The sequence below is a fragment of the Anas platyrhynchos genome, chromosome 2 (genome assembly GCF_047663525.1).
Source record: "Anas platyrhynchos isolate ZD024472 breed Pekin duck chromosome 2, IASCAAS_PekinDuck_T2T, whole genome shotgun sequence".
NCBI classification, from domain to species: domain Eukaryota; kingdom Metazoa; phylum Chordata; class Aves; order Anseriformes; family Anatidae; genus Anas; species Anas platyrhynchos.
Window position 1 is genome coordinate 99413194 of NC_092588.1, and position 238927 is coordinate 99652120.

The 238927-nt window shown below is 41.8% G+C and overlaps 4 protein-coding genes, 3 long non-coding RNA genes and 1 gene segment (V, D, J or C); 3 read left to right on the plus strand and 5 right to left on the minus strand.

Annotated features, from left to right (window-relative positions):
• Window positions 1–7628: 7628 nt before the first annotated feature.
• On the minus strand, window positions 7629–69786 carry TARP (TCR gamma alternate reading frame protein). 2 transcript variants are annotated; one of them, NM_001310822.2, is given in 6 exon segments: window positions 8587–8808; window positions 9513–9584; window positions 11052–11345; window positions 18705–18751; window positions 69023–69335; window positions 69708–69786. In NM_001310822.2, coding segments are annotated over 6 exon segments (903 nt in total). In that variant the 5' UTR covers window positions 69751–69786; the 3' UTR covers window positions 8587–8674.
• LOC106020193 (uncharacterized) lies at window positions 30273–62131 on the plus strand. Of its 2 annotated transcripts, none has more exons than XR_011806832.1 (4): window positions 30273–30410; window positions 55511–55647; window positions 61336–61443; window positions 61628–62131. It is a non-coding gene; the product is annotated as an uncharacterized lncRNA (long non-coding RNA). The 2 variants fall into 2 exon arrangements; XR_005263415.2 differs by lacking the exon at window positions 30273–30410 and adding an exon at window positions 42773–43005.
• On the minus strand, window positions 43468–47702 carry LOC140001546 (uncharacterized). Its single transcript, XM_072033293.1, has 2 exons — window positions 43706–47702; window positions 43468–43608 (listed from the first exon to the last, which is right to left on the minus strand). The coding sequence occupies exon 1, from the start codon at window positions 47689–47691 to the stop codon at window positions 44638–44640; it is 3054 nt and encodes a 1017-aa protein (XP_071889394.1). The 5' UTR covers window positions 47692–47702; the 3' UTR covers window positions 43468–43608; window positions 43706–44637.
• A 3598-nt stretch (window positions 69787–73384) lies between the features above and the next one.
• On the minus strand, window positions 73385–75456 carry LOC101804790 (T cell receptor gamma variable 3-like). The segment is given in 1 exon segment: window positions 73385–75456. A coding segment is annotated over 1 exon segment (495 nt).
• Window positions 75457–75674: 218 nt separating this feature from the next.
• LOC113842721 (uncharacterized) lies at window positions 75675–78206 on the minus strand. The gene is made up of 3 exons (XM_038174965.2): window positions 76934–78206; window positions 76176–76842; window positions 75675–76078 (listed from the first exon to the last, which is right to left on the minus strand). The coding sequence occupies exons 1-3, from the start codon at window positions 76977–76979 to the stop codon at window positions 75985–75987; spliced, it is 807 nt and encodes a 268-aa protein (XP_038030893.1). The 5' UTR covers window positions 76980–78206; the 3' UTR covers window positions 75675–75984.
• Window positions 78207–97912: 19706 nt separating this feature from the next.
• AMPH (amphiphysin) lies at window positions 97913–218930 on the minus strand. 2 transcript variants are annotated; one of them, XM_005014958.6, is made up of 22 exons: window positions 218663–218930; window positions 164657–164737; window positions 154111–154165; window positions 147656–147750; window positions 145258–145353; window positions 143628–143735; window positions 143157–143242; window positions 141362–141437; window positions 140368–140450; window positions 137417–137555; window positions 135501–135629; window positions 129233–129340; window positions 125476–125499; window positions 123840–123863; window positions 121156–121188; window positions 119695–119745; window positions 117482–117598; window positions 110358–110414; window positions 106523–106669; window positions 104329–104595; window positions 102451–102552; window positions 97913–99088 (listed from the first exon to the last, which is right to left on the minus strand). In XM_005014958.6, exons 1-22 carry the CDS (start codon window positions 218729–218731, stop codon window positions 98981–98983), a joined length of 2055 nt encoding a protein of 684 aa, XP_005015015.2. In that variant the 5' UTR covers window positions 218732–218930; the 3' UTR covers window positions 97913–98980. The 2 variants fall into 2 exon arrangements, with proteins under 2 accessions (XP_005015015.2, XP_012950720.2); XM_013095266.5 differs by lacking the exons at window positions 110358–110414; window positions 117482–117598.
• Window positions 99625–104351, plus strand: LOC119715937 (uncharacterized). Its single transcript, XR_011806833.1, has 2 exons — window positions 99625–101161; window positions 104277–104351. It is a non-coding gene; the product is annotated as an uncharacterized lncRNA (long non-coding RNA).
• Window positions 218776–219578, plus strand: LOC140001547 (uncharacterized). 2 transcript variants are annotated; one of them, XR_011806834.1, is made up of 2 exons: window positions 218776–218913; window positions 219398–219578. It is a non-coding gene; the product is annotated as an uncharacterized lncRNA (long non-coding RNA). The 2 variants fall into 2 exon arrangements; XR_011806835.1 differs by having other exon boundaries at window positions 218825–218962.
• Window positions 219579–238927: the final 19349 nt, after the last annotated feature.

The following is a 238927-nucleotide window of genomic DNA, read 5'->3' on the forward strand; positions in this document are numbered from 1 at the left end:
AGGGTTTCTGTCATTTTTTGTTGGTTTTAGCAGTGCAGTTGATTTTTTTTTTTTTTTTTTTTTTGTATGTGTATTTGGTGGTGACTTTTCTGTATTTTTTTTTCTCTTTTTTTGTTTTGTTTTCTTTTTTTTTTTTGGATTTTGCAGTGGATTTTTTTTTTTTTTTTGTAGGGTTTTCTCTCAGATTTCTGTTTGATTTTGTATTTGATTTTGGGCGGCTTTGTAGTGGCTTTTCTGTTTTTCTCTTTTTCTGTTTTTTTTTTTTTTTTTATATATTTTTCTCTTTTTATTTTTTTCTGTTGATCTTTTATTTTTTCTTTTTGATCTTGCAGTGGATTTGGGGTGGTTTTTCTGTGTGATTTTTTTTTTCTCCTCAGATTCTCTGTTGGATTTTGCATTGTATTTTTGCGGGGTTTGGTGGTAGCTTTTCGTTAGGGTTTTCTTCATGTTTTTTCAGTGCAAGGAAAGGCGAAGGAATAGGTCATCTTGAACGCAATCACACAGCATATGCAGGACAACCAGGGGATCAGGCCCAGCCAGCATGGGTTCATGAAAGGTAAGTCCTGCCTGACCAACCTCATCTCCTTCTAGGACCAGGTGACCCACCTGGTGGATGAGGGAAAGGCTGTTGATATAGTCTAACTAGACTTCAGCAAGGCCTTTCACACTGTCTCCCCCAGTGTTCTCCTGGAGAAGCTGGCAGCCCGTGGCTTGGACAGGAACATTGCTGGGTTAAAAACTGGGTGGCTGGTCGGGCCCAGAGAGGGGTGGTGAATGGAGTGAAATCCAGTGGGCAACTGGTCACCAGTGGTGTTCCCCCAGGGGTTGGTGTTGGTGCCCCACAATGACAATCTGGGAGGTCTTTTCCAGCCTTAAATGATTCCCCAAGCCATTAAACTTGCTTAATGGTGCAGTCATGGCCATGCCACAGGTGCCTGCATTTGGCCCTGCCCAGCAACAAAACATCTGTTGCTGCCATCTGAACATATTCATTCAGCTTGCAGCCTCATGTCCCATCCTCACATCTCAGCCTTACGCTGCAGCCTGACATCCTAGCCTCATCTCACAGCCTCACACAGCAGGCCCACTTCCCAGCCTCAAGGCCCAACCTCATCCCACAGCATCTGTACTATGCTTATGTGGCAAGGATTGGGTAGCATGGGACTGCAGCAATGACCTCTGTAAGAAGAGACCAGGAGCTGCCCTATGTCAGAGAAGAGCCAGTTCCAGATGGCTCCAAAAGAGACCCACCCTTCTCCACTGGCCAAGGCTGGCACTTCTGTGTACACTGGTGGCACTTCTATGATAACATATTTAAGAAAGGCTGAAAAACGCTGTGCAACAGCATCTGAGAGAGAGGAATGAGGCAATGTGAGAGAAACAACCCTGTGGATACTACAGTCAGTGAAGATGGAAGGGAGGAAGTGCTCCAAGCACTGGAGCAGAAGTTCCCCTGCAGCCTGTGGAGGGCATCCCATGCTGGAGCAGTCCATTCCTGAAGGACTGCACCCTTTTGTATGGTTCCCAGGCTGGCAGTTCCCAAGCAGGCAGGCATTTTCTTCTGTCAGTGTTTTAGGAGACATTTTCTCTCAGCCTTTGTCCCATTAAAGCATGGTCACTTCATGGCTGCTCCCATCACCCAGTTTACCATTCCCATGATGTTCTTCCATCCCCCAAATGACTTCCCTCACTCCTACAGGTGCCCACCATCCACAGCCATTCCTCATCTGTCTGTCCTCTCCCATCCACAGTGCACATCCCCAAAATGCTCAGAAGAGGGGCCTGGCCCAGCAGCACGCATGGTCATTAGCACCCGTCTCCTGCACAGCCTTGGGGTTGGTGTCCCATGGGGATTGGGGCAATCTGCGCCTGTCCTGCTCCCAGCACCAGGAGAGGCAGCGGATATGCTGCTGGAGTGTGGAGGGGCTAAACCTGGGCGAGATGCTGTGGGATTGGTAGCTGGAGGGGCTCCACCGTCGCTGCCCCTGAAGCCTCAGCCCTGGCCCTGCTCTGGGCTGGAACCTGCCCTGGGGCCGGCAGGCCGAGGCGTCCCTCAGGGAGCGCACCAGCCACACAATGTCAATGATGTGCTGGTGGCAGCGCGGGCAGGTGGCTCTGTGAGCAGCCCACGGCTGGATGCATGTTCTGCAGGAGCGTCTGCAGGGGTCCAGGCGAGCTGCGTAGGCTAGTGGGCCCAGGCAGATGGGGCACATCTTGTCCTTGGGGGCCTCAAGGAATGACTTCCCATCCCTCAAATGACTTCCCATCCTTGAGACCCCCAGTGGTGCCCACCACCTGCAGACATTCCCCACCCATCCATCTGATCCCATCTGCGGCTGACATCCCCAAGCCAATTTGTGGAGTGGGCTCAGGCAGCAGGGCTGGGCTGCGTTCAGCCCCCTCCACATGATGCCGCATGAACAACTGCAGGCAGAGGCTTTGCAGAGTGGAAAAGAGTAATTTAATCAAACAGTAATTGTGGCTGCTGCCACCAGCCTGGCCCCAGGCCAGGCCCCACTGCCGATTCAAATGTGGGGCCCAGCTTGGTGGCCTGCGTGGTTGCCAGCCCCTGGCTCCTGCTTGTCCCTTCACAGCCATGATGTGCCCTTGGGGTTCATGTCCTGCAGTGACTGGGGCCGTCTGCGCCCATCCTGCTCCCAGCGCCATGAGAAGCTGCAGACACACCGGCGGGGCCAGGAGGGGCTGCGTTCGCTGTGCCCAGGCGAGACACTGTGGGAGCAGTAGTTGGAAGGGCTCCACCACTACTGGCCCCGAGGCCACAGCCCTGGCTCCATGTTGGAAACTTCTGGAACCTGCCCTGGGACCTGTGGGTGGAGGCATCACCCAGGGAGTGCAGCAGAGGCACAGGATGGCCACGATGGGCCTCTGGCAGAGCGGCCAGTTGGCCCTTGCAGCAGCCCAGCGCTGGGTGCATGCCATGCAGAAAGTGTGCCCACAGGGGTCAGGCCGCCTGCACTGGCCAGCGTGCCCTGCCAGACATCTTGTCCCTGCAACCTCCACAGGCAGTTGTTTCTATCTCCTCCCCCTTGTGAAGGAGGAAGGTGGAGCTTTCTGGAAGCTGTGCTTCTCTAAACCATGTGACATCAGCCACTCCCCCTGTGTTCTCTCCCCATGACGTTTACAAGGGCCGTCCGTCTCTTTTTTATGTTCTCTCACAGTTTTATGTCCTTTTACAGTGGTGCTTAAAAGTACACACACTACTCAAGGTGAGGCCACACCAGTGCAGAGTAGGGGAGATGAATCACATCCCTTGGCTGGCTTGCTGTTCTGTGTTGGAAACGACAGAGGGGAAAGCGGCAGCCATGTCCCTCAGCTTAGGCAGAAACACAGGGTCCCTGGGCACTGGGCAGGCAGCAGCAGTCCTGGTCTGGTACAGCCGGAGGAGTCCACACTGTGTGAAGGGAACAAGCATTACTGTAATGACTAGACCTGACACAGTCCTTGTGTTTATGAAATAGTACTTAGAACAAGTCCAGCCATTTCTTATGATGGTGCAAGTGCATTTCTCATGATGGTGCATTTCTTCATGATGATGCATGAAGGCCAAGTGCCAGGTCCTCCACCTGGGGTGCAATAACCCCAAGCAGAGCTACAGGCTGGGAGATGAGTGGTTGGAGAGCTGCCAGGCAGAGAAGGCCCTGGGAGTGATGATTGATAATCGGCTGAATATGAGCCAGCAGTGTGCTCAGGTGGCCAAGAAGGCCAACAGCATCCTGGCTTGCATAAGAAGCAGTGTGGCCAGCAGGGCTAGGGAGGTGATCGTCCCCCTGTACTCGGCTCTGGTGAGGCCGCATCTCGAGTACTGTGTTCAGTTTTGGGCCCCTCGCTACAAGAAGGACATCGAGGTGCTCGAGCGGGTCCAGAGAAGGGCGACCAAGCTGGTGAGGGGCCTGGAGAACAAGTCCTACGAGGAGTGGCTGAGGGAGCTGGGCTTGTTCAGCCTGGAGAAAAGGAGGCTCAGGGGTGACCTTATTGCTCTCTACAGATACCTTAAAGGAGGCTGTAGAGAGGTGGGGGTTGGCCTGTTCTCCCACGTGCCTGGTGACAGGACGAGGGGGAATGGGCTTAAGTTGCGCCAGGGGAGTTTTAGGTTGGATGTTAGGAAGAACTTCTTTACTGAAAGGGTTGTTAGACACTGGAACAGGGTGCCCAGGGAAGTGGTGGAGTCACCATCCCTGGAAGTCTTTAAAAGACGTTTAGATGTAGAGCTTAGGGATATGGTTTAGTGGGGACTGTTATTGTTAGGTCAGAGGTTGGACTTGATGATCTTGAGGTCTCTTCCAACCTAGAAATTCTGTGATTCTGTGATTCTGTGCATCATGAATAGGTGAGGGCAGCCTGTCAAGAAGTGGTGCAGCACCCCTTGCCATTGACAACTATACTTTCTTAATTTCACTTTAAGCCCAAATTTCCCTTCAACCCAACCACGGTGTGCTATATACATTCCCATATCCTGAGCTGTGCTGGAACATGCAGTTCCCTGTAGAATAGTAGAGTCTCTTAATTCTTTTAATAATCAGAAATGGGTCTTGTATTTCTGCAGGTGTGTCTAATGTAGTAAGTTCTGTATCTAAATGAGCTGTGTAGGCTTTAAGAAGTGATTGTTACCAAGGTGAACATCGTGCTGGGGAATCTTGCCACTCCTTTGATCCAGACTGAATGGGGGACAGTTTGGACTTTGTTGGGAACTCGTAACCATAGTTTCCACTGACATCCTCTTTCTGTGAATCGTATATACAGACTTAAGGGGTCCCCTGGCATTATTGGACCCATAGCATAGTGTTATGAAACACAGTGTATTAATAATTTCATTGTTTGTTTGTTTGTTTGTTTGTTTTTAATGTGTGACAGCTGTTTTCTGGTGATTCATCTATTCCAACTGACTGACTTCAGAGCTAACCAATTATTTAAGCATATTATTGAAAGCACCATCAAAACGTCTCTTGAACACTGACAGTGTTCAGTTACATATGAAAATTTATTTCCTCATTTTGGTATTGACTTATTTTCAGGATTATCTTGCCATGTGTTCATTTTACAACAAGTGGCAAAGCTCCAAATATGGGAGGAATTAAATCTTGTCAAGAAGCTGAAGGTTCTGATTTGAAATCTTTTGGTTCGCTTTGGGAACAGTAGATGGCTTCTTTCTTTGAGCCTCCCCATATTCAATATCTGTTGCCTTGACTTGCATTGTCATTCATCCTGATTTTTTCAGTCTGTTACAGAAAGAAAATCTGTGGGGGAAGTTGTTGGGAATTGGAAACTGCAGCAACAGAGTCTACAGATGACCTGCTGAAGGGACTGCTGACAGAAGTTATTAATTAAAAAGTAAAGGGAATGGTTCCCATATATTCTAATACCTCACAGAGAAGTATCTTGTTGACATATGCATATTAGTTTTCCTCCCAGCTATTATGAAAATATTTGCTCATGATGCATACCTGAAATGATCTTCCAAGTGAATAGGTAATTAGAGGGAAGTGTTGTCTTGTGCATCTAATTAAGAGATTGGTAGTATAATGAAGTAAAATTTCTCTATGTTGGAATTATATTTAATGATTGTTGGGATGCAGTAGGTAAAAGCTAATCATTATAAAACTAAGTTATTTGCTACTGTCATTTGATCTTTTATCCTCTCAATGTCTTTAGGTGCAAAGGAACAAATCCTCAAACAATCTCTCTGAGATTTTTGATCTGCTCAGCTCTTCAGAGTATGTGCTGGTGCCCCAGCAGTTTCAGAATCTCAAATTCAATAGTCTACTATTGGGATCTCTTTTTAAAATTTCTAAGTGTTGGTAACAAGCATCAACAGAAGTTATCTGTTGGGCTGCTATAATCCTTATGCAGATCTTTCTCCTTTACAACTACATGTGAGAGGAATCCATGGGTAACTTTCCATATCATCTATTCTAGGGCATTTTGATAGCTGAGAAATCAATATTCTCAAACATGCAAGTTATTGTATAATGTAGGACACAAAATGTTTCTAGCAAGATAAAGAATACCTTGAAAATCCCTTTCCACAAATATATTCATCTGTGCATTAATCCTTTTTGCTTTAGAGCCAAGAGTGGATTCCATTCTGTCTTTTCATTAGAAACACCAAATTGCCTGTAACCATTTCCCTAGCATGTTTATTAATTCTGTAGCTCTGTCACAGAGGTAGAGCAGCTGTGAAGTTCATACCTGTAGATGCTTGAAATCACCGAAAATCAGTAGTGGTAAGATGTATTTTAGAAGACGTCTTTCAAGTGTTAATAAAGTCCTGACAGCAAAAGTTTATGCTTAGATAATATCTAACTCTGGCATTCACTAATGATAAATAAAAATGCATATTCTGCAGACTTCCTGCAACACCCATGTTTTTGCAGCAGCAGTAGCTCTTACATGTACATATCATAAGCATGCAGTTAGACCAACATGCGTAATGAGTGGTAAGCTTCACTTTATTTTTATATATATAACTTAGGCATGTGGTTTTTATCACTTTGTATTTCCATCAGTATGGTTTAGAAGTATACTGTGGTAAAAGACAGGACGGCTGTGGTCTAACTGTCCTCAGCTTATCACCCATTCTCATCGTGGCCCACCTCCTCTGAACCAGTTGTGACTGGTTCAGTTTACAGGGTTTTTCCACTAAATAACCAAACCTTCCTGCAAACAACCCCCTCCAGCACCCCAAGGCTTAAAACATCAGCTTAGTCTCTTATTTGGGCTAAATAAATAAGAATAAAAGCTTGGTGTGAACACTATATGCATGTATAACTACACTTCAGGAGTAGTTGCAAATAAAAAACCTCAATCCATGCACTTGAGAAGCCCCATGAACTGTGAGGTGAGAGCTATGCTCAACGTTGTTCAGCATTCCTTGTGCAAAGAGCTTAAATATCTGTTTTTCTCTCTGCTTGTTCAACAGGGACAGCATCTTTGAGTTTTGCGTATGAGGTGGGACAAGGGGATCTGGGGATCATTTTATTAAAAGTAGTCTTGGTTCATTAAAGCAATCAAGTGTTTGCCTAGCCTGATGGACTAGCAGGGATAGTAGAGTGGGAGGCCGTGACAGTGATATTAACAATGCTACTGAAATCTACAGTAACTGCATTCGCCAAAATACTTTTACAGCTATTGTCTCTCCCTTGTATTAAAGTCAAGCCTTAACAAATAATAACATAGGATATCAACTAGTTCTCAAGGAGAGTTTGGCTAAAGTTTAGACTTCCAAACTTTCTTCAAATTGAAGACTGTAACACTGAAGGTCTTAAGTAGCTGCATTGGTTTCAATATGTTCTTTGTAAAATAGCTTTCTCTGTAATTGTGAGAACTGTCTGTTGTAGGTTTTCCTCTTCTTGCACTGGCAGGAGCTGTAGAAAATGGACCTGTTGTAACAGCATGATGTTTCCTCCCAGCTTAGCTGTTCAATAGCAAATATTTAATGGGTCAGCTTTTATTATTCCGTGTAAAACAGTTTTCCCATTTAATAATCTGAAAGAGCAAAAAAAGGATGGTTTTAAGGATCCTTCATTCCCTGAGGAATTCATATGAGGATGGAGAATCAAGTTTTCGAAACACCTTACTATAGGCCATAAAACAAACATAGGTCTCAAGAATACATCTGAAGAAAAGCTTTTATTGCTCTCATCATTACAGATTCGGTACAGGCATTCATCTCCAAACTTGTGGAAATGGTTAGCCCCAAAATGAACAAGCACTCTACCCCAACGATTCTACTTCTAATTTTTCCACGGGATTGTGAAAGAGACTAATTTGCACAACTTGGAGATGAAGAGTTTGAAGTCCAACATCTGAGAATTTTTCCTCTACCGTGAAAACAGTTTCTCCACTGAAGAATCAGATTTAAGGTTTTGCTCAATCTGAAAAGGTTTCTCTAAACAAAATGATCATTGCAATCATTTTGCATCTTTAAAAATACGGCGTGCAGGTTCTCATTTTGTGTGACAGTACTGCCCTATGGCCTGGTGAATTTCTTAAATTTCTGTAGCTGTGCACCTTCAAATTGCTATTTTTAATCATCTAACTCTTACAAAATACTATGCTTGCTTTTTAAAATCACGTTTAATTGATTCTCTTAAAGCACGTATCATTACAGAATATTCCGGTCCTGATTTGGTGGATACATACAAGTTGCAATAAATCATTGAATGCAAAAATGAACCTATGACCTATTTTGCATTGAACCTATGAACCTATTTTGTATTGAATGCAAAAATGAATCTATGAGTTTACAGCACTGAAATGCTCCTAATTAAGCCTTAAAAGCAATCATAAAATGCACCTCTGCTTTATCTGTTTATATGCTCTAAACTTCTTCATCCAAAACCACTTTTAGTATGAGAACCTTCTTCATCTTGCAATACAAAGTTTCTATTAAAACACAAGCTATGTAGCCTTACTCCGATTGACCACCTCCCTCTCAGTTCATTACTCAGAAAAAGTGAGAAAAAACAGGCTGATAGAAAAACACTATCGGTAAACCGCAGCAAGCCCTGCACGCTAATGCCAGTAAGTTCTCTTGGGACTTTTTTTTTTTTTTTTTTTTTTTTTTTTGGTGCGTTTAGCACTGAGGGCAGGGGAGCCTATGTGAACAAGCAAAGCAAATTGAAGATGATTTTGTAAACCTTTCCAACACCAACATTTATGTTTTCTTTCCTGGGAGCTTAGCTGGAGTCCTCATTCTGTATATGAAGAAGAGTACGATGACATAGTACATGGAGCTTTTCAGAAGAAGGACTAGGTATACTAGATGTGCTGCCTTGTGCATCAAGTAATCTGTAACAAACGTAAGACAGAAAAATCTTGTTGAACATCAGTATCGTACAACCTCCTAAAAGACAGGAAAAAACAAGGCCATGTGGTGTGTTTACAAGGATTGTGGTGGGCAGCATGTAAACAAATACGATGTCTGACTGTCCTCTGAGCGGGTCTGTACTGCTCGTAACTTCTAGATGGAGAGGGTTTCTGAGCACTAGACCATCTCACAATGCTGCCATGTTATTGTTGCCTGCAGTGCAAGAACATAACTCTAGCTCTTTCACCACTGGTAGCACAGCTTTTGTTTAAATTCTTTTACATTTTTTTTTTTAACAATATTTCCTAAATCCACATTCAAGCTAAAAGAAAATTACTTTGTACCAAGTGCTGTGCAGTTGCTAGTCTGAAGGAGCGTGGAGCGTCAGGTGAAGCACTCAGCATTTAACTGCACCAGATATTTAAAGCAGCGGCCCTTAATGCAGGCTAATGATCTAGTACCATAGTGCAAACATCTGCATCGGGCTAACAAAGCCCAAAGAACTAGAGCACCTTTTTACATCCCACAATGTGTTAATGCAGAGTAGCACAGAAGCCTTTCTAAATTGCAGACCCCAGAACTTTGGATATTTCCTGCAGACTATTTAGAAATATAATTTTCAGGAGCACACTGAGCAATATGCAACTCTCACATTTCTTTCCCCATTTTAATTAATTCTCATTACCTTTGTAAAAAACGGTGCTGTTTCCAGAATATGTGCTGCAGTACTCTTCCTGAGAAGGAGTCTCTGAAGAATCTAATGGAAAGAGTTTAAATGTCCAAATTAGGCTTTTCTTTGAGTTTAATAAACATTAACAGAGAAATGGGGAAAAGAAGAGCTAATGTAAACAGGGAAGTGTGAAGTTAGTATTAAAAAAAAAGTAGGATATTCAAGATCTGTCTGAAGAGCAGGTGTTCACCAGTAGGATTCATTTTCAGAGAGAACTGAAGGCAGGAAATTTTTGTGTAGTAGTGAGTAAGTGTTTGTTGCCTTAACTAGGAGCTTTGCCTGTAACCTTTAGTGAATGTGTCCATAAGGCTGTTGGCAGCATCATTTTTATTTCCAAACTACTATTTCCAAATCGGTTTGACCACCTGATTGTCACTGAAGTAGCTGGAGTCTCTTCCCAGAACTTAGTATTATCAGAAGCACAGAATAATTCAGATCAGAAGAGACCTCAATTATTTTATTTGTTGCTCAACACTGAAAAAAGTCTTGAAGAGAGTATGATTTGATGTTTCCTCTTTGGAATTTGCTATTTTGGCCATGGATTGTTCTGTAAAATAAAATACATGTATATTGTGCTTAAAGCAGCGATTTTGTGTTTGTTCTTGGTTATGGTACTTATATTCATTGAGACATATGCTTAAGTACATACCTCTGTCAAAATAATCTTAGTACATATTTTTGTCAGAATACATTTGGAGGGTTGAAATGTAATATTTATGGCTGTGTTCTGATGGGGTGGAGCTGTACTCATTTATAGTAAATTGAACAGAGGTAGGTACTTAAAAAAGGGTCGGTACTTAGGAAAGATTCACCTAACTAGAATAAGCATTTGTCCTAATGTTATTATCTTGATTTAAACACAGGTTTAAACAATTTATCATAGGTTGTTTCTTTTCTTTAAAATTTTACAGTCTTTTTCACAATCAGTCTTTTAACAATTATATGCGGTCTTTTTTTTCTTACATTATTCTTAAGCTATTACCTTACTGCCACCAGACCATGAAAAAGTAATATATTTAAACATTGTTTTAAAAGCCTACCAACCTTATTTTTAACTCCTTAATTTATTATAGCTGTGATTAATGTCAGAGGGATTTATGCCTGCAAGCCCTGGATAGCAGATAGTAGCAGTCTGAACCTGCTGTTTTGAAGAAATTCTGTGTACTGTCAAGTAACTGACCTGGCTCAGTGTAGACCTTTTTGAGCAATTCTAACTAACACCTGTTGACATTAAAGAACTGCTTTTTTCCTGTTACAAAGGGACCTTCACTTGAGGAGCACAGTACAGACTGGGTTTCTTTTCCTGGGAGGGCTTTGGTAGTTTTTACTGGTGTGTTTTAAGTATTGTTGTGCCTAGGAACACAGAAGCTTTCAGCAATAAGGACATACATCATTATTTCTCTAATTGTATTCAAACGATAAAAATAAATAAATAATAAAAAAGACATAATAATATGTAGAATGAAAAATAAATAATAAAAAAGTAGTATATACCTTGAATGGGGAGTTTAAAATTCTCTTGACTTTCATGGTCATATTTGCAATAATAGTTCTTGTTTGTCGTATTCCCTGGTAAAGTTAACCAGGTGCTGACTGAGTACTTATCATTTGTAGATTTCCAGACGTCTCCTTTTATGACATTTTTTGTTACCTCCTTATTTGCTTCATCAACCCATTGCACCCGAATAACTTCTGGGTAGAAATTCTCAATAAGACAAACATACAGAAGTTGATCTTTATGCTTCGTCTGCAGGATTTCAGAGTTCTCCGGTTTAGAATTTCCTTTGTCTGGATTTGTATTTGGAGGGAAAGAAATAACAAAACAGAGGAGTATCAATAGTGTGTGACAATAAATTCTGTCAGTAGCGTGTAGCAATAAATTTTGTCTTTTATTTAGAAGTTCTACGTGTTTCATTTATGTTTCATTACGTGTTTCATTTATGTTTTATTTTTATAATAAAAAAAAAATCAGGAAAATTAAATCAGAAAATGGTTTGGATCTAGGGGGGCTGTCGTTGTTCCTCTAATACTAGGTTTGTGTAAATGTTTGAATTAACACAACTGAAAAAGAAGAAAAAATCACACAAAATTAAACTAAACAAAAGCAGAAGAACATGCAATATCCAAATAAGATTTCTATATGCAAATAGCGTATCTACCTGTACCAGGCTTCTCGTAGGTAATGTGCTTTGTAAAACTTGCTTAGTACAAACATAGCTGAATATATCTTAAATGAAAAGCAAGCCATTTCCACAAACTAAATGTAGCTAATCTCCATTTCACCTGTCTCTCTGGAATAAAACTTATGTTGTTAGAAGTCCAAATCAGCCCAATTTTGTCTATACAAAGAAGTCTTTTTGATATCATCAAAGTGGATAGCAAATTAAGACTGCTTTTGTTACACATGCAAACTTCTGCCATACTCGTATAGGCAGACCTCATGGGTGATCATTTTTGTCTATGCTTAACTGCAAGTGAAAACTAGATGCAGTTTTCAGACTTCACTTTTGTTGTATTGAAGGTACGGCTATTTACTTTTTTAAAGGCAGTGAACAGATTTATTGTTCATCTCCTTAAACCACTCTCTCCCACTAGAATCTTGAGTAAATCTTTGTACTGGCTTTCAACAGTGGGATACACAGTTTACAGAGTGATCTGTCTGAGTGGTACAGTTTTCACGCCCTGTGAGAAAACACATTAATATAAACTTCTACCTCTGTCAAAATGCTTCTACTTTTATTTAAATGATCTAGCTATTCTATAACAATCTTAGAGTATTTCATATTTAGTTTTTAAAAACAAAGATGACGAAAGCATAAGACTGCCTGCCCTCAAAATGATAACACATTATGGATTCCCCTCATTTTGGACAGCTGTCATTGAAATGAAAATGCAGACCGAGTTTTCTGTTGTACCCAGAAATAAACTTTCTAACAATTTTATGGCACTTTAATGTTGATTTAGGAGTTAATTGTATCTCTATTCATCAGACCTTCCAGGGATACAAGATTAAATTATTTTTCAAAATGATTTATTTGTTCCAGAGTTGTATATATTCAGAAGACCATGATGTAGCTCTTGTTTCAGTGACATTGTGCTCTGCAAAGCTTCATGACTGTCTTAGATATTTTTTTAGATTTTCAAAGCTTAGAAAAGTACCCTGCATAATTTTGTGGTCTTAATTGGCTAGTTTGATATTTTATATATATGAATTTTATGTATATCTAAATAGAGAGACAGAGAGAGATGCTCCCATTTCCTATTTCATTATGACCATTTTAGACACTTGTACTAATACACAATAATTTCCACCTCTAGAATAGCCACTGCCTTTCCATTTACCATAAAAAGACTGTAGGCACCTGGCTTAAATGAAACACCGAAATTATATCACAGTACTGAGGAAACACACTGCTTGAATAACTAACTGTAAAAGTGTGCATGTGAGAGTCTCGTATGCACACACAGGTAAATGGGTGACAAAGGAGGACTGAACAATATATGTTTTGCCTCTATTCATGAATATATGTATGTTTCTGTGTGAATATATATACACACATAAATTGTAAGTATGTTTAGGGGAAAAAAGGATGAAAACATACAACTCTCTAGATTTTGATGTATTCTTAGGCTGATCTGTAAAGTTATTGAAGTCCTTCCACTCGACTTTTTTTTTTTCTTTTTTTTAGTTATGCTTTATTTTTGGTTTTTACTTTGTTGAACACTTTCCCTAAGACAGATTTGAGTAGGTGTAGGTCTTTTAAAATAGCATATAACCAAGTATATATAACTTGCAGATATGTCTTAAGCTAAAATCTGGCTGTTCTTGTTCTAGAGCAGCAAGTTTAAGCTGAGATTTTAATTTTCCTTGCTTGGATGATCCCACAAAATGCAGTAATCACATCGGATACTGAGAGCTCCTTGGGTCCCCTCCAAGTCATGGGGAGCCGAGAGCGCTCAGCACACAGACAGTGTTCTGGTCCTGCTGCCAGCGGCTGCAGACATTATCACTGATAACAACATCACCCAGTGCAAGCCTCCCCAGGTACTTTAAAGAAATAGCCATCAAGCTTCACTCCCCAGCTTTGCCATTACAAAATGTACGAAAACAGTCTTTCAAAGTACTTACTGGAAACGATGAGTTTAGTGCCTGTGCCAAAGACCAGATTGCCCACACTGCTATATTGCCTTACACAAATTGTTTAGGATTTTTTTTAGTTTGGATTTGGATTTTGTGGGAAATAAATAAAAAAATAAAGAGCTGGAATATCAGTAGTGTATGGCAATAAATTCTGGATACTCAACTGCAAAATATAAATTCTTAAGAGCAGTAAAATAAATGTTGACTTATTAACAATTTTAGCTCTCAAGTTAGTTATGAATATGTAGGATGGGGATAGAAACGTCTCACGTACAAAAGGTATTTTAGGTAAGAGGATGGGTGAATTACAGCTGTTTCTGTCCTTGAAGTAAGAATAAGCTTTTGGTTGAGCTGACTGTACTTGGCATTCAAACACATTTTCTATCAAGTGTTATTTTGATGTACCCAAGCAGTAGGTATTGATTTACAAACAAAAACAGTTACAAGACTCATTTGAATAACTGGGAATAGAAAATGTGACTTTCAACATTAGTTTTAACTGTGGTATTTCATAGAGAACGAAAATTAAAAAAGGCTTTTATAAGTATAGCACAGCAAATCAAACTCAACATCAAAAGACGAGAATTGCTTCAAATAGTCTAAACTCACTGTTGCTTATACAATATACAGACTCTTCTGGAGTCCCAGCGGCTGCAGACATTATTACTGATAACAACAATGCCTAGTGATGGATGATCCCACAAAATGCAGTAATCACGTCGGATACTGAGAGCTCCTTGGGTCCCCTTCAAGTCATGGGGAGCTGAGAGCGCTCAGCACACAGACAGCGTTCAGGTCCTGCTGCCAGCGGCTGCAGACATTATCACTGATAACAACATCACCTAGTGCAAGCCTCCCCAGGTACTTTAAAGAAATAGCTATCGAGCTTCACTCCCCAGCTTTGCCATTACAAAATGTACGAAAACAGTCTTTCAAAGTACTTACTGGAAACGATGAGTTTAGTGCCTGTGCCAAAGACCAGATTGCCCACACTGCTATATTTCCTTACACAAACCGTTTGCGACATTTTAGCCATACTAATATTAGATTATAAGAACCAACATTTGAATAATAAGAGTCTACATATTTGGCTACAAAGCTAGAAAATGAGAGTTTATTTTCAGCTAATACTGCTACTCTCAAATAGCCTTTGTTGTTATGTACATTAAATTCCGTTTCAAACTAATCTTTGCTATCACTTGTTTAAAAAATATCAGAACAAATAAAAGTTAATTTCTGTGGCATGGATAGAAATGCCATATACCCTCTGGATATTTTTCTAAAGAAAATTAATTCTCCTTCTGGGATTGTGAGTGCTTTTGACCACATGATTTAAAAATTGTTCATTTAAATGACTGTATGATATGAAACTGAATGCATGATCTTAAGCACTCACCTTAAGACCCTTGTTTGTCTCTTTCAATCTCTCCAAAGTTCTCCTTTTTAATGAATTTTATGTATATTTCTCTGTGCACTAACATAAAGGTCTCTAAAGATCCAAAGGACCTGGAGGTTGATCAAGCATATTTTCATCACCTTTTTGCAAAATCAGTCCTTGCTTTGATGATATGGAATTTTACAGTTTGTTTCTCTAGCTCAATTTGTTCACACACAAAAGCAGGAACTTATCACACAATATTACTCAGCAATCCATGTCTAATTTCTATGTAGTATAAACATGGTTTTGAGTTACCAAATATAAAGATGAAATATTGTACATGCAGAAGATTCATGGAGGTAACTGGAAGGGGTGTTTAGATAGTCCTTTTGTATCACTGGCAGTGTTGTAATTAAGAAGGATTATGCTTGCTTATTAAATAATTTAGAGGAAAAAATGAATCTTATTACAGAAAATGGTGTGCAAGAAGAAACCTTAGACCACTGCTTAATTGAAATAATGAAAGACACTGCAGAAAATCTGAGCCAGGCAGTCCTCAACAGCCACCACTCTTCTCAAGCCTAGTTGGAGAGATGCTTACTCATTTTGGACCCAACCCTCTGCATGCTGAGCTCACTGCAGTCTGTTTAAGTGTATGTGGGATTGGGACTGTTCATCCTCAGCTCCTGGCACACTTGCCTACTGATGATACCACAGGTTGTCAATGCCAAAAAGACAACATCACACATGCATCTATGCATGCTGCTGAGAAGCATCAACTTTTCAGCATCACTCCCATGCACGTCTGTCTCCAGGCTTATCCGCAGGGAAAACCACGTGCATCTTACAGGAAATCCTGGTTAAGGTGAAATCAAAGGCAACATTTCTGAAAGTCCAGGATTTCACCCCACAAGCTAATATTTTGTTTATTTATTTATTGTCTGCCTGCAATTAACCTGTGCTGAGGTGCATCAGAGACAGCTCAGTTCTCCTCTGCTGGAATAAACAGGCTTTTTAAGAACAAATTAATGGGGAAAGACTGTATCCTCAAACAAATTGAGATATGCAGAACTTCAGACATAGTTTAAGGTATCTGTTCACATCCACAATGTTCTTCCATATATCTCTTCTGTTCCACCTGCTCTGAGGCTAAGGGGTGATCTTCAGCCGTGTTTCTGAGTTACCCCAGCCCCTCCGCTCTGGGCTCCCTAGCCTTGCACAAGGGAACACAAGTGATATGGCACAGTGTATCCAAAAGAAGTTAGAATGTCAGAAATTCGTGGTTTATATGAAGTCCTACTGTACCCCGAGCTAAAGAGATGAAATTTGCTATTGCAAATTCCATATCACTTTTTTGTCATTGTTATTATACTTTCAATATAGCATATCACATAATCTCTCCTCTAGATTGTCTCGAAAGAAAGGGATAGTGAATTTGTCTTCCTGCCCACGAAATCCTTGACATTTTTGCTAAAGTCTTTAGCAAGTGTATGTAGTAATGGTAATCCTGAAAAGAGACTTCGGCTCTGCAGTTTTCTTTGAATGGCGACATTTTCCCTTATTTATTTAACACTCTGTCCTTTCCCCATAATACTGGTTTGGACTTTAAAGTCTGAGGGATTTTGGTTCAGTATTTATTGTCTTTCTCCATAAAATAAAATAAAATAAAATAAAATAAAATAAAATAAAATAAAATAAAATAAAATAAAATAAAAGCTTACAAATGCATGCATTAGTTTTCACCTTGTTGAGTTAAAATCACTTTAGTCCAACTTAGATGATATATTAGATCCAACTTAGATTATGTATAAATAAGTGTAAGTATAAACTACCTCTAAGCAAGAAATATTTTATAATATATGGTTGCAAAATATAATTGTAGCTTTTTGAACTAGTGAACTTCAGTGCATTTGATGAAATCGAGGTAGATACCTCAGTAAGATTTAGAGGTTAACATAAAGTATTTCTGCTGTAATTTCTGCTGTGAATTTATTTACTAGAAATATTAGTAGATTGTTCTCCATGTTACTTTAGAAAAAGTTGGCAGTATGCTTGTGAGGTGCCAGAGAGCCACAGCTGCAGATGTAGCAGAAGAGGAGAGACAGGGAGAACATCCCCATGCTGAGTAGGGTAGCTACTCCACTTGCGTCCTTGAGGGAAAAATTGATTTGGATTTTGGGTCACTCTGCTGTTCAGTCTTGGCTTCCCTTGTCTAAATTCTCTGAAAAGACACTTACACAAAAATTCTTCATTGAGTGTTGACATTGGATTAATATTCACATTCTGTTGGAAGCTTTTAGAAACTAATCTATTCCTCCAAATGCAAACATCAAACCCATCTCTCAAATCCCAGCCCTTCTTTTAGTTGCATTAATCGTAAGTCTACAGCAACTCTGTGTGATCACAGCTAATCATAAGAGACCAAAAAGAACAAAATCAAGTTAATTACATGTTGTTGAGACTTTGGCTCTTGATACATATAGCTCTTTCAATGGAAAAAGACTCTGCTCAAGCTCAAACTGTGATGATTTAATTGCATGAAGATCCTGTCTTGGTCTTCTCCATTTCTTTTCATTATTGAGCTAATGTTAGGTACTCATCACTGAAAAGACAGTTTGTGATGAATTGCCTGTTCATAAGCACAAAGTAAATCCATCCCCTTTTACTCTGATTAACAATCAGCTAAGAGCTTTGGCTCTTGTAGAAAAAATAGAGTCCTGCAGGATTAGATAAATGCTTGAAAATAAATTATTTTAAAATATAGATACTAAATAAATGATTACTACCTGCTTAACAAGGTAAGAACTTTCACTTAAAACAACACATTTGTTCTGACGTGGGCATTTCTATTAAATTGTAGTTTTGATTCAATTAGTCTTTCTGATAGGAATCATCAAAAACAGTCTTTGCTTGGCACGCTAATATAAGTTGCATTTAATCAGGCTTACAATATTTGGTAGTGATAGTTCCTCTGCCTTCTGTTTCTGTAGTAGTCTACCTCAGGGTTACAGCATTTAAAATACCATTTAATGGGAAAAAGAAGATTTTTATCCTCAACTTACCATTCAAATACATGTCTCTGCAGGAGAGACAAAAAACACATCACTTCTTCATGTGTGTTTTAGTAAACAAAAAGAAGTTTATTTCTACTGCCAAAGTGCTGTGTACGTGACAGAAATAATTAGGCACATATTATTTCACTTCTACTAGTCTAACTAAAAAAGCAATGGCCATTGCAAATTGCTCTTTGAATTTGTATTGAGAAGAGGATTTAATTTTTTTTTTTTCTTTAATGTTTAATTCACAGCTGCTTGATTCCATGCTTAATCCTTCAGTAGCTGAAAGAAAGAATGAGGGCTCTGGAAACTACTCCAGGCCATTTTCCACCAAATTTCTAAGGAGGAATACGATCATAAGTGACACAAACTAGCTCCTCAGTATATTTGTGATCCTAGACTACTGCATTACAAATCAACAGGGTTCAAGGTCAGAATGAAAAGCTTAAAAACCCAGGCAGGGATGGCACTGACCAAGGCTCTAAGCAAGCAGAGTGTCCTCTGGGACACTAATGCTGAATCTGTATGACCACACCAAGCTTCTACATTTTATTTTAAAGAAAGTGACTTACCTGACACGATGAGCTTTGTACCGGTGCCAAACACTTTGTAGTAATAACCAGACACAGTGCATAAAGTCTTTGCAATAACATTACAGATCTGTTACTCTTTATATAATAGAATCAAAGAATGTCTGAAGTTTGAAAGGACCTCTGGAGGTCATCTGGCCTGACTCCCTTGTCAGGCCAGGTAGGATACCTGTGCAAGGATACCTCGTGCAGGTTTTCCAGGACCATGTCCAGGCAGCTTTTGGAGATCTCCAAGAGGGAGACTCCACAAACTCTCCGGTCAACCTGTGCCAGTGCTCCTTCACCCTCACAGCAGAAAAGTGTTTTATGATGTTTAGAGGGAACCTCCTGTGTTTCAGTTGGTGCCTATTGCCTCTTGTCCTGGCACTGGACACCACTGAAGAGACCGTGGCTCTGTCCACTTTGCACCTTCCCTTCATTTATTTCTAGACAATGATTGAATCCCCCTGAGCTTCCTCTTCTCTGTGCTGAACAGTCCCAGCTCTCTCAGCTGCTGTGTGTATGAGAGATGTTCCAATCCCTTAATCATCGTTATGGCCCTATGTTGGACCCTGTCTAGTATGTTCATGTCTCTTTAGTGCTGTGGAGCCCAGAGCTGGATTCAGCACTCCAGGTGGGGCCTCCCCAGAGCCAAGCAAAGGGAAAGGATCACCTCCCTCAGCTGCTGGCAGCACTTTGCCTCATGCAGCTCAAGGTACTGACAGCCATCTTGGCAGCAAGGACACATGGCAATACATGGGTAAATTTTTAAAGACAAACAGATTTGCTGTTTAATCAACTTTTAGGTCATGGAAAAGGGGCAGCAACTTAAACTTTACCAAAAAGAAAATAAAAAGTGTGTGGAGATTTTGAGGACAGGTATGTTTTTAAATGGGCAGGCTTCATCTCAATTAAAATTAGTTTTCTGAAAGTTTAGGTGGACAGTACTAAGCACCTTGGTTCCATATCTGCTCTATGGAGAGAGGCAGCACCAGCAGAAGATGTATTAGTTCTATTAACTAAGTAAAATGCTCCTTTAAAGCTCCATAAAATCAATCCTAGAATTAGCGAATGTTATGATGAGATCTTTGCAGCACAAAATTCCTGATCGAAGTTTTTGTTGTACAAATATTAAGCAAAACCCTGACTAGATTGAAATCAACATCAAAACTCCCACTAACTAGAAACCCCCATTATCAGATGGACAAAATTAGGCAAACTGCTTTCATCCCAGGTGCTAAGTATCAAAGCGGCCAAAATTTACTTGATGCAGGATAATTTGATTAAGTATGCCAATATTTTGGGAGGGAAGGAAAGTGTCTCCACAGGTAGGCATTCTTAATAATAATAATCATAACTGATAGCAAGAGGTTTCTGCAAAAAGTAGTAAGAAAGAGTATCCTTTCAATTATGCATATCTTCAGACAGTTCTGGACATACTTGAGATAACTCCTGTCATTTGGTATGGTCAGACATAATCCCAAAAGAAAGCTTCTTGCTCTTCAAGTAATTTGCATAACCCCAAATTGACATTTTCTTTCAGAATGAGTTAGAAATATCACAGAAGTTGAGTATGCATCATTAAAGACAAAAATATCTTTTAGTTCTCTGAATGCTATATTTACCATATTTAAATTCATATTTAAGAAGAAAATAATAAGAGGGTTAGTTATACATCTACACTTCAATAATTGCTTCATTTTCCCAATTTCATACATAAATAAAAAAATGATGTTGTGTTCTGCATCTGGAAATGCTCTTTATGGGGGAAATTCTGCAAAGCATTCAGTAGGGTTAAAACTAGCAGAAGCTAAGAAACCAGAGCACAGCTTACAAACAATATCTAACTATTGAAATGCATTTCAGAAAAAGTAAGTTTTATGTTTCACACTTACCTGAAACAATAAGCTTAGTTCCAGTTCCAAATATTTTAACATCAGCATCCCACAGTCTGATACTACTTAGCAATATCTACTGCACTTCTTTTTTCTTTCACATGCTACAGAAAATGTCTTTCAAATTTAGAGGTTGGTAGTATCTTGCCCAGTGTAATATCTTAATTTTTAACATGGACTGGAGTGGAATATTTAGAAGTGCTATTATTTTTTCGTGATGAGTAAAAAGTCTGGGTTTTAAAATACACCATTTTCTGAGAAGAAAGCTGTGTCATGCTTATAACTACTTATATCTATCCTTTTAGCTCTGGGATTTCTCTAATAAAGATCTGCTGCTTCTAGTCTGCTACCTTTTCTATAAAGTAACCTCTTTTTGCTGCTTTAAGAAGAAATGTGATTATATTATCATTCCTAAAGGAAATAAAAAATAATTACTAGTTATTTGTTGGTTTAGATAGATAGGTATTTTTTATTTCCTAGAAGCGTTCTATCCTGAAAATTACTTGCTGTGTGAAAATACCTTGGATTAGTTTTCATCATATTCTTACTTTGAAGCCCATATTTTACATGCCCATATTCTAAACCCATATTCTAAACAAAACTTACTGACATTTAAGATGTGTTTTACTAAATCTGTGCTTCTTGAAAGTAGTTACACTGTTCTCTTTTGGCAAAAACACCCGACTCTACACAGGCATAATTTGCAATCTGTAGTAAAATGTGCAAGTTTCCTCTGCCTTTTACAGTTTGACTCATTTATACTAACCTTGGTAGTCTCATGTATTAATTGAGCAGCATACTGTAGGCACTGTTATATGCTTTATACTGCTAGTGGCATTCATACAATAGATTGCACAGCTTTAACACAATTAACAGCAGTATGAATACAAAAGGAAGCCGGTTACTTTCAGTAGAGCCAGGAACTAGAAATTTACTAAATTCCAGGCAACTTCCCTTCCCAATGAATTTAGGCTGAGCCACCTCTATCAATAAGCAAGTTTTTGCATTTCTGTCTTGCTGTACTGAGAGTAGTTCTTAAACTTTCACACGGTTCATTTTTCTGTCCCAGAACAGCATGAGGAATGAACCCAACCCAATATTTCGACTTTTAGCCCCTCACCTCATTATTCCATTCTTCCATCCTTAACAAGTGTTCAGTAACTGATGTGGAGGTGATTTCTCTGTCCCCTAGGTTGATATATTTATTGCCCATCAACCCACCCAACCTGAGCCCCATGCACCGGTCACATAAAAAAATGTGATCTATCAGGCAGAAATTAATTTCCCTACACCCTTACACTCGTAGTTATCAACCTGAGAACCCAAGTGACTTTGTGAAAATCAGAACAATGTTAATACTTACCGGAGATAATTAGCTTAGTTCCTGTACCGAAGTATTTAATCCATGTGGTCCACACTATGTTTTGACTTTGCAATAAGCTAAAGTACTCTCCTGATGTGCAATTGCTGAATAAAAACAACTTTTTTTTCCTTTTTTTTTTTTTTTTTCTTTCCCAATCTGCACCTGGGAGACTGCTTGAAGGATGGCCAGGCATTGACTGGTGGACGGATGTCAGGAATTTCAGACTTGTGCCTAGTTTTCTGCTGATATCTAATTACCTGCAGAGCAAATCTCTTTCTAAAAGTGTTCCAAGTAGGCTAGCCAACTCTTCCATTTAATGCTTAAGAATTAGGTGAAGTTTTCCTCTTCAATTTTAGATCAAGTAAGCCCACAGTGTTGTTTGTATTAAAAAACCAAACACGTATCTTCAGGTCATGATCCTACTCATTTCCACAGGTATACCCCACCTCTCATCTGGCATTAAGTACAATCAGGTAGTACTAGGATGCATTTCAGTTTTATCTGTCTTAATAAAACTCAGCAGAAGGAAATAAGGGAGAGCCAGCTCTGTAAACCACTCTGCAGTCCAGTGTGAAGGTGTCCATGTGCTGCACCTTGCATTTTCTCTTCCCAGTATGCGGTTGTTATTCGTCCATCTCCTGGAGTCACTCCAGACTCTGAAATATCAGTTCACTGATACCTTTTCATTTACTAACTGGAGAGAGAAGGGGGCTTTCCCATTTGCACACTGGGTTCTTACAAAACATCCCAAGATAACATCTGAGAAAGCCCTGGTACTGTCAATCAAACCACCCACGTTTCATTTGCCATTTACAAGAAACTGAATTTGAGTACGTCTTGTGTGCCATACTGACTACAAAACAACATTAAGAAATTACTGCCTGCGCCTACAGAGGTCACTTGGTTTAATCAGATGTAGCACAAAACAGCTGTCTAGGCTAAATTCTCCTGGGCAGGAACATAGAATAGGCTGCCCGGGGAAGTGTTGGAGTTGTCATCCCTAGAGGTATTTAAGAGATGTATAGATGTGGTACTTAAGGACATGTTTTAATGGTGGACTTGGCAGTGTTAGGTGGATGGTTGAAACTGATGATCTTATGGGTCTTTTTGAACCTAAATAATTCTGTTATTCTATGTTTGTATTTGCAACCACAAAGCAATGGCAAGAGTGACACAGGTAGAGAAAGGAGCTGCTGGTGCATCCCCTGGGTGGGCTGTGTCTACAACACTGAGTATCTGTGAGGTCTCACTGGAAGAAACACAGACAACAAAAGACTGTTCATTGTAGATAGTTCATCAAGCTTCCTTGCATGAGTCAGGCTTGTAAATAAGAGTAGGACAAAACTGAACCATAGTCATTTTGGAGAACTACCACCTACTTGAAATTGTCGTATCATGTTTTCATCCCATCACACTAATATTTAATGAGCTATACTTCTAGGAACTAAATGTGGAGAGTCTCAGCACACTGCAGTAAAGGAAAATACTAAAAAAAGGCTTGATGGTAAAGAAAAAACTTGTCAGGCATGAGGGTCAACATCAGTGATGAAGCAGTTTCTGTGAGGGATGCATTGCTTAAGGGACAGCTGTTGTCAAATAAAAAGCTCTTATCTCTGGCACTAGCTTTGGCAACACTGCCTACAGCTTTGTGGAGTGACTCAGATGCATCTCTACTATGCTGAAAGGCAGTAAAGACAGACAGTGAAAGCAACAAGGATGGGGAAAGACACAAAAACATCTCAAAAAGGGAGAACAATAATGCCCATCTCCATATCTCTTGAGGAATAAATCAAATATCATTTTGTTTCCAGAGCTACTAACTTTTAAACTAAAAGAAGACTAATTTTTCAAATTTAATTTCAAACCTTGGGCTTTGAAAAGCTCCAGGACAATGTCCCGAGTTATTTCCTGGAACAGCAGCATGGAAATAAGCCCTTTTCCAGTAAAGAAATTCTTACAACCAGTTCCCTGCCTCAGTTGAGCAAAATCAGGGGATGAGAAAGTGCCGATGTTGGGTTAGGCATTTGCCCTTCACTGTTCACTTTGCACGTGCCACTCGCTCCATCAAAATCCCCAGCTTTTGGCAGCTGCCCCCTCCAAGGAGTGACTCAGTGCCGAGCCAGTCCAAGCTGTTCAGAGGCTGTGTGTTGAGGCCAGGCAGCTCATCCACGCCAGGGGAAGTGAATTGGGATCTTTCAAATCATTTGTGGTTGAGCCTCCGAGGGAGTATTGGTCGAGGTGATCGCTGGGTTTCTGTCATAGTGAGAGTCCCAGTAAGCACAGTAGTAGGTAGCTGCATCATCCGGACCTATATTTTTTATTATAAGAATACAAATTTTCTGGTTAGAAAGATTTTGAACCATATATCTGTTTCTTTGGAAGTTGTTTTCTACTGTTGTCGTCCCTGATGAAATGTAGAGCATTCTCACTGGTTCTCTATTCTCCTTCTGTTGATACCAGTGTATGACAGTATTATCAAAATTTGCAGAGACATCTTTAAAATGACATTGCAGACGTGCAGTTCCTTGAGACATGGTGATGGACACAGGGGTCTGTATGGGAATTTCCTGTGCAAATCCATCTGGGGAAAAAAAAAAAAAAAAAGAGGAGAAATTATGTTATTAACTAGTAATCAGGGGTTTGTGAAGATACTCATTAGTGTGTCCATGTTTGCTTATGAGGGAACACAAAGTATATTAAGAAGTACTTACAAGACCAAGTGGTTGTGGCCACCAGCGCTGCCAGCAGCAGCATGTTGGCGTGTCCCACTCAGCTGTCTCAGAGCTCTCTGTTCTCCGAGTTGCGACTTGCAGAAGGAAACTGTCCCTGGGGCAGGCTGAGCTGTGCCACGTGGGAGGAGGAGGTGCCTCCCTCGGGTGGCAGCTGGAGAGCCCCTGCATCGAGCCACAGGGACGTGTCCCCTGGGCTCCTTCTGGCAGCACCAGTGGTCAGGGAGCAAGCATAGAAGGAACTTTACAAAAGGCACATCTTCATCTGTCGTAGATAAGAGAGTGTAAATCTCTGATTTAAGTTTTATCTGTGTGGGATTTTGTGGTACTCAAACAACGTAAACCGTATTCCCAGGGACTTGTAGTCACTTACATGCAGATAAGGACAGACTATAGAGGGGGACAGGAAGATCTTGTCCTTAGAACTACTTAGGAGTGACAGGCATGATGTGCCCATCTCAAAAGTCTTTTCTTTAGAACATTGTTCCTCTTTTCCTGCCTTTGCTTTCCTAGCCGAGAACAGCAGCTGGAGTAGAACATCAATATTAAACATTTGCTTTCCTCAAGGAACACCAGATATCTGCCATGCTGGGCAAACCACACTGACAGAACAGGTGAGTTTCCAGTATAGATGTGCTAATTCTTATGGTAGTGATGAGTTACCTTGCCCTTAAAAATGGTATGTGTGTGCCTGAAGACCACAGTGCTAATGATGGCTCAAACTTCAAAAAGGACAGTTGTGCAGTGTTAGCTGCTCATTCTGGGAGGCAGACAAGGGTTTGGCCTTTCTGCAGCTGATACCAGATGGAGTGAGAAGACTGGGGGAGTGAGGAAGTTACAAACCTGTGGTTCAGATGTTGGGGGAGTTTTGTGCCTTGATGGTCTATGAGATTCTACCATTGTGAGGGTCCCAGTAGGCGCAGTAGTACATGCCAGCATCGTCTGGAATGACATCCTTTATCATGAGGACACACCGATTCTGGTCAGAAACCCTTTCAGCTCTGTACCTGTCTTTTTGAAAGCCATTTTCCACAGAAGTACTCCCTTCTGCAAAGAACAGTAGCCTCTCTGGAGCTTCATTCTCCTTCCGCTTATACCAGTGTATGACAGTACTATCAAAACTTGTTGGTAAGTTTTTGATTTCACAATACATCCGTGCAGTTTTCTTGAACTTAGTGATGGATATAGGGGTCTGTATGGGAATTTCCTGTGCAAATACATCTAGAAAAAAAATGTGGAACAATCTTATTAGCTGGAATTCAGGGACTTGGGAAGATGTGCGGCAATGGGTACCCTCTGAGGAAAGGTTGCAAAGTAAGTAGGACATACCATACCAAGCAGCGGTGGCCACAAGTGCTGCCAGCAGCAGCATGTTTGCTGGTCCCGCTCAGCTGAGACTCAGAGGAGAGGGAAAGAGGCCCCAGATGGGGACAGGGTTGAGTGGGAGGAGCAGACGTCTCCAGCGATGGCTCATGTGGGCGCAACCGTGTGGGGCTACGTTTGCAGAGAACCCACTACAACCTGGGGAAGGACTTAGACCTGGGAATGCTCACGTTGGTGAGGATGTTGTCATCCCATCAGCTTTTCAGAAAGACTGGTAAGTCCAAGGAGCGTGGCATGTGGCAACTTGAGGCAGAGCTGCTGAGAAGGGGTTGAGAGTGAGAGCAGCTGCAGCCGTACATCAGGGCGTGAAGCTCCCAGCCCAGAGGCCACCCTGGTGGGCGCTGAGTGTGAGTGGTCCCCCGCAGTGGCAGGAGGCATTTCCCCACCCTGTCAGGGACCTCCTCTTGCTTCCTCAGCCTGGCCACCCAGCTGCGGCCTGCCGAAATGTCCCTGTGCCTCTGCTGCCCCCACTGCAGCAGCTCGTGGGGATCAACCTGCAGCAACCATAGCAGCATCCCCAGGAGCAGGCGCCTCGCCTGTGGTTTTGCATGGGGAGGAAATGCCCAGCTGCAGGGCTTGGGTTTTGAAGCTGAGGTAAGGTGCAAGCACTTCTTGGAAAGAATGGCTGGAAGAGAAGCAGATTGGAAACTGTGCCTCTCTTCACAGAACCAGAGAATCATAGAATGGGCAGTTTTGGAAGGGACCTCTGAAGATCATCTAGTCCGACCCCCCCACCAAGCAGAATAACCTGGAGCACAGTGTGCAGGATGGCATCCAGGCAGGTTTGCATATCTCCATAGAAGGAGACTCCACAACCTCTCTGGGCAATCTGTGCCAGTGCTCTGCCACTTCACAGTAAAGAATTGCCCTCTCATATAGAGCTGGAACCTCCTGTGCTTCAGTTTGTGCCCATTGCCTCTTGTCCTGTCGCTGGGCACAACTGAAAAGAGACCGGATCCATCCTCTCAACACCCTCCCCTCAGATAATTATAGACATTTGTGGAGTGATTGCCTAAAGTGACTAGGAAAATTAAACTAATATTCACATTTTAAGGAAAGTGTCCATCATTGAAGAATCTTTCAGCATGGAGCGTGGCTGCACTACCTAAGCATTCCCTAGGCTTCCCACCTTAGATGCTATCGCACTGGGGCAACCTGGTGTGCTGACTCTAAGGAACAGTACGGATGGTAGTGCAGAGTGGACCACCATGGCTGGGCTCTGTGACAAGAGGAGGACTCGATTGTTCTTGAGCACACCGAGACCAGTAAGCTGCACATTTGTTACCCTGAGACAACAACTCAAATACTGTACTCCAGTGAATTTTGTTCATTACAATATCATTATAATACCAAAACACACCTCCATCCCAAAAGCTACCTGCCTCCAAGGTATGACCACCCCTCACTGAGCATGCTCTCTGAATTTCTCAGAGCCTATACCTATAAACGAAAGCGAGAAAGCTTTTTACCAATCATAACCAAGATATGCTTGACTAGAGTCATTCAAGCTCCACCGAAAAGGTAGAAAATGATATAAATTGGCATAAGAGAGAGGGGACGTTAGGGAAGATACCATCATGAAGGATACCTTCTGACTTCTGGGATCAGTCGACAGGCTGAGCCTCTCTTCCCCCCACACTGGGACACTGTGGGGTAAGATTTGAACACCTGGATATTCCAGGTGTCTCTGTGGAAACTTAGAAATCTCTAGAGTCTTCGTGCCTTATAATGCATTCATGGCCATGCTGTGTACCTGTGTATTTAATGCATGCTAGCTTGCTTTTGCAGACACTGAATTTATCGCTGGCAGTCCAAAGAACCTGTGTACCTGTTGGTGTAATAAATTGCACTTAATTGCATTGTTCCTAACTGTGATAGTTCTCGTTGAATGTGGCTAGAGCGAGGGTGTGCTATATTGTTGGTGAATCCGTGACCAGGATAGTTCAGTGCCCTGAACCCAACCAGACTCATAATGGTTAATCAGTTACACCCCTTAATGCAAACACATTAATGAGGTCTCCCCTCAGTCTTCTCTTTTCCAGTCTAAACAGGCCCAGCTCTCTCAGCCTGTCCTCATACAACAGGTGCTCCAGTCCTCTCATCACCTTCATAGCCCTCCTCTAAACTCGCTCCAGTAGCTCCATGTCCCTGTTGTACTGGGGAGCCCAGAACTGGGCACAGTACTCCAGGTGTGGCCTCACCAGGGATGAGTAGAGGGGGAGGGTCACCTCCCTTGACCTGCTGGCAACACTCTTCCAAATGCAGCCCAGGGTACCATTGGCCTTTTTGGCCACCAGGGCACACTGCTGAGTCGTGGTTAGCCTGCTGTCCGTCAGTACTCCCAGGTCCCTCTCTGCAGAGCTGCTCTCCAGCAGGTCAGTCCCCAGCCTGTGGTGGTGCTTGGGGTTATTCCTCCCGAGGTGCAGGACCCCGTACTTGCCCTTCTTGAAGTTCATGAGGTTCCTCGGCCCAACCCTCCAGCCTGCTGAGGTCCTTCTGAACGGCAGTGCAGCCCTCTGGGGTATCTGCCACTCCTCCCAGCTTTGTGTCCTCAGTAAACTTGCTGAGGGTGCACCCCGTTCCATCACCCAGATCACTGAGGAAGAAGTTGAATGACACAGTACCCAGTACTGACCCCTGGGGGACACCGCTAGCTACAGGCCTCCAACTAGACTACATCACTGAGCACAACCCACTGAGCTCTGCCATACAGCCAATTATCAATCCACCTCAATGCCTACTCATCTTGCTCACACTTCCTGAGCTTGCCTATGAGGATGTGATGGGAGACAGTGCCAAAAGTTCTGCTGAAGTCAAGGTAGCCAACATCCACTGCTCTCCCCTCATCTACCAGCTCGTCATCCCATAATAGAAGGCTATCAGATTGGTTAAGCATGGCTTCTCCATGGTGAATCCATGCTGACTACTGCTGATGAACTCCTTGCCATCTGTCTCTGTTTGTTGGAGGCATAACCCATGGCGAAGGACTTCACTTCTCTTCTGGACACCTCAGCAGAGAAGCTATGATGATAAAAGTGGAGTATCTGGTCTGTTGTAGGACTTTGTAGAGACTGAAATGCCAAGGAAAACAGCAGGAAAATGGGAAGGAAAGTCTACCAAACCATGCAGTATTCTTGTTACACCCGCATACCTTATTTCAAGAGAGAGCACCAAAGGTATGGAGATACATTGCTGTTCTTGCTCCATGGGTTCAATAAAGAGAATAGAAAGCTTCAGCTGCTGTTTGTTCACGAGGCACAGACAGGCTGTGTTCACTGCCAGGTGAGTGCTTTTCCCAAGTCTCCATCTTGAAAGGGTACATCTATTTGTACCCTCAATTGATGGGGCCATGTGTAGATGTGTAGTTGTTTTTCCTATCCTGAGGCAGAATATCATCAGAGCAGAGCTGAATGAGGAAGTATCTGTGTTTGGGCAGAGCTCAGAGCTTGCGGTTTGGAGTGCCAAGTGCCTTTTTGTATGATTTATCTTAGCCCATCTAACGCTGTGATGCCTTGATATGAATACCAGTACGCACAGTAGTAAGTGCCAGCATCCCTCTGGTTTACATTATTTATTTGGAGAGTATAGAGAGGTTCAGAGGCACGCTTCCTCACTTGATACTTTTGTCTGTCAGAGCTGTCATCAAACACAGGTGTCTGTCCTGACACGTAAAGTATTCTCTTGGGCGGCTCACCAGGAAGCTGCTTGTACCAGTGCACGGTGTCTTCTTTCGTCAGCTGGCATGCCATGCTGGCTGAGCGGCCCTCTGCCTGAGTCCTCGTCACCAGGGTTTGCACTGGCACTGCCTGTGTGTCTCCACCTGGAAGGGAATGGGGAGAAATTGGGTGAAAACGTGGTGAGGGCTTGAAACGTCTGCAGTCTGGAGCAGGGGCTGTGTTCTCCGCACAGGGGAAGGAGAGGAGAAAGGGAACGGGGCTTACGGGACCAGCAAGAAGCTGCCAGCAGGATGGGCAGCAGCAGCATGCTGCCTGCTTGGGTGAAGCGTGGAACAGAAGTAGGGGCAGGAAGGTTATAAAGCCCTCCAGGTGGAGAAAGAGTCAAACAGCTCTGTGGAGGAAATGACTCATTTGGCACACCCAATGGTGATGTCTCCGCTCCTTACCATTGCTGGGTGGGGATGGGGAGGGCTACACCACGGAAACTAAAATGTAAAAAGGTCCATACCCAAGCTACTACTGACCTCAGGAGAGTCAGTGAAATCCTTTTGTGTGACCTGAAAACACCCAAGGTGCCTGGAAAGATGGTCATTTCCCCCAAATCAAGAGAAAAACCAAGTGTGGGAGAGGCCGTCTCCTGACTTACGCGAAATCCTAGCAAGGTACGGGGCTCTTTCTCTTATTTCAGCTGTGTTTTTGAAGATAGCTCTTGTATAGTCAGGTCCACCATCCAGCTCTGGTTAGAGGGAGATGGTAAACACAGGAAAAACCTGGCAAAGGAGTTCTTACAACTTACAGGCTGAAAAATATCCAACCCTGGCCCAAAAAGAGACCTTTTTTATTTTCTTAATTTTTGCTTTGTAAAACTAATACGTGAAAAAGCACTGTCCTCCTCTTTAAGGCTCGTTTTTTTGGGTTTCTGTGTCAAGCCATGGGCTCTAGGTCAACATGCTTAATTATTTCCAGGAATAGTAGCGTGGAAAATTGCCCTTTTTAGTAAAGAATTCCTTACAACCAGTTCCCTGCCTCACTTGAGCAATGGAAGGGGAAGAGGAGGTGCCGAGGCTGGGTTAGGCATTTGCCCTTCGCTGTTCCCTTTGCACGTGCTACTTGCTCCGTCAAAATCCCCAGCTTTTGGCAGCTGCCCCCTCCAAGGAGTGGCTCAGCACCGAGCCAGTCCTGGGTGTGCAGAGGCTGTGTGTTGAGGCTGGACAGCTCATCCACGCTGGGGGAAGTGAGTTGGGATCCTTCAAATCATTTGTGGTTGAGCCACCGAGGGAGTATTGGTCGAGGTGATCGCTGGGTTTCTGCTGTAGTGAGAGTCCCAGTAGGCACAGTAGTAGGTAGCAGCGGCATCTGGAGCTATGTTTTTTATTGTAAGAGTACAAATTTTCTGCCTAGAAACCCTTTCAATTGTATATGTGCGCCCTTGGAGGCTCTTATCTGCTTTCGTTGTCCCTGTTGAAATGTAGAACATCCACTCTGGAGCTTTATTCTCCTTCTGCTGGTACCAGTGTATGGTGGTGCTATCAAAATTTGCAGAGATTTCTTTAAAATGACATTGCAGACGTGTACTTCCTTGAGATTTGGTGATGGATATAGGTGTCTGTATGGGAATTTCCTGTGCAAATCCATCTACGAGAGAAGAGAATGAAAGAAGAGGAGAGGAGAGGAGAGGAGAGGAGAGGAGAGGAGAGGAGAGGAGAGGAGAGGAGAGGAGAGGAGAGGAGAGGAGAGGAGAGGAGAGGAGAGGAGAGGAGAGGAGAGGAGAGGAGAGGAGAGGAGAGGAGAGGAGAGGAGAGGAGAGGAGAGGAGAGGAGAGGAGAGGAGAGGAGAGGAGAGGAGAGGAGAGGAGAGGAGAGGAGAGGAGAGGAGAGGAGAGGAGAGTGTTTATAACGTTATTAATGCCAATCTGGGATTTGGGAAGATATTCCTTATCAACGAGGAAAAGTAAGATAAACTAGGAGGGACTTACAAGACCAAGTGGTTGTGGCCACCAGCGCTGCCAGCAGCAGCATGTTGGCGTGTCCCACTCAGCTGTCTCAGAGCTCTCTGTTCTCCGAGTTGCGACTTGCAGAAGGAAACTGTCCCCGGGGCAGGCTGAGCTGTGCCACGTGGGAGGAGGAGGTGCCTCCCTCGGGTGGCAGCTGGAGAGCCCCTGCATCGAGCCACAGGGAAGTGTCCCCCAGGCTCCTCCTGGCAGCACCGGTGGTCAGGGAGCAAGGGCAGTGCAGTGGGGAACAGGAAGAGTTTTTCCTTAGAAATACTTGGGCATTGCAGGCACCATGTTCTCATCACCAAAGTGTTTGTCAGTGGTACGTGCTAGTGTCAGCTGGAATGACATCCCTGGTCATAAGGACACACCGATTCTGCTCGGAAACCCTTTCAGCTCTGTACCTGTCTCTTTGAAAGCCACTTTCCACTGAAGTCTTCCCTTCTGCAAAGAGCAGTAGCCTCTCTGGAGCTTCATTCTCCTTCCATTTATGCCAGTGTAAGACAGTACTATCAAATATTGTTGGTAAGCTTTTGATTTCACAGGACAGTCATGAAATTTTCTTGAACTTGCTAATGGATATAGAATTCTGTAAGGGAATTTCCAGTGAAAATCCATCTAGAAGGAAAAACCACCCTCTGAGGAAAGGTTGGAAAGTGATAAGGACAGGGACCTGCCACTGGCCCACCACTGTTTCTGCCTCTGTGAGAGCAGACTTAAGAAAGGGAAAAAGAAACTCCTGCACAACAGCAGCTGGGAGAGCGAGGAGAGAGCACCAGCCCTGCAGCCCCCCAGGTGAGTGCAGCAGGAGGGCAGGAGGTGCTCCAGGCAGGCAGCAGCAGTTCCCCTGCGGGCTGTGGAGAGGCCCCTGGAGGAGCAGGCTGTCCCCCTGCAGCCCATGGGTCCCACATGGAGCAGATCTCCACGCTGCAGAGGAGGTGGTTCATTTCAGCAGTATTCAATAGCAGGTCTTTTGCTGACCCTTGGGCCACAGGCTCAGAAAATACCAGAACTGCTGAGGTTGTCAAGGGCCTCTTAAGGCCCCCAAGTGCAACCCTGGTTCAAGCAGGGTCGCCTAGAGCAGGTGGCCCAGGACTGTTTCCAGTGGGTCCCCATGGAGGCTCCACCTCCCCTCGGGACAACCCATTCCAGTGTTGGACTGCCCTCATGGTCAGAAGGGGTCTTCTTGTGTTCAGATTGATTTTCATTTCAATTGAGTTTCTGTTGGTGCCCATTGCCTCACAGGGCACCATGTGAAGGAGCCTGGCTCTGGGCCCTTTACACCCCCTTCAGGGATTTATCGACATTGAGGGGCTCTCCGGTCTGAAGAGTTCCAGCTCTCTCAGCCTCTCCTCTTAAGACAGGTGCCCCAGTGATTCATGGAAGAACTCAAAGCAAACGAGTTATAAAGTAGGTATGTAGTTTATTTCAGCGCCGGGCACATGCGGGATAGTTCCCAAAGGCGTGTGCACCTTAACACGGCAACTTGCTTTGGTTATATGCAGTAAAAAGTTACATATGCATGAAGTTTCCCAGTACGCCTATACATATTCATAACCTTTCCCTACTTTGTATTAAAATTAGCTCCAAGGAGTCATTTCCATAAACTCCTCCCATCTGCGCCTGCGCAGTGCCTTCTGGTGGTGGTCATCGGGGATTGTGGGGATGAAGGCCGATAACTCCTCTTCATCACCACTGGTTGACCCCCTGCCTTTGTACAGACTCAGCTGCTCCTTGGCTCTTGTCCAAACCACAAGCTTGGTCTCAGATGGTTTTTGATACAGGTTCCCCATTTTGTCAGGAAGCATCTTCTGTGAGGGGCCCCGAGACTCCTTATTTTGATTAGTAAGAAAAGACACACAACAATATCTATTTTAATGTGATAGATCAAGTCCCCATTCTTTCATTCCTGGCTTTAATAATTACGATTTTTTTTTGTTGTTGTTAGAAATCATTAATGCGATTAAGCAAGCCCCCATTCTTTTATCCCTGGCTTCAGTCCCCCTTTTTTCTAGAAGATTATCAAATTCTTTTACTTGCGGCAAATATTCCCAACTTGGTACTGATCACTTAATGCCATACCATGGACATGCAGCAAAAAATCAGTGTGGCTGTCCAGTAGAACATTCTTAATTTCGAGATTAGTACAATTACAGTCAATACTAGACTTACACCAACTAAGATCAATATGAATATGATTGTGTGACACAATATATTGAGAATACCATTTTCTGTTGGTGACCACCCTAAGAGTGCATCCCACCAGTGATGACTAGCATCTTGTTTCACCTGTTGTAGAACCTTGCTTCTTTCCTTGATGTCGTGATGGACAGTAATTAATGTATTTTTGCCACTTTCCTCGATACTTCTCAGAATACTGGCCAAATCTTGGTGTTTGATTAATTGTCTTATGAAGGTGAGGTTCATTCCAGTTGGTGTTGGTAAAAGTGCACTATACAGCGTGTTATTAGATTTAATCAACTGGTGGGATACTACTGGTGCTAGATATAAAAAGTCACATCCAACAATTCTAACAAAGTTACAAATACAGAAGTTAGAATGATTTTTTTCTAGCTAGAGTTATATTTTCTTTATCTACTTCTACAGAGGTACATGCAGTCCTTAAACACACACAGCCTTGACCTATATATATAAGCACTGTCTTTGGATTAGTATTTGGATGAATTTCAAAGTGGCAAACACCTTGTTCAGTGTCAAGACACACATCCTGAGCATCAATTGTGTTGCTTTCACAGAGAAATCCTTTTTGTTCCCGGGTAACACATGATTCCAGATCTACGGTCTGCCATTTCCCGCTTACCATCCTTGCCCATGTCCTATTTTCAGAGGGGTAAAGTACCATTTCTTCATGATTTAACCCTGGTGAGATAATGGGGTGAATAACATAAACTGTGGCATTATGTATGGTAAGTACAAAAGCAGTAGCCATATGAGCGATAGGGTCATAAGTAAAATTTACCAGCATCCACCAGGACTGAAATTTTCTTTCAAAATTGTTAGCATTGTCCCAAACAGCCTTTCAGACTTCAACCAGGAAAATGCCTTCACTTCCTTCCCTAATGATCTTAATTGTGGTAAAGGTAGTAAGGAGCACCTGGTATGGCCCTTCCCACTGTGGTTTCAACGTTTTCTCTGCAAGAGACTTGACATATACATAATCTCCAGGCTGTATGTCATGCACCAGTCCACCCAGCTCTCTACTCTGAGTTCCAGCCACATGTTTTTCTGTTTCTCTAAGTTGTTTACTCAAAGCTACCATACCGGTAATCAGCATCTCTTCCCCAGCCTACGCAGACATTCCCTTCTGGACCCTGTATGGCTTCCCATAAAGTGTTTCAAAAGGACTTAATTTTTCTTTAGTTCGGGGCTTAGACTGAATCTGCAGCAATGCTAGCAGGAGAGCTTGGGGCTGGGACAAGTTAGCTTCTTGCCCTAACCTTACAATTTGTTGTTTGATCAAATGGTTCATTTTCTCCACTTGACCACTTGATTGAGGGTGGTATGGTGTGTGCAGTTCCTAATCTATGCCCAAATACTGACTAATTTGCTGCACTGCATTTGAAATAAAATGTGGTCCCCGGTCTGAGGATATGGTAACTGGAACTCCGAAGCGCAGTATTATTTCTTGTAGCAATACCTTGCTTACTTCTCGGGCTTTGGCAGTTCTAGTGGGTACCGCTTCTGGCCAACCTGAAAAGGTATCTGTTGATACCAACAAATATCGATACCCCCCTTTTCTTGGAAGTTCTGAAAAGTCAATCTGCCACTGTTATCCAGGCCCATGGCCTTTCCCAATTTGGCCCAATTTCAGTTTGGGGGTATTTTTGGGATTGGTCTGGAGGCAGAGGTCACATTGTCGGGTTACTAGTGTGACAGTAGCATACAAATTCCTAGCCATAATTTTCCCAATCAGATAGTTATATAGGGAATTTATTCCCCAATGAGTTTTCCGGTGTTCTTCCCTTACTAGTGACCATAGCAAATTAGAGGGGGTGACTAATTTCCCTTTCCCTTCTTCGGTAATAGACCATCCCTCGTGGTTATACTCTCCCTTTTGACTTTCGGTTAATTTTCTGTCCTTTTTTCTTATATACTGGCTTACCTTCTAGGCGAATTTCCCTGTCTGGAATCAGGGCTCCCTCAGTTGTTACCTTGCCTTTTGCTGCTTCTTTTGCCTCTCTGTCCGCCAGATCATTTCTTTCCTCCAATTCTGAGCTCACCTTCTGGTGTGCCTTAATGTGCATTGTTGCTACCATTTCAGGCAGCTGAACTGCTTCCAGTAATTGCATTATTTCTTTTGCATGTTTGATGTTTTTTCCTTGCGAGTTCAACAGTCCTCTTTCTTTCCAGATGGCTCCATGTGCATGTACAACCCCAAGTGCATATCTTGAGTCCGTATAGTTGTTTATTTTCTTTCCTTTTGCTATTTCTAAGGCACGGGTCAGAGCAATTATCTCAGCCTTTTGTGCAGAGGTATCTGTTGGCAAAGGTCCAGATTCTATTACCTCTTTGCAAGTGGTAACTGCATACCCAGCATGTCGTTTTCCACTGCTGACGTAGCTGCTTCCATCAGTGAACCAGATTTCCACAAATGGCTGGAGTAGGTCAATGGTCTCCAGGCAGTCGTGGTGTACTGGCTCCCCTTTGGTTTACTCTGAGGAAAGAAGCATCCAGGCCACACATGATTCTTCTGTCTGGGTGGCTATTAGGAGGTCATCTGTGTATTGCAACAGCCTTCCTTCTCCTGGTGGGGCTTCTCAGGTCCCAAGTCCTTTGCAAGTTTTTTTCCGAACAAGGTGGACGAGTTCTTAAAGTCCTGAGGCAACCTTGTCCATGTGAGCTGTGTTTTGCACCCACTCTTAGGGCTTTCCCACTCAAATGCAAAGATTTTCTGTCTGGCCTCATGGAGAGAGAGGCAAAAGAAGGCATCCTTCATATCTAAAATGATAAACTAGGTTGGCTCTGGTGTTAAGCACGTTAATAAAGTATATGGGTTCACCACCACAGTGTAAAGGTAGTGGCTGTCCTCTCCTTAAGTTTGATTTGTATTGGAGGAGCATTTTTGCCTTCCCTGGTACTTCATTTACCCATATTCCCAGGAATACCTGACTCAATATGTCTTCATTAACCTCTTCCTTCATTTTAGGGTTTGTTGATATCATTAGGCTTAATACCTCCACATACCTCTGGTCATCTACCTCCAGAACAATCTCCCCATTTTAAAATGATATGGTTGCTTGTAATTTTTCCAGTAGGTCCCTTCCCAGGAGTGATTCCGGAGAGTTGGGCATATATAAAATTTGACTGTCCCACTGTTTCCCAAGTTTGTACTTTAAAGGTTTACAAAAGTATGCCATTTCTGATTGGCCAGTTGCTCCTTTTACTATGACATAACATTTACTATGACATAATCATTTCCTACAGGTACTAGTGCTTTATTTAAAATGAATCAGTTGCCCCTGTATCTACCATTCATTCCACCTCCTTTCCCCCCTTCATTTTTATAACCAGTGGATCTGCTGGGTTAGATTTCCCCGGTCTTCTCCAGTCATCTTTTGCATGCGCAAACACCACTTCCCTTCCCTGGTTCTCTTTTCCATTTCTTTTCTATTCCAAGCATTCATTTTTCCAATGCCCAAAAGTCTTGCATAAGACACATTGATCCTTGCCTAGCCAGGGCTGTTCCTGTCTAGACCTCCTTTTTCCTTCTTCCCTAATAACTGCTATCAGCCTCTTCTGCACATTTAATTGAGGTTAGATAAAAGTTCTCTCTCCCTCCAAATTTCCCCTTGCGCATACACCACACCAGAGGCATATTTCAAATCTGTCCAAATGATTGCCAGCTCAAAAGCTCTTATCAAGGTGATGATTTCCACCACTGGGGCTGATGTTTGTTACTGCATATCCTGTGAGGCAAAATCCCTGGAGGACGAAGCTGCTGCCATCTATATACAAATCCTCTACATCTTCTAGGGATGTATCCTTTAAGTCTGGTCAGCTGGAGTATACTGTGTCCATGGTCTTCATGCAATCATGAGTAAGGAAAGAGGCTGGGTTCACAGAACAAGTGCTGAAAACCATCAGTAAGTCCTTTATACCCATTCCTTTTCTTCTTCAGTCGCTATCATTTGCATATTGCAACAGTGTCCCCTTTTCCTGAAGAGGTCTTTCACGCTTCAAGATCACAGACTGGTTGTTTCCTGAATATGGTTGGGGCTATTCTTGAACCCCTGTGGTAGCACAGTCCAAGTAAGCTGAGTTTGTCGTCCTCTGTTAGGATTTTCCCATTCAAAGGCAAAGAGTTTCTGGCTTTCAGTTGCCACGGGAAGGCAGAAAAATGCATCCCTTCAATCTAGTACCATGAACCAAACTTGACTGTCCTTGTTCAAAAGAAATTTTTGCATCCAGTTTTCCCAGCAAGTCCCTTCCTAAGAAGGGCCTCAGCAAATTGGATAAGTATAAAAATTGATGAATTCCAATCATTTTTCCCAATTTAAATTTCAAGCATTGCAAATAAAAATGCCTTTTCCTGTTTCCATGACAACTCTCTTGGACCCACCATGATCCCTCTACCCCAGAGGGCTCACACCCGTGATTTTGAGATCTCAGCCTCTGATTGAGGCAGAACTACTAACATTCCTCCATCCTCTTTCCCTGCTCATTCAACTTCAAACAGCTCTGTCAAATACTACATGCCACACCTTTTAACACCTTCAACAGCCCTTTTAACACTTCTTTTGTCTTTCTCCAGCCTGTACTTTTCTCATACCAACACCGAAGGCTCAGTCAGGGGCCAACCTAATTCCATACCTATTCCCTCTAAGATGTTCAAACAACATATCAGTATGCAACATTTCATCCTATTTTCCTTCTCTCCTCTAAAACAACATTAACTGCTAGATAGTGTTACAGTCAATTGATCCATAAAGTGGCCATTTAGCTTATATAGTGGCCACCATAGATTACAATACTTGGTGAAAGTCCTCTTGTTTTCTGTGCCCCCATTTCTAACAATATCCATCCAGTGTGCCAATATGCATCCAAGGAGGCTTTCTTTAAAAAGTCTTTGCTTTGGATATTACCCATTTCCTTGATTTCCCATTCCCTTTTATTTATGTATTTATTACTATTCCTTATTAGTTGGTGTCCCTTGTTTCAATTTCCACGCAAACCTTTTTATTGCAGGTTTTTACTATCTTTTCCTAATCTTCTTCCTGTGGGAATAGAAATGTTGTTTTTGCAGAGTTACATTGTTTAGAAGGAGGGAATGTGGTACTGAGATATGCTTACAGTGATAAGAAAGTTTAGCAGGCGACCTAGTAAAATGCAGACAACCAGTCTCCTTAGGACAATTAGGTGAAAATCACGGTGTCAAGTCAAGTCAGATAAGTGAAGAAACATTACCACTTCAAGCAGTAAAAATGTCAAAAGAAATTTGAAATTTAGCAGGCCGGCAACTGAAGACTATGCATTGTTTGTGAAGCATCAGATAGATTGTGAACCTGGATTACCCACTCAGTGGGGAAACAGGGGAGGGTCCTGCCATCAAAAGGTATATAAACTGTGTTTTGGAACTAGTAGAGGCGCTCTCTCCTGCTTGTGGGGCGCCCGCCATTGCAATCGCGAATAAATTACTACTTCACTGAGATCCTCGCCTGAGCCTAAGTTATTGGCTACGGAGTGTTTCTCACATTCCCAAACGTCCCAGTTGCCTGGGATTAAACTCTTCCTTACACATACAAACTTTACTGTTTCAGATTCTTAGTGAGCCCTGTTCCACTCATAAATCCACAGGGCTTTGGGAGAACACCTGAAGTACTCAGCCCTCTGTCTTCCAGACAAACAATACCATCTTTTTCACAAAATTTACCTTTCAGCAGGACTGAATTTCAAGCTGAATGCCAATTTTTCTCATGCACTTTGTTAGTAAGCCCCCACCAACCAAGGAATCACTCCTACATATCCATCAGTATAGGGGTTTAAAAAGGTATTGAGGCCTAAATAAATTTACTCTCCCCCTTCTTACCAAATTCCCAGGACTCAAGCCTGAACCACCAAAGAAGTGACTCTCCATTATACCGCTTTGATGATCAGCACCCCCTTCCCCCTTAATACTTGGGACACTGACCAAACACCACCATGAATATACCAAAACTTCTAAACTTTTACTCAGATAATACTCCCACTACTTGTCACACTCAAAACATTTAAACACAAAAAATAAGATTACAAGGTGCACTGCTGGGCCTGAATTTTGGGCATCACCAGTCAACCCTTGGATAAAACAGCACTTTTTTTCGGTCTGTCACGCTTTTCATTCATCTTTGGACGCTCCCCTCGCGGAGAATACGGAACCACGGATCTGAACTCCATACACGCTTCCCAGTGATGCTGCATCTCACTCACTCAGCACAATCATGCAATCACACAGAGAGGCCCCGTGCACTTCTCAGTCATACCAAAAGAATATATCACTTAAGCAAACTTGTTTGTATCATCTCTGGCTGTGTTCCTCACGGAGTAACTCACTTTACAACAATACTTTGCCTCAAACACATACACTTATACAAATGCTTTCAACATGAGACACCCAGACATCTACAAATAATACATACAATTAGTAACACTCCAATTAATATCCCTCCAGCAGCTGCAAACATGACCCAGGTAAACTTGTCACAATTATGAGAGGCCAGCTTACCCTTCTGTTTCTTATAGTCATTAGCTGGTCTGTCCTGGCCCCCAAAACCAGGATGCAGTGGTAACCTTGGATTTGCTCTATCTACTCCCAAAAGATCACAAGTGGCTGTTCCATCGGCCACCAAATCCCCGTTGACTAGTCTATTGGTCAGCCTGTAGGGTACCCTCCTCCCTTACAGGAACTAAGCTGCAGGCCAGATGTCTCCGCGCGATTTACCAGCTGCCCCAGACACATGTACAACTTACATGCCCTTCCTGTACTGTTACACATACCATTTGTCCACAGTCCAGCAGGTCATGGTCTGCCCCCACAGAGAGCAGCTGAGGAGCAGAGTTCCTCCAGGGAATTGTACCCAGTGCGCGCTAGGACGTCCACAGCGCGGCCACTCCTGTGGGCAGGCAGAGAGCCTCATGGCTGGCTCGCCAAAATCACTTATGGAAGAAATCTGTAACTGAAAGCAAACGAGTTATAAAGTAGCTATGTGGTTTATTTTGGTGCCGGGCACATGCGGGACAGCTCCCAAAGGCATGCGCACCTTAACACGGCAACTTGCTTTGGTTATATGCAGTAAAAAGTTACATACACATGAAGTTTCCCAATATGCCTATACATATTCATAACCTATCCCCGCTTTGTATTAAAATTAGCTCCAAGGAGTCATTTCCATAAACTCCTCCCATCTGCGCCTGCGCAGTGCCTTCTGGTGGTGGTCATCGGGGATTGTGGGGATGAAGGCCGATAACTCCTCTTCATCACCACTGGTTGACCCCCTGCCTTTGTACAGACTCAGCTGCTCCTTGGCTCTTGTCCAAACCACAAGCTCGGTCTCAGGTGGTTTTTGAGACAGGTTCTCCATTTTGTCAGGAAACATCTTCTGTGAGGGGCCCCAAGACTCCTTATTTTGGCTAGTAAGAAAAGACACTCCGAAATATCTACTTCAATGCGATTAAGCAAGCCCCCATTCTTTCTTTCCTGGCTTTAATAATTATGATTGTTTTATTTAGAAATCATTAATGCGATTAAGCAAGCCCCCATTCTTTTATCCCTGGCTTCATCAGTCCCTTCATGAGCCCAGAACTGGACTCAGCTCTCCAGGTGGAGCCAACCAAATGCCAAGCAAAGGGAAAGGATCACCTCCCCCAGCCTGCTGGCAGCACTTTGCCTCATGCAGCTCGGGGTACTGACAGCCATCTTGGCAGCAAGGGCACGACGTTTACTCTCATTCCTTCACTAGACATCCAGCCAGGTCCTTTTTTGCATAGCTGTTTTCCTGCAGGCTGGCTGCAGGGATCCCAGGATAGACCTTCACTGGAAATACAACCCATCTGTGCTCCCTCCCTTCCCTTGACGTTGTTGTTGTTTCTTTTTTTGCTAGCTCAGACCATGTTGGGAAAGCATCCACCTTCAGCAAAGACTGTGTAAGCAGTGCTGCCTCTCTTTGTCATCACCCACAGGGGTGCTCCTTTGCCCCACCCCAGTGCATTTTGCCCGCGGAGGCTGCAGCGCACTGCGTTTCTTGCCTGTTCTATTTGTCAACTCTTCATACTTCCTTCCTCAGTGGAAGGGATGCCCCAGGAGGGACGTTTGAGGAGCTGAGAGGTGGCTGCAGGAAGGTAATGTTGGTTCCCTGCATCTGAGAGGACACCTGCCACTCAGGCTGCAACCGCCTTTCTGTACAGGCTGCCTACGATCGTCTCGCTCTGTGAGACTGCCAGTAGGCACAGTAGTAGGTACCTTCATCATCCTCACGTATGTCTTTGACTGACAGGGTGCAGGTATTTTTGCCTCTTTTAGAAGAGTGGTACTTGTCCTTGTAGGAATCCTTGTCGTAGGAAATCTGTGCTGTTGAGGTCACATACAGAAGCCGTTCGGGAGCCCTGGAGGGTATGTGTCGGTACCAGTGGATGTAAGCATCCTGGAAGTCATCTATGCCCTCGACTTTGCAATCGATCACTGCTGTCGAAGACGTCCTTTTGGTGAGAGATGGCTGACGCTGTTGCAGCAGCACTTGTGCTTGTCCATTGGACAGGAGAGAAAGTAATACAATGAGCACTGCCAGCCGCCTGCTCATGGTCGTATGCATGAGAGCCGCTTGCTGCTGCTCCCCACACTGCCCTCCTGAGAGGGGGAACGCGTGTGACCAGGCTGCAGCCAGGGCCAGGACCGGCAGCGGCAGCATCCCGATGGCGCTCGCTCACCTCCGGCTGGGGGAGAAAGATGCTGCCTCTGCAGCAGGGCCAGGGGGCTGAGCCTGAGGAGAGGATGTGACTCACTTGGGGGCCTTGGGGAGAGGGGCCCCAGGAAGCAGGCAGGTAATGCTGCAGGAAAGCAGCGCTGCCAAACCCTGCTGAATGGTAGCGGTCGTTTATAGTCTGGAGCAACCTACTGCTGCGTTCAGAGGAGTTGGAAGCTGCTACGCAGTACCTGGGCTCAGAGGCTTTCCCAGCTGAATAGGGGCACTCTGCTCTTGTACAGCTGTGCCAGGTGTCTGAGCTTTCCCTCTTCTGCGAGGTGCGACTGATACGTCAGTGCTACATGTGCGGTAAGGTTTTTCTTCTTCCTTTTCTCTCTCTCTCCTGCCATACCTGGGGAAATCCCCTTTTTGTTGCTGAAGTGAAATGACTTCTCTGCTGGTGCCAGCCACAGAGAGCATCTGGAGAGCCTGCACCAGCCCTGCAGCGCCTTTGATGTCCCGCTGCCTGAGAAGTGTGCTCGATGGGCTTGGGGCTGATGGGGAGGCAGGGTGGGCACGTTTCTTGAGGTTTTGGGCATTTCAGGGTATGGTCCAGGAAGCGGAGCACATCTTTGTGCAGGCTGCCTATGGCTCTCTGCTGCTGTGCATCCCACCTGGCGCAGTAGTAGGTACCAGCATCTCGCAGGGTGACTTTGGTCACCGTCAGGGTGCAGAGAGATTTGCCCACGTCCTTCTCAATGCTGAATTTCCCCTCATCTTCCCGGTTCGCAAGGAAGAGCGTGGATGCCATGTAGGCAACGCGCTCGGGAGCTGCCCCAGGCCTCGTGCGGTACCAGTGAATGAAAGCTTTGTCAAAGTCAGGGACGGAGACGTGGCAGGTGATGAGCACCGTTTTGCTTTCGGGCTTGGTGACGGATACCGGGCTTTGCTGCAAGGCTCGTGCAGGACTGCCTGTAGGAAAGCAAGAGGGAAATGAGGAATGCAAGGCTGAAGCAGCAGCAGAGCTTCGCCCGGGACGTGCAGGCAGTGGGGTGAGCAGGGCACGTACAAGAGAAAGCAGCTGCCAGGACGAAAGATCTCAGCAGCCACATGGTCGCTGACCTCCGTAGGGCTTCCATGCGGGGACAGGCTCGGAGCCAGCTTCGAGCACTGGCCAAGCGGATCTGAGCAGGAAAAACCACTTGTCTTGTTGACGTGCAATGAGGCTGTGCCAGCTGCAGGTGGGCCAAAAAGTATGTGGGGGTGTCGTGGTTTAACCCGGCCGGCAGCTAAACACCACGCAGCCGTTCGCTCACCCTCCCCCCTCCCTCTCTGGGACGGGGGAGAGAAATGGAGAGTGAAGCCCGTGAGTTGAGATAAAGACAGTTTAATAAGACAGGAAAATAATAATAACAAAATAATAATAACAATAATAACAATAATAATAATATGGTGATAATAGGGAAATAATAATAATATGTACAAACAAGTGATGCACAATGCAATTGCTCACCACTCGCTGACCGATGCCCAGCCTAACCCCGAGCAGTCCGGCCCCCCTTCCCCCGGCTAGCCACCCCTATATATTGTTTAGCATGACGTCAGATGGTATGGAATACCCCTTTGGCTAGTTTGGGTCACCTGTCCGGGGTCTGTCCCCTCCCAGCTCTTACTGCACCCCCAGCCTGCCCGTTGGCAGGACAGAGCAAAAGGCTGAGATGTCCTTGGCTTAGTATAAGCACTGCTCTGCAACAATTAAAGCATCGGGGTGTTATCAGCACTCTTCTCATCCTAAGCCAAAACACAGCATTCCACCAGCTACTAGGAAGAAAATTAATTCTGTGCTAACTGAAACCAGGACATCTATCCACCCCTTATTCCATACCATTTATGTCATGCTCAGGTTACACTCTTTTCCATACATTCTAATTAGTCACCTATAGTAATCATGGTAGTGATAACATACAGTGTAATATACTAATTAACATGGTACAATTCAGTTTATGGGCTATTCTCACCCAGTATTAAATCTCCTTGAGGTACACACCGGACCTCTCCGTTCTTTTGCATCACCCACCAAGTGTATCCAGGTCCCTGAGCGAAAACAATTCCACGAATAGGTTTGCCTTTTCCTGAGGCAGGAGTAGCCCAGACTGTTTTACCCAGCATATTTTTTACATGCACTACAGGAACCTTATCCCCATCTACAGTACGTAACAGGTTTGATTGGGCAGGTCCAGCTCGGTTGGTAGATCCCCTAGTATTGACTAACCAGGTGGCCTTTGCCAAATGCGTATCCCAGTTTTTGAACGTCCCAGCGCCCATTGCTTTCAAGGTAGTCTTTAACAGGCCATTGTATCGTTCAACTTTCCCGGAGGCTGGTGCATGATAGGGGATGTGATACACCCATTCAATACCATGTTCTTTGGCCCAAGTGTCTATAAGGTTGTTTCGGAAGTGAGTCCCATTGTCTGATTCTATTCTTTCTGGGGTGCCATGTCGCCATAGGACTTGCTTTTCAAGGCCCAGGATGGTGTTCCGGGCGGTGGCATGAGGCACAGGATATGTTTCCAGCCATCCAGTGGTTGCTTCCACCATTGTAAGTACGTGGCGCTTGCCATTGCGAGTTTGAGGGAGTGTGATGTAATCAATCTGCCAGGCCTCTCCATATTTATATTTCAGCCATCGTCCTCCATACCAAAGAGGCTTTGACCGTTTGGCTTGCTTGATTGCAGCACATGTTTTACAGTCATGAATAACCTGTGCTATAGCGTCCATGGTCAAGTCCACCCCTCGATCACGAGCCCATCTGTATGTTGCATCTCTACCTTGATGGCCTGAGGTGTCATGGGCCCATCGGGCTATAAATAATTCACCTTTATGCTGCCAATCCAGGTCCACCTGAGCTACTTCAATCTTAGCAGCCTGATCCACCTGCTGGTTGTTTTGATGTTCTTCAGTAGCCCGATTCTTGGGCACATGAGCATCTACGTGGCGTACTTTCACAGCCAGGTTCTCTACCCGAGCAGCAATATCTTGCCACAATGCAGCAGCCCAGATGGGTTTGCCCCTGCGCTGCCAGTTGTTTTGCTTCCATTGCTGTAACCATCCCCACAGGGCATTTGCTACCATCCATGAATCGGTGTAGAGATAGAGAACTGGCCATTTTTCTCGTTCAGCAATGTCTAAAGCCAGCTGAATGGCTTTCACTTCTGCAAACTGACTCGATTCACCTTCTCCCTCAGCAGCTTCTGCAACTCGTCGCGTAGGACTCCATACAGCAGCCTTCCATCTCCGATGCTTCCCCACAATACGACAGGACCCATCAGTGAACAGGGCATATTTCTTTTCATTCTCTGGCAACTGGTTGTACAGTGGGGCTTCTTCAGCACGACCCACCTCCTCCTCTGATGATATCCCAAAGTATTTGCCTTCTGGCCAGTCCATGATCACTTCCAATATTCCTGGGCGACTGGGGTTTCCTATTCGAGCCCGCTGAGTAATCAGTGCAACCCACTTGCTCCATGTAGCATCAGTTGCATGATGCGTAGAGGGGACCCTTCCCTTGAACATCCAGCCTAGTACTGGCAATCGGGGTGCTAGGAGGAGTTGCGCTTCAGTACCGACCACCTCCGAAGCAGATCGAACTCCTTCATATGCTGCCAATATCTCCTTTTCAGTTGGAGTATAGCGGGCCTCAGATCCTCTGTATCCCCGACTCCAAAACCCCAGGGGCCGACCTCGAGTTTCCCCAGGTTCTTTCTGCCAGAGGCTCCAGGTGGGGCCGTTCTCCCCGGCTGCAGTGTAGAGCACATTCTTTACATCTGGTCCTGTTCGAACTGGCCCAAGGGCTACTGCATGGACTATTTCCTGCTTGATTTGTTCAAAGGCTTGTCGTTGTTCAGGGCCCCACTCAAACTCATTCTTCTTACGGGTTACTTGGTAGAGTGGGTTTACAATCAGACTGTAATTTGGGATGTGCATTCTCCAAAACCCCACAACACCTAGGAAAGTCTGTGTTTCTTTTTTGTTAGTTGGTGGAGACATAGCTGTTATTTTGTTGATCACATCCATTGGGATTTGACGACGTCCATCTTGCCATTTTATTCCTAAAAACTGGATCTCTCGTGCAGGTCCTTTGACTTTATTTTGTTTTATGGCAAAACCGGCTTTCAGAAGGATTTGGACTATCTTCTTCCCTTTCTCGAAAACTTCCTCTGCTGTGTCACCCCACACAATAATGTCATCGATGTACTGCAGGTGTTCAGGAGCTTCCCCCTGCTCTAGCGCAGACTGGATCAGCCCATGGCAAATGGTAGGGCTGTGTTTCCACCCCTGGGGCAGCCTATTCCAAGTATATTGGACTCCCCTCCAAGTGAAGGCAAATTGTGGCCTGCACTCTGCTGCTAGAGGGATGGAGAAAAATGCATTAGCGATATCAATTGTGGCGTACCACTTGGCTGCCTTCGATTCAAGTTCATACTGAAGTTCCAGCATGTCTGGCACTGCAGCACTCAGTGGTGGCGTGACTTCGTTCAGGCCGCGATAGTCCACTGTTAGTCTCCACTCGCCATTAGACTTTCTCACTGGCCATATGGGACTATTGAAAGGTGAATGGGTCTTGCTGATCACTCCTTGGCTCTCCAATTGACGAATTAGCTTATGGATGGGGATCAGGGAGTCTCGGTTAGTGCGATATTGCCGCCGGTGCACAGTTGTGGTAGCGATTGGCACTTGCTGTTCTTCGACCCTCAGCAACCCCACAACAGAGGGGTCCTCTGAGAGACCAGGCAAGGTAGATAATTGTTTAATGCCCTCTGTCTCTAAGGCAGCTATACCAAAAGCCCACCGGAACCCTTTTGGGTCCTTGCAATATCCTCTTCTAAGATAGTCTATGCCAAGGATACATGGAGCATCCGGGCCAGTCACAATGCGGTGCTTTTCCCACTCATTCCCAGTCAGACTCACTTCAGCCTCCAATACAGTCAACTGCTGAGATCCTCCTGTCACTCCACAAATATAGATGGGCTCTGGTCCTTTATAGCTCGATGGCATTATAGTACATTGTGCACCGGTGTCTACTAAAGCCTTATACTTCTGTGCGCGTGATGTGCCAGGCCATCGAATCCACACAGTCCAATAAACTCGATTGTCCCTTTCCTCCCCCTGGCTGGAGGCAGGGCCCCCCTAATCCTGGTCAGAATCTTCTTCATTTCTGTGTTTGAAGGACTGTCTGCTGGAAGTTGGAGCAGCAAACTTTTCGGAGAATCCCTTTTTCCTGATTGTTTTCTTTTGCAACTCACGTACCCGTGCCTCTAGGGTCGCGGTAGATTTTCCATCCCATTTTCTCATGTCCTCTCCATGGTCTCGTAAGTAAAACCACAGGGTGGCACGGGGTGAGTACCCACCATATCGTCTTCCTTGTGTGGGTGAACGCCTACCTCTGACAGCTGAGACACTGCTTTGTACAGGTGCGGAGGAGAATAATCTCTCTTCAAGTTGGTGAAACTTTTCAGAAAGTGTTTTCTCCCAGGTGTTCTCTTTTGGTCGGTGGACACTGGTTGGTTCAGGTGGGGAGGACAATAGATTCTCTTCAAGTTGGTGAACCTTTTCAGAAAGTTTCTCCACAGCTGAGACGCAGGCCTGTAAGGAAGAGGAGAGACTTTCTTCGTACTGCCGGAGTTGTTTAGCCGCTTCATCTACTGTGGGTTCCTCATCCTCTTTCCAGGCCATTATTGCCAATGAGCTGGCATATGATGATGGTGCACTCCGTACAAACTTCCGCCACATGGGTCGTGTACACTTGACTTCATCTGGATCTTTGGATGTTTGTCTCTGGTCTGGATCCTCATAAATCACTTCCCGTACGGCTAATTCCCTCAGGTACTGGATTCCCTTCTCCATAGTGGTCCACTTGCCTGGTAGACATAAAAGTTCTTCCTTGAAGGGATACCTTTCCCTCACAGCTGAGAGGAGACGCCTCCAGAGGCTGGTGGATTGTGCTCCATCTGCAATTGCTTTGTCAATGCCGGCGTCTCGAGCAAGGGATCCCAGCCGCTTGGCTTCCCTGCCGTCTAATTCCACACAATTGGCTCCAGAGTCCCAGCACCGGAGCAGCCAGGTAACAAGCTGCTCACCTATACAGCGACCAAAATCTTTTCGCACATCTCGTAGCTCGCGCTCGTTTAGGCTTCGGGTAGTTACTGTTGCTTTTTCGGCATCCTCATCTTCCTCCTCCTGAATCCTTGATGGCCCAGCGTCGTCGTCATCTTCGTCATCTCTATACCTAGTTTTGGCAGAAGCCTTACCTGGGTTGGCAGAAGACTCTCTGCGTTCTAAACGACCTGAATCTCTATACCATTTTTTCACCTTCTCTACAGGGGCAGCTTGCACTGCTACTGCTCGTTTCTCTGACTTTGTTACAGAGTCTGCTACAGGGGTTGGAATACCCTCTGCAGGGGCAGCTTGCACTGCTACTGCTCGTTTCTCTGACCCCGTTACAGGGATTGGAATACCCTCTGCAGGGTCAACTTGCACTGCTACAGCTCGTTTCTCTGACACGGCCACAGGAGCTGGAGTGGCTGCAGGAGCTGGAGCAGTTGCAGGAACTGGAGCTGTAGCGGCTACAGGAGCTGGAGCTGGAGCTGGAGCAGTTGCAGGAGCTGGGACTGGAGCAGCAGTAGGAGCTGGAGCTGGAGCGGCTTCAGGAGCTGGAGCTGGAGCGGCTTCAGGAGCTGGGGCTGGAGCGGCTGCAGGAGCTGGAGCTGGAGCGGCTGCAGGAGCTGGAGCTGGAGCGGCTTCAGGAGCTGGAGCTGGAGCGGCTGCAGGAGCTGGGACTGGAGCGGCTGCAGGAGCTGGGACTGGAGCGGCTGCAGGAGCTGGAGCGGCTGCAGGAGCTGGGACTGGAGCGGCTGCAGGAGCTGGGACTGGAGCAGCTGCAGGAGCTGGAGCTGGAGCTGGAGCAGCTGCAGGAAGCGGATCTGGAGTGGCTGCAGGAGCTGGGGCTGGAGCGGCTGCAGAATCCACCGTAGGGGTCACAGTGGCCATTGGATCTGTCACAGGGCTTGGAGTGGCCGCAGGGTCTGTCACTAAGTTGATAGCAGTATCAATGGCAGCTCGATAGGCATGAGCCAGGCCCCAGCACGTTACAATGATTTGTGTTACTTTGGAACTGCCAGAATCATGACACCTTTTTTTCAAGCATTCTGCCAGTTTTTGAGGATTTTGCCATTGTTCAGGGGTGAATTTCCAACACACTGGGGGTGCCAACTGCTCTAGATGCCTGCCCATATCCGCCCATACTCCCTGCCACCCACAACTATCCTGCCTCCGGGCAGATCTCCAGATGAGCTCCCCAAGTAGTTGTTTAACTTTAAGCAGAATCTGAAGTGCATTCATGAGGCAGAACAACAAGACTATGGTATTCTGAGTATTCCAGAAATATTCAATATCTTGGAGAGCTATTTTGACAAGCTCAGGGGATAAGAGGGTGGTGAAGGAGGAAGGCAGAGTGATCCAGGAGGATACAGGGGGGGTGAAGGAGAAAGGGAGAGTAAGCAAGTAAGGAAAAATATCCTCCCCTTTCCCCTCCACAGATTGACTCCCTAATGAAAAAAAACAATAGGTATAATTGCTAATAGTTTCCAAGATACAGTTTCCAAAGTACAGAGTCGACGATGTTACTGAATACAAATAACAAGTTAGAGTCATGACCACATATTTCATCGTCTCATAAGCCATTGCTACAACACACAGTACCATAATGATCTGAAACCAGGGCCCGGAGAGGATAAACAACACGACAGAGAGCAAATACGGAAAATAATGTACTATAATATTCAATTTGGAAAACAGGCGCAGCAGAGTTGAGATTAAAGCAATCAGCATTATGACAAGTGACTATTAAGCAGGTCTAATCCTTACACCAATTTTAGTTTAACACACTCTGGTCAGATCTGCCGTTATCTCAACCTTTCGTGCCCCACGTTGGGCGCCAAAAAGACTGTCGTGGTTTAACCCGGCCGGCAGCTAAACACCACGCAGCCGTTCGCTCACCCTCCCCCCTCCCTCTCTGGGACGGGGGAGAGAAATGGAAAGTGAAGCCCGTGAGTTGAGATAAAGACAGTTTAATAAGACAGGAAAATAATAATAACAAAATAATAATAACAATAATAACAATAATAATAATATGGTGATAATAGGGAAATAATAATAATATGTACAAACAAGTGATGCACAATGCAATTGCTCACCACTCGCTGACCGATGCCCAGCCTAACCCCGAGCAGTCCGGCCCCCCTTCCCCCGGCTAGCCACCCCTATATATTGTTTAGCATGACGTCAGATGGTATGGAATACCCCTTTGGCTAGTTTGGGTCACCTGTCCGGGGTCTGTCCCCTCCCAGCTCTTACTGCACCCCCAGCCTGCCCGTTGGCAGGACAGAGCAAAAGGCTGAGATGTCCTTGGCTTAGTATAAGCACTGCTCTGCAACAATTAAAGCATCGGGGTGTTATCAGCACTCTTCTCATCCTAAGCCAAAACACAGCATTCCACCAGCTACTAGGAAGAAAATTAATTCTGTGCTAACTGAAACCAGGACAGGGGGCCTTTCTTTGCCACGTCTTCCACCCTCGGGAGTCCCTGCAGGTGTGCCCAGCCAGGCCAGCAGGAGCCTGCAGCCAGGTGAGGTTTGCAGCCCTCACCCGCCTGTGGTGGGGAGCACAGCCTGGGTTGTGTGCCGGCTGCCTGAGGGTTTTCTACGGCTGTGCTCTCCCAGTAAGCACAGTAATAGGTGGCTTCCTGCTCCTTTGTGACTCTTTTTATTGTGAGAGTACAGATGGGCTCCGTCTTCTTCTTCTCGGCCCCAAAAGTTTCCCTGTAGGACTGGTCGTAGTACGCAGCCGCCTCTTTCTGCACATACAGAAGGTGCTGTGGGGCTTCCCCGGGTTTCTGCTGGTACCAGTGGATGTAGGCATTGGGAAAGTCTGACCCCGAGAAGTGGCAGTCGATCCGCGCAGTGCTGTATGCCACTCTGCGCACGGAAGGTTTTGGCTGCCGGAGGATTTGCGCGGCTCCATCTGCAAGGGAAAGCAGAGGAACAGCACTGCAGTGACAGCAGGAGCGACCCCCGGGGGCTCCCTGACCCCGCAGCTTGCACCTACGACTTACAGGAGCAAAGGGCTGCAGCAGCCAGAAGCACCTGCAGCAGCAGCATGCGTGTTGCACGACGTGGAGTCTGCCTCCGTGACCTGGCCTGGGCAGAGTGCGTCCGTCCCTGGTCCCTGGCGAGAGGGAGGGAGGGAGCAGGCGCTGGAGGGGCAGAAAGGAGTGGCTCAGGCACCTGGCACCCAATGGCAGCTCCTCTGCGTGGCTCCAGCTCCTGGGGGCCAGGGGTCTCCTTGCTCCTGGGAACCTCCCTGCAAGTGCTGGTGCCCTGCAGGTGGATGCAACTGCCTGTCGCAGCTACCCGAATTCAGCCCGGTGTGAGCAGCCACAGCTTGGCTTTACGGCAGCTGCCTCGTGGCCAGCTGAACGCACTGTAGCACGGTCACAGGTGGGTTGCTGCAGCAGCTCCTTGCCCACTCTTATGGATTTATGCCTCACTTTTAGCCTGGGTTCCTCTTGCTTCATCTCCACCTGGGTATATCTTTGCTTGTTGGAGGGAGAGATGAGATAAGAGAGCTTCCACCTGAAATCCCTCTTCCTGTGGTGGTGGGGGTAGGAAGAGTAGTTTCCCCATGCTGCAAATGATGTGGCAATGCTTTCAAACTGTTACTGAAAGCTGCAGTAATTTAAAAGTCAGAAATATGCAGCAAAAGCATGCTCAGCCCTCAAATAAGCCTTCTGGTCCCTGGCCCTACCCCTGCCATTTCCCACATCCCTGAGAAAGTGGCCTTTCTCTCTACCCATCAGGGGCAGCTGTCTTTGTACTTAGCCACCTCCCACGGTCCGGGTGCCACACTAGAACTGAGCACCTGGGATATGTGTCTAGCTCACTAGCTTAAACAGAAATGCTTTCTAGTCGTGACATCTTCTGGACATCGGTAGCAATACACTCACATTCCTATTTTTAGTTTCCTCTTTATATTTATAAACATCTGTCTATGTCTTGTGCTTATTTAGTATCTAATTTTCTCATCAAGCAGTGTTTGATTCCCAAATCTGATGCTGCACATGGGCCTACGAATTTTTCTATCATCTGGCATTTATCAGGCAAGCCCAAATCTCATGATTACACATTCAATACCAAGATCTGAACACGTGCTGATGAGCAACCCTCTGCCCGGCTTGACGCCATCTCCACTGCTTCCCCATTAAGAATGTCTCAAGAATAGGCTTTATAATGACAGTTTCCTGATGCTGATGCTGCCACATTCCTTTCTTGAAGTACAAACCAGTTGCTTACTCAACACGTAATTTTCCCAACCCTATCAAGTAAGTCTCCCAATTTATGCCCCTAGATCGATGGGACTTTCTCACTCCAAGTCAGAGGGAGTCTTCCCCCTCATCTCAGTGGGATTTTGAAAGCACTCAAGCTTTCAAGGGAAATTTTTCTTTCAGTTTTCTGTGTCAAACCACGGGCTTTGAAAAGCTCCAGGACATCATGCTGAGTTATTTCCAGGAACAGCGGCATGGAAGATTTCCCCTGTCCAGCAAAGACATCCTTACAACCAGTTCCCTGCTTGAGTAAACCAGTTTCCTCACTTGAGTAAAATCAGGGGAAGAGGAGGTGCTGAGGTTGAGTTAGGCATTTGCCCTTCACTGTTCCCTTTGCACGTGCCACTTGCTGCGTTGAAATCCCCAGCTTTTGGCAGCTGCCCCCTCCAAGGAGTGGCTCAGCGCCGAGCCAGTCCCGGCTGTGCAGAGCCTGCGTGTTGAGGCCGGGCGGCTCATCCACGCTGGGGGAAGTGAGTTGGGATCTTTCAAATCGTTTGTGGTTGAGCCTCCGAGGGAGTATTGGTCGAGGTGATCGCTGGGTTTCTGTCATAGTGAGAGTCCCAGTAGGCACAGTAGTAGGTAGCTGTGTCATCTGGAACTATGCTTTTTATTATGAGAGTACACATTTTCTGGTCAGAAACCGTTTCAACTGTATACCTGCGCCCTTGGAAGCTCTTATCTGCTCTTGTAATCCTTGTTGTAACGTAGAACATCCACTCTAGGGCTTTATTCCCCTTCTGTTGGTACCAGTGAATGATGGTGTTATCAAAATTTGCAGAGACACGTTAAAAATGACACAGCACACGTGTACTGCCTTGAGATTTGGTTATGGATACAGGGGTCTGTATGGGAATTTCCTGTGCAAGTCCATCTAGGAAAAAATAAAAAAAAATTAAAAAAAAAAGAGAGAAAAGGATAAATTTATTTAATAAGTCAGTGATAGTCAGTGGTAATTAGTGACTGGGGAAAATCCCTGTTAGTACAACCATGTATGCTGGTGAGGAAAATGTGGATGAAGTAAGAAGGACTTACCAAACCAAGCTGTGGTGGCCACAAGTGCTGCCAGCAGAAGCATGTTTGCTGGTCCCGCTCAGCTGAGACTCAGAGGAGAGGGAAAGACCCTTGATGGGGACAGGGTTGAGTGGGAGGAGCAGACGTCTCCAGCGATGGCTCTTCTGGGAGTAACAGTGTGGGGCTAGGTTTGCAGAGAAACCACTGCAGCCTGGGAAAGGGCTTAGACCTGGGAATGCTCACGCTGCTGAGGACGTTGTCATCCCATCAGCTTTTCAGAAAGACTGGTAAGTCCAAGGAGCGTGGCGTGTGGCAACTTGAGGCAGAGCTGCTGAGAAGGGGTTGAGAGTGAGAGCAGCTGCAGCCATATATCAGGGTGTGAATCTCCCAGCCCAGAGGCCACCCTGGTGGGCGCTGAGTGTGAGCGGTCCCCCGCAGTGGCGGGAGGCATGTCCCCACCCCGTCAAGGACCATGTCTTGCTGCCTCAGCCTGGCCACCGAGCTGCGGCCTGCCGAAATGCCCCTGTGCCTGTGCTGCCCCCACTGCAGCAACTCGTGGGGATCAACCTGCAGCAACCACAGCAGCATCCCCAGGAGCAGGCGCCTCGCCTGTGGTTTTGTGTGGGGAGGAAATACACAGCTGCAGGGCTTGGGTTTTGAAGCTGAGGTGAGCTGCAAGCACTTCTTGGGAAAAAAGGCTGGAAGAGAAAGGCAGAGAAACATGTCCCAAGTACAGTACTCTGCATGTCCCCCTCTCAGACATGGTGAGGTTGCCATCAGCCCATTTCTCCAGCCTGACAAGGTGCCTCTGGATGGCAGCATGTCCCTCTGGTGATGACAGTAGAGGTCTAGCATGACCCCCACTCCTCCCAGGTTGGTGTTGTCTACAAACATGCTGAGGGAACACTCTGTCCCATCGTCCAAAGCCTTAAGGAAGATGTTAGACAGGACTTGACCAAGGGCTTTGTGCCACTGATCACCACCCTTGGGGCCCAACTGCTCAGCCCATCTTTCGGTCTCCTCGTCCAGCCCCTCACACCAACAGCCTTTCTCTAAGACTCTTACAGGTGACAGTGTCATGGGCTTTAATCAAGTCCCCAGACTATCTGCACTGCTCTCCCCTCATCCAGCAGGCTGGCCATTTCATTGTAGAAGTGTATGGGATTGGTCAAGAATGACTTCTCTGTGGTGAACCCATGCTGAGTACTGCTGATGATCTCCTTGCCGTCTGTCTGTTTGTTGGAGGCATAGGCCATGGCTGAGGACTTCACTTCTCTTCTGGACACCTCAGGGGAGAAACTGTGATGATAAAGTGGCATTTCTGGTCTGTTGTAGGACTTTGTAGAGACTGAAATGCAAAGGAATACAGTAGGAAAGTGGGAAGGAAAGTCTACCAAATCATGCAGTCTTCTCTCCTTGTTTCAGACACACGTCTTGTTTCAAGAGAGAGCACCAAATATGTAGAGATACATTGCTGTTCTTGCTCCATGGATTCAATAAAGAATAGAAATCTTCTGCTGCTGTTTGTTCATGAGGCACAGACAGGCTGTGTTCACTGCCAGGTGAGTGCTTTCTGTATACCCAAGTCTGCAACTAAACAGCGAAGTTCCCTATTTGTACCCTCAACTGACGGGGACCTGCAGCTTCTGCATGTTACAGAGATGTGTGAGTATGGAAATAATATCCTGATTACTAATATCCTCTATTTAGCAGCTGTCATGTTACGCTGTTGTTTTTCCTACCCTGTGGCAGAAAATCATCAGAGCAGGGCTGAATGAGGAAGTATCTGTGTTTGGGCAGAGCTCAGAGCTTGCGTTTTGGAGTGCCAAGTGCCTTTTTGTATGGTTTATCTTGGCCCATCTAACGCTGTGATGCCTTGATATGAATACCAGTACGCACAGTATTATGTGCCAGCGTCCCTCTGGTTTACATTATTTATTTGGAGACTATAGAGAGGTTCAGAGGCACGCTTCCTCACTTGATACTTTTGTCTGTCAGAGCTGTCATCAAACGCAGGTATCTGTCCCGACACGTACAGTATTCTCTTGATCGGCTGCCCAGGAAGCTGCTTGTACCAGTGCACGGTGTCTTCTTTTGTCAGCCGGCATGCCATGCTGGCCGAGCGGCCCTCTGCCTGAGTCCGCATTGCTGGGCTTTGCACTGGCACTGCCTGCGTGTCTCCACCTGGAAGGGAATGGAGAGAAATTGGGTGAACATGTGGTGAGGGCTCAAAACGTCTGCAGTCTGGAGCAGGGGCTGTGTTCTCCACACACGGGAAGGAGAGGAGAAAGGGAACGGGGCTTACGGGACCAGCAAGAAGCTGCCAGCAGGATGGGCAGCAGCAGCATGCTGCCTGCTTGGGTGAAGCGTGGAACAGAAGTAGGGGCAGGAAGGTTATAAAGCCCTCCAGGTGGAGAAAGAGTCAAACAGCTCTGTGGAGGAAATGACTCATTTGGCACACCCAATGGTGGTGTCTCCGCTCCTTACCATTGCTGGGTGGGGATGGGGAGGGCTACACCATGGAAACTAAAATGTAAAAAGGTCCATACCCAAGCTACTACTGACCTCTGCAGAGTCAGTGAAATCCTTTTGTGTGACCTTAAAACACCCAAGGTACCTAGAAAGACGGTCATTTCCCCAAAATCAAGAGACAAACCAAGTGTGGGAGAGGCCGTCTCCTGACTTACGCGAAATCCTAGCAAGGTACGGGGCTCTTTCTCTTATTTCAGCTGTGTTTTGACTGCATGGTCTGTCTTTCAAAGGTCTGAGCCCTCACAGTGACTGCCAGTCCAAGGCTGGCTTCTTGCTCCCACCAGCTGCAAAATCCTGTTCGTAATATAGTGCCTGATGAGAAAAGTGCCTGATGGAAGGGCTTCTTTCATATCAAAAGGACTTTTTATCATTTCCTGGTGAAGCACTTGGCATCTGTAGCTCTGAGATCATTAAACGGCTTGCTGTTGATTTCCTGCCTTCATGGCAAAGCAGTCTGAAGTGAAAACCTGTTGCTATTGGAAAAAATGTTTGTGGCTATGTGAGTGGGGGCAAAATGTGGATTTGGTAGCAGGGGGCTGCAGGGGTGGCCTCTGTGAGAAGAGTCCAGGAGCTGCCCCATGTCAGGTAAGAGCCAGCTCCAGAAGGCTCCAAAAGGGACTCACTGCTGACCCACCAGTGGCTGCATCTCCATGAGAGCAGATTCAAGAAAGAGAACTAAAAGAAAAACAATACTGCTGCACAGCAGCAGCTGGGAGAGCGAGGAGTGAGCACCAGCCCTGCAGCCCCCAGGTGAGTGCAGCAGGAGGGCAGGAGGTGCTCCAGGCAGGCAGCAGCAGTTCCCCTGCGGCCTGTGCAGGGAGAGGCCCCTGGTGGAGCAGGCTGTGCCCCTGCAGCCCATGGGTCCCTCATGGAGCAGATCTCCATGCTGCAGCCCCTCCATGGGTGGAGGAGCCCCCGTTGGAGCAGGGGTCTGGGCCCCCATTCCCCGTTCCCATGTGCCTGACTCTTGGGGGGAGAGCACAGAAGATGGTGAATGGTGGTTTGGAGTGGGGGAGGAAAGTGTTTTTAGTTGCCTTTTTATTTCTCACTGTTCCAGAGTACAAGAACAATATAGGCAATACATTTCAATAACCTCTCTGAGTCTCCGTTACCCTTGATGGTAATTGGTGAGAGATCTCCTTGTCCTTAAGTCAAGCCTGGAGCCCTTTCATCGTACTTTCTTCCCATTTTCCTTTGATTAGGTGGAGTGAGAGAGTGGTTGTGGTGTATTTCATCTTTCCAGCTGGGAAAAACCACCAGAACCAGCAAAACGTCAGCTGGAAAGGGAAGATTGCTCTTGTATAGATTCAGGTCCACCATCCAGGTCTGGTTGGAAGGAGAAGACAAACCCAGGCTAAACCTGGGAATTGAGTTCATACAGTTCAGAGTCTGAAAAATATCAACCCCCTGACCCAATGACCCAAAAAGAGAACTTTTTTTTTTTTTTTTTCCCTTAATCTTTTCTTTATAAATCTAATGCATAGTAAAGCACTGACTGTCAGGTTAAATTCCTTTATTTAACTTTCTTTCTCAAGCCATGGGCTTTGAAAAGCTCTAGGACAACATCCTGAGTTATTTCCAGGGACAGAAGCATGGAAAATTGCACATCCCTTGTAAAGAATTCCTTAAAACCAGTTCCCTGCCTCACTTGAGTAAAGTCAGGGGAAGAGAAGGTGCTGACGTTGAGTTAGGCATTTGCCCCTCACCGTTCCCTTTGCATGTGCCACTTGCTCCGTCGAAATCCCCAGCTTTTGGCAGCTGCCCCCACCAAGGAGTGGCTCAGCGCCGAGCCAGTCCCGGCTGTGCAGAGCCTGCGTGTTGAGGCCAGGCGGCTCATCCACACTGGGGGAAGTGAGTTGGGATCTTTCAAATCGTTTGTGGTTGAGCCTCTGAGGGAGTATTGGTTGAGGTGATCGCTGGGTTTCTGCTGTAGTGAGAGTCCCAGTAGGCACAGTAGTAGATAGCTGTGTCATCTGGAATTATATTGCTTATTGTAAGAGTACAAATTTTCTTTCTTGAAATCCTTTCAATTGTATATGTTCGCCCTTGGAAGTTTTCCTCCACTGATGTTTTCCCTGTTGTAATATAGAACATCCACTCTGGAGCTTTATTCTCCTTCTGCTGGTACCAATGAATGACGATGCTATCAAAATTTGTAGAGACATCTTTAAAATGACATTGCAGACGTGTACTTCCTTGAAATTTGGTGATGGATATAGGTGCCTGTATGGGAATTTCCTGTGCAAATCCATCTATGAGAGAAGAGAATGAAAGGAGAGGAGAGGAGAGGAGAGGAGAGGAGAGGAGAGGAGAGGAGAGGAGAGGAGAGGAGAGGAGAGGAGAGGAGAGGAGAGGAGAGGAGAGGAGAGGAGAGGAGAGGAGAGGAGAGGAGAGGAGAGGAGAGGAGAGGAGAGGAGAGGAGAGGAGAGGAGAGGAGAGGAGAGGAGAGGAGAGGAGAGGAGAGGAGAGGAGAGGAGAGGAGAGGAGAGGAGAGGAGAGGAGAGGAGAGGAGAGGAGAGGAGAGTTTATATCACGTTATTAATGCCAATCTGGGATTTGGGAAGATATTCCTTATCAACGAGGAAAAGTAAGATAAACTAGGAGGGACTTACAAGACCAAGTGGTTGTGGCCACCAGCGCTGCCAGCAGCAGCATGTTGGCGTGTCCCACTCAGCTGTCTCAGAGCTCTCTGTTCTCCGAGTTGCGACTTGCAGAAGGAAACTGTCCCCGGGGCAGGCTGAGCTGTGCCACGTGGGAGGAGGAGGTGCCTCCCTCGGGTGGCAGCTGGAGAGCCCCTGCATCGAGCCACAGGGAAGTGTCCCCCAGGCTCCTCCTGGCAGCACCGGTGGTCAGGGAGCAAGGGCAGTGCAGTGGGAAACAGGAAGAGTTTTTCCTTAGAAATACTTGGGCATTGCAGGCACCATATTCTCATCACCAAAGTGTTTGTCAGTGGTATATGCAAGCGTCATCTGGAATGAGGGTCCATCAGCTCTGGGGAGGAAACGACTCGTTTGGTACACCCAAGGGTAGTGCCTCAACTCCGTACCATTGCTGGGTGGGGATGGGGAGGGCAGGGAACAGGGGGTTACTGCTGCTCAATTTTTTTAGCAAAAATACACCACTGCAACAAAAATGCAGAAAGGTCCATACCCAAGCTACTATCGACCTCAGCAGAGTCAGTGCAGTCCTTTTGTGGGACCGGAAAACACCCAAGGTGCCTGGAAATCTGCTCATTTCTCCCGCATCAGAAGACAAAGCAAGTGTGGGAGAGACTGACTCCTGGCTTATGAGAATTCCTAGCAAGGCATGGGGCTCTTTCTCTTATTTCAGCTGTGTTTTGACTGAATGGTCTGCCTTGCAAAGGTCTGAGCTCTCATAGTGACTGCCAGTCCAAGGGTGGCTTCTTGCTCCCACCAGCTGCAAAATCCTGTTCCTAAAACAAAGTGTGAGAAAAGTGGGAATCTGGGCCCCCATTCCCTGTTCCCATGTGCCTGACTATTGGAGGGAGAGCACAGAAGGTGGTGAATGGTGGTTGGGAGTGGGGGAGGAAAGTGTTTTTAGTTGCCTTTTTATTTCTCACTGTGCTAGAGTACAAGAACAATATAGGCAATACATTTCAATAACCTCTCTGAGTCTCCGTTACCCTTGACGATAATTGGTGAGTGATGTCCTCATCCTTAAGTCAAGCCTGGAGCCCTTTCCATCATACTTTCTAACTTTTTTCCTTTGAGGAGGGGGTGTGAAAGTGGCTGTGGTGGATTTCATCTTCCAAGCTGGGTATAACCATCACAAACATCAGCTGTCAAGGGAAGATTACTTTAGTATAGATTCAGGTCTACCATCCTGGTCTGGTTGTAAGGAGAAGAGAAACCCAGGCTGATCCTGGGAATGGAGTTCTTACAGTTCAGAGTCTGAAAAATTTAGAATCGTGGAATGATAGAAACACATCTTTGGAAAGGACCTACAATTTCTTCTAGTCCAACTGTCCTCCTATCGCCGGTAATACTCACTAAGCTACTAAATCGTTATCTTGTAGCACCTTTTCCAGGCACTTCTTGTACACCATGAGGGTAAGTGACTCCACCACCTCCCTGTGCAGGCCGTTCCAGTGCCTGACCACTCTTTGAGAGAAAAAGTTTTTCCCGATATCTAATCTAAATCTCCCCAGGTGCAACTTGTGGCCATTTCCGACACCCTCCTCATGACAACCTCCCTTCAGGAAGTTGTAGAGTGCAATGAGGTCTTCCCTGAGTCTCCTCTTCTCCAGACTAAACAACCCCAGCTCCATCAGCCGCTCCTCACAGGACTTGTGTTCCAGATCCCTCACCAGTTTTGTTGCCCTTCTCTGGACATGCTCCAGGGCCTTGATGTCCTTCTTGTAGTGAGGGGCCCCAAACTGAACACAGCACTCGAGGTGTGGCCTCACCAGAGCTGAGTACAGGGAACAATCACCTCCCTGCTCCTGCTGGCTACACTATTTCTAATATAGGCCAGGATGTTGTTGCCCTTCTTGGCCACCTTGAACGCCTCTGGCTCATGCTTAGCCAAGCATCGTCTTTTTTTAGCATAAAATTTTATTTTACCTTGCCCCATGCTTTTTACAGTTTATACACATTTGTAACAAACTTGTAACAGCAAAAAATAAATAACAGAACTAACCCTTGTTCTGATGTATGGATACATAGGATTTTTTACCATTTGCTCCTTTGTTCATACAGGATGTAACACCATGCCCAGGGAAACCCGTACCCCTGTGTAGCCTGTACCTCACCCAAACCCGCCCACGTTAATGAAGGCCTTTCCATTTTCTGCCAAGAATGAGAAAGGTACAGTATACTTTGAGTAAGCTTTTAAACAACATGTCTTCGTACTTTCCTAGGCAGTGAGAAAAAGTGACGTGTAAGCGCGTCACTTCTCCAAGAAATATTTTAGAAAGTAACAAATTTAAATGGAAATGGATGTCAGTATTCTGACCTAAATGCTTCCCTTTTGCATGCTGTTTTTTTCTAGGCAATCTGTCATGGCAATGAACTTCAGCTGTCCCAGCACACATAAGTCTTAACATTTCCTCAAAACAAGCTGAAAAGAACTATGTCAAAGATGATCAAAACAGAATACTTGGAAGTCTACATTACCTTCCAACAGCTACGTGGTTTTCTAAGACTTTGATGATTAAGACAGAGTAGGCCACTTCTCCTTTGATAGCAGAGGTTGCACTGAAGGGGGATAAAAGAATCCAAAAATAGTCGGAACAGGTATTTACACCTACTTTTGTAAATTTTACAAATCTAATACTCTGACAAAAGGTTTTATATCTCAAACAGTTAATGCTGACTGCATGTTAAAATTTCGCATTTACCCAAGCTCTTCCTGAAAAGCCATGGTAGTCTGAGATGCACTCAAACCTGCACCTGTGCCAGCTATAAGGAGCATCTACTCACACATTGCAAAGAAAATGTTAACTTCAAAAACATTGGAAGTAATAAGTCCAAGTAAAACATTTATTCTTAAATATTTTTTTGAAAGTGCTTCATTTATCTACCAGGATTGTTAAAGAAAGGTGAAAGCAATTTATTGACTCAATGCATTAGAGTCAATTTCTAACCCTCATATCCATACACCTTACCCAAAAAGACACCATTGTCATTTCCTTAATCTCTTCTTTGTAAAAAGAATAGATGAGAAAGCACTGATCTTCAGGTTAAAGTTTTGTATTTTGGTTTACTGTTTGGTTTACTTTCAAAAGCTCCGGGACAACATACTGAGTTATTTCCAGGAACAGCAGCATGGAAATAAGCCCCTTTCCACTAAAGAAATCCTTACAAACAGTTCCTGCCTCACCTGAGAAAAATCAGTGGATGAGGAAGTGCCGAGGCTGGGTTAGGCATTCGCCTTTCACCGTTACTTTTGCACGTGCCACTCGCTCCGTCGAAATCCCCAGATTTTGGCAGCTGCCCCCTCCAAGGAGTGGTTCAGCACCGAGCCAGTCCCGGCTGTGCAGAGCCTGCATGTTGAGGCCGGGCAGCTCATCTACGCTGGGGGAAGTGAGTTGGGATCTTTCAAATCGTTTGTGGTTGAGCCACCGAGGGAGTATTGGTTGAGGTTATCGCTGGGTTTCTGCTGTAGTGAGAGTCCCAGTAGGCACAGTAGTAGGTAGCTGTGTCATCTGGAACTATACTTTTTATTATGAGAGTACAAATTTTCTGTTTAGAAACCCTTTCAATTGTATAAGTGCGGCTTTGGAAGCTCTCATCCACTGCTGTTGTCCCTGTTAAAATGTAGAACATACGCTCTGGAGCTTCATTCTCCTTCTGTTGGTATCAGTGAATAATGGTGTCATCAAAGTTTGTAGAGACACCTTTAAAATGACATTGCAGGCGTGTTGTTCCTCGAGATTTGGTGATGGATATAGGTGTCTGTGTGGGAATTTCCTGCGCAAATACATCTACAAGAGAACAGAATTGAAGAGAACTGAAGAGAATTCAGAAGGGAAGGGAAGGGAAGGGAAGGGAAGGGATTGGAAGGGAAGGGAAGGGAAGGGAAGGGAAGGGAAGGGAAGGGAAGGGAAGGGAAGGGAAGGGAAGGGAAGGGAAGGGAAGGGAAGGGAAGGGAAGGGAAGGGAAGGGAAGGGAAGGGAAGGGAAGGGAAGGGAAGGCAGAGGAGAAATAATGTTTTTAACCAGCAGTCAAGGATTTGGGAAAATATCTGTTAGTGCAACCATGTTTGCCTGTGAGGGAATGCAAGATAAAGTACAAAGCACTTACCAAACCAAGCTGTGGTGGCCACAAGTGCTGCCAGCAGAAGCATGTTTGCTGGTCCCGCTCAGCTGAGACTCAGAGGAGAGGGAAAGAGGCCCCAGATGGGGACAGGGTTGAGTGGGAGGAGCAGACGTCTCCAGCGATGGCTTTTGTGGGCGCAACCTTGTGGGGCTACGTTTGCAGAGAACCCTTTCCCAGCCTGGGAAAGGACTTAGACCTGGGAATGCTCACGCTGGTGAGGACGTTGTCATCCCATCAGCTTTTCAGAAAGACTGGTAAGTCCAAGGAGCGTGGCATGTGGCAACTTGAGGCAGAGCTGCTGAGAAGGGGTTGAGAGTGAGAGCAGCTGCAGCCGTACATCAGGGCGTGAAGCTCCCAGTCCAGAGGCCACCCTGGTGGGCGCTGAGTGTGTGCGGTCCCCCGCAGTGGCAGGAGGCATGTCCCCACCCCGTCAGGGACCATGTCTTGCTGCCTCAGCCTGGCCACCCAGCTGCACCTGCTGAAATGTCCCTGTGCCTGTGCTGCCCCCACTGCAGCAGCTTGTGGGGATCAACCTGCAGCAACCACAGCAGCATCCCCAGGAGCAGGCGCCTCGCCTGTGGTTTTCTGTGGGGAGGAAATGCACAGCTGCAGGGCTTGGGTTTTGAAGCTGAGGTGAGCTGCAAGCACTTCTTGGATAAAAAGGCTGGAAGAGAAAGGCAGAGAAAAAAGTACAGGACTCTGCATGTCCCCCTCTCAGACATGGTGAGGTTGCCATCAGCCCATTTCTCCAGCCTGACAAGGTGTCTCTGGATGGCAGCATGTCCCTCTGGTGATGACAGTAGAGGTCTAGCATGACCCCCACTCCTCCCAGGTTGGTGTTGTCTACAAACATGCTGAGGGAACACTCTGTCCCATCATCCAAAGCCTTAAGGAAGATGTTAGACAGGACTGGACCCAGGGCTTTGTGCCACTGATCACCACCCTTGGGGCCCAACTGCTCAGCCCATCTTTCGGTCTCCTCCTCCAGCCCCTCACATCAGCACTCTTTCTCTTAGGCTCTTAGGGGTTACAGTGTCAAGGGCTTTAATCAAGTCCCCAGACTATCTGCACTGCTCTCCCCTCATCCAGCAGGCTGGCCATTTCATTGTAGAAGTGTATGGGATTGGTCAAGAATGACTTCTCTGTGGTGAACCCATGCTGAGTACTGCTGATGATCTCCTTGCTGTCTGTCTGTTTGTTGGAGGCATAGGCCATGGCTGAGGACCTGTCTTCTGGACACCTCAGGGGAGAAACTGTGATGATAAAATGGCATTTCTGGTCTGTTGTAGGACTTTGTAGGGACTGAAATGCCAAGGAAAAAAGCAGGAAAATGGGAAGGAAAGTCTACCAAATCATGCAGTCTTCTCTCCTTGTTTCACATGCGCAGCTGATTTCAAGAGGGAGCAGCAAGGGGATGGTTTTATATTGGTCTGCTTGCTCCATGGATTCCAATAAACAATAGAAATCTTCAGCTGCTGTTTCTTCACAAGACACAGACAGGCTGCGTTCACTTTGTACTTTCTTTGCTGTCATCTTGACAGCAAAGTTCCCATTTGCACCTCAGGAGTGCTATGAAAATGTGAAGGACCTAGAGGGGAAGACATATGAGGAGCGGCTGAGGTCACTTGGCCTGTTCATCCTGGAAAAGAGGAGGCTGAGGGGAGACCTCATTGTGGCCTACAGCTTCCTCACAAGGGGGAACAGATGGACAGGTGCCAATCTATTCTCCTCAGTCACCAGTCATAGGACCCTCGGGAATGGTGTCAAGCTGAGGCAGGGGAGGTTCAGGCTAGACATCAGGAAGAGGTTCTTCACCGAGAGGGTGGTCACACACTGGAACAGGCTCCCCAGGGAAGCAGTCACTGCACCAAGCATGTTGGAGTTTAAGAAGCAATTTGTCTGTGCACTTAGTCACATGGTCTAAAAATCTGGGTAGACTTGTGTGGTGCCAGGAGTTGGACTCAATGATCTTTATGGGTCCCTTTCAGCTCGAGATATTCTATGATTCTGTGGTTCATTTGATAGGGCCTTGAAGCTTCTGCTTGTTACAGAGATGTGTGAGTTTGGAAATAATATCCTGATTATTAACATCCTCTATTTAGCAGTTGTCATGTTACGTTGTTGTTTTTCCTATCCTATGGCAGAAAATCATCAGAGCGGGGTTGAATGGGGAAGTGTCTGCATTTGGGCAGAGTTCATAGCTTGCGGTTCGGAGTGCCAAGTGCCTTTTTGTATGGTTTATCTTGGCCCATCTAACGCTGTGATGCCTTGATAATAATACCAACGTGCACAGTAGTAAGTGCCAGCGTCCCTCTGGGTTAAGAAATCAATTGTGAGACTATAGAGAGGTTCAGAGGCACGCTTTCACACTTGATACTTTTGTCTGTCAGAGCCATCATCAAAAACAGGATTCATTTCTGACATGTACAGTATCCTCTTGGGTGGCTCTCCAGGAAGCTGCTTGTACCAGTGTATGATGGCATTACTGCTCAGCCGGCACTCCATTCTGGCTGAGATGCTCTTCACCTGCCTCTGCATCGCCGGGCTTTGCACCGGCACCGCCTGTGCATCTCCACCTGGAAGAGAATGGGGAGAAATTGGGTGAAAACTTGGTGAGGGCTCAAAACGTCTGCAGTCTGGAGCAGGGCCTGTGTTCTCCGCACAGGGGAAGGAGAGGGAAAAGGGAACGGGGCTTAAGGGACCAACAAGAAGCTGCCAGCAGGACGGGAAGCAGCAGCATGCTGCCTACTTGGGTGAAGCGTGGAACTGGAGTAGGGGCGGGAAGGTTATAAAGCCCTCCAGGTGGAGAAGGAGTCAAACAGCTCTGGGGAGGAAATGACTCTTTTGGCACACCCAATGGTGTCGCCTCAACTCCTTACCATTGGTTTGGGAGGGGTAATGTGGATGAATAGGAGGTTGCTGCTGCTTAAATTTTCTGGCAAAATAGACCATGGCAATAAGAATGTAGAAAGAACGTAAGAGATTCGATCTGAAGTCATTTTGTTCCTGTGTCCCTATGGTCCCTGTGTCCCTGTTCCGCCCAGACTCACCTGGAACTCCTGCTGAGTGCACACATTCACAGTGGGTCTGTTCCTCCTGCCCATCCCCTGGATGCTCTCCTCTCCTCAGACCCCACCGCTGTCCTAGAAGCACGTTTCCCCAGCCTTCCCTAGAAAATACGACCTGCTCTGGAAGCTCTGTGGGCCAGTTCCTTGTGACTTTTGTCTTACTCTTGCTTGGAACAGCTCCAGCAGGTCTGTTCAGCCTTCTGCATCTCCCCAGCCTTGGTCTGCCCCAGGCGGTCCCAGAGGACCAAGCCCAGCAGCTCCTCAGGGCTGTTCCTCCGGCAGCAGTGTCCTGCGAGCAGCCCGGCGGTGGGCAGGTCCCATGGGCAGTGCCTGTGGCCTTCCTGATGGGTTTGTAGCACCAAGGAGGAGAGGTGCAGCTGGTGTCTCTGTGGCAGGAGAGCCCTGGTGGCTGTGACAAAGTCACAGTGAGATGTGTGCATCTCCCAGGCAGCTGTTTGCTGCCCTCTGCTTTTTCAGAGTGAGTAGAGCTGAGGCAGGAAAATCTTGGACATTTTCTGATCCCACAAAGAGAACCCTTTCCGGATTTTCTCTAGGTCTTTGTTGACAGTATCATAAGGAACAAAATCTGCTAAGAACTGAAGGAACACTGTAGTGACCGGCACAGTTACAGATCAGACTTTCTGTGTCTGTTGCAAGAGGACACATGCACTGGAGAGGGCCTTCTTCTGCAATATAGCTTTGTCTTTCTTATCTCATCAGACGAATACTCTTTAACAATTTACACCTGAAGGAATCGAGTGAGGAGAGTCACAGGGTATGATACTACAGGAAAACATTCAAAGGAGGCCTGATGCTAGAGAAAAACCTCTGTGGATGAACTTCTGAGGCATGAGGGTAGCACGAATGTTGAAGCTGTAGCTGGGAGGGATGCATTGCTTATGAGGCATCAATAGGGAATGCTGTTGTGAAATAGGAAAGGTCTTTTCTTAGGCACTAGCTTAGGCATCTGTCCTGGTTTTGGCTGGGATACAGATAATTTTCTTCCTAGTAGCTGGTATCATGCAGTGTTTTGGATGTAGGGTGGGAATAATGATGATAACACACTGATGTTTCAGTGGTGGCTGAGCAGTGCTTACACTAAGCCAAGGACTTTTCAGCTGCTCTTGGTGCCGGGCCAGCGAGGGGTTGGGGGTGCTGGGAGGGGACCCAGCCAGGAAAAGTGACCCAGAGTGGGCAAAGTACATCCATACTTTATGGTGCTGCTAAGCAGTAAATCTGGGAGGGTTGGCAGGGGGTCTGAGGAGGCAGATGCTGCTCAGGGTCTGTCTGGGCCTTGGTCAGCAGGGGATGAGTGATTGCCTTGTCTATTCTGGTCTTGTATATTTTTCTCTGTTATCTCAAGTGGAGATAACAGAGAAGCGCTGGAGATAAAGGCAGCCCACTGGGCAAAACATAAGCTGCCCACATGAGGAAGGCAAACCCAGTAATTCATTCGCTGCTTCCCTTTGGCAGGCAGGTGTTCAGCCACTCCAGGAAAGCAGGACTCATCTTGCGTAATGGCTTTTTGGGAAGACCAAGTCTATTGCTCCAAATGTCCCCCACTTCCTCCTTCTCTACCCCAGCTTTTGTTCCCGAGCATGATGCCATATGGTGTGGGACATCTCCTTGGTCAGCCTGGGCCAGCTGTCCAGGCTGTGTCCCCTCACAGCTCCTGGGGCACCCCAGCCTCCTTGCTGGATGGGCAGCACAAGAAGCAAAACCAAGTCCCAGGCCCTGTGTAAGCACTGCTCTGCAACATGGTGAAACATTGCTGTGGTGTCACCACTGCTTTCATCAAAATCCAAAACACTGCATTGTGTGAGCTTCTACAAAGAACATTAACTCACTCCCAGCCATATCTATGACACTTTATCATAACTGTTATCATTATTTTCCACAACAACAACATCGCCTCCAACTTTTTGGAGTGATTAAGATGTGTCTCTATTGTGCTGAATGGCAGTGAGACCCAGAGTGAAAGCAAGAAAAATGGGGAAGGTGATGGACACATCTCAAGAAGGGAGAACAACAATGCCCATGTCCAAATTTCTGGAGGATCAAATTAAAAAGCTTTCTGCTTCCACAGCTGCTAAAATTAAAACCAAAATAAGACATTATTTTCAAGATTTTTTTTCGGGAGGAGGGGCGGGAGGGGGACTGGACTTTGAAAAGATCCAGGACAACAAACCAAGCTATTTCCTGGAACAGCAGCATGGAAAATTGCCCATTCTAGTAAAGAAATCCTTACAATCAGTTCTCTGGCTCACTTGAGCAAAATACGGGGAAGAGGAAGTGCTGAGGTAGGTTTGGGCATTTGCAATCCACTGTTCCCTTTGAACGTGCTACTTGCTCCATCGAAGTCCCCAGCTTTTGGCAGCTGCCCCCTCCAAGGAGTGGCTCAGCGCCGACACAGTCCCGGCTGTGCAGAGCCTGCGTGTTGAGGCCAGGCAGTTCATCCACACTGGGGGAAGTGAGTTGGGATCTTTCAAATCGTTTGTGGTTGAGCCACTGAGGGAGTATTGGTTGAGGTGATCGCTGGGTTTCTGCTGTAGTGAGAGTCCCAGTAGGCACAGTAGTAGGTAGCAGCAACATCTGGAGCTATGTTTTTTATTGTAAGAGTACAAATTTTCTGTTTAGAAACCCTTTCAATTGTATACGTGCGCCCTTGGAAGCTCTCATCCACTGCTGTTGTCCCTGTTGAAATGTAGAACATCCGCTCTGGAGCTTTATTCTCCTTCTGCTGGTACCAATGAATGACGATGCTATCAAAATTTGTAGAGACATCTTTAAAATGACAATGCAGACGTGTACTTCCTTGAGATTTGGTGATGGATATAGGTGTCTGTATGGGAGTTTCCTGTGCAAATCCATCTATGAGAGAAAAGAATGAAAGAAGAGAGGAGAGGAGAGGAGAGGAGAGGAGAGGAGAGGAGAGGAGAGGAGAGGAGAGGAGAGGAGAGGAGAGGAGAGGAGAGGAGAGGAGAGGAGAGGAGAGGAGAGGAGAGGAGAGGAGAGGAGAGGAGAGGAGAGGAGAGGAGAGGAGAGGAGAGGAGAGGAGAGGAGAGGAGAGGAGAGGAGAGGAGAGGAGAGGAGAGGAGAGGAGAGGAGAGGAGAGGAGAGGAGAGGAGAGGAGAGGAGAGGAGAGGAGAGGAGAGTTTATATCACGTTATTAATGCCAATCTGGGATTTGGGAAGATATTCCTTATCAACGAGGAAAAGTAAGATAAACTAGGAGGGACTTACAAGACCAAGTGGTTGTGGCCACCAGCGCTGCCAGCAGCAGCATGTTGGCGTGTCCCACTCAGCTGTCTCAGAGCTCTCTGTTCTCCGAGTTGCGACTTGCAGAAGGAAACTGTCCCCGGGGCAGGCTGAGCTGTGCCACGTGGGAGGAGGAGGTGCCTCCCTCGGGTGGCAGCTGGAGAGCCCCTGCATCGAGCCACAGGGAAGTGTCCCCCAGGCTCCTCCTGGCAGCACCGGTGGTCAGGGAGCAAGGGCAGTGCAGTGGGAAACAGGAAGAGTTTTTCCTTAGAAATACTTGGGCATTGCAGGCACCATGTTCTCATCACCAAAGTGTTTGTCAGTGGTATATGCAAGCGTCATCTGGAATGAGGGTCCATCAGCTCTGGGGAGGAAACGACTCGTTTGGTACACCCAAGGGTAGTGCCTCAACTCCGTACCATTGCTGGGTGGGGATGGGGAGGGCAGGGAACAGGGGGTTACTGCTGCTCAATTTTTTTAGCAAAAATACACCACTGCAACAAAAATGCAGAAAGGTCCATACCCAAGCTACTATCGACCTCAGCAGAGTCAGTGCAGTCCTTTTGTGGGACCGGAAAACACCCAAGGTGCCTGGAAATCTGCTCATTTCTCCCGCATCAGAAGACAAAGCAAGTGTGGGAGAGACTGACTCCTGGCTTATGAGAATTCCTAGCAAGGCATGGGGCTCTTTCTCTTATTTCAGCTGTGTTTTGACTGAATGGTCTGCCTTGCAAAGGTCTGAGCTCTCATAGTGACTGCCAGTCCAAGGGTGGCTTCTTGCTCCCACCAGCTGCAAAATCCTGTTCCTAAAACAAAGTGTGAGAAAAGTGGGAATCTGGGCCCCCATTCCTTGTTCCCGTGTACCTGACTCTTGAAGGGAGAGCACAGAAGATGGTGAATGGGGGTAGGGGTGGGAGAGGAAAGTGTTTTTAGTTTCCATTTCATTTCTCAGTGTGTTAGACTTCTAGTGATAGGCAATAAATTTTATTAGTCTCTCTACCTTGAGTTTCCTTTACACATTACGATAATTGGTGAGTGATCTCCTTGTCCTTCCTAAACCTCCTCTTTGTAAAACTAATACTTGAAAAAACACTGATCTTCAGATTAAAGTTCTGCATTTTGGATTACTGTTTGGTTTACTTTGAAAAGCTCCAGGACAACATACTGAGTTATTTCCAGGAACAGCAGAATGGAAATAAGCCCCTTTCCACTAAAGAAATCCTTACAACCAGTTCCCTGCCTGACTTGAGTAAAATCAAGGGAAGATGAAGTGCCAAGGCTGGGTTAGGCATTCGCCTTTCACCGTTACTTTTGCACATGCCACTTGCTCCGTCGAAATCCCCAGATTTTGTCAGCTGCCCCCACCAAGGAGTGGCTCAGCACCGAGTCAGTCCTGGCTGTGCAGAGCATGCGTGTTGAGGCCGGGGGAAGTGAGTTGGGATCTTTCAAATCGTTTGTGGTTGAGCCACCAAGGGAGTATTGGTCAAGGTGATCGCTGGGTTTCTGCTGTAGTGAGGGTCCACATAGGCACAATAGTAGGTAGCTGTGTCATCTGGAACTATACTTTTTATTATGAGAGTACAAATTTTCTGTTTAGAAGCCCTTTCAATTGTATAAGTGCGGCCTTGGAAGCTCTCATCTAATATTTTTGCCCCTGATGAAACAAAGAACATCTACTCTGGAGCTTTATTCCCCTTCTGTTGGTACTAGTGTATTCTAGTGGTATCAGAATCTTCAGAGACATGTTTAAAATGACATTGCAGGTGTGTTGTTCCTCCAGATTTGGTGATGGATATAGGGGTCTTTATGGGAATTTCCTGTGCAAATCCATCTACGAGAGAAGAGATTTGAAGGCACTTGAAAGGAATTGGGAAGGGAAGGGAAGGGAAGGGAAGGGAAGGGAAGGGAAGGGAAGGGAAGGGAAGGGAAGGGAAGGGAAGGGAAGGGAAGGGAAGGGAAGGGAAGGGAAGGGAAGGGAAGGGAAGGGAAGGGAAGGGAAGGGAAGGGAAGGGAAGGGAAGGGAAGGGAAGGGAAGGGAAGGGAAGGGAAGGGAAGGGGAGGGGAGGGGAGGCGAGGCGAGGCGAGGCGAGGCGAGGCGAGGCGAGGCGAGGCGAGGCGAGGCGCGGGAATGTTATTAACTGCCAAGCAGGGATTTGGGAAGATATTCCTTATCAACGAGGAAAAGTAAGATAAACTAGGAGGGACTTACAAGACCAAGTGGTTGTGGCCACCAGCGCTGCCAGCAGCAGCATGTTGGCGTGTCCCACTCAGCTGTCTCAGAGCTCTCTGTTCTCCGAGTTGCGACTTGCAGAAGGAAACTGTCCCCGGGGCAGGCTGAGCTGTGCCACGTGGGAGGAGGAGGTGCCTCCCTCGGGTGGCAGCTGGAGAGCCCCTGCATCGAGCCACAGGGAAGTGTCCCCCAGGCTCCTCCTGGCAGCACCGGTGGTCAGGGAGCAAGGGCAGTGCAGTGGGGAACAGGAAGAGTTTTTCCTTAGAAATACTTGGGCATTGCAGGCACCATGTTCTCATCACCAAAGTGTTTGTCAGTGGTACATGCTAGTGTCAGCTGGAATGACATCCCTGGTCATAAGGACACACCGATTCTGCTCGGAAACCCTTTCAGCTCTGTACCTGTCTCTTTGAAAGCCACTTTCCACTGAAGTCTTCCCTTCTGCAAAGAGCAGTAGCCTCTCTGGAGTTTCATTCTTCTTCCATTTATGCCAGTGTAAGACAGTACTATCAAATGTTGTTGGTAAGCTTTTGATTTCACAGGACAGTCATGAAATTTTCTTGAACTTGCTAATGGATATAGAATTCTGTAAGGGAATTTCCAGTGAAAATCCATCTATAAGTAGAAAAGAGGTAGAATAATCTTGTAAGTTGGAATTTAGGAATTTAGGAGTAAGTGCAGCAATGGGCACCCTCTGAGGAAAGGTTACAAAGTGAGAAGGACAGGGACCTGCCACTGTTTCTGCCTCTGTGAGAGCAGATTTAAGAAAGTGAAAAAGAAACTCCTGCACAACAGCAGCTGGGAGAGCGGGGAGAGAGCACCAGCCCTGCAGCCCCCCAGGTGAGTGCAGCAGGAGGGCAGGAGGTGCTCCAGGCAGGCAGCAGCAGTTCCCTTGCAGGCTGTGGAGAGGCCCCTGGAGGAGCAGGCTGTCCCCCTGCAGCCCATGGGTCCCACATGGAGCAGATCTCCACGCTGCAGAGGAGGTGGTTCATTTCAGCAGTATTCAATAGCAGGTCTTTTGCTGACCCTTGGGCCACAGGCTCAGAAAATACCAGAACTGCTGAGGTTGTCAAGGGCCTCTTAGGGCCCCCAAGTGCAACCCTGGTTCAAGCAGGGTCGCCTAGAGCAGGTGGCCCAGGACTGTTTCCAGTGGGTCCCCATGGAGGCTCCACCTCGCCTCGGGACAACCCATTCCAGTGTTGGACTGCCCTCATGGTTAGAAAGGGTTTTCTTGTGTTCAGATTGATTTTCATTTCATTTGAGTTTCTGTTGGTGCCCATTGCCTCACAGGGCACCATGTGAAGGAGCCTGGCTCTGGGCCCTTTACACCCCCTTCAGGGATTTATAGACATTGAGGGGCTCTCCGGTCTGAAGAGTTCCAGCTCTCTCAGCCTCTCCTCTTAAGACAGGTGCCCCAGTGATTCATGGAAGAACTCAAAGCAAACGAGTTATAAAGTAGGTATGTAGTTTATTTCAGCGCCGGGCACATGTGGGATAGTTCCCAAAGGCATGGGCACCTTAACATGGCAACTTGCTTTGGTTATATGCAGTAAAAAGTTACATACGCTTGAAGTTTTCAATACGCCTATACATATTCATAACCTATCCCCGCTTTGTATTAAAATTAGCTCCAAGGAGTCATTTCCATAAACTCCTCCCATCTGCGCCTGTGCAGTGCCTTCTGGTGGTGGTCATCGGGGATTGTGGGGATGAAGGCCGATAACTCCTCTTCATCACCACTGGTTGACCCCCTGCCTTTGTACAGACTCAGCTGCTCCTTGGCTCTTGTCCAAACCACAAGCTCGGTCTCAGGTGGTTTTTGAGACAGGTTCTCCATTTTGTCAGGAAACATCTTCTGTGAGGGGCCCCAAGACTCCTTATTTTGGCTAGTAAGAAAAGACACTCCGAAATATCTACTTCAATGCGATTAAGCAAGCCCCCATTCTTTCTTTCCTGGCTTTAATAATTATGATTGTTTTATTTAGAAATCATTAATGCGATTAAGCAAGCCCCCATTCTTTTATCCCTGGCTTCATCAGTCCCTTCATGAGCCCAGAACTGGACTCAGCTCTCCAGGTGGAGCCAACCAAATGCCAAGCAAAGGGAAAGGATCACCTCCCCCAGCCTGCTGGCAGCACTTTGCCTCATGCAGCTCGGGGTACTGACAGCCATCTTGGCAGCAAGGGCACGACGTTTACTCTCATTCCTTCACTAGACATCCAGCCAGGTCCTTTTTTGCATAGCTGTTTTCCTGCAGGCTGGCTGCAGGGATCCCAGGATAGACCTTCACTGGAAATACAACCCATCTGTGCTCCCTCCCTTCCCTTGACGTTGTTGTTGTTTCTTTTTTTGCTAGCTCAGACCATGTTGGGAAAGCATCCACCTTCAGCAAAGACTGTGTAAGCAGTGCTGCCTCTCTTTGTCATCACCCACAGGGGTGCTCCTTTGCCCCACCCCAGTGCATTTTGCCCGCGGAGGCTGCAGCGCACTGCGTTTCTTGCCTGTTCTATTTGTCAACTCTTCATACTTCCTTCCTCAGTGGAAGGGATGCCCCAGGAGGGACGTTTGAGGAGCTGAGAGGCGGCTGCAGGAAGGTAATGTTGGTTCCCTGCATCTGAGAGGACGCCTGCCACTCAGGCTGCAACCGCCTTTCTGTACAGGCTGCCTACGATCGTCTCGCTCTGTGAGACTGCCAGTAGGCACAGTAGTAGGTACCTTCATCATCCTCACGTATGTCTTTGACTGACAGGGTGCAGGTATTTTTGCCTCTTTTAGAAGAGTGGTACTTGTCCTTGTAGGAATCCTTGTCGTAGGAAATCTGTGCTGTTGAGGTCACATACAGAAGCCGTTCGGGAGCCCTGGAGGGTATGTGTCGGTACCAGTGGATGTAAGCATCCTGGAAGTCATCTATGCCCTCGACTTTGCAATCGATCACTGCTGTCGAAGACGTCCTTTTGGTGAGAGATGGCTGACGCTGTTGCAGCAGCACTTGTGCTTGTCCATTGGACAGGAGAGAAAGTAATACAACGAGCACTGCCAGCCGCCTGCTCATGGTCGTATGCATGAGAGCCGCTTGCTGCTGCTCCCCACACTGCCCTCCTGAGAGGGGGAACGCGTGTGACCAGGCTGCAGCCAGGGCCAGGACCGGCAGCGGCAGCATCCCGATGGCGCTCGCTCACCTCCGGCTGGGGGAGAAAGATGCTGCCTCTGCAGCAGGGCCAGGGGGCTGAGCCTGAGGAGAGGATGTGACTCACTTGGGGGCCTTGGGGAGAGGGGCCCCAGGAAGCAGGCAGGTAATGCTGCAGGAAAGCAGCGCTGCCAAACCCTGCTGAATGGTAGCGGTCGTTTATAGTCTGGAGCAACCTACTGCTGCGTTCAGAGGAGTTGGAAGCTGCTACGCAGTACCTGGGCTCAGAGGCTTTCCCAGCTGAATAGGGGCACTCTGCTCTTGTACAGCTGTGCCAGGTGTCTGAGCTTTCCCTCTTCTGCGAGGTGCGACTGATACGTCAGTGCTACATGTGCGGTAAGGTTTTTCTTCTTCCTTTTCTCTCTCTCTCCTGCCATACCTGGGGAAATCCCCTTTTTGTTGCTGAAGTGAAATGACTTCTCTGCTGGTGCCAGCCACAGAGAGCATCTGGAGAGCCTGCACCAGCCCTGCAGCGCCTTTGATGTCCCGCTGCCTGAGAAGTGTGCTCGATGGGCTAGGGGCTGATGGGGAGGCAGGGTGGGCACGTTTCTTGAGGTTTTGGGCATTTCAGGGTATGGTCCAGGAAGCGGAGCACATCTTTGTGCAGGCTGCCTATGGCTCTCTGCTGCTGTGCATCCCACCTGGCGCAGTAGTAGGTACCAGCATCTCGCAGGGTGACTTTGGTCACCGTCAGGGTGCAGAGAGATTTGCCCACGTCCTTCTCAATGCTGAATTTCCCCTCATCTTCCCGGTTCGCAAGGAAGAGCGTGGATGCCATGTAGGCAACGCGCTCGGGAGCTGCCCCAGGCCTCGTGCGGTACCAGTGAATGAAAGCTTTGTCAAAGTCAGGGACGGAGACGTGGCAGGTGATGAGCACCGTTTTGCTTTCGGGCTTGGTGACGGATACCGGGCTTTGCTGCAAGGCTCGTGCAGGACTGCCTGTAGGAAAGCAAGAGGGAAATGAGGAATGCAAGGCTGAAGCAGCAGCAGAGCTTCGCCCGGGACGTGCAGGCAGTGGGGTGAGCAGGGCACGTACAAGAGAAAGCAGCTGCCAGGACGAAAGATCTCAGCAGCCACATGGTCGCTGACCTCCGTAGGGCTTCCATGCGGGGACAGGCTCGGAGCCAGCTTCGAGCACTGGCCAAGCGGATCTGAGCAGGAAAAACCACTTGTCTTGTTGACGTGCAATGAGGCTGTGCCAGCTGCAGGTGGGCCAAAAAGTATGTGGGGGCCTTTCTTTGCCACGTCTTCCACCCTCGGGAGTCCCTGCAGGTGTGCCCAGCCAGGCCAGCAGGAGCCTGCAGCCAGGTGAGGTTTGCAGCCCTCACCCGCCTGTGGTGGGGAGCACAGCCTGGGTTGTGTGCCGGCTGCCTGAGGGTTTTCTACGGCTGTGCTCTCCCAGTAAGCACAGTAATAGGTGGCTTCCTGCTCCTTTGTGACTCTTTTTATTGTGAGAGTACAGATGGGCTCCGTCTTCTTCTTCTCAGCCCCAAAAGTTTCCCTGTAGGACTGGTCGTAGTACGCAGCCGCCCCTTTCTGCACATACAGAAGGTGCTGTGGGGCTTCCCCGGGTTTCTGCTGGTACCAGTGGATGTAGGCATTGGGAAAGTCTGACCCCGAGAAGTGGCAGTCGATCCGCGCAGTGCTGTATGCCACTCTGCGCACGGAAGGTTTTGGCTGCCGGAGGATTTGCGCGGCTCCATCTGCAAGGGAAAGCAGAGGAACAGCACTGCAGTGACAGCAGGAGCGACCCCCGGGGGCTCCCTGACCCCGCAGCTTGCACCTACGACTTACAGGAGCAAAGGGCTGCAGCAGCCAGAAGCACCTGCAGCAGCAGCATGCGTGTTGCACGACGTGGAGTCTGCCTCCGTGACCTGGCCTGGGCAGAGTGCGTCCGTCCCTGGTCCCTGGCGAGAGGGAGGGAGGGAGCAGGCGCTGGAGGGGCAGTAAGGAGTGGCTCAGGCACCTGGCACCCAATGGCAGCTCCTCTGCGTGGCTCCAGCTCCTGGGGGCCAGGGGTCTCCTTGCCCCTGGGAACCTCCCTGCAAGTGCTGGTGCCCTGCAGGTGGATGCCACTGCCTGTCGCAGCTACCCGAATTCAGCCCGGTGTGAGCAGCCACAGCTTGGCTTTACGGCAGCTGCCTCGTGGCCAGCTGAACGCACTGTAGCACGGTCACAGGTGGGTTGCTGCAGCAGCTCCTTGCCCACTCATGGATTTGTGCCTCACTTTTAGCCTGGGTTCCTCTTGCTTCATCTCCACCTGGGTATATCTTTGCTTGTTGGAGGGAGAGACGAGATAAGAGAGCTTCCACCTGAAATCCCTCTTCCTGTGGTGGTGGGGGTAGGAAGAGTAGTTTCCCCATGCTGCAAATGATGTGGCAATGCTTTCAAACTGTTACTGAAAGCTGCAGTAATTTAAAAGTCAGAAATATGCAGCAAAAGCATGCTCAGCCCTCAAATAAGCCTTCTGGTCCCTGGCCCTACCCCTGCCATTTTCCACATCCCTGAGAAAGTGGCCTTTCTCTCTACCCATCAGGGGCAGCTGTCTTTGTACTTAGCCACCTCCCATGGTCCGGGTGCCACACTAGAACTGAGCACCTGGGATATGTGTCTAGCTCACTAGCTTAAACAGAAATGCTTTCTAGTCATGACATCTTCTGGACATCGGTAGCGATACACTCACATTCCTATTTTTAGTTTCCTCTTTATATTTATAAACATCTGTCTATGTCTTGTGCTTATTTAGTATCTAATTTTCTCATCAAGCAGTGTTTGATTCCCAAATCTGATGCTGCACATGGGCCTACGAATTTTTCTATCATCTGGCATTTATCAGGCAAGCCCAAATCTCATGATTACACATTCAATACCAAGATCTGAACACGTGCTGATGAGCAACCCTCTGCCCGGCTTGACGCCATCTCCACTGCTTCCCCATTAAGAATGTCTCAAGAATAGGCTTTATAATGGCAGTTTCCTGATGCTGATGCTGCCACATTCCTTTCTTGAAGTACAAACCAGTTGCTTACTCAACACGTAATTTTCCCAACCCTTTCAAGTAAGTCTCCCAATTTATGCCCCTAGATCGATGGGACTTTCTCACTCCAAGTCAGAGGGAGTCTTCCCCCTCATCTCAGTGGGATTTTGAAAGCACTCAAGCTTTCAAGGGAAATTTTTCTTCAGTTTTCTGTGTCAAACCACGGGCTTTGAAAAGCTCCAGGACATCATGCTGAGTTATTTCCAGGAACAGCGGCATGGAAGATTTCCCCTGTCCAGTAAAGACATCCTTACAACCAGTTCCCTGCTTGAGTAAACCAGTTTCCTCACTTGAGTAAAATCAGGGGAAGAGGAGGTGCTGAGGTTGAGTTAGGCATTTGCCCTTCACTGTTCCCTTTGCACGTGCCACTTGCTGCGTTGAAATCCCCAGCTTTTGGCAGCTGCCCCCTCCAAGGAGTGGCTCAGCGCCGAGCCAGTCCCGGCTGTGCAGAGCCTGCGTGTTGAGGCCGGGTGGCTCATCCACGCCGGGGGAAGTGAGTTGGGATCTTTCAAATCGTTTGTGGTTGAGCCTCTGAGGGAGTATTGGTCGAGGTGATCGCTGGGTTTCTGTCATAGTGAGAGTCCCAGTAGGCACAGTAGTAGGTAGCTGTGTCATCTGGAACTATGCTTTTTATTATGAGAGTACACATTTTCTGGTCAGAAACCGTTTCAACTGTATACCTGCGCCCTTGGAAGCTCTTATCTGCTCTTGTATTCCTTGTTGTAACGTAGAACATCCACTCTAGGGCTTTATTCACCTTCTGTTGGTACCAGTGAATTATGGTGTTATCAAAATTTGCAGAGACACGTTTAAAATGACACAGCACACGTGTACTGCCTTGAGATTTGGTTATGGATACAGGGGTCTGTATGGGAATTTCCTGTGCAAGTCCATCTAGGAAAAAATAAAAAAAAATTAAAAAAAAAAGAGAGAAAAGGATAAATTTATTTAATAAGTCAGTGATAGTCAGTGGTAATTAGTGACTGGGGAAAATCCCTGTTAGTACAACCATGTATGCTGGTGAGGAAAATGTGGATGAAGTAAGAAGGACTTACCAAACCAAGCTGTGGTGGCCACAAGTGCTGCCAGCAGAAGCATGTTTGCTGGTCCCGCTCAGCTGAGACTCAGAGGAGAGGGAAAGACCCTTGATGGGGACAGGGTTGAGTGGGAGGAGCAGACGTCTCCAGCGATGGCTCTTCTGGGAGTAACAGTGTGGGGCTAGGTTTGCAGAGAAACCACTGCAGCCTGGGAAAGGGCTTAGACCTGGGAATGCTCACGCTGCTGAGGACGTTGTCATCCCATCAGCTTTTCAGAAAGACTGGTAAGTCCAAGGAGCATGGCATGTGGCAACTTGAGGCAGAGCTGCTGAGAAGGGGTTGAGAGTGAGAGCAGCTGCAGCCATATATCAGGGCGTGAAGCTCCCAGCCCAGAGGCCACCCTGGTGGGCGTTGAGTGTGTGCGGTCCCCCGCAGTGGCAGGAGGCATGTCCCCACCCCGTCAGGGACCATGTCTTGCTGCCTCAGCCTGGCCACCCAGCTGCGGCCTGCCGAAATGCCCCTGTGCCTGTGCTGCCCCCACTGCAGCAACTCGTGGGGATCAACCTGCAGCAACCACAGCAGCATCCCCAGGAGCAGGAGCCTCGCCTGTGGTTTTCTGTGGGGAGGAAATGCACAGATGCAGGGCTTGGGTTTTGAAGCTGAGGTGAGCTGCAAGCACTTCTTGGGAAAAAAGGCTGGAAGAGAAAGGCAGAGAAACATGTCCCAAGTACAGTACTCTGCATGTCCCCCTCTCAGACATGGTGAGGTTGCCATCAGCCCATTTCTCCAGCCTGACAAGGTGTCTCTGGATGGCAGCATGTCCCTCTGGTGATGACAGTAGAGGTCTAGCATGACCCCCACTCCTCCCAGGTTGGTGTTGTCTACAAACATGCTGAGGGAACACTCTGTCCCATCATCCAAAGCCTTAAGGAAGATGTTAGACAGGACTTGACCAAGGGCTTTGTGCCACTGATCACCACCCTTGGGGCCCAACTGCTCAGCCCATCTTTCGGTCTCCTCGTCCAGCCCCTCACACCAACAGCCTTTCTCTAAGACTCTTACAGGTGACAGTGTCATGGGCTTTAAACAAGTCCCCAGACTATCTGCACTGCTCTCCCCTCATCCAGCAGGCTGGCCATTTCATTGTAGAAGTGTATGGGATTGGTCAAGAATGACTTCTCTGTGGTGAATCCATGCTGAGTACTGCTGATGATCTCCTTGCCGTCTGTCTGTTTGTTGGAGGCATAGGCCATGGCTGAGGACTTCACTTCTCTTCTGGACACCTCAGCAGAGAAACTATGATGATAAAGTGGCATTTCTGGTCTGTTGTAGGACTTTGTAGAGACTGAAATGCCAAGGAAGACAGTAGGAAAGTGGGAAGGAAAGTCTACCAAATCATGCAGTCTTCTCTCCTTGTTTCAGACACACGTCTTGTTTCAAGAGAGAGCACCAAATATGTAGAGATACATTGCTGTTCTTGCTCCATGGATTCAATAAAGAATTGAAATCTGCAGCTGCTGTTTGTTCATGAGGCACAGACAAGCTGTGTTCACTGCCAGGTGAGTGCTTTCCATATATCCAAGTCTTCAACTTAACAGAGATGTTCCCTATTTGTACTCTCAACTGACGGGGACCTGCAGCTTCTGCGTGTTACAGAGATGTGTGAATCTGGAAATAATATCCTGACTATTAACATCCTCTATTTAGCAGCTGTCACACTATGTTTTTGTTTTTCCCATACTATGGCAGAAATTCATCGGAGCAGGGCTGAATGACGAAGTATCTGCATTTGAGCAGAGCTCAGAGCTTGCGGTTCAGAGGGCCAAGTGCCTTTTTGTATGGTTTATCTTGGCCCATCTAACACTGTGATGCCTTGATATGAATACCAGTATGCACAGTAGTAAGTGCCAGCGTCCCTCTGGTTTACATTATTTATTTGGATAGTATAGAGAGGTTCAGAGGCACGCTTCCTGACTTGATACTTTCGTCTGTCAGAGCCATCATCAAAAACAGGATTCATTTCTGACACGTACAGTATCCTCTTGGGTGGCTCTCCAGGAAGCTGCTTGTACCAGTGCACGGTGTCTCCATTTCTTAGCTGGTATGTCATTACCACTGATCCTCCCTCAGGCTGTCTCCATGTAGCCGGGCTTTGCTCTGGCACTGCCTGTGTGTCTCCACCTGGAAGGGAATGGGGAGAAATTGGGTGAAAACTTGGTGAGGGCTTGAAACGTCTGCAGTCTGGAGCAGGGGCTGTGTTCTCCGCACAGGGGAAGGAGAGGAGAAAGGGAATGGGGCTTACGGAACCAACAAGAAGCTGCCAGCAGGATGGGCAGCAGCAGCATGCTGCCTGCTTGGGTGAAGCGTGGAACTGGAGTAGGGGCAGGAAGGTTATAAATCCCCCATGTGGAGAAGGAATCAAACAGCTCTGGGGAGGAAATGACTCATTTGGTATACCCAGTGGTGGTGTCTCCACTCTTTACCATTGCTGAGTGCTGAAGTTGAGGGCAGGGAACAGGGGCTTGCTGCTGCTTAATTATTTTGAGAAACTAAATCACAGGAACTGAAATGTAGAAATATCCATACTGAAGGTACTATCAACCTCAGCAGAGTCAGTGCAGTCCTTCTGTGGTTTCTGAAAACACCCAAGGTGCCTGGAAACATGGTTATTTCCTTCATCAGGAGACAAACCAAGTGTGGGAGAGGCTGACTCCTGGCTAATGAGAAATCCCAACAATGTACAGGGCTCTTTCTCTTATTTCAGCTGTGTTTTGACTGCATGGTCTGTCTTTCAAAGGTCTGAGCCCTCACAGTGACTGCCAGTCCAAGGCTGGCTGCTTGCTCCCACCAGCTGCAAAATCCTGTTCCTAATACAGTGCCTGATGAGAAAAGTGCATGATGGAAGGGCTTCTTTCATATCAAAAGGACTTTTTATCATTTCCTGGTGAAGCACTTGGCATCTGTAGCTCTTAGTTCACTAAACGGCTTGCTGTTGGTTTCCTGCCTTCATGGCAAAGCAGTCTGAAGTGAAAACCTGTTGCTGTTGGAAAAAATGTTTGTGGCTATGTGAGTGGGGGCAAAATGTGGATTTGGTAGCAGGGGGCTGCAGGGGTGGCCTCTGTGAGAAGAGTCCAGGAGCTGCCCCATGTCAGGTAAGAGCCAGCTCCAGAAGGCTCCAAAAGGGACTCACTGCTGACCCACCAGTGGCTGCATCTCCATGAGAGCAGATTCAAGAAAGAGAACTAAAAGAAAAACAATACTGCTGCACAACAGCAGCTGGGAGAGCGAGGAGTGAGCGCCAGCCCTGCAGCCCCCAGGTGAGTGCAGCAGGAGGGCAGGAGGTGCTCCAGGCAGGCAGCAGCAGTTCCCCTGCGGCCTGTGCAGGGAGAGGCCCCTGGTGGAGCAGGCTGTGCCCCTGCAGCCCATGGGTCCCTCATGGAGCAGATCTCCACACTGCAGCCCCCCCATGGGTGGAGGAGCCCCCGGTGGAGCAGGTGGATGTGGCCTGGAGGAGGCTGCGGCCCATGGAGAGCCCCCGCAGGAGCAGGCCCTGGGCCGGAGCTGCAGCCATGGAGAGGAGCCCACACAGGAGCAGGTGTCTGAGCCCCCATTCCCCGTTCCCATGTGCCTGACTCTTGGGGGGAGAGCACAGAAGATGGTGAATGGTGGTTTGGAGTGGGGGAGGAAAGTGTTTTTAGTTGCCTTTTTATTTCTCACTGTTCTAGAGTACAAGAACAATATAGGCAATACATTTCAATAACCTCTCTGAGTCTCCGTTACCCTTGATGGTAATTGGTGAGAGATCTCCTTGTCCTTAAGTCAAGCCTGGAGCCCTTTCATCGTACTTTCTTCCCATTTTCCTTTGATTAGGTGGAGTGAGAGAGTGGTTGTGGTGTATTTCATCTTTCCAGCTGGGAAAAACCACCAGAACCAGCAAAACGTCAGCTGGAAAGGGAAGATTGCTCTTGTATAGATTCAGGTCCACCATCCAGGTCTGGTTGGAAGGAGAAGACAAACCCAGGCTAAACCTGGGAATTGAGTTCATACAGTTCAGAGTCTGAAAAATATCAACCCCCTGACCCAATGACCCAAAAAGAGAACTTTTTTTTTTTTTTTTCCCTTAATCTTTTCTTTATAAATCTAATGCATAGTAAAGCACTGACTGTCAGGTTAAATTCCTTTATTTAACTTTCTTTCTCAAGCCATGGGCTTTGAAAAGCTCTGGGACAACATCCTGAGTTATTTCCAGGGACAGCAGCATGGAAAATTGTACATCCCTGGTAAAGAATTCCTTAAAACCAGTTCCCTGCCTCACTTGAGTAAAGTCAGGGGAAGAGAAGGTGCTGACGTTGAGTTAGGCATTTGCCCTTCACTGTTCCCTTTGCACGTGCCACTTGCTGCGTTGAAATCCCCAGCTTTTGGCAGCTGCCCCCTCCAAGGAGTGGCTCAGCACTGAGCCAGTCCCGGCTGTGCAGAGCCTGCGTGTTGAGGCCATGCGGCTCATCCACGCCAGGGGAAGTGAGTTGGGATCTTTCAAATCGTTTGTGGTTGAGCCTCTGAGGGAGTATTGGTCGAGGTGATCACTGGGTTTCTGCTGTAGTGGGGGTCCCAGTAGGCACAGTAGTAGGTAGCAGCAGCATCTGGAGCTATGTTTTTTATTGTAAGAGTACACATTTTCTGGTCAGAAACTGTTTCAACTGCATACATGCGTCCTTGGAAGCTCTTCTCCTCTATTTTGACCTGAGGTGAAATGTAGAACATCCACTCTGGAGCATTATTCTCCTTGTGTTGGTACCAGTGTATGGTGGTGCTATCAAAATTTGCAGAGATGTCTTTAAAATGACATTGCAGACGTGTACTTCTTTCAGACTTCGTAATGGATATAGGGGTTTGTATGGGAATTTTCTGTGCAAGTCCATCTAGGAAAAGAAAAAAAAAGAGGTAAAGGGAAAAAAAAAAAACACAGGAGAAATGCTGTTTTTAACTAACAATTAGGGATTTGGGAATATATCCCTTATGCAACCATCTTAGCCTGTGAGGCAACCATGATTGCCTGTGAGGAAAATATGAAGTAGAAAGCACTTACCAGACCAAGTGGCGGTGGCTACAAGTGCTGCCAGCAGCAGCATGTTTGCTGGTCCCGCTCAGCTGAGACTCAGAGGAGAGGGAAAGAAACCCCAGATGGGGACAGGGTTGAGTGGGAGGAGGACGTCTCCAGCGATGGCTCTTCTGGGAGTAACCGTGTGGGGCTACGTTTGCAGAGAAACCACTGCAGCCTGGGAAAGGGCTTAGACCTGGGAATGCTCACGCTGGTGAGGACGTTGTCATCCCATCAGCTTTTCAGAAAGACTGGTAAGTCCAAGGAGCGTGGCATGTGGCAACTTGAGGCAGAGCTGCTGAGAAGGGGTTGAGAGTGAGAGCAGCTGCAGCCATATATCAGGGCGTGAAGCTCCCAGCCCAGAGGCCACCCTGGTGGGCGCTGAGTGTGTGCAGTCCCCCGCAGTGGCAGGAGGCATGTCCCCACCCCGTCAGGGACCACGTCTTGCTGCCTCAGCCTGGCCACCCAGCTGCGGCCTGCCGAAATGCCCCTGTGCCTGTGCTGCCCCCACTGCAGCAGCTTGTGGGGATCAACCTGCAGCAACCACAGCAGCATCCCCAGGAGCAGGCGCCTCGCCTGTGGTTTTGTGTGGGGAGGAAATACACAGCTGCAGGGCTTGGGTCTTGAAGCTGTGGAGCAAGCACTTCTTGGAAAGAAAGAGTGGAAAAGAAAAGCAGAAAACATGTGCCATGTGCAGGGCCCTGTATGTCCCCCTTACGCATCATGAGGCTGCTGTCAGCCCATTTCTCCAGCCTGACGAGGTGCCTCTGGATGGCAGCATGGCCCTATGGTATATCCCCCACTCCTCCCAGATTGGTGTTGTGAACAAACATGCTGAGGGAACACTCTGTCCCATCATCCAAAGCATTAAGGAAGATGTTAGAAAGGACCAGACCCAGAACTGATTCCCGGGGTACACTGCTAGTACACTACTAAAGGCCTTTCAGAGGCCTTTGTGCCACTGATCACCTCCCTTGGGGCCCAACTGCTCAGCCCATCTTTCGGTCTCCTCCTCCAGCCCCTCACATCAGCACTCTTTCTCTTAGGCTCTTAGGGGTTACAGTGTCAAGGGCTTTAATCAAGTCCCCAGACTATCTGCACTGCTCTCCCCTCATCCAGCAGGCTGGCCATTTCATTGTAGAAGTGTATGGGATTGGTCAAGAATGACTTCTCTGTGGTGAACCCATGCTGAGTACTGCTGATGATCTCCTTGCCGTCTGTCTGTTTGTTGGAGGCATAGGCCATGGCTGAGGACTTGTCTTCTGGACACCTCAGGGAAGAAACAGTGATGATAAAGTGGCATTTCTGGTCTGTTGTAGGACTTTGTAGGGACTGAAATGCCAAGGAAAAAAGCAGGAAAATGGGAAGGAAAGTCTACCAAATCATGCAGTCTTCTCTCCTTGTTTCACATGCGCAGCTGATTTCAAGAGGGAGCAGCAAGGGGATGGTTTTATATTGGTCTGCTTGCTCCATGGATTCCAATAAACAATAGAAATCTTCAGCTGCTGTTTCTTCACAAGACACAGACAGGCTGCGTTCACTTTGTACTTTCTTTGCTGTCATCTTGACAGCAAAGTTCCCATTTGCACCTCAGGAGTGCTATGAAAATGTGAAGGACCTAGAGGAGAAGACATATGAGGAGCGGCTGAGGTCACTTGGCCTGTTCATCCTGGAAAAGAGGAGGCTGAGGGGAGACCTCATTGTGGCCTACAGCTTCCTCACAAGGGGGAACAGATGGACAGGTGCCAATCTATTCTCCTCAGTCACCAGTCATAGGACCCTCGGGAATGGTGTCAAGCTGAGGCAGGGGAGGTTCAGGCTAGACATCAGGAAGAGGTTCTTCACCGAGAGGGTGGTCACACACTGGAACAGGCTCCCCAGGGAAGCAGTCACTGCACCAAGCATGTTGGAGTTTAAGAAGCAATTTGTCTGTGCACTTAGTCACATGGTCTAAAAATCTGGGTAGACTTGTGTGGTGCCAGGAGTTGGACTCAATGATCTTTATGGGTCCCTTTCAGCTCGAGATATTCTATGATTCTGTGGTTCATTTGATAGGGCCCTGAAGCTTCTGCTTGTTACAGAGATGTGTGAGTTTGGAAATAATATCCTGATTATTAACATCCTCTATTTAGCAGTTGTCATGTTACGTTGTTGTTTTTCCTATCCTATGGCAGAAAATCATCAGAGCAGAGCTGAATGAGGAAGTATCTGTGTTTGGGCAGAGCTCATAGCTTGCGGTTCGGAGTGCCAAGTGCCTTTTTGTATGGTTTATCTTGGCCCATCTAACGCTGTGATGCCTTGATAATAATACCAACGTGCACAGTAGTAAGTGCCAGTGTCCCTCTGGTTTAAGAAATCAATTGTGAGACTATAGAGAGGTTGAGAGGCATGTTTCCACACTTGATACTTTCGGCCATCAGAGCCATCATCAAACGTTGGACTCTGTCCCGACACGTACAGTATCCTCTTGGGTGGCTCTCCAGGAAGCTGCTTGTACCAGTGCACGATGGTATTACTGCTCAGCCGGCACTCCATTCTGGCTGAGCTGCCCTTCACCTGCCTCCGCATCGCCGGGCTTTGCACCGGCACCACCTGTGCGTCTCCACCTGGAAGGGAATGGGGAGAAATTGGGTGAAAACTTGGTGAGGGCTCGAATCGTCTGCAGTCTGGAGCAGGGGCTGTGTTCTCCACACACAGGAAAGAGAGGAGAAAGGGAACAGGGCTTACGGGACCAACAAGAAGCTGCAAGAAGGATGGGCAGCAGCAGCAGCATGCTGCCTACTTGGGTGAAGCGTGGAACTGGAGTAGGGGCAGGAAGGTTTTAAAGCCCCCCAGGTGGAGAAGGAGTCAAACAGCTCTGGGGAGGAAATGACTCATTTAGCACACCCAATGTTGTTGCCTCAACTCCTTACCATTGGTTTGGGTGGGGTGAGGTGGATGGACAGGGGGCTGCTGCTGCTTAAATATTCTGGCAAACTAGACCACAGCAATGAGAATGTAGAAAGGACGTAGGAGATTCGATCTGAAGTCATTTTGTTCCTGTGTCCCTGTGGTACCTTCCACCCAGACTCACCTGGAACTCCTGCTGAGCACACACATTCACTTTGGTATGTTCCTCCTGCCTGCTCCCAGGACGCTCTCTTCCCCTCAGACCCCACCGCTGTCCTAGAAGCACGTTTCCCCAGCCTTCCTTAGAAAATACAACCTGCTCTGGAAACTCTGTGGGCCAGTTCCTTGTGACTTTTGTCTTACTCTTGCTTGGAACAGGTCCAGTGGGTCTTCTCTGCCTCAAATGAGAGGTGCAGCTGGCCTTTCTTTGGTGGATCCCTGGTGGATGTGAGAAATCCGTGGGAGACACGTGCATACCTGATGCAGCTCTTTGCTGCCCTCTACTTTTTCGTGCTTTTAATCCATTCTCCCTACAGACAATATCTGTGCTTGAAGGTGCTCAAACCCACGTGCAGGAACTTGCACTTGGATCTGTGTAGATTCACGAGGTTCACATAGGCCCTGATTTAAACAGATTTTATTTCATAGTCCTGATCCTGAAATATGCCAGGATTTTTCACCTTGGAGATAATGACAGCTCCATTTTGGGAACTGCTAATACTGGATTATCATACAAAATTAGAAATAATCCTTCTTGGAGAACAATTGGTCTTGTGACACCTGAGAGGTGTTATAAGTTGCCCCCTTAATTAATTTTCAGAGAGCATTGCATTAATAATAGAAAGGAATTTACTGAGTAAGCAACAGCAAGCAAAACAGCGCTGGGCGGCCGGGGAGTCTCGGCTCCGCCAATGGCGCGCACCTCACCCCCGCCAGGGTCCCTTTTTATAACTTGGTAATTCCAGGATTATGCAGCACATCCTGGTATATTCTGCGACTGCGCGCACTGTTGCTAGGGGGTCGTCTCTGTCCCTCTGGTGGTCGTGAAGATGAAGGCCATAGTCTTCCTCGGCGTTGTGGTTCAACTTCTTTTTTTTATTTGGTCATGTTGGCCCAGCGTGAGACAGGAAGGCAGGATGTTGATACACTAGTGTAGCAACTTATCAGGAAATGGTTACATGAGCTTTGCAGCAGGGTCTTTAAACAAAAGAGGCAACTGAGATGCAGAAGGAGAGAAGGGGGGGTGGGGTTCTCTTTTTTGTTACATTAAGCAAAAGAATTTTCATAGTGTCTAGCCAAGCATTATACAGCTCCTTACTTCAGCAGGGAGTTTTCACAACTCCCATTCCTCAAACAGAACTCCTTGTTTTTATAATACAAAAGACAATGAACAAACATTTATTGTGTATTACAAGAGGTGTCTTGAAATTTATCTTCAAGTTCTTTAAACCTCTGACTTAACTTCAGAAAGACTGCTAAGAGTGTGTATTTAAGTACCACCTTTCCGTATATATCGCCTGTTTGTGCTTGACTTTCATCTGATAAATAAACCATATTTTAGGAGCACCTCCCAGCTCCTAACAGCAGGTGTGGCGTACTTTACATCATCCAACAGTCCAGGAAAAGTCAACAATCTTGGAAGAAAAGGCAAGATGTTCAGGATTTTGCAAATTAGAATACTTCTCATTGACTCTTCTGAGGACTGTGCTTATATTGATTTGCTCTGGAGTAGCAAGAGGGAGCTGCAGCAAACAGTGCTACATAACTCCTATGACTGCCCCTTCAAAACTGCAGGCACTATGTAGTCCTTCTTGTCTTCTGCTTAGGAGAAGGGCAGTGCAGCTGTCTTCAGCTGAAGATAATTTGAGAAGGACTTTAAGGTAGAGTTTTTCTCTCATAAGAAATTCCCCCCACATCCAAGATGGCCACCTGTCCCCCAGCCACTTATCGTAGCACTTCTCCCTTCCTTGTTCCTCTCTGTCTCAGGCACCTCTAATTCCTTTCCAAGCATCTCCTGGGCTTTTGTCTCATAAAGCAATTGCTTGTTTTGTCTTAAGAGGCAAAGCCCCTAAGTCTGGCAGCCAGTGAGGGCAGCTGCCTGCTCACTCCTCAGCAGGATGGTTGAACTGGCAAAAGTACTTTTCAACAGTGCCTCAGCTAAGAGAATGAAGATTTGGGTTTCCCCTTCCAGTTTGTAGGACATGAGGGAAAATTATTCTGGCTCTGTCACAGCCCTGCTTGCAGATTTAAGGCAAATGTTTGAATTTTAAAGAGGGGCAATATCCCAAATCTGCCAGTCTCCTACAGTCACTCAGCATCTCTTAAAAGCCTGTTCTTAAATCTTGTGGTACTACAGCTCTTTTTAATCAGTCATTGTCTGCTTACTTCAGCTTACAGCTCTCAAGGGACAATTTCACAGAGGGTTTGATGAGGAGCAGGACCCATGCTTGGAGCTCCATGTCACATACTACAAATCAGTAGTTGTGGGAAAAGACAGGAAGATAAATCAGCATGGAAATGATTTACTTAGCGAGTCTTCTCCACAAGGACCAAGGGAAGGGGCAGTGATGCTAGACAAATAAGCTGTAACATCTCTACACAAAACATTCATGGTGTTTTGGGGCTGGTGCCTCTGCAAGCACATCTTTGCAGTAGTTTTTGTGGAGGAATGGCAGAAGGCTAAGGAAGTGGCTGTGTGTAGTCCTACATGGCACAGTAATACCACCTGCTAGCTTGGATGTCCCACTTGTGCAGCAGCAGCACGCAGGTGTCTTTGCATATGTAGACAAGATATTTCCTTTTGGAGAAACCAGTAGTCCAATTTATATTTTGTGGTGGGGTGGAGGGCAGTTTTCAGGCAGTTTTTGGTGCCAGACGGCGTAGGTTTACTTTGGAGGTAAATTAGGCAGTGTCCCCTGGGAGTGGCTGGGCTGTGATGAAGGCGTACCCAGAGAACACCAGGAGGGAGAGAAGGGAGAAGGCAGCAGGGGTGGGGATGCAGCAAGAAGGCCTTATTCCTGGCTAGGGGGCACACAGCAGTATCCTCAAACCACAGGCACCCCCTGCACAAGGAAAGGACACTGAAGTTTACTCCCCGCTTCTGTCAAAGACATAGTGCACAGAGGGGGAGAAACAGTAAGCCTTAGCTGCAGTGTGTGGGTTGTTTTGCACACAATTGCTAGCCATCACGCAGCAGAACCACGCCATTTGTCTGCAAGTTATCTGCAAAGTGTCAGTTGAGCTTGGGATTTGGGTAATAAGACATCACTGATACGGAACAGTATATTTAGGCTGGGGGGACAAATGGAAGTGTAATGTAAAACCAAGATGAAATAACTCATACATAAAACTTACTTACAAGGCAAGAGACAAGCTTGCAGACTTTTCAAGAAGCCCATAATTTTTCATAGCTCTGCCACAGCTCCTCAGGAAAAGTTCAGAGATACTGGTATAGTTCAACTCTAAGAGACAGAAAGAAATTTAAAAATATATCTGCTGATACCCCCCATACCCCAATGCAATGAATTGGTGGAGGCAGGTGGTGCAATGGGTTAATTTCCTGTTAAAAAGAGAGGCAGAATGCATGTCAGTGTGAAGATCTGGTGACACCATTGGCAAGGTGCAGGCTAATGGTCCACAGCACGTCTGGAAGGCAGTAAGAGAGAGCAGTGATGAGGAGGCAGTCAGTAGAAATATGCCCCTACACTGAGGCAGCAACATTCTGCTGTGTCTGCGCAGCTGAGATTCACAGGGGGCAAACCTGACTCAGGGACAATGTGCATCACTGATGGTGCAGATGGGAGAAGACTTATATCAATGTGCTACACTGTCTGAGAAGTAAATAGCTCTTCTGTAGCCATGATAAATCAGTGCACAGCTTGCTGTATACCTTTCTGGCCACCCGTGGACCTATTTTTTCTCTTTTGTTACCTAGTTTCTGCACAGTGGGGCAGCTCTTGCTTTCTGGAACATAATGTCATACTATGCGGCATCAGACACGTGGTTCTACATAAACAGTGACCAGAACCTTTAAAAACATTTTAAAAATTGAAAATAATATGTACTTACAGGGGAAGAGACAAGCTGAGAAGGTTTCCAGTAAGCCTGCTGTGCCTCTGCTGTTGCCCTCCTCGAGGGCCCAGCAGCACTGTGTGCTCCCAGGCAATGAGTACTCTGGGGCTGAACGAGCAAGATGAGAGACAAACTCCAAAAACCTCCAATACTAAAATGTGGAGAATCATCAGCTGTTGTTGCTTCAAGTCTCTTGGAAAGTTTCAGGTTTTGACTGTGAAAGGATGAACAGGTACACACAAGGCCTGAGGGGGAACGAGAGGTCATGTCACCATGGACTGAAACCAAAGTGGGTGTCTCTCTCCACTGAAAGGGAGACCTACAGAGTTTGATATTTATGAGAGGGGAAAAATTGATAAAATGGCACATTAGTTCCCATTAGATATACCAGAAGAGTGAATAGGTCTTCAAAGCATAAAGACTGTGCACTGAATTTCCTTGAAAAGTTGACACAACTCATGACTTTACACCACTGTGTTGAATTTAATTCCAGCTCCCAACACTGCTCTATTGGACTTCTGCATTGCCTCTTACTGGCAAACATTCCCAGCTCTAACTCTCCTCCATCTTGTAGACAAAACCCTATGGGCATGATAACAGCCATGTGTGAGCTCTTCCTTACTCCAGGAAAAACTGGGGTGAGGGGGAAGGAGTCATGTGATAGAAAAGGTCTTTTGGCCAGAAACCTTGCACCGATTAGATTTGTTTGAAACCCTCACCTCACAAACTCACATTTCCTGGCAGTACCATTACCATTACCATTACCATTACCATTACCATTACCATTACCATTACCATTACCATTACCATTACCATTATTGTCCCAGACCTCTTGGAAAAGGGAAAAAACACAAAGTAGGAATACTATGAATTTTATGCTGCTTTGCTGACACAAACTGAGCAGGCAGTATAGAAAAGTGGTGGAATATTTTACTTACTGGGGTTAATCCTACATGAGTACATCCCTACATCCACTTTCTACCTCCTTGTCTGTTTTGAGGATTCCATTTAGGGTGAAAGGTGGTTTGGTGCAGTATTTTTGTAGCCTCAAGGGCCATGGACAGGAACTGAGCACAGCCCCTTGCAAGCAGCTGGCTTGCTGGTTTTGAGCACTCCAACATTAAAAAACTGCTAACATTCATTTAGTAGTGCTGTTTCAGCAGGCAGTCAAATACTGCAGTGCTCTGCTAATTCATAGGAACAATAGTCATCCCAGTGAAAGCAAGCCATGGGTAGGTGAATGGACAGAAGCAAAGACAGGAGTAGACATGTAAGAAAGTTGTCAGGGAAGCTGACTTTACAGATCAAAGTCATGCCACTGAGCTGGAACATGAGGCCATTTTCAGGTTTTAAAGTGTTTTCTCATTGTTAATAATCTGGCTGATTATTTAAACACAGGTGGAATATAAAGTTATTTTAAGCACAGGTAGCATAGATAATTAATTTCTTCTCTTACCCTAATGTTGTATCTTTGAGTTCAATCAGCTGAGTAACTTGTTACTCAGTGCAGATTTTCCATAAGCAACTGCTCTGGTTTGATCAATGGCATGAGTTTTAATACCTATGAGACACAAAGTTATGTTGCAGCAATGAGTTAGGGTGCAGCTTGATAATGCACTTTTCTATCTTTGTTTGCATGCATGCTGAAGTACCCGGTCACTGTGTACATAAGGCTGGTTTGCATCTGCTACTGCACTGAATTCGCCCTGTGTGCCTGCAGCCATGAGCCAAGTTTGGATAATGAGACTTTTTGAATAAATTCATATCTGAAGATTTAATCAAATGACAGCTCGAGACCGGTCAGTACAAATTCTAGCGTCTGCCACCCTCTACTGGTGTGAAGGAGTAAAACTCTCAGAAGTCCTTTACAAGCAGCTGTGTAGTAAATACGGATGGATGCTGAGAACGCCTATAATACACTGTTTTTTGTTTGTTTTGTTGTTGGTTTGGTTTGGTTTGGTTTAAGAAAAGCATTTATGCACCAGTAACTTTTATTTTCATGATTACTTTCTAAATAGTCAGCAGTGTGATGTTCAGTCTTGGGCTAGGAGATACACAAAGATCCTTAGCGTGCTTCTCCGGTAAAACATGTGTCTTATAGGCTTAAAATAGAGTGTTTTGAATCACCATGAACAACTACAGACAATTTTCACTTTCAGTTATGTCTCTACAAGAGAGAGTTAGGAGTTACAGCATTGTGCCATGTATGGGGTCTGTCAGATTTTGGACACAGAGAATTTTGCATGAGAGAGAATTTTGCATGACCTTCTCATTTAGCAATTTTATCATAACACACACAAGTTATTCCTTGAGATTACATGGTGTTTTGTTTTGTTATTTATTTACTTTTTATTCACTGACACACAGCTAGATTATTTCTTCTATTGCAGCTCAACATGTTTAAATTAAAGAAAAAAAATCAAAGTTTTTATATAGAATTCAGCTTTCTTCTGCATAATTACCTGAAATGCAGGTATAGGAAGCCTGAATTACATTCCACTCCTTTGAAGCACATACCTTGGAAAATCAATAATTTAATTTTAAAGTAACATAACTTTTCAGGGTTTTGGTGTTCTTGGTCCAGTTATGCATCATGCTAGCAGCAGTACGCTAGCCAACTACGCAGGCACAATTAGTCACCTGTGGTTAGCTTGGGGTGCACCAAAGCCTCTGCTCTGGCAGCACCGCAAGAGACCCCCAACCTGTTTTCTTCTCTGAAGCAAGGTTGAAGATGTATAGGACTTCGGTACTTGTTCTTAGCAACCATGAGGCTCTTCTTATAAAAGGTAGACAGGCAAAATAACATTCCTCTGTGCTTTGTGCCAGGAGAGCCACCCAGAACCCAATTGGACTTACTCTTCTGACAGCTCATGAAGAATTTTGGAGCCCTGGGGTATTAGGAGCTGTATTGCCCAGGTTAGTACATGCACACTATGAATGAATGGTGGATGGTGGCCTTGAGCACTGGGACTGCAGCATATCCCCGTAAGGGCAGAGGAGGTCAATCCTCCTTGACTGATGTGGGTCTCTCTGACTCCTGGAGACCACAGTTCTGATGGCTACATGTTGGTTTGTTCCCTGTGTTGCGTTTAGTGGCTGTGGCTGGACAGAAGTCCTCTATATATATGCACAGTGGTACTTTTACTAATGTCTTAAGCATATTCTTTCACTAAAGTTTCCTTTAGCTGCTTTGAAGCATCTGAATCTGAAGCATGATTCCCTTTGGACTGGTTTCAGCTCTGTCAAATGATTGTTAATTACGAGTTCTTCCTGTTGGTTACAGGAGACCCCATTTAGAAAGTGTTGCAGTTTTCCCCATATGATGCTCGTGTGCTGAAGTTCAACACAGGTCAGACTGAAGATATCCATCCAAGAGCAACACAGCAGGTTTGAAATGCTGCTGGAGACAGGGAACACACAAAGGTAGCATCAGGGCTGAAATCACATGGGTAAAGACCTAGCAGATAAATACTTGAAAAGTGACTACCATATATATAATACATATTTAGGGAGATGATGAACCCCAAACACACCCCGCTTCATAGTTTCTAATACTGAACCCTCAGCTGCAGCAAACGTCTTGCCACCAGAGAGCACATCAGAGCTAGCAGTGAACACTGCTCATTACAGGGGATGGAAAAACATCTTCATGCTCTTTTGTACTGCTTTCAGAAATTCGACCTTGCTTAATTAATGGAACTAACTACTTTCTGTAGGCAGGGATTGGCTTATTAAATGGTACGTCATTAACTGTGACCTTACTGTTTTAAATACAAAAAGTAGAAGACAGATCTTTTAAATCTCTTTTAAAGGTGACCAATAACAACTTTATTTTGGCTTTCAAGTGACTGAATGGCTGCTCATACTTTGCCTGTCCAGTCTTGCAAACTGCACCTACAGCCAGCAACTGCTCTTTCACCAACCCCAACCGTTTATCTTACCTGTCATAGTGACATGCTTTTGATGCCCTTTCCCTGAGCCAGCAAGACACTTTAAAATTTTTTCATTAAACATGATCTTCAAGAGACTATGATTTACTTCATGTCTTCCTGGCATTGGGGCAGTAAAGAGAGCATCCTGGAATGCCAGTCTGAGGAGGACCGTACCCCACAGCCTCCCCGCCCTCTTCTCCTGGGGACAGGTGCATCCAGTTCTGAATTCTGGAAGGGGTGGAACAAGGGACAGGGATCAGGAAGAGGAGGAGGAGGAAAGGGACAGAAGCATCATTCATCTTGAGCACTTTCCATTATTCATGAAACATTGTAAACCGGATAGACAAGCCGCAAATAAACAATTTATTAGTTCAGTCGCATGAGATGCTCCTCTATCTTCAGCTACTTTCTCTTACTTCCAAGGCCACACCGTGCGAAGCCAGCCTGCAGGTCCAGGAGATTGGGCCCCTTACTCTTCCAAGGGTTCATTTCATGTAAAATTAGAAGTTATAGTTGCTGTAGAAGGTTAGCAGTATGTGCTGTCGCAGGCATAAATAAGCCTTTAGAGAAATCAAGACACAGTGGGATATTGTTTTACAATCACCCTGAAAGCATGAAATTCAGTAATTCACCAAGTTCAATGTAGTGTATTAATCAGAAAAATCCAAGCAAAGGGGGAAAATACTTCTGGGCTAATACAACTACAGGGGGGAGGTTATTGGTATGTAACAGCAGTACATACTGGAAAAAAAATTCCCTTGCTTTCCGATGAATAGGCTTCTATAAATCACAGAGAAATACATTTATTTCATACTGTTCATCTCAGGAGCTGCAGAAATAAAAGTGTCTGAGAGAGAAGTCTGCTTGTCTTATGAAACTAGAATAAGAAGAATCAAATATGAGAAACAGCTGTTAATCCCAAATGATAAATGTTTCTATCCACCAGCTAGTTTTCTATTCATCTTTCAGAAGGTAAAATTAAGAAAATTATTATTATGGCCAGCTATCAGTGTCCTTCCTTTAGCATCTATCATCTCGGTGTGTGAAATTTTGCAAGGAATTCTAAAGATAACATTAATAATACTCCTCATCCTTCCCACAAGAAGTCTATTTGCTTTGTGGCTCCAAGGTGCATGGGTGAGATATGAAGACATACTTAATGCCAGAATGGTGTTATATCCACAGTAACCTGCAACACATAAATCACACACGCATCATGTGCAATAGCATGGCTGCTGGGACGTTTTCAGTACTTCTTATTGCCAGTAAATAATGACATTGCTTGCAGTGAGTAGACGTCTGATGGTTTTTGCAATTACATTTTTCTTTATACTGTGGTGGATTTAAGAAACAGAGATTAAGCAGCATAGCTGATCATGAAAGCTCTTCTCTGTATATCAGAGACCTTTCCCATCTCTATACCATCTCGTGTACTGCAAACCCCTTACCAGTGAATTTAGCATATTGACCTGTACTAAGGTTATTAGAAGAATCAAGGTCAAGGATATTGAATTCGACTTTCGTACTTCTAGGAAGAAAAGGGCATAAAGGTAACTGCACACAATCACCACTGGGTAAAGAAATGCCATAGAGATATCACACCATTCTTTGCTTCTTAGTGTTATGGCTGTTATGCATGATGGTCCAACTTGATTGTAGGCCTCTGTCAGAGAAGTGGCCACATAGCATCTGCAGGGAAACTGAGGCTCCATTGTCCAATGTGGGTCTGTTGCATGTGTGATCTGTAGAGCAGCTATGCTGAAATGCAATGTTGAGATCTAGGTAAGCAGGAAACTGTGGCCTGGAGGTCATCAGTCGCACCATAAATCAGGTTTAATAGGTTATTATGACCACCCTAAAGTGGTGTACTGGAATTTGGAATTTATTGCAACACCAAAAACAAATGAGAAGTTGCTCCCTTGGATAAATTCTTGCCTCTGGATTACTATTGATTGCCAAACCTGTTAAAGGAATGAAAGGAAAATCAAAGGGCCTCCCACAACCTCCTGAGACTCTGATTGCTCATTGTGACACTTTACAGCTAAAATCCCAGTTACCACAGTTGAGCCACTCAACTTCTCCATAAAACACAGTTATCAACAGTTTCTTTAGAAAGCTACTGTACTCTGAAAGACAGAAAGAAAACTACTTTCCTCTTCTTTTAGAGCAACAAAAAAAAATCTTTCTTCAATTGAAATCCGACAAATTAGAGTAGAAACTGCCTATACATAAAAACAGCCCACAACCAAAACATCACAAAAAATAACTGAATTGCTTAAAAAAAAAAAAAAAAAAAAAAAAAAAAAGGTGTTCCTAAATAGTTGTAGCTTTCATGCATCAGCAAATAGAACAGAGCATATTTATGGGGATTTTTCTTTTCACAGAAGATAAGTGGACAAGCATAAAAATGAGTAAGAGGTAGCAATCTTCAGCTGCGTGACAGGCACAGACATGCTCCCTTGTGATTGTGGACAGATACTAGCTGGTTGCCAGAGTCCATTTCCAGAAGGAGCAGCGAGGGGATGCGCTGAGCCTTTTGGAGCCTTGACCATGACTAAAGTTGAGAGCAAGAATTTAGATGGTACGCCTGTTATGCTGTGTTTCTTTGGAAAAAGTATTATTAAAATAAGATTAGATTCTCTAATACAACACGTGAACTATGTGAAATTCTTTGTAACAAAACTTCAAAAGCACCACAGATGAAACAGCTTCTTTGGATCAAAGGTTTATTTTTAATGACACAGCACTGGAAAACATAAGTTACAGATGACTTTTTGATACAGGATACATTATATATCTTAATTTAAAAGGATCTGTGAAGGTATGCTGCATAAATACATATAGTGAAAATATATTGTGTTTATTTCTCATAGATTAGTTCTTTTTTTTTTTTTTTCTTATTCAGCCAATTAAATAAAAAAGTATAGATTAGCATCATAACAGCTCCCCCTCCAGATTATCTCATTGTAACTACTGCAGCTGGAAGAGGAGACTGAGCCATGCCTTCTCAAAGGTTTAGCAGCTTTGAACATGATGTTATTCATCATCTCAGAATGAAAATTTCACATTACAAACACAGATACTGTATAATGTTTTGGCAATGGAGCAGCTAGTTTTGCTTTCAAACAAAACTGTTTCCTGTAATGCCAGACAGTGAAAGAGCAATGCATGTACTGATGACACTACACAGTCAAAGAACTACGATGACATTGTGAAAATGCATATATATCCATATGCACTTATATATACACGACTTCTTGTGTGTATATATATATTATGCATGTCCAAAAATAACATTGAAAAACATTGCAGCAGTTAATTATCTTTTTTAAACACATGAAACTTATAATAGTTTGACCTCATTACTACAGGATTACTAATTAAATCTTCTGCAGTGCAACTCAATACAATACACTTAGTGCAGAGAAGTTAAGGTTTTGGTATTGAGGAGGCTAATTTCAGATTTCATGGGAAAGGACCAAATACAGGATCACCATAGCTCTGACAAAGCACAAGCAAACCTGTTGCCACATACATGTGAACAAATAAGGACATTTCTTTTTTATTTGATTTTTTTTTTCCACATACTGCTTCAGAAATTGCTAGCTTAACTGTTTGCACTCATGCTCATTTTGATATGTTTCCACAAGCTTTGTCTGGCACCAATCTGTAAACCATTAACAGCTTAAACTACAAAAAAGTGGGCTCCTGTGTTTCAAAGAGGTTAAAAACCTACTGAATGAGCTTCATGCCACATTCCTGTGCCTGAGAGAAGAACTACTCCAGATGGCGTGTGAAGTTCTCTGGGAAAAGTCCTTTGTAACTATTTGCATCCCTGTACTGAAGCCACTCGGATTCCTTAATGCCTGTCAACCAGCCAGCCTCCTGTAAGAAAAAGACAGAGTCTTAAATTTCAGGTCTCCCCACTTTCTTTTTTACGTGCTTCAGACCTGAAGAGGTTTTAGAGTCACCTGGCTAAAAGATGTGGTGCTTTGGTTAAATAGCAGCCTCTGATTTTGCACAGATTGTTTTCTTGGTTCTGCCAGACCAGTGTTATTGAGTGATTGTGAGTGTACTGTATGACCTTTAGCCCATCTAACCCTTAGCTGAACTCAAAGTTGAATAATCAGCCTTCTGGGTCATTCAGTATTGAAACAGATCAGCATTTGGGCAAATGGATATGGAGATTTTTTGAAGTTCTCACAACAATATTGGCATACTTACACAATAAGAGCATAGCAGTGGCCTAGAACCATTATATAATAAGACAGATCAAGGGGAAAATGAAGTTTTTAATTTGACTTTCATTTTTCTTGAGGGTTCTTTTGTCTCATTCATATATTGTCAGTCAGAAGAAATAACAATTCTTGTATCTTCTGCTATTACTGTCCCTAGAAACTCAAAGTCAGTTGATACTCAACTGCTTTTCCAAAAATTCCTGTAAACTTCAGCCTAAACCAGAACTTGACATGCAAAATTGCAATCCAAATCATCGTCAATTTAAAGAGAGATTTCTTATTGGAGAGTGCTGGGTTCTCTGACATGCTATCAATTTTACCTGGAATAAAATCCATTCAGTATTTTTATGAAGTGATCAACCTATTTAGTGCACTTAGTCACATGGTCTAAGCTTTTGGGCAGACCTGTGCGGTGCCAGGAGTTGGACTTAATGATCCTTATGGGTCTCTTCCAACTCAGGATATTCTATGATTCTATGATTCTATTTTCATCACACTGACTCCATGCTTTGTTCCTTTTAAGAACAGGAGCCAGAGCAAAGTGATGATTAGCAGGAAATGTATAATGCTGCCATATTACTAATGTACAGAAAGTACACAAGGAGATGGAATAACTGGGGACATGTTTTTGAAGCACACAGATTATCTGAGAGAGAGGAACTACAGTTTTCTAGCATGGCCAGAGTACATTCTACTAAGGACTGCACAGTTTTAATGGATAATAATTTCAACTCAATAATAATGGAAAAATTGAAGCCACTGGGTGGGACTGGTTAGTTTTGAGCAGGGAATGCTGATGTCACCAGCTATATAAGAATTATGGCTTTAGACAGGTCAATTTTATAGGAGAAAAAAAGAATAAGATAAAAATACTACATATGAATCAACAAAGTATTTGGTAAAAGACAAAAATATTGAGTTTTATGGTGATGTTAAACGTGAAGGGCAAATATGTACTAAGTAATAAAGATAGGAACAGAATGGTCTCAGAAACATGAATACATAAAGGTTTATTTTCTTCATCACTGCACACAATTTACTCCAATTAATGTTAATGGTATTTGGATGCACACCACAAGAGAAAAAGATACTTCATGGATTCACTAAGTGAAGATTAAGCACAATTAATACAAAACATCCCAAGAAAAAATGCTTGAAGATAAAGATTCTGATATCCTTATCCTGCAGTGTTCTATTCTGCAGATACTGATAATTAAATCAGTTGAACTGCCCATGTGGTACTGTGCAGCATAATTTGTGTAAGGATAACAGAATCTATCCCTATAGAAGAACAGTGCCCTACTGAAAGAAAAGATCTTTATCTTTTATTCAGAAATTAAAACAAACTAAAACAAAACAATTATTTGTCTCTTTGTCCTGGTTTCAGTTAGAACAGGGTTGATTTTCTTCCTAGTAGCTGGTTGAATGCTGTGTTTTGGCTTGGGATGAGAAGAGTGCTGATAACACCCCGATGTTTTAATTGTTGCAGAGCAGTGCTTATACCAAGCCAAGGACATCTCAGCTTCTTGCTCTGTCCTGCCAACAGGCAGGCTGGGGGTGCAGTAAGAGCTGGGAGGGGACAGACCCAGGACAGGTGACCCAAACTAGCCAAAGGGGTATTCCATACCATCTGACGTCATGCTAAACAATATATAGGGGTGGCTAGCCAGAGGAGGGGGCCGGACTGCTTGGGGTTAGGCTGGGCATCGGTCAGCGGGTGGTGAGCAATTGCATTGTGCATCACTTGTTTGTACACATTATTATTAGTAGTACTATTATCATAATTGTATTATTATTATTATTATTATTATTATTGTTATTGTTATTGTTATTGTTATTATTATTATTTTCCTGTCTTATTAAACTGTCTTTATCTCAACTCACGGGCTTCACTTTCCATTTCTCTCCCCCGTCCCAGAGAGGGAGGGGGAGGGGGTGCGAATGGCTGTGTGGTGTTTAGCTGCCGGCCGGGTTAAACCACGACACTCTTGTATCAGAAGAAAGCTCAGCTGAGAACCTGAACACTGGTTATAACCTACCTTTTCACATCATCAGGCATCAAACCAATTTCAAATACACTCCCCAGCTCTCCAAATATGTGCTTGTGGAGTTAGTATTTAAACCTATTTTAAGAAATGTTCTTCATTCAGAGCAGAGCTCTTAGCTACCTCAGCAAGCAGGGTTCAGTACCCCACCTCCCAGTCCCCAGTTCAGTGGGAGACTTTTCACTGACACTTCTGGCACAAGCAGATGCCCATGAAGTGGCTGGTACTAAGTGGATGGTCTTCTTTTAAAGCAGTAGTCAAAAATCAATTCACTGCAATTCAGTTCAATATGTGGAATGAAATTGTTTAAAAATTCACTGGAAATGCATGGTTAAAACAAAATGGAATTACTTAATTGAAATTAAACTGTTGGGTTCTTTTATCAAAGACAAGGTGATCACCAATGCAGTTCAAGAACACTTCTGTGTGAGGTTTCCAGAATTAGCTTTGGAGGTACAGAGCACAGAGAGGAGCACCTCCCTGTAACTTGGCTGAAGGACAGCACAGTTGTAGCAGTCTCAGTGGCCAGTCTTTGGGCAAATGTGTATTATTTATTCAAAGCCCCACATAAACAGTCTAAATATGTGGGGACCATCTAACCAGTTCTGCTTCAACATTAAGACAAGATGATAGCAACACAATGCACAATTCATAAGTCACCTTCTGTTTTAAGTCTATGTGTGCATGTATGTCTGTATAAAATTTGCTACAAAGTAGCATAAAAAAGACCTAGAAAAAATATGTTGTGGTTGGACCATGGGACTTTATCCACAGTCATCTATACTGTTTAGTCTCAAATGAAACTAAGTACAAAAACAAAATTAGAATGTTCATGTTTTCTAACAGCAGTGACATTTTGAATGAACATTTCCTATCAACTATAATCTGCGAGAAAAAAAAAAAAAAAAACAAAAAAAAAAACACAAAGAAAACCATAAATAAGTGAAATAATCATGCTTTTTACCTGATCAGCTGTGGTCTCAGAAGGAATTACTAGTACAATATCTCCTCGTTTTAAATTAAGTTCATCACTGTTAGCTGCCTCAAAATCATGTAGAACTTCAACCTAAAGAAAATAATACCAAACACATAGACATGATCAAAATGGAGACAGTGGGAAAAAAAAAAAAAGGAAGATTAATGCACTCTTTCATTTATTTATTTTTTTAACTCCCCAATAAGTAAATAACTAATAACCCCTCAATAAATAAATAATAATATTTATTTTTTAACTCCCTATTCTTTATGGAAGCATGGCCATAGATAGGTATGATAGGTATTGTTAATGTTAACATCATTTCACATTAAAGTTTCTATTCATAATTTCAGAAAGAGATGAAGGAAGCTTAGGTAAATCTTCCTGAGAGATATCTGACATCCTTTCACAAGGTCATAGTATATCTCAGGGACAGATGATACTGCAAAACCCCACAAGTACTGCCTCTTGGACAAGTCCTGTGACCTTACTCCTTCTGTGTAAGGAACATTCCCCACTATCATTACTAGGTCTGAGAGAAAGATGTCAGGATTTTGCAAATAAGCTTGGAAAAGACTCCCAGGTACTGTTATTTCAGCCCCTCACTTGTTCTGGCCACTAGATATTATTCTTGCCATAAACGTCCGTGGAAACTGGAGTGAGAGGTATGGCACCAATTTCAATAGACAATTAAAGAGGCGAGTAATGGGAACCCTACCTTATGTTTCTCCTGGAAAGAACTCCCATTAACTGGCAGATGGGAATACCAAAACTATCTGTCTTTCAAAGTGGTGATTATGAATACATTGGTGGGGTCATTATGCTGTTGAGAACAGATCCTTTTAACTAAATAGTTCTATAGTACCTCCTTAAGAGAAATGCTACCCTAGTTTTCTCAAAGGCACGACCAGTTCCATAGCAGCTCTACAATAATGAAAGGAAATGGCATCAAGAACCAGATGGCAGGCATATATTCTGCTTCTCCTTATTTATGTCTGACCCAAGGGAGTGTAATGAAAAACAAAAGATGAACTATGTCAGCATGTCTGAGTCAAAACTGCACGATACTGGTCACCCTAACCTTAATGCTATTCTCAAAGTTTGCTGAAAACACTGAGCAATGAGAATAGATAAGGAAGAATAGCATACTGCTGTAGTGCTATGGGACTAATTAGTTTGAAGTATGCAAAGATAATAGGAAGCATGTAAAGTTCATCCATCCTCAAGGAGCTTTCCTCCTGCTTAGTGATGCTGAAGTGAGAAGAATTATCAAAGAACCTTGTGAATCAGGAAACCCTGTGGGTCTTGCCAGCTAAGGAGAGAATTTCTCTCATGCCTCATTAAACTTTTCTGTCTGATTACCCTAACAGTTTATAAGTATAATATTACTAAAGTCATAAAATTACACTTTAGCTTCATTACAATGATTTGTAGAAGTCCCATAGATTTCAATAGAGCCAGAACTTCTATTATAGATTCTCAGTCAGCAAAAAAAAAAAAGCCTTATCTGATATAATTAACATATGATCATGCAATATTGCTGAATAAATCTGTAGCAATGGACTTTTACTCAATATATTCACTGACAGTAGTAATTTGGTGAGATGAAAGGAGTACTCCTGCACATCCTACAGCTACATAGTGAAATACCCCCAAAAAACTGTGTGCAGAAAATATATTTTCTCAAATTTTTCATATGGAGACAACACAACCAAAAAGTTGTGTTTGTCTGTGTGTGTGTATCTGCATACATGTGGCTGGGAAACTAAGCATCTTTTGGCCTCAGAAAAACATAACAATGTTTACACTTTCAGATACAGAAGCTAGATCTGAAGGGATGTCTAAAAGAAGAATGAACAAGCTGACCTTAAAGAGAAAGCCGGGTGGCATGGCAGAAGCTGCGTCTTCTGATGAAACAAGTTGATCTTGAGAAGGTGCAGCCTGGATTTCTTCAGCGGGTTTCTGCTCACTTCCAACTTGGGAAGTTTCACTGGGAGAACTGTCAGTGCCCTGAGTGTCTAACTCTGCTGAAACGTCTTTGGACTCATTCATGACAACTTCCTGTTCTTCTCCCTCCCCTTCATTGTTTGATGCTGGCTCTATTACTACTGAAGGGATGCTGCTGACCTTTTCCTAGGGAAAAACAAACAAAGAAAAAAACAACAAAAGGCAACAGTAGGGTATTTATTACTTTATTTCAAGTTGGAAAACACAGTTGTTTACCTATTGCAGAGAGCAAATAGGGGGATTTCTTTCTTCACTGTAGAGTGGATTCTTACATAAAGACAGAAAACCACACTTATGCAGAAATACAAAGGAGTATATCCCTTCTCTTTAATTTTCACCATCTCCCCTTATTTCTCCTAAGTCTACTTGCTGTATTAATATAAATTGTTGTGGAAAATAATAAAAACACTCTGCAGGTAGTTTGGGTTTCATTTTCAATGTGCACTGAAATTATCAGAACTTTCTCTTTGTGCCTGTTCTTTAGGTGTGCTTGGATAATGCCACCATTTCCATGAGTCACTGTCCTATGTTTTTTTCTGAAATTCAAATCAGCAGGATAATAGTGATATAAAGGTGGTGAAAGAGGAAAATGTGACCTTTTACTTTGATGGACTGAGGGGATTTCTTCTGCTTTACAGCAATATAATGGGAAGCAGAGAAAGCTAGCATCTGACCAATAATGCAGCTTAGGAGAAAAAGCATTTAATGAAACTATTTGGAGCATCCAAGCTGAGAAGTATATGTTCACTACTCTTCTGTGAGATATCTTTCTCTGGTGCACAGAAGAAATACAACATGAGATGACAGAAGGTGGCAATTGTCTGCCCAGCTGCAGGGTCTGCTCTAATAGCTGTTCCCCAGCTCCTCAGAGATCAAATAAGAAAAAACACCAAGCCAGATGCAGATACATATTTTGACCACCTTGATTTACCAAAACCAAAGTAATGCTACTGATAGGACCTGACACTGGGAGACAAAAAATAAAAAAAAAAAGTCCATAACTTTCCCTGTTCTTCCAAAGAAAGCCCTGAACACCATTAGGCTACGTGATAAAGCTTATCCACATGCCCACAGAGGAGCACAGAATCAATAGCAAGAGGGGGAACCCAAATAATACTTTGCACAGGCTGCTTTCAGGCCCATCACAGGAGTCGTCAACCCACTGAGGGTCCATCTCCCAGAGAAGCACAGGGGCACCAAGACAGATGGGAGCACAAATTGAGGACTCAGAAGGGACCTGTCCAATGGCAGCCTCAGCCTGAGTATCCAGGTGTGACAATAATATGGGGAACATATTATTGCACAAGACTTCCTATGGTATATTTAGGGGAGAAACCAAAGTCAGGGAAAGGGGTGGATCTAGGTGATCTAGGGAAGAATTAGTGTGGGACAACAAAGGGATAATGCATGTAAATAATGGATGGTTTGAATGTGTGGCTGTGCCCTGTACCTGATGAGCATGGTTTGTTGTATCTTCTCATTAAATTCCATGCTAACTCTTCTCCAGGGCGAAGGCCCTGTAATATCCATGTATATGCATGCATTGGTGTCACAGCCCCTGTACCAGTGACCGGTTGGTTACTGGTGACCAGAGGAGTCCTGGCCAGCTCCATCTGTGGACACGTGTGTGTTTATGTCCATGTGCAAAGGTGTGTACCAGCAACTGGAGCAGGGTTGCTGCCTTGAGGGATTGAACACCCAGATGAAAGCAAGTGGTGAGAGTGGGATCCAAAAGCGGCATGTATATGAGAATATATACATCTTCTCGCTGGTAGGCCTCCACCCTGCTCAGCTGGTGAGGGGAGCAGGATGAGGCTGCCAGTTCCATTTGTATTCGTACTCTGTGCATGTCTGCAATTTCTGTGGCTGGTGGTGTACACAAGTATATATGTGGTGTATATGTGTGCTCTGTCTGTGTACTGACAAGGAATACATGCTCAGCCTCACTACTCATTGGATCTGGAGGTACAGAGCTGCAGCAGCCTTGCCTGTGTCAGGATGCTGGATCTGGGCCAGTTCCTCTAACACTCTCCCATGTAGCAGCATGAGTTACCTGAGATGCATCAGCCTCCTTTTCTTCTCCCTGAGGTTCTTCACCTTCAGCAACAGCCTCCTTTTCAGTGACAGCACCATCACCAGCTCCTGCTGCCACTGTCAGACTGTCTTCTGCTGCTGCTGTCCCCTCCACTGCAGTTACCACCTGTGAATAACAGGAAGGAGAAACCTTTCAGGACACAAGTTGTGGATATCAGCTGGAGATATCCCCTGCTCTGTGACCTCCTTGGGCATTGCCAACCCATGGCTTTGGTTCCATGGGGTTTCCCCTAACGTATGGGGGAAAGCAGCGTGGGAGGCTGCCATCCTATGCCTGATGTGCTGTGCAGGGAGCATAAGGGTAAGCTTGTATGTACAGTGAGGCCGATTAACAAGTGGGAGAGAGACATTTAAGAAACCTCACCGTGAACACTTAGCAGAGTCCACAGGTGCTATTAGTGTAGTAAAAGTTTGTCAAGACTTGTATTTTTCTTATCAGATCTTCTATCTGATAAGATATGCAAATAAAACATGCTCCTTCCATTATCCTCTGAAACAGTTATGTGACTGCAATCTCAAGGCTTAATTGCTTCCAAGCTACATTCTGTAAGAAAAGCGTGTTCTTAGGAACAGGCTACAAGTCTTCTCCAGCTGCTATCACCTACCTGTAGACCTGGGCTGGCTTCGAGAACATTGCCTTAATTACAGACTCCTTTGTAATAGAGACTTGCAATTTGGGCTACATAAGCAGAAGCAAATATATTCTACAGATGGATAAAGTTCAGAAATCTTCAGATGTCATCAGATATGAGAAAAAATAACTGTACCTATCTGTATACAGGTCAGTATAAAACAAAACCAAACATGAATAAAGGCCAAAGCAGATTGGATATGACTGAATCATTTGTCATGAGTCCATGCTGAAAAGTGAATCTGTTTTGTTCCAGTTGTTGAAAGGTGGATAGAAAAGTACCTTCCTGTAGATCAGTGTTAAATCCATCATCCAGCAGATACTATTGCTATAATTTGTTTATCAACCTAACGTTTGTATTGGTACATACTGGCATATGTTAACAGTATTGGAAGTGTATTTACACTGGATTAATTCTAGAGGTTGGAGGCTGAAGGTAAATTATGAAACACATTCTGTTAATCCAGTTAACTTCAGTATGGAATTTTTAACACTGAAGAAAAACTGTTTTATAAGTACCTATGTCAATCTACATTTAGCAGAAATGTCTCCAATCTTCAGTTAACAGTCTGCTGCTCCTTGTTTCTTCAGCTTGATCTTGCCTTCATGGATGAGACTAATTCAGCTACCTGAACTGAACTTGAACTGCCTGCAATTGTTCATGGGCATTCTTCAGACATTGTTTTTTTTAGCAATACCTAATATTGAGCACCACTCCTATTGATTGTTATTAATTAATGTGACAAATTCTTCTGGAGTCATTGAAGGCAGAAAATACTACAGTGTTTTGTAGAAATTACCAGACCAGCTTTTAGCTTGAACTAAGAAGTCTGCTGGTGAAGGATGCTCTGTCATAAACAGAAGTAACATCAAAAGACAGGGGCAATCATTGACATCTCCTGTGACTTGTAAGGTATGCAAGCCTGTCTCTCATAGTACTGCCAATTTTAGCAGTCTTGACCCAGGAAGATATTCAAATAAACGGTCGATGTAAAAGCCCTGGAAGAGACTAGTATGTAACAGGGAGAACAGAGTGCATGTCAGATTGATTTTATACCATGCACTTCTAACAGCATGCTGCAGAAATCGATCTTGCTGTCTGTTGTGATTAGGATCAACGCTTCTTTTTTATTTATTGGATTTGTATAGCCCATTTTATTTCACAAAGGAGGAGAATTCTAATTTACATGAATCAGCTCTCAAATAGTCTGCACCAAGAGGGTGACACTCTCACAGCCTGTAGCTGTAACATGCTGAATGCATACCACAGCTCACAACTGTGCAATCATTAATTCTTGTGCCTTAGAATACAAAAACAAAGCCAGCTAGATGATTAGAAGAAGCTTTTACAAAATCTCATGTGTACTAACACAGAATGAAACTCACTATCAGCCTCAAATATTTTTGATTAATATTAAAAGAAAGGAAAAAGGAAAAAGAGGCGATTCAATCCATGGAATTCAGGACAGCTGGCATCCCACACACAGCTATGGTGAAACACACACTTGTGGATATAGTTATCAATCTTACCTAACTTCATATTGAGAACCAACCCCACAAACCTGTTTTACATAACATTACACAGTCTAACAGTATTCCAAACTAGTTATTTCTAGCAGTATTATTGACACTTTGAGAGTTTCCCCATTACAAAGGAGAAAAAGAAGGGACCATCTAACATAATGAGGGCTGTGATAAAAGAACCACTTGGATTTAACTGCAGTAAAAGTGAATGCTTCTTTACCCAGCAAGTAGCTGATCCATGCAGTTGGATTTCCACTAATTAACAGCACTGTCAGCTCAGTACAATGCCACAGATTTGGCAGCAGCAAGAATGAGACCAGGAAGAGGAGAAGGAGGGCTACCGAGTCTGCAGCTGGGGGGCTGTGAGAGGAGCTCACTGAGCAATGCCGATTTTCCAGAGCTGAAGATCTAACTCCATGGCTGGGTTCAGAAAAGGACCAGGTAATTTTTATGACAATTAGTCATAATTACAGCTAAGCCAGCTAACATAAAGTCAAGAAGAACTAATAATCATGCTTTAGGGAACATATCGATTGCTTGCAAACCCTTGGAAGACTTTTTGGGGAATACCAAAGAATCAGTTATGAAAGGTACATCATCAGAGGGACCATCCTCCACTGGAGCCAGGATATCAGTTTAGCAAATAGCTTGATGCCTGACAGGAGCTCTTCTGCATTCAGCAATACTGCTCCTTCAAACAGCACACAGGATCAAACTTAACAGAGAAAAGACCTTGACTTTCTTGACTTTACAAGGACATGCATTGGAAAACTGGGGAGAGATACATTTCAAAGACTTAGCCTTGGTGATCAGGGATGGCAAGGAATTTCTTCTGGGACCAGAGCTGTTGGGAGCAATAAGCCAATGCTAGAGAAGCAATGCAGACACTCTTGCGCTATGTCCACACCAAGAGCCACAGCAACTGGGCTTGACCTACCACCTCTGTCCCGTACATTCCTGCCAGAGTAATTCTACTGATTTCTACGTGGGTGCATCAGGACTGTGAGCAGTACAGTACCAGTGAGTCAGTGTTGCGGGTCACTGGGGAAAAGCCAGCCCCTGGCAGTAGGGCCTCATCCTGACTCAGAACTGTGCTGCTCGGGTGGGACAGCTGCTGGCAGCAAGCCTCACTTCCCAGTAGCACTGGGGAAGCCTGGAGCCACATAAATATACGAGATTCCAGCAGGGCTAATGCCAGATTTCTTTCTCAAACACTACTTCTCTTCCTGTATTTAGTATGAAGCCTTCCTCCTGTGCTGCTCTCTGTGTACATTTGAACATGTTATTGAATCGCTTTAGTGTAAAAGGCTTCAGAGTGACTTGTTTTATCACCTCTGAAGAAGTACAAGCAAAATGCAACCATTAGATTTCATGCATGCCCAGCTACAGAGAAATTAAGTATGTCATTGAGTCTTTCATAAAGCTGTCCCGAGATATTTATCATTCTATACTGCTGCAACAACCAGTTTGTAAGGTAGGTCCTGCTCTGAGTGAGAGTTGTTCTGATGCCACAGCTGGGTCACAGTTGCATTGTATTGGCTGCATACTGATAACATGCAAATGACAAATATATATTTTTGCCACACTTCTCTTGCAGATATTAAAGCACAGCCACACTCCTGATGTTCTTCATATGTACCTCTCTCTCTTTCTCGGCAACTCCAGTTGTCTCTTTATCCCCTGCCTCCACACTGTCCTGCATAAAGAGGAAATATGGTCATCACCTTACTCATGCTGAGGGAATGGCTGCAGAGAAACAGGCATTAATCAAGCTCAATGAAGACATGTATGGGATGCAATGAAATGAATGGTGGGAACTAAATATGGGATAGAATATAGCAAGTAGAAAGATTCTTGCTTTCAAATATCATCTGAATTAAAAGTAGCTGTAGGCTAAAAAAAAGAAAAAAAAGAAAAAGAAAAAGAAAAAGAAAAAGAAAAAGAAAAAGAAAAAGAAAAAGAAAAAGAAAAAGAAAAAGAAAAAGAAAAAGAAAAAGAAAAAGAAAAAGAAAAAAGAAAAAGAAAAAGAAAAAGAAAAAAATAAAAAAAGCCTTTTACTTATATCATTGCCACTGTGCTGGAAGTGCTAAAGACAATTTAATTTATTTTTGTTATCAGTATTTGTATTTTGGAAGAATTTTTAATAACCAGCAACCTACAACAAGGCTGACCTTGCAGTTTTCCATCAGCCTCAAATTTCTCTCACCCAAGAGTCACACTGTTCTCATTATAACCTGGTGCTTCCCCTGCAACTCACCAGACTTCCGAGGTAAACTTTCTAAAGCACTTCTTCCACATATGTTGGACTGCAATTCATTTAAAGGAGTTGCTCAAAAGATGGGTCACAAAGTTCATCATTTTTTATTTTGCAGAATTGCCTTTCTTTTGGTCCATATTAAGTGATACATGCAGTAGGTGCCTGACATCCAAAAATTAGACGTGTCAGTGGCTTTCTAAATCTGACACCCATGTAGATGTTCAAGGGATCACAGCTGCACTAAGCAGTAATGGGCTCCCCCCAAATAATGCTTTTTACAGCACAGATGGTATCTAACATCAGGTTCCTTCTCACAGAAGCTGTAAAACTGCATGAGTTCCAAGTTTTGGAAATGAGGAAAAACAGGCACTAGTATTCCCAAACTCTGTGGGACAGCTGTGACGTTGCTGGTTTCCAATTCTACTGCAGCATGTAGGGATTTAACCAGCAACACCGCTTCTTCTGCTTGGGCTTGGATTCAGTTTTGGCTATTATTCCACCTAGATCAACAAGTGTAGGTCTAGTAAGGTCAACAAACTATCAAAATTGCTAAAATTCAGGACTGATTTCTAAAGATGCTTTTCTAAGGAGAAGTAGATCAAAGACACCTTAGAGAAATCTACTTTGCTAATAAATTTTGAGGCTGTTTTGCAAACACAGCTATGTCAGATTTTTCAGAAGACCTGTAAGGGTGAAGACAAATTATGCAAACCTATGTGAGAACACAGTAACTTGAACTGCTTGGACTCACTTTAATGATCAGAAATTAGTTAGACCTCAAGTATTCAGGCTTCAGCCAACTGCCTCCACATGCCTGAAATGGTCACTCCAACATTTCTAGAAGTTTCAGCTAAAATGCTTACATGTTCCTTTTTTAATAAGAGGATGCTGAGTTACATCCAAACTTCACATCACTCATGTTTTTTCTAATCTAATCTTCTAGTATTGCCTGCAGTCACCTCATAAACCCCAACCGTGTCCAGATGCCAGGGCAAGGCAGCTGCTGACAGCAACGTTACCATGGAAACCTCTCATAGCTTTATCCTGTTAAAATTACACTGTTATATAACTTTTTTTTTTTTTTCCAAATCATTAATTTTTGTTTGAAGCTGTCAAACCTCTGCCACAAAGTCCTGTTTTTTACAGTAAGTTTGAAAGAGATTGTAGAGGGTCTTAAAAAAAATAAATATATATATATCAACTGCAAAATAGATATTTCTTACTAGCAATGCATGAATGCATATAGTTACCCACAGAAGTCTTGCTCTTTTTTTCTTTTCTTTTCTTTCCTTTTTTTTTTTTTTTTTTTTTTTTACGAAAGATACATACACATATGTTTCTATTGTCCATAAAAGCCATATGTCCAATGGGAAGTTGATAGATAAACACTTTCCCTATTTTTGCTACAAAAAAAAGTGCTGAATTTTTCCCATCATCTGTATTTACAAGTCAATTTGCCTTCAGAAATGAGCATCGTTCTGCACTTTATGATCAAGAATGTGCCAGTCCCTGTCCTTCTCTTAATAATAACCTGGCGGTATTCTCTTGTAAGAATCCCATCAGCCAAGCTCAGAGCAGTAGTTTGGGCTTCTTCATAAAATCTGACACGTACATACCTGTATTTTCAAATGACAACTGTTTTTCAGGATAACTGAATGCAGTTATGGTAGGAAAAGGAAAAGTAAGGGGAATTGCCCTGTTTCCTAAGGATTTTGCATTATTTTGCACTAGTCAAATTAGCTGCATTGCTCTTTTGATTAGCTGTAAGCTGGGAGTTAGAAAAGGGAGGCATGGTAGCAGGAACTGTGTCATTTTTAAGGCATGAAAGCCTAGTAAAAAGGAAGACTAAAAAAAGTCTGAGGTAAGTAACACCCCAATTCCCTTAATAGAGTAAAATCTGCTTCTGCACATCTCAAAAGAACACTGTTCTACATCAGTTCCCTCTCATTTTTGGAGGCCATATATTTTTCAATGGCCTCACACGCCAATCTTGTACCTGTACTTAGCTGCAAGCTCTGAATTTGGACACAGATGAGCACTGTTCTATATCTGACCATTGGACTGCTCTCCCAAATTACATGCTCTGCCATTTGGGTTCCACAAATTGTACCTACAGTGGGATTCAACCATAATTGGATACCCTCTAAGCTGGAGGCTCTTTCCTGGCCTGTGCTGTACTTTTTCAGTGCCTGCAAAGAATTTATCAGAAGGCAGTTTCATATGTGCCTACACACAGATTTGAAAACCACAGTATTTAGCTTAGTATCTGAGTGCTTTAATGGGAGAACATTAGAGTCCAGAAAAGCATCAGACTCAAAGCACAGAAAGGCTCTTTCTAAACTAATGAGCATAAGGAAATAAAAAAGCTGATCTCTGAGCAGAGCTGTGAACTCCGGGTGTTGAGTTTCCCATGAATGACAGTGAGAAAGGGAAATAACAAGACTTGCTAATCTTTCTCTTTGTTATACCGTACACTTACCGTTTGAATGTAAAAAATTGATGTGGTGATACGGGTATTATTATTTGAAAAGAAATCAATCTGCGGTTAATGCATTATATCCTTTATCCTTTGGATTTTACGTCTGCCTTTGGGGATACAGTGGAAATAAGGAAATGTGTGCAAACACGTGCAAAAGTCCATGCAAGAAGAACTTTTTGCTATGGCTGGCTTCAGTTGTTCTAGTGCACACGGTGATTCTGGTCCTTTAGTTACCTAACATTTTGTCCCCCCCACCAAAATAAGGATCAACTGTTGCCATTAACTAATAGAAATGGTATTTGTTCTAAAGGAACAAGAACATGTAATAATACCTCATACAGCAACTATGATGAACTCTTGTAAGAGTTTTGGCAATATTGTTTGGGCAGACTATGAAACAGAAAGTAAAGGAACCCAAATCCTGAGCAGGGAATGGTACCTTATCCCCTAGACTACCCTCTCTTCAATTTAAATTAAAGCCCTACCAATAAATTTACTACAAAGTTCTTACAACAAACAATGCATGCCATGAGTTCTATGGGTTAATGTGATTTGACAGAAAATTTGCTACAGAAAAATTAAACTGATTAGTGGCTGTGACTACAATCTGGAAATTACTAAGACCAATAAAAGATTCCTATCAGGAAAACATCTATTAATATTTTACAACTCCAATTTATAAGTAAACCGTCACTCATTAAGTAAATGAATGCGGAACTGCTATTGAGAAATGACATGTTTTCATCTTTTGAAACACAGTGTACTTTTCCTTAGCTTTGATCACATTTGTTGTTAATTCTAACCTTCAGATCTCTTTTTTGGGAGTCCTGGAAAGCACTGCTTGAAATAACAACCCCTCAGAGCCAAATGAAGAATGACTTTTTTTTTATTAAATAAATGCTTTAACTTATTTTCCCAGATATCTCTCCCAAATTAGTAAGGACAACTTCATAAATAACAAAAGAAAACAAACACACATACAAAAACAAACAAAAACCCACCAAGCACAAACCTAATCAAAACTGTTTAACTTCTGTTTAATGCCTATGACCATCCTCCTGGATTACTACTAAACTGCCTGATGCTCACAGAGTGAGCATCACTCCCCACTCCCAATAGCTCTGCAGTCCTTTGCAGCACCTACTGGAAGGACACGGACCAAGTATTATTATTATTATTGTATATGTAATACACTTCTCAGTGATGGTCAGGCAGCAAAATGCCTGAAAAGGTCATGCCAGCTGATGAGTGAAGGAGCGGTGAATGACCACAGCCTGTCACTTAATTTGCTCTTCAGGCATACAACAGATTTTCCATCACATTTTTTTCTTCATTAAATCCTTACAGAATAACAAGATAAAGCCATCTAGAAACAACCTTCAAAGCTCCATTGACATTTGTTCTTCCACATTATTTCCTGCTATTCAGTTACCAGAAGAGGACTCCTGACCAATACTGATTGCCCATCCCTCCTCTCTTCACTTTCCCTCCCTCCTTCTTTATTCCAAACTATCAAATTTACTCTGACTAGATGTGAGACATTTTAGACAGGAGTTTGACAGAACAATGTGCCTCAGACAGGCAGTCTCATTGTTTGCCTTACTATAGAGTTGACAAGTTATTACTGTGATTTATATCAACTCAAAAGAAAACACATATGGGGGAAGAGCCTGGTCTCTGCAGACTGTGGGGACTCCTTACTTTGTGTATGTTATCGTAGGGAGATGATGTTGAGATTACTTGCTCCAGTGTTTGCTACGGATATGAACAAGAAGTGAATTAAAAAAATTGAAACATACTCAAAATTCATGCAAGTGTAATCAGAATTGAATCCTATTCATAATTCTAGGAAACACACTGGGATTGCTTTCCCTCCATTGCCATGCTGCTGCCACACCTAGGAGTTCACAAAGAATGGGAAGGATTAAACAAAATCAGGGATTATCTTCCCTCTTCCCCAAAGTCCTCTAGAGCAGCATTGTGCTCCCTTCCATCCACAATCCATGATTTTTTCTTTTTTTCTTTGTTAGAAAGATGGGAGCAAGGGAGGAATGATTATTAGGTAGGTGCTGCAACTAAACCTCAACCCTGCCTCTTCATATCATTCACACTGCATACCATTTTTTAATCCCATGGTATGAACAGTTGTAACCACTCAGGTAAATTCATCAATCTTTTTTTGAGAAGGTCATTAATGTCGTTAATGGGTGATACTCCAGAGCCTTGCACACGGACACTAGTATTTCCTCCTTTCTGATGAAGAGAGTTTGCATAGCATCACATGTGACTTTTGTATGGTCCAACACCATTAGCAGATAACTAGCCTCTCACTGGTGGGTAGAGCTTCATAACACTTTCAAGCCAGCCCTCAGTTTTGTTTGCATGCTCTCCTAACACTGTCCCCTTGTGTTAGTGACATTACCCAGCCTGTAGTCATCAATAAAAGTCACCATCAGGCTTGTGGTGTCTGGGCCATTGCAGTTATCAGAAATGTTAAACATGATCAACTCCACAGACAGACCCACGAGACAGTACATGTCTCTGCATATCTGATAAGTTGATGCTCTGCACTGACTTGTCTGAAGGTGCCAGATACTTCTACTTTCTTCAGTTGATTTTCACCCTGCTTAATATTGTTTCCCAAATGGCAAAATATCAAATGCTTTACTGAAAAATGCCTACTTTTATGATGAGGAGGGCATCACCATTCCTACTTCATAGATAAAGATACACAGGGACTTGCCCAAAGCCAACAGCAGGTTCAGCAAGCTGAACCCAGTTCCTCTGTGAGCATTTACTGCACTGAAATGTGCTTGATGGTCAATGAACACAGCTATGAAACTTCCACTGGCTTCTTTGGCAAAGGAACTGACCCAGAAAATTTCCACTATTTCTGCTCAGATTTTCAGCAGGAATTTGCAATGGTGCTCAGGTTCAGCCCTCACATTTTTACTCAGCAACATGGAATGTGAGGGAAAACAAAATATTTGCGGGTCATTTTATTCACTATAAAAAGGAGTGATTGGCCTTTTCTGCATCAGAGAGGGTGTCTCTGCGTATATCAACTCAGATCCCCCCAAAACAGCATTTTGCAGTATAACTGTACTGTACAACTTCCTGTTGTACAGTTTTCCTGTAGCACTGTACAACTTCATACCTAGTCAGCTTCTGGTCCAGTAGATTTCTGTTCGGACTTTGAACAGTTACTGAATCAAGGACAGCATCAGTACTGTCAGACTGGCAGCCTACAAAAACTGGTGCATTTCTTTTGGGGGGCTTCTTAGCCTGTGGGTACCACCCACCTCCAAGACATCCTGAAAGTAGTATGTAGAAGAGGAACCTTAATTTGACAGAAAGGGTATTCACTGGGATACCTGTTGTAAAAAGGATGCTACCCCTACACGTATCATCTCAGACCACCTCTCATTTTGTAGAGATACCAAGTACCCTGCTTTGCTCTTCTTGCAGAGCTGTTATTTTTTTTCTCCTCCCTCTGTTTCCCAAGTACTGACACCTACATATTTCCTTCCATACAGGTGCTTTGGAGTTTCCTCCTTGGATTGTGGCTAGCTTATAAAACCGTAAGACTTATAGATCTTTATATTACAATCACATTTTGCTGGTACTTTCATGCTCTAGCAAGGGCCATACAAGATGTACATTGTCTTAATGCTTACAGCTCAGCTTAAAATAAAATGAGAAAACTGCTAATAAGGTCATTTATAAATGGCATTGATTCTTTCCCCTTCTGAAGCTCATCTGGGATCAAACAGAACAGATAAAACCACAAATTTTCAGCTGAACTTCAGTCTAAAATGCCAGTCTTAAAAGGAATGACATTTTAGGGCCCAAAGCAGCATGCGTTGCTGGAGAGACATGCTGTGATGCAGTCAGGTGCTGGAGAAACCAACCACAGATGGGCAGTGAAGAATGGAAAGGAGGGATGAAATGCAGCAGGCATGTTCACCATGATGAGAGGTGGCTCAGATGAGGCCGGTGGAGTGGACATGGGGGACAGGTCACTCACCGCAGCCTGCTCTGCTGGTTTGGCAGGCTCAGCAGGGATGGCCTCCTTTTCCCCAGCAGCAGCAGCAGAGGTTTCCTCGACCTTGGGTTCTCCAGGTGGAGCTTCTTCGGCCTCAGTCTTTTGTTTTATTGATTTTTAAGTAGACAGTGGAAAAAGTGTTGAGGAGCATGTAATAGTGGGGCGAGAGGAAGGGAATGGGAACTCTGCCTGGCACCACAGTCTTGCTTCACTCCTGGCAGGCTCTGTGTTTGCAGGGCTTTGCCAAGGAGAAGATGGCAATGCTTGGCATTACAACACCTTGTTACTGCTTAGCATCTACAGGGCATCTGCATCCTCAGTGTCCTATATGTAAACTGAGCCAGACCTATATACCTCACTTGTAAAGAAAGAGAGCACTACTTTACTGAGTTACTGAAAGTGGCAGTGAAAATCAGGAAAAGTAGTCAGTTTGCTCAAAAATGGTCCAGAAAGTGATGGCAAGGCCATGCGTGTTCCAACCTATAGCTTCAAATATGAGTTTTTAAAATTATCCCCTTTTCTGTAGTTCTGTCAGTTCTCAGACTCCTTCTCCAGTAAAGGGGGAAAGGAATTAGCAGAGACCCTAACAGTTTTTACATACCCGCTGACTGCTTCACACTGAATTCTGGAAATGTGAAAGTCATCCCTGGTTTATTTTTAACTTAAGCACTTAAGCTCTCAATCACCTACAAGGCATCCATTTATCAATAACACTATTGGGATTCCTACCCTTTTAAAATCTGGGATAGGGTTTTTAGTTTTTATTTTTTAGCAAGCAGATATAGTAAACATCACCAGCCCTGCAACACATTCAGTCCTATAACAAAATAGCTCACAGCAAAATCACAGTCTCCGTTGGTGCTGTCACCTTGCAAATACGCACACATACAAGGGGAGAGCTGCAAGCTGTGCTCAGCATATTCCATTTATAAAGATGGCTGACTCAACCATTTAAAATAACCCCAGTAGATTAATTTGCCATGAACAAATTGCTCAGCGTAATAAGAAGCTCGAAAGCTATTTAGCTGCTTTGGAGTTGATAACATACAGCTGGATAGAAGGTCTTCTGTGATGATGAGACAGCTTCCATGAAATGCTTAAAAAAAATAGTAAATTCTCCCCCCTGATATTTTTCAGGAACACAAAATGAAACAAAACAACATGGCCTTTCACTTCTTCTCCCACATATTCCTTAAGCAGACTGGGTTTTTAATGAGGTACAGAGAAGTCTGTCTAAACAAGACCTTCAGGATTTGGCACAGAATAAAGAAACATTCATTATATTATACCACACTGTGCAGAAATCTCTCTCGGAAGTGTGTTAATACCAGCTCTAGGGAATTTCACAAAGAAGAAACAGGACTGAAATGAGAAACTCAAGACAGATTTATCGCAGGTAAGATGACTAATGAGTTTCCTGAGGTTTAATGCTGGTAAAAACTTTCAGGCTTAAAACCAAGGGCAAAATGTTATAATGCAGATTTTGTTGATGTGCTTCAAGTGACATGGGCAAGCAGTCTTCAGACTATTTACCACATTTGAACAACAAGTAAAAATACTAAAAATGCTCTCATTGTACTCAGTAACCATTCAGAACATAAGCACCACCACAGGCATTATATGAAAGTCACATTAAATACTATTCAGTATCATGCTGCTGTTCTTTTGTAGCTATAGCACTTGCGCAGCAATGCTGCTATTCCACATTCATACTCCAGGCTAACCAAAGACTAAGAGAAACCAAGAAACTGCCAAAGTATGATCATTGCCAAAAATATTCCCCACCCCTTTATTATGCCTACTATTAATAACATGGAGGAGAGATAAAGCTACAGTAATATTGGGGTATGTAAACAGCCATCACATACCATCACTTCCTTGATGTACACTAAACCATAGTTCCCATTCTTGTCATTTCTTAACTGTAATCAGTGAGGAAACTGTTTGACTATACCTTTGAAAAATAAAAGTATATGAAGGAAGCCTGTTTTTCTTTTCTTTTATGCTGTGCTATCCTTGTGACTTTCAGTGAGTAAAGATTTAAAACTACAGTGATACTCCCACTTACTCTTTCAGGTTAAGGTTTTGTGAATTGGAGGGTGGAAAACATGAACAAGGAGCAGATATTTTGGCACAAATTAAAAACATTATTCTTTTTATAGATCATTTTTAAGGCAGCAAAAGCTACCACTTACCAAAGTCTCTGTCACATTCTCGTTTGATTGCACTGTAAATGCACCAGCATCCTAGATATAAAAATGAAAATCAATGAGACAATATTTGACATGGAATCTTTTCAGCTGTCTAAAAAAGACCTGATATTTTATAGCTTATTCAGGCAAAATCATCTATAACTTCACCTAGAATAAGTTGGCAAATAGATCATCTAGATAGTTATTAATATTTGTTACTAGATAAGCAATATTAATATTAAAGACACTATTTTTTTCAAGTGTATATTCCACGATTCTAAGCTGTGCTAAATTATTAAAGCAGTGAAGAACCCTTCATTAAATACATGAGAATGACAAGGACTTTGTTTCAGTTACACTGCACTTCAAAGTGGAGAAAGTCCGATTTTTTTTTTCTTTCAGACTGTATGTACATGTGCATGGGGAGTACACTAACTCTGAGCTACTTTCACTTCCTTGTGATCCTGGGCTTTTATTTGAATAGCAGCTATAGTGCCAAGTAATTAGAGATACAAAGTTCTACATGCATTAAGAATGTACAAAAGTGGAGAACAATTTTTTTCAATACCTTATTCAGAACTGTTTAATATGAAAAACATTGATGGGTCCCAGTCCTACTGTGAGGGTGTAGGCATCAAATTTTTATTTCCTTGGGGCAAACATTTTGCCTTAGTGAAATGGGGTAGAAGACTTATGTTTTTGTCTTTTCTTATAGATCTTTTACTAAATTAAAAGACCTGGAGTAAAATAAATAAGCACTGAAAGGCTCATTTCCAGCCTTGTAGATGCTTGGCTTTTTTGTATGTGCTGAAAAATGGTGTACAGAGTGTTCTGTGGATAAGCCATTCTTTGAAAAGTTGCTGGAACTTAACAAAGCCCTAGATCATCTGCATTACAATTTGAGACTTAGGCACTGCCCTGGAATTTGAGAGCATAAGTATGGTATCTTCACATGCTGCAGTGCTGCAATGCATAATGCAGTCTCACCAACAGCAGACCAGTAAACACTTGGGCTTAACTTTCAGATATATTTTAAATGAAAATAAAGTTGCAGAAACAGATAAATCACATTTTATATATACATATATACAGTTACTGAAAGTATGCGAAAGCCATGAGGAAGCCATGCTTTACAAGATTTGAGGGTAGTGAGAAAAACAAAATAAAATAAAAACAAACAAATACACCCCACAATGAAAATGCTAAACCAGTTCATTTCTAAGAAATTCAGTCTTGCTAAGGCCATGGGAATTTTCCAACTAAATTCAATCAAGCCAAGAGTAGTAGCATCCTGGTAACATCTACAAATACTTTCTGAGAACAGACAAGTTTAGGATTTGGGTCACTATGACATTATGGTACAGCTAGTCTGTAGAACAGATTTTCCAAAACTGTACAGCTAGTCCTAATCTCTTCCCAACAGCACAGAAAAAAATAAAATCTCAAAACTTGTTTATTTCTTACCTGTGCAAATCCATTAAATGCAGTGCTGGATGCCTAAGTAGAAGTGAAGATCAGAACAAATTATCATTTGTTTACTAGATGAGAACATGAGTAAAATATTTCTATTTGCAAAACAAAAATAAGCCAGACCAAAAAAAAAAATAATTAAAAAAGAACAAAAGGAAGGGCAAGACAGCAAGATATATGACAGTGCTATTTGATAACAGGTTTCACAGGGTTAAAGAAGACACCAAAATAAAAATAAAAATAAAAAAATAGAGAACAAGTATTTTTATATACTAAAAAAAAAAAAAAGGCTGTAGATGCATTTAAAATTATATGTATGAAATACAGAAGCTGTGAGACACCACGTGCCTTCACAGTGTGAAGCTTCATTCACCTTTTTGAAATGCATTTTTGTCAGCCTGTTTCATTACATGGCTGAAGGGCACCACACTATGAACGGTTGCATGACAATTTTTTGAAAAAGAATAGCAAGGGCTTAGGAGGGGTACTGGGAAACACACAAATGGATTGTTTTGAAACAACAAGGTTATGCATGGCCTAAGGAACTCTTTGTCTAGACTAGGCTACACACTGGGGTAGGTACCTCTTCTTTATCAGCCTCAATTTCCTGGTACAACAATCCATATCTCCGGTTAGCAATTTCATCTTCAGATAAATCTGAGTTGTTGGTCTCATTGTCTTTAGGACTAGTTGAACTCTCGGTGCTAGCATTTCGGGAATTTCCCATTTGAAACAGAGCCAAGGGCCTAGCTATTTCCTTGCTGGGTCCGGGATTGTTAGCACTTGCTTGCTCCCCAGACAAGCATTGTTTTACTGGTTCCTCCTGACTTTTATTGCTTGTGCTTACACCTACTTCTCCCCAGCTGTTATCAGTCCCTCCCAGGTCCTGTGTAGACCATTTATCACTAATGCCTAGCCAAGCATTTTCCATGTTACCTTCCTCTGTGCCTTGCTGCTGGGGGAAAAAGGGCCAATTATCCAGTCCATTGTCTTGGCCATCTGACAGGTTAGAAAACCCCCAGGAGTCATTAGTAACTGTTGGATCCCAGTTTGCCAGCCAGGGGTCTGTTTCCAAGACTTCAGGAATACCACCGTGACTAGGATGCTCTTCAGTGACTGCTGCTTCTGCCCTACCTGTCACTTGGTCTTCTGTATTATCCAGGCAAAGATTACTGCAGTTTGTGCTAGCAGCATCATGTGTCTCAGGCATCAATGCCCGCACTTTTTCAGGAGTAGCTTGGCCTTCATCAGCAGCACTACCGTTTGGAAGGAGGCTGATGCTACTGTCTTCAGGTCCTTTACCAGACTCTTCTGCACTGAACAATTCAGTGTCACACAGAACTTTTCCAGTATTTGCAGGGTCCTTTTCTGTGTGGTCAGTTACCTCTAAGTCAACGTGCTCTGTCCTGTTTATACACTCTATGGATGGATTCTCTCCAGTAACATTGTCATTTTGGTCTAAGCCATCCTCAAACATCCTTTCATGGTCCTGAGTCCAAACACCAAAGACTCTCTCAGGTTCAGTGCTAGTGCCTTCTGTAGTTTTATAGTCATCCACTACTACTGTGTCCCCATCTTCCAATCCTGTGCTCAGCAATGCTTTTTCTCCATCTACCTCCTCAATGACATTAATGATATTTACCTCTTTGAATTCTTTTCCCTCAGGATTCTCTAGGTTAGCAACACTAGCTCTCCCAGCTTCACCATTGTTGTCTTCCAACTCATGTAAATTTTCTGCCTCTGTGCTGACTAAACTTTCACACTCTGAATTTGCTAAACCCTTATGAAGCTCTGCCTCAGTATTTCCTTTTGTTTCACAACCTTGCTCTTCCATTTCCTCTGTACCTTCTAACTCCTTGTAGTTAACAGCTCTGGTCTCTACCTTTTCACTTGACTTGTCGCCTGCCCACAGAGGCTCTTCTTCCTCATGCTCTCCCTCTGACATTTGCACATCACATGGGAGGGGTTTATCCAACAAGCTATCAGTTCCTAGGATGGGTGTCTCAAAACTGGTTATGTTCTCTAAAGGCTGATTGGTCACCACATCTTCCCATGGGACATTTTTAGCATCCAATAGGTCCTCCAGTGAAGTCTTCTGGTTTTCAGCTACTGAAGCAGACCCTGGTGCAGCATCCTCCTGCTCACCTACAGCAGGCCAAATACTAGCAGGCAGCATACCCACGGATTCGCTTGAGGTTTGCTCTGCCCCAGGGAAAAGCAAAGAACTGCCTGCAGTAATTTCCTGGCTGACACTGGGTTTGCTAACATCTAGGCCCCAGTTGAGAGAACCTAGATCAGTTTGGGTTCTGTTAATATCTTCTGATGACCCAATGTTTGGGGTTTCCTCCATGACCAGGTTACACAGGGAAAGACTTTTTGAAGAGTCAGGCTTTAAGCAGACAGAAAAGCAAAGAAAAAACACAAGATGAAAAAGATAAAGGCGGACTTGATGAGAAAACACAAAATATATATTTTAGTATAGCAGCTTTAATTTAAAGAATGAAAGTGACTAAATTAAGCAGTTTAAGGAAAAGCTTTGTGGCTTGCAACATTTGGAGGCAGTAGATTGCAATCTAGAAGAGCGGCACTGATAGACAAAACAGAAAACTATACATTATACCACATTGAATAAAGCATATATCTGGAGTGGTTGTGATTTTGAGGGGAGGTTTGCTTACCGGCTGCACCAATTCGCTGCTTGTCTGTATAGAAAAAAAAAAAAAGTATATATAAAGCATAGAAAACAAGATTGTTTTTGTTGTTTTCTGTTGTTAGAGCACAAGTTCATTAATTATCATTACCTAACCAGCAGCAGTTACAAAACTGGTGTGGAGAAGCAGCAGAGTCACTCTATTGAAGACTAATCACAGGCCCCTGATTTTAAGCCACGCTTTTAGCCACTGGACTGTATGAGAAAAGAAATTCTACAGGTACACTGAATATTTCTCATGCCTTGCCTTCCTCTGAGACCCACTGACATTTTTATCATGGGTACCCTACTACATCTCAATTGAAGGGAAGAATCACTCTGATACAGCAAACACAAAGGAGGCAACCAAATTGGTATCAGTGCGCAGCTTTGATACTCCATCACTGCACCATGAAGAGGCATTTGCATCCACACACAGTAAGGCATCAAGCCACAAAGCCAGCTGTCTATACCACTATTTTGAACAGATACAAATTCTGCAAGGAAGATCAACAACTACTCTGCACTCAGTATGAAGAGGAACTCCATAAAGGTCGAATAGTCCTAATTTCAAACATTTAACTGTGAAGCTCATTACTTGCTTTTTTTTTTTTTTTTTTTTTTTTAAATAAAGCAAAGAGGGAATTAATTATAATACACAATACATACATCACATTAATGAGCTATAAATAAAACTGCGAAAAAAAAAAGACAATGGCAAAGATATCTACTATTAGTTTAAAGCTATAAATCTGAAATATTTCTGGGTTATTTTAGCTGGTCTAGATACTGGTAACCTTGCAATTTTGGCTAGTATGCCTATGTGACTTTTTCCAGACTTTATTTAACCTTTCCCAGTAGAAAGAAATGAGTGTTTAATATACATCATATAAGCCATGTGTTCACAAAATAGTGCTGCAAATCTGAATGCACAAGAAGCATTCACAGATTTCCGTGCTGGCTGAATCTGAAAAAGGTCAAAAAATGGGTGTTCCAGGCTGCATGTCAAATCAACTCAGCTATCTCCATGACAAAAATTGAAAGAAAACCTATGAAAACAAGCTGTTTTCTTCCTGCAGATCATTGTATCTGATTTGACACGAAGAGGTGTAAAGAAAGATCTCTGCAGCTTTCTAAAGCAGCAACTGCCTTTGTGAATAAATCCAGTTCACTGTATGCTCACTATTAAAAGAACAAGTTAAATTTTCTCTTCACTCCTGAACTGTGAGAAAATAGGTGCCCATTGGGTTAAAATCCTACAAGTTAAAGGAAATATATCTTCAGATAATTAAGAGAAGTGACTAGCATCCATTCCTACCCTCGGAAAACTATAAAGCAGATGAGAATAAAAGCAGCAAACATTTAGCTGTAATGATCATTAATCTTATTAGCCTAGATTTCTGGCATCATTTAGGTTTTGTAGGCCAAGCAAGAGAGATATTTTTTTTTCCCTGTTGGTTTTAAAAAAATCCCAGGTGGTTTCATATACTTTAAAGTGTTTGTCATGGTCTATAAATTCTGTATCTTGCTTCTGGGGAAAGCATTATAAATCTGAGTTGAGGGTGTTAAAAATCATATGCACAAAAACATTCCAATTCACAATGATAAATGTCAGTCAGTCTTACCGTCCATAGATCCCATGGCAATGTCTGAAAAAAAGGAGAGGAAAAAGACACTCTCAGAAAAACATTGTTCATTTACTGTATGTTCAACATGCTACATAACTGCATGCATTAACTAACGTCAGAGAACTTATAAAAAAGCATGTTTATAATATGTGTGTATTTTAAATCTGAAAGTGTGTGTGTACATATCTGCATAATATGTCCCTTTTGGTTAAGTAGGATGAGCACTAAGTGGTGGACTGTGGTATTTCCCACTTCCTAGTAGCAATTGTTTTCCAGTGAACTCATACTGCTGCATACTTGAGTAACAACTAGATTCTGAACTGCTGACTCTGAATGACCTTCAACAGGTGCATACAGGTGCCTCTGCAAGGTGTAACCTTTAAGAAGCTTATGTAGGTCAGGATTTTGAGGCAGGAAATGATTCAGCTACCCACTGAAAACAAGTGAGTTTTCTTACAACTTCAACACAACAAAGGAAAACAAAAACATGCTTTTGGGAAAAGAAAACTAGAAAGTTGACCTTTAATTGTGTTTTCCAGTTTGTTAAGCAATAACTGTTAGTGACCTCTCAACAAAAGAGCCGAGTGGACAAATGAAAGAAGAGAAGCAGACTTCAGCCTAATATTAATAGCTCCCACATGAGAAGAAACTCCTTTAATTGGACTCAAATTCTATCGGAGGTATTTTGAAACACATCTACCATATTCACACCTAAGTTAAAGTCCAAGAAAAATGAAAATGTGAGATATTCATAAAGTAAAACATAAATCTCTTCCTGAAATATTTACAAATGTTAAATGTGACCTCAGACTTGCCTAAGAGAAAGAATTGCTGCATCTGGCTTCTTTTCTTGCCTGCTTCTTTTTTATAACCACAAAATCAATCGGTTTAATTTTAAGTCCAGAGGTGTGTGTCCTCTGCAAGTGTAACTCACAAGTGTACATGCTCATTCTGGTGTAACCTTATTAGCTGAACATTCAAACTTCAAAGGAAAAATGATAGGTCTCTTCTACTAGCCCTAACTGGTGCAACCCCCAGACATCCTACTGATTTCCATGGAAGGGTATTGCTCATTTTCGTTTTCTTATTTTTTCTTTCATTTCTCACAAGATTTTGTGCACAAGGTGAAGAGAACATACTGAGGAAAAGGCAAGACAGACCACAGCTAGCAAAAGGAGTTGAGGGCCAGGCACATTTAGAAAGGCCACCTCAGAAGCAGGTGTAGAAATATGTCCTGGTTTCACCTACGATAGAGTTAATTTTCCTCCTAGTAGCTAGTACGGTGCTGTGTTTTGGATTTAGGATGGGAATAATGTTGGTAACATGCTGTTGTTTTAGTTCTTACAGAGGAGTGCTTACACTAAGCCAAGGGCTTTTCAGCTTCTTGCTTTTTTCAGCTTCCTGTCAGTGAGGGGGCTGGGGGTTCAACAGGAGCTGGGAGGGGACAGAACTAGAACAGCTGACCCAAACTGGCCAAAGGGATGTCCCATTCCTTGCGGTGTCATACTGAGCAATTATTATGGGGTGACTGGCCGGGATCAGGGGTGGTGATCAGGCTTGGCACCGGTCAGTGGGTGGCGAGCAATTGCATTGTGCATCACTTGTTTCGTATACCTTATAATTATTATTATCATTAATATTAATATTAATATTTATTTTCTATCATAATAAACTGCCCTAATAAACTGTCTTTATCTCTACCCACAAGCTTTTACTTTTTTTTTCCGATTCTCTCCCCCATCACACTGGGGAAGGGAGGGTGAGCAAACGGCTGTGTGGTGCTGAGCTGCCGGTCAGGTTAAACCACAACAATACAGAAAAGCAAGTGAGGAAGGGCAGACTAGGGCTCACTTACTGTAATCTGATCACAGTGGCTGAGTAGTGGGGGGAGGTAATTAAATGATCAATAGTGAAGTCATGTCTGGCCTCTCGAGGCATCAAAATACAGATTACTCCTGTCTTCAGTTCACTCCTTCAGCACAGTTTGCTGAAGGGAAAATATCCATAACTGAGGCAAAACCAGTACAGATATAGAAAGACCACTTCAGGCTGTCTTCCTAATTCCCTGCAAAGTAGCATAGGGGTCTCCAAATACTGCAGTCACAGATTTAATTCTGTCTGTGCTCCCATATGAATGACTCTGTCACATCCAGTGAGACTGAAACTTGACTGCAGACCTATTCTTCCTTCTTCTAAAAATACAGCACACTCTTCCACACATGCCTGTGGATGTGGACCATTTTTAACATGTATATTTTGTGGGATGAGAGGTGAAAGGAGAAGAGATGGAAGGTGCTCAGTTAATTCTTCCTGCGTACCTAGACGGAAACTTACAATGTACTTTTTTACACAGAATTATATTCTCTATCTCATGGTACAGTTAAATTTAAAACAACTATTTTCATTAAAGTAATAAAATATACTCCAGTCACACTGTACAGTATGATGTCAGGACAAACATGGTCTGTCTGTGAGGTTACATGTTTTTGTTTTAACGATCCCACTGCTCTCATCAGGATTATTACACGACAGGCTGAAAGGGGACAGTTAGCAAAGTCACAGACAGAATTTTCTGTCACTGCTGAGTGCCAAGTGATTACTTTTCTTGTTTCCAGGAAGCAAGAAAAATAACAAAATGCACAAGGCCTCTATTATAATTAAACACTCCTAGCAAACCACAATGAGAAACTTCAGTTGCTGTTCAGAGTGCTGACACTGCACTGTTTTTCTGACAGTGCATAACCCATCAGAAATCAGTACGGATCTCATTATATAATGACGACTAATAATTAATAAGAAATTAATTAACCAAGATCAAGGACTGTCTCAGCCTTAAAGCTTCTTATCTGCTCACTCCTTTCCCAGTGCTGCATTCCTGAACAGCTGATTAGTCCTCTCATTTCTCATAGTACAAGGCAGGTTAGTGATAGCCACAGGGATAATAGGTTTTGCTAACAGTGTGCTAATATTGGTTCCTTGTCTATGTATAACACTGAGCTCTAGCTCTGCTGGACAGGGGAAGTATTGTATTTTACTATCAGCCCTAGGGGTAGTGAGGGCAAGTTCTGGATCTTAAAATAGTAAGTGCTTGAAGGCAAACTAAAGAAAATCAGCAACTTTTTTTTTTTTTTTAATATATTGCTGGGAGAAACTAGAAACTACCATGGCAAATATTACTGTAGAACACAAAATTCTTTAACACAACATCCTGCAAAGGAGTATGCTATTCCATCCTCTCACTTTCCTTGAGATTACATCTAAAATGAATTTATGAAACCAAAACCACTCAGATCATATCCCCTGCTTGGTACGGAAACTCCATCACAGCAAAACAATTGCATGCTGACTCCATAAGACCTAGGCCCCATTACACCTGTTTCCAGACATGAAAAGTCAAAGCTAGGTCAGAAACATTGTCAGAAAAGCAGGTGATGAAGGATTATAATGTTAGCATTAGGAGATGTTCTAAAGAAGGAAGATAACGACATGCCAAAGTCAAGGCCAAGGTACCAGCAACCATTCTCACTGGCAGACAACTCATTTTACCACCTGACAACTTCCTCTTTCTCCAGTATATCAGCAAGTATGAGGTTACTAAAGGGGAAAGATATATGGCTGACAAGAACTGCTCAGGAAGATCAAGTGTTTCAGACACTGCCAATACACTGCTCGTTTGTACACGAGGCAAACCTTTCCTACCATAGACAGTACTTTGCATTTGTGTGCTTTGCTTGCCTCAAAAGCAAAGAGATACCTGAGACATGGGCGAATGAGTTACTCCTGTTGATACAGCTTCTGGCTTGAAAGGGTCGAAGTCCAGATCTAGCAAAGATTCTTCTTTCTTAGCTTCAGGAACTTCATTCTGTCAGAAGAGAAACATAACTGTTGAAAAACTCATCTCTCAAAAACTGACCCAGGCAACAAAATGTTAAAAGGCCCAGGAAAAAAAAAAAAAAAAAAAAAAAAGGTCACATTTTCAATCCAGGACTGGAGGAAGCTCTGAAGACTTTCTTGAGGTTTAGTGTAGCTTTTAATCTTATTTTTATGAGCTTCACTTTTATGATGACCTTGTTTTCTGCGTAGTGGACTTACTCCTTTTCAGGCTAAACAAATTGCAACCCTCTTGAAAAAGTGTCGAGTGTTCACTGTTTGACTCTGAACACGTTTCTAAGTGCTCTGAGGCGGACAGCAAAATTAAAAAACTGTATAAATTGTGCCCAACGTCCACACATTCTAACAAGTAAATCTCTCCCCAAACACAAACATTAGTAATATGTCAACATAGGAGGACATAAATGCATTTAAATTAAATTTCATTTCTGAACAAGAATAACAATTCACATTTAATGCTGCACTTAGCACTAAACTTTAGGAAATGTCTTACGTAACTCTAACTAAATCTTGGTAACCTGATCTGCTCTTACAAAACTGGATTACACATTAGAGCTTTTTTTCTGTTTTCAATTAATGAATTAGCCAAGGCCTATGAGGTCACTGTAAATATCTATATTGTTTCAGTGCACTAGAAATTCTTCCCTCTGTACATTAACACAAGCAAATAATTACCATCCCTCAACAGGAAATGTAATTTTTAATTAGTGTGAGTCCATTGCTGAGATTTAATACTCTAACGATAAATACTCTAGGCAAGCATCTCAGTTTTAGTAACAAGTTTAGTATTGTCCACTGCTAGTTCATAGAATCATACAATGGTTTGGGTTGGAAGGGACCCCAGTTCCAACCCCCCTGCCATGGGCAGGGACACCTCCCACCAGACCAGGTTGCCCAAGGCCCCATCCAGCCTGGCCTTGAACACCTCCAAGGATGGGGCATCCACAGCTTCCCTGGGCAACCTGTTCTAGTGCTGTGTAGTAATTAATTTATTCCTTATATCTAATCTAAATCTTCCCTCTTTTAGTTTAAAGCCATCATCCCTTGTTCAATCACTACACACTCTGATAAACTTTCCCTCTCCAGCTTTCCTGCAGGCCCCCTTTAGGTACTGGAAGGCCACTATAAAGTCTCAGAGCCTTCTCTTCTCCAGTCTGAACAACCCCAACTCCCTCAGCCTGTCTTCCTAGAAGAGGTGCTCCAGTCCTTTGATCATCCTTATGGCCCTCCTCTGGACCTGCTCCAACAGGTCCCTGTCTTTCTTACGCTGGGGACTGCAGAGCTGAAAGCAGTACTCCAGGTGGGGCCTCACAAAAGCAGAGTACACCTCCCTTGACCTGCTGGCCATGCAAGTGATCCATCCATCAAATCCACATCTCTCTGATTTAGAGAGAAGCTTGTCGTGTGGAACAGTCTTGAATGCTTTGCAGAACTGCAGGTAGATGACATCAGTTGCTCTTTCCCTATCCACCGATGCTGTAACCCCATCGCAGAAGGCCACAAAATTTGCTAGGCACAATTCACCTTTAAAGAAGCAATGTTGGATGTCACCAATCACCTTCTTGTTTTCCATGTCCCGTGGCATATTTTCCAGGAGGATCTGCTCCATGATCTTGCCAGGCACAAAGGTGAGAATGACTGGCCTATAGTTCCCTGGGTTTTCTTTTTTCCCTTTGTTAAAAATGGGGGTTATGTTTCCCCTCTTCCAGTCAGTGGGAACTTGACTGCCACAACATCTCAAACGTGATGGATAAAGGCTTAGCAACTACATCCGCCAGTTCCCTCTGGAGCTGGGGGTGTATCTCATCAGGTCCCATGGACTTGTGCACCTTCAGATGTACCTTCTTAGATGAACCTAATCTTCGAATTGTTCTTTTTGTAGTTGTTCAGTGTTTATTGAACAGCAAGAGAAGCTTGTCTTTCAATATATAGAATATATAGGTAGTAAAGAATTAGAGTGCTATTTTGGAAACGGTATCATTGGCATACTGTTTTTTTTTTTACACATACATTCATATATAATCTTAACTTAAGAACAGTAACACAGGGTCAGACCAAAAGTGCACACAGTTCAAACTTCTGCCCCTGATAAAAGTGTACAGCAGGGGAAGTCTACAAGAAGAGGACGGTCATAAGAACAGCAAGATGACAATAAATCAACAAAGCTGTTCTACATGTATTGTTAAAACATTTAAGAATGTGAACTTTCCCAATTAGTATTACTATCTGTAAACAAATGTTCAACAACTGTAGGTAATTAACCTCCAACTGCAGATAATTAATGGCTTCCATAAGCCACAAGCCACCTGGGAACAGGGTCAAAATAACTCCTTTAAAGGCTCCCATGCTGAGAACAATGGAGTAGCCAGGAATTCTTCAGTTTGGTAGCTGGGCAACATAGGCAGGGTTTACGCTATTGTGAGAGGCACAAGGGCTGACTGCTCTATGACGTCCCCAAAGCAAGAAGGAAGGTAGCTGGGAAGTTGTCAGGAGCAGATGTGGAATAAAGAAAAGGTGATGTTGCTTCATGTGGCACAGAGTTCAGCTAGGGGAGTCCTTGCCTGTACTGTGAATGCGAAAAACCTACATGTGTTGAAAGGCTGAACAGAAAAATCTGTGCATAAGCAGTTTGTTGAGAATGATTAACATGCAGAAACCATGTTCAGGAACCCCCTGAGTGCAACTGGCTGTAGGCAGGAAGACTTCAGGAGAAAGGAATATAAGGAGAATCAGCTTTGCTCACCTTAATTTATATTCTTCCTTGACCTCTGCTTTTGGACGCTTGGGGATGACAGATAACTGGTCTGACCCACTGAAGCTGTGTTATGTTCTCACACTTGAAAAGGTCAAAACCAATACACCCCTCCCCATCAGTGGCCATCATTACATTCATTCAGTTTTGTCTTTCAACTGATACATTTAGATTTTATCACATATACCCTTGAGGCACTATTACTCATATGGTCATACAGCTTGATGAAATAACACAGCATTAGCTAGTATATAAGCAGAAATGGTCGGAGATGGAGAAGTTAGTTAACTCTCAGTGAGGTTCAGGAATGAAGATGTTATTTATGAGGACTGAGTCAATAGAATTGGAGTCTTGATTAGGTCCTGCAAGATGGCAACTAAGGGATCTGTTGTGATTGTTTACTGATCACTGACTGCAAAAATTACTGTTATCAGTTACCCTCAGATCAAAACAAACAGAAAGCTTCTTGTCACTTTAGGAACAAAGGCCCAAGCAAAGTTATAGTGTAAGTGAGATAGTGTAAGTTAGACTGAGATTTAGGAAAATGAGGAACCCCAGGAAATCCTTCCATAAAGGACAAAGCCATTACAGGAACACCTGGCAATCACCCTGTGTTAATTCCACCACTGCATTACAAAGCATGGATAAATACCATACTTGAAAGAGACAGCTGTTGTAGAGGCAAGGCTGCACCCCTGAATGGATATGGATGGAGAAGGCATAAAAAACTGTAAGCACTGCCAGAACTGCCATCCCCTCTCCACACAGACTTTGTACAAGCTTTAAAATAGCTTCAGCTATGTGTTATTCACTTCAGGACTTCTGGACACAGACATCTGGTGGAGACCATATTATAAAGTCCTACAATGTCCAAGCTATTGAACTCTAGTAATTGGAACACTAGCAACATTTTTTTAAGCAGCTGTCCAAAATGAGTAACTTGATTAGCCATGAAAATTGCTATCTGATTTTTAATTTAGTAGCCAAAGCTGCAAAGACATCCACACTGTGTCTCAGCACCTCAGCATAGCAAACACATGGCAGTAATGTGATGGGACAGGAGAAGAAAACAAGAAATAAAGCAGGGAACACTCACTTCTAAACAATCTTCTCATCTGGTTGCCCAGATATCAAATCTTCTCATGTCATTTACTTAGCAGTAATTAAATCCAGTCTTGAAAATTAATAAACTGGAAGTGTGAGCTGCTTTATCGAATCTGAGCTGAATACTCAACAGCATCAAGCAGAACTGTCTTTTGTTCAGCATCTTGTACAGCACCAAATGTATTACTGCTGCTCGGTAAAGAAAGATGAAAAACAGTTACAGGCTATTTGCTTTCTGTGTTCCAGAGAAGAAAAGTGTTTGGGCCTATTCATAATCTTCTCTGAAAGATGGATTAAAGCAGCAAAGTGCTATTCATCAGCTTGTTGGTTTTATGTCTCTGCATGAGGACAGTGCCATGGACACCAGCAGTGGTCCCTTGAGAAGTCCCGAACCATTAAGGAGATATGCAAATTTGACAGCTTCCTCTGTACTGCCTCCCCCCCCCCCCCCCCCCCAAAAAAAAAAAAGAAAAAAGAAAAAAAAAGAAAAGAAAAAAAAAGAACTTTGGCTGTACAGGAGATGCCATAAGCACCAAGAGAAATGTCTGCATTTGTTGTGGTTTATGTGCAATATATTTTTAATTATTGGTTCTCTTATAGGAGGATATAAACCCTACTGTATCACACTATTTGTGTGTTCTTGTACACATTCATAGGTCTCAGATACAGTAAGGCTGCTTTAGTGATGGGGATGGATTTTGTGGAGGGAGAAGGGCAGATCATTTAAGAGAAGGTGTCCAGGGAATAACTTAGGTCATTCACAGGTCAGTGACTGGGGAGGAGGGAGGGACATAGATCACTCACTGAAGGGAGATCAATTTTTTCTTTGAAAGACCAGGGAAAGATTTCTTTTCTCAAGAGCATGCCCCATATTTATTATGCCATTACATTTTTATACCAATCCCTTGTAGAAATGCTGTAAAAAATTTGGAAATGTGACATATTCGTTTAAAGCTCTATTCTGGTGTCAGCTCTTGATGGAAAAGCAAATCACTTACATTTCTGCTTCCATAGGTGGCTTGACAGCTGAAGGTTAGGTAGATACAGCTTTATAATGCAGGCAGCCACATCTAGCACAGGTTACACTGGCTCTGACAACAGATGTCAAGCCTTACACTGCCAGAGTGGTAACTCCTGTGAAGTCTGGAAACAATGAGGCAACTGATCTCCAATCCCCTTACTGCAGGGGCCCTGCAGCAGCTGTGTACCAGCTCCACAGTGTGGGAGTTGCCATTAATTCTTTAATTGTGTGAGAGCTTAACTATGAATAACTCTTTCCTCTTCCAAAACTCTATGGAAAAGATCCCTGTGGAAAAGAGGCAACACTTTTTTCTCCCCTCTGCAAGAAAACAAAACATCACGTGTTCAAATTCTCTAAACTATCTTTTTCACTGCTGTGCCTACATTCTCCTGTGATGTCAAAAGAACTAGTACAAAAACAATAATTCACATGAAAACAAACATTCATAAACATTCTGCATAAGCTTCAGATCTGCAATATTTCTTCACAGTCTACCAGTCACAGGCTCAATTTTCAGAGCTGTAATTACCATAATAGAAATGGTCCATTATTAAACAACCAGCAGCTACCCTAACTGCATGAAATCTGAATAACTGAATGCAAATTATACAGATTTATTTTATACAACTCTGTTTTTTGTTTGTTCTATGCAATTATTTTAAATTTCACAATAATGAGATAAAAAGTCATTATGATCTCATCTCTGCTATGCAACTGATGTTTCTGTTAATCAAAACCAAACAAATGATTAATCTAGCTGGAGTAGCCTTTTACACCTGCAAAGAGTTGATTAAGACAGCAAAGCTCCTTAAAAAAATCACTCAAAAAAGAAAAGGTATATATCATATGATTTTGATGAAGGAAACAGAAACAACCAAGGACCACTGCAAAATACCTCTTGAGACACTTGGAATTAGAGAAGAAGCATCTTAAATGAGCTTTCAGTTTATCATGAAACCTGAATTCACTTAAATCGCAAACATGGATGCAATTCATAGTATTTTTAGTTAGGTTTCTCACCGGGAAATCTCATCTCTTATTTGAAAAATCATGTTTCCTATATGCTAGCAATGCTAGCCCTTTTGTATGATCATACATGACCTATTCAAAGATAAAATACTATGTATGTGACTCTTTCAAGATAATATAAAAACCCTTCACCTCCCTCCCCACTGAGATCAGCCTTAAGTCCATAGTCTTGGAGAACTTCAGGTGATTGCAAGGTTGGATAGTTCACCATCCACTGAAGCTTACCTGTGATGGAGTTGTCACATTGATTTCTGGGACAAAGTTGTCATCAAATAGGTTAATGATGTTCTCCTGTTGCAACTCCTTTGTGGGTGTGAGCTTAGGCAGTGGTGGGACTGGCGGACCTTTCCTCAGCTAGGGAGACAGCAAAAATATCACAGACTAGTTCAGAGATAAAATAAAGTGCTTTAAGCTAGGTCTAAAAAGCTTGAGACGGGTTTTTCTCTCTGCTGCTTCACGTTAAATGTAGGAATAAGCCATGGAGCCAAATGAACTGTTTGGTTGCTCATCATCAGATGCCTTGATGGAAGCCTTGCAAGGCTATGTTTCAAATTCGTTCCAATTCAAGTTTTACATGTCCTAAGTTTTAAGTGTCCTATATTTGTCTTAATTGTAAAAGATGGCACACACACAAAAAATAAGTGTTAATAACATTTCAATGGACTCAAAAGAAACCTTCATGTACTGACTTTTGGGTAGACCTGTGCGGTGTCAAGAGTTGGACTTGATGATCCTTAAGGGTCCCTTCCAACTCAGGATATTCTATGATTCTATGACTTTCAAAAAAAACAAAAACCAAACACACACACACAAAACCCTCTTAGAACATCATTTCTTGGTTGAAATTTCTCTGATGGAAACACAATGCAGGGCACTTCCTTTCCTATGCACCACACAGTTGGAAGAGCAGTGTTTCACAGAACAGGCCTTTTCACAGCTTTTTGCCTTCTTCAGATCACTTTGGTGTATCTTTGGTATTTTGTCTATGCCTACGTATTGCTATCTCATAAATCCTACTTAATGCTAAGAACATATAATTTCTGTGAACCATCACACCTCAAAGGTATCTAGGTCACTAATTCACCCCGGTCTCCAGAGATTCACATAACCATGATAAGCTTATTGCTTTGAATAGTACTAATTACTAATATACTTTGAATATGCTAATTACTATACTATGAATATTACTAATTCCTAATTTTTAAATTCCATCAAAATAAAATGAAAAAAATCAAAAAAATTCTTCAGGTGATGTAACACTATTGGCACTAGTAAGACTAAACTGAGTTGTATCAAATCAGCATTCAGGCACTGGGCTGTCACCATTTATGAGACCAAAGACAACAGGTGTGCTCACATGTAACTAACTAGAAAATAAAATTCCTTCCAATGTGTAGAAAAAGCAATCAGCACAGAAGCTACACCCCATTTTGAAAACATCAGTAACATCAACACAAATCTTTTCTTGTCTTTGATATGTTCACAGAGTATCACCGACAATTCTCATGTTACAGGTGATGCCTTTCATGAAACTGATTCTTATTTCTCTAATACTGGTGAATGACTCTAAAAATGACTCTAGAAACATCGAACTTCTCAATCCAGTGTTGATAACAACTAATAAGCCTTTAGTTATCGGTAGTTATATCACAGCAGTACTTGTACTGTTATTTACTGTTTTAGAGGGAAATCCATGTTGACAGACGAGTGATACTCCAAGACTAATTTTTTTCCACTGTAAGTATGAATTTGAACAAGAATGGTGATGAGCAACATATAATGTATTGAAATTCATGAGGTAGTTTAAGAAATGGGTTTTTAAGATTATCTCTGCTGAGATACAGGTTTTCAGAATCTATGTTACTTTTTAAGGTGTGTTTTGCTTAGTTACCACTAGTCCTTCTTGTTCTCAAGCTACTTTAAGTTTTCCTCATTCTTCCTGATAAAAAATTAAAACCATTTTCCACCCATGCTTGTGACACAGAGGTGAACAAGCAATTACCAGTATTGAGCACAACAGAGGCAGTGACCTCCCTGTTGTTTCTCAGTCCATGCCCAGATGAAAAATATTACCATATGTAGTATCTCAGCTATCTTTTACTGCACAACTGGCCAATTTCCTTCACCAGATTTCTGCTTACCTGTGTGGGTGATTTAGGCCGGGCTGGTGCCGGAGATGCTGGTGCCAGCATATGATTGGGACTAGCAGTAGGGCTAGGCAGGGGAGAGGCCTCCTCTGGTGGTGACGGTGTTTTTGCAATGCGGAGTGGACCTGAATCACTAGACAAGAATAAAAGCAATGGTCAGGACATACACGTCATGCTGATTTATTACCTCGAAAATTTGATGCAATAGTTGAACTGCATCCTGTATGTAATGCCAGTGACCTCAAAAGGCAGTATACACTGCAGATGAACTGAACCGTAAAATAATGATTAAAATCAAAACTGTAATTAAATACAATCAAAATTCACCCATCTATTGTGTTGAATGAAGTTTTAATTTTTGAGTGATTTTTATTTTTGGAACATCTGCGGTATCTGTTTACATGATCATTATAATTTGAGGTAAACAGAATACCTGCATTTCTTTCAGCTTCCGTATTTGAAATGTTTTATGTATAAGTTTGTAACTGTCATAAAATGGGAGTTTGAATTACTGTCTTCATTTCACACTGCTCTCAAAATAAAAGGTTGTAAAGTTAAAAATTCCAGAAGAAGACATAACAATGAATAATGCAAATAATTTCAAAAGATCAGCAACTTCAGAAAGATATCAATACAATAAAACACAACTAAGATGATTGTACAGGTATAACTATTTAGAAGGACGACTTACCACAACTATAAACAAGCAGTAGTCAAGTGACTTCAGCAGAGCTCTGCTGATATTAAGAAAAGATCTGATGAAGTCCTGAAAAGGGATCTGCCCTTCCTGTGAAGGGACCTGCTATAAACACTGGGACATATTCAAGCTACTTAGAAATGCTGAAAGCTTACAACTCAGGAAAGCTATAAACTACAACATTCAACAACCATGGCACTTGGTAAGAGAAGAGCGAGTCCTACACATCTTCAGGGAGAACAGAAGCACTACATGATTGAGGAGACCACACCATAAACATGTTCCTAATGTTAATGCAAGAAAAATTAGTTCCTTGGAAAGGATAGACTTAGCTCACACTCACCACCTCTTTCTGTGGAAATATTAAAAAAGAAAAAAAAAAAAAAGGCAGTTATTAAGAAATTTATTTCCCAGGTAAAATATTTGCCTTCAGGATAGAATATTCAATAGCATATACAAGTTTAAATTTTTAAAAATATAGTTCTTTAAAGGAAATATTAAATAATATATTTGTCTATTATCTACTTGTCATGTATCTAAAAAGGAAAACTGTTTTATCTTACAAAGACCCATTCCCGAGTAAGGTTTCAGAGCACAATAACTAATAATAAAAACTCAAAATCTATCCAGAATTTCACATAAGCCTCTGTGAACAGTATAGCAAAAATATACTGTGTATAAGCTGTTATTCTTATAGAAGGCTGAACCAAAAGAAAAAAAAAAAAGAAAAAAAAAAACTCAAAGTTGATGACCTATAACTAAAATCTCCTTCACTTTGAATATAGTAGATCTCAAAGAAGAGAGCAACATGGTAATTTTTAAAAAAATGATAATAATAATTCATTTTTTTAAAAAGCATCTTTAAAATAAGTTAAGAACATCACACAGCATTAACTTATGCCGGCTCATTTGTAGCTAATCCTATTATTTTTCTCTCTTACTGATGGAAAGAAAAATTCCATGGGAATGAGAATGTGTGCATGCTTGGGATGGTCTAGTAGATACAGGTGGCCAAAATACTTGTTTATTACAAAAACTACTTCAAATTTTCTCACACAGCATTTTATTTCATCCCATAAAAATATTTTACAAATGCTCAGTGGGAAATATAGTCTGCCTCAGAAACTAAAATTTTGGACACATTCTTAATAAAACTGTTCTGAATTTTGCATTAGGTTAGAAGCTCCAGTATTCTATTTTTTGTCCTTCCAAAGTGAGATAAAAGGAAATGCAGAAATGTCAGCCATATGTTTGAGGCAGATGTTATGCTGCTTGGTAAATCTTAATTGTTGCTAATCTGAGCATGACTTGAAGGCAGATTAGCAGTAGCCATAACATTTTTCTGATTGCTTCTTGATGAGCTGGGATTGGCTGAAAATTCAGCATTTATGTATTCACTCATTGTGAATACATAAATTCACTCATATCATTGTGTTTGAAATAAGTGCCACTGTTTTATAATTTCAACCTTTCTTATCAATATTACAGCATTGAGATCAAATTCTGTCAGAAAGGCTTTGTTTGAGAAAGGCAAGTAAAAAATCAGAAATAGTGTATTAGCATCCAGTGACCTTAAGAAAGCACCATCTGATTTTTATGCATTTTTGGTTTTGTGTTTATTTTATGACAAGATTTCTCTTGGAAGTCATTAAAAATATGGCATTTTGTGACATTCTTTTTTACTTCACCTTTTCAGCTTTTATGATACACTCCGATCCCATTTCCTGACTTTTTTCCATGAGCACGGGAGATAAAACATGACTTAAAAAGGTCAGGATTCTCACCTAATTATATGCCTTTTGGAACTAAAAACACATGCTATAATTCAAGGCTTTTAAAAATATTCTGAAATTTAGCAACATTGCTGTAGACCAATAACCTATGAATAAATGGGCTATATACTTAGCTGGTGCAAATTGCTGTAATAGTCTACAGTGAACTAGACTAAATTGCAGCAGCTGAAAATTTGTCCCTATTTTATTTTATTTTATTTTATTTTATTTTATTTTATTTTATTTTATTTTATTTTATTTTATTTTATTTTATTTTATTTTATTTCCAAAGGAAAAATAAGTATGTAATGAAGGAAGCTTTGCACCTCTACCCATGTTGAGAAGAACTTCTGTCCTCCTGAATGAACAAACTTGGTGACTGGGTTGTGCAGTGATCGCTATATATGGTGTAGGTGATTACTACTTGTCCTGAAACTAACTGCAACACAATTCATTATAATAAGAAATAAAATCACCTTGGTGCCCCTTGAATGGTGAAGGCCTTGTCTGCATGCTGATCTCCCAGCTTCGTCATTACTTCATAGAGTTTGTGGCATAGCTAAGAAAACAAAAAAATTGTCTGAGTTTACATGAAATGCTACAGTGATGATTAAAAACACAGGTGATAAATCATGTTTGGTAACTGCTCTGATTTCTTTAAAATTGTAAATAGCTCTTTCCACAGATAAACAGTGCTGCTTATATAAAAAGTCTAAGTGGAAACCTTTCAGAATCAAATAGAAACATTGTCAAAGATAACAGCAGTTCAAAAAAAAAAAAAGGTTTTAATAGAACAACTTTATAAATATGACTTACTGCTGTCTGCTCTATGATGGAGGGAGTCACCTGAAGTTTGAAGCAACATGCACAGCAGAGAAGATTCATGTTTCCCCTCAAAAACCTGATCCCAATTCAAGTGGGACTTTGGTCAAGCAAGTTTTCTGTGTCATTTTGGTTTCTATAAGTTAATAAGTTACTATAGATAATAGAATTCCAACTAGGTGTTTAGCACATTCAAAAGGTCCTTACTGAAATTACTGTATTTACCTAATAGTGACAGATCTAATATTGCTTTGCCGACAATGCATGTAATGGTCTCAAAGGCTGTGGTTGACATACTTTCTCTTGTTTAAAGCAATGTGGTGCTTAGCAGTTGGACATAGAAAAAATACTGAAGGCAAAAGAATGTTCAGAAGAATAGAGAAAATATTAACATAAAAAGTGAAATTAATGCTACAACTGATAATGCATCATAATCCAGGGTTGTATGGACTACCTTTTTCTTAAGGGGAGTACAAAAATGACAAATAGAAACCAATATGAGAATTATAGTGCAAATTTGAACCTAGGGCAAATTCTCATCTGTGCTGCTGCTTGATTTTTACTATTGTGTTACAAGACATTTATTTGCTGTTATGTAAACAAATACATCATATAATCCATTATACATAAGATACTAATTTTACTCACTAAAGCTATCTCCTTGTGAAACTTGGCTTCAAGACTGGATACATTTTTGAAGGTGTTCACATAGAAGCCAACTCGCCTATGGAAGATGGCACAGGGAAAGGAGAAAGAGAATAAAGGATGGGGGTAGGATGGCCACAAAGGAAAATGAATTAATTTTTTCCAGACCACAAGCAACATTCTTGACTACTATTCTGTGCAAAGCAAATAATTTGAGTGAATATCAAAACTTCAAACTCATTTGCTCATGACTGTTTCTGTTTCTGTTAAGAACCATCACATTTCACTCTGCACAGGAGGAACATACATTCACATACATTCACAGCTTAGAGTACTCAGCCTGAGTACTCAGCCTTCCCTAATGAAACAATCCTGAAATTCAGGCGTATGAAAGAAAATAATTTCTAATATAGAACAAACATTTTTGCACATGCCTTCAAAAATCTGCTTGCTTGGGGTGAGTGATTATGTGCCTTCCACACACTTTAACAGCAAGAGGTGTTTTCTTAGTTTTTGAATTATTATTTTTCCCTGTTTAAAACTCTCGTATGTAATTTCTCTTAACTTTCATTAACCAAAATCATCTTTGGCTTAAGAATAAGCTTGCAAAATGTCAACTCTATGGATCATTTTCCTTCTGAAGAATTGTAATAACTAAAAATAGGACTCTGCAAGCATTTGCTTCCTAAAACATAGTTTCCAGTCTATGACTATTGCTCGAATTAAATTTTATCTTTCACTGAGACAGGCAACACACATATTGAAATAAAAGGGTCCTTACTCTAGATCATTAATGTGCAGTTTTACTTTTAGTAAACCCATAAAACAAATATATTGGAATGCTAAGAAACCTTGCAACTGAAATAGACAAAAACACAGCAAAAAAAAATATTGATCTCATATTTAACAGGAGTTAGTTCAGAGGGCAGAGGAGACAAAGGATACTTCAGTGACTCACAATGCACTTTCAGTCCAGACTGTCATTTGTTAAAGAAACGTAGCACACTAATGAGATGCTTATTTTTCTACTGCTTTTGTTCTCCTGCTCATTTTCTGTATAAACACCATCCATAGTTATACATCCTAAATAAATGATCTATTCCATCAAATGTCTTTACAGTACAAACACAGTCAGTGTAAAACAATGAAACGTGTATTCTGACGTAATCATAATTACATACTATTTTTTACTTTCTTATATTGCTTTGGTGTTATTTTATAGGAACTTGAAAACAACAATTATACTTTTGTAAAGTTCTTTGCTTCTACACCTTTTAGAGAAATATGACCTATAAATAGACCCATTGCAAATCTTCTAGAACAGTATGTGGCTGCTCTATACAGTTACTCAACAGTGGAAATATTTGAACCTTTTTATCAATAGTTTTTGTTTGTTTGTTTGTTGTTGTTTTTGTTTGTTTGTTTGTTTTTTCTCAAAAGGATCAGGTATCCACCATTAAAGTTTCTGAGAAAGGTGATACAAGCTGTGGGCTCTAGTCAAAATCTGCCATTCTGTGCTCTGCCACAGGTCTTTATCCATTAAGTGGAGACATTCTTCCACCTTTTAATGAAGACATGATAAAGAAGTGTCTTAATTGCCAAGGTATGCTGAAAGAAATAAGTATAAATATATTTACTTAAGTATAACTTTGTATTATTATCAGGCATTTTCCCTTTCACTGTTTCAAAAAGATGATGGACCAGATTTCAAGAACTTTCTATCAGCTCATTAAAATCTCCTGGTTCCCCTTCATTAGTTTCCCTTTAGGCCCTTTAGACAATATCTGTCTAGGCTTACCGTGACCACAGAGATGGCAACTCTTCTTGCAAATCAGTGTTAAACTCTTCAAACACTTTCTGTGCTTTCTGAAACTCTTCTTCTGCCTAAAACAAAAACAGGATGACTTCTCCTATCACTTTAAGACATAGCAAAACCTGACAAAGCTGTGTTTGTGTTTGTTTTTGTGTCTGTATTTAAATTTTTAACAAAGTATGTGACTTAGTCGCAAACAAAATAGGCCAACACAGGACTTGCTGTGCCCTATATCTCGTTAAGAGAGAAAGTTAGATCTCAAATGGGACTCACTCCTAAAATTGGCTAAGCATACCCTCACCATCCACCAAAATATTTAATATGCATATATCCTTAAGGATATCTATCACTAGTTCTGCTTCTGAAAGTGGAAAGAGAAAAGAAGCTTTGCTCTAGGTCTCTGCACAGAAATGGAGATCCCAAAGTCATCGGTCAACATCCTTCCAAATGTGCTACCTTGGTAATCCTTCCTTCATCTTTTCTTTTTGAGCTCTGCAGGGCTTCTAGATGATGTCTTGCACTGTCATAGTCCACTAGCTTTCTGCTTCGTTTTGCAATCCGAGTCTACACAGAGGTAAAAAGGGAAGTCAGCACAATAGACACTTTTTTTTTTTTTTAAATTATTTTACCTATGTAGTTCTTCAAGTTTTTTACATGTTTCATTCTCCCTCATTTGCCATTCATGCTGACAAACTATAATAACATAAAGGAGCATGGGCATGGATGGAAAAAGAGACATACTAATCACCTTTTTTGAGAAGAGAAGAGAAAAGAGAAGAGAAGAGAAGAGAAGAGAAGAGAAGAGAAGAGAAGAGAAGAGAAGAGAAGAGAAGAGAAGAGAAGAGAAGAGAAGAGAAGAGAAGAGAAGAGAAGAGAAGAGAAGAGAAGAGAAGAGAAGAGAAGAGAAGAGAAGAGAAGAGAAGAGAAGAGAAGAGAAGAGAAGAGAAGAGAAATCCATTTACAGATTGCTTGTAAGACTTTTTTTGTGGGTGTAGTGGGATATCAATGTTATGCAAGACTTGTCTCATTTTCCAGAATAAGTGGACCTGCTAAACTCATGGTAACACTGTGCTTTTACCTTACACATAATGTGAAAATTTAGTGAATAATTAACCCATTTTTTTTTAGAGTAGAAAAAATGCTTAAAACATAATTCTCAGTATGGCTACTCTGACACATAACTTAGATATATTATATTAGGAACAATGAACATCAAATAGGCTTTCGAATTTAACTGCAAAAGTCCTTTGATATATATATTGACTTTACAAAGCTCTACATTATATGTGAATTTCACATGCAGAAGCAGACATAAGCACAGTTTGACTTTTGTATCAAATTTGAGACTGAATATCGGTAATGTTGGGATTTTTTTTTATATTAGTTCCTGACGTAAATGTCAAAGGAGATGGCTGTATGATACGTATTCAATTCTAAATCATCACAAAGAATTTCCAGCTATGTTTGTATAGCCACATCCAAATATTAAAGTATCTACCTCTCACTTTTAACCATTCTTTATCCCCATGCATTTCATTTAGCAAACAGCTCCCTGAACTATACACCAAGAGAGACCTGGGAGAGGCTAGAATCTGCGTAACAGTCTCTCCTCATGTCTACTACAAAGTCTTACTATAACTAATTAAAAGACAGGAACCATGGTTTGGTTAAGAGAAAGACATTTAGATAACCACAGCTGCATCTGGCTAATAACAAAAGGCCTGCTTTTCATCTTGAAATTATCTGGCAGTTTAACAGCTGTAGAGCTTAATCCATCCTTTTTGAAGTCAATGAGAATCTTCTCTTATCATATAAAATTGAAGCAGGAAAAAGCATTGTAAAAGTTTTATGAATAAAGGCTAATTTACATCCAAGTACTACAGCACGAAAATTATTTTGGAAAATTAGTGCAGCCTAATGTCAAGGATTGGTTTACAGACCTACAGAAGAGAAAGACACCACCCCAATCTTTTTGCTTTTTTTTTTTTTTTTTGCGTGTGTGAAATTTCATTTTATGTTTATATTATGACTCAACATTAATTGGTGATTTTTACAAACTGTCCTTTATAGGGAAACATTACTGTACTTTGATATCAGGAAATTGTCCTAGATATGTATCCAAGGTCAACAACGACCCATCCACCAGTTTTTGATGGAAGTCTTCCCAAAGTTCATCACATTTCTGTAAAGGCAGATGGAAAGAGAAAAATGCACGTAATAGTTTAATTCCACATCAAACCTAGGGGAAATACAAATGTAAATGGTAAAGATTAATCGTTCTGAGGTTTAAAAATCTTCTTTATGTCAATAAATCAGAATGCAGTTATAAACTAAATTAAAAGGAACACCTTGACGTGGCAAGCTTTAATTAACAACAAACGAAGTTTCAGTTTAATAATTATTTTTTTTCATTCATTCAGCTAGTAAGTGCTGTGTGAATATAATAATATCATGGATTCAAGGTCTTCCTCAGGGTTTCAGATTCCTGAGGGTGACCAATGCAGAATCTGAAGCAGCTCTAGCATAGAGTATGCTCACTGATGATGAACCTTCCTTACAGAGATGTACAACCAACAATAAAAAAAAATAAATAAAGGAAAAAAAAAAGGTGGCTTTTCCAGCTATCACAAGGATCTGTAAGATTAGTTTTGTTCAGTCATTTTTCAAATAAAACCTGTGGAGGTCCTCTGTAAGAAAGGTCTATCCTTCCCCCCATAATTTTTGTGCCATTAAGATGCATGTGATGAAATTGCTGGCTTACAGACCAAACTCCACCTTGCACTGCTAAAGAACTAGGACTCCAGATCTGAAACTTGCCAACATAAATAGACAAAATAAAAAAATTAATTCCAGAAGCTACTGTGGTCTTCCCCAGTCCTCTTTGTAGCTTGTGGGCAGCAATCTTTGCAGCTTTAAGGTTTTTAAGAACATATTAATGTGGCTGATGTTACAAGGAACAGGGTGCCAATCTTTGCCAAAAGCAAAATCCTGCTGCATAGTGACATAGTGCTTGAGGTCCTGGGTTTTCAGCTGAGCAAGGAATTAGCACATGTTAAACATCCTGTTCCCCCTTTGCACATTTCAAAATGTCTGAATTTCCTTAGATGGGAAGGTTACTAAAGGGGCTGTTAAGTCCAGAAAGCTACTCCCTAGTGTTTACTTTACCACAGGCTACTATAGGACATATTGTAAATGCTGTGTGATGTCAGCGTTCAATTCATTCATTTGCTACCCTAGCAGAGCCCCTAATGGATTATTACAATCTATTAATCATGTTTATAAAATACCTCATTTATTAAGATAACATTTAATCACAGTGGTCAGCAGAGCATTAGATCACAGCAAGCAACTGCCTGTCCTTTGCATTTGATGTACATGTTAGACAATTTTAGATCATGGAGGTTTTCTAAGCTAATGGGACCAAAACCAACACTAAAGAGTCCTTTAAGACATCATCTTTCCTGCCATGCAGAAGTAGGTCACTTTGATGTACCCTTTTTGGAAGGATAATTTATATCTTGGACAGCACAAACAAACCATTCTTTTGAGTTGCAGGTTGGTGGATGCATAAATCTATACTTGTGTCATATTGGGACAAAAATAGGAGCAGTGATTTAGTAATGTTGCCCACATGAGTCTCTTATTAAGAGCACACACCTAACACTTGTTTCTATACCTAATAAAGAGTAAGGATCAAATCTTGGTCCTTGTATGCACAATTACAAATTCTGAGTGTACAATTTAATAGCCTATAAATACAAGGTGAGGTGCTACTGCAAGATATAGCAGCAGGTTTTCCAGCCATTTAACCTAAAAGGATATAAATGGTATGGTATAGTAACTTACACTGTTTGGAAGTTGAGTGCTTTTAAAATCAAAAACATGTCATGCCTTCAGCAGCAGGTAAGGGTGGAGGAAGGCAACCATAGGGAAGAAAGCAATCATTAGGCTGATTTGGGAAAACTGCTCTGTCTTCCAATTTCTTGTTAATGATACTATCCAGAAGGCCCTGCACATTGAATCCCAGGTGGTTAAAAGCTGCGTTGATAACAGTTTACACCTTCTTGTCACCACCAGCAATTTTGCTGACAGAATTCCCCAGATCTAAGGATGTTTACTTAGGCACCTCAAGTACCTCAAGCCAGACTCCCACTGTACCTTCTAGAAAAGCCTATATTTCTCTAATCACTGAAGGAACCTAGTAAAGGCTGAAGTGAACAGCAGCCTGCAACTTAATTTGGACTTAAAGTATAAATTCTTGCCAGAGAGAGACAAGTGCTCCAACAGATACTTTGTTTAGTGTTACAGACTTTGTAGTTATTAAACAGCATACAAGAATAAGCAGATTGAATAATTTTCAATATTCAATTGCTTTGAGAATCCTGACTGTAAAACTGCATCAGATGTACACTTTTCCTAAATAGCTCAGATTAATCCATTTGCAACCAAAATACTATTTTTTTTCTTCTTTCCATGCATCTTACCTCTCCAATCATCTTCACATCTTCTCGTCCATACCAATCTGGCTCATAGACTTCATGGAGAGACTCTGTAAGCTTCTTTGAGGCATCTTGCATGCCTGTAATTAGGAAAAGGAACATATAACTGCAAACTACAAGAGACAGTTAATAAATATCTTTATTTCAGCCAATGTGTACCCCACTTCCCTCTGCCATGTTTAGAATATAATTTTCAAGAGCTGAAACAAAAGCATTATATTTAGCCAGCTCTCCCAGATTAATAAGAAATGTCTCCCATAGTAGAATTAACCCATATTTATATACATGAAAAAAAATCCTATCAAATTTGGAATTTCATTTGCTATTCTGAACTAAACGTATCTGAACACAAAAACAACTCTGAGGGTAGTCCTGCTCGCTAGAGACATTTAATACCTCATCAAAACACTATCACTCAGAAGCCAAACAAACAACTTGACTTTGTTTATTCTCATCTCTGCCTTCCTATAGAATAGCTTCCTAGTTTGTCCATAATGAGTACCATGCCTGCCTGTGTGCAAAAGGAGGTGTATCCAGGGTGAGGTGAGGTGGTTAAAATGGCAGAGATTCTGGGAATTGCTGTCTATGGAATGGACATAGGAGAAAAGTTAGAAGGGTTCCGCCCTGAACAAAAGTGCTGCCTGGAATAGAAGAGGTTGTACAAAGGCAGAATGTATCTCAGGACCTCTTTGTTTCCTTGTTTTCAAAGTTGTTTTTTTTTTTAAAGTTTCAAGAGCTTTCATATGTAAAGTGAGACTAATTAAGAAAAGTTTGTTATTCTTGTGCACGTAATAATGATGGTGACCTAAAGGTATGCAAGTAATGAAGCAAAGGACTGGCAAGAGCAGAGGCAGCGTCTGCAAGCTGAGGGAAAAGCCATGCCTGAACCTGGGGAGTGTGTTGCAATGGACCTGGCTTTATGAAGAACAATTATCCTTTATGCCAACCCAGTACATGTAGCTGTATGTGGAGCCCACTGCTTATTTACACTTGCAGTGGGGTGTTGTCCACAGAGAAGTGCACTGAACCAAACAGCATCAGTCACCTTTGGAGCTCTTGCCACTGCAGATGAAACAACAACAGGGACTATTTATCATTATGACTCTGTAATACAAAGAAGACCTGGATTAAATGTAAAGTAGCTTCCATTATATTCCAAGAAAGAGTCTAAATCTGTCTGCAGTGAATAAATTGGTGCCCTCAGTGATGGCACTGGGGTTTGCCTTTCTGTCTGAGTGGTGCATGAATACATTAGATGTTGAATATGGTTTAGAAACAGGTTAAAAAAAAATGATCTCACATAAGACGCTAAGTTCAGAATCAGTAATTTTAAAATGACAAATGTATTTCAACTTCTTTGCAAAAGCTGAACAACATTAACTGCTAAAAATATGTTTGACCTGCATTAACTTAAAACAAACAGACAAACAAAACCTCATTTTTTCTCCAGCCAAAGTCTGCCTGCTGCAGCATGTCTGTGCTGTCTTGAAAATATCTCTAGTGTGATTTTCAGATTTAACTGGCTGGATTTAGGAATAACATCAAGCTTTCACCCTTTAATCAAAAGGTGCTTGCCAAAACAGAGTATTTGATTTCTTTGGGGATTGTATTGGGAGTACTTCTAAATGACAGTGCTCAGCTCGAAGAATTTGTATAGCATAAGGATTTAAGATGCTTTTCTTCCTTCTCTCCTTCGTGGTTATGTATCTGGTTAAGAAAGAGTTACTGAACAGAGGTTGTGTTTGTTTGTTTATTTGTTTTTTTTTTTGTCTATAATATGCCAGATTATAGTAAAATATAGATGATCTTTATACATTTTTCCAGGTAGGACTCGTTTAAAATCTTCTTTCAGGTGACTGCATATGAATAAACTCTGGAGGTGAGGCAAAACCAGCAGTGTCACCATGCTTAAGAAGGCATGTATTCTGTCCAGTCGGGGTGCAAATCCCTGCTCACGTTTGATCCTTTCTGATATCTGAACTCCTGCCCTCGAGGACACTGCACACTAAACCTGCAACCTAAATTCTCGCAGCAGCATGTGAACACAGCTTCTCTCTAATCTCTCCTGCAGTCTGCATCTAGCTCAGCCACAGACTAGTCTCTGGGAAAGCACCTTTACCTACATAGATTTTGTTGTTGTTGTTAAATACTACAGAATTCAGACATGTACCCGCCTAAGAGAGTAAGTAAAAGACCCTTAAAATCCCACACTCAAGGCATACCAATGCGTGCCAACTTTTACACGTTTTTCGGCCCTGAGAATCTGGTAATCTTATTCAAGCACAATCCCTGCAAAAAGCATCAGTCAAATCCAGCTGTGGTGTGAGGCAAGGGGAATTATAACATTTGGCTACCTTGGTCAGAAGGCTTCAGCAGGAAATTTCCACAGGACAAGACCACCAAGGCTACTCTTTTCCTGCTGTATCTATACCATATTTACTACAGTACCTCAAATGAGTGCATAAGTAAATACTAATCTGGTGGCTTCACAATCTTTTTCATGACCACAGCATGAATTTACAATGTCCACAGATTTCTTTCTTTATTTATTTTTATTTGGTTGGTTTTCACATAGAGATTTTTCTTATATACTGATATTTTTGTGTGTTATTCAGCACTTAAGAGGATTAGTGTCATCCATAGACTGCAAGCTGCCTCTGCTGCTTTCAGCTGCTATAGCTAAGAACGATAAATTGTTTAAAGTGAGTCATGAAAGCATTATGAAATTTGAAATATTTTTTATTGATGATGAACAGTTAGAAATTTATATTTAATATTAACTGTTTCATTAAGTACCATTTATTCTTGGTAATTGGGTCACTCATTTAATAACTATAAATGCCGAAATAATTGAATTGCTTAGAAAAAAATGGTGTTCACTGAAGTCTGAGGCTCTCACATGAAATCATCCCTCTTTCTTTGGGAAAGAGCTCCTGTACCTGGAACCCTAAAGGATTCCCAAAGGTACACATGCACTAGGGACCCTCAGAGAGGGTGTGCAGAGACATTACCATTACAGAGCCCTATGGATGACAGAGAGTAAGTTACTCTTTATCATCACATTTCTCATGTACTGAAATGCACATGGACATTGAGACCAGTCTGGGACTCCATGTCGACCTCAGGACCCACATACTGGGGTTTCCTCAGTTTCCTCATGCCCTGACAGGGAAATCTAGGCAGAATCATGGAGAAAATTCTATCTTCTCAATTAAGTGAGGCACCTTGGTCTGGCTCTTAATATTTTGTTATTTCTTAGAATCATCAGATCATTTAGGTTGGAAGATTGAGTGGGGAAAGAGAACTTCATGTAAGGTTCTCCAGGGAATTGAGAGGTTCTCCTGCCACATGGGGTGTATTTATTATTGCCTATTAGTTTCCACTAGAACAACTCAACTGTTTCATAATTCATTGCTAAATTTTACAGAAAGATGGCAAAGGGTTTTCTTTCTTCTAAGAAATTAAATGATTGATTTTAAGACTTGTGTACCTGAAGGATATGTGCAATTCTGTCAGCCACGTACTGACAATTAGGTAGTAAATCTGCTTACAGCCCCTCCAAACCTCAATTTCTCTTCCTATAGACCAGTTACTATTTCTCACTATGTTAAGCCACATGATAAATATTTTTTTATGATGCAGGATTCTTTTCACCTCTGTCACCTTAATGCAAATCCGGGTATATATCTCCCCATCTGTACTTATGCTTGCAAAGAGCTCAGGGTAGAAAATAGGACGCTGATTTAGAGTTTCTTTAACAATTGGCCCATAAAACCTTTGAAGTCACTTACAGCTCTCAAAAGCTCGAAGAAAATATCATGGAGTAGAGAATCCAGATACACGTTGCCAAGGAGACACAAGGAGACAAAAGACCCGAGGCACGAGATGACTACAGCTGTGGGAGACAGTACGCAGCATTGGCAATACAACCACTGCTGATGCATAGCAGACTTGGAACTACCAGGCAGGTGAAATAAAGTAGCACATAAAAACCATTCAGATTTACAATAGCTTTATGATATGGTTCCTCTGGGTCTTTGAGTAACCAGCAGGAAAGGTAACGATCCAGCTGAGACTAAGAAGCACCTCTGAATTAGGGAAGGCGTCTGAATACATCAAAAATTCTATTACTTGAAGAATGTGTGATACTAAACCTCAGAAAACGTTGAGTATATTAAAATGAAGGGATGAAGGGTGATAAGAAGGATCCTTTGACCGTTCCTTGCTTAAATTGTGCCCAGATCTCATACTTCAGCTTTCAATATTCAGTCACTCAAAAGTCATGCAGCCAAATGACAACTACTTGAACTGACAACATTCCAGCTTCATAAATTGCATTTAGTTGAAATTAGCTATCTTGCTGTTTCCTGAAACCCTTTAAAATGAACCCCGTAAAGTGAACTGCTTTTCTCTCACTCTAAGAATACAAGGATATCAGGCACATTTATATGATCAGCCTTTTCCCCTTCAAAATGAACCCTTGAGCACAGCATGCCTCCAAAGCCTAGATGTCTTACATACTGGAATCCCACTCCAGTGCTTGAATACCCATAGTGGATGTTCCCATGCTTCTCTGCATAGCCACCCCAAAATTTTTAATGATGGCTGTCTTTCAAAGAACAGCAACACAGAGCTTGTAGCAGTTGCCAAATATCCTTCTGCTACCTGAAATCTGGAGGGGCTTTGGCCACTGCTGAGCTCATCAGCTTTGGGGAAGACCCAGAGTTGCATATCTTGGACTACTGCTCTTGGCCACCGTCTCAGTCCTCAGAAGGAATGTGTGCCAACACATGTACCAAGGATGCCCACTGCTGGCTTGTTGGCTTTGGAGAATAATGTTTTTTATGCTTTTGTGAGCTGCTTATGATTGGATCTTTTTAAAGACATGAAGATAACAAGGTATTAGCAAACACTTTACATTCCCAGGGAGAAAGTCAATCCAAGTTATTTTCAAATATGGACTTATAGGCTGCAACAAGAGAAAGATGCAGAACAGAAAAGCACAGCAAAAAAGGCAAAACTTGCACAATGAAAATTTTCACACAAAGTTAAAGGCAAAACTTGGTGCAAAGAATGGCCCACTAGACAGTAAAGCAACAAAAGGACCACTAATGCACAAAGTAAAAGGAAAGGAAGAGAGAGAGAAAGAAAACAAAACATGGAGAGGAGGATTGTTGTCACCAACACGGAAATCAAAGCAGCATGTAAACAATCAGCCTACGTGACAGAGAAGCCATCTGGCCAAACAGCCTCATCACGCTGCTTCTGGCTATGCATACAGCTGATAATGTGTGTGGGGAAGGAATGACTGAAATACCAGAATGTAAAATCAGCATCCAATGGGTCCCACCAAAAAGAAAGATATTGAAATTCATTAAAAAAAAAAAAAAAGAAAAGAAAAAAGAAAAAAAAAAGACATGGTACAAATCTTCTAAAAGAAGATTTACCTCTTGTCTGGTATAGGACTTTCCCTGCCCAGTCCTTCTAGCAAATAGCAGTCAATCAAAGACATTAAGCTATTGCTTTGCTCTCCATCTTACACTTCCCATCAAAAGGAGTTTCTCTGCCTGACAACAGCTGCTGAAGCTTTGTTATGACACAGTGATTTCCAGGAATGTCGATACTGGTTTATAACATTTTTATTTTCTACTGGACCGGAGACAGGTTAAAAATACATACATACAAGAATTCTATTTATTTATCTCAAGAAGCTGTTAATACTTCTGTGATGGTCACCAACTTGTATTCCCTTCCCTTTAAGGACCTCATCTCCAGCTTCTCAGAAGACAAGTGGGATAGAAGAGAATAATCTCTGTATATAGCACTAAGGTGAGTGTACTGGATTTATGAATGTCCACTAGTCTTTAAATAGCTGTTCACTTATTCTCCGATATTTAATCACTGACCAGTAAGCTTCTGCTATTTGGATCTTTAGTACAAAGCGATCACATACTATTTTCAAACTTGAAAACAATAAAATAAAATAAATTCAGCACTCGGAAACAAATGAGAAATCACAACATCTCAGGGAGCATGATTTCAGAGGGAGAAGATCTATCATTCAACTATCAAATACCTGGAAATGTAATGAAACTTGGAAACCTGTAAGGGGTCTCTCATCTTGCATAGAGTATTTTGTATTCTAGCATTTGCAAAGACAAGTAACATGTGCAGATTTTGTGGGTGCTCTTTGCAGCAGTTCTGCACACAAAGGACAGATAAAGATAAACCATGCATGCAGGACTGTGCACATGAGTTGACATCAAAGCTGCAAAAAATCTAGCAATAGATTAAAGAGCTTGAGATGGATCCAAACCAGGAAAGTGGACTATTCACTAAAGCAGCCATTACTTGTATTTGCCTTTATATACCTTAAACAAGCCTACTTGCCTCAATTTTTATCAAAAGTTTGTTTTATGAAAACATGACTTAAAAATCACCTTTGATGGCTGCTAAATATGCTCTCAATTCTCTCTGGAGCCTGGAACCCTCTGCCTGGAAAAGAAAAAAAAAAAAAAAAAGAAAAAAGTATGTAAGTAAAAAGACATTTCAATTATATTATTGCAATCACATTGCAGTTATATTTTATGCCTTAAAATGTACATACACTGTGTCAAATTTAATAAGAGCAATTTCATAAGTTGAATTGAGTTACCTGCTGAATAATGTTACATCTTGTAAGCATATACATGTTCATACAGAAAAGGTGGTCTGCCCAAGATGCTATGTATAGTGTACTCTCTAGGCTAAAATTTGTAGTTTTATCAACCACTTAGACAGGGAAGAATTCCAGTCAAAGAAAGACATGTATATTTCACAGCCATGGTCCAGTTCAAGTCAGCCTGGCCCATGCATTAACCTCAAACACAAAGAAGTATTATTAAAAATGCTGCATATCCTGCATACCCTTTTGAAAACACTCAAAATTGATGGCAGCCTAGACTTGCAAAAAATCCATGCCCCTACATGAATGGCTTACTACTTTTGCAAACATTGAAATATTTTGCAAGCACATAATTCCTAAAAAACAATAACATCAGTTATTTTGTTTAGTTTGGCTACTGCATCTTGCGGTCTGCTGTGACCTTTCAGCTGTTTCATAAGCACATGAATGAATCAATATGATCTTTCTTATCTTATAGCAACAGACTTTTAAAAACTCAGACTAAACAGAAGAAATCAGGTTGCTTTACTTTATTTCTGACTGTAGCACAATTTGGACTTCACAGTTCCTAGGATTTGCAATAAAATCTGTACTACATGATAGTACATACTTTTTTGCTAAAAAAAGCTGTTCTCCAGGACACTTTCAATAGCCTGAAGATTATGGAAACCCTCCGTGCTTATTGGTTCCCAATATCCTTCAAGGTACTTATTTAAGTGCTTGGAAACTACAGGAACATCAGCTTGCAATCACATTTTCTCACATCCAGCTCTACCATATGGAAAAATCAGCTGCAAAATATGAGTGACTGCTTTGGAGTTGTTCTCATATTTTTCACATGATAGTTGAACCCCCAAACAGTGCGTGTGTGAACACTTCAGGAGACAGTCTCAGCTGGTATAAGCTGTCGTAACTCCACTGAACTCCAAGGACTTCTGATGCCAGTGTACACCGTTGGGGCCTGCATCTGGGGGCGGTTTGTGGCCTGCTTGTAGAAGTATATAAACTGTGTTATGGAACCAGCAGGCACGCTCCTGCTCATGGGACGCCCACCACTGCAGTTGCAAGTAAAAATGCTACTTCACTGACATCCTCGCCCAAGCCTGTGTTATTGGCTACAGTGTGTCTCTCAAAAGGTGCTAGGGTTTTAAGGTTTCAGGGCTAGGGCGCTAGGGTTGGGTTTCCGGGTTAGGGTTTTCGGGGTTTAGGGTTAGGATTTTAAGGTTTTTAGGGTTGGGGTTTTAACAGTTAGGGTTTTAAGGGCTTGGGGGTTAGCGTATTAGGGTTTTAGTTTTTTTGGGGGCGGTTAGTGTTGATAGGGTTTTTAGGGTTAGGGTTTTTGTTTGTTTGTTTGATTTTTGGTCAGGTATTTAGGGTTAGGATTTTAAGGTCTTAATTTTTTTTTAGATTAGGGTCATTATGGTTTTAATGTCTTTAGGGTTCGGGTTTTAGAGTTCCATTTTTTTTGGTTAGGGTTTTAGGAGTTTTAGGCTTAGGGTTTTAGGGATTTTAGCATTTTTTTGTTTTGTTTTGTTTTTAGGGTTTTAGGGTTTTTAGGGTTAGGGTTTTAGGGTTTTATTATTTTGGTTAGGATTGTAGGGTTAGGGTTTTTACGACTTTAGAGTTTTTAGGATTAGGGCTTTAGGATTTTTAGGGTTAGGGTTTTAAGGGTTTTTAGGGTTCGGGCTTTAGGCTTTTTTTGTTTGTTTGTTTGTTTGTTTGTTTTGTTTGGTTAGCCTTGTAGAGTTAGGGCTTTAAGGCTTTAGTGTTTTTAGGGTTAGGACTTGAGTGTTATTAGGGTTAGGGCTTTTGGGCTTTAGGGTTTTTAGGGTTAGGGGTTAGGATTAGCTCCGCCCTTAGGGTTAGGGTCAGGGTTATGGTCTCAGTCAGGGTTAAATTCAGGGTCATTAGGGTGAGGGTCAGGGTAAGCTCAGGTTAGGGTTAGAGTTTAGGGTTAGGGTTTAGGGTTAGGGTTAGCTCTGCCATTAGGGTTATATGCATATATAGGGTTTTATTCATTTCAGTCTCCTTCTGGGATCTCCTTGTACTCAGAAGCCATGTGAGCGTACAGAAATTATCTTCTCAATTCATATTTTCCCTGGCATGAACAACAGTATAACCTCTTGGCTTGTGAAGAAAATTGGAAGTAGATACTCACAGCAACTTCATGATCCTCTGTTAGCCATATGGCAACACTTTTTCGTTATGAAAGGAATTTCTGATGTTTTTGAACCAGTAAACTGCAGCTGGAAGCCTCTCAACTCTGTTAGCTACCCTCACTGTCAGTAAAAGTCCTGTATTTAATCATATGCATAGCATTTTGTCACAAAGAATAACTAGCTTACTCATTATTAAGTTGCTTATTAGAATAAATAGCATGTAATGGACACACATTACTCAAACATTATGTTTATAACTCATTCAAAAGAATATTTTTTAACACAAATCTCCCTCAGTCTAGCTTATTAATAGGTCACAAAGCTATTGAAACATCTAAGCAGCACAGAGCCACGAAAATTATCCTTCGTTAGCAAATGTTGTATGAAATATGATGTTAAAGCACCTGTGGGCAAGGGCCTGCTTCCATTAAATTTGAGAGTAAATCTCTCGATATCAGTGGTAACAGAATTAGACCCTTCTAGAAAATACCAGAAATACAACTTTGCATTGGAAATTCTTAAATCTGTGACTTCTGCAAAACATGCATCTACACATTTTGCAACTCCCTATTAGTGAAGATTAATTCACTTTTATCACCTAACACAGTAATCATTATTCACAGAATGAAAATATCGCATTGATGGCTCCACACACTTTGCAAACCATCACATACTGATTAGAAAAAACACTGTTTTTAAGATTACTGTATAGCTCAATTTTCTCCTTATTGATACACACACTTTCTCCTTTTTGGTCTCTCACATGAAAGCAGCTGGTGGCTCTGAAACCAGTGCTCCAATTGTCTTCATTAAGGCCATCAATTTCGTTAATTGAGATGCAGCTTCTTGAAGGGAAATGAAAAATAGGTGTCATTTTGCAGATGCTGTGCTCCTCTGAAATGAAATTTCCCAAGAGAGCACTGATGCTTCCTTTATCATTTCATAATCTGTTTTAGTTGTTTTACATAAGGTAGCAAAATGAGTCAGAGTATCATAATATGCAAGAAAACTCAAGGGAGAAATCTCAGTAGCATACGTAATAGCAAACCTCTCATAATCTGGTGGTTTGATAACAGCAGACATGTTCTCACCAGATTCCAGCTCTAGAAATTGGTGTTCTTAGCTCAATTGGTGTTCTCACCTGGTCAAACTCAACATACAAAGTACCACAAGTCTGTCAGGCAATCGTGTTAAACTGTGCATATGAGCAAGGGGGCATACTGACCACCCAAAACAACATCTCACTAGGAAAATTGATAAAGTTCTCTACAGTCACATCTCAAACAACAATTTGGTATTTTGCACTTTGTAGCAGAGGGTCAGTGCTGCTGTCAGATGCCTTTTGCTACTCTCTGGTCTTATTACATGGGCAGTATCTTATGTAGCTGGTAGAAACACATGTTCTCAATGAGGTAAGGAGGCTCAGTGTTTTAGGATCGTCTGTCATCTACAGTCATAGGTCTTAGAGACCTTTTCAGAAGCATTAAGCCTTTTTGGCAATACTGATTTCTGTGTACATTTATTTTTGGCCTCGTTTCTTTAAAGAATAGTATTTAGATATGCCTTACCACTGGAATTATGAGAGCCCTAACACAGCCACCAGAGACCAGAAGCCTGAAGAGACCTCCAAAAAGTTTTAATGACTAAAATGATAAAACACATGGTTTGTGTCTTACTAGCTTTTGCTTTCTGATGAACCAAAAAAATCATTTCTTCCACCCAGAAACTAAAGGCAGGCCACCATGCCTCCACAAAAGGTGGAATTGGATGACCTATTTGCCAGGCTCATTTATTCACAGCTTTCCAGGCAGACCAGAAGAGTTTGATTTTTCTATCATGTCACATACAGGATGTAAACACAATACATCTTTACTGGAAAGGTCAGCACAGCATGCGCTTGATACCAAAAACAAATGAATCACTCCATTTTAGCAAGAGTCAAAAGCTCTGCGTAATGCTGAGCCTAGAGCATAGGTTACTTACTAACCTGCCCCACACAAATGTAGAAAAGCTAAATATTAATACAGCTCTGAGTCTAATACTGGAGTTTGGGAGAAATAATTCGTATGATAGCATTTTCATATGGAAAATATGAAATATTTTCCACCTGGCAAATGCCTTCTATCGTAATGTGCACTTTTTAGCTGCAATGTAAAGAAAGGCTGCAAGGCTGTTGCTCTGTTTGCAAACAGCTAGGTAGAATTTACATGATAGTCCTTAAGGGACCTCAGAAGTATGAATGCAAAGGACAACTTCATTAAGTGAAGTTTAACAATAAAATAGGCTATTGGGATGCAGCCTTAATTCAGTATGAAGTTCATCAGTATGCTACAATACCCCATTTAACCATTCTCTCTCTTATACTCCCTAGAACTGTCCTCCAAATTTGGACTTTTTTTTTTTTTTTTCCCTTAAAGAAACACATTTCTTCTTTTCTATTTCCACCAGCTGTGAGAGACTTGGGGTTTGAATTATTTGTCTAGCATGTCACTTGCGTGCAAGGTCAGCAAGTGCGGAATCTACAAGTGTATGGCTAAAAGTTATCTATACATACAGATTTTCTGAAAACTAGACTTTCTGAATATATATGTTGCCTGTCTATGCCTATAGCTGCATATTCATAACTATATTCACAATTAGCATGCATAAGCTATGTATTAAAAGTTTTAGTAGAAAACTGTTCAGAACTGTTTATTGTGAACTGGGTCATGTTCAGTAAATGCATTACAGTCCAGAGCTCAGCTGTGTGAGCTGTCTCCAGGGTCAGTTATTATAAAGAATTCCCGAAGAAACATATACCAGTCTGCTTTAAAAATAGTCAGAATTAACTTGATTGTTCAATTTCACATTCTGGGAGAAAACAATTAGCACACTTTCTAAAGCTGCAGAGGCATAGCAGGTTATATCCAGGGGCAATCAAAGGCAGCCCAGCATGACTGCAGTTTAGACTTCAGATTTGGAGCAATCAACAGGCAGAATCAAAAAAGCAAAACATCAGATCAAGCACATTCTCCTTGGAAGTGAGGAATTAGTTGGAATGGGTCTGCCCTGCTCCTGCTGAGATAATTTTGTAGCATAAAACAGAGAGCCTCACCTTCCTATGAATCCTGACTGACTGGAAGTCAGTGAGCTTGCGATTAAACTGCACAGTGTCTTCTTGTCTTGGAAAAAATGCCCTCTCAGTTGTAAGATAATTATTAGACATACATTTTAGGATGAAATGGCAATCATCAGAGAACATCCTCCCACAGACACCCAAATTATCTGCACATTGTATTGCTTGTATTTGACTTAGTGGTCATTCAGTATGTGAAGTAGACTTTGGCATGGCCCCTCAAAAGATGTCTGTCAGATGAAATCTGTGAATACAGTTTGCAAATACTTCATGGCTTGGAGAAATAAAAGCTCCCGTCCACTAGTCTGGATCACATTTTTATGTGTCTAGCTTACTTTGGAGTATCAGTCAGGAACAGCATTTGGCATCAACTTTGTTTAGCAAAGGAGCCTCCTAGGGGGAGAGCAGTATCAATCCACTGTATGTTGCACATTAACAATTACCAAGAAAACCCTCAAGTTTAGTATGGGACTTTGCAGACAACTAAGGAAACCTGGGTCCCAGCTATGGGGAAAACACCGTCTCACAGTTAAAGTAATTTCAAAGCTTGCACTTTTCCTTTATTGCCTGGATTCTTTCCTCCATCTCAAGCCTATGCACAAGATCCATAAAATGAGGGGCTTGAGAGGAGGACATAAGGCGGGTTTAAAGATGTTCAAATAGATTTACGGGATGTCTAATAGCTCCCAAAGGAAAGAAAGTCTTACAAAATAGTTTGAATTTCATGTGAAATGTTCTTCATCACAGCCTCCATTTGACTCCAGACTAAAACACCCGTGACAGTGTACTCATGAGGGGGGTGCCTCTCCTCTGTAAGGTAATACCCACCTCTTCAGTGCAATCTGTGGAGTCAGAAGAGCAATTGAAAAATCCTGAAGTTAAAACAGTCAAATCAGGGCCATTAAGGCCATGGATGCCCACAGGGGCCTGATGGGCTGCTGTCTGGGCCCTCCTGACCACACTGCCTGGTTCAACACAAGTGAACTCAAATGGAGACACCTATGTTCAGGTGTCACAATCTGGAAACTGATAAGCCTCCAGGAGCAGAGTTCAGCTGCCAAAATACATGTCTGGTGCTTGAGAGGACCACAGAGGCACATCTGGTGCCTATGCATAATCCATGAATTTCATCTTTGGTGTTTTAGGTCATTAATGTGTTGTAAAAAATCAGTGGCGTGTCTGATGCAAAAAAGAATACTTCCATATACGTTAATTGTTCCACGAAAGAGCTTTAAGTTAATGCCATGCCATAGCTGTCAGGTAAATAAGCACACTTGTGTGAAATGAAGATTTAGCCAGGACACAACTTTTCAACTGTTAACAATTTCACCCAAGGAGCAGCTCTTACTGAGAGGCAACATCAAGTAAAGCAGACGACAGCTTCTGTTCACTCAACAACAACAACAGGTTCTTGATTTTCACCTAATTCTATAAACAAGCAACAGCAATACTTGACATTTTATTTTATTTTGAGAACACTTCACAGGCAGCTGCTTACATAGCAGCAACTGGTATATCTCTGTGTGTACATATAAAATACATTATTTAAATACTAAAATATATTTTAATTGCCATCTGTAAAATAAGTCTCTTAACTACATATGGAAAAGCAGTGAGAGGTAAATATGCACAGACATGAAATAAAATATTAATATCTTACAAAAATGGAGCAAGTGCTGAGTCATTAAAATATAGCAGGGGATAAGGGAATTGCTACTTAACTTCCTGATAAAAAAAGTGTAAGATACAATTGCTTGAACATCAGAATAGAGATATAGAAATTTAAGGCTTGATGATATTTTCACAGCAGAGAGAAATATGCAGGAATTTTCTTTTTTTTTTTTTTTTTTTCCTGAACTTCAGGGTCAATTAAGGGGCTGGGCACATCCACAATTAGCTGTGCAGCAAGAAAGGTCTAAGCCTTAGGAAAATTCTTGCAGTACACTGAAAATCTGTGTCACATATGAATTTATATAAGGTCCACGAGTTTTGTTTTACAGTGGCAGTTTCCTGCTTACAACTTAAGTGGAAGGTGAATAACAATTTTATTCACTGCTAAAAGTCAAAATGTTTTATTGCTGGTTTCAGCTGCAGCAGCTTACTGCTTCTGACAGGAAAATCCAGAGGCTTTGCAAGGCCACTGTGCTGTGTTCTCTCCAGACATGGAATGACTCAGTTTCTCCATGGTGATTCATCCAATAATTTAGCTCTGTGCTTCATGTCCAAAAGGGGACCTTATCCAGCTGTATTCAGAAAGAGATGGGAATAGACTGCTGGGGAGCCTTAATGATATTTTCCTACAGAAAGGAAGATTGGATGTATCCTTACACTGAACCTCCTGCTCAGTTTGGAGCATCATCCTACCTGTTATGCAGGCAAAAATTGTTAAGATCTCGGTTTTTGCATTACCTGCTTCCTGGGTTATGACCACTATGCTCTTTCTCTGCTTTCCCTGAGCTGAACTGGGAGCCCTCATTTATGATCTTTGGAGAGCATCAATAAAAGGATAATTCTATCCATAAGGCCAGTTGACCTCCCAAGTGACACAGGTTCAATAAAGTAGGGAAACAAGAACAGTCCATTTTCACAGCTTTCAACTTACCCAAAGCCTGCATGGCACCAGCTGCTACAAACAACATAGAAAGACACAGACTGAAGTAACAGTCTTCCACAAAAACAAGCGTAGGTAAGTGAGATAACCAGGAAACAGAGACAAATCACTGCTAAGTGAGACATTTGAACTTTCTCTCAAACTGCTTCTGTCATAGGAAAACCTGGCTGGGAAGCCACCTGAATGGCCCACATCAGCTATTCTGTGGTCCTGAATACAATGATCAATCACCCCAGATGCCTTTTTACTCTTTAGTACCTTGAATTTAATTTTTCTTTTTATAAAGGCTCTAGAGTTGCAGAGATAGTCTTGGAAGCAAGACTGAATGTAAACCAAGAAGAAAAGGAGTACACAGAGGACAGAATTTCTGCAAGGTGTTGATCAATATGAGTGATAAATTTAGATGCACATTGTAATGTTTCAAATCTTTGCCTTCCTACTCAGTTGTAGATTAAAGCATGAAAGAAACTAAGAAAATTTAAGCAATTTATATCCTTCTTATTTGTGCATGTGGCAGCAGCAGTGTTTTTGCATCATTTTTCCTCCTTGTACTTGAAGAATTGTGCAAAACAGAATTCTCTGAGAACAAGACCGGCAGAACACGGCATACCTGATTAGCTTCTTAAAAGTATGAATGATCTCTCTTATTTGGCATGCCAGTGGACCTAACCTAAACTGCATGTGCCACTCAAAAGAGTTGTAGTATTTCCCTCAGTGCTCACTCCTCCTCATCCAGTTCCTCCTGTAGCCCCAAGTCACATTTGCATCGATTTAATACCTTTCAGTTCCTGTAGAGTCCTTGACTGCTTGTTACTGTCTCTAAGTACATCAAAGGAGAATGAAGTAAAAATGAAGGAATGTTAAGATCCTCCTTAGCCCTTGGAAGAAACAAACACTTGAAACATAATTTTGCTGAAAAAAAAAAAAAAAAAAGGTTTTTCTCTTTCATCTCACTTCATTTTTAATTGACTCACAATTTTTAGCTAAAAATACATTTCACTGAATTCTCTTTCTTCATGGGGATGCTCCAGCTGCTCCTTTCCCACCCAATAACAGCCTTACAGATGCACCTCATTTCTAGTAACACAGTTCCTAGCTGTGCAAACAGCTGTGATATTGAAAACAAGGATAAGAAGCAATATAAGGAAAATCAGAAAGAAAGAAATACCCAGTTGATATCTCAGCATATTTGGAAAAGAGGATGGGAAGAAAAAGGAAAATATGACAACTCTACAGGGCTTCCAAGCTTTTCAGTGTTTTTTCAGCCCTATTACATCCCATCATCTTCCTGACCTTGAGGAAGGAACCACCCTTGTTAGAGAAAGATTCTTTACTTCCCATCATCATCATTTTGGGGGAAGAATGGACATATACCCAGCCCAGTTACTCCCCAAACCACCGTCTTTTTCTCTAGACAGACAGTGAAAAATAATGGCTAAGTCACCATAAGATATGAAAGAGTTAATCAGTGCCCTAGCAAATCAGAGTGCATGATTTGTGTTTATGTGGAAAGGACAGAAATGCATGTGGTAGACAGGGCTGACTCAGGGTAGGAATTGAAAACCCCAACATGAACAAATTTTTACATCACGTAAAGTGTGTGGAAGTAGTTCTCACCCTTCAGTACCTTTACATATGAGCTCTAAAAGATAGCTCATGAAGGCTACCGATACCTCAGTTCACACTTACATGAGATTATTTTCTTGATGGCATTAATGCAGCTCATGGTAGGCATTAATTTGTACTAGAAAGCTGCTATATAATTAATTGCAATTAATCAACTTGTAGCTGAAAAGTCTGTCCAACAAAGCGAGGAGTAATAGAGGTTAGAATTTAACATTGCATTGGGAGTAGATTATAAACTCTTAAGGGCACCTTTGTTTTCATATGTGTGTTTATAATTGAACCCTGCTCCCCAGGAGTGATTCATCAGCACTGCCACCACAGATCTCGTCATCCCTGCACTAACAGGGAGCATAACAACACACAGCAGTCTAAAACTATTCTGCTGTTCACTTCAAATAAAACTAGCATTATTATATACCATTGATGAAAACAACCCACAAAATGAAACCAAGGAAATAAATTATTTCATTGTAACAAGGCAACTACAAAGCTATATCACATTGGGTTTGGGTTTTGTTCTCAATTACACTGTTGAAAATGTGCGTACACTTCATTGATCCCAAGGAGTTCTGGCATGACAGCATTGTACGTTATTAGAATACAGTTATTTAATCTAAATGCACATCTTACATATTTGCATGCAATAAATCCAATCATTCTTTTCTATTTGAAAACTGTTGAACAAAATTTTACACCACTATGGTTCAAAACATTTTCTTTTACCTCCTGAAACACCTTCTTCAAAATCAAAAGTTAAAATACACTGCATTCTTCTTAAGAGACAATTAAAGAAAGTGAAAAAGTAACTGACCTCTTGTCTTTTGAAATTTTGTACATATTCTTCAAATTGTTCATCTTTTGTTTCATCTGCTTTTCCTAGTTTTTGAAGTACCTATATTGGGAAAAAAAAAAGGATTAATGTTAGTGTCACAAAACAAAAATGCTGTTACTTTCAACACTTCTGTTCTTGCTGTTAGGCTTAAATAGTATTTTATTTTTGGAGTGTTGCATTCACTACTGCTTCCAAAGTTTATAAGGGAAACTATTTTGTCAAAAATTAAAAAGGATGACTATAGACAATGAGAAGCAATTTGTGTGCATGGGCAGAAGCATAGTGTGTGTAAATCTGCTTCAAAGTATAGAGTTCCTGGGAGGGGTGGGTGTGTGTTTTTTGTTTGTGTGTTTTAATGAAGCAAATTTTCTTTTAGCAGAGACTCCCAGGGTCTCAAAACAAGGAAGAATGAAATAAAATTTGCTGGCAATGCAAGCAAGTTCTCTTCCCATTCAAACAGAGCAAAAAATCAAATTCTGCTACATTTTTCTACTGTTTATGGCTTATTATGTCCAACGATATTAACATTATCTTCATGATTTTCAACACAAAATGAGAATTAAAAAATTTAAGGCTGTATGAGAAATTGGTAGAGCTAATGCTTATTTAAAACTTTTACTGTTTCATATTTGCCTCCTTCCCCCTCCTTCTCTCCCCCCTAATTAATTCTGAAGTGGATTGTCATACTAGGTAATAAATATACTGCAATATGTCAGCAGAAGGGCTATTCATGTGATAGTAATCTCAAAAGTAATTGGATATTGCTACACTTCACACTCTGTTTAACTACAACAAATGCATTCTGTTATTAAATCAAAGCATTATCAGTACATTTTAACATTGAAGACTTACACATAGGAGCAATTAGGCTTTACCTTTCTTGTCAAACACCCCCAAAAACTTTATAGAATACTGTTAGAGGGATAAAACATATAAGGGAGTGATATTTATTTCGTTCTCCCAAGGCGAAAAAAACAAACTTTCAATTTTCACAGGAAAAGCAAAAAACAAACACACAAAAAAATCACCTCCTCCCTTCCCTCCTCCCTCCCCCCCCCATACCCCCCCCCCTAAAAAAAAAAAAGTAACTGATGCCATGAATAAACACATCAGCAGTCCAAGTATAAAAACATATATAAGTCCTGGCATATTTTGATTCAGACCATTTGCCTCTCAACCCCAACCAGCTTGGAGCCACAAAAACTAGGGTGCACAAAGGGGCAGAGATCACTGCCACAGTGGAAACCAGGAATAAAGATGATCACAAAGGTGATGCAACACTACCCATGTAACTGACATGTGAAACTTCAGGGAAGTTTTCACATATTTACAGCAGAAAGACAGAAAGAATGACATCTGAGGGGGGGGGGGGGGGGGAGGGGGTTGAGAAAAAAATAAAAAAAATAAAAAAAAAGGAAAAATAAAGGCTTTTCTTGCCTGTAGCTATGTTTTAACTTTTCATTCTTCTGGCTCAATTGGGCATTCTGGGTTGCATTTAATTCCCAAAGATCTCGTGTCCTCTCATCACTGATCTCTTCATAAAATATTTAAAAAGTATCACAGATGGCTTTACAGAGGAATCATTTAATTTAACATTTCAAATCATCACAGGACTTCACATTGCTCCCTGTCACCAATGAGCCTGCCCTCAGCTGCAGCAAGGCTTTGATCTGCACCAGGCTTCTCTCTGAAAATCCAACATTTCCTTTTCAAAGAGCCAGCTACCAGGTAAGCCTCCTCGCCAAGGCAATTCATTCGAGTTGTGTTCACAGGAACAAGTACAGGAACATTAGAGTCAGAAAGATCCATAACACAAGTAACAAAACAGGGCAAAAAAAGTTGTCATGAAAAACTCTTTCCTCTTTCCTGAGATATTAATGGCACACATCCCTGTCTCCAGATGCATGCTCAGGTTCAGAAGGGAGCAACCTACCTCTTATAGCACCTCAACTTTTTTCTTGTTTGTTTTTTAATCCTATCTGCTACTTTTAAATTCTCTTCATATATTTTTTCTCAACTGAGACCAAGAGGCAGTGTTTGAACTTGTCTTCTGTGAATGACAACTCTAATTTTAATTCAGGGTTAAAAACATACAATGACAGCTTCCCAGCCTTCCTAATCCTAACCCAAACCAGAATGTAAATGCTCACTATAGGTGTATCACACATTTGGAACTCAAAGTACTGGCCAGTGGCTTGGTATTAGCTGATGATACTTGTGATCCTTGCCCTCACTGAAGTCCTGTAGCCCATGCAATACACACAGACAACTAGGGCTCACTCGCTGTTTTCCTAAATGCAATCCTAACCCTAACACTAACCCCATGACCCCATAGAGAGACAGCTGAGCAGACTGAAGCTGGAATAAGCCATTCCTCAGAGGTCTCTTTAGCTCCTATCCTTCACCTAGCCACATAGACCACTGAATGAATAGCACAGCCTTTTACAACCAACTCTTTCCTGACTGTAATTATAACTTACCAATAATCAGAGAGGACACAAGACTGAGGGCAAGTCTCAAACTGATCTCTGCTGAAACTTTCAGCACTTATTTGTGCACTTCTGTCTTAAAGTAGAAGTCAAAAGTCTATAGTTTGCAGTTCAGTTATTATTATGACCCAGATTGGTCACGTATTTATATGTTGTCTTTGGACAGTGTGAAGGCTAGATGAAGGCTTATCTACAATACACATGGATTCTTCTAACTCCAACCTCCCTGTGGACAGGCTGAAATAATTTTCAGACACATCTTTCATCTTGTTATATGGAGATCTTGCATCAAAACTAGCGTTAGGGTCTAGGTTAGGACTAGGGCTATGGCTATGAAAAGGGAAGTAGACAGCTCCAGGTTAGTAGTAAATACCCAGCACCCTGAAAAATTAGGATACGGCATGGACCTAACACTTTATTTGTTTCCTACGTCATCACCTCTTTCATCAGCCTACTAGCATTAGGCTTAGATATTGGTCAAGAGAAAGCTGGTTTAAGTGTCCAGGTCACCAGAATGCATCCAATGGTCCTTAAAGGTAAAATGTAGGCTGTGCACAGGAGCAGCAAGTGCCTAACCTCTCTCTGAAGCCTTAGTTCAACCACCCTTCTATACAAGGATTAGATTTAGTAACAGGAATAGCTCAGTTTATTGGTGGCCCTTGAGGACAGGGAAAGGGTGAGTAAATAGTGCTTTACAACAGCACTGAAGTACTCTACAACGTGCCAAAGAAAGGAGATCTGGACAGTTAAGTAGCTAATATTTTATTTTAGGTCCGTGTGGTCACTTACCCATATTGTGGATTTGGATTCAGGCATTAAGAAAAGGAAAGGCAAATGAAGCAAAGCTATTGCTGAGCATCTCATGGCCCATAGAGCTAGAATACATCCTGGACTCAAAGAGGGCAGGTAGCTAGTATATATATATATAATATATAATATCATAACATAATTAATGATACGATAATATGACAATAGAATAATATATATTCTTAGCATCCCCACACAGAGAAATGATGTTTGGAATTAGGTTTAGGAACATCCATCAATGTGTATGAACGGCCTATACGACTTAAATTTTTATTTAAATTACATAGAAAAAATGATGAAGCAGACATAGAATGTAGAATGCATTCAAGAAACTCTACAGTCATGTACTCTGTAGTTTTCTGAAGACAGCAAAAAATATTTGGTGAACATGTTCACCTTATCCAAAAAAAAAAAAAGGCAAAAAACCTACCCTATATTTCATTTAATTAGCCTAAATCAACTACCAGTATGTGTTCTGTTAAAATAACATTAAAAATATAATAATCATTTGAAACAGATTTTTTTTTTCTGATTTAAATGTGATCTCCAAATGTGATACTGTACAGTCTGCTTAATGCACTGAATTATGCTAAGGATCTAAAACAAATACCAGTATTGAACCAGCTTGCTGCTAAAAATATATAAACTAAATAATTAAGTCCAGTTATTAAGAGAATGAAGTAAAAGCTAAATTTGATCTGATGGTAAACCTCAATTCTGTTGAGTGAATACATGTACAGATAAACTGTCTGTCTGGTAATGTGGTACTGAGATAAATGACAGATTTGACCCAAACACAAAATTTGGGGAAGGACATCAAGCACTGTCTGATACCATTCATAAATGTCATATTTCCATTTGGGGATGTTGCATTTTCAACAACCATTTTGAAGGACATAAGACTGAGCACTTCCTATTTTAAGTCATTTAAGCACTTTCATTTACCAAAAATAATACATTTCAGATATGTGAGGATTTTAACTGTTAGGAAGAAAGAGTCAATAATTTGCTTATCTTGAATTAAAATGATCAATTGTACAATGACTATGAAGTTAAGTGTCTGCAATATACCAAAGAAAGGAAATTAATATAATAGAAATAAAACAAAAGAGATAAGATCGAGTAAGCTTGATTATATTGAAAACTTATGTCTTGTGGTAAGGATGACAGTGTTATAATAGTGGTTGAGGCAGTGACCAGGATGGGCCTATCCATCTTTCCCTAAAATAGTTTCCCAAACTATGGTAATTCAAGGGAAAAAAAAAGATAATAATAATAATAAAAAAAAAGAGACAGAGAGAGAAAGAAAGAAACTGATTTTCCGATCTAAATCACAGGAAACTGCGAGTTGCCTCAGGAGCAGCTCAGCTCCCTGCACATCAGTAGCAGAATGAACAGGAACCACTAGTAGCCTCATCAGACACCCCCACATACATCACCCCCAGTTATACATACATATTCTTAAAGAATAACCAACACAACCAACACAATCACTCAAGGCAGGAAGACAGGATTGCTCAGAGAGGAATACCCAGGGCGAGACTTTATCATAAATTCACAAAGACTTAACACATTGAAATCTAACCTACCACAGGAAGCATTAATTAAGGCTATTACAGAGTAATTCCAGGATGAAGAGCAAAACAAACACTTTTGAGAGTCAAAAACCATTGCCATGAAGTCACTGCCTTAAATATTTAGAGAACAGCAAAATGCTCAGGATCTCAGCAGATGCAAACTCATGCACCTACTACATTGTTCTACAACACTTTTTAAAATACAACCATTTTTTTCTTCTACAACCTGTAAAAGAAAAACTCAGAATGCAAAAATAATTTATGCAGATTCCCAAAGTAGTTTCAGGACGGTAATTCTGGGCAGAAATTGATTAAAATGAAAACAGACCATTCAGAAGAAACCATATGAGAGTCACTTATGTGTAAATTGTCATAAGGATTTCAGCATATGCTCAGAAAGCTGAAAAAAGTATTTGCTCAATATAAAATACAATATTTGAAAGAAGTGGCTTATGAAGCACATGACAAGAACACTTATCTGAAAAATAAAAGAGAAAAAAAAACAAATACAGTAGGATAAGTTCAAAGTAAGTGTTAATATATTTCAACTTACCCAGCCACAAAATAGTATATGACAAGTCATAAGGAGAAAATATAGAATTATGGAATGGTTTGGGTTGGAAGGGACCTAAAAGATCACCCATTTCCACAAACCCCTGCCACTAGACCAGGTTGCCCAGGGTCCCATCCAGCCTGGCCTTGAACTTCCTGGTTCCTGGGTGTGAGCATCCACAGCTTATCTGGGCAGCCTGTGTCTGTGCCTCATTACCCTTACAGTAAATAATTTCTTCCTAACATCTAATCTAAATCTCCCCTCTTTTAGTTAAATCCATTCCCCCTTGTCCTATCACTACACTCCCTGACAGAGCCCCTTCCCAGCTTTCTTGTAGGCCCCCTTTAGGTACTGGAAGGCTGCTCTAAGGCCTCCCTGGAGACTTCTCTTCTCGAGGCTAAACAACCCCAACTGTCTTGGCCTATCTTCATAGGAGAGGTTCTCCAGCCCCCTAAGCATCCTCATGGGTCTGGACTCACTTCAACAGGTTGTGTCCTTCTTATGTTGGGGGCCCCAGAGCTGAACCCCAGCTTACCACAGCCTGACACGAATTTCAGATGGACCCAAACAGGAAACAAACAGAAAATGAACACACATCTCCAAATTTAAAATGTTAAGACAATTTTTTTTCACATGATGGGATGATATATAAAGCATTCACTGTCATAAAAACGTTAAAAAAAAGTGTCAAATTAAAAAAGCTAAGCATGATCCATGATACCCAGCTGGTATTTGGGAAGTGTAGGAACAAAGTTGAAGCAACCCTGTTTGTTCCAGAAATAAAAGCTAGCTTGGAAGACAACATATCAAAGTATGAAATCTGGAACAGAACTAATGCAAAACATATCCACTGACTCTCACTCGAGTGTTAGAGCGGGGTGTTAAACCCAAGAAACTGAACAAATACTCAAGACTTGCCGAAGCCACATGAGATTCCCACCTCCTCACCATTAGCACATGGGTAGCTGAAGCAAAACCAGAGAGGGAATTAGTACAAGGATGCTCCTCAGTTATTCCCCAGCAAAGGGGAGCAAAGGGAGAATGTGAATTGGATTACAGATATCTGAGTGTTAAACTGATGTACCTAAACATTTAGTCCAAATAATGAAAAGTGACTTCCAAAGAGGTCACATTCATATTTAACTACTCAAAATCTTTCGGGGTGGCATTAAAAAAAAAAAGAAAAAAAAATGTATATCTTATTTTATCATGATGTCAAAGTCTGGAGACTTATTCTGCCTTCATTTCACACCAGCAGACGCATCAAAAGATGGTCAGAAAAAGAAAACGGGCAGAGGTAAGTTTTAAGATTATCACATAATAATATAAAACTATGCACAATGTATTTCACAGGTATTAGATGGAATTTTCTAATTAGCAAATAAATAAATCAAAGATTCCTTAGAAACTTGTTAAATTTTTTTCCAGTCCTATTCTTCATTGTCTATCAGATTTTTTTAAGCAAAATTAGGATTATATACAAGAAATATGAAGTATTGTATTTATTTCTGTAGAAATTAATTTACACAGAATATGAGTTAAAGTCTCAGGGTATCTGTGCAAAGTGATTATTATTATCTGAGCTATGGAAACTGAGTTACAAGGTAGGCACTTCACAAATTAGTTTTTTGTTTGTTTGTTTGTTTTATCTAGCCAGAAACCATACCATATATAACATTATCAGGATTTAGTAAAATAAGGAGATCAGCAACCACACATACCCAGTAAGTATAAATTAACATTTTAGCACTGAGTAAAAATAAAGATTTCTGAATTAACAGAGTATTGCTCAGTTACAATTCTGCTGAGATTTTGGTCTCACCATGGCCCCTGTGTAACAGGCTCCATCACTTCTCTTTTCCAAGAGGTGGACTGAATTTCATACTTTCTGCACTGTACAGCTGTAAATTTTCCAATATCTATGGCTCACCTTTGTAAAACTGCTTTTCCACCCTTGCAATCCAGCAGAAACAACAGCTGAGAGTGACCAATATTTGTGCAAGCCTCAGTTTTTGTTATTATTTACTCAACTTTTGTGATAAAGTCCCTTTGTTACTGAGAGAATATCAAAAGCTCAAAAACGTGTTTTAAACAGAACACTGGGCATTTTACTATGACTAGTACAGAAAACATAGAAAGATGCTACAATAAAGATATTGACTGATAAGCAGTTGCTTCATGTGGTGCTGGTTTATAGCAAAACCAGTCCAGGCATCCCAAGACCTGCTGCTGAACATGGGAGCCAAGCCAGGAAGGGTGATGCTCCAGACTGTTTTTGAAGTCTCAAGAAGATCCAATGGTAGCAATGATCATTAACGAAACATGCCTGAAGTCATTAAGGAGCAAACAATGACTCTTCAACCTAAAACACAAATGACTTTCCTCATTTATTTAGTTATTTAATTAGAAATAACTGTGGTGGAGATGGCCAATAAAGTTACAAGATCTAGGTAAGACGAAGAAGCAAACAGAAGATTTCCAAGACACCCATGCTCTCGTCCTCCTCTGACCACTCTCTTTTTCCTCATCTCGAACACCTGCAGCTTGAATCATTTCCATTACTGATCTTAAGAAATTATTAAACTTAGCTCAAGTTTCCAGGTCAACACTAGCTAATCCGTAGTTATCACTCCGTTTTGTTGTGCACACTTTCAGTATTAATGATATAGAAAATTCCTGATCATTCAACAAATTGCAGACAATCCTCATTGCTACACAATGTATCTTCTACCTCTATTATTGCACTTCCATTTGGTCCCCAGCCTCCCGTTCAGCTCTTATCTTATATTGGCACAATAATCCTTATTTGCCCACCATTTACAGTTGAATTTCATTGCTGAAGTCTGCCACCATAGATTATAGACAAGGAGAAAAGGTTCAAAACAAACTTTAATTTGGGAACTTATGTTTAATGGAGGACTGCAAGTTCACAACCTCTGTCTTAATATGTCAGAGGTGGTATCTCCTGTACAGGGTCACAAGGAAATAAAATTCATACCTTGGACTGCATTAATGCACAAAATATGTTCCAAGTGATGGAAGATGGTAGCTGCTATGAACCAAGTGCATCCTCTAGGATGCAAGAGCATAAAAACTACTTTACAGGTCAGACTGTGTCTATTTGATCTACCAGCCTCTCCCCAAGAGAAGATGCCAAGGGGAGCTACAAGGCAAGTATACAGTGGCACTTCTCCAGAACTCCCTCCCAGACTCTAACAAACTGCATTTCAATGATTTCTCAATGTGGCTTTGTCATATTTTAAATTCACGATGGATTTTTCTCATTGATGGACAATCTGTTATTGCTGAGCTCAGGTGAGGTACTTGCTGTTTCAAGAAGCATGAAGGCTCACTTTTCTCATGGATGCTTTTGTTTTGATAATTTAATGTCAGCTTTTGTTTGCTCGCACTTTGAGTGTTGTAAAATACCACGATGCATGGGAACAGTTATGTAACAAATGAGAAGAGAACTAAATAATAATCAGACAAGCATAAAATCCTATGGTAAGATATGTTCTCTTAACCAAAATTGAAAGAGAGAAATGTGCTCTTTCTACACAGTCTAAATGACAAATACGAACATTATGCTATGAGAGATGATTATAATAACCTTTCTTCAAATTACAGAATCTAATTGTACATCATGGCCCAGATGATGTTAAAATGCTCTAGAGAGATCCACAAAATAAACAACATTATGATTCCTCTCACAATGAAGCCACAAACTCCTACATTAGCCCTTGGTCATTTCGTTAAAGCCAGAAAGTACATTAGAGAGACTACTGACTTGCACGTTGCAGAGCAGCACAATGCTACACCATTACTCAACCTTCCCCTGTAACATCCAGAAAATTTGCTCTACTCTAAATGGGCACACTTGAAAAATTTAACATAATAACAGTTGGCTATTGTTCCGCTTAAGTGTGATTTTAAGAGGTCCAGCCATAAAGCTTAGCTGGCCAGTAGAATTTATGGAGAATTTAAGGAGACTTGAGGATGAACCTGGAGTTCACGAGGTCTTGTTTTGCTGGTGAGAAGAGAATGGATGCTAACAGCTGTGGCAACGTATGGGTAGGGACTTCTCCTTCTTGTCTCTGACAGCTTGCATGGAGTTTAATGCTACGGCCCTCTCACCTGGTAGGGTGGCTCATTGGTCTCTGCATGTATTCTGAAGGGTGCTTATCCTCACTGAAAGTGAAAGCCTAGCACAGCTTCAAAGAACCACAGTGTACTTCAAAAAAATAAACTACAGAGAGGCAAGCCGTTTTCACCAGTCTGCTCTGTTTGATTAGCCTGTATATAATAGGAAGGGCATCCAGATAGGTGATTTGAAAGGGATGCATTTTAAAGAGGAAAACAAAGTAGAGAGAAAGGAGAAACAACATAGACGAAGCTTGAAGGGAGGAAAAAACAAGTGGGAAACCAAAGAATAAAAAGGAAGAAAAATTAATAAGATAATAAGGACCAACCTAAAAGCAAAGAATCAACTTTGAGAAACTGAGTTTGATTCATTTGCCTACCCATAGGCAACTCAGATGGCACAGGATCCCTCAAACACCACTGTGCAGGTGGCAAACATGACGTGGATGTTTCCCCTGGAACAGCAGCTTGAGGTAAGGCAGGACATGACTCCAACAGCCTATGTGTGGGCAGCAGAATTGAGCTATTAATATCGTAGCACTATTTACAATCCTCACATACTTTTGAGTATTATTTTTCCTCACAAAGTCTATTAATGCACTACTTCCTCCTTTTTTTGTTCACTTTACCATTGAGGAAACAAGCTACAGTAAAGACAAGTAACTTCTGTGCCAACTTCAGAAGTTAAATCACAAGCAGGGTAGCAGATCTGATTTTTCTACATTCATGTCTTAATCTCTAGGCCATCCTTCTGTAAAAAGGAGATGCAGCATACAGAAATCTGCTGTGTTCAGATTATTTGCATTAGTGTTATACAGAACAAAAGAGAAAGAGTGAACAAAAAGGCATCTTAAAGATTGGAAAGACAATCCGTTTGCCCTTTTCTAGCTAGTGATGATCTCTTATTTCTTAAAATGATTGATCACTTCTTTTCATTGAAGAGCAGCTAAATTTAACTGCCAGCACAATTAGCAGTAACATCCTTGGATGAATTTTCTGTCCTTTACTGCATCCCAAATAAATCAAAAAACTACTCTGCTGAATTAATAAAAATTCCTGTCATTTGCTATTGCTTCTGCCTAAACTTACTCATCTGCCTGGAAAGTACTTGGAGCAGAGTGTCTCAGCCTTGTAGAAACTGGCTGTGCACCCAAGCTTGGTTACACTCTACTCATCACTTTTTATTTGCCTCTTTCTAACTAGCTCCTCCACCTCCCTACTCCCTTTTGGTTTATCTTCTACACTTTCTATTGAGCAGATACTTTCCATAATACCACTCTCTACAAAATATACTAATGAGAAATAGATTATTTTCTACTCTGATGACAACTTACTTAGCCCATATTACAATTTTATTTATCCAATCTTCTCTTCATTTTTTTTGCCCTATTTGGGCTGCAAGCTCTTCAAAGCAGAAACCGTCTGATCCTTTACCCATTTACAGTACTGAAGGCAAGGGGACCATCATCTTGATTTGCTTGAAGATCCTACTCAAAAAGCTGTGATTTGTGATTAATAATAACTTCATTTCTGATGTTTAAATTAACGTAGTGACCAGCTAGTTCCTTTGCTAAGTACTTGCTACTCCTAGTACTTCAAAGCTATGGGGAAAAGAAAACTAAAGCAGCTGTTCAAAACACTCGATCACCACATTTTCAAACCATAAAAAGAGGCAGAAAACCAGTTATAAAATAATTACTATTCAAAAAAAAAAATCCAAATTGGATTTGAGTAATTATCAAAAAATAGTAGATTGCATATATACTTATTTTCAAAACTAATCTCTGACTCCTGTAAATAGAACATTGAAGTCAACTAGTGACACTTAGGATAAAAATCTTTCAAGCTGGAAACAGCCGCTATACAATAAACAAACCTGTCTCCTGAACAATAAGACTACTAAAGCTCATCCTTGCACACAAGGAACCTGATTAATTTATCCTACTGTAGTCCTCAGCAGTGATACCTGACAGGCCTTCTGTTATCTCTAAATTAACCAAGTTTTTCCTTGGCCGAGAAGAAAGATAAAACTAATTTATCTGTGGATAGCATAGTTTTACTTTCTTAATTAAACATTTAAATTCTACCTGGAAAAAGTAAACTTTGTCCATTACAGACTGTCTTTCTGGATTCATCACAGCAAGTATGTGATGTTCCTTCTGCCTGATGGCAGTCAAACAAAAAACAATCAAGCAAAAAGCTTTTCAGCCACAAAGCCAAAATAAAGATCACATTCAATGTAACAGACTTGAATTTAAAAGTGCATGTATTCACCCAGTATCCAGTTTGATGAAGGACGTATAGCAGAATCCTGTTTTATTTTATTAACCTCTGGCAGTATGCTTTCAGTGGATCAAAGAACTTAGGAAAAAAAAATAAAATTCAATTTAAGTAATGATGCTTTTCAGGTTATTTCCCATTACATTCACATTGCAGCACCTGATTTTCTGTACTCAGTTCCGAGATCCAGACATAGTAATTTCTTTCAGTCTGGATTAAACTCACCAAACTGACACAATTTGTAAGAACAGAAATGGATTTTGGCACTAAGTAAATGAAGAGTGTTAGTGTTAAAACACAATGTCCCTACAGTAGATTTATATGAAGTTGGTAAGTCCAATTTGATAGCATCATAGCAATCTCCAGGTAACTTCTAATCAAAAAAGGCAAATAAAGGGCAATTTACAAAATAAAGTAACTTCTGAAGCCTGGAAGAAAGACAGATAAAAACTTTCAGAACAAATCAGGATTTTCATGGGAGAGGAAGGAAATCAAAATGTGACCTAAAAGAGATATTTCAGTTTGATATAATATACTTTTCTATCAGCTATCTGCAAGGTCCAGAGGAACTGCTCCAGTTTTAGCTCTGCAATAAGATTACAATCCACATTCTTAGACCCCAACATTTCAGCTACATCAGTAACTGTGGTGATGATGGCAGAGACAGGAGTTCAGCAATTCCTGATATGAGTAGTAACAGACCTCACACATTTCTCATTGCGCAGCCTTGAAGATTTAACAGGTGAATACACTTTCCTTTTGTTTCACCATTACATCTACAAGGCAGGCTACCACTGTTTTTGTGTCTTAGCAGTTTGGCTTCTAAATTAATCCATATGCTCAATGTAGCAATACAGCTGCCTAATCCTTACTGCCTCCTCCAGACTGAGCTCTGACATTTTCATAGATATTCTTCCTCCTTGAGAAAGGTGTTGGTTGAGGCTTGAAAGAAACCCTCACATTTAGTCCAATATGCATAGGGGTGCAGATCCTACCTACCCTGAGGCTCCTTAATGCTCAGCCAGGACAGAATTTCTCTATGCAGACTCAGGGTAACCTTCATTACAGGACTTATAGTACCACCCTGATGAAGCAAACCCAAAAGTTTCCAGCGTGGTTTGATGGAGTGCCAACAGAATATTGCACCACCTGTTCGGCAGTCTCATGTCACACCACACATAGCAACGCAGAACATGAAGATAACTTTGCCTAGTACTTTGCAAAACATTTGCCAGATTGATGTTCCTCTGTGGAGGAATTTACTGTTTCTTCATAGATCATGAATATATTGCACACCAAATATCAATGATGTGCCTGACATGGCAGCATCTGATAATGAGCTGTTTTCACCTTCAGGTGCTCCAGAGCTTTCTCCTCTCTCCTCATCCAGAGGAAGAGAAACTGACATAACACCTTCAGACGAAGTCAGTCCCCTGTAGATGGAATGATAATTAAGTCTCCGTTTCAAATAATTAAGGAAATTATGTCCCAGCAGCATGAAAAATTAGGTAGAGTATACATACTTATTCAATTAACTTAAAAACTCAGGAAATCATTGATGTCACCCAGGCATTTCTCTCTTTCTCTCTTTCAAAATAGCTTTTTTAAATGTTCACTGATCCATGAGAGATTTATTTCAGATTTACCAAAAGAATCTGTGAAGGCATAACCTCATAACAAACACAAATATCCCAAGACAAGGTTTATAAAGGAATAATTAAGCTACCATAATATGGTAACTTTGACTAGCACATGATGCTAGCCAAATACTTCTGAAGAAAGTTACCATTTTCCACCTCATTGCTTTTTAGAACTACTCAACATTTTTGCATTACTGAAGGTCAATCAATACCTCACAACATCAAAGTATTCTGAAGATGCTCAGCTAACATAGCGTATTTCTACTTTCCTCATTAATTGCTGCTGAGGTTAAGCTTGCCTCTTCTCAGGAGTTTGCGTGCATCATTTCTTCATATTCACTCCAAGTCATGGCTTTTTGGTAACTGAAGGAAATATTTAGAAATTATTTCAAAACCAGAGAAAAAAATAACCATACCTATGCAGGTTGGGGGAATAGTACAAATGAAACAGGACTTCAGGATGATAGGCAAAAGAAAACTCTGAACTGACACTAGTGTTAGCAAGGTCTACCAGCTGTGGTAGTGTCAAGCTCCAGATCTGACATCTAGATTTTGCATGAGATGTTGCAGGCAAATAGGGCTCTATCCTCTCCTACAGGGTTTGGGGATGATACTCCACAATCAGCCTGTTCTCTAACAGCTCAGCTGCTGAACATGGAAATAGATACGGTTTGCTTGGATCAGCAACATCCAGAGCACAGGTATGGTCCACTTTTCAGTGGAGTCCTTTCTTTGCCAAGCAAACAGAAGTCCTGCTCTGCAAAAACAATACATATAAGAGCTCTCTAATGTCTACAGTTTCCATGCAAAAAAGGTGTCAGGAAAAGGAACATATCTGCTGATGCTGGAAAAGAACTGGTATGTGTACTCTGTTTTTCCAAGCCTATTACAGCAGGAGATGCTATGTCCTTCTGGGGTCACTGCTTATCAGGAGTCATGTTCTGACACCTTTTAGTGGTTTTGACATGTACAAACACTGAGTCAGAGGAATGTACCGCTGTGGAAGCATGATTAACATGAAAGAACTCAGGAACTGATCAAAGGACAGGTTCAATACAGAGAGAGGGTTAAGACATATAAGAAAAATATCACAAACTATGAGCTAGTAAATTTAGAAAATTACACTTCCAGAACTGGGATAAAATAGAATAGTGGGGTGTTGTGGCCATGTAACCTAATAGTATGGTCACCAAAGCATGCTGGATGAAAAGCAGTACCAAAGGTGAGCTGGAATGACTCATTAGCAAGTTCTATGCTGTGAGACCTTTCAAACTCTTCAAAAACAAATTATATGCATTGAGGCTGAAGCAATGCTTCAGTGAACAGCTCAACAGAAGTCTTCATCATTGCAGATAAGGCAGAAGAACCTTCTTCCACAGGAAACGGGCATGGACAGGCTATTATTGAAAATCACCAGGAATGTGGTACACAGCTGACCAGCTGACATCTGGATGTAACAGGGCACTACATTAACAGTCTTCATACCTTAGGTATCTTGTCACAGCACGGGACAGGGGTAAATGGCTCTCTTCTTCCTTTTGCAGATTAGCTGTGCTGATGTCTTCCATCCAATGGCAAAGGTGGAAAAATTGAGCACTGTTCAGCTTAAAGTAGTTTATAAAAAATTAAATGGAAAACTTGTCATTCCTGCATTCAGTCTACTCTATTTTTTTTTTTGTAAAGTAAATGCCTTGACTTCAACCTTCCCTCATGGTAGTTTTCCAGTATCTTCTTGACTTTTCTGCGGATTCTCTCCAGTCTGTAGGCAATTTTCTTCTCTAGTAATAGTACATCTCATTGAGAGTTTTCCTGAATTGTTCAAAGTTCTTGAATTTCCCTTCATTCTCACACCTTTAAAAATCAGTCATAGGTAGGACAATAATTAGAAAAACACTTGATGTATTATAAATCAGTGGTAGAAAGAAATGTGTTAACCACTAAAAAAAAAATCAGCTTAACATGAAAATAGATCCAAAAATGGCATCAGACAAAAAATCAGCAAAGGAGATTTAAAAAAAAAAAAAAAAAGATATTCAGGGCTAAATCCTAAGAATAAAAGCATTTTGCAAATTTCTCATCAAAAAGATACCTGTTTCTGAGTGTCTCACTCCATTTGGAGCTGAAACCTACTGTTAGTTTAAATACTCCTATCTGCCATGATCACCACAGTATAGTTATCCTCCAGCACCTCTTAAAATCACCCTGGGATTGGATTATAATACCTCCATTTCAAGGGGGAAGAAACCGAGGAACAGGAACCAGTTAAGCAGATTGATTAATTGATTAATCCCAGCCTGTAGCTAACCATGCAATATAGCAACAGGAGACTTTATAAATGAGCGCTCGGATGTTGTGCTTCAACACCATGCCTGTGTATGTAATTCTCTCTCAAAAACAACTGAGAAATACAAAGAACTGAAAAAGTATGTGTATGTATAGATATATAAAAAGAGCCACATCTTGGTTATTTTACTGGTGTCATTAGATGTGGGAATCTGAATGTGTGAGAAAAACAAGCTGGATTAGTTTCTCTATCACATACAGAAAAAAAAATATATATATGGCAATGATTGTTTAATATTGTCTTTCCTACCTACTACTCAAGCTGTCATATTTCTTACAGCAAAAAGTTAAAAGTCAGTTTAATGATAGTGGTGCAAATATAAGTAAATCAAACCTTTACTGTGAATATTTTGTAAGTGTATGGCATAATTATATTTATTTATATAGTAATCAAATATATTCCTTGAAATTTTCAACTGTGTAAAATAGCTTCTGCAGCAAGTAATTTGCTAACAAAGACATTTTAAAAATGATGTTGATTGTAAGCTTTCATAAGGAACGCTTTTCACATAACAAACCATGATGACTTTAAAAGGCAAGCAGAACTGTAAGCATTTATAAATATAAATCAAACCTCTGGCTACTACCACCAGATTAGAAATTCATAACTTTTTGTTCATTTATAGGAATATAAAGTAGTATTTCTAGGAATACAGATGTATTTGTCACTCAAAGGTATCAAAAGATGTTAGAAGTACTTCAGGAAACACATGATACTCTCAGATGTCTTTAAAAATATTGGCTTTGTTATTTAAATGTATAGTGACATTGTTTCCAGCAGCAAAGTATACACCATAACTGATCATCAGACTTGTCCCGGAAGCATTCTGCTCAAAAGTAGAAAGTACTGATGGCTGGCTACCAAGGTATGCAGAAAGGACAGCTATGAAAAGTCTGTGAAGGGAGACGTACTCTGGTCCGAGGTGGGCAAACTTTTTTTCTGCATGTCATGCTACAGTGTTATAAGACAGGAGAGGAATATTATAGACTTCCTCTCAATCCAACATGCCTAGCAAAGCAGTAAATAAAAACTTCAGTTTGAGTGTCAGCACCTTCCTATTGCCGAATTCCAGCTCCTTATATGCAAGATGTTTAGGATGGTACTAGAAGGCAGAAGCTCCCAGGAAGACTATGGTTTCCAGGGAAATAGATGATTATTTCCAGAACCTTCTCATCTACCACAGCAGTAACAAAATACACTAAATGAAAGATTTAACATAGTTCACAGCAAAAGGCTCATAATACTCATAATGGCACATCTAGAAGTTGTGAGAGTTGTTCAATACTTTGCTTCTTTTGTAATTAATCTGAGTGTTAAATTACACACTGCAAGATTCATTCCATTATATTTTGCCTAATCTCTGTGTAGACAGTGAGATTGCTGAAAGTGCTAAAATCGACTACAGTTCTCTGTGGAGACTGGGAAAGGAAAAAAAATAATGGTGCATACATCTGTGAATTTTTAGAAGAAAAAAATAGGCATTTAAAGGCTTTCCCAAGCTATCAATCAGTCAATAGGATCATGGCATACACTTCATCCAGTTGTGTTTATAGGGAAAAAGGCCCTCCAGGTCCCCGCAATTTCTGCACATGGATTATATCCTTAGACTGTGGAGCAGAGATTTGAAAAAGCTGTCAGTTCAGCTTTTTCCCTATGAGGGAAAATATTCTGAATCATCTGAATTAGTGTTGTAATTAGATTGGACTTCCCAAATTTAACTAATCCCTGCCTTGTTCATGAATTGGAACTATTGCAGCAGTAGTCTGGCTCCTAGTTTCCTTCTAAACAAGCAGCATCCACTGCCTTTAAGCAGAGACTGTATTTTCCCCTCAGCAGAACAGCAAGTATTTTAGTGATACTAAAATGTTTGTCTTTGCAAACATTAGAGTAGAGACATTACATTGATTTTCAGTCACAGGAGCAGTTTAACATTAAACAGCTGACTTTTATAAGTCTAAACTTTAGTGTAAGACTTAATTCTAGAACAAGCTATTAATATCACCACTGTTCTGACCCGAAGAGATGCCCATTTTAACTGCAAGGCAGCAAGCCTGCAGGAGCGCAGGCAATGAGGCACCCATGAGCACATACATACAGACATGACATACAGAAATACATATATATACTTAGGTGTGTATATAGACATTTTTATTGCAGTACATATGTATGCACACATATACACCCATCGTATTTTTGTAGCTGGGACCAGGATGGCACTTCTGAAGTGAATCTCCTGGTCATCTCCACTGATGGTTATTCTAGAGGAACCAAAGCTGTGGGGGCACTCTGGTAGCACAGCTGGTATGCTCCAGCCCCAGACAGCTAGTCAATCCATGGGATTAGAGTTAATGCAATTTATAAAAATAAATAAATACAGAGGAAACCAGGTCCTCCACACCTGCTGTTTGGATTTAGAGATAACCCCCTATCAGTTCTCATTCCTTGATAACATAGACACAGCCCTTCTTGTCCTGGTCTCCAGGAAACTGATATGGCCTCTTAAATCACCAAGTCTCCTTCAGGTGGGCACATCTAGGTAACTGGGCATAAACTAATACCAACTAATATAGTACTTTTGCTACAACTATAACGTATAAGCCCATTCATGTCTCATGTACTCCAGGAATGTCTAATTTGGGGGTTCTTTGTTTTTAAAGCATTAAGAAATCTTGGATGAATACAAACCACATAACCAGTTTTTCTGTTCCCCTGTTTTTAAGATTTTACAGAACAGTATTTTTCTTACTCATACTTTCTGCTTGAACTGGTGTGAAAGAGTTCACATAAAAACAAAAAAAAATATTTCATAATTCAAGATGTCATTTTAATCTTAAAACAACCCTTTCAAATTTCCATGAAAATTATTCTTACTTCTGAAAAAAAAATCCATCAATATATAAATATAAAGTGCCAGTCAATATACTAAATTGAGCAAAAATATGTTTTGAAAATCTGTCTACTTTTCTCAAGTTTATCAGACTTCCTCCTACAACGTGAAGAACTCCATTTGGAGTGAAATCTGAACTACAGTGTTAAGGAAATTTAACATCAAGTACCACGCACAAACCTCTTCTGACTCCATTAATAAATTAGAACATTGTGGGAAAATAAAGCAGGAAAAGCTTTATTTAATACACATCATAAACTCAAGGAATCAACTGTTAGTGAGTGTAATTTTACAAATGTAATGTCCTACTTCTTAATAACTATCCCAGAGGTAGGAGACAGAAACCCTGAGTTGTCTTATGACCTATCTTATTTCAATTAAAACTGCAAACACACACAGAAATCTAAAACAAGCATCAGATTTTATGTCAAGCTGAGTGATAAAATTTTAGGACAAGATGAGTTCAATTCAGCACCCCTGGTCTCTTTATGTCCCCTCTATTGTAATTTCAATGTGACTCATGCTAATTTATCCATTTGATTCTCTTGACCGCCATGGCTCCTGTCACCCTGCAGGTAAGGGAATGAAAATAAAAGTAGGTAATTATACAAGGTACTCCCAGACTGTGACACAGTGTTAAGGCAAAGAAAGTTCACAAAATGCAACTTAAATGACAGATTGCCTAAACAATGATGCTACTCCTGCCAGGATAGTTCTTTTGCTACCCACATGCTCCTGCTTATAGAGACTAAAGACTCTATATCAAAATCTTGTAATATGCAAGGTAATAGCAGGACAGAGGAAATATTAAAAGGCACAAATTAAGACTAGATTATTAATTTTTTTTCTTTCTTCAGGTGCTGAGTTTTATGCAGTAGATATACACTATGATGGATAACTACAATGGAAATGCTGGATGGTGCAAGAAATTTTATTAGCTATTCAGTAGATGCCATTGTTTCCTCAAATTTAAATTAATCCCAGTACTTCAGAGCAGGTTGCTAGGAGGCCATTAGAGCTGCTACATTTTCATAGAAGTACTGAAGCTAAATTCTGTTAGCTGCAAACATGGATCACAGCATGTTTTTCATAGCAAGAAGAATAAAACCATTCTAGTTCTTATATTCCACCTCTCAACTTTCTCCTCCATTTTGCATTTGATATGTTCTTCTCTTCCTGGTCTCGGCTGTTGTCAGCATTGCTATGCACTGTAAAACACTTGCCACATCCTTCAAGAAGGAAACTGAATTTCAGTAGTGCTTGAAATGGTTTCTGCATAAAACATTGTGGTCCTCACAGATGATAAAGCAATATAAATACACAGCTATGTGATTAATGTAAGGCGATATGATTAAGTGCAAGTCAGTGTGATTAACAGAGCTACAACACATTAGCCCTCTGTTTTCTCTTTCCGTAATTAACTTAATTGATTCTAAATTTGTTCCAAAATTAGGATGATGCTATTTAAAGCATTTTTCAGATTCAAAGTACCATGTTGGTATAGCATTTCTTTTCCTAACCTTCAGCTATTTACTATTTTGCTTCAGAATAAATATGCATCTGTGAATGTTTAAAGATCTCTCTCATTGTCACAGTGGCTGATTCCAGGGGAAATTGCTGCGTGTGGATTACAGCACTGCTCTAAAAATAAATGTTGCAGAGATTTTGGGGTCACATTTGGTTAAGAGAAAAAAGAGTTTTACCACAGTGATACAACACTCCTTGTGAATATGGACAAAAAATGCTTTTATCATGTATGAAAGTAGAATTGGAAGTATATGAAAACTATTAAAATTCCACAGAAGAGATGAAGAATTTCTCAATCCCTGAAGCCAGACAGGGAAGAATTCAGCTTGGGTGTTCAGAAATCAAGCAATTGGCTGTACACTGCTCAGAGTAGTAACCTAAAAAACCCTTTTCCCTAACAGGAGGCAGGTGTGGTTGCCCAAAGCACTATTGCTTCTTAGGACCACCTTATGAATCACCCAGCTGTCCGTACCATGGGAAGATGCTGTCAGGTCACAGAAAGGTTTCATTGCTGCTGCAGGCAATTCCAAGCACAACTCCATGCTCCTCACTCACCTAGCTGGAGTCAGTTAGCTTGGCTTCTTGCAGATCAGTGCCTGCTCCCACCACTGTGTGCCAGCAACCAGTAACCTTCCCACAACAAGCTGCTTGTCCCCACCGCGCTGATCAGAGCAGCCTCACAACAGCAGCACCTGGCAGGAAATATTAACAGCCTGATAGAAGAGATAGGATCAGTGGAACAACCACCAGAAATACAGAGAAGATCCCAAAGGCTGCTGCTTCCATTCATTTTTATTAAAAAAATAAAATAAAATATGCTGAACTCTTGGACAAATGAAGAACTCTTGACTGTGCAACTGCATAACATCACCACAAGTAAATCACAGGAATTGAGAAACAGTGAACAAGAACAGAGCGTGAGCTCTGCCCCCAGAGGGGCTCTTTCTGGAAAGAAAGAGCTACTGTCCTACCTCAGGGACAACTGCTGGGCAGACATAAAGTGCTGGGCATATGCAGGGATATATGAATAGATGAATATGAATAGATGAATAACCCCTGGGAAATCTGCTAATCTATGGTCAGAGCAGATTTTCTCCTCTCTCCTACATCATCCCTTGCCAGTAAGCAGTGTATGTTCAACGCTATTGATTCCTAGATCTTCTTATTTTGATGTACATCTGATAGCAAAAAAAAAAAGGTTAAGAATATTTGGATTTTCATAGCTGTTAGTCCTTCCATTCTTGTAGAAAACAACAACAAAAAAAGTGTTCAAATTTAAAGCAAAATTAAAAAAATAAAATAAACAAACTACTAACCACCAACAAATTTTTGGCATAGATAGGAGCCTGGAAAATTTCATCTGTAACTAAGGACAATTTGAAAAGCCATCACTATTCAATTGAAGGGACATCAGAAGGGAATTAATCAAGTACTCAGAAAGAATAAGGATGCAGCATCTAACTCTGCTTCCAGGATAATTTTGATGAGAATTTGAAGTAGCCACAGTGGGATTTATCATGTTATCCTGTTCCTAATAGAAAGCACAGGAAGCATTGAATGGATTCCTACACAAGTGCAAGAAAGGCATGTGATGTGTTTTCCATAACATGCCACAAAATGCATGGCTTAACTTTATAGCATTTTACCCATAAACCTAAGGAATCTAATTTCTCACCAAACAGCCATGCAATCACTGCCAGTTAATATTAATGCAATTATTTCTCCCCTGAGCAGATCTTACATTCCAAAAATGATGCCAATTGAGTAAAGATGCCAACAGAGAGAGATGAGGACTGAAAGATAAATAGATACTCATATGGCCAAAGTTCAATGGCTCTAAGTTAAGTTGTATTAATAAATATTTAGGAATGAAATTACAAGGTATTTCAATGTCTAGTTAAAGACAGGAAAAAAAAAATATAATCTTTGAATAAGCCAGAACCCTTTAGCACCTCCAAAACCTATAAAATCTTTTGCCAGTTTTCTAGGTCATGAGGTAAATAATCCTCAAACGGATTTTTCAGTTTCAGTTTAGAATCTTCTGCAGCAAAACTAACTGTTAATAACCAAATATGGAAAAAAAAATAATCAATAGCCTATGAGCACAAATTTTAGAAAGAGTCAGTGTGAACCCTGTAGGGCCTTTTAAGCACTTTCTTCAGGAAAAACAAAACGAACAAATAAACAACAACAACAAAACTACTATTTGAGAAACCTTCGCTCTGCACTATATCATTCAATATAACAAGCCTGGAAATTCACACACAGCTTTCAAATACCTGAAGGGCCTTAGCAGTATCTGTTATATTAAAGTGAATTCCGCTTTTCAGAGTTACTGCCTTGTACCTTGCATAATTTAAAGGAAACATATATTCCTCAAGAGAGTAGATAAGCTCCACGTCAAGAGAAAGCAACAAGGGACATACAATCAGCACTTTGAGCTTGTCCTGCATGCTTAGATGGTACAGAGATTTCTCCCTAGCTTGCAGGTCCTAGATTTTCCTTTTGCAGTCACAATTCCTCATTTCTCATTTTGTGAAGGGCTACCACAGGCACTATAAACAAGCTATCACATATCAAGCAAATCATAGCCCAAACCCCTTCTCCTGTCTCCAGAACAGAAGGATGGAACAATTTGCATTTAAGTGAACGAGGCATGATGGACACGGTGCTGCCCTGCAGACCCAACCCATGCTGCTTCATTGCTTGTTGGTACTCATCTTTTTCTGTGGGATCCGGGGAGTCAGAGCATTGTATGCTGCACAAGGAGGTCAATACATTGGCATCTTCAAACTTTAGCTGCAACTTGAGGTAAGAGCTGAGCAATCCAGAGATGAAATTCTTCTGAGAACAACTAATTTGCTCAGTCAACCATTTTCACACAGCTTAGTAACCTATGCAAGAAGTTGAGCAAGAGTCCCTAACCAAGGAGAATCTAAATTCCCCATTCAAGCCTGAGAATTATTTTTTGCTTGTGTATCTATAATGTTTGTCCTTTTGAAATCCAATTCTCCTTAAGCTGACTGTTTATTGAGCAAGTCCAGCTCCTGTGTGATTAAAACCCATTATAAAACTATCTCCTTACTTAGCAGAAAAATCTCCAATGCCTTTCAAGAAGTATCTATTTATGTTGGCCTTTAAAATGCAATTATTATACCTCTCTGTTAGACCTGCTGTGCCAATAGAGAATTGGATTATATTTTACATTAAGTTCACCCACAAACTTTGAAAAAGAAATTCTGACTGAAAAAAAAACTGTTTTATCATCAATGACTATGACAGCAAGAACTTAATTCTGGTATTTTGGGCTATGTATGCCAAGCTATCAGATCAGAGATTTTTTTTTTTATTTAACTGTAAATTGAGAAGCTTTATTCTTGAGAAGTATGGTGAAAAACTGCCATTTCTACAATTTATTTCTTCTCCAAACTATTCCAAACTTGAGTCTTTGTTTTTTTTTTCTTTTTTTTTTTTTTACCATTAGAATGGAAAAAATAGATGTAGGAAAATGCTACTGAAAAACTGAAAGTATATCTGGAAAAAAACAAAACAAAACAAAACACTACATTATGCAGATGCATACATTTACTGGGTGATTTACATGACCTTGATTGAAGTCGCTAGATTAAAAGGCTCCTGTAATATTTCTGTAGTGGTTGAGCTGGTATCAGAACAGTGCATCTTCATTTTCTTACTCTTTTCCTTAGAGATCAGATAAATGTTTCCCAGATGATTATATAGTCTGCTAGGAAGATGCTGTCACTTCTGTCAGGAAAAATATACTACTGGAAAAGAAATTCTGTGGGACTGAGCATCTGTTCAGTTGTTTTCATCCTCCTGAAAAAAAAAAAGGGGGGCTTTTTGTAAACAAATATTTTTCACAACCATGCTCTCCAGGGATGTTGCTCTGCTTCTGCCCCTCCGTGCAAGATGTTTTGCTGACTCACCGAGTCCCTGGGCAAGGTGAGTCCTGTCGCTGCCAGCTCAGGAAAACACTGAGCACGAGAATGAAAATGTACATTTATTGTCATCCCATGAGAAAACTGTGGGAAGGTGGAGTGTGCCAGAAAGTAAACGTATGAGCAGCTGAGCTTAGCTGGAAGCCCTCAGTGAAAGTTACCTGCTTAGTTTTATCTAATATAGCACAGGGGAGCACCAGGAAACACATTTATTCATAGCCTCCATGCACATATGCTCACCAGTGACCCATGGGGTGGAACACGCACACTGACTTCTGGCAAGAACATGGAGTGTTTTCTTCCTTGGATGGGGGAAAAAAAAAAGTACTGGCAGTACTGTTAGCATATGCAGTATTCAGTTTATACTCACCCATTAACTGAACACTGGGTCTTCTTACTTTAAAAAATAATAATTTAAAAAATCATTTCTGCTATTGCAAGACCAGATTGCTTCAGAAATTTTCAATCCAAAAAGATCTCAATGTAAAAAAAAAAAATCATATAATTTGATATTTTAATTATCCTGCTGTCAAATGTCTAAAAGTTGTTGTTTGACTTAAAGGATTTGGAAGCTGTTGCAGCAAAGGAAGGAGGCAGATACAAAAGCTAAATGAATACCAGATGGTTTATCAAAAAACATAAGTGTAGGGGTGTGCAGAGATCCCAGGCTTGGGTGGGCTTGCCTGGCTTCTCTAGCCTAGCAGCTTCATCTTGGCTAATAAAACTCCAGTTCTGGTGGGCACGCCACCATGGCTGCACAGCTCTTAGAGACATAGTTTTGGTATCACTGCACAGTGCTGCATTTTATTCTACCGTATCGGTGCACTTGGTAACAAATTTGCTCAACTGTTAGCTATAGAAGCACGTAAAGAAATGAAGGGTTATCATACAAACAGGGGCAACCTTACCCAGATATGAAATACTTGGGAATATGTATTGCAGTTTTTTGTGCTGTAGCAGGTTTAAGAAAATAATGACTGGGCTTTCAGTGAAGTAACCTTTGCTAACCCAGGAAGCCCTCTTTCGAGGAGCCCTTAACAGTACACTGCACAGCCAAATTGCTTCTGTGGATCATGGCTTCATGTAAGAAATGCCATTGACTACAAAACAGGCAGCGGACAGAGCTGCTTCAGGGTTTTCTGTTCTCTAAATACTCCTGTGCAAGAGTGGAAGTGCATCAAGTCCCAAGGTATGTCAGGAGAGGAAACAAGAAAGCAACACAGCTATTCTGAGAGAAAACAACTGTTATTCTCCCAAATTAAACACGCACGCAAATATTAATCAGAGATGTGCAAACATCTCTGTTCTCTATCTCTTTTTCTCCACCTGCAGCTTCACTATCATCACTGGTTTCCTTTCAAATTGTTTTGTTTGTCTGTTTTATTCTGTACCAGCGTCTTCAATGTTTCTGGGTTCTTGATCTCTGACCTTAGTCCACCACCTCTTTCTTTCCCATCTCTCTCAAGGAGTTTTCACCTTAGCTCACCTCTTTTGTAATCTCATTTTCTTTTAGGATAGGTGCTTTTGACCTCCAACTAAAAACCTTACCACATGCTCTATCTTTGACACCGCATCGAAGATGAATTGCCTCAAACAGAAGCTTTGCTCAGGACTAGACACTTAATTTTTAAGCTCATAGTTACACATTTAGCTTGATGAAATTTACTTTACAATTTAAAGCAAGTACATTTGCTTTACTAATAATTTATTTAAACCACATGATAGTATTTTTTTAAATTGCATAAGTAGTTCAACAATTAAAAAATAAAGAAATCAGTTTTAAACACTGCAGCCAGTTATAGACAAGCCAGAAAGTGTCCAATGTATACAACAACCATGAGAAATGACAGTTGGAAGTTTGCAACCCTGAAGGGAAAAAAAAAAAGAAAATGAAAGAGCTATTTAAAAAGTGCACTGGAGCAATCATAACTCAAAGAAACTGCAATCTGTTCAAAAATACCATACAGGAAGATAATCGGATTAGATGCAGAAGTATACATTATTTCCACCAGAATAATTAATTTCACTGTATCTGGACACCTGCTCACGCTTTGGTATCATCATCTCCAAGATCCAGATCTCCTTGTGCAGTCACAGCAGCGCTAGCCAGCCTCTTAGGGCTGGGAAGCACTCCCATGTTTATGTAACAGAGGTAAAACAGTTTTCTATTTGTAAGGTCTCTCCTGGGAGTAAGTCCCAGAAGGATCATATTTTTTCAAGAATAGCTTGTTACCACTTCTTCTGGTTAACTTTGAGAAGGAAGATCTTGTTTTAGTGCCTTTCTTGCTGTGCATCTCACCACGTGGGCAAACAACCCCTAGATTTTGGGATAGGGCCAGGAAAACAACTATAAGAAAATGGCTTCAGTGCCTCCATACTGTACACAATACCCCTGTTATTCCTAACAGCAGCAAATAACACCACCACAAACTGCCTGATCTGAAAATGACTTTACAAACTGTGGTGAAAAATGTGAACAAAAAATTGACTTGACTTGCAGTATTTTTTATTTCTTGCATGATTCTTTTTTCTTTTCTTTTCTTTTTTCTTTTCTTTTCTTTTCTTTTCTTTTCTTTTCTTTTCTTTTCTTTTCTTTTCTTTTCTTTTCTTTTCTTTTCTTTTCTTTTCTTTTCTTTTCTTTTCTTTTCTTTTCTTTCTTTTCTCTTCTCTTCTCTTCTCTTCTCTTCTCTTCTCTTCTCTTCTCTTCTCTTCTCTTCTCTTCTCTTCTCTTCTCTTCTCTTCTCTTCTCTTCTCTTCTCTTCTCTTCTCTTCTCTTCTTTTTTCTTTTCTTTTCTTTTCTTTTCTTTTCTTTTCTTTTCTTTTCTTTTCTTTTCTTTTCTTTTCTTTTCTTTTCTTTTCTTTTCTTTTCTTTTCTTTTCTTTTCTTTTCTTTTCTTTTCTTTTCTTTTCTTCCCTCCTCTGAAGATGGGGTTATGATTAAATAATATCATACCTTGGGGCTCTTTATCTGAACTTAGCAGACCTCAGACTGATCAGTGCTGTCTGTTCATCACACTTCCAAATGCTCCGTGGCAACATACAGCTTCTACTCTTCATTAACAAGTTAAGAAGCACAAATTGCTAGCTAATCACATGAAATGCTTATTAGCAGTGTACAAATCAGTAACAGCTAGGAAAAAAATCACTCATGATTAAAAAAAAAAAAAAACTCCAATTAGCTTACCTCAATTCTTGTTTATCTCGAAATTTTATTCTCTCTCAATTTAATAGCCAAGGTCACTCCTCAAAAAGCTTTTTCTTAAATATAACTGCAACCCAAACACCAAATAATATCTAAACCTATTTAAAATAGAATATAAAAATATTACTGTTCTTTAAAGCTCATAAAATGAACGGTTTATCTTTGTATTACCCTTTCATGCATTATATTTTTTAAATACCTTACATATAATTAGGATATAAGTGATCAGTCTTTTAGGAGAAATGCATTTGCAGTTCTTAGACATGTTTTCTTCCTTCATGTAAGCCAAAATTTTTTTAAAAAGCTGTTCAACAGGAACACAGCAAGGTGAGAGGAGCGTCTCACAGGATAGCACATATCACAGTCTGAAGCTTTGAGGCAGCATGCAGGAGAGGGTACAGAAGATAATGAGAACCATTGTTCAAATGTATGTATTTTCAGATAATAGCATTGCTCTCTGGGAGTTTATACATGGTGTGAGCTAGTACTGTAAAAATGTAAGCTTCTTCCCAGTAGAGAAAGATTAACTAACCAGGAACTTCCAATGGCCACATAACTCAGCTCTGATCTGTTCAGCCCGAGATTCTAAGAAGGGATTTTCCTCTTTTTGAATATTGCTATTGGCCTAACAGCACATTTCCTCTGTACCCAAAGGGTCCAGCTACCAGGCACGATGCAGAAAGCCCTGCAGAACTATTTCAGCAAACCCACAGAGCACAAGCATGGAGCATCATCACCACAGCGTATTGCCAACTCAAATATCACACTTTCTGCAACAAGGCTAAGCAGACCAAAGAGGATGCTAACAGCGCATACATTCCAGGTTCCCAGACACTTGCTCAGAGAGCTGCATACCACCACGCCATTCTGCACAGTGTGAATTGTGCACAACATGACCCAAATGGCTCAGTTCACTCGCTCTCCCAATGCAGAGTGCTTCCTCATAAGAAACCTTGAACTAAAAATCACTGTTTGGGATTAAAACTCAGCAAACAACAAACGACTCATTAAAAGGCTTAACAAAATTAAAAAAAAAAAAAAGAAAAAAAAGAAAAAAAAAACACTTAAATGCAAGTCCAAATAGGTAATAGGAAGGCATTCCTGAAATACCACACTTGCACTCCAGTGACTGGTGCCACAAAGGTCACCAAGGCCCACCTTGGACCACCCATTGTTCTGGAAATATGTAAGCACAAGGGTATTGAACAAAGACTGCTGTGAAGTTATCTGAATATGGTTACAAAAGATGCATTTCCAACTGCAAACCTATTAGAGATGCTTCGACACATGTAGAACCTTGGATGTTTTAAAGCTTCTGAAAAAATACTGATGTAAAGGTGCCAGATGCTTCAACTCTGTGTTGCCAGGTATAATTCCATGATGCCAGAGAGTATCTGACATGCCCAGTGTTCTTCAGTAAAGCTTGGAAGGTGACACTCTCCTTCTCTGTTCATCTCCACAGACAGCAACTATAGTTTTGGTGTTTTACACCTCTAATTTCAGGGACAAGAGAGGAATAATACACACCAGGTAGAGCCAGACACCCCAGTCAGCACTCACTGGAGGCTCTGTGCTGACATGAGTCCATATTAATTGCACCTTAAATTGCATCTGATACTTTTGTTTATATTCTATTGAAGTCTGTGTGGCTTTTGTTGAAAACAGAAAGAAAACTCAGATAAACCAAATGAATAAAAACCTTGACATTTGAGGAGACATCCAGCATTCCCCAAACTGATCGCAAATTCTCTCAGCTCAGAAGGGACGGAATCCCACCGTGCTAATCTGACCATAAAAAATCTTCATTTGAAAATATCTATGTAGATAATTGTTTCAAGATTTCATTTATTCAGAGAACCTTTTTCAGTTTGATTCACTTCCCTTTGATGTTATGTAGAAATGGGATGAAAAGAAAGCAACAAGTACTGTAATCCATGGTGTAAATTAACACTTCTGATTATATTTCACCCCACAGTAACATAAGAGTCATAGTGTTTCCATACAAGCCATTGTTCCATACATAATCTACTCTTAGCAATTTTCCTGATTATGTTTATTATTGCCATCTGATTTTTATTATGGCATCTTTATTCAATCTTTTTCCCCATTCAGAGAGAGGTCAATAGAAATGCTGGAATGATAGAAGTATTTTGTAAGTAACAGGGATGTGTGAAATGAACCTGTTTTGTAGGGTGCATGAGTTTCCAAGATCATATCAGAGTCACCTGTGAGCACACCTAGCCCCTGATCAAGCTGGTACTGGGAAAATATTTTAGTTTAATGTATGGAGCACTTTTGTTAGTGGAGATCACAGTCATTAATTGTCTTTCAACATGGGGACATCAGCTTGCTAGGCTGGCCACTCATAACCACATCAGTGGCATAGGTACATACTTCAGAGCAATGTGAGGCTCGTTACAGGCATGTATTTAGTAACCGATCACACAGTTTTCCTCAGCTTGTTTCGTGGTCTTTACAACAAAGGGACTATTTGCTCAATAGATGCCTCACCCAGCTGGCTGTGTCTACGGCTTACACATTGAGGTGCATCTTGTTCCTGATGCCTACACATTGCTTTCTGGATTCAGCAGGATTAAAATATGTTCCCTGGATTCCGACTTCACAATTGAGGCTTGAGAGCAAAACTGTGAGCAATCAACACATTAAGTCATTCCAGCCTTGTCAGAAGACAATAGTGTTCAATTCTGAAAGTCAAGAAATAATTTATGCTTGAAATAAATAATTAAGAGCTCTAGTGTGCTTTTGAGGTAGAGTCCTATCCTGGGAATAGCCTACAGCTGAAGCACCAAGCCTGGTGCAATCTGCAGCCCCCAAAAGACTATCAGAGCAGGACAAGACAACATTGGGCTTGAATAATTCGCCCCCTTTTTTGTTTATTTCCTTCTTGTAACTGATCCATAGCTAGAATCTCACAATACAGATGCTGCAAAGCAACTGCTATTAGCAGTGCAAGACTTGCTCTGCTTTGTGAAAAAGGAAATGAAGCACACTCCACCTGCAAATTACCCAGGCTGGTCTGTAACTGGAGATATCACTCCTAGCAAATGACATCTTAAGGCTGGAAATTTCCATTTGAAGCCTCCCAGTGCCCTAAAGGGGTCCCAAAAGTCAAATCTCAACTTCATTATTTTGCCATATCACAACAGATCAGATTCTGTTACATGTTCTCTAGCTTTTCATTGTGACAAATAATGAGACACAGCAATATTGCTATCAGAGCAAAATTTAGGGAGAAATGCATGTTATTACACTCTGTCTGTAAATGACAGAGATTCCTAAATGGTAGAGTATTTTATGCTGTTGTTTTATCCCTCTCTTCTCCACAGTAGCAGGGGAAGCTACATCCCTGTGGATGCTCACAAATCTGCTCTAGCAGGAAAAAGTATACAAAAAGATCATCAGCTCAGCAAAAGATAGAGAACTTAAAAATTCTTGATAAGGTTTCCCTGCAGGCATTAATGATTCCAGTGGCTCATACCTCACCTAAAAGCAGTAAAAAAAAAATTAATCTTGTTCATAAACAAGTTCATGCCAGCATTCAGATTCAAGACTATGGAAGATAAATATTTACTGAGTAGCTTTTTGCAATTTGTCATATTCTAGTGCAGACCTTCATTAGCAAACCATAACAGCAGTTTAGGGAAAGGAAAATCTAAAGCTGCAGAAGATACACAAATGCCCTTTCCATTAACATGGAAGTTGTTCTAGGCTGCATTTTAAATACACACAATTCACACAACTGTTCATGTTTTGGGATGAACTTCTATCTTCCTCTAGCTTCGTGTTGGCAAGATTTTATTCCTTCCAATTTAAAATCTTCTTAGTGAATTCACAAATCTTATACAGATACCCTCAAAGTCAAGCCACATTTCATGGGCCAAACCTTTGAAATGGTGTGATGGTGAGATTTTACATATATGCTTTCAAGGAAATTACAGCCTAGAAAAGAGATTCTATTAGTAGAAGACACCAAGGTCTCTTTAGCCATCCCAACTAAGCACGTAAAAAGTGTATAGTCAAGGTTCCAAACTTTGGGTCTGTAGTTTTTGTTCTGATTTAAAAATTGTTTTGGGGACAAAACCAGAAAAGTTCTGAGAAAGTACATTCACCAAAAATACTTGTAAAATGAAAGTATTTCCAAACTCCTCATTACCAGGTTACACAATTCTCCCACATCACAGGTCACAGAAGACAAACTTTACAGCACTCATGATGGAGTAAAGACCACATGCTAGCGTTCTTAGAAATAGAAGAGAATTGGCACTCATGTTAAAAAGTATTGTTATTGATGCCTTGATTGCAAATCAAACTCCAGCCAGGGGTCATACTTAGACAACAGACAACTTCTTTCTCAGTCAAGTTATTTTCCCCCATGCGGTTGGTCTCTCTGGTGTCCCTGATGGTGCAATTGAAGGTTTTCTGGTGAACTGGATTTTGACAAGAGCCCTATTTGAATCACAGCACATACCAATGCACCAGAGCAAGAGACATGGTCCCACTGGAAAACAGGTTTCAGTATTTCTGGTGATCATGAGACCTTACATGCCCAATGAAAATTTTACCATGAAAATTACGTTTCCACAGCCATTAGAAACTCACTATGCAGCTCTGATCTCCTGGATTTATTATTACCACACTATATGCTGTTAGACAATAACTAGTATATAATTAGATTTTGTAATAGTTATCTCAAGAAACAAAAGAAGTCATTCTTTCATAAAGTTCTCCTCTGGCTACATGCATATTTAAGCATATGATGTCTGCACAGAGCTGAAGAGCCACCAGTGCAAGGTTCCATCTGCGGAATTATGACTAACACATCTGAAGCTAAAACCCCCTAAATGGTTAGTTTTACCCTCCTGACATTATAGTGCCTCTTTCCCTGCTTTTCCAGGTGCATCATTTCCAGTCAATTTTCCCTTCCTAGGGAAAACTATCTACAATTTAATGAACTGTTCATACATCATGCCCAGTAATAAGTATCTCAGTTTACTTTTATGTCTTCTAAGTGGCTCACAGTTTGCAGCTATGCTGCTTTCGAGAAAATAAAACAGCAGACTGCCAGAGTACATCTGTCCTAGAGTGTGAGTTGGCTCCACAACTGTTTTCCCAAGAGTGACCAATACAGAGATTTCAAGTAAAGCACAAGACCCATTAAAGGCAGCAAGAGAAATACTTGAACAACTAAAAATTTCTCTCCTAAATAAAATTACGATTACCTACAGAACTCAAACCCTCTGAACCACTCCCTAAATCTTGTTCTGAGTTAAGGCAGCATGCAACAGTATCTGCCATCCCTCATGTTAAGTACTGAACACTAGCCCAATTTGCTTACCCTCAGCAAGTATAAAGAATCAGGTTTTATTTCAGATTTGTTTCTCTATCCTTAATACTATTTTGTGGGTTCAAGCCTTTAGTAGTACTCCCTTTGAAAGAGCTTCTAATCTATCTTCCTATATAGGGAGCTTGATCTAGCTTGACAGGTCATACTAAAGGTTTGGTGTTCTAAATTAAACAGCTCAGAGCTGTGAAAAGACTTATATTACTATGACTACATTTTGACTTCTCCCATCAGTTAGGTAAAGATTCATTTGTACTTCATAGCCGTAAGGAGTAGCAAACATTAAGACATCATTTTTCTATTCTCCCATGCTGAAACACGGTATGCATATCCACACCAACTATGGTACATGTTGGTCTGACCTATCCTATAAAATACAAGTAAGTAAAATAAAGCATAAGTAAAACAGTCTGACCTATACCTAAGTAAAATAAGTCTGACCTATTGTATAAAATACAAGTAAATAAAATAAAGCATGGAATGACCAACTAGTAGTAGTAGATTTAGTGACTAGGTAGCCAGTTTCATTGCTTCATTATCATTAAAGTCAACATTTTTTTCTAATAAGCAGCCCAACTCTTTCTGTGTTTTCACTTTAAGCTCTTTGCATTTTGTCATGTATCCAGTTGACAGAGGACAGTTGAACATCATCATCTCTAAAGGAAAGCAATAGCAAGTAGTTCCCACCTCTTCCCACCTCTGGACTTAGTGTTTCCTAATCTAGACTAAGAAGAGTTAATTTCCTCAACTCTTTGTCGCATGTCATTTTTTTTCCCTCAACCTCAGTGTACCTCTAATATCTATTTTTCAATGAATTTTTGCCCCAAACTATACAACAGATGGCAGCTTATATCTTAATGTAGCTGGCTTGAGCAAATAGTTTACCTCTGCCATTTTCATCAACCACTACTCTTCTCCACTAGCTCTAATAACTCCTAAATTGAGTTCTCCTTTCTTGGACTGGCCTTGTATTGTTGACTCTTGTTCATTTTTACAAATTTTCAGATTCTTGATTTTGCATGTTAGATTGCTTTGGATTATCATCCCATCCTTTGTCCTGCCTTGGGAAACCTGCAAGAGTCTGAAGTCAGCCCAAATACATCATCTATTCCAACAGGCAGTGATATCCACAGGTCCAAGTTTGTGTGATGCTGGGGATGTTAGCCAGACTCTTTTTTCTCTGCCTGCTTCTTATTTGAAGTGATAAGGGTTGGTTCAAACAACCTCTTGTTTGGACAGTCCTTAAGACAAGAAGAAAAAAAAAAAAAAAAAAAAAGAAACAGAAACAGACGCCCTCCTTAATTCTGCTCACTCTCTTCCTTCTAAAACCAGGATTTTCTACCATCCCTAGGTTTAGCCTCCATCCTGTAACACACTTCTCTACCAATCCAGAAACCATCACACTTTCATCTATTCTTTTAGGAGTCCTTTTCACAAGAAAGGGTTGGAAGTGTTCTGTTTGCTTCTCTCATTGAATGTTGCATTTACACAAACCCAACTTCTTGGTCAGCTGTTTTGAGGTATTTTCAACACTTCTATATATACATGGAATTCAGAGACACCAGACTGACTATTCAGGTTCTGTTCTCCACAACTCCCTCTCCTGTCTTCCCAGTAATGCATGAACTTGAGGTCATGTAAAGTTGTTTTCTAGGAATTTACAACAAAAGTGCTCTAGGAGAAGCACATGTTGTTGCCCAAGATACCTTATCAACATGTATGCAGTCCAACCTGACATACATTAAGTCATTTGTCTGATTCACTACATTGCAGCTCAGCATATAGGTAGTCTGTTTTTCTGCCTGAAAATCCCTCATCATATCTAGACCTTTTATGAACTTCCCTTGAGGTTATAACTGGATTCCTCCATAGTAAAGCTGTGATGAACAAGTTTTCTGTCTGAAGATGATTATTAAAATCTATCTCTTGAGCTAAGTATTCCAATGCGTCATTGGACCTGTCATACAACAAGTAAAGACTAAAGTAAAGACTAAAGAGATCACCAAAAAGAAAAAAAAAAAAAAAAAAAGGAAAATTTCATGAAAAAGCAAGGAAAATAAAGAAGTCTACATGGCAAGAACTGCAGACCAATTTACCAATTTCACAGTAACACTTAAGAGTAGCACTTAAGATATCAAAGAAGGGAGAAGCAGCTTTAAAGCAGTTAATAAGTTGAGCTTCAACAACTTACTAAAAATGTATCTTATTCAATTAAAAAAAAAAAAAAAGAAAGAAAGAAATCAGAAGCTTTTCCCCAAAATTTTCTGACTTTATAGGGAAAAAACTAGTATTCTTGTTAGTTTTGGAAATGGATGTTATTCTGGTTTTATGACAATTAGGCTGCCAACAAAAAATCTTTAATTCATAGAGGTTAAATGGAAAATGAACTTCCAGCAGAAATGTTTACTAAAATGAAGAAAATGAGATGACCTGACTTTATGCTGGAGTCTGTAACTTTTTAATAAGGGGCTTTTGGAACAGAAAGAAGTATAATTACTTTTGTTTGTTTTGCTGTGAATTCAATGAAAATAATTTAAGGCCATGATGAAAGTAATTGATAAACAAAAAATACTCAACGTTTATTGCACTATGGGGCACTTTTCAGCAGAAACTTCATTTTGTTCTCAACTCAGAGAAGAATTTTAATGGGAAAACTTCTACCAGCTGTAATAATTGTATTTATCTTCTTCACAGTTTATACCAGAGGAATCGCTTGTAGAATATTCAAATTGCTTTGTCACTGTGCTTTGATTTGCAAAGGCAATTCAAAATAATAAACAGAAAAGTTTCCCATGTCCTCAAAGGTGACCTAACAGAACATTGCAACAAAAGGATCAGTGCTAGAAAAATTAGGGAAGTGTTAAGATGAAAACCTTTTTAAAGCTGGTGAGATCTAAAGATTTTATGACATCCTTCCACTGTAAGGACAAAACTACTGGCACTAGATTTTTATCATCTGGGCTGTTTCAGGTTAACAGATGATTTCTACAGCCTCTTTTGTTCTGTCCGCAGAGAAAAACAATGACCTCTAATGAAAACTGTATGCAGGCACACAGTATCAGAAGTATTTCTTGACTGTCAGTGGACTCAACCTGATCTTTTAGAAAGAAATTTCAAGGAGCTATCATTGGCATTACATATCAGAAGATATGAAAAAATCTTAAAATGTTGCATTCTGAGCTGCCCTGGCAATTAACAGTCTTGTGCCCACACCTTTCCCACTCCCTCCCATCCCCACATACTTAAAGGGTGAGAGGTGGAGGATGTTTCTTAAAAGTAAAAGAAAAAAATAAATAAACACGACCATATGAGCAATCTGGGAAAAATAAAAGAAACACTACACTTTATTTTGTGCTTTTATCGAAGGGATAAAAATATATATTGCATCCACTTAATATTGCAAAATACACCAGTAGTTCACAAATCTTTTGAATGGTTTCAGAGATGACATAGACATTTTTACATGTACACATCCTAAAGGTGAAAGGATACTAGACTATTTAATGGAGATTTCTGGGTCTCTTGTCTTCAGCAGAACAGAGTTTTACCACTGGATTTATATTCAGTCTGCATTTTCGCTTTCAATATATTAACTGCATATTATATACAGACTGGAAACTATGAAACACACACTGCCTGCAAAATGAGTTAGCAAAAAATTATTAGGTAAAGAATATTTGTGGTCTATCCTATACTTCAAGATATCTACCTTGTCAGGAAAAAAAAAAAAAAGAACTGAGAGCAAAACATTTTGAATATATTTATACTTTTGCAATATCTAAATAAATACATTATCAAAAATCTATCAAAGGCTATTAAATATGCAGTTATAATTTCTGACAAAGGGGAAAGGTGAAAGCAATGTTGCACGCTTACCGATTTCTTAATTCCCTCTCCTAAGCAATCACCTGTTGGCCACAGCTAGACCCAAACCACTGCCCAATATCGGTAGCAGTTGCAGTACTGCTCTCGTATTGCAACTTCTTTGAAGCAGGTACCTGCAATGATACTTGAAATACCTAGTGCTTTACATGTTACATCTCAGTTGCCTTGTATGACAGATGCCATTAGGAAAAAGTCCACATTTGCCAAGTTCATTATACTGCAATGGAAAGCTCTACGTTCTCCACTGCCTTTGACTTAGAGAGCTGCTCGTACCCCTTCCTGCCTGATTTACCTGGATCTTACAGCAATGTGAATGACTCCACAGGACAAGAGAGGACAAAAACCTGTGTTTCACAGAATTTGGGACAGGTAGCAACAGTAACATACACATGGGGATGAACACAAGAAGAAACCTCAAATGGCTGCTCTGGCTGCTCAATGCCTGTTCTTCATTATGCCGCTGGAAACTGCTCTCCAGAGAGGCATTTAAAGCCGAGACTGGCCAGGTGTGTATTGCACCCCTAAGTGGGGTATATTCCCCCCCTCAAAACAAAAAATCTGGGGGGGGGGGGGGGGTTAAGATGAAGATTAAGAGTCCAAAGCTCTTCCTAGATCAGCAGCTTCCAGAGAGGACTTGTTTAAAAGTAGCAATAGGCTACAGACATACCTATAGCAGCCACACTATACTGTTTGGACCATAAAGTAACATTGCATGCCCTGCCTAGATGGATCAATGGGCAGCTGAAATGGGGCCTTGGACCCATGGGTAAAGGTGGGGAGAGGCCCACAGCCTGGCTGGGCTGGGATAGTGAGGGCTGTTGGTGCCCTCAGGGCCCTGACAGCTGGAACAACACCAAAACGGCAAATAAAGATGGAGTTTTGATGCCTACTTTTTTCCATTTCACACTTTTTCAGTGCTTTTGGGATCATGGGAGGATCTTGCCTCCATTAATTGAACATCTCTGTCTGCCTCAGAGGGCAACATAATCTTCAGCAAACAAGTAAGATCTGTCATATGTATAATGATACTTGCTCTATTTGTATGTGTGATCCTTAAATATATTTTCAATAAGGCTCTGCATGTCCATGGGGTTTTCCTAGGCCACACTTTCCCACAGTAGGAACATTAAAATTAATGTAGATAAAACCACCAGCAGTCAGAGAGATTTTTCACCTGATGTAAAATAAACAACGCAAAGCCAGTGAAGTCAGCAGATTTAGGTGAGTGTATAGAACACTTGAGAATATACCTCTGTACGTCCACTTCAGATAACAGCAAGTTATCTTCAAATTAGTAATTATTTTATGTCTATATATATCCTGTGTTAGAGGTTTCCATAGCAAAAATCCAGCATCACAACAGGTAATGTGAAGATGTGAAGAAACACCCTTGCCAGGACAAGAGTCCCAAGGCAGAAATGTATGTGCTCCGATGTCTGCATTGATACAGCATGCACTTATATCAAACAACCACACAGCACTTGCAAAACATGCCTGAAACTAGTCCCACACAGTAAATGCACATGGGAAGTGTTGGATGAAATGCAAAAAACCTCAAACTCTCTACATAAAGTGTATCTGTGTGGAAAAGGAAGAATGTCTGGGGAGAGACTTTTTTCCCTGTAATGAGAAACAAGAACAATTCCACCTGGTAAATCATTTGCTGAAAGATTTTATTTGATGTTATTGGACTCCCCAGAAACATTATGGGAGCAAGTTAGCAGCAGAGTACAGATACCACAAAGCTGATAGGTGCTGCAATTATGATTATGATGAAATTATGATATTTTGGCTGCTGCTGTGTACTGAAAAAGTTTAGAAGATAGAATGGCACTCTAAGTGTATCACAAAGATAGGCTGGAGCTAAATATTCTGAAGCAACTCCCGAGTTCATCTAGTCAGTCTGCAAAGTAGGGCTCCTACACTTACAGATCCACTCACTCCCTGTGGTCCCTTCAATTAGAGATTTGGTACATAAGCTAATAAATCACCTTGGACTGAATCCTGAACTTCTGCAGAGAGGCATTGCCATTGCTTTTCTGCTCAACAGAATCTTTCACAAGCCCATAAAATAAAGCAAGAGGAGCAACCCAGGCTTTAATTAAACAAAAGCTGAATCAACATGTTTTAAAAGATGTTCTCAGCTACACCAGATATACTTCCATTGATTCCTGCAGATTCACCTACATGAGCCAGAGACAGACCCTAATCCAGAGTTTAATTTATCCATGTGGAATGAATTCCCGCATTTTTCTAGAGGTTGGTTTCCACTTCAGGGCAGGCAGTACTTTGCTCCTGCAATGCAACACCCGTCTTCTGTACAGGCTGGCAAAACACAACAGTGGCAAAAGGGATGAAGAGGTGTTAAATGTCATTAGTTCATTCCATCAAATCTCACAAAGTCATCATGAAATCCATCAATAACAATAGATATCAAGGTACCTAAAAGCTTTTTCCCTCCTCCCCATTCTTCTCTGTAACTCTCAGTTCTTCTTACATGAGAAAACTGCTGCTGATCTATACTATCGAGGACCTGCACCCCAAAATCCAGCTGATCTCCTTTGCGTAGACAAAAGCCAAGACAGCAGCGTAGACTCAGGTCAAAGGCAGTGATTCTTTTTCACTGTTTGGTGTTCATAAGGCTGCACCAGGAGCATTGCAACATCCACTTCTGGGCTACATGTTAGAAGAAATATGTGGGAAAATGAGAGAGAGGCCAGTGGAGCGCCACTGGGATGCACAGGGCTGGAGCTTGGCATAAGAAGGGAGCTGGGCTTGTTCAGCCAGGAAAAGACAGAACTAAGGCTAGAAAATTACCTTGCTCTGTTATCTGTCTCTAAATGTCTCTAAAACTGGCCATGATAGAGAAGACTGAGCCAGGCTACTCAGAGGAGCATGGAAAGAAAAATAGAGCAATGAAAATTCATCATGAGATGGTACAGCACTGCAACAGGCTGCCTAGAGAGTCTGGGCAATCTCTGTCCTTGGAGATATTCAAGGCATGCGTGGACACAGTCTTGAGTAACCTGACCTAGCTTTGAGGATGTCCCTGCTGTGAGATGGAAGCGGACTGAATGGCATCCACAAGTCTATGCCAACCCAAATTATTCTGTGATTCTAAATCCAAACTTAAATGAAAGATCCGTCACAGGCCTGACTGAAAGAGAGGAAGAGGCAGTAATGGACACTCCACAGCCTGTGTATGTGATTAAGAAATGCACTGAGAAATGCTAATCACAGGGAAAAAAGGAAGACTGTCTTGCTCCCATTTTCAGTATATCCATGCTAAAGTCGTTCATAAAATAGAAGAAAAAAAAAGCCCATATTTTTCCAAAATATGATAAATCCAGCCTGATACACTGTCCTACCCTGTTTCTTGTGAAGTTACTCTGAAAAATCAAAGGAGGTGAAAAACAGACCACATTTTAGGTCAGTAATTTTTTGGGACCAGTCTAAACTTTTTACACTTTCAGGCCTCAAGTGAAGCAAAACAAAATACAGTGTAAGACGTGTGCAAAATGAAAAGGGAGCAATCAAACTGCACGCATATTCCAAGTATCATCAACTGATTGGTACAAACAGGCAAGGAAAAATTAGCAGGATTAAATACAGTGACAGACGGTCCCAGACTGATCTATTAAGCCCTCTGTATTTGTGCGTAGGTGTTTGTTGCAAGGGTAGCAAGCAAAAGGCTTGAGCAAGTGAATATGTATGCACGCTTGCAAAATTTTAGCATGAAGTCAGTGTCAGGCACTTCCCTCTAGTTGTTAGCGTGCAGGTTTGTTTAAATTTTCTGAAACAGTTACAATTAGCCACAAAACTTATAGTGTCAGCAAAACAGAAGTATTAGTTTATGCAGACCATGGCTAGATCAACAAGGAAAGGTCAACCAGGAATTTTATGATCACAGGCCAGATTTGCTGCTGACTTTGCCAGACAGATTCCCTGAAAGCAAGGAGAAACATGGCTTCTGATATTGAAGGAATACTCAAAGATTCCCCTTACACTAGAATATATGTATACACATTACCAGATGTAATTTGCAGAAAACCATGCATCTAGCTATGACTAAATTCAGTCCCACGCAGAGCCAGTACGGAGACCATGTAGCAATAAGCTTGTGCTAGCATAGTGAACTGAATTACATTTAACCAACAGAGCCTCATCCTGCTGCCAATAAAATCATCATGAACACGAAAACCTTTAAAGAATGGGTACTACCATGATTTGATACCAAATTCATCACAATTTGTAATAGGCATAAAGACTAAATACTGTGAGGGATATAATCGGTGTTTCTCAATGCGTGGCTCTGATTGGAATTCTTTATTCAGACTAAACTCCTACACAATCTGATTAAAGATCAGGTTTTGTATTGAAACAGCTCAAAACATTGGAAAAAAAAATAAAAAAGAAAAAGACAATGAGAATAAACATAGCCTGGATTGAAAGCTAGCTGACATTGCTTTCTGCACATTTCTTTCTGCTATATGATAGTCCGCTACATTTCAGTGAGATTACCAATAGAGTAAGATGTCTTTTGGCATGAGGATGAATCACAGAAGAGCTTGTGCTGATGAAAGACCCTTCCCTGATTTATCCAATACATATAAATCATTGCCTTTCCTGACGAAGGGGGCAAGAAGGGAAGAATTTTATCACTCCTACACTTGTCAGAGACTAAAGGATCAGTCAGATGCCAGATGGGAGTACAGGCATTTTCTCATGTCTCTGGTAAAATTAGCTACTGCAGATTTTATGGACCAAGCAACGATACGTGTCTACACATGCAGGATTTGTTTTTGAAATTACACTCTTTACTATATGTCAGATTTACCTAATACAAAGAGTAACTGGATTTTATTCTCCACACATACACTCTTCTGGAAGATATGAGATATTAATTGTAAATCTTAACTATTAATCATTTTTATAATGCTTCTATAAAAATGTATTATGCCAGACACATCAGTGCTGATTTTTGTCCATATTTAAACTTCTAGTCCTATTTTCTTATTTTTCAGTATATGCAAAGATACTAAGAAGTTGCTAATTTTCCCTTTAATTTTAAATAGCTAGCCCCACTAAAACTCAAAATCACATCAGGAGGTGCTGGCCTTAACCATTGAGCATTGTAACACTTCCTTCTTATGTTGGTACTGTCTAGTGGGTATTGGACCCAGCTACTTCAGTGTTTACTAAACTCCAAATGCTTTAAGACTGAGTTATTTAATTCTCATAGCATCATAGATTATATAAAAGTAATGCAGCCATCTGTTTGGGTTCAAATTATATTAACACATGAGTGTGTTTGCTTGCCATATCGACATGAAGTTATGACAAAATTCTTTAAGATGGCATATGTGAAAGACTTTTTTTTTTTAATCTTAGTTCCTAATAATTATGGAAAAGGACAGAGGAAAATACCATGCCTTCTCTTCAAACAATTGCATTTCATTGAAGAACATTGTTATAAATGGCTCAGGATTCAAATTAGGATTAAATAAAAAAATAGGATTTATTAAAAGAATATAAAGGAATAGAGGTAAGCAAACAGCGCTGGGTGCACCGGGAGTTTCCGCTCCACCTGGTCACACACCAGTTACATCAAGCAGCTGATTTTTATGCACCTAGACTAATACATATTCATTACTACTTCTAAAAAAAACAGATTATTGTAATTAGCTTCCGGGGTCCAGTTCCTCCTACTGGAGCATGCGCATCAGTCTCCTCTGGGGGTCTCTAGGGGTCTTTCATGCTGAAGGCTCGTAGTCTTCCTCTCACCTTTGTACTCACTCGGCACTATTCCAAGTTTATGGAACACTCTCTGTACACTCTCTGCAGGTCTTGTCTCCCAACTGTCCTTCAGCTCCTTTTTTCTTCCTCTTAATCTCTTGGCCCCCCGGCCAGATACCAAGGATCCTCATAGTATCCCGTAACAGTCACTAGTTGTTATCAGTTGTTCTGAAACTCCCAGACATCAAACACAAACAGCTTTCTTATTTGATGCTTCACGAGTAATTAAAACATTCTTCCCCAGCCATTCACAGACACATCTATAGCAGTGTTAAGTTAATCTCGAAGAAGACAGGAAAAAAGGCTGTAACTGTTAGAAATAGAAGTCCGGAATAACAAAAGCAAACAGGTTCATAAATTTAAGGAGTGTTTTCTGAAGATGTGATAAATTGACTAGAATGAGGGGGAGACTGGGACACACTGCATCTGTGGTTCAAGAATTAAATTGCCAGTGCAGGACCCAGAGGCAGACAGGATTCAAACAGAATTGTTCTTTATGGACACGAATTGTTAACACATTCCTCACAACATCTACAAAGAAAATCTATTGTACCCCATTCTGGACAGATAGACCCTTGCAGTAAATGTGGTAAAGCAAGGGAACTTACCTAGTGGGTTTTTTTTATCTCATACAGACATTGGCTGTCTACCAGCAACCCATTGTAACCAGCATCCTGTGGTAGTCCAGCGTTCATTTCAGTGAACTCAAGGTTTCCCACTGATTATTCTCATTTACTTCAGTGGAGGTCCAGTCCAGCCATGTATCAGTGTCAAGTGTATGCCTTTTACTTGTCTATTTTGTAATTGTTCAACAGTTCTGCGTTTGTGCAGCAAACTAATCTGATCTTAAATTCTTCTCTTTCTCTCAAAAGCATTAGTTTAGGGGTAAGAAAATCAGATAAACTGTGTTTAGGATGTGAACTGCATTTTTTCCTAGCTCACTGAGAACACAAATGCAATTTCTCCCTTCTGCAGTACACAGAGATACACCCCTGCCCAGGCACAGGGCTTTACACCTTGCTTCTTGCCTCACCAAGTAAAGGCTTAGAAAACTCGTATCTTTCTAAGGCAGATGCTGGATGAAGTTGTAGATAATGCATTGTGCTTTCATGGGATAACCAAAAGCATTACTGCCTCCAGTTACTGTATCTGCCTGGAGTCTCCATTTCTAGACATCTGAGGGGTGGAGAGTGGAAACCCTCCATATCACACAGTCAGGTATGAGCTGCACAAAAAAGGAAGTTCAGGAATAAGGAATTGAGTTCCAACAACCTTAAATGAAGCGAGGAAGGTCAGGAGGAGCTGAGCCTCTTCAAAAGCACCAGAGCTTAAAATTTTGAGTGAAACATGCTCTTTGTTTAACTCTTCCTAGTAGTGCAGCAGGTAACTTTGACTTGACAGGAAAGCACCTGGCTCACTACTGCCATAGCTAAAGCTGATTTAAAAAGGGAAACCTGTTGGTATACAGATCTTAGAATGGAAAGGAGTTTGTGACCCTTTTTAGAAAGCCTATCTCCATTTTTCTGCTGCTATTTCCACTTATTTTGCTTATTTATTGTTAGACAATAAAAAAGACAGGAATTCATCACAATCCCCCTGAGGTTTTCTATTAATTTTTGGTCAACACTTAATGACAATAGCTTCTCAGAAGCAGAATTGAGAATACCCTGAACTGCAGAGAGAGAAGAGGAATGACAACTGATTTGCATTTGAGACTGTTTTTTCACTGCCTTTTTTTTTCCCCAGGTCCATTAAACGTGCAAATATTCCAAGATCTATTAATGCGTAATAAATTTTGCTTGATTGGTGACTCCTTTCATGCAAATCAGGAATCTTCTTACATAAGACAGTGTAAGAAAAAAATCCTTTCAGCCAGAGAAGTGAAAAGTCTGTGCTGGATTTATATCACTTCTTCAATCCTTAAAACACTTCCCATACCAGATACTAATGAGCAACCCAACAACTCTATTAAATAGTGTACTTCATAGTCAAACTGAAAATTGGATTCTAGAGTGGGGAGAAAAAAAACAAACACAAACCAAAACAACACACACAATTTATTGCTCACATAAATAGATCCTCCTGAAAAGTGACTTCACAGCCTTGGTGCTGCATAGTACCTCCTTTAAAATATGCTTTTCAGAGGGAAGGGGTACAGCTTTATCCACAGAATCACTATATACAGAAACCTTCCCTCACTAAAAACAAACAAACAAACAACAAAAAATGAACAGCACAGTACAAGTTGAAACATTAACAGAAAAACACCATACTCAAACTTGTCATTCATTCTGCAGCCTGTGAATGCGTGTTCTTGACCTAAAATATTTGTCAGTTAGAGCTTGTTCCTCTCTGTCCTGCCATGTTGCTATGTCATGAACTCTTGGAGATCTGACTGGGTAAGATGCCATACAAAAGGCAGGTGTGTTTGTCACCTAACAGTTGCCTAAATTCCTTCCGGATTTGTTTTTCAGTTTGGCTGTCAAATCGACCTGGATCCTCAGCCAACTTGTGAATTACTATTTATTTTTACCCTCATATGCAACTTTGGGCAAAAAACACTGGCACTATGCTTGCAACAAATAAAATCTTGGACTGGTGCTACAGGCAAACATAATGCTAGGGTGGTATTAAGAATAAAACATTCTTCAGCCACGTAAAACATCTGCAAGGTTTGCCTTCTCTGAAGCATGCTTTTTAGACCCTGCCTGGAACTAGAGATTTCATAGGAGGCTGTTTTTCTTTTGTTGTTGGACTTGAAATACAACAAGAGCAGCTGGCAGAAGTAAGCTCAAAAGCCATGGGGCACACACAGCACCTTGACTCCATTGAATGTGGAGATACAGAACTGTCGGGCTACATCCTAAGGCAACCAGCTGGGTGAAATTCCTGTGGACTCAGCTGGAGCTTCCTACAAAAATAAAGTTTGTGAATATAGCCCACTGCAGACTGCTTCAGCTTACACATTTGCTTTTATGCACTGGTATCTTAACTGCTAGGTAACTTTGCTCTCCATTTCACCTTCTCTGTCTTTCATCTTTTCCCCAGTCTTGACTATGTGGGGTGCTGTCACTTTATTCCCAGCTTCCCATCACTGGAGGACCTTGGTTAGCCCTACAGATGCCAAGTGAATAGCCAGGTTCCACTCTGTCTGCCTCACCTCTCCTACAAAACAGAGGGCAAATATAACAAAATTACCTCTCAGTAGAAAGCTTGCAGTGTTTGAAGGTTTGGTACTGATTTTTAAACATGTAATCATCTTTGAAGAGTGTAGCTGTGCTCACCTCTGAAGGAACCAGATGCTGCAACAAAAGTTGATTTTTTTTTTTTTTTTTTTTGTAAATTGCTTTGGTGGTTAACTTTGCAATAATTTGTTCAAGTAGCTCTAAAAGAACAGAGGAAGGGAGAGACTGGAGATGAACAAACATGAAAGAATATGCAACTGTGCTGATACTAATTCTGCTCACATTTTTGCTGAGAATTAAGTAGGACAACACTTAGAGATGAGCAAGTCACATTTTGGCAGTTCGCAAGACTGTCACACCATAGGGAATATGTTTTTGTTTTTTTTTTTTTCCCCCTTTTTAAATCCAGAAGGCATTGCAGAACATAGAGGGAGGGTTGTAGTATTTTTTTAAATCAAAAGGATTTCCTTGTATTGTTATACTTCCACATTTCTTGAAACCCAAATTCAATATTTTGAATTCGTATCTCATCTGAAAACATCAGATTCATTTCTGGACCTCATCCAGGCATCTTCTCACCTGGACATTGACCTCATTCTGTTGTGGTTGTTTTCCACTCACTGTTCCCCATGTAATGAATCTGCTCCTTTAACGCTTCCTGAATGCAGTCCCACAGTGACAGTGCTGTGGTTGCAGCATCCAGCCATGCCCTGCCTGGAGCTCCTTCATTTAACATTTTATGCTTTTCTTCCTCTGTTTTTCTTGCCTTACCAAGGTCAGCTTCAGAGACTGCTATCCTAAGCCAAGACTGGGCCAACCTGCTCCTTTCTTCACTTCAGGCCTGAGCTTACCCTTGGCTTTTCACTGTTTCTTTGGTCTGCCTTTGACTTTAGCCCTTGTGATACAAACGTGTTTAGTACAGACCTGGAAAACACGAAGCAGTCAATTAATTTATTTCCCATCTGATTAGCATATTAACGGTTCCTTATGTAAAACCAAGGAACAAAATTTGTCCTATACTTAATATTGTCGATCATTTTATTTTGGCAAAATGATTTCATGATCATAGCCGATCTATTTCAGCAGTATAATCTTATGTATTTTAAAATTCATCCAAACTCTGTACAGTGGCTAGAGCAGCATGAAAAGACAACACTGTTCCACCCACATAAACAAACCTAAAAGCAAATCAAGCTGATAATGGCATCCACACACAGAACTGCACAGGTTTAATAAAAATATCACATTTTTATCTACTTCTCTATATGTCCCGCATGCAAATCTTTAAATAACTCCCTGAATCTGAACTGAGCATATGAATTTTATGTGAAAAATCAGTATTTTCGCAGATCTCAAAGACTGATTATTTTTCACAGAAAATGCATCACCTTTATTCAATTAAACTTCTCTATATGCAGTGTTTTATCTATGTGCTTACACATATTAACCCTCATGCAGGTGGGTCACTTAATTAGGCTTTGCTGAAACCTGAAGTGTGAATCATCAGTAGAAATAACTGTGTTCCCATAGCACTGCAGACCATCATCTACCTCTGCTACACACCAAACCCTTATACTTCTGTAAAAGCAAATGTTCACTGACAATCACAATCTGGAAAAAGAAGTTCAGATTCTATGTGTTCTTTAGGCAATTTTTAATTTTTAACAAAATGCAGGTTTGAGAAAATAAGGTATCAGTCTATTAATCTAGTATTTTTCAAACAAAGCTGGACTGAGAGTTCCCATCGTGTGCAGACACACATGTGAGCATATCTGTATGTCACAACAACAGCATTTTGTGAAATGTTTCTGGAAAAATAGTAAGAGTTTCCATTTGTTAATCTAGACTTTACATTATTTTTTAAATGATTTGTTTCAGCGACAACTCAGGGATTTGGCAAGCATTCCTCTTGTCTTTTGTATCATAGATAAAGAGGATTGATTGCAGCTCACAGGCTGTATCACTGGGCTCGGTATCACCATAAACTACAGATTTAACAATCTTGTAGGTGCAAAAAAGTGGGATGAAAGACTCCAAGCTGAGAATTCAAGGGAGCATCAAAGGAATTAATCTACTACAGAGGCAGGCAGAACAAAGCGGAGGATCTTATCTGGAAGTAAGCAGGAGCTTTTTGTCATAAAAATAAGGGGGGTTGAAAAAGAAGGAACAAAAGAAATAACTGAGAAGTAGTAGTGGGGCACAGGGAGTCAGAGACTTGAAATATGGTCCATCCCTGACATCTCTGGGCCCCTGCCCAAAGAAAGGCCTCTGAACTCTCCCACTGCCCTGCCAACCTTCTTAGTTAGAAAACACCTGAACAGAACTGTACCAAGTGCTTGTCCACACCAGTCCCCAGCTCCAGTGTCTTACAATTGCTCCTGTCCTACAGATAAAGAAGAATATTACTGAGAAAACAAGGAAAGGCTGAGAAGAGGAACAGGCTGTTTCCTACTTTAGCTTTCTCCTAGCATGAATGGAACTTCGGAAACATGTTACACGTTTCTTTACCAAAGGCCTATGATTTAGCTTACACTCAAACTGATTAATGAACTTCAGTTAGCAGGTATACGATTGCTTTTCCAAGTTGCTCATTGGTGTAAGATTCTGGCAACTACTGACAAACTAGCTGTTCATTAGGGCAGGATCAAATTATCTCATATCCAAGAACAGCAAAGGCTCAGCACCATGCAGCACAGACACTGCGGAGCATTAGGGAAGCGAGACCCAGCATTTGACACATTTGGGACTGGAGGCTCCAAACAGCCAAGTTTGCAGCCGAGCCCAATGAACCAAACCAGACAATAGCTCCCCAAGGAAAATGCTCTCCTCATTGAAGCAGTAGCTACCCCTTTTCCCCCACCACTCCTCAGTCCCTGAGGTAAGTAGGAGGACTGGCAGAGCAGGCAGCAACTCCTGCAAAGGTTTTGGTGAGGGTGAACCCCCCCACACCGTGTGCATTTTGGTAAGGTAGAAGAATCCCCCTGCTATCTGCAGGTGAGTTCAGCGAGCTGTGGTCCTCTTCCTCGGGGAAAATGCATGCATTAAATCTATTTCAAATCTATTTGCTGCTTGGAGGCACAGCAAGACATTCCCTCATTTCTTTGCAAGACTGGAGAAGCAGAGGGAGATGCCAAAGCGACCGGGAACCCCAGCATCTCTCCAATACACACCCTGAAAGTCTGACACCTACTCGTGCCACAGCGTGAAGGCAGAATTGTGCAGTAGAGCAGCTGGGGACCACTCATAGCAGCCCCTCTGAGCACTAGCAAGGGGCAGACCTTGGTTCAGAAGCACCGAGTTTTAGGCGATACAAAAAGGCAAGAAAGAAACAGTCTTCTGGAGGGGCAAGGTGTAGCAAAGAAGATTGTTCAGACCCAAGCCCAACAAATTAGCAGTAGATCCTTTCTAAAAAGTAAATATATTTATATATATAATAAAATAATAATTTTAAAAATATATATACATATATAAGTGAAATGTGAAATGCATAGAGACAGTTAAATTTCAGGAGACTGCTTTGTAGAGAGAAGGGTAGAAGAACAGATGGACAACCAAGAACTAAAAGAGGAGATGGAAGAAAAAAAAAAAAAAGTGAAAAACATAATTGTCAAGGAAGAACAGAGGAAGAGGTCACCTTGGTATTGATGAAACTTTGGTCAGTGAATGTGGAGATATCGATCCCCATAAAACCAAGGAAACAGCACTTTCATGACTTGATGGAAGCTAAGTGACAATGAGGAATGCATCACAGTATCTTGGCTGTTACTGTATGTGGGGAGAGAACTGGAAACAGAAAAAATGATTCCCTCCTCCTGCAGGAAGGAAAGTGTTACGTAAGAACCTAACAGGCAGGAACCCTAAGTGTTTCCTCTCCCCTTTTTTACATACTCGGTAGCCAGATGATCAAAATCTACCTCTATGTTTTACATATCAGAAATTAAAACAGTCAAAACCAATCAATATTTTACTAGCAGCTACTCTTTGGCCTGCTTGGGAGGGTCATGCAGTAACTCCAGTTAGATCAGAGGTCATGCTGACAAAAAAAAAGCCCTGTATAAAGAAAAATGACTTGTAAATTTGGAGGCAAAAAGAGAAAACATAAAGGAAAGAAAGAGCAGGGAATACAGGTCTTTTTTAAAGCTATTTATATTAAGCAAAAAGAGAACTTTCTGACTGGAAGTGCCTAAGCAGCGGCATCAAATCATTTTAGCAAAACTGCAAAATCTCCACCATGAAATACTTTCAAAAGCAGGCAAGGAAAGCATTCCTATGGAACAACTTAAGTTCAGCTGATTCCACTTGCGTTCGGAAGAATGGGCCAGATGACCACTTGTGCTCCTCTTTTCTATGATTTCTATGAGAGGGGAGGGGAGGAAAACGAAAAAAAAAAAGAAAAAAAAAAGGCAAGTGCAAGGTTTTCATACTAGAACCTAAAGCTAGAAGAATCTGGGCTACATAGTTTAGACCATACCATTCACGCAAGAAATTATTGACTTCTGGTTGGTTTTGTTTGTCTACTTGGAGATTAACAATTAGCTCTTCAGAGGTGGAAGTGCATGTGTCTGTGGCAGCATGGTCCCAAGTGTTGGGGTCTGTTGTAGCACTATCATGGGTTCAGTGTTTAGAACATACATGGGGCCAATGTTTTGAACCGCTAGACAGTAATTTGCTTTTATGAACCTGAGATTGCTAGAACCATATCGTCGTACTTGCAGGCGGATGGAATACATGTAACATGTCTTTCATGAATATATCCCAAATGCATACCCATCTACTTCATCAGAGCATGTGGTGGGTACAGAACTATCAGTTTCCCTTCTTGGGGGTTGTATTTACATCTTTAACCACTGGTTACTCCTGCAAAGTTCTCATGACCTAGAGCATTTAATGCCTTACCTTTTGAATGGAACCAAATATACTACTAACTGGAAGCTGAACGTTCAAAAAAGCATGAGTTGCATTTTCAAAAGCCACTTAGAACTCCCAGGAGCTGCCTTACTGTTTCAGAAGTGTTGTGACAACACCCAGTCTGTGCAGTTAAAGGTGCTAGGATACAAAGGGGAGAACAGGGAGGTAACTAGTGTTGTAAATTGGGCTGACAGCTTTAGTTCAAGTTTTCAGAGGAATCTAGGGACACAAACTCTGTGTTTTCATCCAAGCAATCTTGTCCTCAGGACTGCCTGAGCTACAAATACATCTGTTCAGTTTTCAGTATAAGCAGATATTTAAGAATGTCAGTGTTTCGTTTACTTTTATGACTGAGATGTAGGCTCCTAAAATGCTCTGATGCATTTAAAACTTTAATCCAGATCATTCAGCTGACTGTTGGCAGCTTCCAGCAGATGCTGCAAGCTCAGCACATCCATGCTGCCTGAATATTGGGAAAAAGTCATTGAAGAAAGGCAGTGGAGAACAGCACAGTTTGGTACATTGGACACTAGAATTAAAGTCAGGGTGTCAGGGCACACATGCTACCGAAAGTGCCATTTTTTGCATGACACAAAAAACGGACTGACCAATAATTATTTCCAGTCATTTAAATTCCTGTTTCATTTTGAGAACTAGCCTGGCCCAGCCCACTTTGGACAATTAGATCCTTACCCTCATTTAGCCATAGGATATTTTGTAATGTGTCAATGGCTTGATAAGGCAATGACGTTTCTCCAGTATGAAGTAATTTACAAGTATTTATAGACTATTATAAGAAAATAAAACATTATTGATGTTATTAAGCCTAACACACAAATACCAAGAGTCTACCATATTACATAATAATCACCATCATAATTTTTGTTTAAACTATGAAAAAAGTATCAAAGGATGTACCGATTAAACTCTTGGATTAAGCACTTTTAATGCAAAACAACTGGATTTATCCAGTGAGGTATCTCCTGTGTTGTCATATAAATAAGGAGCAGCCACATGTATATAGGCATATACACTACCTAGACCATGAAACTAAAATTTCTCCTAGACTGCAAAGAAATTAAGATAATGATCACATCATTAGAAAGACAATTTCTATAAAGCTTTATGCTTTATAGCCATTCCATGCTTTTAATACACCTGCCACACCAGTAATAAATAATAGAAAACTATTTACAAATGTGTTATAAAGCCAGTTGACTATAGAGACACATTAAGAAAACTGCAGGTGCTCAAATCCAAAGTAGGCAACAAGATAAAACAACTCAGAATGTGTTTAAAATCCCTATAGGCCAGTGTGTTATTACACACCCATCAGAGATCCATCCTGTTCACACCATCAAATACCAGACTGTTAATTCCTAGACTTTTAGCTCTTAAAATTTAACCTACTCGATGACAGTCACCCTATAAATAAATAAAAAACAGTAATTATGTGTCATGCCCATTGGGGGAAGTGGGGCTTCTGGGCTTTTATTTATCTATTTGAAAACAAACAAGAAATCCACAGTGTTTTAGCAAGAATAATGAAGGATTTTGCATCTTACGTTGTGCAACCACAGATAAACTCGAGACTGACCAGAAGCATAGGGATGAAAGAACAGGTGGGCACAGCTCACACAGTAACTCCATATGCATGCCATGGAGAAAGAAGCAGGGAAACTGAGCTGCACAGTGCACTCTGCTGCATCAGACCACCGGCAGCTTTTATTCCCTGTAAATATGCAACACTTAGACCCAGGGACACAATAAGGACCAGCCACCACAGATGCCATGACGATGCCGATACATGCAGGCCAATCCAGCCCATTTTTCCCCTCCTGAGCACAGCAAACCACCAAGGAGCAGGCAGAGCAGCCCAGCCATCAGAGCCCACTAACACACCCCAGTTGTTCCCAGGGTGCTGCTCCAGGGCCAGTGCGTGAGCTGCCTTTGCCACAAGACCAGGACCAGGTGTGCTCTGGGATGCCCATGCATTTCTGCTGGCCTCCCCTGGCTGAGCAGACACACTCGGAAGCAGTAAATGTGATTTTGTCTTAACCTGTGATTTACTGGACAGTTAACAGTAACAACACCAGCAAATAGCACTGACCGAGATGCCAGGAAACAAACAGTATTTGTAGACCTCTACTCCAGCTACCGACCCAGCTCAAGTCACACCATAAAGTCTCCAGATCCCCTCAAAATATTAAAGAATTTATTATTTAATTTAAAAGCAGTTACAATCGAAACCTGAAAGAATGGAAATGCATCATGAGTTTGGTATTGAAAAGTCCAATGCTTTATGACCTTGTGGGCTAGGTATGATATGAGCTTCTGAAAGACAAAATCCATCACCTGCCTGTGATAGTCTCCACTGTTAGATGCATAAATAACAGCATGATTATACATGGGACTTTTCTACATCTAAGTTGTGATTTTTATTCCCTTAGAGCACTGCAGAGTTCACTGCACGGCACAAAGGCAGCGGGGACTTCGCGGCAGCAAGATATGAGTAGCAGCAGGCATACAGTAATCTCATTCTCCTGAGCCCCATGACACCGACACGCGGGAGCACAGAGTACCTGCCAGAGGGGTATCGAGGCTTTGTCAGCCCTCAGAAGGGACGGTGACACATAGCACTTGGTGACCCCCTAGACTCAAATGCTCGCTGAGAACAGCTTTATAACAAACCACACCAATAGCTGATACGGATGCTGCACACAGCCACACACGAATGCTTTTATTGCTTGATTTCATGCCTGTGGTCCAGTGTTGAGGCACAGCACAGCCAAATGTGGGTTATTTACGTGCAGCATTTACATCTCTTGGCTTTTGCTAGCGATGATCCTTTATCAGAAACTCCCGCAAATTCTCCCTGACTTTGCTGCTTGTTCAGCTAGAGCCTCACACCAACCAGCACCGGCTTTTCTCAGCGACAAGACCAAATCGCGATGCTTCGACCAACATCACGACATCCACCAGAGACACCCACGGCCGCGGAAAGCCCCGCTCAGGCTGCTCTCGGTGCACTACCGACCCCACACCGGGGTAGCCCCGCGGCCGTGGCCAGGCCGCTGGCAGCCGGGGATGAGCCGGCGCGGATATTAAAGGCAAGGCAAGGCAAGGCAATCCTCTTAGAGAAGGGGCCAGCAGGTGCACCCACCCTGCGCCCACCCGAGCTGCGAGCAAACAGGGGGCAGCTGGGCCGGGCCTGAGGTGGCATCGCCCCCGGGTACAGCCGGGTGAAGCCGTGCCAAGCCCGGCCGACCCGAGCCGAGCCCCACTGGCCCCTCACAACGCCCGACCCGCTAAGTGGGGCGGTTATATAAGAGCGGCCGCCGCCGGGCAGCGGGGACCCGCTGCTCCCCGTTTCTCCCCCGCTCCCTCCAGGCAATGCTGCTGCCTCTCCCCGGCCCCCTCCCGGCTTACTGCCCCCGGCCAGCACCTTCTCCTGAGCGCGGTTGAGGCGTTTCTGGACGTTTTTGGCGAAAATGCCCGTCTTCATGTCGGCCATGGCTGGCGGCGGGGGGAGCGGGGGGGGAGGCGGGCGAGGCAGAGCCCGGCGGCGGCGAGCAAGGCAGGGATGGAGGGATGGAGGGAAGGAGAGAGGGAAGGAGGGCGAGGAAGAGGAGGAGGAGGAAGAGGAGGAGGGCCTTAAAGACACAGCAGGGAGAGGCGGGGCCGCCCGAGCCTCAGGTGAGCCGCGGCCCCCCGCCGGGGAGTATCGTCTCCTCGCCCCCACGAGGTGATTCTCTGTAAATAAATAACACAAAATCCGGGGAGATGCAGGCCGCGGGGAGCACACAAAGGTTGCCCGAAGCCGCCAGTGCGGGGGTGATGATGGCCGAGACCCGCTGGTGGCTCCCGGCCTCCAAGCTCTGCCAGCGCCCTCGGGTCAGCTCTGGGTGACATTTGGGGGACGAGGTGTCGGGGACCTGCACCCAGGGCTGTGCGCAAGTGTGGCTGGCAGTGGCACTGCGTCTGAAATCTGCCTTCATAGGTAGCCCCAAATTCACTGCTGGTATTTATTCCTGCTCCTTGGCCAAACACAGAGTGCCCTGATCCCAGAGAGCAGAAAAAAGCACCACAAAGCAAAGCACAGTGGAGCTCCAGGCTCTGAGCCTGTGTTCTTCTACAGGGAGCTGTTCTAGATGTGCAATGCTTTCCATTGATTTTTCAGATCGGGGCAAAACACAAGCCAGAAGATCATCACTTGTACCTGCCAAAAGGAAACATCTCCTACAGCTAGAAAGTCCAACTGTGTTTCATGAGACCTTACATTTCTGATACCTGTCCAGTCACAGACCTGCATTATATGTTTTCCTGAAACATTAGGAAGCAGAATAAATGTACTGACTGCAGAGGTAACAGTGTTTAATGAACTTTCGACCTATGGTAGGTGCTTACTAATTGTTACATAAACAACTTTTAAAAAGAGAAAAATACAAAACAAATACAGAAATACAAAGAAAGTGCATCATAGCAACCAAGGAAAGCATAAAAAAAAAAAAAAAAAAAAAAAAAAAAAAAAAAAGCAGAGTCTCTTATACCATTGTTAAACTGATGAAAGATCAAAACAAAATCCCAGTGTGCCTGTGGCTCCAAATTCTTTGAAGTAAGTTTTAACAGCTTCTTCAGAGTTTTTCTTTCTGGCCAGGTGGGTGTCTATTCCAAAAGGATGTGTGACTTTAATAATAATAATAATAATAATAATAATAATAAAAATCTTCAAAAAGAGTGTCTTAACTTTGATTACTTATGAATTTTCTTCATCAAAAGATAATCAACACAGTACATAGCAGCAGCAGATTATATTTGGTTACAGGGATGCATGCAAGCTACTAGGGAAAACACTTTCAGACACTTTTGTCCCTGGCTGTCTGTCTAGTCTAGTGATAGTGGATCCCACAGTGTCAAGCCCCAAAATGCATTTTCATGCTGGTGGATGAGGAGCATGAAGATGTGACAGCTATAATCAGTCATACACCCAGTTTTTTCCTCCTCAGACAGTCAATCTGTACTGGTTTTCCCCATTTAATGACCTTGGACAACAGTCAGGAATGGCTTTTTCACTGATCAGTTTATGAATGTGCATGGTGCTCTACATCATCTAAATTTTGGAAAGTAAGTAACAGCAAATGATCAGGCTAATAGATCCATATTCCCTATGCTAACAAAATCTATCTGTCATTTTTAACACTTACTGTAAATCTATCTTAAAACTTCCCTATTAAAATATGTTTTAAAGGAAATTTCTTCCTCTGTGTTGCTGATACCCTAGTCGGAAATAAACAATGTTTCAAAATGAAGAATTATTTACTACACTTTGCCCTGGTTGTTTATTCTTTATATTTGTTATGGTATTGTTTATTTGGTTTTATTTAAATTGACACTTCAGTTTCACACTTGAATAGCAGGGATGAGCAGTCATTCATAGAAAAATGTTCCTAGTGGGGTGTCTACTTTTAAATGTAAAATCCGTAAGGGGCAGGGTGGAGGTAAATGTTACTACTATTGCTACGTCACCACTTTTGCCAGTTTTTTTATTCTGGTTCACCCAAAATCTTAGAGAAGGAGCAAATCTACATCTCTTCTTACTCATCCACAACAAGGTTTCTAATCACTTCTGCTTTTCTGAGCACTCTTATTTCATGTAAAGTGATAAAATGAGAAGAGACTGGTCTGTTGGAATCAATTTTACAATGTCAATAAGACAAAAAAAAAAGGCAAGTGTCTTACAGCCATCTCCACTGGAATGATAATTCCGATATAGCTGTCAACTGTTTAGGAGTAACACAGAGATTTCCACCTCATGGAACTGTACAAACAGTAACAGAGACTTACAACTCATAAGCCAGATATGGTAGATAAAAGACATTTCAATCATAAGTGAGCTATTTAACAGGTCAGAGCAGTGGCAAAGTAGCGTGGGAAATGAAGATTATCCAAATAAAGCTGCAGTTGAAATCACACAGTAACTGGGTATTTTGGAAGGCAGAATACCTGTATACAAGTTCAGCACCAGTCAGGACAAACAGATTAGCAATAGAAAATGAAAGTGAGAAGTTAAATAACTTCAGGTTTAATGGATCTGGGTTTTAAACGGTTTTATATAAACAATGCCTGCTTGGTATTCTTCTAGCAGTTTAGGTCAGGATATAAAAGGCAGAGAAAGACTTACTAAGCTATCAGACCAGTTCCCCTATGTCTCACTGCTCTTTGGTTGTGGGTCATGGAGAGGAGAGCTATCTGTCAAATCATGAGACAAGGAAGGTAATGAACACCGTGGAAGATACCTGTCAGAAGAAAAAAGTATCTTGATAAAACAAATGTGGTGCCAAACCCTGCAAAAATCTACTCCAGAAAAGAAAAATAATAAAATCTGGTTTTAATAAATATATATGTTCTGTATTCAAAGACATAGGCATTTACTTTTAATTAAAATTGTTATAGTTAAAGCCAAATGCAGATTTTATTTTATTTTTATATTTTTCATCACTGTTGTAACTTCAGATTAAGACTTCTCTTTCAGTATTAACGTGCTAACATACATTGAATCTATACTTACATTCTGGCACAGAACACCAGTTTCATCATTGGGAAGCATTTTATCTGAGAGGTGGAAGTGCTCTTTGATTTCAGCTTAATTTTTTGAACCTGTCTGATTTCACAGAGCTACACACAGGGAAGATGTGCTTGGCAACAGCCTCGCATTTTTCCTCTGGATGCCTGTCCTGCCACTGATTTCTGTCAGCAAACAGTTGGGATGACACCCCAGGCCCTGAAACCCCTGAAAATGAGCCTTAGGTTGGAAAGCAGCACTAATGAGGGCCTGCAGAACTCGCTCACAGAATGAGCACCAGTGATGTGTCTGTGAAATTCAGTCCTGGGTAACACCTGTGAAGCATAGATATTTGTGTTGGACTTCAGCAGGGGGTGCGTTCCTTGCCCTTTCCAAATCTTCTTCCCTGAAAAAGAAGGAATTAGAGAAATGCTTCAAAAACAGCATTTAATATCATGCTAGTGAGAGAATGCCTGGAATTATCACTGCCCTTGGGGGAGTCTTTCCAGGTTTGAGGCTGCTCAAGTAGATAAGTAGACATGACAAGAGATCCAAAATTCGTTAGGACTAGGAGGTGGGAGTAGGAGTAAGGAATTAAGCATCACTCAGTTCTATACTAAATATTAGTTCTCTTTGTACACAGTTGAAGTGTCAATAAAATACATAGTTGGGGGAAAAGACTAAGATAATAAGGACAAGCACTTTGGACGTCCAAGAATAGGCTTCTGCATTGCTAGAGCTTCTGGAATTGACAGCTCCCTCCCCTAGTGAGGGTAACTGCCAATCTGGACCCTGCTGCAAAAGGAGATGCACAACAAAAACTGGTTTTACGTTGTGTCGTTTAGACAGCAGTAGGGTCGTGATAGGAGCACATACATTGTTAATTCAAGCGTTAGGTATCCTTCCTGAATAGGAGACACATGCTCTGCTTGGCCTTAACCTGATATGTCAGGCTTTATATGAAAAACACTGGAAATGGTTCAGAAGAAGGATTTTAGAAAATCATGTGTACAACATACTAGCTCTTGCATCTAAGCAGAAAAACTCCCATGATGTGATTTAAAAAAAAAAAAAAATCGAGGCTCCCAAACTCCAACCCTTTGGAAGAATGTAATTTTTCCGAGAAGTAGCAACCACCCATGGCCTAAATTCAGGCTTCCTTAGTCTATGAGGTAAGCATTCAGAAGTCATTCAAAATTGCTTGTGAAAAGTCTGCGTATAGATAGATGTTCTTGACACATTTCATGCTCTCAGTCATAGAATCATAAGGTCAGAGGCCACAAACAGAAATACATGCCTTTTATCTGGCAGCTAAAAAGGATGGAAACACTTTCTGTTGGGTACCCTTTGGATCTCTCCTGAAAGAAAAAATAATCTCTTTGCTTAGAAAGTGTATTCCCCCATTACATACATTTCCATACCTCTCCTTGTCTCTTTCCCATCAAATATATTTATGATATTCCTGATATTTACAGTGAGAATCTAGAAAAAACACCTTTCATAGAGATAAGGGCAATAATGAATATTATAACATTTTATGTCTCTATTTTTTGAACAAATTATACCACAAATCTTCCTTTCCTTGGTGAACTCCTCACCAGAGGTAAGTTCTTCACACAAACCAGGGACTTGTAAAGGGAACAGCTGCATGATATCAGGTTGATTCCATAAATGACTCTTGCTCATGAACCAGAGGACAATTACGTTCTGAGCACATCATATCATCACCTATCTTCTCCATTTTTATTCCTAGTGCTAATGAATATTTACACAGTGCCATCAATGCACAAATTCACATAGGCTAGAATGAAGAGTGGGGTGCAAAGCTGTGTAATCCTAATCCTGAAAAAATTTAAATTTCATGTGAAGAGAAAGATGGCTAAAAAAGAACATCTATCAAGCTGCTCCATTTCAGAGCTGTAATTATTCTGATTGTGTGTGCCTTAATTTAGAAAGGCCATGAAATTCAAAGGGTATGTTTATTATCTCATGAAGGTCACAGGTTTTATTTTCCAAGAAGGCACATGTATGTAAGCTAATTGTGTTAGTTCAGTCTCTGACACAGTGTTTACTAAATATCAGGAGATCTTTCCTCTTAGTCCTGTGGAGCTGGGCTATGGAGGTTGGAAACCTCCTGTCCTGCACCAGTTCTTGCTTGACACTTGGTGATTTCAGTGAAACAAAACAAATTTAGGGCAACCAGGATCTGCTTCTGAAGGTGCAGAAGATCACCTGTGAAAGGAGATACCATGCTCTCGCTACTAGCACTAGACCCACCAGACATGTCCCAAAACACTAACATCTGAGAGGAATGGTGTGACCTCTGGCCACAAGAGAGGCATTTTAGCAGTGAGTTCCACAGAGTATAGCAAAAGATTAATCCAAACTTCAGGAAGGCATCCTTTCTCAAGACACATCCAATTGTAGCATCTGTTGCTTTTAATCGTGGAGTCTTAAGAAACCCATGGACTCTGCAGATCTCACTGCTAGCTTTTGATTAAAAAGGATCCTTATTCAAAATTCCCCTTTCTTCCTTCTTAATTTGTAGATTGTCCTTAATTCAGCTAGGCTGGTCCTGACTTCAGTTTCTTGCCATAATCCCCTGGAGTTAAATAAAGCAGTCCTACCTGTAAATGTCTGGCTAGTTTAACAGACTGTTTAGCTGTGGTTAGCGTATTTTTCAGTATATTTGAAAAGTTAAGTTCCATGTTTATGTTATTTTCTATTCTCCCCTCCCCAGAATATATCTTTGCAGCATTTGCAAGTGTTATAAACAAATAGCAGGGACTGGAGATCAGTTATCCCTACATCCAGACACCCAGCAAAACTTTTTTGGCCTTTCCCTAAAAGCCATTTCTGATCTGTATCACCTTATTACAGATGTATACATGACAATAAATACTCCACTCATCCAGCCACTGTCTCTGGAAGGACATTTTTCTGAACTACTTCAATAATTAGATGAAAAGACACTTTAAATACTAGCAGTCACTATAGGAACCAAACTCTGAAACTGTTGCAGGCTTCCTAGTCCTTGGCATGTGAGACAGTGATTTTTCTCACACTGTGTGGAAACAAAAAAAAAAAAAAAGAAAGAAAAAGAAAGTCTATAGCTAATAATGTTATGCTGGTCTTATTTTAGAAGCATATTTTTACAGCTTTTTGCATCTTTCATCTGTGGCAGCCTTGGTAAAAGTTTAAGTTATACATCATCCAAATTAAATTTTAACACCTTCTCCCTTCCCTCCCCCCTCTTCAAAATGGTATTGAGAACTGTTCACACATTGCTACTGTTCTCCTTGTTGTATCCACACAGAACTATACAGAAATGATATTTTCTAACTGTATGTCTGTTAAAAACAGTGATTTTTAAAGAAAAAAAAAAAGCAAATCTTTATCACTAATGCATTACTATTACATATCAATTAATTGAAAACAAAACAAAACAAAACAAAACGCCTTTAGGCCAATACAGTTTGTATAATCAATTATGAATGCTTTGCTCTGTAGAGAGAGGTCATGGACTTATTATACTTCTCTGTATTCCCTGAACACCTGTAAAACAGGCAGAAAAAATAAAATCTGTCATCCTAAGAAAATTGAGGAACAGGGTCAGAGAGCAGATCTGTGGCAGGTTGAAGGTTCAGGCCCCTTGGTGCATTACTAGAATAAAATTTTTCCTTCATTGTGGCCACAATTTGCAGAAAAGGAGTGAGCAGAACCTGGTGGTGAGTATTTTCCATTGAATACTCGTTTCTCTTCAGCTCGATACAGTATTGTTCAAAACTGGTATTTTCAGATACTCTAATATATATATATTTTAATCTGACCAAGAATTTTAAAAGGAAAGACCCACTCATATGCCCCCTGAAATCAAGGAAATAATTTCTGAGCAAGACTAGTGAAATAGTAAACGAGCATTAAATAAATTTAAGAGTGTTAAAGGCATAAGTGTTAGTGTCAGTAGTTTCACTACAATGGAGAGCAAATGGGATGGTAACCAGCTGTCACACACCTCAACAAGGAGCTCACGGGGGCAGCTAAGAAATGGTACAAAGGCATGAGTAAGAACAGTGATACACACAACACTAGTTATCTCAGTGTAGCTGATACCTACCCATGAACAAATCTCTGAAGCCCCCACTGCTTCCATATGTCAAGTGAGAAATGAGTTTCTTCTGATCCTTCTCTTCATTTCTGCCTAAAAGTCCCAGCATGGCTGTGTATGGGGACACACATTTTTGGTCTGTTTGTAGGGTTTCACTGTGACTGCAGGGAAGCAAGCTCCATCTCATGTCAGGAGACCCACAGGGAATCATGCCATGGTGTGAGCTGCTGCAGAGCCATTCCTGAACACTGCTGGAGCAGCCCCGTCAAGGCAGTGCCCATCACAGAGAGAAAGGTAAAGTAAAGCTTAAGGAGCAAGGCACAAAACCTACCTCTCCCTTTGCAGTGTAGACACTCTGAATGCCAGACTATTAGTAGACGAGTGGATGGTAACAATCTCACCTCCTACCCTTCCTACCCAGAGAAGAAAAATCATGATTTAAGGCACTGAACAGCATCAGGTGCTGAGTACCACTTTCACAAAGATGTCTAGCTACACCTACGTTCACGTGAGAAAAACATCCCTGTCTTGAGCATTTCAGAGCAACTGGCAGAGGCATCCCTGCAGTCGGAGTTGTGAGCCAAGGGCTGGTTTTGATGCATGCACAACCCAGGCTCAGGCTCCTGAGATAGCGGCTAAGATGTGAGGAGAAGCTGTGAGAAAGCACGTTGGCTAGAGCCGTATAAAGCACGGAAAGTAAAACTGCAGGCTGAGGCAAGTTTGCTGAGTCTGCTATAGACAGCAAATGGAGAATTTCAGAGGAAGAATGGTGGCCTGAAAAAGAATTTAACTATAAAGGTAAAACAAGGAATCAGAATAGCAATGAGAAGGTTCCACCCTGTTGAGAGGAGGGATGGGATTTATCCAGTGCCTTGTTGGGGTGGTGGCATATTAGACTAGCATCTTACCAGTCTTAGCTGGGAGACAATACTGAACTGCTTTGCCATTACAAGTCCTATATATTGGTAATATACTGTGTAAACCCTGCGTTTAGTTTCCAGCTGCACATGGTAAATGTCTGAACAATGTCTGAGAGTCTAGGTCAAACTGCCATGGAGGCTTCCTCTTCCTTCCTCAGAACTCAGGAAACTTTGGAAACTATCTCAGCCCCTCTAGACTCAACTTTGCAATGCAGTTTAGGCTTTGAAAGACTGAGCTTTTTATTTGCATCTCTGTCTGATGACCTAGGTAGGAGATGAGAGGCAATATGCATATGTAAATGCATATTGGAGCATATGGAGATGTAGGGGTGAATAGGGAGCAATGGGACCTGATAAAGATAAGCAGAAGTAGACTGAGGCAGATTGTTGTTGCATAGATGTGAAAAGATATTTTAAGTCAGGCTTTAAATTACATGACTCATCAAAATATTACTTAAAACAGAGTTTACATGACACATTTCCACAAGCATTGAGATATAATTTAAAACCTCGATCCAAAAGAGCAGTGATACCAAATCCTGGGCTCCAAAATTAGCCTGCAGATATCAGAAGGGCAGAAAGATTAGGATCATACAGCAATGCAAACAGCAAGACCCCTTTTTTGGCATCATCTTTTGCAGTATTCATATATTTTTAAAACTCCTAGATATAAAGACTTCAGAAGAGGTAAACAACACTTAGCAGAAGAAGGGGAGAAGTTGTCTATGCTCATATTGAAGCATACCATAATGCAAATGAAAAGTATCCACTTTCCATAGCATAGTGGTTTAACTCAGCAGGCAGACGTGCCACACAGCAGCTCACTCACTCTCCCCAGGTGCAATGGGGGTGAGAATTGTAAAGGTAAAAGTGCAAGAACTTGTGGCTTGATATAAAGACAGCTTACTATGTAAAGCAAAAGCCATACACGCAGGCAAAGCAAACCCAGGAATTCATCCACTGCTTCCCATCGGCAGGCAGGTGTTCTGCCACGCCCATGAAAGCAGGGCTCATCTTGCATAATGGCTATTTGGGAAGACAAAGTCCATCACTCCAAATGTCCCCCTCTTCCCTCTTCTTTACCCCAGCTTTTGTTGTTGATCATGAGGCCATATGGCATTGCATATCCCTTTGGCCAGTTTGGGTCAGCTGTCTTGGTTGTGTCCCCTTCCAGCTTCTTGTGCAAATTAGTGTTATCTCAGCTAAAACCATGACACATAGTGATCGTTGTCTTTATAACTGAGTTATAACACAGCTAACTTAGGTGCACCATGAAAATAGTTTTAGAAGAGAGCAAAAAGAGAGGGAAATAACTTGGACAAAAGCTTTCTGTCTTTTACTGGAAGTGAGAAATAAAGAACTACAGGAATGAGTGTAACATTCTCAAGCCTATTGCCCAGTTCTCACAAATAGATCAATGCCAATCTAATGTAATCTGATGTGATGAAGAAACAGCTCTTGGTAGAACACCAGGTGGAATTGCTTACATTTTTCATGGATTTTTAATTACAGTCATAGTGAACTACAAAGCTGCTTTGAAGTACCAGGGCTTCAAGGCCTGTCCTATCAAAATCAATAAAAAACTTTGGTTTGACTTTAATAATCTTGATTTAGGATTTCCTATTCTGAGGCAGAGGATGCACATATCCACATATTATGGCTCTGCAACACAACACAACACAACATTAATTGTAATGTAGGCTTTGGTACTACTCAACCTTAATGTGCAATTGCCTACACAAAGACAATGAACAGCTTTGCTTTGACTTTTCATGGCAGCTGTTACTTTTAATTTGTTTTTAATGTGAGTTTTAAGGCACACATTTTTCGTGGTGAGCTAGTGCCATTAAGTGAAAGTGAAAACATGCTCCTTTTGAAATGGAAGGCTTTTCCACTTTATTTCACATCTCTGTTGCTAACCCCTCTAATGGTATTGCACCCTAGAGCCAACAAAATTAAAGCATGATGCCGTCTTATAAGAAGTTAAGGAAATCAAATTCCATTGTAAGACTTTACAGTAATTGTTAAGGGCAAGATTCATCTCCTCTCCCTGCAGCCCTCTACAAGTTCAACTTTTGAGTAGAAATTAGGCTCTATTTAGACAAATGGATGGAAGCACTCTCCTCCTGAGACAAATGACAGCAATTACCTATGGCCTACATGATACGGAATTTAGAGCTAACATTTTAAGGTAGATAAAGTTTGTATTGATGAATCAAAACCACCACCGAGAAAAGCGAGTGGGAAGATTGAAGCAGAAGTTTAACCAGGTAGATGCTGCTCAGCGCCTGAAAGGCCAGAGGCTGGAAAGGGGAGAAGGAGAAGAGGTTGGGATGCATATTGAATGATGCTGTGGTATCTTGTTCAACCAGCCTGGGTCAGGCAGATGGCCACAATGAATATTTAAAGACATGTGGCAGATGAATTGTAATGGAAGCAGAAGTGATGCTGGTGTCATTGTGAAACTATACCAAGATCACTAAGGAACATCAGTTCAGAAGTTTTACATTTTCTTATAATGTATTTCTCCTGTCCCACCTAACTGCATCACAACATCATTTTGATGCCATAATTTTTACATTGGTGATCCATCACGTGCAGGACATTTACACTGCTACATTCATAAAATCCAGATGTACATCCCTTGTGAGGCATTCATAGAAGCATTCCCAATATTTTACTGTAATATCTTAATAAATCAGGCCATACACTTTATGACTCTGCTGGAACATTTGTCATGAGAGGAACATATTAGGAATAGTCATTTATTAATCCTAAGAGATGTTGTGAACCACCGAGCAAGGAAAGGCAGCTGCCTGAGAGCTGACATAACCTCCAAACAAACAACAACAAAAGGCAGCAAGCAGAACAACACTGTTTTTTCCTACACCTACAGAGATCCTTCTAAAGTGCATAATTAACTTGATTAGGAAAATCTTCTTACTAGTCTTTGCTAGTTCATCTGCCTATGGAGAAATTGAAAAGGTGAACTATCACAAGGATGTTATATTAGCAAGCCAAAATTGTGTGAATTTGGTCTGATTCAAAATTTGTTGAGGGCAATGAGACTCTTTCAACCATATTGTATGATCTATGTGTCAAAGTCCATAATCCAGGAAGGTTTTTGAGTAGTGTGCAGATGAGGGCACAGTACACGTGGTGATAATGGCTAGTGCTGGGAATATCCTTAGTGCATAATACTCTGTATCAGGTAACAAAGGAGGCATTGCTAATGACAGGATAAGATAGAGAAAAACAGGTCTACCTTGCAATAAGCCATTTGATCTTAAAAGAGCACATTATACGTTCATCAATGCCAGGAGCTAAAACTGCCAAAGTTGGAAGCATCATTTCAGGGAGGATCTGTCTGGTGTGATCCTGGAGGATCAGGATGTTTTGGCATTTGGCTTCATTCCAAGTTTTACTAAGCATCAAAAAATATAAAATAAAACTAAGACTCTGGAAAAAAAGATCATGCCTGTACTATGTATTTTTTTTTCCTCACATATTCCTGCTTCACTTACAAAGTTCAAAAGTGATTAAATGACAAAAAGGTTTATAAGCACCTCAAAATGCATCATATAAATGATGTCTAACTAGAACATTTTTCCTTTGACTTTTTTTTCCTCCAAGATGCTCTTTAAAAATGCAAGTGAGACTGGTTTAGTTTGCAAAGCAGGATTATTTCCACAGCCTGGCACAGTACTTACCAGCAGCTTGTGTCTTTTGCCGACATAAAGAAGCAATCTTATAAACAGATTAACGCAACATTAGGAGGAGGTTCTGAAGCTGGTTATGCACCACCCTCTTGCTTCTTAAAATATACATCTGAGAACAAACAACCAGAGTATGTGTTAAATAAGATAGTGCCATTTTTTTGCTGTTGTCTTTTATAGTTTATTTAGCCTTAAATACTGTATTGCAAAGAATGATGAATGTTTGAGTATAATTAAAATTGTCACAGTGATTTAGACTACCACTGTGCTGAGGCTCTGCTTTTATAATTCTTGCTTTACACAGTTGATCCAAACAGAGTCAAAATAACAGCAAATTGTAGACGTAAATCTGAACACATGAGGGACAGTGTCTGTAAAAGCCAAATTAACAATGTTATCACATACAGAGTAAGACTACTTTTACCTTTTTGTTCGTAAATGCCATGAAAAATCTGCCAGTGCAAGTTTCCATGCAATTCAGGCTGAGCGTTGTTATCCAGTTCTTGCAGATTAAGATCACAATCACAGAGCAGCACTCACCTGGACTGGCCTTATGGGTCAGACCACTCCTGAACCATCCCCACTCACTGGGCTTCGATTCACGCCCCAGAGCAGCCACAGAGTGCAAAGCAGATTCCTTTTGAAATAAACAAAACCCCAAAACCAGTTCTCAGAACTGATCTTGTTTGCTGCAGTTGCCTGTGGGTGCATAACCCCCTGGACCAAACTAGGCTTTGCCTGGAGCAAATAATCATCCATAATGCAGATACTGAAACCTCAGCACGAGTTGCTTTGCTCCACAGCCTGGCTCCTCTTGCACCATGCTGCTTGCTGGTGCCATCATAGAGATGTTTTTCAAAACCAATAAACCATTTGGGAATGTGAATTTGTCCTGCTTCTGTCTAATAAGATTGCACCAAGTCCAGCATGTGAGACAGAGATTTTGCTCTCATCACAGGAAGGTTTTGCGTTGGTTGGTTGGTGCTGTTGTTTTTTATATTTTTTATCACATGATAGAAAGAGTCACAACACATAAAAAAGTTACAAAGGATTATGTTCACTTCTTTGCAAAAACCTTGTGAAAAGGACATAAAGGAAACCTACAGACTGGCTCAACCTGGTGCACCTTCTCAAGGATTTGTTTACTTTAGCCTATAAAAGAAGTCATCTCATTCACATTTACAAGGTCATCTTGACTTTTATGCATGTACCCAGTCATTGTGGTGCCCAGCAATTTCAGTTATGATTTTTCTCCTTTGCTGTCCTTCAGAAACCTCACTGTCTGCTATTCAGTGAGGTTTACTGGCCATCTCAAAAGAAGTAGGAGTTGAGCCATCACCTTCTCCAATGGTACAGGCTTCTGTTGTGCCACTCAGTAGCCTGAGCAGCTGAAAGTGTTGCAGCGTGACTTTCTCAGTGACAGATTTTAGCTGAGTAAAAGCAGTTGTTCCACTTGCTTTCCTGCCAATGTCCCTTTTAAGAAAAATTAATAACAGCAGAACAATGACTGCTGCTTCTGAAGGACTGTGAAGCTCCCTCCCTGTAAGGCACCTCCTCTCACCATGCCAAATCCCGAGCACCAGCCATCCAGCAGTCTACTGTGGTGAGGTGCAGAGGAAGGGGAGAAAGGAGAGGAACCCTGGGACAAGGTCGTGCTTGAGAGAAAGAAGGATCCAGATTTTCTACATGGAACAAATGAAATAAGGGTCCCATTTTACTTCTTCACACTTACAGCAGGAATGCTGGATTGTTTCACTGGCTCCTTCACCAGGGAGAGTCTAGCGTCCCGGCCCAGCCTGTGCCAAATGAAGCAGATGAAGTGGTGAGCTGGGGCACCTCCCCTGTAAGTGAGCTGCCACCACAGCAGGTGGGACAGCACCTGACATTAGGGGGAGGACAAGGGAGCCTGTTACAGTGTGTTGACACAGATCCTGACAGAGAAAGGAAAACACAGGTTTCTGCTGCCACACCAAGCTGCCCTTGGCAGTTCCTGCAGAGTGAACCTGGCGGGCTCCATGGCTGGACACTGGACACTTGCACACAGGAGAAATCACTTTTGCAAAACATTTTAACTGGCTTGAGAGCAGCTTCAAAATAGATTTGCCACCTCAGAATTGATTTGAGTGGAAAAATATCTCTTTCATTATTCTGGAGACCTCTTCCTCCCATTGCAGGGACCATGTGAAAAGTGACCGTGGACCTGATCAACAAGCAACAGAAGAGATTCAGCAAGGATGGAATGAATATTTGCTTGGAGCCATTATACATGTAATCCCAGCATCATTGCTCTGTGAAACTTGTATTAAAGTTAGCAGACAATTTCTGTGGGAAGCAGCAGTGGTAGAGGAACACTAGAATAATAATAATAATAAAAAGAAGGTTACAGTTCGACGAAGTACATGCTGTAGCTATCTCCTGTCCACAGCAATATCAGCTGCAGAGCTCAACCTTTTCTGGAACAACTGTTTTTGAGTCAGGCAAGAAGCAAAAGAAAATAAAAGGCATTCACAAGCTCAGTAATGTCTTTAATGGCAACATCTATTGGACCTTACATGCAGACTTTCAAGGGACCTGTAGGATGTGGTGCTGCTTGGACATGCATAAAACTAAATTACAAAGACATCTAGACAACATCCTAGTCCTGTTGGGAGTAATTCTTCAGTGGCAGAAAGAAGGATTAAGTAATTTAATGTTCCTTCATCTCTAAATTGCTGTAAGTTTTGGCAAAGAAATATTTTGGTCACAAACATAGTATTTTTGGAAAGATGTTTCCCACATCTCAAAAAATGACATTAAAAATAGGGAAGACTTTGCCTTTTGTTTCTCTTTCCTTCATAACCTAACTTACCACACTGGATCAGGTCCATGAAGCCTTGTTAAAATGTATTCCAGCCTTTTGAGATGAAAGCGATGGGTATTGGGATTTCTTGTAGAACTCAGCAAGTGGAGACAGCAAAGAAATATGCAATTTTTTTCCTAATGCACTATACTTTTCCTAATATTTCCCACATTCCGCTTGCCTTTTGGCTGCCACCAGCTGTTGGGCTGACATTTTTGTAGAAATGTAGTGGCTTCTGGGTCTCTCTCCTCAGTGACAATAGCTAATTTAAAATCCATCACTGCCTTTGAATTGCTATTTTTTTCTCTTTTGTTAATGAGATTAAGTGACAATTGAATACAATCTTGCCCAGTCACTGGGCAAGATCCTTTAGGACATGTTCTCAGTCAACTTTTTCTTTTGATTCTGAAAACTTTTATGTGTTTAGCAAATATGTTTTTTTCCCCTTAAACCCCTTTACCACACCATCCATAATTAGGTTGAACAGCCAGAGTCTCAGTGCTTATCCCTGTGAAATTTTACCAGCAATTGTTCCTTCCTTGTTATCCCACTCCATATCTCATTTTAAATGGATATAAATCTTCTATAGAAAACTTTTGCTTCTTGTTTCAAGGTTGATAATTTACTCTCTCTTTCTCTCTCTTTAAAGCACCTGTAGAAGGACATTAACATGAGTTTTTGTCTGTATGTGTAAAAACACTTCTGAACATCTGAATCAGTTACTGACAAGTTCATCAGGTCCTTCCAGAAACTCAGATAAATGTGAGGGATACCTTCAATCTCCATAATCCATGCTCACTTTTCCCCAGTATGTGATATAAAATAGATATGTTAATCTCTCTTTTTAATGGTGCTTCTATTGATATCTCCACTGAATGGTCTACTTTTATGGATTCATCTTGGACCTTTTTAGAAAATATTAGTAGCATATTTACTACTTTTCATTCCTCTTATACTACTTATAACACAGCTTACATACAACAGGTAATCATGTAGCAATATTCTGTCTTGAGATCCATCAGAGTTTTAGGTGAATACCTACTGATGCATGTGGTTTGATACTATTTATTGTTCCCCCCCCCTCCCCCCCCCCTCCCCATTTTCTATAAACAGCTTAACTTCAGAAGTTTCTTTGTTAAAAGGCTCCACTCTAGGCTTTCCTTGAGCACTTTCATAATAAATACATCTTCAAGGAACTCATTTACTTTTCCTGCTAGGGTCTGTCTTTGTTGAAATCCTTTTTTGATTCAATTTTATACAGGTGGCCTTATCCCTCCGTAGTTTACCAATAAAGTTTTTAGCCTTAGCTTTCAGTTTCATCATGTTGCCTCTAATTGACTCTTTTGGCCTATACTATTGTGGCTGGATACAAACTGCCGGAATGTGATGTTCTTCCATTTTCCTTGACACATTTTGCATTTTTTGAAGGAGATCTGTTTATATCTAAGCAGGCTCTTCTCTCTGCTGCCTATCAAAGCTTGCTTTGGAGAGAGGCTTCTAAAAGTCCACTATGATGAATTTGGCATTTTTTGTACCACTCATAAGCAATTTACTGCTTTTAATTTGCTGCTTTTATTTTTTTTTGTTTAAAGTTTTTTTTTTTTTTTTTTTTTCTCTCTCTCTTTAAAGAGTTAACCTTTTCTTTGACAGATTACTTCTTCTTTTTGCTGCTGTGTCTTACAAGGATGTTGACTTTGATCCTATTAAGAACTCTCTTATTGAGCAGCTTTTCAGTTGTAGCATTCAGGTTCTCTGCAGTTCCCAGAGCAAAAATCAAGGACGGCTTCCCCTTTTGTGCTCTCTGATTAGGTGTTTTGAGAGTTAGTCATTTGCAGCACTGAAAAACTATTTTTCTCATGATGCCTAATCCCGACTTTCACAGCCAACCTGGGAATGGCTGAAGTCTGACATTGTTATTGCTCCTCCTGTTCTCCTTGACTCTTTACTATCCATGCTACCATAGTCATACTATGCTTTATACATAGACATAAAATTTCAAATCATTAATGACTGTGTTACCTGTTGATGGTATTCATTTATCTCCCTCCTTTGATTCTGTTTTTTCCTAAACATATATTGCCTGTCTTTCCCTCAAGATTTTCTCTGATACTTCTTTTACAGAATTTGAACCTCGGTATCAAGGTGTCTTAGCAACACGTTCTTCTCAGCAAACCCTTAAATGACTGACTACAGAGATCCCTTTCAAACAGCATTTCTATGATACACAGTATGTTTTCCTTTGAATCCTCCCCTCAAAAAGAAACTTCCTTTAGACCAGAATTAAATGATAAGCACAACATCATACTAGAAATCTGTGGCCAGTTTGAGTTTTTATTTGCTGGGATTCAACCCCAGCAAAATACATAAAATCATCTCCTTTCTCTTGCCACTGCATGAATAGTAAGGCAGCCCATTCAGGGACATAGTTAGATTCAATTCAACATAAAATCTGGTTGCAGTCATGAAAGAACAGGCTGCAGTAGAGCACAAAAGGAGAGAGGAAGGATTCAATATCCAGCAAAATCTCTTTAAGAAAGCCTGATGATTTAATTTCTTTACCTAACTTCACTGTGCAACAAAACTAATTTTCATTCTTCAGATCCAAGAGCATTCGCCTTTCCAGTATAACACTGCAATGCAGCATACAGAAACAAGCGTGTAAAAACTATAACCATCAATATACTCATATTTCACAGGAGCAGCTGAAGGTATAACCTCTTTAAATGTGCTTATAATTTTGTTTTAATGTGGTTGTGGAAGTACACATTATTAATTAAAGTGTTTTTCACTGCTTCCTAGAATGGTAAATGACACTCATAAACCTCTTCTGCCATGAATCCTATAGATGACCACGAAGCTCTACTATTAAAATAATTTTGTACTACATGCATCTGGGCAGTTACAGACTATTAAAACCTGCTCAAAAAGAAAAGCTCCAGATCAAATCAATTTTATGGTGTTCATTCATAATACAAACTAGCAAGAAGGAGAACGCACATGCAGGCTGCCTTTTTTTCAGTCTTTTAAAGGTGAGCGGGTCCTATCACGAGAAGTAAACCAAAGAGAGCATCAGTGAATAAAAGCACCCTATAAAAGCAGAACTTTCATTAACCTCTAAAACAGCTGCAGAGGATTTTGTATATGCTGATGACTGCCCTCAGCTCATCATCTCTGATCTCTGACCCCTAGCATATGTGTTACACGCTGCTTTATGCATAGCTTACCAAAACAACTGTTTTTTAAGTGAAATAAGTACCTAAACCTCTATAGCTATCCTGCTAAAGGAACAAATTTTCTTCCTCCCTCCTCCAAAAAAGTGCCTGCCATTTTTTTCCTCTTTCTACCACATACAAAGTGTTTCTATTCATTCCTCTGTATTAGTTTGAGTCCAGCCTCATCTGTTATTCATCAGTAGTGAAAAGGTATTAAATATGCTCTTTAAGAGCTGATACAAGATGCGCATCTACAGACCAGCCCAGCACAGTTCCTTGGTACAAACAATGGAGGAAGAGAGGATTTCCACTGCAATTCCCAGTCAGTGAGAGCTGCAAGCGCACTTGTTGGCTATGTGAGTGAGCAAGACAAGAGCAGCAGATTCCTGTGGAGGAAAAAGGCAGAAAAGGAAGGTCTGCTGCCAGAAACATGCTCAAATGCACTGTATTTTTACCAAGGCTAAGTAAGCTGGCACTGTTTCAGTGGATAAAGATTGTAAAGACTGAATAACATTTCTGCCAAGTGCAGGTGCTTAGGAACATCTGCCCTTTCCTTGGGAATCCTGATCTAACCCAGTGGTTATTTATACTGTTCTCATCTCTGGACTGGACTGCAGTGTTATAAAATGCCCAAGCACAAGCCTTCAGCATGAAGAAATCACTCTTGATTATCTTTTAACAGTCATGACAATCAGAAGAGGTAACTGAAGGCTGGAAGAAAGCAAATGTCACTTTTCAAGGCCCTAGTCTTTATTTTAACTGATCCTCTGGGATACCATCATCTGTAGGAAGGGCAAAATGTAGAATCTGGGGAACTGCAGGCTCATCAACATACCTCAGTCCCTGAGTCCCTGAGTGGAGCAATGAATTATGGAAATCATTTCCAGACACATGAAGGTGAAGAAGGTGATCAGGAACAGTCAGCATGGATTTACAAAGGGAAAATCATGCTTTACAAAACTTACTGCCTTCCACAATGAGGTAACTAGCTTGGTAGATGAGTGGAAAACAGAAAATACTGTTTATCTTGACTTTAGCAGGCTTTTGAGGCTGTCTACTGTAACATACTCATAGGCTAAGCTGATGAAGTAGAAGTTGATTAAGTTTTCAGGTAGACTGAAAACTGGCTGAACAGCCAGGCCCAGAGGGTCGTGATCAGCAGCACAAAGTCCAGATGGAGGCAAGTCGCTAGTGGTGTACTCCAGGGGTCAATTAACTCCACTCTGTTTAACTAAAGATCTCCATTACTTTGCAGAAATTCCAGATGAGGACTCTTAATAGCTGGTGATGGACCCTGTAACATGCTTCAGTGATGCTTGTGCTAGCATGTGCGAAGAGCTCCTGTTCAACAGATCCTTGTCCTGGTTTCAGTTAGAACAGAATTAATTTTCTTCCTAGTAGCTGGTGGAATGCTGTGTTTTGGCTTAGGATGAGAAGAGTGCTGATAACACCCCGATGCTTTAATTGTTGCAGAGCAGTGCTTATACTAAGCCAAGGACATCTCAGCCTTTTGCTCTGTCCTGCCAACAGGCAGGCTGGGGGTGCAGTAAGAGCTGGGAGGGGACAGACCCAGGACAGGTGACCCAAACTAGCCAAAGGGGTATTCCATACCATCTGACGTCGTGCTAAACAATATATAGGGGTGGCTAGCCGGGGGGAGGGGGCCGGACTGCTCGGGGTTAGGCTGGGCATCATCGGTCAGCGGGTGGTGAGCAATTGCATTGTGCATCACTTGTTTGTACATATTATTATTATTTCCCTATTATCACCATTGTATTATTATTGTTATTATTGTTATTATTATTTTGTTATTATTATTTTCCTGTCTTATTAAACTGTCTTTATCTCAACTCACGGGCTTCACTTTCCATTTCTCTCCCCCGTCCCAGAGAGGGAGGGGGGAGGGTGAGCGAACGGCTGCGTGGTGTTTAGCTGCCGGCCGGGTTAAACCACGACAGTCTTTTTGGCGCCCAACGTGGGGCACGAAAGGTTGAGATAACGGCAGATCTGATCAGAGTGTGTTAAACTAAAATTGGTGTAAGGATTAGACCTGCTTAATAGTCACTTGTCATAATGCTGATTGCTTTAATCTCAACTCTGCTGCGCCTGTTTTCCAAATTGAGTATTATAGTACATTATTTTCCGTATTTGCTCTCTGTCGTGTTGTTTATCCTCTCCGGGCCCTGGTTTCAGATCATTATGGTACTGTGTGTTGTAGCAATGGCTTATGAGACGATGAAATATGTGGTCATGACTCTAACTTGTTATTTGTATTCAGTAACATCGTCGACTCTGTACTTTGGAAACTGTATCTTGGAAACTACTAGCAATTATACCTATTGTTTTTTTCCAT

Coding starts and splice junctions, on each gene's coding strand:
- TARP (XM_072033094.1), bottom strand. CDS start 42,642: ATGCTGCCGCTGCCGGTCCTGGCCCTGGCTGCAGCCTGGTCACACGCG. Junction 11,346..18,704: donor TACAAAGCTCATCGTGTCAG/GTAAGTCACTTT, acceptor ATACAAATCCAG/ACAAAGGAAATTCTAAACCG. Junction 8,809..9,512: donor CAGCACCGTTTTTTACAAAG/GTAATGAGAATT, acceptor CGTTTGTTACAG/ATTACTTGATGCACAAGGCA.
- LOC140001546 (XM_072033293.1), bottom strand. CDS start 47,691: ATGCCATCGAGCTATAAAGGACCAGAGCCCATCTATATTTGTGGAGTG.
- LOC113842721 (XM_038174965.2), bottom strand. CDS start 76,979: ATGCTGCTGCTGCAGGTGCTTCTGGCTGCTGCAGCCCTTTGCTCCT. Junction 76,843..76,933: donor TGCTGCAGCCCTTTGCTCCT/GTAAGTCGTAGG, acceptor TTTCCCTTGCAG/ATGGAGCCGCGCAAATCCTC. Junction 76,079..76,175: donor CCTGGCAGCTGCTTTCTCTT/GTACGTGCCCTG, acceptor GCTTTCCTACAG/GCAGTCCTGCACGAGCCTTG.
- AMPH (XM_005014958.6), bottom strand. CDS start 218,731: ATGGCCGACATGAAGACGGGCATTTTCGCCAAAAACGTCCAGAAACGC. Junction 145,354..147,655: donor ATGTGAAGATGATTGGAGAG/GTAAGATGCATG, acceptor CTGCCTTTACAG/AAATGTGATGAACTTTGGGA. Junction 135,630..137,416: donor GGCCTAAATCACCCACACAG/GTAAGCAGAAAT, acceptor CTGTCTCCCTAG/CTGAGGAAAGGTCCGCCAGT.